Raw genomic sequence first — 288,358 nt, forward strand, 5'->3', positions numbered from 1 at the left:
TCAGGAGGTCATCCTGAACAAAATACATGTTGAAGTGTGTGCATAAGTCCTTTGGTTTAGGCGTGACACTCAACTTGAGTTTTTATTGCTTTAAATGCATTTTCAGCCCGAGCTGAGCACGTTTTGTGAGTTTGAATGTATCTTCATAGGAATGAGTTGTGTGGTCAAATTAATGCTCATTTAGGCTTCAGGAGGACATCCTGAACTAAATACATGTTGAAGTGTGTGCATAAGTCCTTTGGTTTAGGCGTGACACTCAATTTGAGTTTTTATTGCTTTAAATGCATTTTCAGCCCGAGCTGAGCACGTTTTGTGAGTTTGAATGTATCTTCATTGGAATGAGTTGTGTAGTCAAATTAATTTTCATATGGGCTTCAGAAGGTCATCCTGAACAAAATACATGTTGAAGTGTGTGCATAAGTCCTTTGGTTTAGGTGTGACACTCAATTTGAGTTTTTATTGCTTTAAATGCATTTTCAGCCCGAGCTGAGCACGTTTTGTGAGTTTGAATGTATCTTCATAGGAATGAGTTGTGTGGTCAAATTAATGCTCATTTAGGCTTCAGGTGGTCATCCTGAACTAAATACATGTTGAAGTGTGTGCATAAGTCCTTTGGTTTAGGCGTGACACTCAATTTGAGTTTTTATTGCTTTAAATGCATTTTCAGCCCGAGCTGAGCACGTTTTGTGAGTTTGAATGGATCTTCATAGGAATGAGTTCTGTAGTCAAATTAATGCTCATATGGGCTTCAGGAGGTCATCCTGAACAAAATACATGCTGAAGTGTGTGCATAAGTCCTTTGGTTTAGGTGTGACACTCAATTTGAGTTTTTATTGCTTTAAATGCATTTTCAGCCCGAGCTGAGCACGTTTTGTGAGTTTGAATGTATCTTCATAGGAATGAGTTGTGTGGTCAAATTAATGCTCATTTAGGCTTCAGGTGGTCATCCTGAACTAAATACATGTTGAAGTGTGTGCATAAGTCCTTTGGTTTAGGCGTGACACTCAATTTGAGTTTTTATTGCTTAAAATTAAATGCATTTTCAGCCCGAGCTGAGCGCGCTTTCTGACTTTGAATGTATCTTCATAGGAATGAGTTGTGTGGTCAAATTAATGCTCATTTAGGCGTCAGGTGGTCATCCTGAACAAAATACATGTTGAAGTGTGTGCATAAGTCCTTTGGTTTAGGCGTGACACTCAATTTGAGTTTTTATTGCTTTAAATGCATTTTCAGCCCGAGCTGAGCACGTTTTGTGAGTTTGAATGTATCTTCATAGGAATGAGTTGTGTAGTCAAATTAATGCTCATATGGGCTTCAGGAGGTCATCCTGAACAAAATACATGTTGAAGTGTGTGCATAAGTCCTTTGGTTTAGGCGTGACACTCAATTTGAGTTTTTATTGCTTTAAATGCATTTTCAGCCCGAGTTGAGCACGTTTTGTGAGTTTGAATGTATCTTCATAGGAATGAGTTTTGTAGACAAATTAATGCTCATATGGGCTTCAGGATGTCATCCTGAACTAAATACATGTTGAAGTGTGTGCATAAGTCCTTTGGTTTAGGTGTGACACTAAATTTGAGTTTTTATTGCTTTAAATGCATTTTCAGCCCGAGCTGAGCGCGTTTTGTGAGTTTGAATGTATCTTCATAGGAATGAGTTTTGTGGTCAAATTAATGCTTATTTAGGCTTCAGGAGGTCACCCTGAACAAAATACATGTTGTAGTGTGTGCATAAGTCCTTTGGTTTAGGCGTGACACTCAATTTGAGTTTTTATTGCTTTAAATGCATTTTCAGGCCGAGCTGAGCGCGTTTTGTGAGTTTGAATGTATCTTCATAGGAATGAGTTGTGTGGTCAAATTAATGCTCATTTAGGCGTCAGGTGGTCATTCTGAACAAAATACATGTTGAAGTGTGTGCATAAGTCCTTTGGTTTAGGCGTGACACTCAATTTGAGTTTTTATTGCTTTAAATGCATTTTCAGGCCGAGCTGAGCACGTTTTGTGTGTTTGAATGTATCTTCATAGGAATGAGTTGTGTGGTCAAATTAATGCTCATATGGGCTTCAGGAGGTCATCCTGAACAAAATACATGTTGAAGTGTGTGCATAAGTCCTTTGGTTTAGGTGTGACACTAAATTTGAGTTTTTATTGCTTTAAATGCATTTTCAGCCCGAGCTGAGCACGTTTTGTGAGTTTGAATGTATCTTCATAGGAATGAGTTGTGTGGTCAAATTAATGCTCATTTAGGCTTCAGGTGGTCATCCTGAACTAAATACATGTTGAAGTGTGTGCATAAGTCCTTTGGTTTAGGCGTGACACTCAATTTGAGTTTTTATTGCTTTAAATTAAATGCATTTTCAGCCCGAGCTGAGCGCGCTTTCTGACTTTGAATGTATCTTCATAGGAATGAGTTGTGTGGTCAAATTAATGCTCATTTGGGCGTCAGGTGGTCATCCTGAACAAAATACATGTTGAAGTGTGTGCATAAGTCCTTTGGTTTAGGCGTGACACTCAATTTGAGTTTTTATTGCTTTAAATGCATTTTCAGCCCGAGCTGAGCACGTTTTGTGAGTTTGAATGTATCTTCATAGGAATGAGTTGTGTAGTCAAATTAATGCTCATATGGGCTTCAGGAGGTCATCCTGAACAAAATACATGTTGAAGTGTGTGCATAAGTCCTTTGGTTTAGGCGTGACACTCAATTTGAGTTTTTATTGCTTTAAATGCATTTTCAGCCCGAGTTGAGCACGTTTTGTGAGTTTGAATGTATCTTCATAGGAATGAGTTTTGTAGACAAATTAATGCTCATATGGGCTTCAGGATGTCATCCTGAACTAAATACATGTTGAAGTGTGTGCATAAGTCCTTTGGTTTAGGTGTGACACTAAATTTGAGTTTTTATTGCTTTAAATGCATTTTCAGCCCGAGCTGAGCACGTTTTGTGAGTTTGAATGGATCTTCATAGGAATGAGTTCTGTAGTCAAATTAATGCTCATATGGGCTTCAGGAGGTCATCCTGAACAAAATACATGCTGAAGTGTGTGCATAAGTCCTTTGGTTTAGGTGTGACACTCAATTTGAGTTTTTATTGCTTTAAATGCATTTTCAGCCCGAGCTGAGCACGTTTTGTGAGTTTGAATGTATCTTCATAGGAATGAGTTGTGTAGTCAAATTAATGCTCATATGGGCTTCAGGAGGTCATCCTGAACAAAATACATGTTGAAGTGTGTGCATAAGTCCTTTGGTTTAGGCGTGACACTCAATTTGAGTTTTTATTGCTTTAAATGCATTTTCAGCCCGAGCTGAGCACGTTTTGTGAGTTTGAATGTATCTTTATAGGAATGAGTTGTTTAGTCAAATTAATGCTCATATGGGCTTCAGGAGGTCATCCTGAACAAAATACATGTTGAAGTGTGTGCATAAGTCCTTTGGTTTAGGTGTGACACTCAATTTGAGTTTTAATTGCTTTAAATGCATTTTCAGCCCGAGCTGAGCACGTTTTGTGAGTTTGAATGTATCTTCATAGGAATGAGTTGTGTAGTCAAATTAATGCTCATTTAGGCTTCAGGTGGTGATCCTGAACTAAATACATGTTGAAGTGTGTGCATAAGTCCTTTGGTTTAGGCGTGACACTCAATTTGAGTTTTTATTGCTTTAAATTAAATGCATTTTCAGCCCGAGCTGAGCGCGCTTTCTGACTTTGAATGTATCTTCATAGGAATGAGTTGTGTGGTCAAATTAATGCTCATTTAGGCGTCAGGTGGTCATCCTGAACAAAATACATGTTGAAGTGTGTGCATAAGTCCTTTGGTTTAGGCGTGACACTCAATTTGAGTTTTTATTGCTTTAAATGCATTTTTAGCCCGAGCTGAGCACGTTTTGTGAGTTTGAATGTATCTTCATAGGAATGAGTTTTGTAGTCAAATTAATGCTCATATGGGCTTCAGGAGGTCACCCTGAACAAAATACATGTTGAAGTGTGTGCATAAGTCCTTTGGTTTAGGCGTGACACTCAATTGCATTTAAAGCAATAAAAACTCAAATTGAGTGTCACGCCTAAACCAAAGGACTTGTGCACACACTTCAACATGTATTTTGTTCAGGATGACCACCTGACGCCTAAATGAGCATTAATTTGACCACACAACTCATTCCTATGAAGATACATTCAAAGTCACAAAACGTGCTCAGCTCGGGCTGAAAATGCATTTAAAGCAATAAAAACTCAAATTGAGTGTCACACCTAAACCAAAGGACTTATGCACACACTTCAACATGTATTTTGTTCAGGATGACCTCCTGAAGCCTAAATCAGCAATAATTTGACCACACAACTCATTCCTAATAAGATACATTCAAAGTCAGAAAGCGCGCTCAGCTCGGGCTGAAAATGCATTTAATTTAAAGCAATAAAAACTCAAATTGAGTGTCACGCCTAAACCAAAGGACTTATGCACACACTTCAACATGTATTTTGTTCAGGATGACCTCCCGAAGCCCATATGACCATTAATTTGACTACACAACTCATTCCTATGAAGATACATTCAAACTCACAAAACGTGCTCAGCTCGGGCTGAAAATGCATTTAAAGCAATAAAAACTCAAATTGAGTTTCACGCCTAAACCAAAGGACTTATGCACACACTTCAACATGTATTTTGTTCAGGATGACCTCCTGAAGCCTAAATAAGCATTAATTTGACCACACAACTCATTCCTATGACGATACATTCAAACTCACAAAACACGCTCAGCTCGGGCTGAAAATGCATTTAAAGCAATAAAAACTCAAATTGAGTGTCACACCTAAACCAAAGGACTTATGCACACACTTCAACATGTATTTAGTTCAGGATGACCACCTGAAGCCTAAATGAGCATTATTTGACCACACAACTCATTCCTATGAAGATACATTCAAACTCACAAAACGTGCTCAGCTCGGGCTGAAAAAATTATTTAAAGCAATAAAAACTCAAATTGAATGTCACACCTAAACCAAAGGACTTATGCACACACTTCAACATGTATTTTGTTCAGGATGACCTTCTGAACCCCATATGAGCATTAATTTGACTACACAACTCATTCCTATGAAGATACATTCAAACTCACAAAACGTGCTCAGTTCGGGCTGAAAATGCATTTAAAGCAATAAAAACTCAAATTGAGTGTCACGCCTAAACCAAAGGACTTATGCACACACTTCAACATGTATTTTATTCAGGATGACCTCCTGGAGCCTAAATAAGCATTAATTTGACCACACAACTCATTCTTATGAAGATACATTCAAACTCACAAAACGCGCTCAGCTCGGGCTGAAAATGCATTTAAAGCAATAAAAACTCAAATTGAGTTTCACACCTAAACCAAAGGACTTATGCACACACTTCAACATGTATTTAGTTCAGGATGACCACCTGAAGCCTAAATGGGCATTAATTTGACCACACAACTCATTCCTATGAAGATACATTCAAACTCACAAAACGTGCTCAGCTCGGGCTGAAAATGCATTTAAAGCAATAAAAACTCAAATTGAGTGTCACGCCTAAACCAAAGGACTTATGCACACACTTCAACATGTATTTAGTTCAGGATGACCACCTGAAGCCTAAATGAGCATTAATTTGACCACAAAACTCATTCCTATGAAGATACATTCAAACTCACAAAACGTGCTCAACTCGGGCTGAAAATGCATTTAAAGGAATAAAAACTCAAATTGAGTGTCACGCCTAAACCAAAGGACTTATGCACACACTTCAACATGTATTTAGTTCAGGATGACATCCTGAAGCCCATATGAGCATTAATTTGACTACACAACTCATTCCTATGAAGATACATTCAAACTCACAAAACGTGCTCAGCTCGGGCTGAAAATGCATTTAAAGCAATAAAAACTCAAATTGAGTGTCACACCTAAACCAAAGGACTTATGCACACACTTCAACATGTATTTTGTTCAGGATGACCTCCTGAAGCCCATATGAGCATTAATTTGACTACACAACTCATTCCTATGAAGATACATTCAAACTCACAAAACGTGCTCAGCTCGGGCTGAAAATGCATTTAAAGCAATAAAAACTCAAATTGAGTGTCACGCCTAAACCAAAGGACTTATGCACACACTTCAACATGTATTTTGTTCACGATGACCACCTGAAGCCTAAATGAGCATTAATTTGACCACACAACTCATTCCTATGAAGATACATTCAAACTCACAAAACGTGCTCAACTCGGGCTGAAAATGCATTTAAAGCAATAAAAACTCAAATTGAGTGTCAAGCCTAAACCAAAGGACTTATGCACACACTTCAACATGTATTTTGTTCAGGATGACCTCCTGAAGCCCATATGAGCATTAATTTGACCACACAACTCATTCCTATGAAGATACATTCAAACACACAAAACGTGCTCAGCTCGGCCTGAAAATGCATTTAAAGCAATAAAAACTCAAATTGAGTGTCACGCCTAAACCAAAGGACTTATGCACACACTTCAACATGTATTTTGTTCAGGATGACCACCTGACGCCTAAATGAGCATTAATTTGACCACACAACTCATTCCTATAAAGATACATTCAAACTCACAAAACGTGCTCAGCTCGGGCTGAAAATGCATTTAAAGCAATAAAAACTCAAATTGAGTGTCACGCCTAAACCAAAGGACTTATGCACACACTTCAACATGTATTTTGTTCAGGATGACCTCCTGAAGCCTAAATCAGCAATAATTTCACCACACAACTCATTCCTATGAAGATACATTCAAACTCACAAAACGTGCTCAACTCGGGCTGAAAATGCATTTAAAGGAATAAAAACTCAAATTGAGTGTCACGCCTAAACCAAAGGACTTATGCACACACTTCAACATGTATTTTGTTCAGGATGACCTCCTGAAGCCCATATGAGCATTAATTTGACCACACAACTCATTCCTATGAAGATACATTCAAACACACAAAACGTGCTCTGCTCGGCCTGAAAATGCATTTAAAGCAATAAAAACTCAAATTGAGTGTCACGCCTAAACCAAAGGACTTATGCACACACTTCAACATGTATTTTGTTCAGGATGACCACCTGACGCCTAAATGAGCATTAATTTGACCACACAACTCATTCCTATGAAGATACATTCAAAGTCACAAAACGTGCTCAGCTCGGGCTGAAAATGCATTTAAAGCAAAAAAAACTCAAATTGAGTGTCACGCCTAAACCAAAGGACTTATGCACACACTTCAACATGTATTTTGTTCAGGATGACCTTCTGAAGCCCATATGAGCATTAATTTGACTACACAACTCATTCCTATGAAGATACATTCAAACTCACAAAACGTGCTCAGCTCGGGCTGAAAATGCATTTAAAGCAATAAAAACTCAAATTGAGTGTCACGCCTAAACCAAAGGACTTATGCACACACTTCAACATGTATTTTGTTCAGGATGACCTCCTGAAGCCCATATGAGCATTAATTTGACTACACAACTCATTCCTATGAAGATACATTCAAACTCACAAAACGTGCTCAGCTCGGGCTGAAAATGCATTTAAAGCAATAAAAACTCAAATTGAGTGTCACGCCTAAACCAAAGGACTTATGCACACACTTCAACATGTATTTAGTTCAGGATGACCACCTGAAGCCTAAATGAGCATTAATTTGACCACACAACTCATTCCTATGAAGATACATTCAAACTCACAAAACGCGCTCAGCTCGGGCTGAAAATGCATTTAAAGCAATAAAAACTCAAATTTAGTGTCACACCTAAACCAAAGGACTTATGCACACACTTCAACATGTATTTAGTTCAGGATGACATCCTGAAGCCCATATGAGCATTAATTTGACTACACAACTCATTCCTATGAAGATACATTCAAACTCACAAAACGTGCTCAGCTCGGGCTGAAAATGCATTTAAAGCAATAAAAACTCAAATTGAGTGTCACGCCTAAACCAAAGGACTTATGCACACACTTCAACATGTATTTTGTTCAGGATGACCTCCTGAAGCCCATATGAGCATTAATTTGACTACACAACTCATTCCTATGAAGATACATTCAAACTCACAAAACGTGCTCAGCTCGGGCTGAAAATGCATTTAAAGCAATAAAAACTCAAATTGAGTGTCACGCCTAAACCAAAGGACTTATGCACACACTTCAACATGTATTTAGTTCAGGATGACCACCTGAAGCCTAAATGAGCATTAATTTGACCACACAACTCATTCCTATGAAGATACATTCAAACTCACAAAACGTGCTCAGCTCGGGCTGAAAATGCATTTAAAGCAATAAAAACTCAAATTGAGTGTCACGCCTAAACCAAAGGACTTATGCACACACTTCAACATGTATTTTGTTCAGGATGACCTTCTGAAGCCCATATGAGCATTAATTTGACCACACAACTCATTCCTATGAAGATACATTCAAACTCACAAAACGTGCTCAGCTCGGGCTGAAAATGCATTTAAAGCAATAAAAACTCAAATTGAGTGTCACGCCTAAACCAAAGGACTTATGCACACACTTCAACATGTATTTTGTTCAGGATGACCTCCTGAAGTCTAAATCAGCATTAATTTGACCACACAACTCATTCCTATGAAGATACATTCAAACTCACAAAACGCGCTCAGCTCGGGCTGAAAATGCATTTAAAGCAATAAAAACTCAAATTGAGTGTCACACCTAAACCAAAGGACTTATGCACACACTTCGACATGTATTTAGTTCAGGATGACCACCTGAAGCCTAAATGAGCATTAATTTGACCACACAACTCATTCCTATGAAGATACATTCAAACTCACAAAACATGCTCAGCTCGGGCTGAAAATGCATTTAAAGCAATAAAAACTCAAATTGAATGTCACGCCTAAACCAAAGGACTTATGCACACACTTCAACATGTATTTTGTTCAGGATGACCTCCTGAAGCCTAAATGAGCATTAATTTGACCACACAACTCATTCTATGAAGATACATTCAAACTCACAAAACGTGCTCAGCTCGGGCTGAAAATGCATTTAAAGCAATAAAAACTCAAATTGAGTGTCACGCCTAAACCAAAGGACTTATGCACACACTTCAACATGTATTTTGTTCAGGATGACCTCCTGAAGCCTAAATCAAAAATAATTTGACCACACAACTCATTCCTATGAAGATACATTCAAAGTCAGAAAGCGCGCTCAGCTCGGGCTGAAAATGCATTTAATTTAAAGCAATAAAAACTCAAATTGAGTGTCACGCCTAAACCAAAGGACTTATGCACACACTTCAACATGTATTTAGTTCAGGATAACCACCTGAAGCCTAAATGAGCATTAATTTGACCACACAACTCATTCCTATGAAGATACATTCAAACTCACAAAACGTGCTCAGCTCGGGCTGAAAATGCATTTAAAGCAATAAAAACTCAAATTGAGTGTCACGCCTAAACCAAAGGACTTATGCACACACTTCAACATGTATTTTGTTCAGGATGACCTCCTGAAGCCTAAATCAGCAATAATTTGACCACACAACTCATTCCTATGAAGATACATTCAAAGTCAGAAAAGCGCGCTCAGCTCGGGCTGAAAATGCATTTAATTTAAAGCAATAAAAACTCAAATTGAGTGTCACGCCTAAACCAAAGGACTTATGCACACACTTCAACATGTATTTAGTTCAGGATAGCCACCTGAAGCCTAAATGAGCATTAATTTGACCACACAACTCATTCCTATGAAGATACATTCAAACTCACAAAACGTGCTCAGCTCGGGCTGAAAATGCATTTAAAGGAATAAAAACTCAAATTGAGTGTCCTGCCTAAACCAAAGGACTTATGCACACACTTCAACATGTATTTTGTTCAGGATGACCTCCTGAAGTCTAAATCAGCATTAATTTGACCACACAACTCATTCCTATGAAGATACATTCAAACTCACAAAACGCGCTCAGCTCGGGCTGAAAATGCATTTAAAGCAATAAAAACTCAAATTGAGTGTCACACCTAAACCAAAGGACTTATGCACACACTTCGACATGTATTTAGTTCAGGATGACCACCTGAAGCCTAAATGAGCATTAATTTGACCACACAACTCATTCCTATGAAGATACATTCAAACTCACAAAACGTGCTCAGCTCGGGCTGAAAATGCATTTAAAGCAATAAAAACTCAAATTGAATGTCACGCCTAAACCAAAGGACTTATGCACACACTTCAACATGTATTTTGTTCAGGATGACCTCCTGAAGCCTAAATGAGCATTAATTTGACCACACAACTCATTCTATGAAGATACATTCAAACTCACAAAACGTGCTCAGCTCGGGCTGAAAATGCATTTAAAGCAATAAAAACTCAAATTGAGTGTCACGCCTAAACCAAAGGACTTATGCACACACTTCAACATGTATTTTGTTCAGGATGACCTCCTGAAGCCTAAATCAGCAATAATTTGACCACACAACTCATTCCTATGAAGATACATTCAAAGTCAGAAAGCGCGCTCAGCTCGGGCTGAAAATGCATTTAATTTAAAGCAATAAAAACTCAAATTGAGTGTCACGCCTAAACCAAAGGACTTATGCACACACTTCAACATGTATTTAGTTCAGGATAGCCACCTGAAGCCTAAATGAGCATTAATTTGACCACACAACTCATTCCTATGAAGATACATTCAAACTCACAAAACGTGCTCAGCTCGGGCTGAAAATGCATTTAAAGCAATTAAAACTCAAATTGAGTGTCACACCTAAACCAAAGGACTTATGCACACACTTCAACATGTATTTTGTTCAGGATGACCTCCTGAAGCCCATATGAGCATTAATTTGACCACACAACTCATTCCTATGAAGATACATTCAAACTCACAAAACGTGCTCAGCTCGGGCTGAAAATGCATTTAAAGCAATAAAAACTCAAATTGAGTGTCACGCCTAAACCAAAGGACTTATGCACACACTTCAACATGTATTTTGTTCACGATGACCACCTGAAGCCTAAATGAGCATTAATTTGACCACACAACTCATTCCTATGAAGATACATTCAAACTCACAAAACGCGCTCAACTCGGGCTGAAAATGCATTTAAAGCAATAAAAGCTCAAATTGAGTGTCACGCCTAAACCAAAGGACTTATGCACACACTTCAACATGTATTTTGTTCAGGATGACCTCCTGAAGCCCATATGAGCATTAATTTGACCACACACCTCATTCCTATGAAGATACATTCAAACTCACAAAACGCGCTCAGCTCGGGCTGAAAATGCATTTAAAGCAATAAAAATTTAAATTGAGTGTCACGCCTAAACCAAAGGACTTATGCACACACTACAACATGTATTTTGTTCAGGGTGACCTCCTGAAGCCTAAATAAGCATTAATTTGACCACACAACTCATTCCTATGAAGATACATTCAAACTCACAAAACGCGCTCAGCTCGGGCTGAAAATGCATTTAAAGCAATAAAAACTCAAATTTAGTGTCACACCTAAACCAAAGGACGTATGCACACACTTCAACATGTATTTAGTTCAGGATGACATCCTGAAGCCCATATGAGCATTAATTTGTCTACACAACTCATTCCTATGAAGATACATTCAAACTCACAAAACGTGCTCAACTCGGGCTGAAAATGCATTTAAAGCAATAAAAACTCAAATTGAGTGTCACGCCTATACCAAAGGACTTATGCACACACTTCAACATGTATTTTGTTCAGGATGACCTCCTGAAGCCCATATGAGCATTAATTTGACTACACAACTCATTCCTATGAAGATACATTCAAACTCACAAAACGTGCTCAACTCGGGCTGAAAATGCATTTAAAGCAATAAAAACTCAAATTGAGTGTCACGCCTAAACCAAAGGACTTATGCACACACGTCAACATGTATTTTGTTCAGGATGACCACCTGACGCCTAAATGAGCATTAATTTGACCACACAACTCATTCCTATGAAGATACATTCAAAGTCAGAAAGCGCGCTCAGCTCGGGCTGAAAATGCATTTAATTTAAAGCAATAAAAACTCAAATTGAGTGTCACGCCTAAACCAAAGGACTTATGCACACACTTCAACATGTATTTAGTTCAGGATGACCACCTGAAGCCTAAATGAGCATTAATTTGACTACACAACTCATTCCTATGAAGATACATTCAAAGTCACAAAACGTGCTCAGCTCGGGCTGAAAATGCATTTAAAGCAATTAAAACTCAAATTGAGTGTCACACCTAAACCAAAGGACTTATGCACACACTTCAACATGTATTTTGCTCAGGATGACCTCCTGAAGCCCATATGAGCATTAGTTTGACTACACAACTCATTCCTATTAAGATACATTCAAACTCACAAAACATGCTCAACTCGGGCTGAAAATGCATTTAAAGCAATAAAAACTCAAATTGAGTGTCAAGCCTAAACCAAAGGACTTATGCACACACTTCAACATGTATTTTGTTCAGGATGACCTCCTGAAGCCCATATGAGCATTAATTTGACCACACAACTCATTCCTATGAAGATACATTCAAACACACAAAACGTGCTCAGCTCGGCCTGAAAATGCATTTAAAGCAATAAAAACTCAAATTGAGTGTCACGCCTAAACCAAAGGACTTATGCACACACTTCAACATGTATTTTGTTCAGGATGACTACCTGACGCCTAAATGAGCATTAATTTGACCACACAACTCATTCCTATGAAGATACATTCAAACTCACAAAACGTGCTCAGCTCGGGCTGAAAATGCATTTAAAGCAATAAAAACTCAAATTGAGTGTCACGCCTAAACCAAAGGACTTATGCACACTTTTCAACATGTATTTTGTTCAGGATGACCTCCTGAAGCCTAAATCAGCAATAATTTCACCACACAACTCATTCCTATGAAGATACATTCAAAGTCAGAAAGCGCGCTCAGCTCGGGCTGAAAATGCATTCAATTTAAAGCAATAAAAACTCAAATTGAGTGTCACGCCTAAACCAAAGGACTTATTCACACACTTCAACATGTATTTAGTTCAGGATGACCACCTGAAGCCTAAATGAGCATTAATTTGACCACACAACTCATTCCTATGAAGATCCATTCAAACTCACAAAACGTGCTCAGCTCGGGCTGAAAATGCATTTAAAGCAATAAAAACTCAAATTGAGTGTCACACCTAAACCAAAGGACTTATGCACACACTTCAACATGTATTTTGTTCAGGATGACCTCCTGAAGCCTAAATAAGCATTAATTTGACCACACAACTCATTCCTATGAAGATACATTCAAACTCACAAAACGCGCTCAGCTCGGGCTGAAAATGCATTTAAAGCAATAAAAACTCAAATTGAGTGTCACACCTAAACCAAAGGACTTATGCACACACTTCAACATGTATTTTGTTCAGGATGACCTCCTGAAGCCCATATGAGCATTAATTTGACCACACAACTCATTCCTATGAAGATACATTCAAACTCACAAAACGTGCTCAGCTCGGGCTGAAAATGCATTTAAAGCAATAAAACTCAAATTGAGTGTCACACCTAAACCAAAGGACTTATTCACACACTTCAAAATGTATTTTGTTCAGGATGACCTCCTGAAGCCTAAATGAGCAATAATTTGACCACACAACTCATTCCTATGAAGATACATTTAAACTCACAAAACGCGCTCAGCTCGGGCTGAAAATGCATTTAAAGCAATTAAAACTCAAATTGAGTGTCACGCCTAAACCAAAGGACTTATGCACACACTTCAACATGTATTTTGTTCAGGATGACCACCTGAAGCCTAAATGAGCATTAATTTGACCACACAACTCATTCCTATGAAGATACATTCAAACTCACAAAACGCGCTCAGCTCGGGCTGAAAATGCATTTAAAGCAATAAAAACTCAAATTTAGTGTCACACCTAAACCAAAGGACTTATGCACACACTTCAACATGTATTTAGTTCAGGATGACATCCTGAAGCCCATATGAGCATTAATTTGACTACACAACTCATTCCTATGAAGATACATTCAAACTCACAAACCGTGCTCAACTCGGGCTGAAAATGCATTTAAAGCAATAAAAACTCAAATTGAGTGTCACGCCTAAACCAAAGGACTTATGCACACACTTCAACATGTATTTTGTTCAGGATGACCTCCTGAAGCCCATATGAGCATTAATTTGACTACACAACTCATTCCTATGAAGATACATTCAAACTCACAAAACGTGCTCAGCTCGGGCTGAAAATGCATTTAAAGCAATAAAAACTCAAATTGAGTGTCACGCCTAAACCAAAGGACTTATGCACACACTTCAACATGTATTTAGTTCAGGATGACCACCTGAAGCCTAAATGAGCATTAATTTGACCACACAACTCATTCCTATGAAGATACATTCAAACTCACAAAACGTGCTCAGCTCGGGCTGAAAATGCATTTAAAGCAATAAAAATTCAAATTGAGTGTCACGCCTAAACCAAAGGACTTATGCACACACTTCAACATGTATTTTGTTCAGGATGACCTCCTGAAGCCCATATGAGCATTAATTTGACCACACAACTCATTCCTATGAAGATACATTCAAACTCACAAAACGTGCTCAGCTCGGGCTGAAAATGCATTTAAAGCAATAAAAACTCAAATTGAGTGTCACGCCTAAACCAAAGGACTTATGCACACACTTCAACATGTATTTTGTTCAGGATGACCACCTGACGCCTAAATGAGCATTAATTTGACCACACAACTCATTCCTATGAAGATACATTCAAACTCACAAAACGTGCTCAGCTCGGGCTGAAAATGCATTTAAAGCAATAAAAACTCAAATTGAGTGTCAAGCCTAAACCAAAGGACTTATGCACACACTTCAACATGTATTTTGTTCAGGATGACCTCCTGAAGCCCATATGAGCATTAATTTGACCACACAACTCATTCCTATGAAGATACATTCAAACACACAAAACGTGCTCAGCTCGGCCTGAAAATGCATTTAAAGCAATAAAAACTCAAATTGAGTGTCACGCCTAAACCAAAGGACTTATGCACACACTTCAACATGTATTTTGTTCAGGATGACCACCTGACGCCTAAATGAGCATTAATTTGACCACACAACTCATTCCTATGAAGATACATTCAAACTCACAAAACGCGCTCAGCTCGGGCTGAAAATGCATTTAAAGCAATAAAAACTCAAATTGAGTGTCACGCCTAAACCAAAGGACTTATGCACACACTACAACATGTATTTTGTTCAGGGTGACCTCCTGAAGCCTAAATAAGCATTAATTTGACCACACAACTCATTCCTATGAAGATACATTCAAACTCACAAAACGCGCTCAGCTCGGGCTGAAAATGCATTTAAAGCAATAAAAACTCAAATTGAGTGTCACGCCTAAACCAAAGGACTTATGCACACACTTCAACATGTATTTTGTTCAGGATGACCTCCTGAAGCCCATATGAGCATTAATTTGACCACACAACTCATTCCTATGAAGATACATTCAAACACACAAAACGTGCTCAGCTCGGCCTGAAAATGCATTTAAAGCAATAAAAACTCAAATTGAGTGTCACGCCTAAACCAAAGGACTTATGCACACACTTCAACATGTATTTTGTTCAGGATGACCACCTGACGCCTAAATGAGCATTAATTTGACCACACAACTCATTCCTATGAAGATACATTCAAACTCACAAAACGCGCTCAGCTCGGGCTGAAAATGCATTTAAAGCAATAAAAACTCAAATTGAGTGTCACGCCTAAACCAAAGGACTTATGCACACACTACAACATGTATTTTGTTCAGGGTGACCTCCTGAAGCCTAAATAAGCATTAATTTGACCACACAACTCATTCCTATGAAGACACATTCAAACTCACAAAACGCGCTCAGCTCGGGCTGAAAATGCATTTAAAGCAATAAAAACTCAAATTGAGTGTCACGCCTAAACCAAAGGACTTATGCACACACTTCAACATGTATTTTGTTCAGGATGACCTCCTGAAGCCCATATGAGCATTAATTTGACTACACAACTCATTCCTATGAAGATACATTCAAACTCACAAAACGTGCTCAGCTCGGCCTGAAAATGCATTTAAAGCAATAAAAACTCAAATTGAGTGTCACGCCTAAACCAAAGGACTTATGCATACACTTCAACATGTATTTTGTTCAGGATGACCACCTGACGCCTAATTGAGCATTAATTTGACCACACAACTCATTCCTATGAAGATACATTCAAACTCACAAAACGCGCTCAGCTCGGCCTGAAAATGCATTTAAAGCAATAAAAACTCAAATTGAGTGTCACGCCTAAACCAAAGGACTTATGGACACACTTCAACATGTATTTTGTTCAGGATGACCTCCTGAAGCCCATATGATCATTAATTTGACCACACAACTCATTCTTATGAAGATACATTCAAACACACAAAACGTGCTCAGCTCGGCCTGAAAATGCATTTAAAGCAATAAAAACTCAAATTGAGTGTCACGCCTAAACCAAAGGACTTATGCACACACTTCAACATGTATTTTGTTCAGGATGACCACCTGACGCCTAAATGAGCATTAATTTGACCACACAACTCATTCCTATGAAGATACATTCAAACTCACAAAACGCGCTCAGCTCGGGCTGAAAATGCATTTAAAGCAATAAAAACTCAAATTGAGTGTCACGCCTAAACCAAAGGACTTATGCACACACTTCAACATGTATTTTGTTCAGGGTGACCTCCTGAAGCCTAAATAAGCATTAATTTGACTACACAACTCATTCCTATGAAGATACATTCAAAGTCAGAAAGCGCGCTCAGCTCGGGCTGAAAATGCATTTAATTTAAATCAATAAAAACTCAAATTGAGTGTCACGCCTAAACCAAAGGACTTATGCACACACTTCAACATGTATTTAGTTCAGGATGACCACCTGAAGCCTAAATGAGCATTAATTTGACTACACAACTCATTCCTATGAAGATACATTCAAACTCACAAAACGTGCTCAGCTCGGGCTGAAAATGCATTTAAAGCAATTAAAACTCAAATTGAGTGTCACACCTAAACCAAAGGACTTATGCACACACCTCAACATGTATTTTGCTCAGGATGACCTCCTGAAGCCCATATGAGCATTAGTTTGACTACACAACTCATTCCTATAAAGATACATTGAAACTCACAAAACGTGCTCAGCTCGGGCTGAAAATGCATTTAAAGCAATAAAAACTCAAATTGAGTGTCACGCCTAAACCAAAGGACTTATGCACACACTTCAACATGTGTTTTGTTCAGGATGACCTCCTGAAGCCTAAATGAGCAATAATTTGACCACACAACTCATTCCTATGAAGATACATTCAAACTCAAAAAAAGTGCTCAGCTCGGGCTGAAAATGCATTTAAAGCAATAAAAACTCAAATTGAGTGTCACACCTAAACCAAAGGACTTATGCACACACTTCAACATGTATTTTGTTCAGGATGACCTCCTGAAGCCCATATGAGCATTAATTTGACCACACAACTCATTCCTATGAAGATACATTCAAACTCACAAAACGTGCTCAGCTCGGTCTGAAAATGCATTTAAAGCAATAAAAACTCAAATTGAGTGTCACGCCTAAACCAAAGGACTTATGCACACACTTCAACATGTATTTTGTTCACGATGACCACCTGAAGCCTAAATGAGCATTAATTTGACCACACAACTCATTCCTATGAAGATACATTCAAACTCACAAAACGCGCTCAACTCGGGCTGAAAATGCATTTAAAGCAATAAAAGCTCAAATTGAGTGTCACGCCTAAACCAAAGGACTTATGCACACACTTCAACATGTATTTTGTTCAGGATGACCTCCTGAAGCCCATATGAGCATTAATTTGACCACACAACTCATTCCTATGAGAATACATTCAAACTCACAAAACGCGCTCAACTCGGGCTGAAAATGCATTTAAAGCAATAAAAACTCAAATTGAGTGTCACGCCTAAACCAAAGGACTTATGCACACACTTCAACATGTATTTTGTTCAGGATGACCACCTGACGCCTAAATGAGCATTAATTTGACCACACAACTCATTCCTATGAAGATACATTCAAAGTCAGAAAGCGCGCTCAGCTCGGGCTGAAAATGCATTTAATTTAAAGCAATAAAAACTCAAATAAAGTGTCACGCCTAAACCAAAGGACTTATGCACACACTTCAACATGTATTTAGTTCAGGATGACCACCTGAAGCCTAAATGAGCATTAATTTGACTACACAACTCATTCCTATGAAGATACATTCAAACTCACAAAACGTGCTCAGCTCGGGCTGAAAATGCATTTAAAGCAATTAAAACTCAAATTGAGTGTCACACCTAAACCAAAGGACTTATGCACACACTTCAACATGTATTTTGTTCAGGATGACCACCTGAAGCCTAAATGAGCATTAATTTGACCACACAACTCATTCCTATGAAGATACATTCAAACTCACAAAACTTGCTCAGCTCGGGCTGAAAATGCATTTAAAGCAATAAAAACTCAAATTGAGTGTCACGCCTAAACCAAAGGACTTATGCACACACTTCAACATGTATTTTGTTCAGGATGACCTCCTGAAGCCTAAATGAGCAATAATTTGACCACACAACTCATTCCTATGAAGATACATTCAAACTCAAAAAACGTGCTCAGCTCGGTCTGAAAATGCATTTAAAGCAATAAAAACTCAAATTGAGTGTCACACCTAAACCAAAGGACTTATGCACACACTTCAACATGTGTTTTGTTCAGGATGACCTCCTGAAGCCTAAATGAGCAATAATTTGACCACACAACTCATTCCTATGAAGATACATTGAAACTCACAAAACGTGCTCAGCTCGGGCTGAAAATGCATTTAAAGCAATAAAAACTCAAATTGAGTGTCACGCCTAAACCAAAGGACTTATGCACACACTTCAACATGTGTTTTGTTCAGGATGACCTCCTGAAGCCTAAATGAGCAATAATTTGACCACACAACTCATTCCTATGAAGATACATTCAAACTCAAAAAACGTGCTCAGCTCGGGCTGAAAATGCATTTAAAGCAATAAAAACTCAAATTGAGTGTCACACCTAAACCAAAGGACTTATGCACACACTTCAACATGTATTTTGTTCAGGATGACCTCCTGAAGCCCATATGAGCATTAATTTGACCACACAACTCATTCCTATGAAGATACATTCAAACTCACAAAACGTGCTCAGCTCGGGCTGAAAATGCATTTAAAGCAATAAAAACTCAAATTGAGTGTCACGCCTAAACCAAAGGACTTATGCACACACTTCAACATGTATTTTGTTCACGATGACCACCTGAAGCCTAAATGAGCATTAATTTGACCACACAACTCATTCCTATGAAGATACATTCAAACTCACAAAACGCGCTCAACTCGGGCTGAAAATGCATTTAAAGCAATAAAAGCTCAAATTGAGTGTCACGCCTAAACCAAAGGACTTATGCACACACTTCAACATGTATTTTGCTCAGGATGACCTCCTGAAGCCCATATGAGCATTAGTTTGACTACACAACTCATTCCTATAAAGATACATTGAAACTCACAAAACGTGCTCAGCTCGGGCTGAAAATGCATTTAAAGCAATAAAAACTCAAATTGAGTGTCACGCCTAAACCAAAGGACTTATGCACACACTTCAACATGTGTTTTGTTCAGGATGACCTCCTGAAGCCTAAATGAGCAATAATTTGACCACACAACTCATTCCTATGAAGATACATTCAAACTCAAAAAAAGTGCTCAGCTCGGGCTGAAAATGCATTTAAAGCAATAAAAACTCAAATTGAGTGTATCACCTAAACCAAAGGACTTATGCACACACTTCAACATGTATTTTGTTCAGGATGACCTCCTGAAGCCCATATGAGCATTAATTTGACCACACAACTCATTCCTATGAAGATACATTCAAACTCACAAAACGTGCTCAGCTCGGGCTGAAAATGCATTTAAAGCAATAAAAACTCAAATTGAGTGTCACGCCTAAACCAAAGGACTTATGCACACACTTCAACATGTATTTTGTTCACGATGACCACCTGAAGCCTAAATGAGCATTAATTTGACCACACAACTCATTCCTATGAAGATACATTCAAACTGACAAAACGCGCTCAACTCGGGCTGAAAATGCATTTAAAGCAATAAAAGCTCAAATTGAGTGTCACGCCTAAACCAAAGGACTTATGCACACACTTCAACATGTATTTTGTTCAGGATGACCTCCTGAAGCCCATATGAGCATTAATTTGACCACACAACTCATTCCTATGAGAATACATTCAAACTCACAAAACGCGCTCAACTCGGGGTGAAAATGCATTTAAAGCAATAAAAACTCAAATTGAGTGTCACGCCTAAACCAAAGGACTTATGCACACACTTCAACATGTATTTTGTTCAGGATGACCACCTGACGCCTAAATGAGCATTAATTTGACCACACAACTCATTCCTATGAAGATACATTCAAAGTGAGAAAGCGCGCTCAGCTCGGGCTGAAAATGCATTTAATTTAAAGCAATAAAAACTCAAATTGAGTGTCACGCCTAAACCAAAGGACTTATGCACACACTTCAACATGTATTTAGTTCAGGATGACCACCTGAAGCCTAAATGAGCATTAATTTGACTACACAACTCATTCCTATGAAGATACATTCAAACTCACAAAACGTGCTCAGCTCGGGCTGAAAATGCATTTAAAGCAATTAAAACTCAAATTGAGTGTCACACCTAAACCAAAGGACTTATGCACACTCTTCAACATGTATTTTGTTCAGGATGACCACCTGAAGCCTAAATGAGCATTAATTTGACCACACAACTCATTCCTATGAAGATACATTCAAACTCACAAAACGTGCTCAGCTCGGGCTGAAAATGCATTTAAAGCAATAAAAACTCAAATTGAGTGTCACGCCTAAACCAAAGGACTTATGCACACACTTCAACATGTATTTTGTTCAGGGTGACCTCCTGAAGCCTAAATAAGCATTAATTTGACCACACAACTCATTCCTATGAAGATACATTCAAACTCACAAAACGTGCTCAGCTCGGGCTGAAAGTGCATTTAAAGCAATAAAAACTCAAATTGAGTGTCACGCCTAAACCAAAGGACTTATGCACACACTTCAACATGTATTTTGTTCAGGATGACCACCTGAAGCCTAAATGAGCATTAATTTGACCACACAACTCATTCCTATGAAGATACATTCAAACTCACAAAACTTGCTCAGCTCGGGCTGAAAATGCATTTAAAGCAATAAAAACTCAAATTGAGTGTCACGCCTAAACCAAAGGACTTATGCACACACTTCAACATGTATTTTGTTCAGGATGACCTCCTGAAGCCTAAATGAGCAATAATTTGACCACACAACTCATTCCTATGAAGATACATTCAAACTCACAAAACGTGCTCAGCTCGGTCTGAAAATGCATTTAAAGCAATAAAAACTCAAATTGAGTGTCACGCCTAAACCAAAGGACTTATGCACACACTTCAACATGTATTTTGTTCACGATGACCACCTGAAGCCTAAATGAGCATTAATTTGACCACACAACTCATTCCTATGAAGATACATTCAAACTCACAAAACGCGCTCAACTCGGGCTGAAAATGCATTTAAAGCAATAAAAGCTCAAATTGAGTGTCACGCCTAAACCAAAGGACTTATGCACACACTTCAACATGTATTTTGTTCAGGATGACCTCCTGAAGCCCATATGAGCATTAATTTGACCACACAACTCATTCCTATGAGAATACATTCAAACTCACAAAACGCGCTCAACTCGGGCTGAAAATGCATTTAAAGCAATAAAAACTCAAATTGAGTGTCACGCCTAAACCAAAGGACTTATGCACACACTTCAACATGTATTTTGTTCAGGATGACCACCTGACGCCTAAATGAGCATTAATTTGACCACACAACTCATTCCTATGAAGATACATTCAAAGTCAGAAAGCGCGCTCAGCTCGGGCTGAAAATGCATTTAATTTAAAGCAATAAAAACTCAAATAAAGTGTCACGCCTAAACCAAAGGACTTATGCACACACTTCAACATGTATTTAGTTCAGGATGACCACCTGAAGCCTAAATGAGCATTAATTTGACTACACAACTCATTCCTATGAAGATACATTCAAACTCACAAAACGTGCTCAGCTCGGGCTGAAAATGCATTTAAAGCAATTAAAACTCAAATTGAGTGTCACACCTAAACCAAAGGACTTATGCACACACTTCAACATGTATTTTGTTCAGGATGACCACCTGAAGCCTAAATGAGCATTAATTTGACCACACAACTCATTCCTATGAAGATACATTCAAACTCACAAAACTTGCTCAGCTCGGGCTGAAAATGCATTTAAAGCAATAAAAACTCAAATTGAGTGTCACGCCTAAACCAAAGGACTTATGCACACACTTCAACATGTATTTTGTTCAGGATGACCTCCTGAAGCCTAAATGAGCAATAATTTGACCACACAACTCATTCCTATGAAGATACATTCAAACTCAAAAAACGTGCTCAGCTCGGTCTGAAAATGCATTTAAAGCAATAAAAACTCAAATTGAGTGTCACACCTAAACCAAAGGACTTATGCACACACTTCAACATGTGTTTTGTTCAGGATGACCTCCTGAAGCCTAAATGAGCAATAATTTGACCACACAACTCATTCCTATGAAGATACATTGAAACTCACAAAACGTGCTCAGCTCGGGCTGAAAATGCATTTAAAGCAATAAAAACTCAAATTGAGTGTCACGCCTAAACCAAAGGACTTATGCACACACTTCAACATGTGTTTTGTTCAGGATGACCTCCTGAAGCCTAAATGAGCAATAATTTGACCACACAACTCATTCCTATGAAGATACATTCAAACTCAAAAAACGTGCTCAGCTCGGGCTGAAAATGCATTTAAAGCAATAAAAACTCAAATTGAGTGTCACACCTAAACCAAAGGACTTATGCACACACTTCAACATGTATTTTGTTCAGGATGACCTCCTGAAGCCCATATGAGCATTAATTTGACCACACAACTCATTCCTATGAAGATACATTCAAACTCACAAAACGTGCTCAGCTCGGGCTGAAAATGCATTTAAAGCAATAAAAACTCAAATTGAGTGTCACGCCTAAACCAAAGGACTTATGCACACACTTCAACATGTATTTTGTTCACGATGACCACCTGAAGCCTAAATGAGCATTAATTTGACCACACAACTCATTCCTATGAAGATACATTCAAACTCACAAAACGCGCTCAACTCGGGCTGAAAATGCATTTAAAGCAATAAAAGCTCAAATTGAGTGTCACGCCTAAACCAAAGGACTTATGCACACACTTCAACATGTATTTTGCTCAGGATGACCTCCTGAAGCCCATATGAGCATTAGTTTGACTACACAACTCATTCCTATAAAGATACATTGAAACTCACAAAACGTGCTCAGCTCGGGCTGAAAATGCATTTAAAGCAATAAAAACTCAAATTGAGTGTCACGCCTAAACCAAAGGACTTATGCACACACTTCAACATGTGTTTTGTTCAGGATGACCTCCTGAAGCCTAAATGAGCAATAATTTGACCACACAACTCATTCCTATGAAGATACATTCAAACTCAAAAAAAGTGCTCAGCTCGGGCTGAAAATGCATTTAAAGCAATAAAAACTCAAATTGAGTGTATCACCTAAACCAAAGGACTTATGCACACACTTCAACATGTATTTTGTTCAGGATGACCTCCTGAAGCCCATATGAGCATTAATTTGACCACACAACTCATTCCTATGAAGATACATTCAAACTCACAAAACGTGCTCAGCTCGGGCTGAAAATGCATTTAAAGCAATAAAAACTCAAATTGAGTGTCACGCCTAAACCAAAGGACTTATGCACACACTTCAACATGTATTTTGTTCACGATGACCACCTGAAGCCTAAATGAGCATTAATTTGACCACACAACTCATTCCTATGAAGATACATTCAAACTCACAAAACGCGCTCAACTCGGGCTGAAAATGCATTTAAAGCAATAAAAGCTCAAATTGAGTGTCACGCCTAAACCAAAGGACTTATGCACACACTTCAACATGTATTTTGTTCAGGATGACCTCCTGAAGCCCATATGAGCATTAATTTGACCACACAACTCATTCCTATGAGAATACATTCAAACTCACAAAACGCGCTCAACTCGGGGTGAAAATGCATTTAAAGCAATAAAAACTCAAATTGAGTGTCACGCCTAAACCAAAGGACTTATGCACACACTTCAACATGTATTTTGTTCAGGATGACCACCTGACGCCTAAATGAGCATTAATTTGACCACACAACTCATTCCTATGAAGATACATTCAAAGTGAGAAAGCGCGCTCAGCTCGGGCTGAAAATGCATTTAATTTAAAGCAATAAAAACTCAAATTGAGTGTCACGCCTAAACCAAAGGACTTATGCACACACTTCAACATGTATTTAGTTCAGGATGACCACCTGAAGCCTAAATGAGCATTAATTTGACTACACAACTCATTCCTATGAAGATACATTCAAACTCACAAAACGTGCTCAGCTCGGGCTGAAAATGCATTTAAAGCAATTAAAACTCAAATTGAGTGTCACACCTAAACCAAAGGACTTATGCACACTCTTCAACATGTATTTTGTTCAGGATGACCACCTGAAGCCTAAATGAGCATTAATTTGACCACACAACTCATTCCTATGAAGATACATTCAAACTCACAAAACGTGCTCAGCTCGGGCTGAAAATGCATTTAAAGCAATAAAAACTCAAATTGAGTGTCACGCCTAAACCAAAGGACTTATGCACACACTTCAACATGTATTTTGTTCAGGGTGACCTCCTGAAGCCTAAATAAGCATTAATTTGACCACACAACTCATTCCTATGAAGATACATTTAAACTCACAAAACGTGCTCAGCTCGGGCTGAAAGTGCATTTAAAGCAATAAAAACTCAAATTGAGTGTCACGCCTAAACCAAAGGACTTATGCACACACTTCAACATGTATTTTGTTCAGGATGACCACCTGAAGCCTAAATGAGCATTAATTTGACCACACAACTCATTCCTATGAAGATACATTCAAACTCACAAAACTTGCTCAGCTCGGGCTGAAAATGCATTTAAAGCAATAAAAACTCAAATTGAGTGTCACGCCTAAACCAAAGGACTTATGCACACACTTCAACATGTATTTTGTTCAGGATGACCTCCTGAAGCCTAAATGAGCAATAATTTGACCACACAACTCATTCCTATGAAGATACATTCAAACTCAAAAAACGTGCTCAGCTCGGTCTGAAAATGCATTTAAAGCAATAAAAACTCAAATTGAGTGTCACACCTAAACCAAAGGACTTATGCACACACTTCAACATGTATTTTGTTCAGGATGACCTCCTGAAGCCTAAATGAGCAATAATTTGACCACACAACTCATTCCTATGAAGATACATTCAAACTCAAAAAACGTGCTCAGCTCGGTCTGAAAATGCATTTAAAGCAATAAAAACTCAAATTGAGTGTCACACCTAAACCAAAGGACTTATGCACACACTTCAACATGTATTTTGTTCAGGATGACCTCCTGAAGCCCATATGAGCATTAATTTGACCACACAACTCATTCCTATGAAGATACATTCAAACTCACAAAACGTGCTCAGCTCGGGCTGAAAATGCATTTAAAGCAATAAAAACTCAAATTGAGTGTCACGCCTAAACCAAAGGACTTATGCACACACTTCAACATGTATTTTATTCAGGATGACCTCCTGAAGCCTAAATAAGCATTAATTTGACCACACAACTCATTCCTATGAAGATACATTCAAACTCAAAAAACGTGCTCAGCTCGGTCTGAAAATGCATTTAAAGCAATAAAAACTCAAATTGAGTGTCACACCTAAACCAAAGGACTTATGCACACACTTCAACATGTATTTAGTTCAGGATGACATCCTGAAGCCCATATGAGCATTAATTTGTCTACACAACTCATTCCTATGAAGATACATTCAAACTCACAAAACGTGCTCAACTCGGGCTGAAAATGCATTTAAAGCAATAAAAACTCAAATTGAGTGTCACGCCTAAACCAAAGGACTTATGCACACACTTCAACATGTATTTTGTTCAGGATGACCTCCTGAAGCCCATATGAGCATTAATTTGACTACACAACTCATTCCTATGAAGATACATTCAAACTCACAAAACGTGCTCAGCTCGGGCTGAAAATGCATTTAAAGCAATAAAAACTCAAATTGAGTGTCACGCCTAAACCAAAGGACTTATGCACACACTTCAACATGTATTTTGTTCAGGATGACCACCTGACGCCTAAATGAGCATTAATTTGACCACACAACTCATTCCTATGAAGATACATTCAAACTCACAAAACGTGCTCAACTCGGGCTGAAAATGCATTTAAAGCAATAAAAGCTCAAATTGAGTGTCACGCCTAAACCAAAGGACTTATGCACACACTTCAACATGTATTTTGTTCAGGATGACCTCCTGAAGCCCATATGAGCATTAATTTGACCACACAACTCATTCCTATGAGAATACATTCAAACTCACAAAACGCGCTCAACTCGGGGTGAAAATGCATTTAAAGCAATAAAAACTCAAATTGAGTGTCACGCCTAAACCAAAGGACTTATGCACACACTTCAACATGTATTTTGTTCAGGATGACCACCTGACGCCTAAATGAGCATTAATTTGACCACACAACTCATTCCTATGAAGATACATTCAAAGTGAGAAAGCGCGCTCAGCTCGGGCTGAAAATGCATTTAATTTAAAGCAATAAAAACTCAAATTGAGTGTCACGCCTAAACCAAAGGACTTATGCACACACTTCAACATGTATTTAGTTCAGGATGACCACCTGAAGCCTAAATGAGCAATAATTTGACCACACAACTCATTCCTATGAAGATACATTCAAACTCAAAAAACGTGCTCAGCTCGGTCTGAAAATGCATTTAAAGCAATAAAAACTCAAATTGAGTGTCACACCTAAACCAAAGGACTTATGCACACACTTCAACATGTATTTTGTTCAGGATGACCTCCTGAAGCCCATATGAGCATTAATTTGACCACACAACTCATTCCTATGAAGATACATTCAAACTCACAAAACGTGCTCAGCTCGGGCTGAAAATGCATTTAAAGCAATAAAAACTCAAATTGAGTGTCACGCCTAAACCAAAGGACTTATGCACACACTTCAACATGTATTTTATTCAGGATGACCTCCTGAAGCCTAAATAAGCATTAATTTGACCACACAACTCATTCCTATGAAGATACATTCAAACTCAAAAAACCTGCTCAGCTCGGTCTGAAAATGCATTTAAAGCAATAAAAACTCAAATTGAGTGTCACACCTAAACCAAAGGACTTATGCACACACTTCAACATGTATTTAGTTCAGGATGACATCCTGAAGCCCATATGAGCATTAATTTGTCTACACAACTCATTCCTATGAAGATACATTCAAACTCACAAAACGTGCTCAACTCGGGCTGAAAATGCATTTAAAGCAATAAAAACTCAAATTGAGTGTCACGCCTAAACCAAAGGACTTATGCACACACTTCAACATGTATTTTGTTCAGGATGACCTCCTGAAGCCCATATGAGCATTAATTTGACTACACAACTCATTCCTATGAAGATACATTCAAACTCACAAAACGTGCTCAGCTCGGGCTGAAAATGCATTTAAAGCAATAAAAACTCAAATTGAGTGTCACGCCTAAACCAAAGGACTTATGCACACACTTCAACATGTATTTTGTTCAGGATGACCACCTGACGCCTAAATGAGCATTAATTTGACCACACAACTCATTCCTATGAAGATACATTCAAACTCACAAAACGTGCTCAACTCGGGCTGAAAATGCATTTAAAGCAATAAAAACTCAAATTGAGTGTCACACCTAAACCAAAGGACTTATGCACACACTTCAACATGTATTTTGTTCAGGATGACCTCCTGAAGCCCATATGAGCATTAATTTGACCACACAACTCATTCCTATGAAGATACATTCAAACTCACAAAACGTGCTCAGCTCGGGCTGAAAATGCATTTAAAGCAATAAAAACTCAAATTGAGTGTCACGCCTAAACCAAAGGACTTATGCACACACTTCAACATGTATTTTATTCAGGATGACCTCCTGAAGCCTAAATAAGCATTAATTTGACCACACAACTCATTCCTATGAAGATACATTCAAACTCAAAAAACGTGCTCAGCTCGGTCTGAAAATGCATTTAAAGCAATAAAAACTCAAATTGAGTGTCACACCTAAACCAAAGGACTTATGCACACACTTCAACATGTATTTAGTTCAGGATGACATCCTGAAGCCCATATGAGCATTAATTTGTCTACACAACTCATTCCTATGAAGATACATTCAAACTCACAAAACGTGCTCAACTCGGGCTGAAAATGCATTTAAAGCAATAAAAACTCAAATTGAGTGTCACGCCTAAACCAAAGGACTTATGCACACACTTCAACATGTATTTTGTTCAGGATGACCTCCTGAAGCCCATATGAGCATTAATTTGACTACACAACTCATTCCTATGAAGATACATTCAAACTCACAAAACGTGCTCAGCTCGGGCTGAAAATGCATTTAAAGCAATAAAAACTCAAATTGAGTGTCACGCCTAAACCAAAGGACTTATGCACACACTTCAACATGTATTTTGTTCAGGATGACCACCTGACGCCTAAATGAGCATTAATTTGACCACACAACTCATTCCTATGAAGATACATTCAAAGTCAGAAAGCGCGCTCAGCTCGGGCTGAAAATGCATTTAAAGCAATAAAAACTCAAATTGAGTGTCACGCCTAAACCAAAGGACTTATGCACACACTTCAACATGTATTTTGTTCAGGATGACCTCCTGAAGCCTAAATCAGCAATAATTTGACCACACAACTCATTCCTATGAAGATACATTCAAAGTCAGAAAGTGCGCTCAGCTCGGGCTGAAAATGCATTTAATTTAAAGCAATAAAAACTCCAATTGAGTGTCACGCCTAAACCAAAGGACTTATGCACACACTTCAACATGTATTTAGTTCAGGATGACCACCTGAAGCCTAAATGAGCATTAATTTGACCACACAACTCATTCCTATGAAGATACATTCAAACTCACAAAACGTGCTCAGCTCGGGCTGAAAATGCATTTAAAGCAATAAAAACTCAAATTGAGTGTCACACCTAAACCAAAGGACTTATGCACACATTTCAACATGTATTTTGTTCAGGATGACCTTCTGAACCCCATATGAGCATTAATTTGACTACACAACTCATTCCTATGAAGATACATTCAAACTCACAAAACGTGCTCAGCTCGGGCTGAAAATGCATTTAAAGCAATAAAAACTCAAATTGAGTGTCACGCCTAAACCAAAGGACTTATGCACACACTTCAACATGTATTTTATTCAGGATGACCTCCTGAAGCCTAAATAAGCATTAATTTGACCACACAACTCATTCCTATGAAGATACATTCAAACTCACAAAACACGCTCAGCTCGGGCTGAAAATGCATTTAAAGCAATAAAAACTCAAATTGAGTGTCACGCCTAAACCAAAGGACTTATGCACACACTTCAACATGGATTTTGTTCAAGATGACCTCCTGAAGCCTAAATGAGCAATAATTTGATTACACAACTCATTCCTATGAAGATACATTCAAACTCAAAAAACGTGCTCAGCTCGGGCTGAAAATGCATTTAAAGCAATAAAAACTCAAATTGAGTGTCACACCTAAACCAAAGGACTTATGCACACACTTCAACATGTATTTTGTTCAGGATGACCTCCTGAAGCCCATATGAGCATTAATTTGACCACACAACTCATTCCTATGAAGATACATTCAAACTCACAAAACGTGCTCAGCTCGGGCTGAAAATGCATTTAAAGCAATAAAAACTCAAATTGAGTGTCACGCCTAAACCAAAGGACTTATGCACACACTTCAACATGTATTTTGTTCACGATGACCACCTGAAGCCTAAATGAGCATTAATTTGACCACACAACTCATTCCTATGAAGATACATTCAAACTCACAAAACGTGCTCAACTCGGGCTGAAAATGCATTTAAAGCAATAAAAGCTCAAATTGAGTGTCACGCCTAAACCAAAGGACTTATGCACACACTTCAACATGTATTTAGTTCAGGATGACCACCTGAAGCCTAAATGAGCATTAATTTGACCACACAACTCATTCCTATGAAGATACATTCAAACTCACAAAACGTGCTCAACTCAGGCTGAAAATGCATTTAAAGCAATAAAAACTCAAATTGAGTGTCACGCCTAAACCAAAGGACTTATGCACACACTTCAACATGTATTTTGTTCAGGATGACCTCCTGAAGCCCATATGAGCATTAATTTGACCACACAACTCATTCCTATGAAGATACATTCAAACACACAAAACGTGCTCAGCTCGGCCTGAAAATGCATTTAAAGCAATAAAAACTCAAATTGAGTGTCACGCCTAAACCAAAGGACTTATGCACACACTTCAACATGTATTTTGTTCAGGATGACCACCTGACGCCTAATTGAGCATTAATTTGACCACACAACTCATTCCTATGAAGATACATTCAAACTCACAAAACGCGCTCAGCTCGGGCTGAAAATGCATTTAAAGCAATAAAAACTCAAATTGAGTGTCACGCCTAAACCAAAGGACTTATGGACACACTTCAACATGTATTTTGTTCAGGATGACCTCCTGAAGCCCATATGATCATTAATTTGACCACACAACTCATTCTTATGAAGATACATTCAAACACACAAAACGTGCTCAGCTCGGCCTGAAAATGCATTTAAAGCAATAAAAACTCAAATTGAGTGTCACGCCTAAACCAAAGGACTTATGCACACACTTCAACATGTATTTTGTTCAGGATGACCACCTGACGCCTAAATGAGCATTAATTTGACCACACAACTCATTCCTATGAAGATACATTCAAACTCACGAAACGCGCTCAGCTCGGGCTGAAAATGCATTTAAAGCAATAAAAACTCAAATTGAGTGTCACGCCTAAACCAAAGGACTTATGCACACACTTCAACATGTATTTTGTTCAGGGTGACCTCCTGAAGCCTAAATAAGCATTAATTGGACCACACAACTCATTCCTATGAAGATACATTCAAACTCACAAAACGCGCTCAGCTCGGGCTGAAAATGCATTTAAAGCAATAAAAACTCAAATTTAGTGTCACACCTAAACCAAAGGACTTATGCACACACTTCAACATGTATTTAGTTCAGGATGACATCCTGAAGCCCATATGAGCATTAATTTGTCTACACAACTCATTCCTATGAAGATACATTCAAACTCACAAAACGTGCTCAACTCGGGCTGAAAATGCATTTAAAGCATTAAAAACTCAAATTGAGTGTCACGCCTAAACCAAAGGACTTATGCACACACTTCAACATGTATTTTGTTCAGGATGACCTCCTGAAGCCCATATGAGCATTAATTTGACTACACAACTCATTCCTATGAAGATACATTCAAACTCACAAAACGTGCTCAGCTCGGGCTGAAAATGCATTTAAAGCAATAAAAACTCAAATTGAGTGTCACGCCTAAACCAAAGGACTTATGCACACACTTCAACATGTATTTTGTTCAGGATGACCACCTGACGCCTAAATGAGCATTAATTTGACCACACAACTCATTCCTATGAAGATACATTCAAAGTCAGAAAGCGCGCTCAGCTCGGGCTGAAAATGCATTTAAAGCAATAAAAACTCAAATTGAGTGTCACGCCTAAACCAAAGGACTTATGCACACACTTCAACATGTATTTTGTTCAGGATGACCTCCTGAAGCCTAAATCAGCAATAATTTGACCACACAACTCATTCCTATGAAGATACATTCAAAGTCAGAAAGTGCGCTCAGCTCGGGCTGAAAATGCATTTAATTTAAAGCAATAAAAACTCCAATTGAGTGTCACGCCTAAACCAAAGGACTTATGCACACACTTCAACATGTATTTAGTTCAGGATGACCACCTGAAGCCTAAATGAGCATTAATTTGACCACACAACTCATTCCTATGAAGATACATTCAAACTCACAAAACGTGCTCAGCTCGGGCTGAAAATGCATTTAAAGCAATAAAAACTCAAATTGAGTGTCACACCTAAACCAAAGGACTTATGCACACATTTCAACATGTATTTTGTTCAGGATGACCTTCTGAACCCCATATGAGCATTAATTTGACTACACAACTCATTCCTATGAAGATACATTCAAACTCACAAAACGTGCTCAGCTCGGGCTGAAAATGCATTTAAAGCAATAAAAACTCAAATTGAGTGTCACGCCTAAACCAAAGGACTTATGCACACACTTCAACATGTATTTTATTCAGGATGACCTCCTGAAGCCTAAATAAGCATTAATTTGACCACACAACTCATTCCTATGAAGATACATTCAAACTCACAAAACACGCTCAGCTCGGGCTGAAAATGCATTTAAAGCAATAAAAACTCAAATTGAGTGTCACGCCTAAACCAAAGGACTTATGCACACACTTCAACATGGATTTTGTTCAAGATGACCTCCTGAAGCCTAAATGAGCAATAATTTGATTACACAACTCATTCCTATGAAGATACATTCAAACTCAAAAAACGTGCTCAGCTCGGGCTGAAAATGCATTTAAAGCAATAAAAACTCAAATTGAGTGTCACACCTAAACCAAAGGACTTATGCACACACTTCAACATGTATTTTGTTCAGGATGACCTCCTGAAGCCCATATGAGCATTAATTTGACCACACAACTCATTCCTATGAAGATACATTCAAACTCACAAAACGTGCTCAGCTCGGGCTGAAAATGCATTTAAAGCAATAAAAACTCAAATTGAGTGTCACGCCTAAACCAAAGGACTTATGCACACACTTCAACATGTATTTTGTTCACGATGACCACCTGAAGCCTAAATGAGCATTAATTTGACCACACAACTCATTCCTATGAAGATACATTCAAACTCACAAAACGTGCTCAACTCGGGCTGAAAATGCATTTAAAGCAATAAAAGCTCAAATTGAGTGTCACGCCTAAACCAAAGGACTTATGCACACACTTCAACATGTATTTTGTTCAGGATGACCTCCTGAAGCCCATATGAGCATTAATTTGACCACACAACTCATTCCTATGAAGATACATTCAAACACACAAAACGTGCTCAGCTCGGCCTGAAAATGCATTTAAAGCAATAAAAACTCAAATTGAGTGTCACGCCTAAACCAAAGGACTTATGCACACACTTCAACATGTATTTTGTTCAGGATGACCACCTGACGCCTAAATGAGCATTCATTTGACCACACAACTCATTCCTATGAAGATACATTCAAACACACAAAACGTGCTCAGCTCGGCCTGAAAATGCATTTAAAGCAATAAAAACTCAAATTGAGTGTCACGCCTAAACCAAAGGACTTATGCACACACTTCAACATGTGTTTTGTTCAGGATGACCTCCTGAAGCCTAAATGAGCAATAATTTGACCACACAACTCATTCCTATGAAGATACATTCAAACTCAAAAAAAGTGCTCAGCTCGGGCTGAAAATGCATTTAAAGCAATAAAAACTCAAATTGAGTGTCACGCCTAAACCAAAGTACTTATGCACACACTTCATCATGTATTTTGTTCAGGATGACCTCCTGAAGCCCATATGAGCATTAATTTGACCACACAACTCATTCCTATGAAGATACATTCAAACACACAAAACGTGCTCAGCTCGGCCTGAAAATGCATTTAAAGCAATAAAAACTCAAATTGAGTGTCACGCCTAAACCAAAGGACTTATGCATACACTTCAACATGTATTTTGTTCAGGATGACCACCTGACGCCTAATTGAGCATTAATTTGACCACACAACTCATTCCTATGAAGATACATTCAAACTCACAAAACGCGCTCAGCTCGGGCTGAAAATGCATTTAAAGCAATAAAAACTCAAATTGAGTGTCACGCCTAAACCAAAGGACTTATGCACACACTTCAACATGTGTTTTGTTCAGGATGACCTCCTGAAGCCTAAATGAGCAATAATTTGACCACACAACTCATTCCTATGAAGATACATTCAAACTCAAAAAAAGTGCTCAGCTCGGGCTGAAAATGCATTTAAAGCAATAAAAACTCAAATTGAGTGTCACGCCTAAACCAAAGTACTTATGCACACACTTCATCATGTATTTTGTTCAGGATGACCTCCTGAAGCCCATATGAGCATTAATTTGACCACACAACTCATTCCTATGAAGATACATTCAAACACACAAAACGTGCTCAGCTCGGCCTGAAAATGCATTTAAAGCAATAAAAACTCAAATTGAGTGTCACGCCTAAACCAAAGGACTTATGCATACACTTCAACATGTATTTTGTTCAGGATGACCACCTGACGCCTAATTGAGCATTAATTTGACCACACAACTCATTCCTATGAAGATACATTCAAACTCACAAAACGCGCTCAGCTCGGGCTGAAAATGCATTTAAAGCAATAAAAACTCAAATTGAGTGTCACGCCTAAACCAAAGGACTTATGGACACACTTCAACATGTATTTTGTTCAGGATGACCTCCTGAAGCCCATATGATCATTAATTTGACCACACAACTCATTCTTATGAAGATACATTCAAACACACAAAACGTGCTCAGCTCGGCCTGAAAATGCATTTAAAGCAATAAAAACTCAAATTGAGTGTCACGCCTAAACCAAAGGACTTATGCACACACTTCAACATGTATTTTGTTCAGGATGACCACCTGACGCCTAAATGAGCATTAATTTGACCACACAACTCATTCCTATGAAGATACATTCAAACTCACAAAACGCGCTCAGCTCGGGCTGAAAATGCATTTAAAGCAATAAAAACTCAAATTGAGTGTCACGCCTAAACCAAAGGACTTATGCACACACTTCAACATGTATTTTGTTCAGGGTGACCTCCTGAAGCCTAAATAAGCATTAATTTGACCACACAACTCATTCCTATGAAGATACATTCAAACTCACAAAACGCGCTCAGCTCGGGCTGAAAATGCATTTAAAGCAATAAAAACTCAAATTTAGTGTCACACCTAAACCAAAGGACTTATGCACACACTTCAACATGTATTTAGTTCAGGATGACATCCTGAAGCCCATATGAGCATTAATTTGTCTACAAAACTCATTCCTATGAAGATACATTCAAACTCACAAAACGTGCTCAACTCGGGCTGAAAATGCATTTAAAGCAATAAAAACTCAAATTGAGTGTCACGCCTAAACCAAAGGACTTATGCACACACTTCAACATGTATTTTGTTCAGGATGACCTCCTGAAGCCCATATGAGCATTAATTTGACTACACAACTCATTCCTATGAAGATACATTCAAACTCACAAAACGTGCTCAGCTCGGGCTGAAAATGCATTTAAAGCAATAAAAACTCAAATTGAGTGTCACGCCTAAACCAAAGGACTTATGCACACACTTCAACATGTATTTTGTTCAGGATGACCACCTAACGCCTAAATGAGCATTAATTTGACCACACAACTCATTCCTATGAAGATACATTCAAAGTCAGAAAGCGCGCTCAGCTCGGGCTGAAAATGCATTTAAAGCAATAAAAACTCAAATTGAGTGTCACGCCTAAACCAAAGGACTTATGCACACACTTCAACATGTATTTTGTTCAGGATGACCTCCTGAAGCCTAAATCAGCAATAATTTGACCACACAACTCATTCCTATGAAGATACATTCAAAGTCAGAAAGTGCGCTCAGCTCGGGCTGAAAATGCATTTAATTTAAAGCAATAAAAACTCCAATTGAGTGTCACGCCTAAACCAAAGGACTTATGCACACACTTCAACATGTATTTAGTTCAGGATGACCACCTGAAGCCTAAATGAGCATTAATTTGACCACACAACTCATTCCTATGAAGATACATTCAAACTCACAAAACGTGCTCAGCTCGGGCTGAAAATGCATTTAAAGCAATAAAAACTCAAATTGAGTGTCACACCTAAACCAAAGGACTTATGCACACATTCCAACATGTATTTTGTTCAGGATGACCTTCTGAACCCCATATGAGCATTAATTTGACTACACAACTCATTCCTATGAAGATACATTCAAACTCACAAAACGTGCTCAGCTCGGGCTGAAAATGCATTTAAAGCAATAAAAACTCAAATTGAGTGTCACGCCTAAACCAAAGGACTTATGCACACACTTCAACATGTATTTTATTCAGGATGACCTCCTGAAGCCTAAATAAGCATTAATTTGACCACACAACTCATTCCTATGAAGATACATTCAAACTCACAAAACACGCTCAGCTCGGGCTGAAAATGCATTTAAAGCAATAAAAACTCAAATTGAGTGTCACACCTAAACCAAAGGACTTATGCACACACTTCAACATGGATTTTGTTCAAGATGACCTCCTGAAGCCTAAATGAGCAACAATTTGATTACACAACTCATTCCTATGAAGATACATTCAATCTCAAAAAACGTGCTCAGCTCGGGCTGAAAATGCATTTAAAGCAATAGAAACTCAAATTGAGTGTCACACCTAAACCAAAGGACTTATGCACACACTTCAACATGTATTTTGTTCAGGATGACCTCCTGAAGCCCATATGAGCATTAATTTGACCACACAACTCATTCCTATGAAGATACATTCAAACTCACAAAACGTGCTCAGCTCGGGCTGAAAATGCATTTAAAGCAATAAAAACTCAAATTGAGTGTCACGCCTAAACCAAAGGACTTATGCACACACTTCAACATGTATTTTGTTCACGATGACCACCTGAAGCCTAAATGAGCATTAATTTGACCACACAACTCATTCCTATGAAGATACATTCAAACTCACAAAACGTGCTCAACTCGGGCTGAAAATGCATTTAAAGCAATAAAAGCTCAAATTGAGTGTCACGCCTAAACCAAAGGACTTATGCACACACTTCAACATGTATTTTGTTCAGGATGACCTCCTGAAGCCCATATGAGCATTAATTTGACCACACAACTCATTCCTATGAAGATACATTCAAACACACAAAACGTGCTCAGCTCGGCCTGAAAATGCATTTAAAGCAATAAAAACTCAAATTGAGTGTCACGCCTAAACCAAAGGACTTATGCACACACTTCAACATGTATTTTGTTCAGGATGACCACCTGACGCCTAAATGAGCATTCATTTGACCACACAACTCATTCCTATGAAGATACATTCAAACACACAAAACGTGCTCAGCTCGGCCTGAAAATGCATTTAAAGCAATAAAAACTCAAATTGAGTGTCACGCCTAAACCAAAGGACTTATGCACACACTTCAACATGTGTTTTGTTCAGGATGACCTCCTGAAGCCTAAATGAGCAATAATTTGACCACACAACTCATTCCTATGAAGATACATTCAAACTCAAAAAAAGTGCTCAGCTCGGGCTGAAAATGCATTTAAAGCAATAAAAACTCAAATTGAGTGTCACGCCTAAACCAAAGTACTTATGCACACACTTCATCATGTATTTTGTTCAGGATGACCTCCTGAAGCCCATATGAGCATTAATTTGACTACACAACTCATTCCTATGAAGATACATTCAAACACACAAAACGTGCTCAGCTCGGCCTGAAAATGCATTTAAAGCAATAAAAACTCAAATTGAGTGTCACGCCTAAACCAAAGGACTTATGCATACACTTCAACATGTATTTTGTTCAGGATGACCACCTGACGCCTAATTGAGCATTAATTTGACCACACAACTCATTCCTATGAAGATACATTCAAACTCACAAAACGCGCTCAGCTCGGGCTGAAAATGCATTTAAAGCAATAAAAACTCAAATTGAGTGTCACGCCTAAACCAAAGGACTTATGCACACACTTCAACATGTATTTTGTTCAGGGTGACCTCCTGAAGCCTAAATAAGCATTAATTTGACCACACAACTCATTCCTATGAAGATACATTCAAACTCACAAAACGCGCTCAGCTCGGGCTGAAAATGCATTTAAAGCAATAAAAACTCAAATTTAGTGTCACACCTAAACCAAAGGACTTATGCACACACTTCAACATGTATTTAGTTCAGGATGACATCCTGAAGCCCATATGAGCATTAATTTGTCTACAAAACTCATTCCTATGAAGATACATTCAAACTCACAAAACGTGCTCAACTCGGGCTGAAAATGCATTTAAAGCAATAAAAACTCAAATTGAGTGTCACGCCTAAACCAAAGGACTTATGCACACACTTCAACATGTATTTTGTTCAGGATGACCTCCTGAAGCCCATATGAGCATTAATTTGACTACACAACTCATTCCTATGAAGATACATTCAAACTCACAAAACGTGCTCAGCTCGGGCTGAAAATGCATTTAAAGCAATAAAAACTCAAATTGAGTGTCACGCCTAAACCAAAGGACTTATGCACACACTTCAACATGTATTTTGTTCAGGATGACCACCTAACGCCTAAATGAGCATTAATTTGACCACACAACTCATTCCTATGAAGATACATTCAAAGTCAGAAAGCGCGCTCAGCTCGGGCTGAAAATGCATTTAAAGCAATAAAAACTCAAATTGAGTGTCACGCCTAAACCAAAGGACTTATGCACACACTTCAACATGTATTTTGTTCAGGATGACCTCCTGAAGCCTAAATCAGCAATAATTTGACCACACAACTCATTCCTATGAAGATACATTCAAAGTCAGAAAGTGCGCTCAGCTCGGGCTGAAAATGCATTTAATTTAAAGCAATAAAAACTCCAATTGAGTGTCACGCCTAAACCAAAGGACTTATGCACACACTTCAACATGTATTTAGTTCAGGATGACCACCTGAAGCCTAAATGAGCATTAATTTGACCACACAACTCATTCCTATGAAGATACATTCAAACTCACAAAACGTGCTCAGCTTGGGCTGAAAATGCATTTAAAGCAATAAAAACTCAAATTGAGTGTCACACCTAAACCAAAGGACTTATGCACACATTTCAACATGTATTTTGTTCAGGATGACCTTCTGAACCCCATATGAGCATTAATTTGACTACACAACTCATTCCTATGAAGATACATTCAAACTCACAAAACGTGCTCAGCTCGGGCTGAAAATGCATTTAAAGCAATAAAAACTCAAATTGAGTGTCACGCCTAAACCAAAGGACTTATGCACACACTTCAACATGTATTTTATTCAGGATGACCTCCTGAAGCCTAAATAAGCATTAATTTGACCACACAACTCATTCCTATGAAGATACATTCAAACTCACAAAACACGCTCAGCTCGGGCTGAAAATGCATTTAAAGCAATAAAAACTCAAATTGAGTGTCACGCCTAAACCAAAGGACTTATGCACACACTTCAACATGGATTTTGTTCAAGATGACCTCCTGAAGCCTAAATGAGCAACAATTTGATTACACAACTCATTCCTATGAAGATACATTCAATCTCAAAAAACGTGCTCAGCTCGGGCTGAAAATGCATTTAAAGCAATAGAAACTCAAATTGAGTGTCACACCTAAACCAAAGGACTTATGCACACACTTCAACATGTATTTTGTTCAGGATGACCTCCTGAAGCCCATATGAGCATTAATTTGACCACACAACTCATTCCTATGAAGATACATTCAAACTCACAAAACGTGCTCAGCTCGGGCTGAAAATGCATTTAAAGCAATAAAAACTCAAATTGAGTGTCACGCCTAAACCAAAGGACTTATGCACACACTTCAACATGTATTTTGTTCACGATGACCACCTGAAGCCTAAATGAGCATTAATTTGACCACACAACTCATTCCTATGAAGATACATTCAAACTCACAAAACGTGCTCAACTCGGGCTGAAAATGCATTTAAAGCAATAAAAGCTCAAATTGAGTGTCACGCCTAAACCAAAGGACTTATGCACACACTTCAACATGTATTTTGTTCAGGATGACCTCCTGAAGCCCATATGAGCATTAATTTGACCACACAACTCATTCCTATGAAGATACATTCAAACACACAAAACGTGCTCAGCTCGGCCTGAAAATGCATTTAAAGCAATAAAAACTCAAATTGAGTGTCACGCCTAAACCAAAGGACTTATGCACACACTTCAACATGTATTTTGTTCAGGATGACCACCTGACGCCTAAATGAGCATTCATTTGACCACACAACTCATTCCTATGAAGATACATTCAAACACACAAAACGTGCTCAGCTCGGCCTGAAAATGCATTTAAAGCAATAAAAACTCAAATTGAGTGTCACGCCTAAACCAAAGGACTTATGCACACACTTCAACATGTGTTTTGTTCAGGATGACCTCCTGAAGCCTAAATGAGCAATAATTTGACCACACAACTCATTCCTATGAAGATACATTCAAACTCAAAAAAAGTGCTCAGCTCGGGCTGAAAATGCATTTAAAGCAATAAAAACTCAAATTGAGTGTCACGCCTAAACCAAAGTACTTATGCACACACTTCATCATGTATTTTGTTCAGGATGACCTCCTGAAGCCCATATGAGCATTAATTTGACCACACAACTCATTCCTATGAAGATACATTCAAACACACAAAACGTGCTCAGCTCGGCCTGAAAATGCATTTAAAGCAATAAAAACTCAAATTGAGTGTCACGCCTAAACCAAAGGACTTATGCATACACTTCAACATGTATTTTGTTCAGGATGACCACCTGACGCCTAATTGAGCATTAATTTGACCACACAACTCATTCCTATGAAGATACATTCAAACTCACAAAACGCGCTCAGCTCGGGCTGAAAATGCATTTAAAGCAATAAAAACTCAAATTGAGTGTCACGCCTAAACCAAAGGACTTATGCACACACTTCAACATGTGTTTTGTTCAGGATGACCTCCTGAAGCCTAAATGAGCAATAATTTGACCACACAACTCATTCCTATGAAGATACATTCAAACTCAAAAAAAGTGCTCAGCTCGGGCTGAAAATGCATTTAAAGCAATAAAAACTCAAATTGAGTGTCACGCCTAAACCAAAGTACTTATGCACACACTTCATCATGTATTTTGTTCAGGATGACCTCCTGAAGCCCATATGAGCATTAATTTGACCACACAACTCATTCCTATGAAGATACATTCAAACACACAAAACGTGCTCAGCTCGGCCTGAAAATGCATTTAAAGCAATAAAAACTCAAATTGAGTGTCACGCCTAAACCAAAGGACTTATGCATACACTTCAACATGTATTTTGTTCAGGATGACCACCTGACGCCTAATTGAGCATTAATTTGACCACACAACTCATTCCTATGAAGATACATTCAAACTCACAAAACGCGCTCAGCTCGGGCTGAAAATGCATTTAAAGCAATAAAAACTCAAATTGAGTGTCACGCCTAAACCAAAGGACTTATGGACACACTTCAACATGTATTTTGTTCAGGATGACCTCCTGAAGCCCATATGATCATTAATTTGACCACACAACTCATTCTTATGAAGATACATTCAAACACACAAAACGTGCTCAGCTCGGCCTGAAAATGCATTTAAAGCAATAAAAACTCAAATTGAGTGTCACGCCTAAACCAAAGGACTTATGCACACACTTCAACATGTATTTTGTTCAGGATGACCACCTGACGCCTAAATGAGCATTAATTTGACCACACAACTCATTCCTATGAAGATACATTCAAACTCACAAAACGCGCTCAGCTCGGGCTGAAAATGCATTTAAAGCAATAAAAACTCAAATTGAGTGTCACGCCTAAACCAAAGGACTTATGCACACACTTCAACATGTATTTTGTTCAGGGTGACCTCCTGAAGCCTAAATAAGCATTAATTTGACCACACAACTCATTCCTATGAAGATACATTCAAACTCACAAAACGCGCTCAGCTCGGGCTGAAAATGCATTTAAAGCAATAAAAACTCAAATTTAGTGTCACACCTAAACCAAAGGACTTATGCACACACTTCAACATGTATTTAGTTCAGGATGACATCCTGAAGCCCATATGAGCATTAATTTGTCTACAAAACTCATTCCTATGAAGATACATTCAAACTCACAAAACGTGCTCAACTCGGGCTGAAAATGCATTTAAAGCAATAAAAACTCAAATTGAGTGTCACGCCTAAACCAAAGGACTTATGCACACACTTCAACATGTATTTTGTTCAGGATGACCTCCTGAAGCCCATATGAGCATTAATTTGACTACACAACTCATTCCTATGAAGATACATTCAAACTCACAAAACGTGCTCAGCTCGGGCTGAAAATGCATTTAAAGCAATAAAAACTCAAATTGAGTGTCACGCCTAAACCAAAGGACTTATGCACACACTTCAACATGTATTTTGTTCAGGATGACCACCTAACGCCTAAATGAGCATTAATTTGACCACACAACTCATTCCTATGAAGATACATTCAAAGTCAGAAAGCGCGCTCAGCTCGGGCTGAAAATGCATTTAAAGCAATAAAAACTCAAATTGAGTGTCACGCCTAAACCAAAGGACTTATGCACACACTTCAACATGTATTTTGTTCAGGATGACCTCCTGAAGCCTAAATCAGCAATAATTTGACCACACAACTCATTCCTATGAAGATACATTCAAAGTCAGAAAGTGCGCTCAGCTCGGGCTGAAAATGCATTTAATTTAAAGCAATAAAAACTCCAATTGAGTGTCACGCCTAAACCAAAGGACTTATGCACACACTTCAACATGTATTTAGTTCAGGATGACCACCTGAAGCCTAAATGAGCATTAATTTGACCACACAACTCATTCCTATGAAGATACATTCAAACTCACAAAACGTGCTCAGCTCGGGCTGAAAATGCATTTAAAGCAATAAAAACTCAAATTGAGTGTCACACCTAAACCAAAGGACTTATGCACACATTTCAACATGTATTTTGTTCAGGATGACCTTCTGAACCCCATATGAGCATTAATTTGACTACACAACTCATTCCTATGAAGATACATTCAAACTCACAAAACGTGCTCAGCTCGGGCTGAAAATGCATTTAAAGCAATAAAAACTCAAATTGAGTGTCACGCCTAAACCAAAGGACTTATGCACACACTTCAACATGTATTTTATTCAGGATGACCTCCTGAAGCCTAAATAAGCATTAATTTGACCACACAACTCATTCCTATGAAGATACATTCAAACTCACAAAACACGCTCAGCTCGGGCTGAAAATGCATTTAAAGCAATAAAAACTCAAATTGAGTGTCACACCTAAACCAAAGGACTTATGCACACACTTCAACATGGATTTTGTTCAAGATGACCTCCTGAAGCCTAAATGAGCAACAATTTGATTACACAACTCATTCCTATGAAGATACATTCAATCTCAAAAAACGTGCTCAGCTCGGGCTGAAAATGCATTTAAAGCAATAGAAACTCAAATTGAGTGTCACACCTAAACCAAAGGACTTATGCACACACTTCAACATGTATTTTGTTCAGGATGACCTCCTGAAGCCCATATGAGCATTAATTTGACCACACAACTCATTCCTATGAAGATACATTCAAACTCACAAAACGTGCTCAGCTCGGGCTGAAAATGCATTTAAAGCAATAAAAACTCAAATTGAGTGTCACGCCTAAACCAAAGGACTTATGCACACACTTCAACATGTATTTTGTTCACGATGACCACCTGAAGCCTAAATGAGCATTAATTTGACCACACAACTCATTCCTATGAAGATACATTCAAACTCACAAAACGTGCTCAACTCGGGCTGAAAATGCATTTAAAGCAATAAAAGCTCAAATTGAGTGTCACGCCTAAACCAAAGGACTTATGCACACACTTCAACATGTATTTTGTTCAGGATGACCTCCTGAAGCCCATATGAGCATTAATTTGACCACACAACTCATTCCTATGAAGATACATTCAAACACACAAAACGTGCTCAGCTCGGCCTGAAAATGCATTTAAAGCAATAAAAACTCAAATTGAGTGTCACGCCTAAACCAAAGGACTTATGCACACACTTCAACATGTATTTTGTTCAGGATGACCACCTGACGCCTAAATGAGCATTCATTTGACCACACAACTCATTCCTATGAAGATACATTCAAACACACAAAACGTGCTCAGCTCGGCCTGAAAATGCATTTAAAGCAATAAAAACTCAAATTGAGTGTCACGCCTAAACCAAAGGACTTATGCACACACTTCAACATGTGTTTTGTTCAGGATGACCTCCTGAAGCCTAAATGAGCAATAATTTGACCACACAACTCATTCCTATGAAGATACATTCAAACTCAAAAAAAGTGCTCAGCTCGGGCTGAAAATGCATTTAAAGCAATAAAAACTCAAATTGAGTGTCACGCCTAAACCAAAGGACTTATGCACACACTTCAACATGTATTTTGTTCAGGATGACCTCCTGAAGCCCATATGAGCATTAATTTGACCACACAACTCATTCCTATGAAGATACATTCAAACCCACAAAACGTGCTCAGCTCGGCCTGAAAATGCATTTAAAGCAATAAAAACTCAAATTGAGTGTCACGCCTAAACCAAAGGACTTATGCACACACTTCAACATGTATTTTGTTCAGGATGACCACCTGACGCCTAATTGAGCATTAATTTGACCACACAACTCATTCCTATGAAGATACATTCAAACTCACAAAACGCGCTCAGCTCGGGCTGAAAATGCATTTAAAGCAATAAAAACTCAAATTGAGTGTCACGCCTAAACCAAAGGACTTATGGACACACTTCAACATGTATTTTGTTCAGGATGACCTCCTGAAGCCCATATGATCATTAATTTGACCACACAACTCCTTCTTATGAAGATACATTCAAACACACAAAACGTGCTCAGCTCGGCCTGAAAATGCATTTAAAGCAATAAAAACTCAAATTGAGTGTCACGCCTAAACCAAAGGACTTATGCACACACTTCAACATGTATTTTGTTCAGGATGACCACCTGACGCCTAAATGAGCATTAATTTGACCACACAACTCATTCCTATGAAGATACATTCAAACTCACAAAACGCGCTCAGCTCGGGCTGAAAATGCATTTAAAGCAATAAAAACTCAAATTGAGTGTCACGCCTAAACCAAAGGACTTATGCACACACTTCAACATGTATTTTGTTCAGGGTGACCTCCTGAAGCCTAAATAAGCATTAATTTGACCACACAACTCATTCCTATGAAGATACATTCAAACTCACAAAACGCGCTCAGCTCGGGCTGAAAATGCATTTAAAGCAATAAAAACTCAAATTTAGTGTCACACCTTGTCAGAGATTTTCTCGGACAAAGTTAAAGAAATGACTCGGCACACAGGAAAATTGTCTTCAATATCGGCGGGAGCGGATCTCTGAGAGCGAACGACGGTTAGTTGCTCCGCGATCACACTCTCAGTCCCGCCACCGCGAGTTCGACATTTTATTGTAACATATGCAAAATACAAGAAAAACACTGCCCCCGATGTTTGCATGCCGCACCCCGGTCCGGCTCCTCGGTAGTGATTGGTTACCTGTTTTTCCAACTTGAACCACCAGTACATTGGCGCCTTTTCTGGCTGGTCTACATCGAATTAGCATGTTGTAGACTTTGCGGATGGTCAATGTCGTCTGGGCGCGACGGGTGTTCTCAACTCGTCTTTTGTTGCTCAACCGCTGTTCCCGAATTATTCATTCCCCTTTTGTGACCGAGTGTCGCCTTCTCCCCTGTGGTTGTCCACCTGTATTGACGTGCTAATTGTGGACTTCAACAGTCCCCCGGCCAGATGTGTGCAGGCATTTGGGGGTGCTGGATACGCACCCAAACGCTTCGATGTGCCCAAATTAAATGAAACTTTAAACATGATACAATTTTGCTCATAGATTCCTCTAACATTCCCACCTCTGTATCATAATTAAAGTTTCGTCAAACGCCCAGGTGACATTGATATGCAATTGCACGGGTGGGAAGAAAAACTGTCCTGAGGGGAAGGGGGTGTAACGATCAGGACAGAAAACCCTTCCCGGGCAATGGCTATACATTAAATGAAAATCAAAATCTAATCTAGACACACATTAAATGAAAATCAAAACCTAATCTAAACACAAAGTAATTTAAAATCAAATTGAATCTAAACACACCTCGAATGAAAATCAAAATCTAACAAAACTAACTACTAACTAACTACTATATACAAAGTAAGCCAACCCAAGAACATCAAACACTCACATCTGCAATGCTTTTCTGTGAAGTCGTCATACGGGCTTACATAAGGTTCCAGTAAATCAATCACCAAAGTCAGTGTTAACATAATCTTCGTCAGACTCCGTGTACACCTGTTGGTACTCCGACATGGCCACAGTCAGGTGAGCCGCCACTTCACTTTGATAGCATCCATGAATTTGGCAGCACAACCTCTGACCAGCGGGATCACGCAAGCGACACGAAAACACAAAAAGAAAAATATACCAACAATCGTCTCCTGCCTCCCGACATTGAATCCCATGGGGCAAGTCACTCCTTCTGTGGGCCTGTGTGCCCACCGTGACTTCTCTTAGGCCCATAAGGATGATGCCGATGATGCTGATGGTGCATCGGCAACGCTTGACTGCCCTTCCGGTGGTCTTTCGGCGGCACGCAAGGTCAGCGCACTTGGACTTAGGTGCTGATTCTCCTTCCTGGGACTGGCGTCGCTAGGCCCCTCAACCTCAAACCGAAGGAGCTTGCACTGCGACTGGTGGATCCAGCCATCGCGTCCTTCGATCTTGACCGCAGTTTTTGTTGCTGCAATCACTTGGGAGGGGCCATTCCAGCGTTCACTGTCCCAGAGAAGTCTTTTCAGCACTTTGAGGAAATTCTGATCACCACTCCGGACCTGGCGAGTCTGTGGAGCAGAACACTCTGGCAAGTCATTGTGCCTATGCATCTCTTTCTGATCAAATAGACTTTTAGTCTCTCTCATTGTCTCAATGAGCCTGGCTTTGACAGTTCCATTAATGCATTCCACAAATCCAGCCGATTGCGGGTGGTACGCACAGTGTCGCTCCAAATCAGTGTCCAACAATTCGCCCAATGCTTTCATGACAGTTCCTGAATCATCGTGAGCGCTCGAAGACAGTTCAACCCATTTTGAAAACACATCAACAATGACAAGACAGTATCGTTTCCCTTGTGTTTGGTTCAAACAGATTACACAACATCTCCAATTTTTTTTTGAAATATGCATAAACCCATGTGTATGATAATATTGGTGCACCTGTGTTATCATCGCTATCATCCCCCCTGTTGACACATGTGACAAGCCATGTGTCAACCTCGCGGCGCACTCGAAGAGAGAGATTGGAAGCCAACGTTTCCCGCCTTCCAATTTCTCTATCCCTGCGTCATCTGGTTGTGCTCTCTTATTTGTCCAATATTTTCGTTCTGTGTGAGGTGCAAAAATTTGTCTTGATTTCAAATCATCCTGTGTTGTGTCCTGTGCCTCTATTGCTAGTACGTCACGTGTTACTGCAATTTGTCAGCTGAAATGAACGGCCGGAGTAGTCATCACTTTCCAATTGATGTATTGACGCACCCAGCCATCCTGTGTTTCCTCGCACCCCGGATTGGCGGGGGAGGGGTTCCACAGGTGGTTTGGAACGGAGCTCGCAAGGTTATTCATATTTCTCCACTCACATTGCTCCGGTTTGCCGAGCGGTATGTAAATGTGTTGCCCTTGTGAGAGGAGGGGCTTGACCGCCCTTCCTACCCGCGCTGTGGCGAAACACCACTGATCTTTCCAATACACGTGCTCAATAACGATACCCTGGGGTTGCAGGCCCAGAAAAACTTTAGTGTAGTCAGGGTCTGGTCCTGGTGTCTGCTTACGTCTGATAGTCACGTGCAGGTTGTTCGCCGTTTGCACGTTACCTCCTGGCTTTAATTTGGTACCTGCCAATCGAACTAGACATTCGGAACTCCGAGTTACGTCATCGTTCGGTAAATCGAGTGTCCAAAAATAGCGAGCATCATGTTGACTGTTCCCCATGCGGGCTTCAATCTGGCCCTTGTGATTTACGATGGTGTAAATCTCGAGTTGCGTTTGAGCATCCCGTCCCAATAAATTATGTGGACAGCGAGAATTTAGCGCGGCTTCGACGAGTGCCTTCCGATTTGGGTCTGTGGGGGAAGTAATGGTTACTGTTTGCAATAACGTCAGGGGCTGCACGGAGCCGTGTGCTCCTTTCATGCGAATTTTGCCATCGCTTGGCTTCACAGTATCGCGATCCCAACGACCGAGAACAGTGATATCGGCGCCCGTGTCAACAAGGAAGACGGTCGGGATTCCTTCAACCAACAACGTCATTTCCGGTTTAGTTATGGACGAGGTTTCACATCTCAGCAGGTAGTTTTCTGTGTCGAAAACATGATTGCTACCGGCTAAGATGTCACCCTCGTCCTCACTTGAGGCGGGCGATTCAAACAAAGGCGCAGAGGCCTTTATCGCTGTCATAGCTACCTCCTCTTTTTTATTCCGTATCGTTTGTAAATCCTCCTCATCTGATGAGGAGGTCCCCGTGCTACCATCACGCTCCCGCACGCGCCTGTCCTTCCGCTGTTGTCTACATTCTTTCACCATGTGACCCTTTTGCCCACAAAGAAAACATCTGCCTTCAACAAAACGTTTTTGGTCCCTAGGGGTTAATTTGAAGGGAGCAAACGACCGTATTTGTTTATTACCTTTATAAGGAAGACCCGGGGTTTTCCCGTGTGCGTGTGGGTTTTTTGCGGCGTAATAAATGTTGGTCACGTGACTCTCATTCTTCATTTTCTTGTTCTCGAGTCGTTCGTAATTCCGTGCGTAATTCAAAACCTCATCGATCGGACATGTTGGCCAATTCAAATTATGTCTTTTAACATATTGGGTAACATCAGGATGTGCTTGGTTTAGCAAATGCTGTTTTAAATGCGAATTGAACAAGTCTGACTGTGTCTCAGGGATACCGCCGTGTATTTTGAACACTATTCGCAGACGATGGAAAAAATCGTCCGTAGTTTCGTCAGCCTTTTGGATGCATGTGGCAATTTGTTTTGGATCTTGCGTCCGCTCGTATGCCTTGGCGCAACGTTCCATAATTTGGTCAAGGGGTCCCCCTACCTGCGTGAGTTCATCATAGCACAGATAACCTCCCGCAGCTTTCCTACCATTAAAGTTGCCCACAACTGCGCCAAACTTGGAACTGGTAGTTAATGAGAGCAATTTCAAAAGTTCACTCGCGGTAAGCCTGTGACTGTGGACTAAATCGGATAGTTCCCTTACGAACTCGTCCGGATCGTCCTTCGGTTTTGGAAGTGACGCGGCGATGTCTCGAAATTCGGCTGGCGTCCATGGTCTATATACGTACAGCGATTTGTCGTTCGTCGACGGCATTTGAACCATAGGGAACGCTTGGAAAGGGTACCAGTCGAATCTAGACTCATACGAATTATGCTCTAGCGAGGTGGATGGGTCGAGGGTCCGCCTCCACTCACCCACCGTGCCTTTGGAGCGCGTTTCGTGTTGATGTCCATGGTTTGGACCATCCTGCGATTTGACCGGGTTCTCTAGACTCCAATTCTGTGCGGTAGTTTGATCGAGGGGTGTTATGGGGGCTTGGTTAGTTCCCCAGGGCGGAGGGGGTACCGAATTCTTTTCTCTCGTAGTTTGCGATTGTGGGGGGAAGGCCGGGTACAACTCCCCCGAAACGGCGGCCGCTGGAGCGGCTGAGGGTTGCGTTGCAGCAGCCGCTGCAATTAAATCCTCATCCAGCCTCTGACGTGTGTCTTTCGCCTTTTTCACCCGTATTCGTTTGGCCCTTTCAACGAGTGTTTTACACTTGTACCATTGTTTACCGTGTTCATTATTTTTCCGCTTTTCTTTGTCTTTCAGCGATAATTTGCCCAACACCGTTTCCAATTCATCGCAATCATTAACGTCTCCCGAGAATCCGTATTTCTTTTTCCACTTTTTCACGAATCGCGTTGACCCTCTGCAGTCAATTTCAGCTAATCGTGTGTTTTCAATGATCGCCTCTACATCGTAACGTGCTGTTGTCTGCTGTGTTCCGCTCAATCGCCAACAACCCGAGGACTTCCGTGTCGCCATGTTGCCTAGCAACAGCTGGAAGCGTTTAGAGGTATTTTACAAAAAGAAAAAAAAATCGCGATCTAGATCTGGGTCGTCACCCGAAAACAAACGGTACGTGCCCGCGCCGGAGTTTATATGGGTTACGTTACCACAATAGTGTGTTCACCAATCACACTCACGCACTAACACAAACCGATACGCGCAATATACGCATACAACGTTAGATGCAACACACGCCGAGGTGGTCAACCTCCGCAGGAAGACAAAGCTTCCTTACCGTTTTCGCTTAGCGAGAAACGATATCTAAATGAGCCGATGCTCTCACAGATGCGCTTGGGCTCTGTGTCCCGGGAATCTAATTTCCCCCGTACCGCTAACCACGAAACGGTACTCGAGCTAGCCTACTCCGTTTTCGGCGTTAACTCGTCTAATTCCGTCATTCAGTGGAGATAACCGACTACGCAACGGCTTCTCCACCACGCCGACTGACCTTATTTTTCCGACAATTGTCCCGATGCCGAGCTGAACCCAGGTTCGTTGGATGATGGCGCTTGCTTGCTCCTCACGGTGTCCGGTGCGGGGCTGGCTCCTCCTGGAAAAGTCTCCACGAGGTCTGGTCGGCTTCGGAGGCGCAAAACACGCGATCAGCCACGGATCGTCCACCGGAGGAAATCGGAGAGTCCAACAAAAAGCTCAAATCCGTTCGAACAAGCACATCATCCTGCCGACAACGCCAAGTTTCTGTCAGAGATTTTCTCGGACAAAGTTAAAGAAATGACTCGGCACACAGGAAAATTGTCTTCAATATCGGCGGGAGCGGATCTCTGAGAGCGAACGACGGTTAGTTGCTCCGCGATCACACTCTCAGTCCCGCCACCGCGAGTTCGACATTTTATTGTAACATATGCAAAATACAAGAAAAACACTGCCCCCGATGTTTGCATGCCGCACCCCGGTCCGGCTCCTCGGTAGTGATTGGTTACCTGTTTTTCCAACTTGAACCACCAGTACATTGGCGCCTTTTCTGGCTGGTCTACATCGAATTAGCATGTTGTAGACTTTGCGGATGGTCAATGTCGTCTGGGCGCGACGGGTGTTCTCAACTCGTCTTTTGTTGCTCAACCGCTGTTCCCGAATTATTCATTCCCCTTTTGTGACCGAGTGTCGCCTTCTCCCCTGTGGTTGTCCACCTGTATTGACGTGCTAATTGTGGACTTCAACAGTCCCCCGGCCAGATGTGTGCAGGCATTTGGGGGTGCTGGATACGCACCCAAACGCTTCGATGTGCCCAAATTAAATGAAACTTTAAACATGATACAATTTTGCTCATAGATTCCTCTAACACACCTAAACCAAAGGACTTATGCACACACTTCAACATGTATTTAGTTCAGGATGACATCCTGAAGCCCATATGAGCATTAATTTGTCTACACAACTCATTCCTATGAAGATACATTCAAACTCACAAAACGTGCTCAACTCGGGCTGAAAATGCATTTAAAGCAATAAAAACTCAAATTCAGTGTCACACCTAAACCAAAGGACTTATGCACACACTTCAACATGTATTTAGTTCAGGATGACATCCTGAAGCCCATATGAGCATTAATTTGTCTACACAACTCATTCCTATGAAGATACATTCAAACTCACAAAACGTGCTCAACTCGGGCTGAAAATGCATTTAAAGCAATAAAAACTCAAATTGAGTGCCACGCCTAAACCAAAGGACTTATGCACACACTTCAACATGTATTTTGTTCAGGATGACCCCCTGAAGCCCATATGAGCATTAATTTGACTACACAACTCATTCCTATGAAGATACATTCAAACTCACAAAATGTGCTCAGCTCGGGCTGAAAATGCATTTAAAGCAATAAAAACTCAAATTGAGTGTCACGCCTAAACCAAAGGACTTATGCACACACTTCAACATGTATTTTGTTCAGGATGACCACCTAACGCCTAAATGAGCATTAATTTGACCACACAACTCATTCCTATGAAGATACATTCAAAGTCAGAAAGCGCGCTCAGCTCGGGCTGAAAATGCATTTAAAGCAATAAAAACTCAAATTGAGTGTCACGCCTAAACCAAAGGACTTATGCACACACTTCAACATGTATTTTGTTCAGGATGACCTCCTGAAGCCTAAATCAGCAATAATTTGACCACACAACTCATTCCTATGAAGATACATTCAAAGTCAGAAAGTGCGCTCAGCTCGGGCTGAAAATGCATTTAATTTAAAGCAATAAAAACTCCAATTGAGTGTCACGCCTAAACCAAAGGACTTATGCACACACTTCAACATGTATTTAGTTCAGGATGACCACCTGAAGCCTAAATGAGCATTAATTTGACCACACAACTCATTCCTATGAAGATACATTCAAACTCACAAAACGTGCTCAGCTCGGGCTGAAAATGCATTTAAAGCAATAAAAACTCAAATTGAGTGTCACACCTAAACCAAAGGACTTATGCACACATTTCAACATGTATTTTGTTCAGGATGACCTTCTGAACCCCATATGAGCATTAATTTGACTACACAACTCATTCCTATGAAGATACATTCAAACTCACAAAACGTGCTCAGCTCGGGCTGAAAATGCATTTAAAGCAATAAAAACTCAAATTGAGTGTCACGCCTAAACCAAAGGACTTATGCACACACTTCAACATGTATTTTATTCAGGATGACCTCCTGAAGCCTAAATAAGCATTAATTTGACCACACAACTCATTCCTATGAAGATACATTCAAACTCACAAAACACGCTCAGCTCGGGCTGAAAATGCATTTAAAGCAATAAAAACTCAAATTGAGTGTCACACCTAAACCAAAGGACTTATGCACACACTTCAACATGGATTTTGTTCAAGATGACCTCCTGAAGCCTAAATGAGCAACAATTTGATTACACAACTCATTCCTATGAAGATACATTCAATCTCAAAAAACGTGCTCAGCTCGGGCTGAAAATGCATTTAAAGCAATAGAAACTCAAATTGAGTGTCACACCTAAACCAAAGGACTTATGCACACACTTCAACATGTATTTTGTTCAGGATGACCTCCTGAAGCCCATATGAGCATTAATTTGACCACACAACTCATTCCTATGAAGATACATTCAAACTCACAAAACGTGCTCAGCTCGGGCTGAAAATGCATTTAAAGCAATAAAAACTCAAATTGAGTGTCACGCCTAAACCAAAGGACTTATGCACACACTTCAACATGTATTTTGTTCACGATGACCACCTGAAGCCTAAATGAGCATTAATTTGACCACACAACTCATTCCTATGAAGATACATTCAAACTCACAAAACGTGCTCAACTCGGGCTGAAAATGCATTTAAAGCAATAAAAGCTCAAATTGAGTGTCACGCCTAAACCAAAGGACTTATGCACACACTTCAACATGTATTTTGTTCAGGATGACCTCCTGAAGCCCATATGAGCATTAATTTGACCACACAACTCATTCCTATGAAGATACATTCAAACACACAAAACGTGCTCAGCTCGGCCTGAAAATGCATTTAAAGCAATAAAAACTCAAATTGAGTGTCACGCCTAAACCAAAGGACTTATGCACACACTTCAACATGTATTTTGTTCAGGATGACCACCTGACGCCTAAATGAGCATTCATTTGACCACACAACTCATTCCTATGAAGATACATTCAAACACACAAAACGTGCTCAGCTCGGCCTGAAAATGCATTTAAAGCAATAAAAACTCAAATTGAGTGTCACGCCTAAACCAAAGGACTTATGCACACACTTCAACATGTGTTTTGTTCAGGATGACCTCCTGAAGCCTAAATGAGCAATAATTTGACCACACAACTCATTCCTATGAAGATACATTCAAACTCAAAAAAAGTGCTCAGCTCGGGCTGAAAATGCATTTAAAGCAATAAAAACTCAAATTGAGTGTCACGCCTAAACCAAAGGACTTATGCACACACTTCAACATGTATTTTGTTCAGGATGACCTCCTGAAGCCCATATGAGCATTAATTTGACCACACAACTCATTCCTATGAAGATACATTCAAACCCACAAAACGTGCTCAGCTCGGCCTGAAAATGCATTTAAAGCAATAAAAACTCAAATTGAGTGTCACGCCTAAACCAAAGGACTTATGCACACACTTCAACATGTATTTTGTTCAGGATGACCTCCTGAAGCCTAAATGAGCAATAATTTGACCACACAACTCATTCCTATGAAGATACATTCAAACTCAAAAAAAGTGCTCAGCTCGGGCTGAAAATGCATTTAAAGCAATAAAAACTCAAATTGAGTGTCACGCCTAAACCAAAGGACTTATGCACACACTTCAACATGTATTTTGTTCAGGATGACCTCCTGAAGCCCATATGAGCATTAATTTGACCACACAACTCATTCCTATGAAGATACATTCAAACCCACAAAACGTGCTCAGCTCGGCCTGAAAATGCATTTAAAGCAATAAAAACTCAAATTGAGTGTCACGCCTAAACCAAAGGACTTATGCACACACACTTCAACATGTATTTTGTTCAGGATGACCACCTGACGCCTAATTGAGCATTAATTTGACCACACAACTCATTCCTATGAAGATACATTCAAACTCACAAAACGCGCTCAGCTCGGGCTGAAAATGCATTTAAAGCAATAAAAACTCAAATTGAGTGTCACGCCTAAACCAAAGGACTTATGGACACACTTCAACATGTATTTTGTTCAGGATGACCTCCTGAAGCCCATATGATCATTAATTTGACCACACAACTCCTTCTTATGAAGATACATTCAAACACACAAAACGTGCTCAGCTCGGCCTGAAAATGCATTTAAAGCAATAAAAACTCAAATTGAGTGTCACGCCTAAACCAAAGGACTTATGCACACACTTCAACATGTATTTTGTTCAGGATGACCACCTGACGCCTAAATGAGCATTAATTTGACCACACAACTCATTCCTATGAAGATACATTCAAACTCACAAAACGCGCTCAGCTCGGGCTGAAAATGCATTTAAAGCAATAAAAACTCAAATTGAGTGTCACGCCTAAACCAAAGGACTTATGCACACACTTCAACATGTATTTTGTTCAGGGTGACCTCCTGAAGCCTAAATAAGCATTAATTTGACCACACAACTCATTCCTATGAAGATACATTCAAACTCACAAAACGCGCTCAGCTCGGGCTGAAAATGCATTTAAAGCAATAAAAACTCAAATTTAGTGTCACACCTTGTCAGAGATTTTCTCGGACAAAGTTAAAGAAATGACTCGGCACACAGGAAAATTGTCTTCAATATCGGCGGGAGCGGATCTCTGAGAGCGAACGACGGTTAGTTGCTCCGCGATCACACTCTCAGTCCCGCCACCGCGAGTTCGACATTTTATTGTAACATATGCAAAATACAAGAAAAACACTGCCCCCGATGTTTGCATGCCGCACCCCGGTCCGGCTCCTCGGTAGTGATTGGTTACCTGTTTTTCCAACTTGAACCACCAGTACATTGGCGCCTTTTCTGGCTGGTCTACATCGAATTAGCATGTTGTAGACTTTGCGGATGGTCAATGTCGTCTGGGCGCGACGGGTGTTCTCAACTCGTCTTTTGTTGCTCAACCGCTGTTCCCGAATTATTCATTCCCCTTTTGTGACCGAGTGTCGCCTTCTCCCCTGTGGTTGTCCACCTGTATTGACGTGCTAATTGTGGACTTCAACAGTCCCCCGGCCAGATGTGTGCAGGCATTTGGGGGTGCTGGATACGCACCCAAACGCTTCGATGTGCCCAAATTAAATGAAACTTTAAACATGATACAATTTTGCTCATAGATTCCTCTAACACACCTAAACCAAAGGACTTATGCACACACTTCAACATGTATTTAGTTCAGGATGACATCCTGAAGCCCATATGAGCATTAATTTGTCTACACAACTCATTCCTATGAAGATACATTCAAACTCACAAAACGTGCTCAACTCGGGCTGAAAATGCATTTAAAGCAATAAAAACTCAAATTCAGTGTCACACCTAAACCAAAGGACTTATGCACACACTTCAACATGTATTTAGTTCAGGATGACATCCTGAAGCCCATATGAGCATTAATTTGTCTACACAACTCATTCCTATGAAGATACATTCAAACTCACAAAACGTGCTCAACTCGGGCTGAAAATGCATTTAAAGCAATAAAAACTCAAATTGAGTGCCACGCCTAAACCAAAGGACTTATGCACACACTTCAACATGTATTTTGTTCAGGATGACCCCCTGAAGCCCATATGAGCATTAATTTGACTACACAACTCATTCCTATGAAGATACATTCAAACTCACAAAATGTGCTCAGCTCGGGCTGAAAATGCATTTAAAGCAATAAAAACTCAAATTGAGTGTCACGCCTAAACCAAAGGACTTATGCACACACTTCAACATGTATTTTGTTCAGGATGACCACCTAACGCCTAAATGAGCATTAATTTGACCACACAACTCATTCCTATGAAGATACATTCAAAGTCAGAAAGCGCGCTCAGCTCGGGCTGAAAATGCATTTAAAGCAATAAAAACTCAAATTGAGTGTCACGCCTAAACCAAAGGACTTATGCACACACTTCAACATGTATTTTGTTCAGGATGACCTCCTGAAGCCTAAATCAGCAATAATTTGACCACACAACTCATTCCTATGAAGATACATTCAAAGTCAGAAAGTGCGCTCAGCTCGGGCTGAAAATGCATTTAATTTAAAGCAATAAAAACTCCAATTGAGTGTCACGCCTAAACCAAAGGACTTATGCACACACTTCAACATGTATTTAGTTCAGGATGACCACCTGAAGCCTAAATGAGCATTAATTTGACCACACAACTCATTCCTATGAAGATACATTCAAACTCACAAAACGTGCTCAGCTCGGGCTGAAAATGCATTTAAAGCAATAAAAACTCAAATTGAGTGTCACACCTAAACCAAAGGACTTATGCACACATTTCAACATGTATTTTGTTCAGGATGACCTCCTGAAGCCCATATGAGCATTAATTTGACCACACAACTCATTCCTATGAAGATACATTCAAACCCACAAAACGTGCTCAGCTCGGCCTGAAAATGCATTTAAAGCAATAAAAACTCAAATTGAGTGTCACGCCTAAACCAAAGGACTTATGCACACACTTCAACATGTATTTTGTTCAGGATGACCACCTGACGCCTAATTGAGCATTAATTTGACCACACAACTCATTCCTATGAAGATACATTCAAACTCACAAAACGCGCTCAGCTCGGGCTGAAAATGCATTTAAAGCAATAAAAACTCAAATTGAGTGTCACGCCTAAACCAAAGGACTTATGGACACACTTCAACATGTATTTTGTTCAGGATGACCTCCTGAAGCCCATATGATCATTAATTTGACCACACAACTCATTCTTATGAAGATACATTCAAACACACAAAACGTGCTCAGCTCGGCCTGAAAATGCATTTAAAGCAATAAAAACTCAAATTGAGTGTCACGCCTAAACCAAAGGACTTATGCACACACTTCAACATGTATTTTGTTCAGGATGACCACCTGACGCCTAAATGAGCATTAATTTGACCACACAACTCATTCCTATGAAGATACATTCAAACTCACAAAACGCGCTCAGCTCGGGCTGAAAATGCATTTAAAGCAATAAAAACTCAAATTGAGTGTCACGCCTAAACCAAAGGACTTATGCACACACTTCAACATGTATTTTGTTCAGGGTGACCTCCTGAAGCCTAAATAAGCATTAATTTGACCACACAACTCATTCCTATGAAGATACATTCAAACTCACAAAACGCGCTCAGCTCGGGCTGAAAATGCATTTAAAGCAATAAAAACTCAAATTTAGTGTCACACCTAAACCAAAGGACTTATGCACACACTTCAACATGTATTTAGTTCAGGATGACATCCTGAAGCCCATATGAGCATTAATTTGTCTACACAACTCATTCCTATGAAGATACATTCAAACTCACAAAACGTGCTCAACTCGGGCTGAAAATGCATTTAAAGCAATAAAAACTCAAATTCAGTGTCACACCTAAACCAAAGGACTTATGCACACACTTCAACATGTATTTAGTTCAGGATGACATCCTGAAGCCCATATGAGCATTAATTTGTCTACACAACTCATTCCTATGAAGATACATTCAAACTCACAAAACGTGCTCAACTCGGGCTGAAAATGCATTTAAAGCAATAAAAACTCAAATTGAGTGCCACGCCTAAACCAAAGGACTTATGCACACACTTCAACATGTATTTTGTTCAGGATGACCTCCTGAAGCCCATATGAGCATTAATTTGACTACACAACTCATTCCTATGAAGATACATTCAAACTCACAAAATGTGCTCAGCTCGGGCTGAAAATGCATTTAAAGCAATAAAAACTCAAATTGAGTGTCACGCCTAAACCAAAGGACTTATGCACACACTTCAACATGTATTTTGTTCAGGATGACCACCTGACGCCTAAATGAGCATTAATTTGACCACACAACTCATTCCTATGAAGATACATTCAAAGTCAGAAAGCGCGCTCAGCTCGGGCTGAAAATGCATTTAAAGCAATAAAAACTCAAATTGAGTGTCACGCCTAAACCAAAGGACTTATGCACACACTTCAACATGTATTTTGTTCAGGATGACCTCCTGAAGCCTAAATCAGCAATAATTTGACCACACAACTCATTCCTATGAAGATACATTCAAAGTCAGAAAGTGCGCTCAGCTCGGGCTGAAAATGCATTTAATTTAAAGCAATAAAAACTCCAATTGAGTGTCACGCCTAAACCAAAGGACTTATGCACACACTTCAACATGTATTTAGTTCAGGATGACCACCTGAAGCCTAAATGAGCATTAATTTGACCACACAACTCATTCCTATGAAGATACATTCAAACTCACAAAACGTGCTCAGCTCGGGCTGAAAATGCATTTAAAGCAATAAAAACTCAAATTGAGTGTCACACCTAAACCAAAGGACTTATGCACACATTTCAACATGTATTTTGTTCAGGATGACCTTCTGAACCCCATATGAGCATTAATTTGACTACACAACTCATTCCTATGAAGATACATTCAAACTCACAAAACGTGCTCAGCTCGGGCTGAAAATGCATTTAAAGCAATAAAAACTCAAATTGAGTGTCACGCCTAAACCAAAGGACTTATGCACACACTTCAACATGTATTTTATTCAGGATGACCTCCTGAAGCCTAAATAAGCATTAATTTGACCACACAACTCATTCCTATGAAGATACATTCAAACTCACAAAACACGCTCAGCTCGGGCTGAAAATGCATTTAAAGCAATAAAAACTCAAATTGAGTGTCACGCCTAAACCAAAGGACTTATGCACACACTTCAACATGTATTTTGTTCAGGATGACCTCCTGAAGCCCATATGAGCATTAATTTGACCACACAACTCATTCCTATGAAGATACATTCAAACACACAAAACGTGCTCAGCTCGGCCTGAAAATGCATTTAAAGCAATAAAAACTCAAATTGAGTGTCACGCCTAAACCAAAGGACTTATGCACACACTTCAACATGTATTTTGTTCAGGATGACCACCTGACGCCTAAATGAGCATTCATTTGACCACACAACTCATTCCTATGAAGATACATTCAAACACACAAAACGTGCTCAGCTCGGCCTGAAAATGCATTTAAAGCAATAAAAACTCAAATTGAGTGTCACGCCTAAACCAAAGGACTTATGCACACACTTCAACATGTGTTTTGTTCAGGATGACCTCCTGAAGCCTAAATGAGCAATAATTTGACCACACAACTCATTCCTATGAAGATACATTCAAACTCAAAAAAAGTGCTCAGCTCGGGCTGAAAATGCATTTAAAGCAATAAAAACTCAAATTGAGTGTCACGCCTAAACCAAAGGACTTATGCACACACTTCATCATGTATTTTGTTCAGGATGACCTCCTGAAGCCCATATGAGCATTAATTTGACCACACAACTCATTCCTATGAAGATACATTCAAACACACAAAACGTGCTCAGCTCGGCCTGAAAATGCATTTAAAGCAATAAAAACTCAAATTGAGTGTCACGCCTAAACCAAAGGACTTATGCATACACTTCAACATGTATTTTGTTCAGGATGACCACCTGACGCCTAATTGAGCATTAATTTGACCACACAACTCATTCCTATGAAGATACATTCAAACTCACAAAACGCGCTCAGCTCGGGCTGAAAATGCATTTAAAGCAATAAAAACTCAAATTGAGTGTCACGCCTAAACCAAAGGACTTATGGACACACTTCAACATGTATTTTGTTCAGGATGACCTCCTGAAGCCCATATGATCATTAATTTGACCACACAACTCATTCTTATGAAGATACATTCAAACACACAAAACGTGCTCAGCTCGGCCTGAAAATGCATTTAAAGCAATAAAAACTCAAATTGAGTGTCACGCCTAAACCAAAGGACTTATGCACACACTTCAACATGTATTTTGTTCAGGATGACCACCTGACGCCTAAATGAGCATTAATTTGACCACACAACTCATTCCTATGAAGATACATTCAAACTCACAAAACGCGCTCAGCTCGGGCTGAAAATGCATTTAAAGCAATAAAAACTCAAATTGAGTGTCACGCCTAAACCAAAGGACTTATGCACACACTTCAACATGTATTTTGTTCAGGGTGACCTCCTGAAGCCTAAATAAGCATTAATTTGACCACACAACTCATTCCTATGAAGATACATTCAAACTCACAAAACGCGCTCAGCTCGGGCTGAAAATGCATTTAAAGCAATAAAAACTCAAATTTAGTGTCACACCTAAACCAAAGGACTTATGCACACACTTCAACATGTATTTAGTTCAGGATGACATCCTGAAGCCCATATGAGCATTAATTTGTCTACAAAACTCATTCCTATGAAGATACATTCAAACTCACAAAACGTGCTCAACTCGGGCTGAAAATGCATTTAAAGCAATAAAAACTCAAATTGAGTGTCACGCCTAAACCAAAGGACTTATGCACACACTTCAACATGTATTTTGTTCAGGATGACCTCCTGAAGCCCATATGAGCATTAATTTGACTACACAACTCATTCCTATGAAGATACATTCAAACTCACAAAACGTGCTCAGCTCGGGCTGAAAATGCATTTAAAGCAATAAAAACTCAAATTGAGTGTCACGCCTAAACCAAAGGACTTATGCACACACTTCAACATGTATTTTGTTCAGGATGACCACCTAACGCCTAAATGAGCATTAATTTGACCACACAACTCATTCCTATGAAGATACATTCAAAGTCAGAAAGCGCGCTCAGCTCGGGCTGAAAATGCATTTAAAGCAATAAAAACTCAAATTGAGTGTCACGCCTAAACCAAAGGACTTATGCACACACTTCAACATGTATTTTGTTCAGGATGACCTCCTGAAGCCTAAATCAGCAATAATTTGACCACACAACTCATTCCTATGAAGATACATTCAAAGTCAGAAAGTGCGCTCAGCTCGGGCTGAAAATGCATTTAATTTAAAGCAATAAAAACTCCAATTGAGTGTCACGCCTAAACCAAAGGACTTATGCACACACTTCAACATGTATTTAGTTCAGGATGACCACCTGAAGCCTAAATGAGCATTAATTTGACCACACAACTCATTCCTATGAAGATACATTCAAACTCACAAAACGTGCTCAGCTCGGGCTGAAAATGCATTTAAAGCAATAAAAACTCAAATTGAGTGTCACACCTAAACCAAAGGACTTATGCACACATTTCAACATGTATTTTGTTCAGGATGACCTTCTGAACCCCATATGAGCATTAATTTGACTACACAACTCATTCCTATGAAGATACATTCAAACTCACAAAACGTGCTCAGCTCGGGCTGAAAATGCATTTAAAGCAATAAAAACTCAAATTGAGTGTCACGCCTAAACCAAAGGACTTATGCACACACTTCAACATGTATTTTATTCAGGATGACCTCCTGAAGCCTAAATAAGCATTAATTTGACCACACAACTCATTCCTATGAAGATACATTCAAACTCACAAAACACGCTCAGCTCGGGCTGAAAATGCATTTAAAGCAATAAAAACTCAAATTGAGTGTCACACCTAAACCAAAGGACTTATGCACACACTTCAACATGGATTTTGTTCAAGATGACCTCCTGAAGCCTAAATGAGCAACAATTTGATTACACAACTCATTCCTATGAAGATACATTCAATCTCAAAAAACGTGCTCAGCTCGGGCTGAAAATGCATTTAAAGCAATAGAAACTCAAATTGAGTGTCACACCTAAACCAAAGGACTTATGCACACACTTCAACATGTATTTTGTTCAGGATGACCTCCTGAAGCCCATATGAGCATTAATTTGACCACACAACTCATTCCTATGAAGATACATTCAAACTCACAAAACGTGCTCAGCTCGGGCTGAAAATGCATTTAAAGCAATAAAAACTCAAATTGAGTGTCACGCCTAAACCAAAGGACTTATGCACACACTTCAACATGTATTTTGTTCACGATGACCACCTGAAGCCTAAATGAGCATTAATTTGACCACACAACTCATTCCTATGAAGATACATTCAAACTCACAAAACGTGCTCAACTCGGGCTGAAAATGCATTTAAAGCAATAAAAGCTCAAATTGAGTGTCACGCCTAAACCAAAGGACTTATGCACACACTTCAACATGTATTTTGTTCAGGATGACCTCCTGAAGCCCATATGAGCATTAATTTGACCACACAACTCATTCCTATGAAGATACATTCAAACACACAAAACGTGCTCAGCTCGGCCTGAAAATGCATTTAAAGCAATAAAAACTCAAATTGAGTGTCACGCCTAAACCAAAGGACTTATGCACACACTTCAACATGTATTTTGTTCAGGATGACCACCTGACGCCTAAATGAGCATTCATTTGACCACACAACTCATTCCTATGAAGATACATTCAAACACACAAAACGTGCTCAGCTCGGCCTGAAAATGCATTTAAAGCAATAAAAACTCAAATTGAGTGTCACGCCTAAACCAAAGGACTTATGCACACACTTCAACATGTGTTTTGTTCAGGATGACCTCCTGAAGCCTAAATGAGCAATAATTTGACCACACAACTCATTCCTATGAAGATACATTCAAACTCAAAAAAAGTGCTCAGCTCGGGCTGAAAATGCATTTAAAGCAATAAAAACTCAAATTGAGTGTCACGCCTAAACCAAAGGACTTATGCACACACTTCAACATGTATTTTGTTCAGGATGACCTCCTGAAGCCCATATGAGCATTAATTTGACCACACAACTCATTCCTATGAAGATACATTCAAACCCACAAAACGTGCTCAGCTCGGCCTGAAAATGCATTTAAAGCAATAAAAACTCAAATTGAGTGTCACGCCTAAACCAAAGGACTTATGCACACACTTCAACATGTATTTTGTTCAGGATGACCACCTGACGCCTAATTGAGCATTAATTTGACCACACAACTCATTCCTATGAAGATACATTCAAACTCACAAAACGCGCTCAGCTCGGGCTGAAAATGCATTTAAAGCAATAAAAACTCAAATTGAGTGTCACGCCTAAACCAAAGGACTTATGGACACACTTCAACATGTATTTTGTTCAGGATGACCTCCTGAAGCCCATATGATCATTAATTTGACCACACAACTCATTCTTATGAAGATACATTCAAACACACAAAACGTGCTCAGCTCGGCCTGAAAATGCATTTAAAGCAATAAAAACTCAAATTGAGTGTCACGCCTAAACCAAAGGACTTATGCACACACTTCAACATGTATTTTGTTCAGGATGACCACCTGACGCCTAAATGAGCATTAATTTGACCACACAACTCATTCCTATGAAGATACATTCAAACTCACAAAACGCGCTCAGCTCGGGCTGAAAATGCATTTAAAGCAATAAAAACTCAAATTGAGTGTCACGCCTAAACCAAAGGACTTATGCACACACTTCAACATGTATTTTGTTCAGGGTGACCTCCTGAAGCCTAAATAAGCATTAATTTGACCACACAACTCATTCCTATGAAGATACATTCAAACTCACAAAACGCGCTCAGCTCGGGCTGAAAATGCATTTAAAGCAATAAAAACTCAAATTTAGTGTCACACCTAAACCAAAGGACTTATGCACACACTTCAACATGTATTTAGTTCAGGATGACATCCTGAAGCCCATATGAGCATTAATTTGTCTACACAACTCATTCCTATGAAGATACATTCAAACTCACAAAACGTGCTCAACTCGGGCTGAAAATGCATTTAAAGCAATAAAAACTCAAATTCAGTGTCACACCTAAACCAAAGGACTTATGCACACACTTCAACATGTATTTAGTTCAGGATGACATCCTGAAGCCCATATGAGCATTAATTTGTCTACACAACTCATTCCTATGAAGATACATTCAAACTCACAAAACGTGCTCAACTCGGGCTGAAAATGCATTTAAAGCAATAAAAACTCAAATTGAGTGCCACGCCTAAACCAAAGGACTTATGCACACACTTCAACATGTATTTTGTTCAGGATGACCTCCTGAAGCCCATATGAGCATTAATTTGACTACACAACTCATTCCTATGAAGATACATTCAAACTCACAAAATGTGCTCAGCTCGGGCTGAAAATGCATTTAAAGCAATAAAAACTCAAATTGAGTGTCACGCCTAAACCAAAGGACTTATGCACACACTTCAACATGTATTTTGTTCAGGATGACCACCTGACGCCTAAATGAGCATTAATTTGACCACACAACTCATTCCTATGAAGATACATTCAAAGTCAGAAAGCGCGCTCAGCTCGGGCTGAAAATGCATTTAAAGCAATAAAAACTCAAATTGAGTGTCACGCCTAAACCAAAGGACTTATGCACACACTTCAACATGTATTTTGTTCAGGATGACCTCCTGAAGCCTAAATCAGCAATAATTTGACCACACAACTCATTCCTATGAAGATACATTCAAAGTCAGAAAGTGCGCTCAGCTCGGGCTGAAAATGCATTTAATTTAAAGCAATAAAAACTCAAATTGAGTGCCACGCCTAAACCAAAGGACTTATGCACACACTTCAACATGTATTTTGTTCAGGATGACCTCCTGAAGCCCATATGAGCATTAATTTGACCACACAACTCATTCCTATGAAGATACATTCAAACTCACAAAACGTGCTCAGCTCGGGCTGAAAATGCATTTAAAGCAATAAAAACTCAAATTGAGTGTCACGCCTAAACCAAAGGACTTATGCACACACTTCAACATGTATTTTGTTCACGATGACCACCTGAAGCCTAAATGAGCATTAATTTGACCACACAACTCATTCCTATGAAGATACATTCAAACTCACAAAACGTGCTCAACTCGGGCTGAAAATGCATTTAAAGCAATAAAAGCTCAAATTGAGTGTCACGCCTAAACCAAAGGACTTATGCACACACTTCAACATGTATTTTGTTCAGGATGACCTCCTGAAGCCCATATGAGCATTAATTTGACCACACAACTCATTCCTATGAAGATACATTCAAACACACAAAACGTGCTCAGCTCGGCCTGAAAATGCATTTAAAGCAATAAAAACTCAAATTGAGTGTCACGCCTAAACCAAAGGACTTATGCACACACTTCAACATGTATTTTGTTCAGGATGACCACCTGACGCCTAAATGAGCATTCATTTGACCACACAACTCATTCCTATGAAGATACATTCAAACACACAAAACGTGCTCAGCTCGGCCTGAAAATGCATTTAAAGCAATAAAAACTCAAATTGAGTGTCACGCCTAAACCAAAGGACTTATGCACACACTTCAACATGTGTTTTGTTCAGGATGACCTCCTGAAGCCTAAATGAGCAATAATTTGACCACACAACTCATTCCTATGAAGATACATTCAAACTCAAAAAAAGTGCTCAGCTCGGGCTGAAAATGCATTTAAAGCAATAAAAACTCAAATTGAGTGTCACGCCTAAACCAAAGGACTTATGCACACACTTCAACATGTATTTTGTTCAGGATGACCTCCTGAAGCCCATATGAGCATTAATTTGACCACACAACTCATTCCTATGAAGATACATTCAAACCCACAAAACGTGCTCAGCTCGGCCTGAAAATGCATTTAAAGCAATAAAAACTCAAATTGAGTGTCACGCCTAAACCAAAGGACTTATGCACACACTTCAACATGTATTTTGTTCAGGATGACCACCTGACGCCTTATTGAGCATTAATTTGACCACACAACTCATTCCTATGAAGATACATTCAAACTCACAAAACGCGCTCAGCTCGGGCTGAAAATGCATTTAAAGCAATAAAAACTCAAATTGAGTGTCACGCCTAAACCAAAGGACTTATGGACACACTTCAACATGTATTTTGTTCAGGATGACCTCCTGAAGCCCATATGATCATTAATTTGACCACACAACTCATTCTTATGAAGATACATTCAAACACACAAAACGTGCTCAGCTCGGCCTGAAAATGCATTTAAAGCAATAAAAACTCAAATTGAGTGTCACGCCTAAACCAAAGGACTTATGCACACACTTCAACATGTATTTTGTTCAGGATGACCACCTGACGCCTAAATGAGCATTAATTTGACCACACAACTCATTCCTATGAAGATACATTCAAACTCACAAAACGCGCTCAGCTCGGGCTGAAAATGCATTTAAAGCAATAAAAACTCAAATTGAGTGTCACGCCTAAACCAAAGGACTTATGCACACACTTCAACATGTATTTTGTTCAGGGTGACCTCCTGAAGCCTAAATAAGCATTAATTTGACCACACAACTCATTCCTATGAAGATACATTCAAACTCACAAAACGCGCTCAGCTCGGGCTGAAAATGCATTTAAAGCAATAAAAACTCAAATTTAGTGTCACACCTAAACCAAAGGACTTATGCACACACTTCAACATGTATTTAGTTCAGGATGACATCCTGAAGCCCATATGAGCATTAATTTGTCTACACAACTCATTCCTATGAAGATACATTCAAACTCACAAAACGTGCTCAACTCGGGCTGAAAATGCATTTAAAGCAATAAAAACTCAAATTCAGTGTCACACCTAAACCAAAGGACTTATGCACACACTTCAACATGTATTTAGTTCAGGATGACATCCTGAAGCCCATATGAGCATTAATTTGTCTACACAACTCATTCCTATGAAGATACATTCAAACTCACAAAACGTGCTCAACTCGGGCTGAAAATGCATTTAAAGCAATAAAAACTCAAATTGAGTGCCACGCCTAAACCAAAGGACTTATGCACACACTTCAACATGTATTTTGTTCAGGATGACCTCCTGAAGCCCATATGAGCATTAATTTGACTACACAACTCATTCCTATGAAGATACATTCAAACTCACAAAATGTGCTCAGCTCGGGCTGAAAATGCATTTAAAGCAATAAAAACTCAAATTGAGTGTCACGCCTAAACCAAAGGACTTATGCACACACTTCAACATGTATTTTGTTCAGGATGACCACCTGACGCCTAAATGAGCATTAATTTGACCACACAACTCATTCCTATGAAGATACATTCAAAGTCAGAAAGCGCGCTCAGCTCGGGCTGAAAATGCATTTAAAGCAATAAAAACTCAAATTGAGTGTCACGCCTAAACCAAAGGACTTATGCACACACTTCAACATGTATTTTGTTCAGGATGACCTCCTGAAGCCTAAATCAGCAATAATTTGACCACACAACTCATTCCTATGAAGATACATTCAAAGTCAGAAAGTGCGCTCAGCTCGGGCTGAAAATGCATTTAATTTAAAGCAATAAAAACTCCAATTGAGTGTCACGCCTAAACCAAAGGACTTATGCACACACTTCAACATGTATTTAGTTCAGGATGACCACCTGAAGCCTAAATGAGCATTAATTTGACCACACAACTCATTCCTATGAAGATACATTCAAACTCACAAAACGTGCTCAGCTCGGGCTGAAAATGCATTTAAAGCAATAAAAACTCAAATTGAGTGTCACACCTAAACCAAAGGACTTATGCACACATTTCAACATGTATTTTGTTCAGGATGACCTTCTGAACCCCATATGAGCATTAATTTGACTACACAACTCATTCCTATGAAGATACATTCAAACTCACAAAACGTGCTCAGCTCGGGCTGAAAATGCATTTAAAGCAATAAAAACTCAAATTGAGTGTCACGCCTAAACCAAAGGACTTATGCACACACTTCAACATGTATTTTATTCAGGATGACCTCCTGAAGCCTAAATAAGCATTAATTTGACCACACAACTCATTCCTATGAAGATACATTCAAACTCACAAAACACGCTCAGCTCGGGCTGAAAATGCATTTAAAGCAATAAAAACTCAAATTGAGTGTCACGCCTAAACCAAAGGACTTATGCACACACTTCAACATGGATTTTGTTCAAGATGACCTCCTGAAGCCTAAATGAGCAATAATTTGATTACACAACTCATTCCTATGAAGATACATTCAAACTCAAAAAACGTGCTCAGCTCGGGCTGAAAATGCATTTAAAGCAATAAAAACTCAAATTGAGTGTCACACCTAAACCAAAGGACTTATGCACACACTTCAACATGTATTTTGTTCAGGATGACCTCCTGAAGCCCATATGAGCATTAATTTGACCACACAACTCATTCCTATGAAGATACATTCAAACTCACAAAACGTGCTCAGCTCGGGCTGAAAATGCATTTAAAGCAATAAAAACTCAAATTGAGTGTCACGCCTAAACCAAAGGACTTATGCACACACTTCAACATGTATTTTGTTCACGATGACCACCTGAAGCCTAAATGAGCATTAATTTGACCACACAACTCATTCCTATGAAGATACATTCAAACTCACAAAACGTGCTCAACTCGGGCTGAAAATGCATTTAAAGCAATAAAAGCTCAAATTGAGTGTCACGCCTAAACCAAAGGACTTATGCACACACTTCAACATGTATTTTGTTCAGGATGACCTCCTGAAGCCCATATGAGCATTAATTTGACCACACAACTCATTCCTATGAAGATACATTCAAACACACAAAACGTGCTCAGCTCGGCCTGAAAATGCATTTAAAGCAATAAAAACTCAAATTGAGTGTCACGCCTAAACCAAAGGACTTATGCACACACTTCAACATGTGTTTTGTTCAGGATGACCTCCTGAAGCCTAAATGAGCAATAATTTGACCACACAACTCATTCCTATGAAGATACATTCAAACTCAAAAAAAGTGCTCAGCTCGGGCTGAAAATGCATTTAAAGCAATAAAAACTCAAATTGAGTGTCACACCTAAACCAAAGGACTTATGCACACACTTCAACATGTATTTTGTTCAGGATGACCTCCTGAAGCCCATATGAGCATTAATTTGACCACACAACTCATTCCTATGAAGATACATTCAAACTCACAAAACGCGCTCAACTCGGGCTGAAAATGCATTTAAAGCAATAAAAGCTCAAATTGAGTGTCACGCCTAAACCAAAGGACTTATGCACACACTTCAACATGTATTTTGTTCAGGATGACCACCTGACGCCTAAATGAGCATTAATTTGACCACACAACTCATTCCTATGAAGATACATTCAAAGTCAGAAAGCGCGCTCAGCTCGGGCTGAAAATGCATTTAATTTAAAGCAATAAAAACTCAAATTGAGTGTCACGCCTAAACCAAAGGACTTATGCACACACTTCAACATGTATTTTGTTCAGGATGACCTCCTGAAGCCCATATGATCATTAATTTGACCACACAACTCATTCTTATGAAGATACATTCAAACACACAAAACGTGCTCAGCTCGGCCTGAAAATGCATTTAAAGCAATAAAAACTCAAATTGAGTGTCACGCCTAAACCAAAGGACTTATGCACACACTTCAACATGTATTTTGTTCAGGATGACCACCTGACGCCTAAATGAGCATTAATTTGACCACACAACTCATTCCTATGAAGATACATTCAAACTCACAAAACGCGCTCAGCTCGGGCTGAAAATGCATTTAAAGCAATAAAAACTCAAATTGAGTGTCACGCCTAAACCAAAGGACTTATGCACACACTTCAACATGTATTTTGTTCAGGGTGACCTCCTGAAGCCTAAATAAGCATTAATTTGACCACACAACTCATTCCTATGAAGATACATTCAAACTCACAAAACGCGCTCAGCTCGGGCTGAAAATGCATTTAAAGCAATAAAAACTCAAATTTAGTGTCACACCTAAACCAAAGGACTTATGCACACACTTCAACATGTATTTAGTTCAGGATGACATCCTGAAGCCCATATGAGCATTAATTTGTCTACACAACTCATTCCTATGAAGATACATTCAAACTCACAAAACGTGCTCAACTCGGGCTGAAAATGCATTTAAAGCAATAAAAACTCAAATTCAGTGTCACACCTAAACCAAAGGACTTATGCACACACTTCAACATGTATTTAGTTCTGGATGACCACCTGAAGCCTAAATGATTATTAATTTGACCACACAACTCATTCCTATGAAGATACATTCAAACTCACAAAACGTGCTCAGCTCGGGCTGAAAATGCATTTAAAGCAATAAAAACTCAAATTGAGTGTCACACCTAAACCAAAGGACTTATGCACACACTTCAACATGTATTTTGTTCAGGATGACCTCCTGAAGCCCATATGAGCATTAATTTGACTACACAACTCATTCCTATGAAGATACATTCAAACTCACAAAACGTGCTCAGCTCGGGCTGAAAATGCATTTAAAGCAATAAAAACTCAAATTGAGTGTCACGCCTAAACCAAAGGACTTATGCACACACTTCAACATGTATTTAGTTCAGGATGACCACCTGAAGCCTAAATGAGCATTAATTTGACCACACAACTCATTCCTATGAAGATATTTTCAAACTCACAAAACGTGCTCAACTCGGGCTGAAAATGCATTTAAAGCAATAAAAACTCAAATTGAGTGTCACGCCTAAACCAAAGGACTTATGCACACACGTCAACATGTATTTTGTTCAGGATGACCACCTGAAGCCTAAATGAGCATTAATTTGACCACACAACTCATTCCTATGAAGATACATTCAAACTCACAAAACATGCTCAGCTCGGGCTGAAAATGCATTTAAAGCAATAAAAACTCAAATTGAATGTCACGCCTAAACCAAAGGACTTATGCACACACTTCAACATGTATTTTGTTCAGGATGACCACCTGAAGCCTAAATGAGCATTAATTTGACCACACAACTCATTGCTATGAAGATACATTCAAACTCACAAAACGTGCTCAGCTCGGGCTGAAAATGCATTTAAAGCAATAAAAACTCAAATTGAGTGTCACGCCTAAACCAAAGGACTTATGCCCACACTTCAACATGTATTTAGTTCAGGATGACCACCTGAAGCCAAATGAGCATTAATTTGACCACACAACTCATTGCTATGAAGATACATTCAAACTCACAAAACGTGCTCAGCTCGGGCTGAAAATGCATTTAAAGCAATAAAAACTCAAATTGAGTGTCACGCCTAAACCAAAGGACTTATGCACACCCTTCAACATGTATTTTGTTCAGGATGACCTCCTGAAGCCTAAATCAGCAAAAATTTCACCACACAGCTCATTCCTATGAAGATACATTCAAAGTCAGAAAGCGCGCTCAGCTCGGGCTGAAAATGCATTTAATTTAAAGCAATAAAAACTCAAATTGAGTGTCACGCCTAAACCAAAGGACTTATGCACACACTTCAACATGTATTTAGTTCAGGATGACCACCTGAAGCCTAAATGAGCATTAATTTGACCACACAACTCATTCCTATGAAGATACATTCAAACTCACAAAACGTGCTCAGCTCGGGCTGAAAATGCATTTAAAGCAATAAAAACTCAAATTGAGTGTCACACCTAAACCAAAGGACTTATGCACACACTTCAACATGTATTTTGTTCAGGATGACCTCCTGAAGCCCATATGAGCAGTAATTTGACTACACAACTCATTCCTATGAAGATACATTCAAACTCACAAAACGTGCTCAGCTCGGGCTGAAAATGCATTTAAAGCAATAAAAACTCAAATTGAGTGTCACGCCTAAACCAAAGGACTTATGCACACACGTCAACATGTATTTTGTTCAGGATGACCACCTGAAGCCTAAATGAGCATTAATTTGACCACACAACTCATTCCTATGAAGATACATTCAAAGTCAGAAAGCGCGCTCAGCTCGGGCTGAAAATGCATTTAATTTAAAGCAATAAAAACTCAAATTGAGTGTCACGCCTAAACCAAAGGACTTATGCACACACTTCAACATGTATTTAGTTCAGGATGACCACCTGAAGCCTAAATGAGCATTAATTTGACCACACAACTCATTCCTATGAAGATACATTCAAACTCACAAAACGTGCTCAGCTCGGGCTGAAAATGCATTTAAAGCAATAAAAACTCAAATTGAGTGTCACACCTAAACCAAAGGACTTATGCACACACTTCAACATGTATTTTGTTCAGGATGACCTCCTGAAGCCCATATGAGCAGTAATTTGACTACACAACTCATTCCTATGAAGATACATTCAAACTCACAAAACGTGCTCAGCTCGGGCTGAAAATGCATTTAAAGCAATAAAAACTCAAATTGAGTGTCACGCCTAAACCAAAGGACTTATGCACACACTTCAACATGTATTTAGTTCAGGATGACCACCTGAAGCCTAAATGAGCATTAATTTGACCACACAACTCATTCCTATGAAGATACATTCAAACTCACAAAACGTGCTCAACTCGGGCTGAAAATGCATTTAAAGCAATAAAAACTCAAATTGAGTGTCACGCCTAAACCAAAGGACTTATGCACACACTTCAACATGTATTTAGTTCAGGATGACCACCTGAAGCCTAAATGAGCATTAATTTGACTACACAACTCATTCCTATGAAGATACATTCAAACTCACAAAACGTGCTCAGCTCGGGCTGAAAATGCATTTAAAGCAATTAAAACTCAAATTGAGTGTCACACCTAAACCAAAGGACTTATGCACACACTTCAACATGTATTTTGTTCAGGATGACCTCCTGAAGCCTAAATAAGCATTAATTTGACCACACAACTCATTCCTATGAAGATACATTCAAACTCATAAAACGCGCTCAGCTCGGGCTGCAAATGCATTTAAAGCAATAAAAACTCAAATTGAGTGTCACACCTAAACCAAAGGACTCATGCACACACTTCAACATGTATTTTGTTCAGGATGACCACCTGAAGCCTAAATGAGCATTAATTTGACCACACAACTCATTCCTATGAAGATACATTCAAACTCACAAAACTTGCTCAGCTCGGGCTGAAAATGCATTTAAAGCAATAAAAACTCAAATTGAGTGTCACGCCTAAACCAAAGGTCTTATGCACACACTTCAACATGTATTTTGTTCAGGATGACCTCCTGAAGCCTAAATGAGCAATAATTTGACCACACAACTCATTCCTATGAAGATACATTCAAAGTCAGAAAGCGCACTCAGCTCGGGCTGAAAATGCATTTAAAGCAATAAAAACTCAAATTCAGTGTCACGCCTAAACCAAAGGACTTATGCACACACTTCAACATGTATTTTGTTCAGGATGACCTCCTGAAGCCTAAATCAGCAAAAATTTCACCACACAACTCATTCCTATGAAGATACATTCAAAGTCAGAAAGCGCGCTCAGCTCGGGCTGAAAATGCATTTAATTTAAAGCAATAAAAACTCAAATTGAGTGTCACGCCTAAACCAAAGGACTTATGCACACACTTCAACATGTATTTAGTTCAGGATGACCACCTGAAGCCTAAATGAGCATTAATTTGACCACACAACTCATTCCTATGAAGATACATTCAAACTCACAAAACGTGCTCAGCTCGGGCTGAAAATGCATTTAAAGCAATAAAAACTCAAATTGAGTGTCACACCTAAACCAAAGGACTTATGCACACACTTCAACATGTATTTTGTTCAGGATGACCTCCTGAAGCCCATATGAGCAGTAATTTGACTACACAACTCATTCCTATGAAGATACATTCAAACTCACAAAACGTGCTCAGCTCGGGCTGAAAATGCATTTAAAGCAATAAAAACTCAAATTGAGTGTCACGCCTAAACCAAAGGACTTATGCACACACTTCAACATGTATTTAGTTCAGGATGACCACCTGAAGCCTAAATGAGCATTAATTTGACTACACAACTCATTCCTATGAAGATACATTCAAACTCACAAAACGTGCTCAGCTCGGGCTGAAAATGCATTTAAAGCAATTAAAACTCAAATTGAGTGTCACACCTAAACCAAAGGACTTATGCACACACTTCAACATGTATTTTGTTCAGGATGACCTCCTGAAGCCTAAATAAGCATTAATTTGACCACACAACTCATTCCTATGAAGATACATTCAAACTCATAAAACGCGCTCAGCTCGGGCTGCAAATGCATTTAAAGCAATAAAAACTCAAATTGAGTGTCACACCTAAACCAAAGGACTTATGCACACACGTCAACATGTATTTTGTTCAGGATGACCACCTGAAGCCTAAATGAGCATTAATTTGACCACACAACTCATTCCTATAAAGATACATTCAAACTCACAAAACATGCTCAGCTCGGGCTGAAAATGCATTTAATTTAAAGCAATAAAAACTCAAATTGAGTGTCACGCCTAAACCAAAGGACTTATGCACACACTTCAACATGTATTTAGTTCAGGATGACCACCTGAAGCCTAAATGAGCATTAATTTGACCACACAACTCATTCCTATGAAGATACATTCAAACTCACAAAACGTGCTCAGCTCGGGCTGAAAATGCATTTAAAGCAATAAAAACTCAAATTGAGTGTCACACCTAAACCAAAGGACTTATGCACACACTTCAACATGTATTTTGTTCAGGATGACCTCCTGAAGCCCATATGAGCAGTAATTTGACTACACAACTCATTCCTATGAAGATACATTCAAACTCACAAAACGTGCTCAGCTCGGGCTGAAAATGCATTTAAAGCAATAAAAACTCAAATTGAGTGTCACGCCTAAACCAAAGGACTTATGCACACACTTCAACATGTATTTAGTTCAGGATGACCACCTGAAGCCTAAATGAGCATTAATTTGACCACACAACTCATTCCTATGAAGATACATTCAAACTCACAAAACGTGCTCAACTCGGGCTGAAAATGCATTTAAAGCAACAAAAACTCAAATTGAGTGTCACGCCTAAACCAAAGGACTTATGCACACACTTCAACATGTATTTAGTTCAGGATGACCACCTGAAGCCTAAATGAGCATTAATTTGACCACACAACTCATTCCTATGAAGATACATTCAAACTCACAAAACATGCTCAGCTCGGGCTGAAAATGCATTTAAAGCAATAAAAACTCAAATTGAATGTCACGCCTAAACCAAAGGACTTATGCACACACTTCAACATTAATTTTGTTCAGGATGACCACCTGAAGCCTAAATGAGCATTAATTTGACCACACAACTCATTGCTATGAAGATACATTCAAACTCACAAAACGTGCTCAGCTCGGGCTGAAAATGCATTTAAAGCAATAAAAACTCAAATTGAGTGTCACACCTAAACCAAAGGACTTATGCACACACGTCAACATGTATTTTGTTCAGGATGACCACCTGAAGCCTAAATGAGCATTAATTTGACCACACAACTCATTCCTATAAAGATACATTCAAACTCACAAAACATGCTCAGCTCGGGCTGAAAATGCATTTAATTTAAAGCAATAAAAACTCAAATTGAGTGTCACGCCTAAACCAAAGGACTTATGCACACACTTCAACATGTATTTAGTTCAGGATGACCACCTGAAGCCTAAATGAGCATTAATTTGACCACACAACTCATTCCTATGAAGATACATTCAAACTCACAAAACGTGCTCAGCTCGGGCTGAAAATGCATTTAAAGCAATAAAAACTCAAATTGAGTGTCACACCTAAACCAAAGGACTTATGCACACACTTCAACATGTATTTTGTTCAGGATGACCTCCTGAAGCCCATATGAGCAGTAATTTGACTACACAACTCATTCCTATGAAGATACATTCAAACTCACAAAACGTGCTCAGCTCGGGCTGAAAATGCATTTAAAGCAATAAAAACTCAAATTGAGTGTCACGCCTAAACCAAAGGACTTATGCACACACTTCAACATGTATTTAGTTCAGGATGACCACCTGAAGCCTAAATGAGCATTAATTTGACCACACAACTCATTCCTATGAAGATACATTCAAACTCACAAAACGTGCTCAACTCGGGCTGAAAATGCATTTAAAGCAATAAAAACTCAAATTGAGTGTCACGCCTAAACCAAAGGACTTATGCACACACTTCAACATGTATTTAGTTCAGGATGACCACCTGAAGCCTAAATGAGCATTAATTTGACCACACAACTCATTCCTATGAAGATACATTCAAACTCACAAAACATGCTCAGCTCGGGCTGAAAATGCATTTAAAGCAATAAAAACTCAAATTGAATGTCACGCCTAAACCAAAGGACTTATGCACACACTTCAACATGTATTTTGTTCAGGATGACCACCTGAAGCCTAAATGAGCATTAATTTGACCACACAACTCATTGCTATGAAGATACATTCAAACTCACAAAACGTGCTCAGCTCGGGCTGAAAATGCATTTAAAGCAATAAAAACTCAAATTGAGTGTCACGCCTAAACCAAAGGACTTATGCCCACACTTCAACATGTATTTAGTTCAGGATGACCACCTGAAGCCAAATGAGCATTAATTTGACCACACAACTCATTGCTATGAAGATACATTCAAACTCACAAAACGTGCTCAGCTCGGGCTGAAAATGCATTTAAAGCAATAAAAACTCAAATTGAGTGTCACGCCTAAACCAAAGGACTTATGCACACCCTTCAACATGTATTTTGTTCAGGATGACCTCCTGAAGCCTAAATCAGCAAAAATTTCACCACACAGCTCATTCCTATGAAGATACATTCAAAGTCAGAAAGCGCGCTCAGCTCGGGCTGAAAATGCATTTAATTTAAAGCAATAAAAACTCAAATTGAGTGTCACGCCTAAACCAAAGGACTTATGCACACACTTCAACATGTATTTAGTTCAGGATGACCACCTGAAGCCTAAATGAGCATTAATTTGACCACACAACTCATTCCTATGAAGATACATTCAAACTCACAAAACGTGCTCAGCTCGGGCTGAAAATGCATTTAAAGCAATAAAAACTCAAATTGAGTGTCACACCTAAACCAAAGGACTTATGCACACACTTCAACATGTATTTTGTTCAGGATGACCTCCTGAAGCCCATATGAGCAGTAATTTGACTACACAACTCATTCCTATGAAGATACATTCAAACTCACAAAACGTGCTCAGCTCGGGCTGAAAATGCATTTAAAGCAATAAAAACTCAAATTGAGTGTCACGCCTAAACCAAAGGACTTATGCACACACTTCAACATGTATTTAGTTCAGGATGACCACCTGAAGCCTAAATGAGCATTAATTTGACCACACAACTCATTCCTATGAAGATACATTCAAACTCACAAAACGTGCTCAACTCGGGCTGAAAATGCATTTAAAGCAATAAAAACTCAAATTGAGTGTCACGCCTAAACCAAAGGACTTATGCACACACTTCAACATGTATTTAGTTCAGGATGACCACCTGAAGCCTAAATGAGCATTAATTTGACTACACAACTCATTCCTATGAAGATACATTCAAACTCACAAAACGTGCTCAGCTCGGGCTGAAAATGCATTTAAAGCAATTAAAACTCAAATTGAGTGTCACACCTAAACCAAAGGACTTATGCACACACTTCAACATGTATTTTGTTCAGGATGACCTCCTGAAGCCTAAATAAGCATTAATTTGACCACACAACTCATTCCTATGAAGATACATTCAAACTCATAAAACGCGCTCAGCTCGGGCTGCAAATGCATTTAAAGCAATAAAAACTCAAATTGAGTGTCACACCTAAACCAAAGGACTCATGCACACACTTCAACATGTATTTTGTTCAGGATGACCACCTGAAGCCTAAATGAGCATTAATTTGACCACACAACTCATTCCTATGAAGATACATTCAAACTCACAAAACTTGCTCAGCTCGGGCTGAAAATGCATTTAAAGCAATAAAAACTCAAATTGAGTGTCACGCCTAAACCAAAGGTCTTATGCACACACTTCAACATGTATTTTGTTCAGGATGACCTCCTGAAGCCTAAATGAGCAATAATTTGACCACACAACTCATTCCTATGAAGATACATTCAAAGTCAGAAAGCGCACTCAGCTCGGGCTGAAAATGCATTTAAAGCAATAAAAACTCAAATTCAGTGTCACGCCTAAACCAAAGGACTTATGCACACACTTCAACATGTATTTTGTTCAGGATGACCTCCTGAAGCCTAAATCAGCAAAAATTTCACCACACAACTCATTCCTATGAAGATACATTCAAAGTCAGAAAGCGCGCTCAGCTCGGGCTGAAAATGCATTTAATTTAAAGCAATAAAAACTCAAATTGAGTGTCACGCCTAAACCAAAGGACTTATGCACACACTTCAACATGTATTTAGTTCAGGATGACCACCTGAAGCCTAAATGAGCATTAATTTGACCACGCAACTCATTCCTATGAAGATACATTCAAACTCACAAAACGTGCTCAGCTCGGGCTGAAAATGCATTTAAAGCAATAAAAACTCAAATTGAGTGTCACACCTAAACCAAAGGACTTATGCACACACTTCAACATGTATTTTGTTCAGGATGACCTCCTGAAGCCCATATGAGCAGTAATTTGACTACACAACTCATTCCTATGAAGATACATTCAAACTCACAAAACGTGCTCAGCTCGGGCTGAAAATGCATTTAAAGCAATAAAAACTCAAATTGAGTGTCACGCCTAAACCAAAGGACTTATGCACACACTTCAACATGTATTTAGTTCAGGATGACCACCTGAAGCCTAAATGAGCATTAATTTGACTACACAACTCATTCCTATGAAGATACATTCAAACTCACAAAACGTGCTCAGCTCGGGCTGAAAATGCATTTAAAGCAATTAAAACTCAAATTGAGTGTCACACCTAAACCAAAGGACTTATGCACACACTTCAACATGTATTTTGTTCAGGATGACCTCCTGAAGCCTAAATAAGCATTAATTTGACCACACAACTCATTCCTATGAAGATACATTCAAACTCATAAAACGCGCTCAGCTCGGGCTGCAAATGCATTTAAAGCAATAAAAACTCAAATTGAGTGTCACACCTAAACCAAAGGACTTATGCACACACGTCAACATGTATTTTGTTCAGGATGACCACCTGAAGCCTAAATGAGCATTAATTTGACCACACAACTCATTCCTATAAAGATACATTCAAACTCACAAAACATGCTCAGCTCGGGCTGAAAATGCATTTAATTTAAAGCAATAAAAACTCAAATTGAGTGTCACGCCTAAACCAAAGGACTTATGCACACACTTCAACATGTATTTAGTTCAGGATGACCACCTGAAGCCTAAATGAGCATTAATTTGACCACACAACTCATTCCTATGAAGATACATTCAAACTCACAAAACGTGCTCAGCTCGGGCTGAAAATGCATTTAAAGCAATAAAAACTCAAATTGAGTGTCACACCTAAACCAAAGGACTTATGCACACACTTCAACATGTATTTTGTTCAGGATGACCTCCTGAAGCCCATATGAGCAGTAATTTGACTACACAACTCATTCCTATGAAGATACATTCAAACTCACAAAACGTGCTCAGCTCGGGCTGAAAATGCATTTAAAGCAATAAAAACTCAAATTGAGTGTCACGCCTAAACCAAAGGACTTATGCACACACTTCAACATGTATTTAGTTCAGGATGACCACCTGAAGCCTAAATGAGCATTAATTTGACCACACAACTCATTCCTATGAAGATACATTCAAACTCACAAAACGTGCTCAACTCGGGCTGAAAATGCATTTAAAGCAATAAAAACTCAAATTGAGTGTCACGCCTAAACCAAAGGACTTATGCACACACTTCAACATGTATTTAGTTCAGGATGACCACCTGAAGCCTAAATGAGCATTAATTTGACTACACAACTCATTCTTATGAAGATACATTCAAACTCACAAAACGTGCTCAGCTCGGGCTGAAAATGCATTTAAAGCAATTAAAACTCAAATTGAGTGTCACACCTAAACCAAAGGACTTATGCACACACTTCAACATGTATTTTGTTCAGGATGACCTCCTGAAGCCTAAATAAGCATTAATTTGACCACACAACTCATTCCTATGAAGATACATTCAAACTCATAAAACGCGCTCAGCTCGGGCTGCAAATGCATTTAAAGCAATAAAAACTCAAATTGAGTGTCACACCTAAACCAAAGGACTCATGCACACACTTCAACATGTATTTTGTTCAGGATGACCACCTGAAGCCTAAATGAGCATTAATTTGACCACACAACTCATTCCTATGAAGATACATTCAAACTCACAAAACTTGCTCAGCTCGGGCTGAAAATGCATTTAAAGCAATAAAAACTCAAATTGAGTGTCACGCCTAAACCAAAGGACTTATGCACACACTTCAACATGTATTTTGTTCAGGATGACCTCCTGAAGCCTAAATCAGCAATAATTTGACCACACAACTCATTCCTATGAAGATACATTCAAAGTCAGAAAGTGCGCTCAGCTCGGGCTGAAAATGCATTTCATTTAAAGCAATAAAAACTCCAATTGAGTGTCACGCCTAAACCAAAGGACTTATGCACACACTTCAACATGTATTTAGTTCAGGATGACCACCTGAAGCCTAAATGAGCATTAATTTGACCACACAACTCATTCCTATGAAGATACATTCAAACTCACAAAACGTGCTGAGCTCGGGCTGAAAATGCATTTAAAGCAATAAAAACTCAAATTGAGTGTCACGCCTAAACCAAAGGACTTATGCACACACTTCAACATGTATTTTGTTCAGGATGACCACCTGAAGCCTAAATGAGCATTAATTTGACCACACAACTCATTCTATGAATATACATTCAAACTCACAAAACGTGCTCAGCTCGGGCTGAAAATGCATTTAAAGCAATAAAAACTCAAATTGAGTGTCACGCCTAAACCAAAGGACTTATGCCCACACTTCAACATGTATTTAGTTCAGGATGACCACCTGAAGCCTAAATGAGCATTAATTTGACCACACAACTCATTGCTATGAAGATACATTCAAACTCACAAAACGTGCTCAGCTCGGGCTGAAAATGCATTTAAAGCAATAAAAACTCAAATTGAGTGTCACGCCTAAACCAAAGGACTTATGCACACCCTTGAACATGTATTTTGTTCAGGATGACCTCCTGAAGCCTAAATCAGCAAAAATTTCACCACACAACTCATTCCTATGAAGATACATTCAAAGTCAGAAAGCGCGCTCAGCTCGGGCTGAAAATGCATTTAATTTAAAGCAATAAAAACTCAAATTGAGTGTCACGCCTAAACCAAAGGACTTATGCACACACTTCAACATGTATTTAGTTCAGGATGACCACCTGAAGCCTAAATGAGCATTAATTTGACCACACAACTCATTCCTATGAAGATACATTCAAACTCACAAAACGTGCTCAGCTCGGGCTGAAAATGCATTTAAAGCAATAAAAACTCAAATTGAGTGTCACACCTAAACCAAAGGACTTATGCACACACTTCAACATGTATTTTGTTCAGGATGACCTCCTGAAGCCCATATGAGCAGTAATTTGACTACACAACTCATTCCTATGAAGATACATTCAAACTCACAAAACGTGCTCAGCTCGGGCTGAAAATGCATTTAAAGCAATAAAAACTCAAATTGAGTGTCACGCCTAAACCAAAGGACTTATGCACACACTTCAACATGTATTTAGTTCAGGATGACCACCTGAAGCCTAAATGAGCATTAATTTGACCACACAACTCATTCCTATGAAGATACATTCAAACTCACAAAACGTGCTCAACTCGGGCTGAAAATGCATTTAAAGCAATAAAAACTCAAATTGAGTGTCACGCCTAAACCAAAGGACTTATGCACACACTTCAACATGTATTTAGTTCAGGATGACCACCTGAAGCCTAAATGAGCATTAATTTGACTACACAACTCATTCCTATGAAGATACATTCAAACTCACAAAACGTGCTCAGCTCGGGCTGAAAATGCATTTAAAGCAATTAAAACTCAAATTGAGTGTCACACCTAAACCAAAGGACTTATGCACACACTTCAACATGTATTTTGTTCAGGATGACCTCCTGAAGCCTAAATAAGCATTAATTTGACCACACAACTCATTCCTATGAAGATACATTCAAACTCATAAAACGCGCTCAGCTCGGGCTGCAAATGCATTTAAAGCAATAAAAACTCAAATTGAGTGTCACACCTAAACCAAAGGACTCATGCACACACTTCAACATGTATTTTGTTCAGGATGACCACCTGAAGCCTAAATGAGCATTAATTTGACCACACAACTCATTCCTATGAAGATACATTCAAACTCACAAAACTTGCTCAGCTCGGGCTGAAAATGCATTTAAAGCAATAAAAACTCAAATTGAGTGTCACGCCTAAACCAAAGGACTTATGCACACACTTCAACATGTATTTTGTTCAGGATGACCTCCTGAAGCCTAAATGAGCAATAATTTGACCACACAACTCATTCCTATGAAGATACATTCAAAGTCAGAAAGCGCACTCAGCTCGGGCTGAAAATGCATTTAAAGCAATAAAAACTCAAATTCAGTGTCACGCCTAAACCAAAGGACTTATGCACACACTTCAACATGTATTTTGTTCAGGATGACCTCCTGAAGCCTAAATCAGCAATAATTTGACCACACAACTCATTCCTATGAAGATACATTCAAAGTCAGAAAGTGCGCTCAGCTCGGGCTGAAAATGCATTTCATTTAAAGCAATAAAAACTCCAATTGAGTGTCACGCCTAAACCAAAGGACTTATGCACACACTTCAACATGTATTTAGTTCAGGATGACCACCTGAAGCCTAAATGAGCATTAATTTGACCACACAACTCATTCCTATGAAGATACATTCAAACTCACAAAACGTGCTGAGCTCGGGCTGAAAATGCATTTAAAGCAATAAAAACTCAAATTGAGTGTCACGCCTAAACCAAAGGACTTATGCACACACTTCAACATGTATTTTGTTCAGGATGACCACCTGAAGCCTAAATGAGCATTAATTTGACCACACAACTCATTCTATGAAGATACATTCAAACTCACAAAAAGTGCTCAGCTCGGGCTGAAAATGCATTTAAAGCAATAAAAACTCAAATTGAGTGTCACGCCTAAACCAAAGGACTTATGCCCACACTTCAACATGTATTTAGTTCAGGATGACCACCTGAAGCCTAAATGAGCATTAATTTGACCACACAACTCATTGCTATGAAGATACATTCAAACTCACAAAACGTGCTCAGCTCGGGCTGAAAATGCATTTAAAGCAATAAAAACTCAAATTGAGTGTCACGCCTAAACCAAAGGACTTATGCACACCCTTCAACATGTATTTTGTTCAGGATGACCTCCTGAAGCCTAAATCAGAAAAAATTTCACCACACAACTCATTCCTATGAAGATACATTCAAAGTCAGAAAGCGCGCTCAGCTCGGGCTGAAAATGCATTTAATTTAAAGCAATAAAAACTCAAATTGAGTGTCACGCCTAAACCAAAGGACTTATGCACACACTTCAACATGTATTTAGTTCAGGATGACCACCTGAAGCCTAAATGAGCATTAATTTGACCACGCAACTCATTCCTATGAAGATACATTCAAACTCACAAAACGTGCTCAGCTCGGGCTGAAAATGCATTTAAAGCAATAAAAACTCAAATTGAGTGTCACACCTAAACCAAAGGACTTATGCACACACTTCAACATGTATTTTGTTCAGGATGACCTCCTGAAGCCCATATGAGCAGTAATTTGACTACACAACTCATTCCTATGAAGATACATTCAAACTCACAAAACGTGCTCAGCTCGGGCTGAAAATGCATTTAAAGCAATAAAAACTCAAATTGAGTGTCACGCCTAAACCAAAGGACTTATGCACACACTTCAACATGTATTTAGTTCAGGATGACCACCTGAAGCCTAAATGAGCATTAATTTGACTACACAACTCATTCCTATGAAGATACATTCAAACTCACAAAACGTGCTCAGCTCGGGCTGAAAATGCATTTAAAGCAATTAAAACTCAAATTGAGTGTCACACCTAAACCAAAGGACTTATGCACACACTTCAACATGTATTTTGTTCAGGATGACCTCCTGAAGCCTAAATAAGCATTAATTTGACCACACAACTCATTCCTATGAAGATACATTCAAACTCATAAAACGCGCTCAGCTCGGGCTGCAAATGCATTTAAAGCAATAAAAACTCAAATTGAGTGTCACACCTAAACCAAAGGACTTATGCACACACGTCAACATGTATTTTGTTCAGGATGACCACCTGAAGCCTAAATGAGCATTAATTTGACCACACAACTCATTCCTATAAAGATACATTCAAACTCACAAAACATGCTCAGCTCGGGCTGAAAATGCATTTAATTTAAAGCAATAAAAACTCAAATTGAGTGTCACGCCTAAACCAAAGGACTTATGCACACACTTCAACATGTATTTAGTTCAGGATGACCACCTGAAGCCTAAATGAGCATTAATTTGACCACACAACTCATTACTATGAAGATACATTCAAACTCACAAAACGTGCTCAGCTCGGGCTGAAAATGCATTTAAAGCAATAAAAACTCAAATTGAGTGTCACACCTAAACCAAAGGACTTATGCACACACTTCAACATGTATTTTGTTCAGGATGACCTCCTGAAGCCCATATGAGCAGTAATTTGACTACACAACTCATTCCTATGAAGATACATTCAAACTCACAAAACGTGCTCAGCTCGGGCTGAAAATGCATTTAAAGCAATAAAAACTCAAATTGAGTGTCACGCCTAAACCAAAGGACTTATGCACACACTTCAACATGTATTTAGTTCAGGATGACCACCTGAAGCCTAAATGAGCATTAATTTGACCACACAACTCATTCCTATGAAGATACATTCAAACTCACAAAACGTGCTCAACTCGGGCTGAAAATGCATTTAAAGCAATAAAAACTCAAATTGAGTGTCACGCCTAAACCAAAGGACTTATGCACACACTTCAACATGTATTTAGTTCAGGATGACCACCTGAAGCCTAAATGAGCATTAATTTGACTACACAACTCATTCCTATGAAGATACATTCAAACTCACAAAACGTGCTCAGCTCGGGCTGAAAATGCATTTAAAGCAATTAAAACTCAAATTGAGTGTCACACCTAAACCAAAGGACTTATGCACACACTTCAACATGTATTTTGTTCAGGATGACCTCCTGAAGCCTAAATAAGCATTAATTTGACCACACAACTCATTCCTATGAAGATACATTCAAACTCATAAAACGCGCTCAGCTCGGGCTGCAAATGCATTTAAAGCAATAAAAACTCAAATTGAGTGTCACACCTAAACCAAAGGACTCATGCACACACTTCAACATGTATTTTGTTCAGGATGACCACCTGAAGCCTAAATGAGCATTAATTTTACCACACAACTCATTCCTATGAAGATACATTCAAACTCACAAAACTTGCTCAGCTCGGGCTGAAAATGCATTTAAAGCAATAAAAACTCAAATTGAGTGTCACGCCTAAACCAAAGGACTTATGCACACACTTCAACATGTATTTTGTTCAGGATGACCTCCTGAAGCCTAAATCAGCAATAATTTGACCACACAACTCATTCCTATGAAGATACATTCAAAGTCAGAAAGTGCGCTCAGCTCGGGCTGAAAATGCATTTCATTTAAAGCAATAAAAACTCCAATTGAGTGTCACGCCTAAACCAAAGGACTTATGCACACACTTCAACATGTATTTAGTTCAGGATGACCACCTGAAGCCTAAATGAGCATTAATTTGACCACACAACTCATTCCTATGAAGATACATTCAAACTCACAAAACGTGCTGAGCTCGGGCTGAAAATGCATTTAAAGCAATAAAAACTCAAATTGAGTGTCACGCCTAAACCAAAGGACTTATGCACACACTTCAACATGTATTTTGTTCAGGATGACCAACTGAAGCCTAAATGAGCATTAATTTGACCACACAACTCATTCTATGAAGATACATTCAAACTCACAAAACGTGCTCAGCTCGGGCTGAAAATGCATTTAAAGCAATAAAAACTCAAATTGAGTGTCACACCTAAACCAAAGGACTTATGCACACACTTCAACATGTATTTTGTTCAGGATGACCTCCTGAAGCCTAAATAAGCATTAATTTGACCACACAACTCATTCCTATGAAGATACATTCAAACGCATAAAACGCGCTCAGCTCGGGCTGCAAATGCATTTAAAGCAATAAAAACTCAAATTGAGTGTCACACCTAAACCAAAGGACTTATGCACACACGTCAACATGTATTTTGTTCAGGATGACCACCTGAAGCCTAAATGAGCATTAATTTGACCACACAACTCATTCCTATAAAGATACATTCAAACTCACAAAACATGCTCAGCTCGGGCTGAAAATGCATTTAATTTAAAGCAATAAAAACTCAAATTGAGTGTCACGCCTAAACCAAAGGACTTATGCACACACTTCAACATGTATTTAGTTCAGGATGACCACCTGAAGCCTAAATGAGCATTAATTTGACCACACAACTCATTCCTATGAAGATACATTCAAACTCACAAAACGTGCTCAGCTCGGGCTGAAAATGCATTTAAAGCAATAAAAACTCAAATTGAGTGTCACACCTAAACCAAAGGACTTATGCACACACTTCAACATGTATTTTGTTCAGGATGACCTCCTGAAGCCCATATGAGCAGTAATTTGACTACACAACTCATTCCTATGAAGATACATTCAAACTCACAAAACGTGCTCAGCTCGGGCTGAAAATGCATTTAAAGCAATAAAAACTCAAATTGAGTGTCACGCCTAAACCAAAGGACTTATGCACACACTTCAACATGTATTTAGTTCAGGATGACCACCTGAAGCCTAAATGAGCATTAATTTGACCACACAACTCATTCCTATGAAGATACATTCAAACTCACAAAACGTGCTCAACTCGGGCTGAAAATGCATTTAAAGCAATAAAAACTCAAATTGAGTGTCACGCCTAAACCAAAGGACTTATGCACACACTTCAACATGTATTTAGTTCAGGATGACCACCTGAAGCCTAAATGAGCATTAATTTGACTACACAACTCATTCCTATGAAGATACATTCAAACTCACAAAACGTGCTCAGCTCGGGCTGAAAATGCATTTAAAGCAATTAAAACTCAAATTGAGTGTCACACCTAAACCAAAGGACTTATGCACACACTTCAACATGTATTTTGTTCAGGATGACCTCCTGAAGCCTATATAAGCATTAATTTGACCACACAACTCATTCCTATGAAGATACATTCAAACTCATAAAACGCGCTCAGCTCGGGCTGCAAATGCATTTAAAGCAATAAAAACTCAAATTGAGTGTCACACCTAAACCAAAGGACTCATGCACACACTTCAACATGTATTTTGTTCAGGATGACCACCTGAAGCCTAAATGAGCATTAATTTTACCACACAACTCATTCCTATGAAGATACATTCAAACTCACAAAACTTGCTCAGCTCGGGCTGAAAATGCATTTAAAGCAATAAAAACTCAAATTGAGTGTCACGCCTAAACCAAAGGACTTATGCACACACTTCAACATGTATTTTGTTCAGGATGACCTCCTGAAGCCTAAATCAGCAATAATTTGACCACACAACTCATTCCTATGAAGATACATTCAAAGTCAGAAAGTGCGCTCAGCTCGGGCTGAAAATGCATTTCATTTAAAGCAATAAAAACTCCAATTGAGTGTCACGCCTAAACCAAAGGACTTATGCACACACTTCAACATGTATTTAGTTCAGGATGACCACCTGAAGCCTAAATGAGCATTAATTTGACCACACAACTCATTCCTATGAAGATACATTCAAACTCACAAAACGTGCTGAGCTCGGGCTGAAAATGCATTTAAAGCAATAAAAACTCAAATTGAGTGTCACGCCTAAACCAAAGGACTTATGCACACACTTCAACATGTATTTTGTTCAGGATGACCACCTGAAGCCTAAATGAGCATTAATTTGACCACACAACTCATTCTATGAAGATACATTCAAACTCACAAAACGTGCTCAGCTCGGGCTGAAAATGCATTTAAAGCAATAAAAACTCAAATTGAGTGTCACGCCTAAACCAAAGGACTTATGCCCACACTTCAACATGTATTTAGTTCAGGATGACCACCTGAAGCCTAAATGAGCATTAATTTGACCACACAACTCATTGCTATGAAGATACATTCAAACTCACAAAACGTGCTCAGCTCGGGCTGAAAATGCATTTAAAGCAATTAAAACTCAAATTGAGTGTCACACCTAAACCAAAGGACTTATGCACACACTTCAACATGTATTTTGTTCAGGATGACCTCCTGAAGCCTAAATAAGCATTAATTTGACCACACAACTCATTCCTATGAAGATACATTCAAACTCATAAAACGCGCTCAGCTCGGGCTGCAAATGCATTTAAAGCAATAAAAACTCAAATTGAGTGTCACACCTAAACCAAAGGACTCATGCACACACTTCAACATGTATTTTGTTCAGGATGACCACCTGAAGCCTAAATGAGCATTAATTTGACCACACAACTCATTCCTATGAAGATACATTCAAACTCACAAAACTTGCTCAGCTCGGGCTGAAAATGCATTTAATTTAAAGCAATAAAAACTCAAATTGAGTGTCACGCCTAAACCAAAGGACTTATGCACACACTTCAACATGTATTTAGTTCAGGATGACCACCTGAAGCCTAAATGAGCATTAATTTGACCACACAACTCATTCCTATGAAGATACATTCAAACTCACAAAACGTGCTCAGCTCGGGCTGAAAATGCATTTAAAGCAATAAAAACTCAAATTGAGTGTCACACCTAAACCAAAGGACTTATGCACACACTTCAACATGTATTTTGTTCAGGATGACCTCCTGAAGCCCATATGAGCAGTAATTTGACTACACAACTCATTCCTATGAAGATACATTCAAACTCACAAAACGTGCTCAGCTCGGGCTGAAAATGCATTTAAAGCAATAAAAACTCAAATTGAGTGTCACGCCTAAACCAAAGGACTTATGCACACACTTCAACATGTATTTAGTTCAGGATGACCACCTGAAGCCTAAATGAGCATTAATTTGACTACACAACTCATTCCTATGAAGATACATTCAAACTCACAAAACGTGCTCAGCTCGGGCTGAAAATGCATTTAAAGCAATTAAAACTCAAATTGAGTGTCACACCTAAACCAAAGGACTTATGCACACACTTCAACATGTATTTTGTTCAGGATGACCTCCTGAAGCCTAAATAAGCATTAATTTGACCACACAACTCATTCCTATGAAGATACATTCAAACTCATAAAACGCGCTCAGCTCGGGCTGCAAATGCATTTAAAGCAATAAAAACTCAAATTGAGTGTCACACCTAAACCAAAGGACTTATGCACACACGTCAACATGTATTTTGTTCAGGATGACCACCTGAAGCCTAAATGAGCATTAATTTGACCACACAACTCATTCCTATGAAGATACATTCAAACTCACAAAACTTGCTCAGCTCGGGCTGAAAATGCATTTAAAGCAATAAAAACTCAAATTGAGTGTCACGCCTAAACCAAAGGACTTATGCACACACTTCAACATGTATTTTGTTCAGGATGACCTCCTGAAGCCTAAATGAGCAATAATTTGACCACACAACTCATTCCTATGAAGATACATTCAAAGTCAGAAAGCGCACTCAGCTCGGGCTGAAAATGCATTTAAAGCAATAAAAACTCAAATTGAGTGTCACGCCTAAACCAAAGGACTTATGCACACACTTCAACATGTATTTTGTTCAGGATGACCTCCTGAAGCCTAAATCAGCAATAATTTGACCACACAACTCATTCCTATGAAGATACATTCAAAGTCAGAAAGTGCGCTCAGCTCGGGCTGAAAATGCATTTCATTTAAAGCAATAAAAACTCCAATTGAGTGTCACGCCTAAACCAAAGGACTTATGCACACACTTCAACATGTATTTAGTTCAGGATGACCACCTGAAGCCTAAATGAGCATTAATTTGACCACACAACTCATTCCTATGAAGATACATTCAAACTCACAAAACGTGCTCAGCTCGGGCTGAAAATGCATTTAAAGCAATAAAAACTCAAATTGAGTGTCACACCTAAACCAAAGGACTTATGCACACATTTCAACATGTATTTTGTCCAGGATGGCCTTCTGAACCCCATATGAGCATTAATTTGACTACACAACTCATTCCTATGAAGATACATTCAAACTCACAAAACGTGCTCAGCTCGGGCTGAAAATGCATTTAAAGCAATAAAAACTCAAATTGAGTGTCACGCCTAAACCAAAGGACTTATGCACACACTTCAACGTGTATTTTATTCAGGATGACCTCCTGAAGCCTAAATAAGCATTAATTTGACCACACAACTCATTCCTATGAAGATACATTCAAACTCATAAAACGCGCTCAGCTCGGGCTGCAAATGCATTTAAAGCAATAAAAACTCAAATTGAGTGTCACACCTAAACCAAAGGACTTATGCACACACGTCAACATGTATTTTGTTCAGGATGACCACCTGAAGCCTAAATGAGCATTAATTTGACCACACAACTCATTCCTATAAAGATACATTCAAACTCACAAAACATGCTCAGCTCGGGCTGAAAATGCATTTAAAGCAATAAAAACTCAAATTGAATGTCACGCCTAAACCAAAGGACTCATGCACACACTTCAACATGTATTTTGTTCAGGATGACCACCTGAAGCCTAAATGAGCATTAATTTGACCACACAACTCATTCCTATGAAGATACATTCAAACTCACAAAACTTGCTCAGCTCGGGCTGAAAATGCATTTAAAGCAATAAAAACTCAAATTGAGTATCACGCCTAAACCAAAGGACTTATGCACACACTTCAACATGTATTTTGTTCAGGATGACCTCCTGAAGCCTAAATGAGCAATAATTTGACCACACAACTCATTCCTATAAAGATACATTCAAACTCACAAAACATGCTCAGCTCGGGCTGAAAATGCATTTAAAGCAATAAAAACTCAAATTGAATGTCACGCCTAAACCAAAGGACTCATGCACACACTTCAACATGTATTTTGTTCAGGATGACCACCTGAAGCCTAAATGAGCATTAATTTGACCACACAACTCATTCCTATGAAGATACATTCAAACTCACAAAACTTGCTCAGCTCGGGCTGAAAATGCATTTAAAGCAATAAAAACTCAAATTGAGTGTCACGCCTAAACCAAAGGACTTATGCACACACTTCAACATGTATTTTGTTCAGGATGACCTCCTGAAGCCTAAATGAGCAATAATTTGACCACACAACTCATTCCTATGAAGATACATTCAAAGTCAGAAAGCGCACTCAGCTCGGGCTGAAAATGCATTTAAAGCAATAAAAACTCAAATTGAGTGTCACGCCTAAACCAAAGGACTTATGCACACACTTCAACATGTATTTTGTTCAGGATGACCTCCTGAAGCCTAAATCAGCAATAATTTGACCACACAACTCATTCCCATGAAGATACATTCAAAGTCAGAAAGTGCGCTCAGCTCGGGCTGAAAATGCATTTAATTTAAAGCAATAAAAACTCCAATTGAGTGTCACGCCTAAACCAAAGGACTTATGCACACACTTCAACATGTATTTAGTTCAGGATGACCACCTGAAGCCTAAATGAGCATTAATTTGACCACACAACTCATTCCTATGAAGATACATTCAAACTCACAAAACGTGCTCAGCTCGGGCTGAAAATGCATTTAAAGCAATAAAAACTCAAATTGAGTGTCACACCTAAACCAAAGGACTTATGCACACATTTCAACATGTATTTTGTTCAGGATGACATTCTGAACCCCATATGAGCATTAATTTGACTACACAACTCATTCCTATGAAGATACATTCAAACTCACAAAACGTGCTCAGCTCGGGCTGAAAATGCATTTAAAGCAATAAAAACTCAAATTGAGTGTCACGCCTAAACCAAAGGACTTATGCACACACTTCAACATGTATTTTATTCAGGATGACCTCCTGAAGCCTAAATAAGCATAATTTGACCACACAACTCATTCCTATGAAGATACATTCAAACTCACAAAACACGCTCAGCTCGGGCTGAAAATGCATTTAAAGCAATAAAAACTCAAATTGAGTGTCACACCTAAACCAAAGGACTTATGCACACACTTCAACATGTATTTAGTTCAGGATGACCACCTGAAGCCTAAATGAGCATTAATTTGACCACACAACTCATTCCTATGAAGATACATTCAAACTCACAAAACATGCTCAGCTCGGGCTAAAAATGCATATAAAGCAATAAAAACTCAAATTGAATGTCACGCCTAAACCAAAGGACTTATGCACACACTTCAACATGTATTTTGTTCAGGATGACCACCTGAAGCCTAAATGAGCATTAATTTGACCACACAACTCATTCTATGAAGATACATTCAAACTCACAAAACGTGCTCAGCTCGGGCTGAAAATGCATTTAAAGCAATAAAAACTCAAATTGAGTATCACGCCTAAACCAAAGGACTTATGCACACACGTCAACATGTATTTTGTTCAGGATGACCACCTGAAGCCTAAATGAGCATTAATTTGACCACACAACTCATTCCTATAAAGATACATTCAAACTCACAAAACATGCTCAGCTCGGGCTGAAAATGCATTTAAAGCAATAAAAACTCAAATTTAATGTCACGCCTAAACCAAAGGACTCATGCACACACTTCAACATGTATTTTGTTCAGGATGACCACCTGAAGCCTAAATGAGCATTAATTTGACCACACAACTCATTCCTATGAAGATACATTCAAACTCACAAAACTTGCTCAGCTCGGGCTGAAAATGCATTTAAAGCAATAAAAACTCAAATTGAGTGTCACGCCTAAACCAAAGGACTTATGCACACACTTCAACATGTATTTTGTTCAGGATGACCTCCTGAAGCCTAAATGAGCAATAATTTGACCACACAACTCATTCCTATGAAGATACATTCAAAGTCAGAAAGCGCACTCAGCTCGGGCTGAAAATGCATTTAAAGCAATAAAAACTCAAATTGAGTGTCACGCCTAAACCAAAGGACTTATGCACACACTTCAACATGTATTTTGTTCAGGATGACCTCCTGAAGCCTAAATCAGCAATAATTTGACCACACAACTCATTCCTAAGAAGATACATTCAAAGTCAGAAAGTGCGCTCAGCTCGGGCTGAAAATGCATTTAATTTAAAGCAATAAAAACTCCAATTGAGTGTCACGCCTAAACCAAAGGACTTATGCACACACTTCAACATGTATTTAGTTCAGGATGACCACCTGAAGCCTAAATAATCATTAATTTGACCACACAACTCATTCCTATGAAGATACATTCAAACTCACAAAACGTGCTCAGCTCGGGCTGAAAATGCATTTAAAGCAATAAAAACTCAAATTGAGTGTCACACCTAAACCAAAGGACTTATGCACACATTTCAACATGTATTTTGTTCAGGATGACCTTCTGAACCCCATATGAGCATTAATTTGACTACACAACTCATTCCTATGAGGATACATTCAAACTCACAAAACGTGCTCAGCTCGGGCTGAAAATGCATTTAAAGCAATAAAAACTCAAATTGAGTGTCACGCCTAAACCAAAGGACTTATGCACACACTTCAACATGTATTTTATTCAGGATGACCTCCTGAAGCCTAAATAAGCATTAATTTGACCACACAACTCATTCCTATGAAGATACATTCAAACTCACAAAACACGCTCAGCTCGGGCTGAAAATGCATTTAAAGCAATAGAAACTCAAATTGAGTGTCACGCCTAAACCAAAGGACTTATGCACACACTTCAACATGTATTTTGTCAGGATGACCACCTGAAGCCTAAATGAGCATTAATTTGACCACACAACTCATTCCTATGAAGATACATTCAAACTCACAAAACGTGCTCAACTCGGGCTGAAAATGCATTTAAAGCAATAAAAGCTCAAATTGAGTGTCACGCCTAAACCAAAGGACTTATGCACACACTTCAACATGTATTTTGTTCAGGATGACCACCTGACGCCTAAATGAGCATTCATTTGACCACACAACTCATTCCTATGAAGATACATTCAAACACACAAAACGTGCTCAGCTCGGCCTGAAAATGCATTTAAAGCAATAAAAACTCAAATTGAGTGTCACGCCTAAACCAAAGGACTTATGCACACACTTCAACATGTATTTTGTTCAGGATGACCACCTGAAGCCTAAATGAGCATTAATTTGACCACACAACTCATTCTATGAAGATACATTCAAACTCACAAAACGTGCTCAGCTCGGGCTGAAAATGCATTTAAAGCAATAAAAACTCAAATTGAGTGTCACGCCTAAACCAAAGGACTTATGCACACACTTCAACATGGATTTTGTTCAAGATGACCTCCTGAAGCCTAAATGAGCAATAATTTGATTACACAACTCATTCCTATGAAGATACATTCAAACTCACAAAACACGCTCAGCTCGGGCTGAAAATGCATTTAAAGCAATAGAAACTCAAATTGAGTGTCACGCCTAAACCAAAGGACTTATGCACACACTTCAACATGGATTTTGTTCAAGATGACCTCCTGAAGCCTAAATGAGCAATAATTTGATTACACAACTCATTCCTATGAAGATACATTCAAACTCAAAAAACGTGCTCAGCTCGGGCTGAAAATGCATTTAAAGCAATAAAAACTCAAATTGAGTGTCACACCTAAACCAAAGGACTTATGCACACACTTCAACATGTATTTTGTTCAGGATGACCTCCTGAAGCCCATATGAGCAGTAATTTGACTACACAACTCATTCCTATGAAGATACATTCAAACTCACAAAACGTGCTCAGCTCGGGCTGAAAATGCATTTAAAGCAATAAAAACTCAAATTGAGTGTCACGCCTAAACCAAAGGACTTATGCACACACTTCAACATGTATTTAGTTCAGGATGACCACCTGAAGCCTAAATGAGCATTAATTTGACTACACAACTCATTCCTATGAAGATACATTCAAACTCACAAAACGTGCTCAGCTCGGGCTGAAAATGCATTTAAAGCAATTAAAACTCAAATTGAGTGTCACACCTAAACCAAAGGACTTATGCACACACTTCAACATGTATTTTGTTCAGGATGACCTCCTGAAGCCTAAATAAGCATTAATTTGACCACACAACTCATTCCTATGAAGATACATTCAAACTCATAAAACGCGCTCAGCTCGGGCTGCAAATGCATTTAAAGCAATAAAAACTCAAATTGAGTGTCACACCTAAACCAAAGGACTTATGCACACACGTCAACATGTATTTTGTTCAGGATGACCACCTGAAGCCTAAATGAGCATTAATTTGACCACACAACTCATTCCTATAAAGATACATTCAAACTCACAAAACATGCTCAGCTCGGGCTGAAAATGCATTTAAAGCAATAAAAACTCAAATTGAATGTCACGCCTAAACCAAAGGACTCATGCACACACTTCAACATGTATTTTGTTCAGGATGACCACCTGAAGCCTAAATGAGCATTAATTTGACCACACAACTCATTCCTATGAAGATACATTCAAACTCACAAAACTTGCTCAGCTCGGGCTGAAAATGCATTTAAAGCAATAAAAACTCAAATTGAGTGTCACGCCTAAACCAAAGGACTTATGCACACACTTCAACATGTATTTTGTTCAGGATGACCTCCTGAAGCCTAAATGAGCAATAATTTGACCACACAACTCATTCCTATGAAGATACATTCAAAGTCAGAAAGCGCACTCAGCTCGGGCTGAAAATGCATTTAAAGCAATAAAAACTCAAATTGAGTGTCACGCCTAAACCAAAGGACTTATGCACACACTTCAACATGTATTTTGTTCAGGATGACCTCCTGAAGCCTAAATCAGCAATAATTTGACCACACAACTCATTCCTATGAAGATACATTCAAAGTCAGAAAGTGCGCTCAGCTCGGGCTGAAAATGCATTTCATTTAAAGCAATAAAAACTCCAATTGAGTGTCACGCCTAAACCAAAGGACTTATGCACACACTTCAACATGTATTTAGTTCAGGATGACCACCTGAAGCCTAAATGAGCATTAATTTGACCACACAACTCATTCCTATGAAGATACATTCAAACTCACAAAACGTGCTCAGCTCGGGCTGAAAATGCATTTAAAGCAATAAAAACTCAAATTGAGTGTCACACCTAAACCAAAGGACTTATGCACACATTTCAACATGTATTTTGTCCAGGATGGCCTTCTGAACCCCATATGAGCATTAATTTGACTACACAACTCATTCCTATGAAGATACATTCAAACTCACAAAACGTGCTCAGCTCGGGCTGAAAATGCATTTAAAGCAGTAAAAACTCAAATTGAGTGTCACGCCTAAACCAAAGGACTTATGCACACACTTCAACGTGTATTTTATTCAGGATGACCTCCTGAAGCCTAAATAAGCATTAATTTGACCACACAACTCATTCCTATGAAGATACATTCAAACTCATAAAACGCGCTCAGCTCGGGCTGCAAATGCATTTAAAGCAATAAAAACTCAAATTGAGTGTCACACCTAAACCAAAGGACTTATGCACACACGTCAACATGTATTTTGTTCAGGATGACCACCTGAAGCCTAAATGAGCATTAATTTGACCACACAACTCATTCCTATAAAGATACATTCAAACTCACAAAACATGCTCAGCTCGGGCTGAAAATGCATTTAAAGCAATAAAAACTCAAATTGAATGTCACGCCTAAACCAAAGGACTCATGCACACACTTCAACATGTATTTTGTTCAGGATGACCACCTGAAGCCTAAATGAGCATTAATTTGACCACACAACTCATTCCTATGAAGATACATTCAAACTCACAAAACTTGCTCAGCTCGGGCTGAAAATGCATTTAAAGCAATAAAAACTCAAATTGAGTGTCACGCCTAAACCAAAGGACTTATGCACACACTTCAACATGTATTTTGTTCAGGATGACCTCCTGAAGCCTAAATGAGCAATAATTTGACCACACAACTCATTCCTATAAAGATACATTCAAACTCACAAAACATGCTCAGCTCGGGCTGAAAATGCATTTAAAGCAATAAAAACTCAAATTGAGTGTCACGCCTAAACCAAAGGACTTATGCACACACTTCAACATGTATTTTGTTCAGGATGACCTCCTGAAGCCTAAATGAGCAATAATTTGACCACACAACTCATTCCTATGAAGATACATTCAAAGTCAGAAAGCGCACTCAGCTCGGGCTGAAAATGCATTTAAAGCAATAAAAACTCAAATTGAGTGTCACGCCTAAACCAAAGGACTTATGCACACACTTCAACATGTATTTTGTTCAGGATGACCTCCTGAAGCCTAAATCAGCAATAATTTGACCACACAACTCATTCCCATGAAGATACATTCAAAGTCAGAAAGTGCGCTCAGCTCGGGCTGAAAATGCATTTAATTTAAAGCAATAAAAACTCCAATTGAGTGTCACGCCTAAACCAAAGGACTTATGCACACACTTCAACATGTATTTAGTTCAGGATGACCACCTGAAGGCTAAATGAGCATTAATTTGACCACACAACTCATTCCTATGAAGATACATTCAAACTCACAAAACGTGCTCAGCTCGGGCTGAAAATGCATTTAAAGCAATAAAAACTCAAATTGAGTGTCACACCTAAACCAAAGGACTTATGCACACATTTCAACATGTATTTTGTTCAGGATGACCTTCTGAACCCCATATGAGCATTAATTTGACTACACAACTCATTCCTATGAAGATACATTCAAACTCACAAAACGTGCTCAGCTCGGTCTGAAAATGCATTTAAAGCAATAAAAACTCAAATTGAGTGTCACGCCTAAACCAAAGGACTTATGCACACACTTCAACATGTATTTTATTCAGGATGACCTCCTGAAGCCTAAATAAGCATAATTTGACCACACAACTCATTCCTATGAAGTTACATTCAAACTCACAAAACACGCTCAGCTCGGGCTGAAAATGCATTTAAAGCAATAAAAACTCAAATTGAGTGTCACACCTAAACCAAAGGACTTATGCACACACTTCAACATGTATTTAGTTCAGGATGACCACCTGAAGCCTAAATGAGCATTAATTTGACCACACAACTCATTCCTATGAAGATACATTCAAACTCACAAAACATGCTCAGCTCGGGCTGAAAATGCATTTAAAGCAATAAAAACTCAAATTGAATGTCACGCCTAAACCAAAGGACTTATGCACACACTTCAACATGTATTTTGTTCAGGATGACCACCTGAAGCCTAAATGAGCATTAATTTGACCACACAACTCATTCTATGAAGATACATTCAAACTCACAAAACGTGCTCAGCTCGGGCTGAAAATGCATTTAAAGCAATAAAAACTCAAATTGAGTGTCACGCCTAAACCAAAGGACTTATGCACACACTTCAACATGTATTTTATTCAGGATGACCTCCTGAAGCCTAAATGAGCATTAATTTGACCACACAACTCATTCTATGAAGATACATTCAAACTCACAAAACGTGCTCAGCTCGGGCTGAAAATGCATTTAAAGCAATAAAAACTCAAATTGAGTGTCACGCCTAAACCAAAGGACTTATGCACACACTTCAACATGTATTTTATTCAGGATGACCTCCTGAAGCCTAAATGAGCATTAATTTGACCACACAACTCATTCCTATGAAGATACATTCAAACTCACAAAACACGCTCAGCTCGGGCTGAAAATGCATTTAAAGCAATAGAAACTCAAATTGAGTGTCACGCCTAAACCAAAGGACTTATGCACACACTTCAACATGGATTTTGTTCAAGATGACCTCCTGAAGCCTAAATGAGCAATAATTTGATTACACAACTCATTCCTATGAAGATACATTCAAACTCAAAAAACGTGCTCAGCTCGGGCTGAAAATGCATTTAAAGCAATAAAAACTCAAATTGAGTGTCACGCCTAAACCAAAGGACTTATGCACACACTTCAACATGTATTTTGTCAGGATGACCACCTGAAGCCTAAATGAGCATTAATTTGACCACACAACTCATTCCTATGAAGATACATTCAAACTCACAAAACGTGCTCAACTCGGGCTGAAAATGCATTTAAAGCAATAAAAGCTCAAATTGAGTGTCACGCCTAAACCAAAGGACTTATGCACACACTTCAACATGTATTTTGTTCAGGATGACCACCTGACGCCTAAATGAGCATTCATTTGACCACACAACTCATTCCTATGAAGATATATTCAAACACACAAAACGTGCTCAGCTCGGCCTGAAAATGCATTTAAAGCAATAAAAACTCAAATTGAGTGTCACGCCTAAACCAAAGGACTTATGCACACACTTCAACATGTATTTTGTTCAGGATGACCACCTGAAGCCTAAATGAGCATTAATTTGACCACACAACTCATTCTATGAAGATACATTCAAACTCACAAAACGTGCTCAGCTCGGGCTGAAAATGCATTTAAAGCAATAAAAACTCAAATTGAGTGTCACGCCTAAACCAAAGGACTTATGCACACACTTCAACATGGATTTTGTTCAAGATGACCTCCTGAAGCCTAAATGAGCAATAATTTGATTACACAACTCATTCCTATGAAGATACATTCAAACTCACAAAACACGCTCAGCTCGGGCTGAAAATGCATTTAAAGCAATAGAAACTCAAATTGAGTGTCACGCCTAAACCAAAGGACTTATGCACACACTTCAACATGGATTTTGTTCAAGATGACCTCCTGAAGCCTAAATGAGCAATAATTTGATTACACAACTCATTCCTATGAAGATACATTCAAACTCAAAAAACGTGCTCAGCTCGGGCTGAAAATGCATTTAAAGCAATAAAAACTCAAATTGAGTGTCACGCCTAAACCAAAGGACTTATGCACACACTTCAACATGTATTTTGTCAGGATGACCACCTGAAGCCTAAATGAGCATTAATTTGACCACACAACTCATTCTATGAAGATACATTCAAACTCACAAAACGTGCTCAGCTCGGGCTGAAAATGCATTTAAAGCAATAAAAACTCAAATTGAGTGTCACGCCTAAACCAAAGGACTTATGCACACACTTCAACATGGATTTTGTTCAAGATGACCTCCTGAAGCCTAAATGAGCAATAATTTGATTACACAACTCATTCCTATGAAGATACATTCAAACTCACAAAACACGCTCAGCTCGGGCTGAAAATGCATTTAAAGCAATAGAAACTCAAATTGAGTGTCACGCCTAAACCAAAGGACTTATGCACACACTTCAACATGGATTTTGTTCAAGATGACCTCCTGAAGCCTAAATGAGCAATAATTTGATTACACAACTCATTCCTATGAAGATACATTCAAACTCAAAAAACGTGCTCAGCTCGGGCTGAAAATGCATTTAAAGCAATAAAAACTCAAATTGAGTGTCACGCCTAAACCAAAGGACTTATGCACACACTTCAACATGTATTTTGTCAGGATGACCACCTGAAGCCTAAATGAGCATTAATTTGACCACACAACTCATTCCTATGAAGATACATTCAAACTCACAAAACGTACTCAACTCGGGCTGAAAATGCATTTAAAGCAATAAAAGCTCAAATTGAGTGTCACGCCTAAACCAAAGGACTTATGCACACACTTCAACATGTATTTTGTTCAGGATGACCACCTGACGCCTAAATGAGCATTCATTTGACCACACAACTCATTCCTATGAAGATACATTCAAACACACAAAACGTGCTCAGCTCGGCCTGAAAATGCATTTAAAGCAATAAAAACTCAAATTGAGTGTCACGCCTAAACCAAAGGACTTATGCACACACTTCAACATGTATTTTGTTCAGGATGACCACCTGAAGCCTAAATGAGCATTAATTTGACCACACAACTCATTCTATGAAGATACATTCAAACTCACAAAACGTGCTCAGCTCGGGCTGAAAATGCATTTAAAGCAATAAAAACTCAAATTGAGTGTCACGCCTAAACCAAAGGACTTATGCACACACTTCAACATGGATTTTGTTCAAGATGACCTCCTGAAGCCTAAATGAGCAATAATTTGATTACACAACTCATTCCTATGAAGATACATTCAAACTCAAAAAACGTGCTCAGCTCGGGCTGAAAATGCATTTAAAGCAATAAAAACTCAAATTGAGTGTCACACCTAAACCAAAGGACTTATGCACACACTTCAACATGTATTTTGTTCAGGATGACCTCCTGAAGCCCATATGAGCATTAATTTGACCACACAACTCATTCCTATGAAGATACATTCAAACTCACAAAACGTGCTCAGCTCGGGCTGAAAATGCATTTAAAGCAATAAAAACTCAAATTGAGTGTCACACCTAAACCAAAGGACTTATGCACACACTTCAACATGTATTTTGTTCAGGATGACCTCCTGAAGCCCATATGAGCATTAATTTGACCACACAACTCATTCCTATGAAGATACATTCAAACTCACAAAACGTGCTCAGCTCGGGCTGAAAATGCATTTAAAGCAATAAAAACTCAAATTGAGTGTCACGCCTAAACCAAAGGACTTATGCACACACTTCAACATGTATTTTGTTCACGATGACCACCTGAAGCCTAAATGAGCATTAATTTGACCACACAACTCATTCCTATGAAGATACATTCAAACTCACAAAACGTGCTCAACTCGGGCTGAAAATGCATTTAAAGCAATAAAAGCTCAAATTGAGTGTCACGCCTAAACCAAAGGACTTATGCACACACTTCAACATGTATTTTGTTCAGGATGACCTCCTGAAGCCCATATGAGCATTAATTTGACCACACAACTCATTCCTATGAAGATACATTCAAACACACAAAACGTGCTCAGCTCGGCCTGAAAATGCATTTAAAGCAATAAAAACTCAAATTGAGTGTCACGCCTAAACCAAAGGACTTATGCACACACTTCAACATGTATTTTGTTCAGGATGACCACCTGACGCCTAAATGAGCATTCATTTGACCACACAACTCATTCCTATGGAGATACATTAAAACTCACAAAACGTGCTCAACTCGGGCTGAAAATGCATTTAAAGCAATAAAAACTCAAATTGAGTGTCACGCCTAAACCAAAGGACTTATGCACACACTTCAACATGTATTTTGTTCAGGATGACCTCCTGAAGCCTAAATAAGCATTAATTTGACCACACAACTCATTCCTATGAAGATACATTCAAACTCACAAAACGCGCTCAGCTCGGGCTGAAAATGCATTTAAAGCAATAAAAACTCAAATTGAGTGTCACACCTAAACCAAAGGACTTATGCACACACTTCAACATGTATTTTGTTCAGGATGACCACCTGAAGCCTAAATGAGCACTAATTTGACCACACAACTCATTCCTATGAAGATACATTCAAACTCACAAAACATGCTCAGCTCGGGCTGAAAATGCATTTAAAGCAATAAAAACTCAAATTGAATGTCACGCCTAAACCAAAGGACTTATGCACACACTTCAACATGTATTTTGTTCAGGATGACCTCCTGAAGCCCATATGAGCATTAATTTGACTACACAACTCATTCCTATGAAGATACATTCAAACTCACAAAACGTGCTCAGCTCGGGCTGAAAATGCATTTAAAGCAATAAAAACTCAAATTGAGTGTCACGCCTAAACCAAAGGACTTATGCACACACTTCAACATGTATTTTGTTCAGGATGACCACCTGACGCCTAAATGAGCATTAATTTGACCACACAACTCATTCCTATGAAGATACATTCAAAGTCAGAAAGCGCGCTCAGCTCGGGCTGAAAATGCATTTAATTTAAAGCAATAAAAACTCAAATTGAGTGTCACGCCTAAACCAAAGGACTTATGCACACACTTCAACATGTATTTAGTTCAGGATGACCACCTGAAGCCTAAATGAGCATTAATTTGACTACACAACTCATTCCTATGAAGATACATTCAAACTCACAAAACGTGCTCAGCTCGGGCTGAAAATGCATTTAAAGCAATAAAAACTCAAATTGAGTGTCACACCTAAACCAAAGGACTTATGCACACACTTCAACATGTATTTTGTTCAGGATGACCTCCTGAAGCCCATATGAGCATTAATTTGACTACACAACTCATTCCTATAAAGACACATTCAAACTCACAAAACGTGCTCAGCTCGGGCTGAAAATGCATTTAAAGCAATAAAACTCAAATTGAGTGTCACGCCTAAACCAAAGGACTTATGCACACACTTCAACATGTATTTTGTTCAGGATGACCTCCTGAAGCCTAAATCAGCAATAATTTCACCACACAACTCATTCCTATGAAGATACATCCAAAGTCAGAAAGCGCGCTCAGCTCGGCCTGAAAATGCATTTAATTTAAAGCAATAAAAACTCAAATTGAGTGTCACGCCTAAACCAAAGGACTTATGCACACACTTCAACATGTATTTAGTTCTGGATGACCACCTGAAGCCTAAATGAGCATTAATTTGACCACACAACTCATTCCTATGAAGATACATTCAAACTCACAAAACGTGCTCAGCTCGGGCTGAAAATGCATTTAAAGCAATAAAAACTCAAATTGAGTGTCACACCTAAACCAAAGGACTTATGCACACACTTCAACATGTATTTTGTTCAGGATGACCTCCTGAAGCCCATATGAGCATTAATTTGACTACACAACTCATTCCTATGAAGAAACATTCAAACTCACAAAACGTGCTCAGCTCGGGCTGAAAATGCATTTAAAGCAATAAAAACTCAAATTGAGTGTCACGCCTAAACCAAAGGACTTATGCACACACTTCAACATGTATTTAGTTCAGGATGACCACCTGAAGCCTAAATGAGCATTAATTTGACCACACAACTCATTCCTATGAAGATATTTTCAAACTCACAAAACGTGCTCAACTCGGGCTGAAAATGCATTTAAAGCAATAAAAACTCAAATTGAGTGTCACGCCTAAACCAAAGGACTTATGCACACACTTCAACATGTATTTTGTTCAGGATGACCTCCTGAAGCCTAAATAAGCATTAATTTGACCACACAACTCATTCCTATGAAGATACATTCAAACTCACAAAACGCGCTCAGCTCGGGCTGAAAATGCATTTAAAGCAATAAAAACTCAAATTGAGTGTCACACCTAAACCAAAGGACTTATGCACACACGTCAACATGTATTTTGTTCAGGATGACCACCTGAAGCCTAAATGAGCATTAATTTGACCACACAACTCATTCCTATGAAGATACATTCAAACTCACAAAACATGCTCAGCTCGGGCTGAAAATGCATTTAAAGCAATAAAAACTCAAATTGAATGTCACGCCTAAACCAAAGGACTTATGCACACACTTCAACATGTATTTTGTTCAGGATGACCACCTGAAGCCTAAATGAGCATTAATTTGACCACACAACTCATTCTATGAAGATACATTCAAACTCACAAAACGTGCTCAGCTCGGGCTGAAAATGCATTTAAAGCAATAAAAACTCAAATTGAGTGTCACGCCTAAACCAAAGGACTTATGCCCACACTTCAACATGTATTTAGTTCAGGATGACCACCTGAAGCCTAAATCAGCAATAATTTGACCACACAACTCATTCCTATGAAGATACATTCAAACTCACAAAACGTGCTCAGCTCGGGCTGAAAATGCATTTAAAGCAATAAAAACTCAAATTGAGTGTCACGCCTAAATCAAAGGACTTATGCACACACTTCAACATGTATTTTGTTCACGATGACCACCTGAAGCCTAAATGAGCATTAATTTGACCACACAACTCATTCCTATGAAGATACATTCAAACTCACAAAACGTGCTCAACTCGGGCTGAAAATGCATTTAAAGCAATAAAAGCTCAAATTGAGTGTCACGCCTAAACCAAAGGACTTATGCACACACTTCAACATGTATTTTGTTCAGGATGACCTCCTGAAGCCCATATGAGCATTAATTTGACCACACAACTCATTCCTATGAAGATACATTCAAACACACAAAACGTGCTCAGCTCGGCCTGAAAATGCATTTAAAGCAATAAAAACTCAAATTGAGTGTCACGCCTAAACCAAAGGACTTATGCACACACTTCAACATGTATTTTGTTCAGGATGACCACCTGAAGCCTAAATGAGCATTAATTTGACCACACAACTCATTCCTATGAAGATACATTCAAACTCACAAAACGTGCTCAACTCGGGCTGAAAATGCATTTAAAGCAATAAAAACTCAAATTGAGTGTCACGCCTAAACCAAAGGACTTATGCACACACTTCAACATGTATTTTGTTCAGGATGACCTCCTGAAGCCTAAATAAGCATTAATTTGACCACACAACTCATTCCTTTGAAGATACATTCAAACTCACAAAACGCGCTCAGCTCGGGCTGAAAATGCATTTAAAGCAATAAAAACTCAAATTGAGTGTCACACCTAAACCAAAGGACTTATGCACACACTTCAACATGTATTTTGTTCAGGATGACCACCTGAAGCCTAAATGAGCATTAATTTGACCACACAACTCATTCCTATGAAGATACATTCAAACTCACAAAACATGCTCAGCTCGGGCTGAAAATGCATTTAAAGCAATAAAAACTCAAATTGAATGTCACGCCTAAACCAAAGGACTTATGCACACACTTTAACATGTATTTTGTTCAGGATGACCTCCTGAAGCCCATATGAGCATTGATTTGACTACACAACTCATTCCTATGAAGATACATTCAAACTCACAAAACGTGCTCAGCTCGGGCTGAAAATGCATTTAAAGCAATAAAAACTCAAATTGAGTGTCACGCCTAAACCAAAGGACTTATGCACACACTTCAACATGTATTTTGTTCAGGATGACCACCTGACGCCTAAATGAGCATTAATTTGACCACACAACTCATTCCTATGAAGATACATTCAAAGTCAGAAAGCGCGCTCAGCTCGGGCTGAAAATGCATTTAATTTAAAGCAATAAAAACTCAAATTGAGTGTCACGCCTAAACCAAAGGACTTATGCACACACTTCAACATGTATTTAGTTCAGGATGACCACCTGAAGCCTAAATGAGCATTAATTTGACCACACAACTCATTTCTATGAAGATACATTCAAACTCACAAAACGTGCTCAGCTCGGGCTGAAAATGCATTTAAAGCAATAAAAACTCAAATTGAGTGTCACGCCTAAACCAAAGGACTTATGCACACACTTCAACATGTATTTTGTTCAGGATGACCTCCTGAAGCCTAAATCAGCAATAATTTCACCACACAACTCATTCCTATGAAGATACATCCAAAGTCAGAAAGCGCGCTCAGCTCGGGCTGAAAATGCATTTAATTTAAAGCAATAAAAACTCAAATTGAGTGTCACGCCTAAACCAAAGGACTTATGCACACACTTCAACATGTATTTAGTTCTGGATGACCACCTGAAGCCTAAATGAGCATTAATTTGACCACACAACTCATTCCTATGAAGATACATTCAAACTCACAAAACGTGCTCAGCTCGGGCTGAAAATGCATTTAAAGCAATAAAAACTCAAATTGAGTGTCACACCTAAACCAAAGGACTTATGCACACACTTCAACATGTATTTTGTTCAGGATGACCTCCGGAAGCACATATGAGCATTAATTTGACCACACAACTCATTCCTATGAAGATACATTCAAACACACAAAACGTGCTCAGCTCGGGCTGAAAATGCATTTAAAGCAATAAAAACTCAAATTGAGTGTCACGCCTAAACCAAAGGACTTATGCACACACTTCAACATGTATTTTGTTCACGATGACCACCTGAAGCCTAAATGAGCATTAATTTGACCACACAACTCATTCCTATGAAGATACATTCAAACTCACAAAACGTGCTCAACTCGGGCTGAAAATGCATTTAAAGCAATAAAAGCTCAAATTGAGTGTCACGCCTAAACCAAAGGACTTATGCACACACTTCAACATGTATTTTGTTCAGGATGACCTCCTGAAGCCCATATGAGCATTAATTTGACCACACAACTCATTCCTATGAAGATACATTCAAACACACAAAACGTGCTCAGCTCGGCCTGAAAATGCATTTAAAGCAATAAAAACTCAAATTGAGTGTCACGCCTAAACCAAAGGACTTATGCACACACTTCAACATGTATTTTGTTCAGGATGACCACCTGACGCCTAAATGAGCATTAATTTGACCACACAACTCATTCCTATGAAGATACATTCAAACTCACAAAACGTGCTCAACTCGGGCTGAAAATGCATTTAAAGCAATAAAAACTCAAATTGAGTTTCACGCCTAAACCAAAGGACTTATGCACACACTTCAACATGTATTTTGTTCAGGATGACCTCCTGAAGCCTAAATAAGCATTAATTTGACCACACAACTCATTCCTATGAAGATACATTCAAACTCACAAAACGCGCTCAGCTCGGGCTGAAAATGCATTTAAAGCAATAAAAACTCAAATTGAGTGTCACACCTAAACCAAAGGACTTATGCACACACTTCAACATGTATTTTGTTCAGGATGACCACCTGAAGCCTAAATGAGCATTAATTTGACCACACAACTCATTCCTATGAAGATACATTCAAACTCACAAAACATGCTCAGCTCGGGCTGAAAATGCATTTAAAGCAATAAAAACTCAAATTGAATGTCACGCCTAAACCAAAGGACTTATGCACACACTTCAACATGTATTTTGTTCAGGATGACCTCCTGAAGCCCATATGAGCATTAATTTGACTACACAACTCATTCCTATGAAGATACATTCAAACTCACAAAACGTGCTCAGCTCGGGCTGAAAATGCATTTAAAGCAATAAAAACTCAAATTGAGTGTCACGCCTAAACCAAAGGACTTATGCACACACTTCAACATGTATTTTGTTCAGGTTGACCACCTGACGCCTAAATGAGCATTAATTTGACCACACAACTCATTCCTATGAAGATACATTCAAAGTCAGAAAGCGCGCTCAGCTCGGGCTGAAAATGCATTTAATTTAAAGCAATAAAAACTCAAATTGAGTGTCACGCCTAAACCAAAGGACTTATGCACACACTTCAACATGTATTTAGTTCAGGATGACCACCTGAAGCCTAAATGAGCATTAATTTGACTACAAAACTCATTCCTATGAAGATACATTCAAACTCACAAAACGTGCTCAGCCTGGGCTGAAAATGCATTTAAAGCAATAAAAACTCAAATTGAGTGTCACACCTAAACCAAAGGACTTATGCACACACTTCAACATGTATTTTGTTCAGGATGACCTCCTGAAGCCCATATGAGCATTAATTTGACTATACAACTCATTCCTATAAAGATACATTCAAACACACAAAACGTGCTCAGCTCGGGCTGAAAATGCATTTAAAGCAATAAAAACTCAAATTGAGTGTCACGCCTAAACCAAAGGACTTATGCACACACTTCAACATGTATTTAGTTCAGGATGACCACCTGAAGCCTAAATGAGCATTAATTTGACCACACAACTCATTTCTATGAAGATACATTCAAACTCACAAAACGTGCTCAGCTCGGGCTGAAAATGCATTTAAAGCAATAAAAACTCAAATTGAGTGTCACGCCTAAACCAAAGGACTTATGCACACACTTCAACATGTATTTTGTTCAGGATGACCTCCTGAAGCCTAAATCAGCAATAATTTCACCACACAACTCATTCCTATGAAGATACATCCAAAGTCAGAAAGCGCGCTCAGCTCGGGCTGAAAATGCATTTAATTTAAAGCAATAAAAACTCAAATTGAGTGTCACGCCTAAACCAAAGGACTTATGCACACACTTCAACATGTATTTAGTTCTGGATGACCACCTGAAGCCTAAATGAGCATTAATTTGACCACACAACTCATTCCTATGAAGATACATTCAAACTCACAAAACGTGCTCAGCTCGGGCTGAAAATGCATTTAAAGCAATAAAAACTCAAATTGAGTGTCACACCTAAACCAAAGGACTTATGCACACACTTCAACATACATTTTGTTCAGGATGACCTCCTGAAGCCCATATGAGCATTAATTTGACTACACAACTCATTCCTATGAAGAAACATTCAAACTCACAAAACGTGCTCAGCTCGGGCTGAAAATGCATTTAAAGCAATAAAAACTCAAATTGAGTGTCACGCCTAAACCAAAGGACTTATGCACACACTTCAACATGTATTTTGTTCAGGATGACCACCTGAAGCCTAAATGAGCATTAATTTGACCACACAACTCATTCCTATGAAGATACATTCAAACTCACAAAACGTGCTCAGCTCGGGCTGAAAATGCATTTAAAGCAATAAAAACTCAAATTGAGTGTCACGCCTAAACCAAAGGACTTATGCCCACACTTCAACATGTATTTAGTTCAGGATGACCACCTGAAGCCTAAATGAGCATTAATTTGACCACACAACTCATTCCTATGAAGATACATTCAAACTCACAAAACGTGCTCAGCTCGGGCTGAAAATGCATTTAAAGCAATAAAAACTCAAATTGAGTGTCACGCCTAAATCTAAGGACTTATGCACACACTTCAACATGTATTTTGTTCACGATGACCACCTGAAGCCTAAATGAGCATTAATTTGACCACACAACTCATTCCTATGAAGATACATTCAAACTCACAAAACGTGCTCAACTCGGGCTGAAAATGCATTTAAAGCAATAAAAGCTCAAATTGAGTGTCACGCCTAAACCAAAGGACTTATGCACACACTTTAACATGTATTTTGTTCAGGATGACCTCCTGAAGCCTAAATGAGCATTAATTTGACCACACAACTCATTCCTATGAAGATACATTCAAAGTCAGAAAGCGCGCTCAGCTCGGGCTGAAAATGCATTTAATTTAAAGCAATAAAAACTCAAATTGAGTGTCACGCCTAAACCAAAGGACTTATGCACACACTTCAACATGTATTTTGTTCAGGATGACCTCCTGAAGCCTAAATAAGCATTAATTTGACCACACAACTCATTCCTATGAAGATACATTCAAACTCACAAAACGCGCTCAGCTCGGGCTGAAAATGCATTTAAAGCAATAAAAACTCAAATTGAGTGTCACACCTAAACCAAAGGACTTATGCACACACTTCAACATGTATTTTGTTCAGGATGACCACCTGAAGCCTAAATGAGCATTAATTTGACCACACAACTCATTCCTATGAAGATACATTCAAACTCACAAAACATGCTCAGCTCGGGCTGAAAATGCATTTAAAGCAATAAAAACTCAAATTGAATGTCACGCCTAAACCAAAGGACTTATGCACACACTTCAACATGTATTTTGTTCAGGATGACCTCCTGAAGCCCATATGAGCATTAATTTGACTACACAACTCATTCCTATGAAGATACATTCAAACTCACAAAACGTGCTCAGCTCGGGCTGAAAATGCATTTAAAGCAATAAAAACTCAAATTGAGTGTCACGCCTAAACCAAAGGACTTATGCACACACTTCAACATGTATTTTGTTCAGGATGACCACCTGACGCCTAAATGAGCATTAATTTGACCACACAACTCATTCCTATGAAGATACATTCAAAGTCAGAAAGCGCGCTCAGCTCGGGCTGAAAATGCATTTAATTTAAAGCAATAAAAACTCAAATTGAGTGTCACGCCTAAACCAAAGGACTTATGCACACACTTCAACATGTATTTAGTTCAGGATGACCACCTGAAGCCTAAATGAGCATTAATTTGACTACAAAACTCATTCCTATGAAGATACATTCAAACTCACAAAACGTGCTCAGCTCGGGCTGAAAATGCATTTAAAGCAATAAAAACTCAAATTGAGTGTCACGCCTAAACCAAAGGACTTATGCACACACTTCAACATGTATTTTGTTCAGGATGACCTCCTGAAGCCTAAATCAGCAATAATTTCACCACACAACTCATTCCTATGAAGATACATCCAAAGTCAGAAAGCGCGCTCAGCTCGGGCTGAAAATGCATTTAAAGCAATAAAAACTCAAATTGAGTGTCACACCTAAACCAAAGGACTTATGCACACACTTCAACATGTATTTAGTTCTGGATGACCACCTGAAGCCTAAATGAGCATTAATTTGACCACACAACTCATTCCTATGAAGATACATTCAAACTCACAAAACGTGCTCAGCTCGGGCTGAAAATGCATTTAAAGCAATAAAAACTCAAATTGAGTGTCACACCTAAACCAAAGGACTTATGCACACACTTCAACATGTATTTTGTTCAGGATGACCTCCTGAAGCCCATATGAGCATTAATTTGACTACACAACTCATTCCTATGAAGAAACATTCAAACTCACAAAACGTGCTCAGCTCGGGCTGAAAATGCATTTAAAGCAATAAAAACTCAAATTGAGTGTCACGCCTAAACCAAAGGACTTATGCACACACTTCAACATGTATTTAGTTCAGGATGACCACCTGAAGCCTAAATGAGCATTAATTTGACCACACAACTCATTCCTATGAAGATACATTCAAACTCACAAAACATGCTCAGCTCGGGCTGAAAATGCATTTAAAGCAATAAAAACTCAAATTGAATGTCACGCCTAAACCAAAGGACTTATGCACACACTTCAACATGTATTTTGTTCAGGATGACCACCTGAAGCCTAAATGAGCATTAATTTGACCACACAACTCATTCCTATGAAGATACATTCAAACTCACAAAACGTGCTCAGCTCGGGCTGAAAATGCATTTAAAGCAATAAAAACTCAAATTGAGTGTCACGCCTAAACCAAAGGACTTATGCCCACACTTCAACATGTATTTAGTTCAGGATGACCACCTGAAGCCTAAATGAGCATTAATTTGACCACACAACTCATTCCTATGAAGATACATTCAAACTCACAAAACGTGCTCAGCTCGGGCTGAAAATGCATTTAAAGCAATAAAAACTCAAATTGAGTGTCACGCCTAAATCTAAGGACTTATGCACACACTTCAACATGTATTTTGTTCACGATGACCACCTGAAGCCTAAATGAGCATTAATTTGACCACACAACTCATTCCTATGAAGATACATTCAAACTCACAAAACGTGCTCAACTCGGGCTGAAAATGCATTTAAAGCAATAAAAGCTCAAATTGAGTGTCACGCCTAAACCAAAGGACTTATGCACACACTTTAACATGTATTTTGTTCAGGATGACCTCCTGAAGCCTAAATGAGCATTAATTTGACCACACAACTCATTCCTATGAAGATACATTCAAAGTCAGAAAGCGCGCTCAGCTCGGGCTGAAAATGCATTTAATTTAAAGCAATAAAAACTCAAATTGAGTGTCACGCCTAAACCAAAGGACTTATGCACACACTTCAACATGTATTTAGTTCAGGATGACCACCTGAAGCCTAAATGAGCATTAATTTGACTACACAACTCATTCCTATGAAGATACATTCAAACTCACAAAACGTGCTCAGCTCGGGCTGAAAATGCATTTAAAGCAATAAAAACTCAAATTGAGTGTCACGCCTAAACCAAAGGACTTATGCACACACTTCAACATGTATTTTGTTCAGGATGACCACCTGACGCCTAAATGAGCATTAATTTGACTACACAACTCATTCCTATAAAGATACATTCAAACTCACAAAACGTCCTCAGCTCGGGCTGAAAATGCATTTAAAGCAATAAAAACTCAAATTGAGTGTCACGCCTAAACCAAAGGACTTATGCACACACTTCAACGTGTATTTTGTTCAGGATGACCTCCTGAAGCCTAAATAAGCATTAATTTGACCACACAACTCATTCCTATGAAGATACATTCAAACTCACAAAACGCGCTCAGCTCGGGCTGAAAATGCATTTAAAGCAATAAAAACTCAAATTGAGTGTCACGCCTAAACCAAAGGACTTATGCACACACTTCAACATGTATTTTGTTCAGGATGACCACCTGACGCCTAAATGAGCATTAATTTGACCACACAACTCATTCCTATGAAGATACATTCAAAGTCAGAAAGCGCGCTCAGCTCGGGCTGAAAATGCATTTAATTTAAAGCAATAAAAACTCAAATTGAGTGTCACGCCTAAACCAAAGGACTTATGCACACACTTCAACATGTATTTAGTTCAGGATGACCACCTGAAGCCTAAATGAGCATTAATTTGACTACACAACTCATTCCTATGAAGATACATTCAAACTCACAAAACGTGCTCAGCTCGGGCTGAAAATGCATTTAAAGCAATAAAAACTCAAATTGAGTGTCACGCCTAAACCAAAGGACTTATGCACACACTTCAACATGTATTTTGTTCAGGATGACCACCTGACGCCTAAATGAGCATTAATTTGACTACACAACTCATTCCTATAAAGATACATTCAAACTCACAAAACGTGCTCAGCTCGGGCTGAAAATGCATTTAAAGCAATAAAAACTCAAATTGAGTGTCACGCCTAAACCAAAGGACTTATGCACACACTTCAACATGTATTTTGTTCAGGATGACCACCTGAAGCCTAAATGAGCATTAATTTGACCACACAACTCATTCCTATGAAGATACATTCAAACTCACAAAACATGCTCACCTCGGGCTGAAAATGCATTTAAAGCAATAAAAACTCAAATTGAATGTCACGCCTAAACCAAAGGACTTATGCACACACTTCAACATGTATTTTGTTCAGGATGACCTCCTGAAGCCCATATGAGCATTAATTTGACTACACAACTCATTCCTATGAAGATACATTCAAACTCACAAAACGTGCTCAGCTCGGGCTGAAAATGCATTTAAAGCAATAAAAACTCAAATTGAGTGTCACGCCTAAACCAAAGGACTTATGCACACACTTCAACATGTATTTTGTTCAGGATGACCACCTGACGCCTAAATGAGCATTAATTTGACCACACAACTCATTCCTATGAAGATACATTCAAAGTCAGAAAGCGCGCTCAGCTCGGGCTGAAAATGCATTTAATTTAAAGCAATAAAAACTCAAATTGAGTGTCACGCCTAAACTAAAGGACTTATGCACACACTTCAACATGTATTTAGTTCAGGATGACCACCTGAAGCCTAAATGAGCATTAATTTGACTACACAACTCATTCCTATGAAGATACATTCAAACTCACAAAACGTGCTCAGCTCGGGCTGAAAATGCATTTAAAGCAATAAAAACTCAAATTGAGTGTCACACCTAAACCAAAGGACTTATGCACACACTTCAACATGTATTTTGTTCAGGATGACCTCCTGAAGCCCATATGAGCATTAATTTGACTACACAACTCATTCCTATGAAGAAACATTCAAACTCACAAAACGTGCTCAGCTCGGGCTGAAAATGCATTTAAAGCAATAAAAACTCAAATTGAGTGTCACGCCTAAACCAAAGGACTTATGCACACACTTCAAAATGTATTTAGTTCAGGATGACCACCTGAAGCCTAAATGAGCATTAATTTGACCACACAACTCATTCCTGAAGATATTTTCAAACTAACAAAACGTGCTCAACTCGGGCTGAAAATGCATTTAAAGCAATAAAAACTCAAATTGAGTGTCACACCTAAACCAAAGGACTTATGCACACACTTCAACATGTATTTTGTTCAGGATGACCTCCTGAAGCCCATATGAGCATTAATTTGACTACACAACTCATTCCTATGAAGAAACATTCAAACTCACAAAACGTGCTCAGCTCGGGCTGAAAATGCATTTAAAGCAATAAAAACTCAAATTGAGTGTCACGCCTAAACCAAAGGACTTATGCACACACTTCAACATGTATTTAGTTCAGGATGACCACCTGAAGCCTAAATGAGCATTAATTTGACCACACAACTCATTCCTATGAAGATATTTTCAAACTCACAAAACGTGCTCAACTCGGGCTGAAAATGCATTTAAAGCAATAAAAACTCAAATTGAGTGTCACACCTAAACCAAAGGACTTATGCACACACGTCAACATGTATTTTGTTCAGGATGACCACCTGAAGCCTAAATGAGCATTAATTTGACCACACAACTCATTCCTATGAAGATACATTCAAACTCACAAAACATGCTCAGCTCGGGCTGAAAATGCATTTAAAGCAATAAAAACTCAAATTGAATGTCACGCCTAAACCAAAGGACTTATGCACACACTTCAACATGTATTTTGTTCAGGATGACCACCTGAAGCCTAAATGAGCATTAATTTGACCACACAACTCATTCCTATGAAGATACATTCAAACTCACAAAACGTGCTCAGCTCGGGCTGAAAATGCATTTAAAGCAATAAAAACTCAAATTGAGTGTCACGCCTAAACCAAAGGACTTATGCCCACACTTCAACATGTATTTAGTTCAGGATGACCACCTGAAGCCTAAATGAGCATTAATTTGACCACACAACTCATTCCTATGAAGATACATTCAAACTCACAAAACGTGCTCAGCTCGGGCTGAAAATGCATTTAAAGCAATAAAAACTCAAATTGAGTGTCACGCCTAAATCTAAGGACTTATGCACACACTTCAACATGTATTTTGTTCACGATGACCACCTGAAGCCTAAATGAGCATTAATTTGACCACACAACTCATTCCTATGAAGATACATTCAAACTCACAAAACGTGCTCAACTCGGGCTGAAAATGCATTTAAAGCAATAAAAGCTCAAATTGAGTGTCACGCCTAAACCAAAGGACTTATGCACACACTTCAACATGTATTTTGTTCAGGATGACCTCCTGAAGCCCATATGAGCATTAATTTGACCACACAACTCATTCCTATGAAGATACATTCAAACACACAAAACGTGCTCAGCTCGGGCTGAAAATGCATTTAAAGCAATAAAAACTCAAATTGAGTGACACGCCTAAACCAAAGGACTTATGCACACACTTCAACATGTATTTTGTTCAGGATGACCACCTGACGCCTAAATGAGCATTAATTTGACCACACAACTCATTCCTATGAAGATACATTCAAACTCACAAAACGTGCTCAGCTCGGGCTGAAAATGCATTTAAAGCAATAAAAACTCAAATTGAGTGTCACGCCTAAACCAAAGGACTTATGCACACGCTTCAACATGTATTTTGTTCAGGATGACCTCCTGAAGCCTAAATAAGCATTAATTTGACCACACAACTCATTCCTATGAAGATACATTCAAACTCACAAAACGCGCTCAGCTCGGGCTGAAAATGCATTTAAAGCAATAAAAACTCAAATTGAGTGTCACACCTAAACCGAAGGACTTATGCACTCACTTCAACATGTATTTTGTTCAGGATGACCACCTGAAGCCTAAATGAGCATTAATTTGACCACACAACTCATTCCTATGAAGATACATTCAAACTCACAAAACATGCTCAGCTCGGGCTGAAAATGCATTTAAAGCAATAAAAACTCAAATTGAATGTCACGCCTAAACCAAAGGACTTATGCACACACTTTAACATGTATTTTGTTCAGGATGACCTCCTGAAGCCCATATGAGCATTAATCTGACTACACAACTCATTCCTATGAAGATACATTCAAACTCACAAAACGTGCTCAGCTCGGGCTGAAAATGCATTTAAAGCAATAAAAACTCAAATTGAGTGTCACGCCTAAACCAAAGGACTTATGCACACACTTCAACATGTATTTTGTTCAGGATGACCACCTGAAGCCTAAATGAGCATTAATTTGACCACACAACTCATTCCTATGAAGATACATTCAAACTCACAAAACGTGCTCAGCTCGGGCTGAAAATGCATTTAAAGCAATAAAAACTCAAATTGAGTGTCACGCCTAAACCAAAGGACTTATGCCCACACTTCAACATGTATTTAGTTCAGGATGACCACCTGAAGCCTAAATGAGCATTAATTTGACCACACAACTCATTCCTATGAAGATACATTCAAACTCACAAAACGTGCTCAGCTCGGGCTGAAAATGCATTTAAAGCAATAAAAACTCAAATTGAGTGTCACGCCTAAATCTAAGGACTTATGCACACACTTCAACATGTATTTTGTTCACGATGACCACCTGAAGCCTAAATGAGCATTAATTTGACCACACAACTCATTCCTATGAAGATACATTCAAACTCACAAAACGTGCTCAACTCGGGCTGAAAATGCATTTAAAGCAATAAAAGCTCAAATTGAGTGTCACGCCTAAACCAAAGGACTTATGCACACACTTTAACATGTATTTTGTTCAGGATGACCTCCTGAAGCCTAAATGAGCATTAATTTGACCACACAACTCATTCCTATGAAGATACATTCAAAGTCAGAAAGCGCGCTCAGCTCGGGCTGAAAATGCATTTAATTTAAAGCAATAAAAACTCAAATTGAGTGTCACGCCTAAACCAAAGGACTTATGCACACACTTCAACATGTATTTAGTTCAGGATGACCACCTGAAGCCTAAATGAGCATTAATTTGACTACACAACTCATTCCTATGAAGATACATTCAAACTCACAAAACGTGCTCAGCTCGGGCTGAAAATGCATTTAAAGCAATAAAAACTCAAATTGAGTGTCACGCCTAAACCAAAGGACTTATGCACACACTTCAACATGTATTTTGTTCAGGATGACCACCTGACGCCTAAATGAGCATTAATTTGACTACACAACTCATTCCTATAAAGATACATTCAAACTCACAAAACGTGCTCAGCTCGGGCTGAAAATGCATTTAAAGCAATAAAAACTCAAATTGAGTGTCACGCCTAAACCAAAGGACTTATGCACACACTTCAACATGTATTTTGTTCAGGATGACCACCTGAAGCCTAAATGAGCATTAATTTGACCACACAACTCATTCCTATGAAGATACATTCAAACTCACAAAACATGCTCACCTCGGGCTGAAAATGCATTTAAAGCAATAAAAACTCAAATTGAATGTCACGCCTAAACCAAAGGACTTATGCACACACTTCAACATGTATTTTGTTCAGGATGACCTCCTGAAGCCCATATGAGCATTAATTTGACTACACAACTCATTCCTATGAAGATACATTCAAACTCACAAAACGTGCTCAGCTCGGGCTGAAAATGCATTTAAAGCAATAAAAACTCAAATTGAGTGTCACGCCTAAACCAAAGGACTTATGCACACACTTCAACATGTATTTTGTTCAGGATGACCACCTGACGCCTAAATGAGCATTAATTTGACCACACAACTCATTCCTATGAAGATACATTCAAAGTCAGAAAGCGCGCTCAGCTCGGGCTGAAAATGCATTTAATTTAAAGCAATAAAAACTCAAATTGAGTGTCACGCCTAAACTAAAGGACTTATGCACACACTTCAACATGTATTTAGTTCAGGATGACCACCTGAAGCCTAAATGAGCATTAATTTGACTACACAACTCATTCCTATGAAGATACATTCAAACTCACAAAACGTGCTCAGCTCGGGCTGAAAATGCATTTAAAGCAATAAAAACTCAAATTGAGTGTCACACCTAAACCAAAGGACTTATGCACACACTTCAACATGTATTTTGTTCAGGATGACCTCCTGAAGCCCATATGAGCATTAATTTGACTACACAACTCATTCCTATGAAGAAACATTCAAACTCACAAAACGTGCTCAGCTCGGGCTGAAAATGCATTTAAAGCAATAAAAACTCAAATTGAGTGTCACGCCTAAACCAAAGGACTTATGCACACACTTCAAAATGTATTTAGTTCAGGATGACCACCTGAAGCCTAAATGAGCATTAATTTGACCACACAACTCATTCCTGAAGATATTTTCAAACTAACAAAACGTGCTCAACTCGGGCTGAAAATGCATTTAAAGCAATAAAAACTCAAATTGAGTGTCACACCTAAACCAAAGGACTTATGCACACACTTCAACATGTATTTTGTTCAGGATGACCTCCTGAAGCCCATATGAGCATTAATTTGACTACACAACTCATTCCTATGAAGAAACATTCAAACTCACAAAACGTGCTCAGCTCGGGCTGAAAATGCATTTAAAGCAATAAAAACTCAAATTGAGTGTCACGCCTAAACCAAAGGACTTATGCACACACTTCAACATGTATTTAGTTCAGGATGACCACCTGAAGCCTAAATGAGCATTAATTTGACCACACAACTCATTCCTATGAAGATATTTTCAAACTCACAAAACGTGCTCAACTCGGGCTGAAAATGCATTTAAAGCAATAAAAACTCAAATTGAGTGTCACACCTAAACCAAAGGACTTATGCACACACGTCAACATGTATTTTGTTCAGGATGACCACCTGAAGCCTAAATGAGCATTAATTTGACCACACAACTCATTCCTATGAAGATACATTCAAACTCACAAAACATGCTCAGCTCGGGCTGAAAATGCATTTAAAGCAATAAAAACTCAAATTGAATGTCACGCCTAAACCAAAGGACTTATGCACACACTTCAACATGTATTTTGTTCAGGATGACCACCTGAAGCCTAAATGAGCATTAATTTGACCACACAACTCATTCCTATGAAGATACATTCAAACTCACAAAACGTGCTCAGCTCGGGCTGAAAATGCATTTAAAGCAATAAAAACTCAAATTGAGTGTCACGCCTAAACCAAAGGACTTATGCCCACACTTCAACATGTATTTAGTTCAGGATGACCACCTGAAGCCTAAATGAGCATTAATTTGACCACACAACTCATTCCTATGAAGATACATTCAAACTCACAAAACGTGCTCAGCTCGGGCTGAAAATGCATTTAAAGCAATAAAAACTCAAATTGAGTGTCACGCCTAAATCTAAGGACTTATGCACACACTTCAACATGTATTTTGTTCACGATGACCACCTGAAGCCTAAATGAGCATTAATTTGACCACACAACTCATTCCTATGAAGATACATTCAAACTCACAAAACGTGCTCAACTCGGGCTGAAAATGCATTTAAAGCAATAAAAGCTCAAATTGAGTGTCACGCCTAAACCAAAGGACTTATGCACACACTTCAACATGTATTTTGTTCAGGATGACCTCCTGAAGCCCATATGAGCATTAATTTGACCACACAACTCATTCCTATGAAGATACATTCAAACACACAAAACGTGCTCAGCTCGGGCTGAAAATGCATTTAAAGCAATAAAAACTCAAATTGAGTGACACGCCTAAACCAAAGGACTTATGCACACACTTCAACATGTATTTTGTTCAGGATGACCACCTGACGCCTAAATGAGCATTAATTTGACCACACAACTCATTCCTATGAAGATACATTCAAACTCACAAAACGTGCTCAGCTCGGGCTGAAAATGCATTTAAAGCAATAAAAACTCAAATTGAGTGTCACGCCTAAACCAAAGGACTTATGCACACGCTTCAACATGTATTTTGTTCAGGATGACCTCCTGAAGCCTAAATAAGCATTAATTTGACCACACAACTCATTCCTATGAAGATACATTCAAACTCACAAAACGCGCTCAGCTCGGGCTGAAAATGCATTTAAAGCAATAAAAACTCAAATTGAGTGTCACACCTAAACCGAAGGACTTATGCACTCACTTCAACATGTATTTTGTTCAGGATGACCACCTGAAGCCTAAATGAGCATTAATTTGACCACACAACTCATTCCTATGAAGATACATTCAAACTCACAAAACATGCTCAGCTCGGGCTGAAAATGCATTTAAAGCAATAAAAACTCAAATTGAATGTCACGCCTAAACCAAAGGACTTATGCACACACTTTAACATGTATTTTGTTCAGGATGACCTCCTGAAGCCCATATGAGCATTAATCTGACTACACAACTCATTCCTATGAAGATACATTCAAACTCACAAAACGTGCTCAGCTCGGGCTGAAAATGCATTTAAAGCAATAAAAACTCAAATTGAGTGTCACGCCTAAACCAAAGGACTTATGCACACACTTCAACATGTATTTTGTTCAGGATGACCACCTGACGCCTAAATGAGCATTAATTTGACCACACAACTCATTCCTATGAAGATACATTCAAAGTCAGAAAGCGCGCTCAGCTCGGGCTGAAAATGCATTTAATTTAAAGCAATAAAAACTCAAATTGAGTGTCACGCCTAAACCAAAGGACTTATGCACACACTTCAACATGTATTTAGTTCAGGATGACCACCTGAAGCCTAAATGAGCATTAATTTGACTACACAACTCATTCCTATGAAGATACATTCAAACTCACAAAACGTGCTCAGCTCGGGCTGAAAATGCATTTAAAGCAATAAAAACTCAAATTGAGTGTCACGCCTAAACCAAAGGACTTATGCACACACTTCAACATGTATTTTGTTCAGGATGACCACCTGACGCCTAAATGAGCATTAATTTGACTACACAACTCATTCCTATAAAGATACATTCAAACTCACAAAACGTGCTCAGCTCGGGCTGAAAATGCATTTAAAGCAATAAAAACTCAAATTGAGTGTCACGCCTAAACCAAAGGACTTATGCACACACTTCAACATGTATTTTGTTCACGATGACCACCTGACGCCTAAATGAGCATTAATTTGACCACACAACTCATTCCTATGAAGATACATTCAAAGTCAGAAAGCGCGCTCAGCTCGGGCTGAAAATGCATTTAATTTAAAGCAATAAAAACTCAAATTGAGTGTCACGCCTAAACCAAAGGACTTATGCACACACTTCAACATGTATTTTGTTCAGGATGACCTCCTGAAGCCTAAATAAGCATTAATTTGACCACACAACTCATTCCTATGAAGATACATTCAAACTCACAAAACGCGCTCAGCTCGGGCTGAAAATGCATTTATTTCCCTCTCTTGGCCAATTGGAGGCCAGGATTGTTTATTGAGCCTTGAGCATATAATATACACAATAACAGGTTGACAAAAGTCAAACAAAAATTATGTGAGGAAAATTAGAAAGTAGATAAAAGTAGAAAACACACATCATCACGGTTGTATGCTCAAGGGAGTAGGAAGAAGTAAGTAACTTATCTAGTCCTACCCCTTATTTTGTAACAATTTGATGTGATCATTTTTCAAAACAAAGAACAAAAGAAAATCTACATATCATCAAATGCTTTTACCCTTATGTATACTATACTATTCTATTTATACACCTTTTGGTGTATAAATAGATAAATAGTATAAATAGTATCATAATAGTATAAAATAATAAAAATAGTATAATAGTATAGTATAAATGTATAAATAGTGTTTATATAGTTATTCTTTCTCCTTTTGTATTCCAATTTTCTGATATTCATTATAGTTTTCATTTCTTGAATACAATTGATAAGTTGATCAAATTCAAAACAAGAACAAACGGTTGTCTTACTATATTTTACATGTATATCAAATTTATCTTTTTAGTTCTGATTCATGTAGTTTTTTTGTACTAATCTTTTGAATTTGTTTTTGAACTCCTCCAACGATTTGCTCATTTTCAGGTCCGTTTCAAGCTTGTTCCACAAGTTGACACCTATTACTGATACACACCTTTGTTTGATGTTTGTTCTTGTTCTGGATTTTTTGTATTGTTTTGTACCCCTTAGATGATAACAGCTCTCTCTAATTTCAAAAAGCTGCTGGATATTTTGGCAGAGGAGGTTGTTATGTACTTTGTACATTAATTGGGTAATCTTGAAGTCAACCAAGTCGTAGAATTTTATTGTGTTTAATTTGATGAATATTGGATTTGTGGGTTCTATATATTTAGACCTATTGATTATTCTGATTGCTTTTTTTTGTAGTTTTAAAACAGGGAGTGTGTTTGTTTTACAAGCTTTTCCCCATATTTCTACACAGTAGGTCATATATGGGAGTAATAATGAATAATATAGTGTGTACAAGGAGTTCTTACTCAACACATCCTTCGTTTTGTGGAGTATTCCGATAGTTTTCGATATTTTTTTTATAATGTTATCTATGTGTGGCTTCCAGGATAGTTTTGTATCTATTACTAGTCCAAGAAACTTATTTTCATAGACTTGTTCTATTTCGATTGAATTTATCTTTATTTTAACTTGGTCTTTGATTGGTCTTGTGCCAAAGACCACTAACTTTGTTTTTGTTAAATTTAAAGATAGTTTATTTCTGTCGAACCAGTTTTTTAATTTTGTCAATTCATTTTCCACAATTTTCTGGAGTTCTTTCATATTTTTTCCAGAGCAGTAAAAGGTTGTGTCATCGGCGAATAGGACGGATTTGAGTTGATTTGATACCCTACAAATATCGTTTATATATAAAATGAATAGTTTTGGTCCAATCACTGACCCCTGAGGCACTCCATGGCTAATCTTCAGTAGATTGGATTTTTTGTTTTTGAACTGCACATACTGATATCTGTTTTCTAAATAACTTTCAATCCATTTATATGCTGTGCCTCTGATGCCATATCTCTCTAATTTATTCAATAATATAGTATGAATTTAAAGCAATAAAAACTCAAATTGAGTGTCACACCTAAACCAAAGGACTTATGCACACACGTCAACATGTATTTTGTTCAGGATGACCACCTGAAGCCTAAATGAGCATTAATTTGACCACACAACTCATTCCTATGAAGATACATTCAAACTCACAAAACATGCTCAGCTCGGGCTGAAAATGCATTTAAAGCAATAAAAATTCTAATTGAATGTCACGCCTAAACCAAAGGACTTATGCACACACTTCAACATGTATTTTGTTCAGGATGACCACCTGAAGCCTAAATGAGCATTAATTTGACCACACAACTCATTCCTATGAAGATACATTCAAACACACAAAACGTGCTCAGCTCGGCTTGAAAATGCATTTAAAGCAATAAAAACTCAAATTGAGTGTCACGCCTAAACCAAAGGACTTATGCACACACTTCAACATGTATTTTGTTCAGGATGACCTCCTGAAGCCTAAATCAGCAATAATTTGACCACACAACTCATTCCTATGAAGATACATTCAAAGTCAGAAAGCGCGCTCAGCTCGGGCTGAAAATGCATTTAAAGCAATAAAAACTCAAATTGAGTGTCACACCTAAACCAAAGGACTTATGCACACACTTCAACATGTATTTAGTTCAGGATGACCACCTGAAGCCTAAATGAGCATTAATTTGACCACACAACTCATTCCTATGAAGATACATTCAAACTCACAAAACATGCTCAGCTCGGGCTAAAAATGCATTTAAAGCAATAAAAACTCAAATTGAATGTCACGTCTAAACCAAAGGACTTATGCACACACTTCAACATGTATTTTGTTCAGGATGACCACCTGAAGCCTAAATGAGCATTAATTTGACCACACAACTCATTCCTATGAAGATACATTCAAACTCACAAAACGTGCTCAGCTCGGGCTGAAAATGCATTTAAAGCAATAAAAACTCAAATTGAATGTCACGCCTAAACCAAAGGACTTATGCACACACTTCAACATGTATTTTGTTCAGGATGACCACCTGAAGCCTAAATGAGCATTAATTTGACCACACAACTCATTCCTATGAAGATACATTCAAACTCACAAAACGTGCTCAGCTCGGGCTAAAAATGCATTTAAAGCAATAAAAACTCAAATTGAGTGTCACGCCTAAATCTAAGGACTTATGCACACACTTTAACATGTATTTTATTCAGGATGACCTCCTGAAGCCTAAATGAGCATTAATTTGACCACACAACTCATTCCTATGAAGATACATTCAAAGTCAGAAAGCGCGCTCAGCTCGGGCTGAAAATGCATTTAATTTAAAGCAATAAAAACTCAAATTGAGTGTCACGCCTAAACCAAAGGACTTATGCACACACTTCAACATGTATTTTGTTCAGGATGACCACCTGACGCCTAAATGAGCATTAATTTGACTACACAACTCATTCCTATAAAGATACATTCAAACTCACAAAACGTGCTCAGCTCGGGCTGAAAATGCATTTAAAGCAATAAAAACTCAAATTGAGTGTCACGCCTAAAAAAGGACTTATGCACACACTTCAACATGTATTTAGTTCAGGATGACCACCTGAAGCCTAAATGAGCATTAATTTGACCACACAACTCATTCCTATGAAGATACATTCAAACTCACAAAACATGCTCAGCTCGGGCTGAAAATGCATTTAAAGCAATAAAAACTCAAATTGAATGTCACGCCTAAACCAAAGGACTTATGCACACACTTCAACATGTATTTTGTTCAGGATGACCTCCTGAAGCCCATATGAGCATTAATTTGACTACACAACTCATTCCTATGAAGATACATTCAAACTCACAAAACGTGCTCAGCTCGGGCTGAAAATGCATTTAAAGCAATAAAAACTCAAATTGAGTGTCACGCCTAAACCAAAGGACTTATGCACACACTTCAACATGTATTTTGTTCAGGATGACCACCTGACGCCTAAATGAGCATTAATTTGACCACACAACTCATTCCTATGAAGATACATTCAAAGTCAGAAAGCGCGCTCAGCTCGGGCTGAAAATGCATTTAATTTAAAGCAATAAAAACTCAAATTGAGTGTCACGCCTAAACTAAAGGACTTATGCACACACTTCAACATGTATTTAGTTCAGGATGACCACCTGAAGCCTAAATGAGCATTAATTTGACTACACAACTCATTCCTATGAAGATACATTCAAACTCACAAAACGTGCTCAGCTCGGGCTGAAAATGCATTTAAAGCAATAAAAACTCAAATTGAGTGTCACACCTAAACCAAAGGACTTATGCACACACTTCAACATGTATTTTGTTCAGGATGACCTCCTGAAGCCCATATGAGCATTAATTTGACTACACAACTCATTCCTATGAAGAAACATTCAAACTCACAAAACGTGCTCAGCTCGGGCTGAAAATGCATTTAAAGCAATAAAAACTCAAATTGAGTGTCACGCCTAAACCAAAGGACTAATGCACACACTTCAACATGTATTTAGTTCAGGATGACCACCTGAAGCCTAAATGAGCATTAATTTGACCACACAACTCATTCCTATGAAGATATTTTCAAACTCACAAAACGTGCTCAACTCGGGCTGAAAATGCATTTAAAGCAATAAAAACTCAAATTGAGTGTCACACCTAAACCAAAGGACTTATGCACACACTTCAACATGTATTTTGTTCAGGATGACCTCCTGAAGCCCATATGAGCATTAATTTGACTACACAACTCATTCCTATGAAGATACATTCAAACTCACAAAACGTGCTCAGCTCGGGCTGAAAATGCATTTAAAGCAATAAAAACTCAAATTGAGTGTCACGCCTAAACCAAAGGACTTATGCACACACTTCAACATGTATTTAGTTCAGGATGACCACCTGAAGCCTAAATGAGCATTAATTTGACCACACAACTCATTCCTATGAAGATATTTTCAAACTCACAAAACGTGCTCAACTCGGGCTGAAAATGCATTTAAAGCAATAAAAACTCAAATTGAGTGTCACACCTAAACCAAAGGACTTATGCACACACGTCAACATGTATTTTGTTCAGGATGACCACCTGAAGCCTAAATGAGCATTAATTTGACCACACAACTCATTCCTATGAAGATACATTCAAACTCACAAAACATGCTCAGCTCGGGCTGAAAATGCATTTAAAGCAATAAAAACTCAAATTGAATGTCACGCCTAAACCAAAGGACTTATGCACACACTTCAACATGTATTTTGTTCAGGATGACCACCTGAAGCCTAAATGAGCATTAATTTGACCACACAACTCATTCCTATGAAGATACATTCAAACTCACAAAACGTGCTCAGCTCGGGCTGAAAATGCATTTAAAGCAATAAAAACTCAAATTGAGTGTCACGCCTAAACCAAAGGACTTATGCACACACTTCAACATGTATTTTGTTCAGGATGACCTCCTGAAGCCTAAATGAGCATTAATTTGACCACACAACTCATTCTATGAAGATACATTCAAACTCACAAAACGTGCTCAGCTCGGGCTGAAAATGCATTTAAAGCAATAAAAACTCAAATTGAGTGTCACGCCTAAACCAAAGGACTTATGCACACACTTCAACATGTATTTTGTTCAGGATGACCACCTGAAGTCTAAATGAGCATTAATTTGACCACACAACTCATTCCTATGAAGATACATTCAAACTCACAAAACGTGCTCAGCTCGGGCTGAAAATGCATTTAAAGCAATAAAAACTCAAATTGAATGTCACGCCTAAACCAAAGGACTTATGCACACACTTCAACATGTATTTTGTTCAGGATGACCACCTGAAGCCTAAATGAGCATTAATTTGACCACACAACTCATTCCTATGAAGATACATTCAAACTCACAAAACGTGCTCAGCTCGGGCTGAAAATGCATTTAAAGCAATAAAAACTCAAATTGAGTGTCACGCCTAAATCTAAGGACTTATGCACACACTTTAACATGTATTTTGTTCAGGATGACCTCCTGAAGCCTAAATGAGCATTAATTTGACCACACAACTCATTCCTATGAAGATACATTCAAAGTCAGAAAGCGCGCTCAGCTCGGGCTGAAAATGCATTTAATTTAAAGCAATAAAAACTCAAATTGAGTGTCACGCCTAAACCAAAGGACTTATGCACACACTTCAACATGTATTTAGTTCAGGATGACCACCTGAAGCCTAAATGAGCATTTATTTGACTACACAACTCATTCCTATGAAGATACATTCAAACTCACAAAACGTGCTCAGCTCGGGCTGAAAATGCATTTAAAGCAATAAAAACTCAAATTGAGTGTCACGCCTAAACCAAAGGACTTATGCACACACTTCAACATGTATTTTGTTCAGGATGACCTCCTGAAGCCCATATGAGCATTAATTTGACTACACAACTCATTCCTATGAAGAAACATTCAAACTCACAAAACGTGCTCAGCTCGGGCTGAAAATGCATTTAAAGCAATAAAAACTCAAATTGAGTGTCACGCCTAAACCAAAGGACTTATGCACACACTTCAACATGTATTTAGTTCAGGATGACCACCTGAAGCCTAAATGAGCATTAATTTGACCACACAACTCATTCCTATGAAGATTTTTTCAAACTCACAAAACGTGCTCAACTCGGGCTGAAAATGCATTTAAAGCAATAAAAACTCAAATTGAGTGTCACACCTAAACCAAAGGACTTATGCACACACGTCAACATGTATTTTGTTCAGGATGACCACCTGAAGCCTAAATGAGCATTAATTTGACCACACAACTCATTCCTATGAAGATACATTCAAACTCACAAAACATGCTCAGCTCGGGCTGAAAATGCATTTAAAGCAATAAAAACTCAAATTGAATGTCACGCCTAAACCAAAGGACTTATGCACACACTTCAACATGTATTTTGTTCAGGATGACCACCTGAAGCCTAAATGAGCATTAATTTGACCACACAACTCATTCCTATGAAGATACATTCAAACTCACAAAACGTGCTCAGCTCGGGCTGAAAATGCATTTAAAGCAATAAAAACTCAAATTGAGTGTCACGCCTAAACCAAAGGACTTATGCCCACACTTCAACATGTATTTAGTTCAGGATGACCACCTGAAGCCTAAATGAGCATTAATTTGACCACACAACTCATTCCTATGAAGATACATTCAAACTCACAAAACGTGCTCAGCTCGGGCTGAAAATGCATTTAAAGCAATAAAAACTCAAATTGAGTGTCACGCCTAAATCTAAGGACTTATGCACACACTTCAACATGTATTTTGTTCACGATGACCACCTGAAGCCTAAATGAGCATTAATTTGACCACACAACTCATTCCTATGAAGATACATTCAAACTCACAAAACGTGCTCAACTCGGGCTGAAAATGCATTTAAAGCAATAAAAGCTCAAATTGAGTGTCACGCCTAAACCAAAGGACTTATGCACACACTTCAACATGTATTTTGTTCAGGATGACCTCCTGAAGCCCATATGAGCATTAATTTGACCACACAACTCATTCCTATGAAGATACATTCAAACACACAAAACGTGCTCAGCTCGGGCTGAAAATGAATTTAAAGCAATAAAAACTCAAATTGAGTGACACGCCTAAACCAAAGGACTTATGCACACGCTTCAACATGTATTTTGTTCAGGATGACCTCCTGAAGCCTAAATAAGCATTAATTTGACCACACAACTCATTCCTATGAAGATACATTCAAACTCACAAAACGCGCTCAGCTCGGGCTGAAAATGCATTTAAAGCAATAAAAACTCAAATTGAGTGTCACACCTAAACCAAAGGACTTATGCACACACTTCAACATGTATTTTGTTCAGGATGACCACCTGAAGCCTAAATGAGCATTAATTTGACCACACAACTCATTCCTATGAAGATACATTCAAACTCACAAAACATGCTCAGCTCGGGCTGAAAATGCATTTAAAGCAATAAAAACTCAAATTGAATGTCACGCCTAAACCAAAGGACTTATGCACACACTTTAACATGTATTTTGTTCAGGATGACCTCCTGAAGCCCATATGAGCATTAATCTGACTACACAACTCATTCCTATGAAGATACATTCAAACTCACAAAACGTGCTCAGCTCGGGCTGAAAATGCATTTAAAGCAATAAAAACTCAAATTGAGTGTCACGCCTAAACCAAAGGACTTATGCACACACTTCAACATGTATTTTGTTCAGGATGACCACCTGACGCCTAAATGAGCATTAATTTGACCACACAACTCATTCCTATGAAGATACATTCAAAGTCAGAAAGCGCGCTCAGCTCGGGCTGAAAATGCATTTAATTTAAAGCAATAAAAACTCAAATTGAGTGTCACGCCTAAACCAAAGGACTTATGCACACACTTCAACATGTATTTAGTTCAGGATGACCACCTGAAGCCTAAATGAGCATTAATTTGACTACACAACTCATTCCTATGAAGATACATTCAAACTCACAAAACGTGCTCAGCTCGGGCTGAAAATGCATTTAAAGCAATAAAAACTCAAATTGAGTGTCACGCCTAAACCAAAGGACTTATGCACACACTTCAACATGTATTTTGTTCAGGATGACCACCTGACGCCTAAATGAGCATTAATTTGACTACACAACTCATTCCTATAAAGATACATTCAAACTCACAAAACGTGCTCAGCTCGGGCTGAAAATGCATTTAAAGCAATAAAAACTCAAATTGAGTGTCACGCCTAAACCAAAGGACTTATGCACACACTTCAACATGTATTTTGTTCACGATGACCACCTGACGCCTAAATGAGCATTAATTTGACCACACAACTCATTCCTATGAAGATACATTCAAAGTCAGAAAGCGCGCTCAGCTCGGGCTGAAAATGCATTTAATTTAAAGCAATAAAAACTCAAATTGAGTGTCACGCCTAAACCAAAGGACTTATGCACACACTTCAACATGTATTTTGTTCAGGATGACCTCCTGAAGCCTAAATAAGCATGATTTTGACAACACAACTCATTCCTATGAAGATACATTCAAACTCACAAAACGCGCTCAGCTCGGGCTGAAAATGCATTTAAAGCAATAAAAACTCAAATTGAGTGTCACACCTAAACCAAAGGACTTATGCACACACGTCAACATGTATTTTGTTCAGGATGACCACCTGAAGCCTAAATGAGCATTAATTTGACCACACAACTCATTCCTATGAAGATACATTCAAACTCACAAAACATGCTCAGCTCGGGCTGAAAATGCATTTAAAGCAATAAAAATTCAAATTGAATGTCACGCCTAAACCAAAGGACTTATGCACACACTTCAACATGTATTTTGTTCAGGATGACCACCTGAAGCCTAAATGAGCATTAATTTGACCACACAACTCATTCCTATGAAGATACATTCAAACACACAAAACGTGCTCAGCTCGGCTTGAAAATGCATTTAAAGCAATAAAAACTCAAATTGAGTGTCACGCCTAAACCAAAGGACTTATGCACACACTTCAACATGTATTTTGTTCAGGATGACCTCCTGAAGCCTAAATCAGCAATAATTTGACCACACAACTCATTCCTATGAAGATACATTCAAAGTCAGAAAGCGCGCTCAGCTCGGGCTGAAAATGCATTTAAAGCAATAAAAACTCAAATTGAGTGTCACACCTAAACCAAAGGACTTATGCACACACTTCAACATGTATTTAGTTCAGGATGACCACCTGAAGCCTAAATGAGCATTAATTTGACCACACAACTCATTCCTATGAAGATACATTCAAACTCACAAAACATGCTCAGCTCGGGCTAAAAATGCATTTAAAGCAATAAAAACTCAAATTGAATGTCACGCCTAAACCAAAGGACTTATGCACACACTTCAACATGTATTTTGTTCAGGATGACCACCTGAAGCCTAAATGAGCATTAATTTGACCACACAACTCATTCTATGAAGATACATTCAAACTCACAAAACGTGCTCAGCTCGGGCTGAAAATGCATTTAAAGCAATAAAAACTCAAATTGAGTGTCACGCCTAAACCAAAGGACTTATGCACACACTTCAACATGTATTTTGTTCAGGATAACCTCCTGAAGCCTAAATGAGCAATAATTTGACCACACAACTCATTCCTATGAAGATACATTCAAACTCACAAAACGTGCTCAGCTCGGGCTGAAAATGCATTTAAAGCAATAAAAACTCAAATTGAGTGTCACACCTAAACCAAAGGACTTATGCACACGCTTCAACATGTATTTTGTTCAGGATGACCTCCTGAAGCCCATATGAGCATTAATTTGACCACACAACTCATTCCTATGAAGATACATTCAAACTCACAAAACGTGCTCAGCTCGGGCTGAAAATGCATTTAAAGCAATAAAAACTCAAATTGAGTGTCACGCCTAAACCAAAGGACTTATGCACACACTTCAACATGTATTTTGTTCAGGATGACCTCCTGAAGCCTAAATCAGCAATAATTTGACCACACAACTCATTCCTATGAAGATACATTCAAACTCAAAAAACGTGCTCAGCTCGGGCTGAAAATGCATTTAAAGCAATAAAAACTCAAATTGAGTGTCACACCTAAACCAAAGGACTTATGCACACGCTTCAACATGTATTTTGTTCAGGATGACCTCCTGAAGCCCATATGAGCATTAATTTGACCACACAACTCATTCCTATGAAGATACATTCAAACTCACAAAACGTGCTCAGCTCGGGCTGAAAATGCATTTAAAGCAATAAAAACTCAAATTGAGTGTCACGCCTAAACCAAAGGACTTATGCACACACTTCAACATGTATTTTGTTCAGGATGACCACCTGACGCCTAAATGAGCATTAATTTGACCACACAACTCATTCCTATGAAGATACATTCAAACTCACAAAACGTGCTCAGCTCGGGCTGAAAATGCATTTAAAGCAATAAAAACTCAAATTGAGTGTCAAGCCTAAACCAAAGGACTTATGCACACACTTCAACATGTATTTTGTTCAGGATGACCTCCTGAAGCCTAAATCAGAATTAATTTGACCGCACAACTCATTCCTATGAAGATACATTCAAAGTCAGAAAGCGCGCTCAGCTCGGGCTGAAAATGCATTTAATTTAAAGCAATAAAAACTCAAATTGAGTGTCACGCCTAAACCAAAGGACTTATGCACACACTTCAACATGTATTTAGTTCAGGATGACCACCTGAAGCCTAAATGAGCATTAATTTGACCACACAACTCATTCCTATGAAGATACATTCAAACTCACAAAACGTGCTCAGCTTGGGCTGAAAATGCATTTAAAGCAATAAAAACTCAAATTGAGTGTCACACCTAAACCAAAGGACTTATGCACACACTTCAACATGTATTTTGTTCAGGATGACCTCCTGAAGCCCATATGAGCATTAATTTGACCACACAACTCATTCCTATGAAGATACATTCAAACTCACAAAACGTGCTCAGCTCGGGCTGAAAATGCATTTAAAGCAATAAAAACTCAAATTGAGTGTCACGCCTAAACCAAAGGACTTATGCACACACTTCAACATGTATTTAGTTCAGGATGACATCCTGAAGCCCATATGAGCATTAATTTGACTACACAACTCATTCCTATGAAGATACATTCAAACTCACAAAACGTGCTCAGCTCGGGCTGAAAATGCATTTAAAGCAATAAAAACTCAAATTGAGTGTCACGCCTAAACCAAAGGACTTATGCACACACTTCAACATGTATTTTGTTCAGGATGACCACCTGACGCCTAAATGAGCATTAATTTGACCACACAACTCATTCCTATGAAGATACATTCAAAGTCAGAAAGCGCGCTCAGCTCGGGCTGAAAATGCATTTAATTTAAAGCAATAAAAACTCAAATTGAGTGTCACACCTAAACCAAAGGACTCATGCACACACTTCAACATGTATTTTGTTCAGGATGACTTCCTGAAGCCCATATGAGCATTAATTTGACTACACAACTCATTCCTATGAAGATACATTCAAACTCACAAAACGTGCTCAACTCGGGCTGAAAATGCATTTAAAGCAATAAAAACTCAAATTGAGTGTCACACCTAAACCAAAGGACTCATGCACACACTTCAACATGTATTTTGTTCAGGATGACCTCCTGAAGCCCATATGAGCATTAATTTGACTACACAACTCATTCCTATAAAGATACATTCAAACTCACAAAACGTGCTCAGCTCGGGCTGAAAATGCATTTAAAGCAATAAAAACTCAAATTGAGTGTCACGCCTAAACCAAAGGACTTATGCACACACTTCAACATGTATTTAGTTCAGGATGACAGCCTGACGCCTAAATGAGCATTAATTTGACCACACAACTCATTCCTATGAAGATACATTCAAACTCACAAAACGTGCTCAGCTCGGGCTGAAAATGCATTTAAAGCAATAAAAACTCAAATTGAGTGTCACGCCTAAACCAAAGGACTTATGCACACACTTCAACATGTATTTTGTTCAGGATGACCACCTGACGCCTAAATGAGCATTAATTTGACCACACAACTCATTCCTATGAAGATACATTCAAAGTCAGAAAGCGCGCTCAGCTCGGGCTGAAAATGCATTTAATTTAAAGCAATAAAAACTCAAATTGAGTGTCACGCCTAAACCAAAGGACTTATGCACACACTTCAACATGTATTTAGTTCAGGATGACCACCTGAAGCCTAAATGAGCATTAATTTGACCACACAACTCATTCCTATGAAGATACATTCAAACTCACAAAACGTGCTCAGCTCGGGCTGAAAATGCATTTAAAGCAATAAAAACTCAAATTGAGTGTCACACCTAAACCAAAGGACTTATGCACACACTTCAACATGTATTTTGTTCAGGATGACCTCCCGAAGCCCATATGAGCATTAATTTGACTACACAACTCATTCCTATGAAGATACATTCAAACTCACAAAACGTGCTCAGCTCGGGCTGAAAATGCATTTAAAGCAATAAAAACTCAAATTGAGTGTCACGCCTAAACCAAAGGACTTATGCACACACTTCAACATGTATTTTGTTCAGGATGACCTCCCGAAGCCCATATGAGCATTAATATGACTACACAACTCATTCCTATGAAGATACATTCAAACTCACAAAACGTGCTCAGCTCGGGCTGAAAATGCATTTAAAGCAATAAAAACTCAAATTGAGTGTCACGCCTAAACCAAAGGACTTATGCACACACTTCAACATGTATTTTGTTCAGGATGACCTCCTGAAGCCTAAATAAGCATTAATTTGACCACACAACTCATTCCTATGACGATACATTCAAACTCACAAAACGCGCTCAGCTCGGGCTGAAAATGCATTTAAAGCAATAAAAACTCAAATTGAGTGTCACACCTAAACCAAAGGACTTATGCACACACTTCAACATGTATTTTGTTCAGGATGACCCTCTGAACCCCATATGAGCATTAATTTGACTACACAACTCATTCCTATGAAGATACATTTAAACTCACAAAACTTGCTTAGCTCGGGCTGAAAATGCATTTAAAGCAATAAAAACTCAAATTGAGTGTCACGCCTAAACCAAAGGACTTATGCACACACTTCAACATGTATTTTATTCAGGATGACCTCCTGAAGCCTAAATAAGCATTAATTTGACCACACAACTCATTCCTATGAAGATACATTCAAACTCACAAAACGCGCTCAGCTCGGGCTGAAAATGCATTTAAAGCAATAAAAACTCAAATTGAGTGTCATACCTAAACCAAAGGACTTATGCACACACTTCAACATGTATTTTGTTCAGGATGACCACCTGAAGCCTAAATGAGCATTAATTTGACCACACAACTCATTCCTATGAAGATACATTCAAAGTCAGAAAGCGCGCTCAGCTCGGGCTGAAAATGCATTTAATTTAAAGCAATAAAAACTCAAATTGAGTGTCACGCCTAAACCAAAGGACTTATGCCCACACTTCAACATGTATTTTGTTCAGGATGACCTCCTGAAGCCTAAATCAGCAATAATTTCACCACACAACTCATTCCTATGAAGATACATTCAAAGTCAGAAAGCGCGCTCAGCTCGGGCTGAAAATGCATTTAATTTAAAGCAATAAAAACTCAAATTGAGTGTCACGCCTAAACCAAAGGACTTATGCACACACTTCAACATGTATTTAGTTCAGGATGACCACCTGAAGCCTAAATGAGCATTAATATGACCACACAACTCATTCCTATGAAGATACATTCAAACTCACAAAACGTGCTCAGCTCGGGCTGAAAATGCATTTAAAGCAATAAAAACTCAAATTGAGTGTCACGCCTAAACCAAAGGACTGATGCACACACTTCAACATGTGTTTTGTTCAGGATGGCCTCCTGAAGCCGAAATGATCATTAATTTGACTACACAACTCATTCCTATGAAGATACATTCAAAGTCAGAAAGCGCGCTCAGCTCGGGCTGAAAATGCATTTAAAGCAATAAAAACTCATATTGAGTGTCACGCCTAAACCAAAGGACTGATGCACACACTTCAACATGTCTTTTGTTCAGGATGGCCTCCTGAAGCCTAAATGAGCATTAATTTGACTACACAACTCATTCCAATGAAGATACATTCAAAGTCACAAAACGTGCTCAGCTCGGCCTGAAAATGCATTTAAAGCAATAAAAACTCAAATTGAGTGTCACGCCCAAAACAAAGGACTTTTGCACACACTTCAACATGTATTTAGTTCAGGATGTCCTCCTGAAGCCTAAATGAGCATTAATTTGACTACACAACTCATTCCTATGAAGATACATTCAAAGTCAGAAAGCGCGCTCAGGTCGGGCTGAAAATGCATTTAAAGCAATAAAAACTCAAATTGAGTGTCACGCCTAAACCAAAGGACTTATGCACGCACTTCAACATGTATTTTGTTCAGGATGACCTCCTGAAGCCTAAATGAGCATTAATTTGACCATACAACTCATTCCTATGAAGATACATTCAAACTCACAAAACGTGCTCAGCTCGGCCTGAAAATGCATTTAAAGCAATAAAAACTCAAATTGACTGTCACGCCCAAACCAAAGGACTTATGCACACACTTCAACATGTACTGAGTTCAGGATGTCCTCCTGACGCCTAAATGAGCATTGTTTTGATCACACAACTCATTCCTATGAAGATACATTCAAACTCAAAAAACGTGCTCAGCTTGGCAAAAAACGCATTTAAAGCAATAAAAACTCAAATTGAGTGTCACGCCTAAACCAAAGGACTGATGCACACACTTCAACATGTGTTTTGTTCAGGATGGCCTCCTGAAGCCTAAATGATCATTATTTTGACTACGCAACTCATTCCTATGAAGATACATTCAAAGTCAGAAAGCGCGCTCAGCTCGGGCTGAAAATGCATTTAAAGCAATAAAAACTCAAATTGAGTGTCACGCCTAAACCAAAGGACTTATGCTTACACTTCAACATGTATTTAGTTCAGGATGTCCCCCTGAAGCCTAAATGAGCAGTAATTTGACTACACAACTCATTCCTATAAAGATACATTCAAACTCACAAAACGTGCTCAGCTCGGGCTGAAAATGCATTTAAAGCAATTAAAACTCAAATTGAGTGTCACGCCTAAACCAAAGGACTTATGCACACACTTCAACATGTATTTTGTTCAGGATGGCCTCCTGAAGCCTAAATGAGCATTAATTTGACTACAAAACTCATTCCTATGAAGATACATTCAAAGTCAGAAAGCGCGCTCAGGTCGGGCTGAAAATGCATTTAAAGCAATAAAAACTCAAATTGAGTGTCACATCTAAACTAAAGGACTTATGCACACACTTCAACATGTATTTTGTTCAGGATGACCTCCTGAAGCCTAAATGAGCAATAATTTGACCACACAACTCATTCCTATGAAGATACATTTAAACTCACAAAACGTGCTCTGCTCGGGCTGAAAATGCATTTAAAGCAATAAAAACTCAAATTGAGTGTCACGCCTAAACCAAAGGACTTATGCACCACTTCAACATGTATTTTGTTCAGGATGGCCTCCTGAAGCCTAAATGAGCATTAATTTGACTACACAACTCATTCCTATGAAGATACATTCAAAGTCAGAAAGCGCACTCAGCTCGGGCTGAAAATGCATTTAAAGCAATAAAAACTCGAATTGTGTGTCACACCTAAACCAAAGGACTTATGCACACACTTCAACATGTATTTTGTTCAGGATGACCTCCTGAAGCCTAAATGAGCAATAATTTGACCACACAACTCATTCCTATGAAGATACATTTAAACTCACAAAACGTGCTCTGCTCGGGCTGAAAATGCATTTAAAGCAATAAAAACTCAAATTGAGTGTCACGCCTAAACCAAAGGACTTATGCACCACTTCAACATGTATTTTGTTCAGGATGGCCTCCTGAAGCCTAAATGAGCATTAATTTGACTACACAACTCATTCCTATGAAGATACATTCAAAGTCAGAAAGCGCACTCAGCTCGGGCTGAAAATGCATTTAAAGCAATAAAAACTCGAATTGTGTGTCACGCCTAAATGCACACACTTCAACATGTATTTTGTTCAAGATGACCTCCTGAAGCCTATATGAGCATTAATTTGACCACACAACTCATTCCTATAAAGATACATTCAAACTCAAAACGTGCTCAGCTCGGGCTGAAAATGCATTTAAAGCAATAAAAACTCAAATTGAGTGTCACATCTAAACCAAAGGACTTATGCCCACACTTCAACATGTATTTAGTTCAGGATGTCCTCCTGAAGCCTAAATGAGCAGTAATTTGACCACACAACTCATTCCTATGAAGATACATTCAAACTCACAAAACGTGCTCAGCTCGGCCTGAAAATGCATTTAAAGCAATAAAAACTCAAATTGAGTGTCACGCCCAAACCAAAGGACTTATGCACACACTTCAACATGTATTTTGTTCAGGATGACCTCCTGAAGCCTAAATGAGCATTGTTTTGATCACACAACTCATTCCTATGAAGATACATTCAAACTCACAAAACGTGCTCAGCTCGGGCTGAAAATGCATTTAAAGCAATAAAAACTCAAATTGAGTGTCACGCCTAAACCAAAGGACTTATGCACGCACTTCAACATGTACTGAGTTCAGGATGTCCTCCTGAAGCCTAAATGAGCATTGTTTTGATCACACAACTCATTCCTATGAAGATACATTCAAACTCACAAAACGTGCTCAGCTCGGGCTGAAAATGCATTTAAAGCAATAAAAACTCAAATTGAGTGTCACGCCCAAACCAAAGGACTTATGCACACACTTCAACATGTATTTTGTTCAGGATGACCTCCTGAAGCCTAAATGAGCATTGTTTTGATCACACAACTCATTCCTATGAAGATACATTCAAACTCACAAAACGTGCTCAGCTCGGGCTGAAAATGCATTTAAAGCAATAAAAACTCAAATTGAGTGTCACGCCTAAACCAAAGGACTTATGCACGCACTTCAACATGTACTGAGTTCAGGATGTCCTCCTGAAGCCTAAATGAGCATTGTTTTGATCACACAACTCATTCCTATGAAGATACATTTAAACTCACAAAACGTGCTCAGCTCGGGCTGAAAATGCATTTAAAGCAATAAAAACTCAAATTGAGTGTCACGCCTAAACCAAAGGACTTATGCACACACTTCAACATGTATTTTGTTCAGGATGACCTCCTGAAGCCTAAATGAGCATTAATTTGACCATACAACTCATTCCTATGAAGATACATTCAAACTCACAAAACGTGCTCAGCTCGGCCTGAAAATGCATTTAAAGCAATAAAAACTCAAATTGACTGTCACGCCCAAACCAAAGGACTTATGCACACACTTCAACATGTACTGAGTTCAGGATGTCCTCCTGAAGCCTAAATGAGCATTGTTTTGATCACACAACTCATTCCTATGAAGATACATTCAAACTCAAAAAACGTGCTCAGCTTGGCAAAAAACGCATTTAAAGCAATAAAAACTCAAATTGAGTGTCACGCCTAAACCAAAGGACTGATGCACACACTTCAACATGTGTTTTGTTCAGGATGGCCTCCTGAAGCCTAAATGATCATTATTTTGACTACGCAACTCATTCCTATGAAGATACATTCAAAGTCAGAAAGCGCGCTCAGCTCGGGCTGAAAATGCATTTAAAGCAATAAAAACTCAAATTGAGTGTCACACCTAAACCAAAGGACCTATTTACACACTTTAACATGTATTTTGTTCAGGATGACCTCCTGAAGCCTATATGAGCATTAATTTGACCACACAACTCATTCCTATGAAGATACATTCAAACTCACAAAACGTGCTCAGCTTGGGCTGAAAATGCATTTAAAGCGATAAAAACTCAAATTGAGTGTCACGCCTAAACCAAAGGACTTATGCTTACACTTCAACATGTATTTAGTTCAGGATGTCCCCCTGAAGCCTAAATGAGCAGTAATTTGACTACACAACTCATTCCTATAAAGATACATTCAAACTCAAAAAACGTGCTCAGCTCGGCAAAAAATGCATTTAAAGCAATAAAAACTCAAATTGAGTGTCACGCCTAAACCAAAGGACTGATGCACACACTTCAACATATATTTTGTTCAGGATGGCCTCCTGAAGCCTATATGAGCATTAATTTGACCACACAACTCATTCCTATGGAGATACATTCAAACTCACAAAACGTGCTCAGCTCGGGCTGAAAATGCATTTAAAGCAATTAAAACTCAAATTGAGTGTCACGCCTAAACCAAAGGACTTATGCACACACTTCAACATGTATTTTGTTCAGGATGGCCTCCTGAAGCCTAAATGAGCATTAATTTGACTACAAAACTCACTCCTATGATGATACATTCAAAGTCAGAAAGCGCGCTCAGGTCGGGCTGAAAATGCATTTAAAGCAATAAAAACTCAAATTGAGTGTCACATCTAAACCAAAGGACTTATGCACACACTTCAACATGTATTTTGTTCAGGATGGCCTCCTGAAGCCTAAATGATCATTATTTTGACTACGCAACTCATTCCTATGAAGATACATTCAAAGTCAGAAAGCGCGCTCAGCTCGGGCTGAAAATGCATTTAAAGCAATAAAAACTCAAATTGAGTGTCACACCTAAACCAAAGGACCTATTTACACACTTTAACATGTATTTTGTTCAGGATGACCTCCTGAAGCCTATATGAGCATTAATTTGACCACACAACTCATTCCTATGAAGATACATTCAAACTCACAAAACGTGCTCAGCTTGGGCTGAAAATGCATTTAAAGCGATAAAAACTCAAATTGAGTGTCACGCCTAAACCAAAGGACTTATGCTTACACTTCAACATGTATTTAGTTCAGGATGTCCCCCTGAAGCCTAAATGAGCAGTAATTTGACTACACAACTCATTCCTATAAAGATACATTCAAACTCAAAAAACGTGCTCAGCTCGGCAAAAAATGCATTTAAAGCAATAAAAACTCAAATTGAGTGTCACGCCTAAACCAAAGGACTGATGCACACACTTCAACATATATTTTGTTCAGGATGGCCTCCTGAAGCCTATATGAGCATTAATTTGACCACACAACTCATTCCTATGGAGATACATTCAAACTCACAAAACGTGCTCAGCTCGGGCTGAAAATGCATTTAAAGCAATTAAAACTCAAATTGAGTGTCACGCCTAAACCAAAGGACTTATGCACACACTTCAACATGTATTTTGTTCAGGATGGCCTCCTGAAGCCTAAATGAGCATTAATTTGACTACAAAACTCACTCCTATGAAGATACATTCAAAGTCAGAAAGCGCGCTCAGGTCGGGCTGAAAATGCATTTAAAGCAATAAAAACTCAAATTGAGTGTCACATCTAAACCAAAGGACTTATGCACACACTTCAACATGTATTTTGTTCAGGATGGCCTCCTGAAGCCTAAATGATCATTATTTTGACTACGCAACTCATTCCTATGAAGATACATTCAAAGTCAGAAAGCGAGCTCAACTCGGGCTGAAAATGCATTTAAAGCAATAAAAACTCAAATTGAGTGTCACACCTAAACCAAAGGACCTATTTACACACTTTAACATGTATTTTGTTCAGGATGACCTCCTGAAGCCTATATGAGCATTAATTTGACCACACAACTCATTCCTATGAAGATACATTCAAACTCACAAAACGTGCTCAGCTTGGGCTGAAAATGCATTTAAAGCGATAAAAACTCAAATTGAGTGTCACGCCTAAACCAAAGGACTTATGCTTACACTTCAACATGTATTTAGTTCAGGATGTCCCCCTGAAGCCTAAATGAGCAGTAATTTGACTACACAACTCATTCCTATAAAGATACATTCAAACTCAAAAAACGTGCTCAGCTCGGCAAAAAATGCATTTAAAGCAATAAAAACTCAAATTGAGTGTCACGCCTAAACCAAAGGACTGATGCACACACTTCAACATATATTTTGTTCAGGATGGCCTCCTGAAGCCTATATGAGCATTAATTTGACTACAAAACTCATTCCTATGAAGATACATTCAAAGTCAGAAAGCGCGCTCAGGTCGGGCTGAAAATGCATTTAAAGCAATAAAAACTCAAATTGAGTGTCACATCTAAACCAAAGGACTTCTGCACACACTTCAACATGTATTTTGTTCAGGATGACCTCCTGAAGCCTAAATGAGCAATAATTTGACCACACAACTCATTCCTATGAAGATACATTTAAACTCACAAAACGTGCTCTGCTCGGGCTGAAAATGCATTTAAAGCAATAAAAACTCAAATTGAGTGTCACGCCTAAACCAAAGGACTTATGCACCACTTCAACATGTATTTTGTTCAGGATGGCCTCCTGAAGCCTAAATGAGCATTAATTTGACTACACAACTCATTCCTATGAAGATACATTCAAAGTCAGAAAGCGCACTCAGCTCGGGCTGAAAATGCATTTAAAGCAATAAAAACTCGAATTGTGTGTCACACCTAAACCAAAGGACTTATGCACACACTTCAACATGTATTTTGTTCAGGATGACCTCCTGAAGCCTAAATGAGCAATAATTTGACCACACAACTCATTCCTATGAAGATACATTCAAAGTCAGAAAGCGCGCTCAGCTCGGGCTGAAAATGCATTTAATGCAATAAAAACTCAAATTGAGTGTCACGCCTAAACCAAAGGACTAATGCACACACTTCAACATGTATTTAGTTCAGGATGACCACCTGAAGCCTAAATGAGCATTAATTTGACCACACAACTCATTCCTATAAAGATACATTCAAACTCACAAAACGTGCTCAGCTCGGGCTGGAAATGCATTTAAAGCAATAAAAACTCAAATTGAGTGTCACGCCTAAACCAAAGGACTTATGCACACACTTCAACATGTATTTTGTTCAGGATGACCACCTGAAGCCTAAATGAGCATTAATTTGACCACACAACTCATTCCTATGAAGATACATTCAAACTCACAAAATGTGCTCAGCTTGGGCTCAAAATGCATTTAAAGCAATAAAAACTCAAATTGCTTGTCACGCCTAAACCAAAGGACTTATGCACATACTTCAACATGTATTTATTTCAGGATGTCCTCCTGAAGCCTAAATGAGCAATAATTTGACTACACAACGCATTCCTATGAAGATACATTCAAAGTCAGAAAGCGCGCTCAGCTCGGGCTGAAAATGCATTTAAAGCAATGAAAACTCAAATTGAGTGTCACGCCTAAACCAAAGGACTTATGCACACACTTCAACATGTATTTAGTTCAGGATGACCACCTGAAGCCTAAATGAGCATTAATTTGACCACACAACTCATTCCTATGAAGATACATTCAAACTCACAAAACGTGCTCAGCTCGGGCTGAAAATGCATTTAAAGCAATAAAAACTCAAATTGAGTGTCACGCCTAAACCAAAGGACTTATGCACACACTTCAACATGTATTTTGTTCAGGATGACCTCCTGAAGCCCATATGAGCATTAATTTGACTACACAACTCATTCCTATGAAGATACATTCAAACTCACAAAACGTGCTCAGCTCGGGCTGAAAATGCATTTAAAGCAATAAAAACTCAAATTGAGTGTCACGCCTAAACCAAAGGACTTATGCACACACTTCAACGTGTGTTTTGTTCAGGATGACCACCTGAAGCCTAAATGAGGATTACTTTGACCACACAACTCATTCCTATGAAGATACATTCAAAGTCAGAAAGCGCGCTCAGCTCGGGCTGAAAATGCATTTAAAGCAATAAAAACTCAAATTGAGTGTCACGCCTAAACCAAAGGACTTATGCACACACTTCAACATGTATTTTGTTCAGGATGACCACCTGAAGCCTAAATGAGCATTAATTTGACCACACAACTCATTCCTATGAAGATACATTCAAACTCACAAAATGTGCTCAGCTTGGGCTCAAAATGCATTTAAAGCAATAAAAACTCAAATTGAGTGTCACGCCTAAACCAAAGGACTTATGCACATACTTCAACATGTATTTATTTCAGGATGTCCTCCTGAAGCCTAAATGAGCAATAATTTGACTACACAACGCATTCCTATGAAGATACATTCAAAGTCAGAAAACGCGCTCAGCTCGGGCTGAAAATGCATTTAAAGCAATAAAAACTCAAATTGAGTGTCACGCCTAAACCAAAGGACTTATGCACACACTTCAACATGTATTTTGTTCAGGATGACCACCTGAAGCCTAAATGACCATTAATTTGACCACACAACTCATTCCTATGAAGATACATTCAAAGTCAGAAAGCGCGCTCAGCTCGGGCTGAAAATGCATTTAAAGCAATGAAAACTCAAATTGAGTGTCACGCCTAAACCAAAGGACTTATGCACACACTTCAACATGTATTTAGTTCAGGATGACCACCTGAAGCCTAAATGAGCATTAACTTGACCACGCAACTCATTCCTATGAAGATACATTCAAACTCACAAAACGTGCTCAGCTCGGGCTGAAAATGCATTTAAAGCAATAAAAACTCAAATTGAGTGTCACGCCTAAACCAAAGGACTTATGCACACACTTCAACATGTATTTTGTTCAGGATGACCTCCTGAAGCCCATATGAGCATTAATTTCACTACACAACTCATTCCTATGAAGATACATTCAAACTCACAAAACGTGCTCAGCTCGGGCTGAAAATGCATTTAAAGCAATAAAAACTCAAATTGAGTGTCACACCTAAACCAAAGGACTTATGCACACACTTCAACATGTATTTTGTTCAGGATGACCTCCTTGAAGCCTAAATGAGCGATAATTTGACCACACAACTCATTCCTATGAAGATACATTCAAAGTCAGAAAGCGCGCTCAGCTCGGGCTGAAAATGCATTTAAAGCAACAAAAACTCAAATTGAGTGTCACACCTAAACCAAAGGACTTATGCACACACTTCAACATGTATTTTGTTCAGGATGACCACCTGAAGCCTAAATGACCATTAATTTGACCACACAACTCATTCCTATGAAGATACATTCAAAGTCAGAAAGCGCGCTCAGCTCGGGCTGAAAATGCATTTAAAGCAATGAAAACTCAAATTGAGTGTCACGCCTAAACCAAAGGACTTATGCACACACTTCAACATGTATTTAGTTCAGGATGACCACCTGAAGCCTAAATGAGCATTAACTTGACCACACAACTCATTCCTATGAAGATACATTCAAACTCACAAAACGTGCTCAGCTCGGGCTGAAAATGCATTTAAAGCAATAAAAACTCAAATTGAGTGTCACGCCTAAACCAAAGGACTTATGCACACACTTCAACATGTATTTTGTTCAGGATGACCTCCTGAAGCCCATATGAGCATTAATTTGACTACACAACTCATTCCTATGAAGATACATTCAAACTCACAAAACGTGCTCAGCTCGGGCTGAAAATGCATTTAAAGCAATAAAAACTCAAATTGAGTGTCACGCCTAAACCAAAGGACTTATGCACACACTTCAACGTGTGTTTTGTTCAGGATGACCACCTGAAGCCTAAATGAGCATTACTTTGACCACACAACTCATTCCTATGAAGATACATTCAAACTCACAAAACGTGCTCAGCTCGGGCTGAAAATGCATTTAAAGCAATAAAAACTCAAATTGAGTGTCACGCCTAAACCAAAGGACTTATGCACACACTTCAACATGTATTTTGTTCAGGATGACCTCCTTGAAGCCTAAATGAGCGATAATTTGACCACACAACTCATTCCTATGAAGATACATTCAAAGTCAGAAAGCGCGCTCAGCTCGGGCTGAAAATGCATTTAAAGCAACAAAAACTCAAATTGAGTGTCACACCTAAACCAAAGGACTTATGCACACACTTCAACATGTATTTTGTTCAGGATGACCTCCTGAAGCCTAAATGAGCATTAATTTGACCACACAACTCATTCTATGAAGATACATTCAAACTCACAAAACGTGCTCAGCTCGGGCTGAAAATGCATTTAAAGCAATAAAAACTCAAATTGAGTGTCACGCCTAAACCAAAGGACTTATGCACACACTTCAACATGTATTTTGTTCAGGATGACCTCCTGTAGCCTAAATGAGCAATAATTTGACCACACAACTCATTCCTATGAAGATACATTCAAACTCAAAAAACGTGCTCAGCTCGGGCTGAAAATGCATTTAAAGCAATAAAAACTCAAATTGAGTGTCACACCTAAACCAAAGGACTTATGCACACACTTCAACATGTATTTTGTTCAGGATGACCTCCTGAAGCCCATATGAGCATTAATTTGACCACACAACTCATTCCTATGAAGATACATTCAAACTCACAAAACGTGCTCAGCTCGGGCTGAAAATGCATTTAAAGCAATAAAAACTCAAATTGAGTGTCACGCCTAAACCAAAGGACTTATGCACACACTTCAACATGTATTTTGTTCAGGATGGCCTCCTGAAGCCTATATGAGCATTAATTTGACCACACAACTCATTCCTATGAAGATACATTCAAACTCACAAAACGTGCTCAACTCGGGCTGAAAATGCATTTAAAGCAATAAAAGCTCAAATTGAGTGTCACGCCTAAACCAAAGGACTTATGCACACACTTCAACATGTATTTTGTTCAGGATGACCTCCTGAAGCCCATATGAGCATTAATTTGACCACACAACTCATTCCTATGAAGATACATTCAAACTCACAAAACGTGCTCATCTCGGGCTGAAAATGCATTTAAAGCAATAAAAACTCAAATTGAGTGTCACGCCTAAACCAAAGGACTTATGCACACACTTCAACATGTATTTTGTTCAGGATGACCTCCTGAAGCCCATATGAGCATTAATTTGACCACACAACTCATTCCTATGAAGATACATTCAAACTCACAAAACGTGCTCAGCTCGGGCTGAAAATGCATTTAAAGCAATAAAAACTCAAATTGAGTGTCACACCTAAACCAAAGGATTATGCACACACTTCAACATGTATTTTGTTCAGGATGACCTCCTGAAGCCTATATGAGCATTAATTTGACCACACAACTCATTCCTATGAAGATACATTCAAGTTCACAAAACGTGCTCAGCTCGGGCTGAAAATGCATTTAAAGCAATAAAAACTCAAATTGAGTGTCACGCCTAAACCAACGGACTTATGCACACACTTCAACATGTATTTAGTTCAGGATGACCACCTGAAGCCTAAATGAGCATTAATTTGACCACACAACTCATTCCTATGAAGATACATTTAAACTCACAAAACGTGCTCAGCTCGGGCTGAAAATGCATTTAAAGCAATAAAAACTCAAATTGAGTGTCACGCCTAAACCAAAGGACTTATGCACACACTTCAACATGTATTTAGTTCAGGATGACCACCTGAAGCCTAAATGAGCATTAATTTGACCACACAACTCATTCCTATGAAGATACATTCAAACTCACAAAACGTGCTCAGCTCGGGCTGAAAATGCATTTAAAGCAATAAAAACTCAAATTGAGTGTCACACCTAAACCAAAGGATTATGCACACACTTCAACATGTATTTTGTTCAGGATGACCTCCTGAAGCCTATATGAGCATTAATTTGACCACACAACTCATTCCTATGAAGATACATTCAAAGTCAGAAAGCGCGCTCAGCTTGGGCTGAAAATGCATTTAAAGCAATAAAAACTCAAATTGAGTGTCACGCCTAAACCAAAGGACTTATGCACACACTTCAACATGTATTTAGTTCAGGATGTCCTCCTGAAGCCTAAATGAGCAATAATTTGACTACACAACGCATTCCTATGAAGATACATTCAAAGTCAGAAAACGCGCTCAGCTCGGGCTGAAAATGCATTTAAAGCAATAAAAACTCAAATTGAGTGTCACGCCTAAACCAAAGGACTTATGCACACACTTCAACATGTATTTTGTTCAGGATGACCACCTGAAGCCTAAATGACCATTAATTTGACCACACAACTCATTCCTATGAAGATACATTCAAAGTCAGAAAGCGCGCTCAGCTCGGGCTGAAAATGCATTTAAAGCAATGAAAACTCAAATTGAATGTCACGCCTAAACCAAAGGACTTATGCACACACTTCAACATGTATTTAGTTCAGGATGACCACCTGAAGCCTAAATGAGCATTAACTTGACCACACAACTCATTCCTATGAAGATACATTCAAACTCACAAAACGTGCTCAGCTCGGGCTGAAAATGCATTTAAAGCAATAAAAACTCAAATTGAGTGTCACGCCTAAACCAAAGGATTATGCACACACTTCAACATGTATTTTGTTCAGGATGACCTCCTGAAGCCTATATGAGCATTAATTTGACCACACAACTCATTCCTATGAAGATACATTCAAAGTCAGAAAGCGCGCTCAGCTTGGGCTGAAAATGCATTTAAAGCAATAAAAACTCAAATTGAGTGTCACGCCTAAACCAAAGGACTTATGCACACACTTCAACATGTATTTAGTTCAGGATAACCACCTGAAGCCTAAATGAGCATTAATTTGACCACACAACTCATTCCTATGAAGATACATTCAAAGTCAGAAAGCGCGCTCAGCTCGGGCTGAAAATGCATTTAAAGCAATAAAAACTCAAATTGAGTGTCACGCCTAAACCAAAGGACTTATGCACACACTTCAACATGTATTTAGTTCAGGATGACCACCTGAAGCCTAAAGAGCATTAATTTGACCACACAACTCATTCCTATGAAGATACATTCAAACTCACAAAACGTGCTCAGCTCGGGCTGAAAATGCATTTAAAGCAATGAAAACTCAAATTGAGTGTCACACCTAAACCAAAGGACTTATGCACACACTTCAACATGAATTTTGTTCAGGATGACCACCTGAAGCCTAAATGAGCATTAATTTGACCACACAACTCATTCTTATGAAGATACATTCAAAGTCAGAAAGCGCGCTCAGCTTGGGCTCAAAATGCATTTAAAGCAATAAAAACTCAAATTGAGTGTCACGCCTAAACCAAAGGACTTATGCACATACTTCAACATGTATTTATTTCAGGATGTCCTCCTGAAGCCTAAATGAGCAATAATTTGACTACACAACGCATTCCTATGAAGATACATTCAAACTCAGAAAACGTGCTCAGCTCGGGCTGAAAATGCATTTAAAGCAATAAAAACTCAAATTGAGTGTCACGCCTAAACCAAAGGACTTATGCACACACTTCAACATGTATTTTGTTCAGGATGACCTCCTTGAAGCCTAAATGAGCGATAATTTGACCACACAACTCATTCCTATGAAGATACATTCAAAGTCAGAAAGCGCGCTCAGCTCGGGCTGAAAATGCATTTAAAGCAATAAAAACTCAAATTGAGTGTCACGCCTAAACCAAAGGACTTATGCACACACTTCAACATGTATTTTGTTCAGGATGACCACCTGAAGCCTAAATGAGCATTAATTTGACCACACAACTCATTCCTATGAAGATACATTCAAACTCACAAAATGCGCTCAGCTTGGGCTCAAAATGCATTTAAAGCAATAAAAACTCAAATTGAGTGTCACGCCTAAACCAAAGGACTTATGCACATACTTCAACATGTATTTATTTCAGGATGTCCTCCTGAAGCCTAAATGAGCAATAATTTGACTACACAACGCATTCCTATGAAGATACATTCAAAGTCAGAAAACGCGCTCAGCTCGGGCTGAAAATGCATTTAAAGCAATAAAAACTCAAATTGAGTGTCACGCCTAAACCAAAGGACTTATGCACACACTTCAACATGTATTTTGTTCAGGATGACCACCTGAAGCCTAAATGACCATTAATTTGACCACACAACTCATTCCTATGAAGATACATTCAAAGTCAGAAAGCGCGCTCAGCTCGGGCTGAAAATGCATTTAAAGCAATGAAAACTCAAATTGAATGTCACGCCTAAACCAAAGGACTTATGCACACACTTCAACATGTATTTAGTTCAGGATGACCACCTGAAGCCTAAATGAGCATTAACTTGACCACACAACTCATTCCTATGAAGATACATTCAAACTCACAAAACGTGCTCAGCTCGGGCTGAAAATGCATTTAAAGCAATAAAAACTCAAATTGAGTGTCACGCCTAAACCAAAGGACTTATGCACACACTTCAACATGTATTTTGTTCAGGATGACCTCCTGAAGCCCATAAGAGCATTAATTTGACTACACAACTCATTCCTATGAAGATACATTCAAACTCACAAAACGTGCTCAGCTCGGGCTGAAAATGCATTTAAAGCAATAAAAACTCAAATTGAGTGTCATGCCTAAACCAAAGGACTTATGCACACACTTCAACGTGTGTTTTGTTCAGGATGACCACCTGAAGCCTAAATGAGCATTACTTTGACCACACAACTCATTCCTATGAAGATACATTCAAACTCACAAAACGTGCTCAGCTCGGGCTGAAAATGCATTTAAAGCAATAAAAACTCAAATTGAGTGTCACGCCTAAACCAAAGGACTTATGCACACACTTCAACATGTATTTTGTTCAGGATGACCTCCTTGAAGCCTAAATGAGCGATAATTTGACCACACAACTCATTCCTATGAAGATACATTCAAAGTCAGAAAGCGCGCTCAGCTCGGGCTGAAAATGCATTTAAAGCAACAAAAACTCAAATTGAGTGTCACACCTAAACCAAAGGACTTATGCACACACTTCAACATGTATTTTGTTCAGGATGACCTCCTGAAGCCTATATGAGCATTCATTTGACCACACAACTCATTCCTATGAAGATACATTAAAACTCACAAAACGTGCTCAGCTCGGGTTGAAAATGCATTTAAAGCAATAAAAACTCAAATTGAGTGTCACACCTAAACCAAAGGATTATGCACACACTTCAACATGTATTTTGTTCAGGATGACCTCCTGAAGCCTATATGAGCATTAATTTGACCACACAACTCATTCCTATGAAGATACATTCAAGTTCACAAAACGTGCTCAGCTCGGGCTGAAAATGCATTTAAAGCAATAAAAACTCAAATTGAGTGTCACGCCTAAACCAACGGACTTATGCACACACTTCAACATGTATTTAGTTCAGGATGACCACCTGAAGCCTAAATGAGCATTAATTTGACCACACAACTCATTCCTATGAAGATACATTCAAACTCACAAAACGTGCTCAGCTCGGGCTGAAAATGCATTTAAAGCAATAAAAACTCAAATTGAGTGTCACGCCTAAACCAAAGGACTTATGCACACACTTCAACATGTATTTAGTTCAGGATGACCACCTGAAGCCTAAATGAGCATTAATTTGACCACACAACTCATTCCTATGAAGATACATTCAAACTCACAAAACGTGCTCAGCTCGGGCTGAAAATGCATTTAAAGCAATAAAAACTCAAAATGAGTGTCACGCCTAAACCAAAGGACTTATGCACACACTTCAACATGTATTTTGTTCAGGATGACCTCCTGAAGCCTAAATGAGCAATAATTTGACCACACAACTCATTCCTATGAAGATACATTCAAAGTCAGAAAGCGCGCTCAGCTCGGGCTGAAAATGCATTTAAAGCAATAAAAACTCAAATTGAGTGTCACGCCTAAACCAAAGGACTTATGCACACACTTCAACATGTATTTAGTTCAGGATGACCACCTGAAGCCTAAAGAGCATTAATTTGACCACACAACTCATTCCTATGACGATACATTCAAACTCACAAAACGTGCTCAGCTCGGGCTGAAAATGCATTTAAAGCAATAAAAACTCAAAATGAGTGTCACGCCTAAACCAAAGGACTTATGCACACACTTCAACATGAATTTTGTTCAGGATGACCACCTGAAGCCTAAATGAGCATTAATTTGACCACACAACTCATTCCTATGAAGATACATTCAAAGTCAGAAAGCGCGCTCAGCTCGGGATGAAAATGCATTTAAAGCAATAAAAACTCAAATTGAGTGTCACACCTAAACCAAAGGACTTATGCACACACTTCAACATTTATTTTGTTCAGGATGACCTCCTGAAGACCATATGAGCATTAATTTGACCACACAACTCATTCCTATGAAGATACATTCAAACTCACAAAACGTGCTCAGCTCGGCCTGAAAATGCATTTAAAGCAATAAAAACTCAAATTGAGTGTCACGCCCAAGCCAAAGGACTTATGCACACACTTCAACATGTACTTAATTCAGGATGTCCTCCTGAAGGCTAAATGAGCATTATTTTGATCACACAACTCATTCCTATGAAGATATATTCAAACTCACAAAACTTGCTCAGCTCGGGCTGAAAATGCATTTAAAGCAATAAAAACTCAAATTGAGTGTCACTCCTAAACCAAAGGACTTATGCACACACTTCAACATGTATTTAGTTCAGTATGTCCTCCTGAAGCCTAAATGACAATTAATTTGACTACACAACTCATTCCTATGAAGATACATTCAAAGTCAGAAAGCGCGCTCAGCTCGGTCTGAAAATGCATTTATAGCAATAAAAACTCAAATTGAGTGTCACGCCTAAACCAAAGGACTTATGCACACACTGCAACATGTATTTTGTTCAGGATGACCTCCTGAAGCCTAAATGAGCAGTAATTTGACCACACAACTCATTCCTATGAAGATACATTCAAAGTCAGAAAGCGCGCTCAGCTCAGGCTGAAAATGCATTTTAAGCAATAAAAACTCAAGTTGAGTGTCACGCCTAAACCAAAGGACTGATGCACACACTTCAACATGTATTTTGTTCAGGATGGCCTCCTGAAGCCTAAATGAGCATTAATTTGACTACACAACTCATTCCTATGAAGATACATTCAAAGCCAGAAAGCGCGCTCAGCTCGGGCTGAAAATGCATTTAAAGCAATAAAAACTCAAATTGAGTGTCACACCTAAACCAAAGGACTTATGCACACACTTCAACATTTATTTTGTTCAGGATGACCTCCTGAAGCCTATATTCCTATGAAGATACATTCAAACTCACAAAACTTGCTCAGCTCGGGCTGAAAATGCATTTAAAGCAATAAAAACTCAAATTGAGTGTCACGCCTAAACCAAAGGACTTATGCACACACTTCAACATGTATTTTGTTCAGGATGACATCCTGAAGCCTAAATGAGCATTAATTTGACCACAACCCTCATTCCTATGAAGATACATTCAAACTCAGAAAACGTGCTCAGCTCGGCCTGAAAATGCATTTCGCAATAAAAACTCAAATTGAGTGTCACGCCTAAACCAAAGGACTTATGCACGCACTTGAACATGTATTATGTTCAGGATGACCGCCTGAAGCCTATATGAGCATTAATTTGACCACACAACTCATTACTATGAAGATACATTCAAACTCACAAAACGCGCTCAGCTCGGGCTGAAAATGCATTTAAAGCAATAAAAACTCAAATTGAGTGTCACGCCTAAACCATAGGACTTATGCACGCACTTCAACATGTACTGAGTTCAGATGTCCTCCTGAAGCCTAAATGAGCATTGTTTTGATCACACAACTCATTCCTATGAAGATACATTCAAACTCACAAAACGTGCTCAGCTCGGGCTGAAAATGCATTTAAAGCAATAAAAACTCAAATTGAGTGTCACGCCTAAACCATAGGACTTATGCACGCACTTCAACATGTACTGAGTTCAGATGTCCTCCTGAAGCCTAAATGAGCATTGTTTTGATCACACAACTCATTCCTATGAAGATACATTCAAACTCACAAAACGTGCTCAGCTCGGGCTGAAAATGCATTTAAAGCAATAAAAACTCAAATTGAGTGTCACGCCTAAACCAAAGGACTTATGCACACACTTCAACATGTATTTAGTTCAGGATGTCCTCCTGAAGCCTAAATGAGCAGTAATTTGACCACACAACTCATTCCTATGAAGATACATTCAAACTCACAAAACGTGCTCAGCTCGGGCTGAAAATGCATTTAAAGCAATACAAACTCAAATTGAGTGTCACACCTAAACCAAAGGACTTATGCACACACTTCAACGTGTATTTTGTTCAGGATGTCCTCCTGAAGCCTAAATGAGCAGTAATTTGACCACACAACTCATTCCTATGAAGATACATTTAACTCAAAAAACGTGCTCAGCTTGGGCAGAAAATGCATTTAAAGCAAAAAAAAACTCAAATTGAGTGTCACACCTAAACCAAAGGACTTATGCACACACTTGAACATGTATTTAGTTCAGGATGTCCTCCTGAAGCCTAAATAAGCATTAATTTGACCACACAACTCATTCCTATGAAGATACATTCAAACTCAGAAAACGTGCTCAGCTCGTGTTGAAAATGCATTTAAAGCATTAAAAACTCAAATTGAGTGTCACACCTAAACCAAAGGACCTATGCACACACTTTAACATGTATTTTGTTCAGGATGACCTCCTGAAGCCTATATGAGCATTAATTTGACCACAAAACTCATTCCTATGAAGATACATTCAAACTCACAAAACGTGCTCAGCTCGGGCTGAAAATGCATTTAAAGCGATAAAAACTCAAATTGAGTGTCACGCCTAAACCAAAGGACTTATGCACACACTTGAACATGTATTTAGTTCAGGATGTCCTCCTGAAGCCTAAATAAGAATTAATTTGACCACACAACTCATTCCTATGAAGATACATTCAAACTCAAAAAACGTGCTCAGCTCGGGCTGAAAATGCATTTAAAGCAATAAAAACTCAAATTGAGTGTCACGCCTAAACCAAAGGACTTATGCACACACTTCAACATGTATTTTGTTCAGGATGACCTCCTGAAGCCTAAATGAGCATTAATTTGACCACACAACTCATTCCTATGAAGATACATTCCAACTCACAAAACGTGCTCAGCTCGGCCTGAAAATGCATTTAAAGCAATAAAAACTCAAATTGAGTGTCACGCCCAAACCAAGGGACTTATGCACACACTTCAACATGTACTTAGTTCAGGATGTCCTCCTGAAGCCTAAATGAGCATTAATTTGATCACACAACTCATTCCTATGAAGATACATTCAAACTCAAAAAACGTGCTCAGCTTGGCAAAAAACGCATTTAAAGCAATAAAAACTCAAATTGAGTGTCACGCCTAAACCAAAGGACTGATGCACACACTTCAACATGTGTTTTGTTCAGGATGGAATCCTGAAGCCTAAATGAGCATTAATTTGACTACACAACTCATTCCTATGAAGATACATTCAAAGTCAGAAAGCGCGCTCAGCTCGGGCTGAAAATGCATTTAAAGCAATAAAAACTCATATTGAGTGTCACGCCTAAACCAAAGGACTGATGCACACACTTCAACATGTCTTTTGTTCAGAATGGCCTCCTGAAGCATAAATGAGCATTAATTTGACTACACAACTCATTCCAATGAAGATACATTCAAAGTCACAAAACGTGCTCAGCTCGGCCTGAAAATGCATTTAAAGCAATAAAAACTCAAATTGAGTGTCGCGCCCAAACCAAAGGACTTATGCACACACTTCAACATGTACTGAGTTCAGGATGTCCTCCTGAAGCCTAAATGAGCATATTTTTGATCACACAACTCATTCCAATGAAGATACATTCAAAGTCACAAAACGTGCTCAGCTCGGGCTGAAAATGCATTTAAAGCAATAAAAACTCAAATTGAGTGTCACGCCTAAACCAAAGGACTTATGCCCACACTTCAACATGTATTTAGTTCAGGATGTCCTCCTGAAGCCTAAATGAGCAGTAATTTGACCACACAACTCATTCCTATGAAGATACATTCAAACTCAAAAAACGTGCTCAGCTCGGGCTGAAAATGCATTTAAAGCAATAAAAACTCAAATTGAGTGTCACGCCTAAACCAAAGGACTTGTGCCCACACTTCCACATGTATTTAGTTCAGGATGTCCTCCTGAAGCCTAAATGAGCAGTAATTTGACCACACAACTCATTCCTATGAAGATACATTTAAACTCACAAAACGTGCTCAGCTTGGCCTGAAAATGCATTTAAAGCAATAAAAACTCAAATTGAGTGTCACACCCAAAACAAAGGACTTTTGCACACACTTCAACATGTATTTAGTTCAGGATGTCCTCCTGAAGCCTAAATGAGCATTCATTTGACTACACAACTCATTCCTACAAAGATACATTCAAACTCAAAAAACGTGCTCAGCTCGGCAAAAAATGCATTTAAAGCAATAAAAACTCAAATTGAGTGTCACGCCTAAACCAAAGGACTGATGCACACACTTCAACATGTATTTTGTTCAGGATGGCCTCCTGAAGCCTAAATGAGCATTAATTTGACTACACAACTCATTCCTATGAAGATACATTCAAAGTCAGAAAGCGCGCTCAGGTCGGGCTGAAAATGCATTCAAAGCAATAAAAACTCAAATTTAGTGTCACACCTAAACCAAAGGACTTCTGCACACACTTCAACATGTATTTTGTTCAGGATGACCTCCTGAAGCCTAAATGAGCAGTAATTTGACCACACAACTCATTCCTATGAAGATACATTCAAACTCACAAAACGTGCTCAGCTCGGGCTGAAAATGCATTTAAAGCAATACAAACTCAAATTGAGTGTCACACCTAAACAAAAGGACTTATGCACACACTTCAACATGTATTTAGTTCAGGATGTCCTCCTGAAGCCTAAATGAGCAGTAATTTGACCACACAACTCATTCCTATGAAGATACATTTAACTCAAAAAACGTGCTCAGCTTGGGCAGAAAATGCATTTAAAGCAAAAAAAAACTCAAATTGAGTGTCACGCCTAAACCAAAGGACTTATGCACACACTTGAACATGTATTTAGTTCAGGATGTCCTCCTGAAGCCGAAATAAGCATTAATTTGACCACACAACTCTTTCCTATGAAGATACATTCAAACTCAGAAAACGTGCTCAGCTCGTGTTGAAAATGCATTTAAAGCAATAAAAACTCAAATTGAGTGTCACGCCTAAACCATAGGACTTATGCACGCACTTCAACATGTACTGAGTTCAGATGTCCTCCTGAAGCCTAAATGAGCATTGTTTTGATCACACAACTCATTCCTATGAAGATACATTCAAACTCACAAAACGTGCTCAGCTCGGGCTGAAAATGCATTTAAAGCAATAAAAACTCAAATTGAGTGTCACGCCTAAACCAAAGGACTTATGCACACACTTCAACATGTATTTAGTTCAGGATGTCCTCCTGAAGCCTAAATGAGCAGTAATTTGACCACACAACTCATTCCTATGAAGATACATTCAAACTCACAAAACGTGCTCAGCTCGGCCTGAAAATGCATTTAAAGCAATAAAAACTCAAATTGACTGTCACGCCCAAACCAAAGGACTTATGCACACACTTCAACATGTATTTAGTTCAGGATGTCCTCCTGAAGCCTAAATGAGCAGTAATTTGACCACACAACTCATTCCTATGAAGATACATTCAAACTCACAAAACGTGCTCAGCTCGGGCTGAAAATGCATTTAAAGCAATACAAACTCAAATTGAGTGTCACACCTAAACCAAAGGACTTATGCACACACTTCAACATGTATTTAGTTCAGGATGTCCTCCTGAAGCCTAAATGAGCAGTAATTTGACCACACAACTCATTCCTATGAAGATACATTTAACTCAAAAAACGTGCTCAGCTTGGGCAGAAAATGCATTTAAAGCAAAAAAAAAAAACTCAAATTGAGTGTCACGCCTAAACCAAATGACTTATGCACACACTTCAACATGTATTTAGTTCAGGATGACCACCTGAAGCCTAAATGAGCATTAATTTGACCACACAACTCATTCCTATGAAGATACATTCAAACTCAGAAAACGTGCTCAGCTCGTGTTGAAAATGCATTTAAAGCAATAAAAACTCAAATTGAGTGTCACACCTAAACCAAAGGACCTATGCACACACTTTAACATGTATTTTTTTCAGGATGACCTCCTGAAGCCTATATGAGCATTAATTTTACCACAAAACTCATTCCTATGAAGATACATTCAAAGTCACAAAACGTGCTCAGCTCGGCCTGAAAATGCATTTAAAGCAATAAAAACTCAAATTGAGTGTCACGCCCAAAACAAAGGACTTTTGCACACACTTCAACATGTATTTAGTTGAGGATGTCCTCCTCAAGCCTAAATGAGCATTAATTTGATTACACAACTCATTCCTATAAAGATACATTCAAACTCCAAAAACGTGTTCAGCTCGGCAAAAACTGCATTTAAAGCAATAAAAACTCAAATTGAGTGTCACGCCTAAACCAAAGGACTGATGCACACACTTCAACATGTATTTTGTTCAGGATGGCCTCCTGAAGCCTAAATGAGCATTAATTTGACTACACAACTCATTCCTATGAAGATACATTCAAAGTCAGAAAGCGCGCTCAGGTCGGGCTGAAAATGCATTCAAAGCAATAAAAACTCAAATTTAGTGTCACACCTAAACCAAAGGACTTCTGCACACACTTCAACATGTATTTTGTTCAGGATGACCTCCTGAAGCCTAAATGAGCATTAATTTGACCATACAACTCATTCCTATGAAGATACATTCAAACTCACAAAACGTGCTCAGCTCGGCCTGAAAATGCATTTAAAGCAATAAAAACTCAAATTGAGTGTCACGCCTAAACCAAAGGACTTATGCACACACTTCAACATGTATTTAGTTCAGGATGTCCTCCTGAAGCCTAAATGAGCAGTAATTTGACCACACAACTCATTCCTATGAAGATACATTTAACTCAAAAAACGTGCTCAGCTTGGGCAGAAAATGTATTTAAAGCAAAGAAAACTCAAATTGAGTGTCACGCCTAAACCAAAAGACTTATGCACACACTTGAACATGTATTTAGTTCAGGATGTCCTCCTGAAGCCTAAATAAGCATTAATTTGACCACACAACTCATTGCTATGAAGATACATTCAAACTCAGAAAACGAGCTCAGCTCGGGCTGAAAATGCATTTAAAGCAATAAAAACTCAAATTGAGTGTCACACCTAAACCAAAGGACTTATGCACACACTTCAACATGTCTTTTGTTCAGGATGGCCTCCTGAAGCATAAATGAGCATTAATTTGACTACACAACTCATTCCAATGAAGATACATTCAAAGTCACAAAACGTGCTCAGCTCGGCCTGAAAATGCATTTAAAGCAATAAAAACTCAAATTGAGTGTCACGCCCAAAACAAAGGACGTTTGCACACACTTCAACATGTATTTAGTTCAGGATGTCCTCCTGAAGCCTAAATGAGCATTAATTTGACTACACAACTCATTCCTATAAAGATACATTCAAACTCAAAAAACGTGCTCAGCTCGGCAAAAAATGCATTTAAAGCAATAAAAACTCAAATTGAGTGTCACGCCTAAACCAAAGGACTGATGCACACACTTCAACATGTATTTTGTTCAGGATGGCCTCCTGAAGCCTAAATGAGCATTAATTTGACTACACAACTCATTCCTATGAAGATACATTCAAAGTCAGAAAGCGCGCTCAGGTCGGGCTGAAAATGCATTCAAAGCAATAAAAACTCAAATTTAGTGTCACACTTAAACCAAAGGACTTCTGCACACACTTCAACATGGATTTTGTTCAGGATGACCTCCTGAAGCCTAAATGAGCATTAATTTGACCATACAACTCATTCCTATGAAGATACATTCAAACTCACAAAACGTGCTCAGCTCGGCCTGAAAATGCATTTAAAGCAATAAAAACTCAAATTGACTGTCACGCCCAAACCAAAGGACTTATGCACACACTTCAACATGTACTGAGTTCAGGATGTCCTCCTGAAGCCTAAATGAGCATTGTTTTGATCACACAACTCATTCCTATGAAGATACATTCAAACTCACAAAACGTGCTCAGCTCGGGCTGAAAATGCATTTAAAGCAATAAAAACTCAAATTGACTGTCACGCCTAAACCAAAGGACTTATGCACACACTTCAACATGTATTTAGTTCAGGATGTCCTCCTGAAGCCTAAATGAGCAGTAATTTGACCACACAACTCATTCCTATGAAGATACATTCAAACTCACAAAACGTGCTCAGCTCGGGCTGAAAATGCATTTAAAGCAATAAAAACTCAAATTGAGTGTCACGCCTAAACCAAAGGACTTATGCACACACTTCAACATGTATTTAGTTCAGGATGTCCTCCTGAAGCCTAAATGAGCAGTAATTTGACCACACAACTCATTCCTATGAAGATACATTTAACTCAGAAAACGTGCTCAGCTTGGGCAGAAAATGTATTTAAAGCAAAAAAAAACTCAAATTGAGTGTCACGCCTAAACCAAAGGACTTATGCACACACTTGAACATGTATTTAGTTCAGGATGTCCTCCTGAAGCCTAAATAAGCATTAATTTGACCACACAACTCATTGCTATGAAGATACATTCAAACTCAGAAAACGAGCTCAGCTCGGGCTGAAAATGCATTTAAAGCAATAGAAACTCAAATTGAGTGTCACACCTAAACCAAAGGACTTATGCACACACTTCAACATGTCTTTTGTTCAGGATGGCCTCCTGAAGCATAAATGAGCATTAATTTGACTACACAACTCATTCCAATGAAGATACATTCAAAGTCACAAAACGTGCTCAGCTCGGCCTGAAAATGCATTTAAAGCAATAAAAACTCAAATTGAGTGTCACGCCCAAAACAAAGGACGTTTGCACACACTTCAACATGTATTTAGTTCAGGATGTCCTCCTGAAGCCTAAATGAGCATTAATTTGACTACACAACTCATTCCTATAAAGATACATTCAAACTCAAAAAACGTGCTCAGCTCGGCAAAAAATGCATTTAAAGCAATAAAAACTCAAATTGAGTGTCACGCCTAAACCAAAGGACTGATGCACACACTTCAACATGTATTTTGTTCAGGATGGCCTCCTGAAGCCTAAATGAGCATTAATTTGACTACACAACTCATTCCTATGAAGATACATTCAAAGTCAGAAAGCGCGCTCAGGTCGGGCTGAAAATGCATTCAAAGCAATAAAAACTCAAATTTAGTGTCACACTTAAACCAAAGGACTTCTGCACACACTTCAACATGGATTTTGTTCAGGATGACCTCCTGAAGCCTAAATGAGCATTAATTTGACCATACAACTCATTCCTATGAAGATACATTCAAACTCACAAAACGTGCTCAGCTCGGCCTGAAAATGCATTTAAAGCAATAAAAACTCAAATTGACTGTCACACCCAAACCAAAGGACTTATGCACACACTTCAACATGTACTGAGTTCAGGATGTCCTCCTGAAGCCTAAATGAGCATTGTTTTGATCACACAACTCATTCCTATGAAGATACATTCAAACTCACAAAACGTGCTCAGCTCGGGCTGAAAATGCATTTAAAGCAATAAAAACTCAAATTGACTGTCACGCCTAAACCAAAGGACTTATGCACACACTTCAACATGTATTTAGTTCAGGATGTCCTCCTGAAGCCTAAATGAGCAGTAATTTGACCACACAACTCATTCCTATGAAGATACATTCAAACTCACAAAACGTGCTCAGCTCGGGCTGAAAATGCATTTAAAGCAATAAAAACTCAAATTGAGTGTCACGCCTAAACCAAAGGACTTATGCACACACTTCAACATGTATTTAGTTCAGGATGTCCTCCTGAAGCCTAAATGAGCAGTAATTTGACCACACAACTCATTCCTATGAAGATACATTTAACTCAGAAAACGTGCTCAGCTAGGGCAGAAAATGTATTTAAAGCAAAAAAAAACTCAAATTGAGTGTCACGCCTAAACCAAAGGACTTATGCACACACTTGAACATGTATTTAGTTCAGGATGTCCTCCTGAAGCCTAAATAAGCATTAATTTGACCACACAACTCATTGCTATGAAGATACATTCAAACTCAGAAAACGAGCTCAGCTCGGGCTGAAAATGCATTTAAAGCAATAGAAACTCAAATTGAGTGTCACACCTAAACCAAAGGACTTATGCACACACTTCAACATGTCTTTTGTTCAGGATGGCCTCCTGAAGCATAAATGAGCATTAATTTGACTACACAACTCATTCCAATGAAGATACATTCAAAGTCACAAAACGTGCTCAGCTCGGCCTGAAAATGCATTTAAAGCAATAAAAACTCAAATTGAGTGTCACGCCCAAAACAAAGGACGTTTGCACACACTTCAACATGTATTTAGTTCAGGATGTCCTCCTGAAGCCTAAATGAGCATTAATTTGACTACACAACTCATTCCTATAAAGATACATTCAAACTCAAAAAACGTGCTCAGCTCGGCAAAAAATGCATTTAAAGCAATAAAAACTCAAATTGAGTGTCACGCCTAAACCAAAGGACTGATGCACACACTTCAACATGTATTTTGTTCAGGATGGCCTCCTGAAGCCTAAATGAGCATTAATTTGACTACACAACTCATTCCTATGAAGATACATTCAAAGTCAGAAAGCGCGCTCAGGTCGGGCTGAAAATGCATTCAAAGCAATAAAAACTCAAATTTAGTGTCACACCTAAACCAAAGGACTTCTGCACACACTTCAACATGGATTTTTTTCAGGATGACCTCCTGAAGCCTAAATGAGCATTAATTTGACCATACAACTCATTCCTATGAAGATACATTCAAACTCACAAAACGTGCTCAGCTCGGCCTGAAAATGCATTTAAAGCAATGAAAACTCAAATTGACTGTCACGCCCAAACCAAAGGACTTATGCACACACTTCAACATGTACTGAGTTCAGGATGTCCTCCTGAAGCCTAAATGAGCATTGTTTTGATCACACAACTCATTCCTATGAAGATACATTCAAACTCACAAAACGTGCTCAGCTCGGGCTGAAAATGCATTTAAAGCAATAAAAACTCAAATTGACTGTCACGCCTAAACCAAAGGACTTATGCACACACTTCAACATGTATTTAGTTCAGGATGTCCTCCTGAAGCCTAAATGAGCAGTAATTTGACCACACAACTCATTCCTATGAAGATACATTCAAACTCACAAAACGTGCTCAGCTCGAGCTGAAAATGCATTTAAAGCAATAAAAACTCAAATTGAGTGTCACGCCTAAACCAAAGGACTAATGCACACACTTCAACATGTATTTAGTTCAGGATGTCCTCCTGAAGCCTAAATGAGCAGTAATTTGACCACACAACTCATTCCTATGAAGATACATTTAACTCAAAAAACGTGCTCAGCTTGGGCAGAAAATGTATTTAAAGCAAAAAAAAATCAAATTGAGTGTCACGCCTAAACCAAAGGACTTATGCACACACTTGAACATGTATTTTGTTCAGGATGTCCTGCTGAAGCCTAAATAAGCATTAATTTGACCACACAACTCATTCCTATGAAGATACATTCAAAGTCAGAAAGCGCGCTCAGCTCGGGCTGAAAATGCATTCAAAGCAATAAAAACTCAAATTTAGTGTCACACCTAAACCAAAGGACTTCTGCACACACTTCAACATGTATTTTGTTCAGGATGACCTCCTGAAGCCTATATTCCTATGAAGATACATTCAAACTCACAAAACGTGCTCAGCTCGGGCTGAAAATGCATTTAAAGCAATAAAAACTCAAATTGAGTGTCACGCCTAAACCATAGGACTTATGCACACACTTCAACATGTACTGAGTTCAGGATGTCCTCCTGAAGCCTAAATGAGCATTGTTTTGATCACACAACTCATTCCTATGAAGATACATTCAAACTCACAAAACGTGCTCAGCTCGGGCTGAAAATGCATTTAAAGCAATAAAAACTCAAATTTAGTGTCACACCTAAACCAAAGGACTTATGCACACACTTCAACATGTATTTTGTTCAGGATGACCTCCTGAAGCCTATATTCCTATGAAGATACATTCAAACTCACAAAACGTGCTCAGCTCGGGCTGAAAATGCATTTAAAGCAATAAAAACTCAAATTGAGTGTCACGCCTAAACCAAAGGACTTATGCACACACTTCAACATGTATTTAGTTCAGGATGTCCTCCTGAAGCCTAAATGAGCATTAATTTGACTACACAACTCATTCCAATGAAGATACATTCAAAGTCACAAAACGTGCTCAGCTCGGCCTGAAAATGCATTTAAAGCAATAAAAACTCAAATTGAGTGTCGCGCCCAAACCAAAGGACGTATGCACACACTTGAACATGTATTTAGTTCAGGATGTCCTCCTGAAGCCTAAATAAGCATTAATTTGACCACACAACTCATTCCTATGAAGATACATTCAAACTCAGAAAACGAGCTCAGCTCGGGCTGAAAATGCATTTAAAGCAATAAAAACTCAAATTGAGTGTCACACCTAAACCAAAGGACTTATGCACACACTTCAACATGTCTTTTGTTCAGGATGGCCTCCTGAAGCATAAATGAGCATTAATTTGACTACACAACTCATTCCAATGAAGATACATTCAAAGTCACAAAACGTGCTCAGCTCGGCCTGAAAATGTATTTAAAGCAATAAAAACTCAAATTGAGTGTCGCGCCCAAACCAAAGGACTTATGCACACACTTCAACATGTATTTTGTTCAGGATGACATCCTGAAGCCTAAATGAGAATTAATTTGACCACACAACTCATTCCTATGAAGATACATTCAAACTCACAAAACGTGCTCAGCTCGGGCTTAAAATGCATTTAAAGCAATGAAAACTTAAATTGAGTGTCACGCCTAAACCAAAGGACTTATGCACACACTTCAACATGTATTTAGTTCAGGATGACCACCTGAAGCCTAAATGAGCATTAATTTGACCACACAACTCATTCCTATGAAGATACATTCAAACTCACAAAACGTGCTCAGCTCGGGCTGAAAATGCATTTAAAGCAATAAAAACTCAAATTGAGTGTCACGCCTAAACCAAAGGACTTATGCACACACTTCAACATGTATTTTGTTCAGGATGACCTCCTTGAAGCCTAAATGAGCAATAATTTGACCACACAACTCATTCCTATGAAGATACATTCAAACTCACAAAACGTGCTCAGCTCGGGCTGAAAATGCATTTAAAGCAATAAAAACTCAAATTGAGTGTCACGCCTAAACCAAAGGACTTATACACACACTTCAACATGTATTTTGTTCAGGATGACCTCCTGAAGCCCATATGAGCATTAATTTGACCACACAACTCATTCCTATGAAGATACATTCAAACACACAAAACGTGCTCAGCTCGGGCTGAAAATGCATTTAAAGCAATAAAAACTCAAATTGAGTGTCACGCCTAAACCAAAGGACTTATGCACACACTTCAACATGTATTTTGTTCAGGATGACCGACTGACGCCTAAAAGAGCATTAATTTGACCACACAACTCATTCCTATGAAGATACATTCAAACTCACAAAACGTGCTCAGCTCGGGCTGAAAATGCATTTAAAGCAATAAAAACTCAAATTGAGTGTCACGCCTAAACCAAAGGACTTATGCACACACTTGAACATGTATTTTGTTCAGGATGACCTCCTGAAGCCTAAATGAGCAATAATTTGACCACACAACTCATTCCTATGAAGATACATTCAAAGTCAGAAAGCGCGCTCAGCTCGGGCTGAAAATGCATTTAAAGCAATAAAAACTCAAATTGAGTGTCACGCCTAAACCAAAGGACTTATGCACACACTTCAACATGTATTTAGTTCAGGATGACCACCTGAAGCCTAAATGAGCATTAATTTGACTACACAACTCATTCCTATGAAGATACATTCAAACTCACAAAACGTGCTCAGCTCGGGCTTAAAATGCATTTAAAGCAATAAAAACTCAAATTGAGTGTCACGCCTAAACCAAAGGACTTATGCACACACTTCAACATGTATTTTGTTCAGGATGACCACCTGACGCCTAAATAAGCATTAATTTGACCACACAACTCATTCCTATGAAGATACATTCAAACTCACAAAACGTGCTCAGCTCGGGCTGAAAATGCATTTAAAGCAATAAAAACTCAAATTGAGTGTCACGCCTAAACCAAAGGACTTATACACACACTTCAACATGTATTTTGTTCAGGATGACCTCCTGAAGCCTAAATGAGCAATAATTTGACCACACAACTCATTCCTATGAAGATACATTCAAAGTCAGAAAGCGCGCTCAGCTCGGGCTGAAAAAGCATTTAAAGCAATAAAAACTCAAATTGAGTGTCACGCCCAAACCAAAGGACTTATGCACACACTTCAACATGTACTGAGTTCAGGATGTCCTCCTGAAGCCTAAATGAGCATTGTTTTGATCACACAACTCATTCCTATGAAGATACATTCAAACTCACAAAACGTGCTCAGCTCGGGCTGAAAATGCATTTAAAGCAATAAAAACTCAAATTGAGTGTCACGCCTAAACCAAAGGACTTATGCACACACTTCAACATGTATTTTGTTCAGGATGACCACCTGAAGCCTAAATGAGCATTAATTTGACCACACAACTCATTCCTATGAAGATACATTCAAACTCACAAAATGTGCTCAGCTCGGGCTGAAAATGCATTTAAAGCAATGAAAACTCAAATTGACTGTCACGCCCAAACCAAAGGACTTATGCACACACTTCAACATGTACTGAGTTCAGGATGTCCTCCTGAAGCCTAAATGAGCATTGTTTTGATCACACAACTCATTCCTATGAAGATACATTCAAACTCACAAAACGTGCTCAGCTCGGGCTGAAAATGCATTTAAAGCAATAAAAACTCAAATTGACTGTCACGCCTAAACCAAAGGACTTATGCACACACTTCAACATGTATTTAGTTCAGGATGTCCTCCTGAAGCCTAAATGAGCAGTAATTTGACCACACAACTCATTCCTATGAAGATACATTCAAACTCACAAAACGTGCTCAGCTCGGGCTGAAAATGCATTTAAAGCAATAAAAACTCAAATTGAGTGTCACGCCTAAACCAAAGGACTAATGCACACACTTCAACATGTATTTAGTTCAGGATGTCCTCCTGAAGCCTAAATGAGCAGTAATTTGACCACACAACTCATTCCTATGAAGATACATTTAACTCAAAAAACGTGCTCAGCTTGGGCAGAAAATGTATTTAAAGCAAAAAAAAATCAAATTGAGTGTCACGCCTAAACCAAAGGACTTATGCACACACTTGAACATGTATTTTGTTCAGGATGTCCTGCTGAAGCCTAAATAAGCATTAATTTGACCACACAACTCATTCCTATGAAGATACATTCAAAGTCAGAAAGAGCGCTCAGCTCGGGCTGAAAATGCATTCAAAGCAATAAAAACTCAAATTTAGTGTCACACCTAAACCAAAGGACTTCTGCACACACTTCAACATGTATTTTGTTCAGGATGACCTCCTGAAGCCTATATTCCTATGAAGATACATTCAAACTCACAAAACGTGCTCAGCTCGGGCTGAAAATGCATTTAAAGCAATAAAAACTCAAATTGAGTGTCACGCCTAAACCATAGGACTTATGCACACACTTCAACATGTACTGAGTTCAGGATGTCCTCCTGAAGCCTAAATGAGCATTGTTTTGATCACACAACTCATTCCTATGAAGATACATTCAAAGTCAGAAAGCGCGCTCAGCTCGGGCTGAAAATGCATTCAAAGCAATAAAAACTCAAATTTAGTGTCACACCTAAACCAAAGGACTTCTGCACACACTTCAACATGTATTTTGTTCAGGATGACCTCCTGAAGCCTATATTCCTATGAAGATACATTCAAACTCACAAAACGTGCTCAGCTCGGGCTGAAAATGCATTTAAAGCAATAAAAACTCAAATTTAGTGTCACACCTAAACCAAAGGACTTATGCACACACTTCAACATGTATTTTGTTCAGGATGACCTCCTGAAGCCTATATTCCTATGAAGATACATTCAAACTCACAAAACGTGCTCAGCTCGGGCTGAAAATGCATTTAAAGCAATAAAAACTCAAATTGAGTGTCACGCCTAAACCAAAGGACTTATGCACACACTTCAACATGTATTTAGTTCAGGATGTCCTCCTGAAGCCTAAATGAGCATTAATTTGACTACACAACTCATTCCAATGAAGATACATTCAAAGTCACAAAACGTGCTCAGCTCGGCCTGAAAATGCATTTAAAGCAATAAAAACTCAAATTGAGTGTCGCGCCCAAACCAAAGGACTTATGCACACACTTGAACATGTATTTAGTTCAGGATGTCCTCCTGAAGCCTAAATAAGCATTAATTTGACCACACAACTCATTCCAATGAAGATACATTCAAAGTCACAAAACGTGCTCAGCTCGGCCTGAAAATGTATTTAAAGCAATAAAAACTCAAATTGAGTGTCGCGCCCAAACCAAAGGACTTATGCACACACTTCAACATGTATTTTGTTCAGGATGACATCCTGAAGCCTAAATGAGAATTAATTTGACCACACAACTCATTCCTATGAAGATACATTCAAACTCACAAAACGTGCTCAGCTCGGGCTTAAAATGCATTTAAAGCAATGAAAACTTAAATTGAGTGTCACGCCTAAACCAAAGGACTTATGCACACACTTCAACATGTATTTAGTTCAGGATGACCGACTGACGCCTAAAAGAGCATTAATTTGACCACACAACTCATTCCTATGAAGATACATTCAAACTCACAAAACGTGCTCAGCTCGGGCTGAAAATGCATTTAAAGCAATAAAAACTCAAATTGAGTGTCACGCCTAAACCAAAGGACTTATGCACACACTTGAACATGTATTTTGTTCAGGATGACCTCCTGAAGCCTAAATGAGCAATAATTTGACCACACAACTCATTCCTATGAAGATACATTCAAAGTCAGAAAGCGCGCTCAGCTCGGGCTGAAAAAGCATTTAAAGCAATAAAAACTCAAATTGAGTGTCACGCCTAAAACAAAGGACATATGCACACACTTCAACATGTATTTAGTTCAGGATGACCACCTGAAGCCTAAATGAGCATTAATTTGACCACACAACTCATTCCTATGAAGATACATTCAAACTCACAAAACGTGCTCAGCTCGGGCTGAAAATGCATTTAAAGCAATAAAAACTCAAATTGAGTGTCACACCTAAACCAAAGGACTTATGCACACACTTCAACATGTATTTTGTTCAGGATGACCTCCTGAAACCCATATGAGCATTAATTTGACCACACAACTCATTCCTATGAAGATACATTCAAACTCACAAAACGTGCTCAGCTCGGGCTGAAAATGCATTTAAAGCAATAAAAACTCAAATTGAGTGTCACGCCTAAACCAAAGGACTTATGCACACACTTCAACATGTATTTTGTTCAGGATGACCACCTGAAGCCTAAATGAGCATTAATTTGACCACACAACTCATTCCTATGAAGATACATTCAAACTCACAAAATGTGCTCAGCTCGGGCTGAGAATGCATTTAAAGCAATAAAAACTCAAATTGAGTGTCACGCCTAAACCAAAGGACTTATGCACACACTTCAACATGTATTTTGTTCAGGATGACCTCTGAAGCCTAAATGAGCATTAATTTGACCACACAACTCATTCCTATGAAGATACATTCAAACTCACAAAACGTGCTCAGCTCGGGCTGAAAATGCATTTAAAGCAATAAAAACTCAAATTGAGTGTCACACCTAAACCAAAGGACTTATGCACACACTTCAACATGTATTTTGTTCAGGATGACCTCCTGAAGCCCATATGAGCATTAATATGACCACACAACTCATTCCTATGAAGATACATTCAAACTCACAAAACGTGCTCAGCTCGGGCTGAAAATGCATTGAAAGCAATAAAAACTCAAATTGAGTGTCACGCCTAAACCAAAGGACTTATGCACACACTTCAACATGTCTTTTGTTCAGGATGGCCTCCTGAAGCATAAATGAGCATTAATTTGACTACACAACTCATTCCAATGAAGATACATTCAAAGTCACAAAACGTGCTCAGCTCGGGCTGAAAATGCATTTAAAGCAATAAAAACTCAAATTGAGTGTCGCGCCCAAACCAAAGGACTTATGCACACACTTCAACATGTATTTTGTTCAGGATGACATCCTGAAGCCTAAATGAGCATTAATTTGACCACACAACTCATTCCTATGAAGATACATTCAAACTCACAAAATGTGCTCAGCTTGGGCTCAAAATGCATTTAAAGCAATGAAAACTTAAATTGAGTTTCACGCCTAAACCAAAGGACTTATGCACACACTTCAACATGTATTTAGTTCAGGATGACCACCTGAAGCCTAAATGAGCATTAATTTGACCACACAACTCATTCCTATGAAGATACATTCAAACTCACAAAACGTGCTCAGCTCGGGCTAAAAATGCATTTAAAGCAATAAAAACTCAAATTGAGTGTCACGCCTAAACCAAAGGACTTATGCACACACTTCAACATGTATTTTGTTCAGGATGACCTCCTTGAAGCCTAAATGAGCGATAATTTGACCACACAACTCATTCCTATGAAGATACATTCAAAGTCAGAAAGCGCGCTCAGCTCGGGCTGAAAATGCATTTAAAGCAATAAAAACTCAAATTGAGTGTCAGACCTAAACCAAAGGACTTATGCACACACTTCAACATGTATTTTGTTCGGGATGACCACCTGAAGCCTAAATGAGCATTAATTTGACCACACAACTCATTCCTATGAAGATACATTCAAACTCACAAAACGTGCTCAGCTCGGGCTGAAAATGCATTTAAAGCAATAAAAACTCAAATTGAGTGTCACGCCTAAACCAAAGGACTTATGCACACACTTCAACATGTCTTTTGTTCAGGATGGCCTCCTGAAGCATAAATGAGCATTAATTTGACTACACAACTCATTCCAATGAAGATACATTCAAAGTCACAAAACGTGCTCAGCTCGGCCTGAAAATGCATTTAAAGCAATAAAAACTCAAATTGAGTGTCGCGCCCAAACCAAAGGACTTATGCACACACTTCAACATGTATTTTGTTCAGGATGACATCCTGAAGCCTAAATGAGCATTAATTTGACTACACAACTCATTCCTATGAAGATACATTCAAACTCACAAAACGTGCTCAGCTCGGGCTGAAAATGCATTTAAAGCAATACAAACTCAAATTGAGTGTCACGCCTAAACCAAAGGACTTATGCACACACTTCAACGTGTGTTTTGTTCAGGATGACCACCTGAAGCCTAAATGAGCATTAATTTGACCACACAACTCATTCCTATGAAGATACATTCAAACTCACAAAATGTGCTCAGCTTGGGCTCAAAATGCATTTAAAGCAATGAAAACTTAAATTGAGTGTCACGCCTAAACCAAAGGACTTATGCACACACTTCAACATGTATTTAGTTCAGGATGACCACCTGAAGCCTAAATGAGCATTAATTTGACCACACAACTCATTCCTATGAAGATACATTCAAACTCACAAAACGTGCTCAGCTCGGGCTAAAAATGCATTTAAAGCAATAAAAACTCAAATTGAGTGTCACGCCTAAACCAAAGGACTTATGCACACACTTCAACATGTATTTTGTTCAGGATGACCTCCTTGAAGCCTAAATGAGAGATAATTTGACCACACAACTCATTCCTATGAAGATACATTCAAAGTCAGAAAGCGCGCTCAGCTCGGGCTGAAAATGCATTTAAAGCAATAAAAACTCAAATTGAGTGTCACACCTAAACCAAAGGACTTATGCACACACTTCAACATGTATTTTGTTCGGGATGACCACCTGAAGCCTAAATGAGCATTAATTTGACCACACAACTCATTCCTATGAAGATACATTCAAACTCACAAAACGTGCTCAGCTCGGGCTGAAAATGCATTTAAAGCGATAAAAACTCAAATTGAGTGTCACACCTAAACCAAAGGATTATGCACACACTTCAACATGTATTTTGTTCAGGATGACCTCCTGAAGCCTATATGAGCATTAATTTGACCACACAACTCATTCCTATGAAGATACATTCAAACTCACAAAACGTGCTCAGCTCGGGCTGAAAATGCATTTAAAGCAATAAAAACTCAAATTGAGTGTCACGCCTAAACCAAAGGACTTATGCACACACTTCAACATGTATTTTGTTCAGGATGACCTCCTGAAGCCCATATGAGCATTAATTTGACTACACAACTCATTCCTATGAAGATACATTCAAACTCACAAAACGTGCTCAGCTCGGGCTGAAAATGCATTTAAAGCAATAAAAACTCAAATTGAGTGTCACGCCTAAACCAAAGGACTTATGCACACACTTCAACGTGTGTTTTGTTCAGGATGACCACCTGAAGCCTAAATGAGCATTACTTTGACCACACAACTCATTCCTATGAAGATACATTCAAACTCACAAAACGTGCTCAGCTCGGGCTGAGAATGCATTTAAAGCAATAAAAACTCAAATTGAGTGTCACGCCTAAACCAAAGGACTTATGCACACACTTCAACATGTATTTTGTTCGGGATGACCACCTGAAGCCTAAATGAGCATTAATTTGACCACACAACTCATTCCTATGAAGATACATTCAAACTCACAAAACGTGCTCAGCTCGGGCTGAAAATGCATTTAAAGCGATAAAAACTCAAATTGAGTGTCACACCTAAACCAAAGGATTATGCACACACTTCAACATGTATTTTGTTCAGGATGACCTCCTGAAGCCTATATGAGCATTAATTTGACCACACAACTCATTCCTATGAAGATACATTCAAACTCACAAAACGTGCTCAGCTCGGGCTGAAAATGCATTTAAAGCAATAAAAACTCAAATTGAGTGTCACGCCTAAACCAAAGGACTTATGCACACACTTCAACATGTATTTTGTTCAGGATGACCTCCTGAAGCCCATATGAGCATTAATTTGACTACACAACTCATTCCTATGAAGATACATTCAAACTCACAAAACGTGCTCAGCTCGGGCTGAAAATGCATTTAAAGCAATAAAAACTCAAATTGAGTATCACGCCTAAACCAAAGGACTTATGCACACACTTCAACGTGTGTTTTGTTCAGGATGACCACCTGAAGCCTAAATGAGCATTACTTTGACCACACAACTCATTCCTATGAAGATACATTCAAACTCACAAAACGTGCTCAGCTCGGGCTGAGAATGCATTTAAAGAAATAAAAACTCAAATTGAGTGTCACGCCTAAACCAAAGGACTTATGCACACACTTCAACATGTATTTTGTTCAGGATGACCTCCTTGAAGCCTAAATGAGCGATAATTTGACCACACAACTCATTCCTATGAAGATACATTCAAAGTCAGAAAGCGCGCTCAGCTCGGGCTGAAAATGCATTTAAAGCAATAAAAACTCAAATTGAGTGTCAGACCTAAACCAAAGGACTTATGCACACACTTCAACATGTATTTTGTTCGGGATGACCACCTGAAGCCTAAATGAGCATTAATTTGACCACACAACTCATTCCTATGAAGATACATTCAAACTCACAAAACGTGCTCAGCTCGGGCTGAAAATGCATTTAAAGCAATAAAAACTCAAATTGAGTGTCACGCCTAAACCAAAGGACTTATGCACACACTTCAACATGTCTTTTGTTCAGGATGGCCTCCTGAAGCATAAATGAGCATTAATTTGACTACACAACTCATTCCAATGAAGATACATTCAAAGTCACAAAACGTGCTCAGCTCGGCCTGAAAATGCATTTAAAGCAATAAAAACTCAAATTGAGTGTCGCGCCCAAACCAAAGGACTTATGCACACACTTCAACATGTATTTTGTTCAGGATGACATCCTGAAGCCTAAATGAGCATTAATTTGACTACACAACTCATTCCTATGAAGATACATTCAAACTCACAAAACGTGCTCAGCTCGGGCTGAAAATGCATTTAAAGCAATACAAACTCAAATTGAGTGTCACGCCTAAACCAAAGGACTTATGCACACACTTCAACGTGTGTTTTGTTCAGGATGACCACCTGAAGCCTAAATGAGCATTAATTTGACCACACAACTCATTCCTATGAAGATACATTCAAACTCACAAAATGTGCTCAGCTTGGGCTCAAAATGCATTTAAAGCAATGAAAACTTAAATTGAGTGTCACGCCTAAACCAAAGGACTTATGCACACACTTCAACATGTATTTAGTTCAGGATGACCACCTGAAGCCTAAATGAGCATTAATTTGACCACACAACTCATTCCTATGAAGATACATTCAAACTCACAAAACGTGCTCAGCTCGGGCTAAAAATGCATTTAAAGCAATAAAAACTCAAATTGAGTGTCACGCCTAAACCAAAGGACTTATGCACACACTTCAACATGTATTTTGTTCAGGATGACCTCCTTGAAGCCTAAATGAGAGATAATTTGACCACACAACTCATTCCTATGAAGATACATTCAAAGTCAGAAAGCGCGCTCAGCTCGGGCTGAAAATGCATTTAAAGCAATAAAAACTCAAATTGAGTGTCACACCTAAACCAAAGGACTTATGCACACACTTCAACATGTATTTTGTTCGGGATGACCACCTGAAGCCTAAATGAGCATTAATTTGACCACACAACTCATTCCTATGAAGATACATTCAAACTCACAAAACGTGCTCAGCTCGGGCTGAAAATGCATTTAAAGCGATAAAAACTCAAATTGAGTGTCACACCTAAACCAAAGGATTATGCACACACTTCAACATGTATTTTGTTCAGGATGACCTCCTGAAGCCTATATGAGCATTAATTTGACCACACAACTCATTCCTATGAAGATACATTCAAACTCACAAAACGTGCTCAGCTCGGGCTGAAAATGCATTTAAAGCAATAAAAACTCAAATTGAGTGTCACGCCTAAACCAAAGGACTTATGCACACACTTCAACATGTATTTTGTTCAGGATGACCTCCTGAAGCCCATATGAGCATTAATTTGACTACACAACTCATTCCTATGAAGATACATTCAAACTCACAAAACGTGCTCAGCTCGGGCTGAAAATGCATTTAAAGCAATAAAAACTCAAATTGAGTGTCACGCCTAAACCAAAGGACTTATGCACACACTTCAACGTGTGTTTTGTTCAGGATGACCACCTGAAGCCTAAATGAGCATTACTTTGACCACACAACTCATTCCTATGAAGATACATTCAAACTCACAAAACGTGCTCAGCTCGGGCTGAGAATGCATTTAAAGCAATAAAAACTCAAATTGAGTGTCACGCCTAAACCAAAGGACTTATGCACACACTTCAACATGTATTTTGTTCGGGATGACCACCTGAAGCCTAAATGAGCATTAATTTGACCACACAACTCATTCCTATGAAGATACATTCAAACTCACAAAACGTGCTCAGCTCGGGCTGAAAATGCATTTAAAGCGATAAAAACTCAAATTGAGTGTCACACCTAAACCAAAGGATTATGCACACACTTCAACATGTATTTTGTTCAGGATGACCTCCTGAAGCCTATATGAGCATTAATTTGACCACACAACTCATTCCTATGAAGATACATTCAAACTCACAAAACGTGCTCAGCTCGGGCTGAAAATGCATTTAAAGCAATAAAAACTCAAATTGAGTGTCACGCCTAAACCAAAGGACTTATGCACACACTTCAACATGTATTTTGTTCAGGATGACCTCCTGAAGCCCATATGAGCATTAATTTGACTACACAACTCATTCCTATGAAGATACATTCAAACTCACAAAACGTGCTCAGCTCGGGCTGAAAATGCATTTAAAGCAATAAAAACTCAAATTGAGTATCACGCCTAAACCAAAGGACTTATGCACACACTTCAACGTGTTTTGTTCAGGATGACCACCTGAAGCCTAAATGAGCATTACTTTGACCACACAACTCATTCCTATGAAGATACATTCAAACTCACAAAACGTGCTCAGCTCGGGCTGAGAATGCATTTAAAGCAATAAAAACTCAAATTGAGTGTCACGCCTAAACCAAAGGACTTATGCACACACTTCAACATGTATTTTGTTCGGGATGACCACCTGAAGCCTAAATGAGCATTAATTTGACCACACAACTCATTCCTATGAAGATACATTCAAACTCACAAAACGTGCTCAGCTCGGGCTGAAAATGCATTTAAAGAAATAAAAACTCAAATTGAGTGTCACACCTAAACCAAAGGACTTATGCACACACTTCAACATGTATTTAGTTCAGGATGACATCCTGAAGCCCATATGAGCATTAATTTGTCTACACAACTCATTCCTATGAAGATACATTCAAACTCACAAAACGCGCTCAGCTCGGGCTGAAAATGCATTAAAAGCAATAAAAACTCAAATTGAGTGTCACGCCTAAACCAAAGGACTTATGCACACACTTCAACATGTATTTTGTTCAGGATGACCTTCTGAAGCCTAAATGAGCATTAATTTGACCACACACTCATTCCTATGAAGATACATTCAAACTCAGAAAACGCCCTCAGTTCGGCCTGAAAATGCATTTCGCAATAAAAACTCAAATTGAGTGTCACGCCTAAACCAAAGGGCTTATGCACACACTTCAACATATATTTAGTTCAGGATGTCCTCCTGAAGCCTAAATGAGCATTAATTTGACTACACAACTCATTCCTATGAAGATACATTCAAAGTCAGAAAGCGCGCTCAGCTCGGGCTGAAAATGCATTTAAAGCAATAAAAACTCAAATTGAGTGTCACGCCTAAACCAAAGGACTTATGCACACACTTCAACATGTATTTAGTTCAGGATGACCACCTGAAGCCTAAATGAGCATTAATTTGACCATACAACTCATTCCTATGAAGATACATTCAAACTCACAAAACGTGCTCAGTTCGGGCTGAAAATGCATTTAAAGCAAAAAAAAAAACGCAAATTGAGTGTCACGCCTAAACAAAAGGACTTATGCACACACTTCAACATGTATTTAGTTCAGGATGACATCCTGAAGCCCATATGAGCATTAATTTGTCTACACAACTCATTCCTATGAAGATACATTCAAACTCACAAAACGCGCTCAGCTCGGGCTGAAAATGCATTAAAAGCAATAAAAACTCAAATTGAGTGTCACGCCTAAACCAAAGGACTTATGCACACACTTCAACATGTATTTTGTTCAGGATGACCTTCTGAAGCCTAAATGAGCATTAATTTGACCACACACTCATTCCTATGAAGATACATTCAAACTCACAAAACGTGCTCAGTTCGGGCTGAAAATGCATTTAAAGCAAAAAAAAAAAACGCAAATTGAGTGTCACGCCTAAACAAAAGGACTTATGCACACACTTCAACATGTATTTTGTTCAGGATGACCTCCTGAAGCCTAAATAAGCATTAATTTGACCACACATCTCATTCCTATTAAGATACATTCAAAGTCAGAAAGCGCGCTCAGCTCGGGGTGAAAATGCATTTAAAGCAATAAAAACTCAAATTGAGTGTCACGCCTAAACCAAAGGACTTATGCACACACTTCAACATGTATTTAGTTCAGGATGACCTCCTGAAGCCCATATGAGCATTAATTTGACCACACAACTCATTCCTATGAAGATACATTCAAACTCTCAAAACGTGCTCAGCTCGGGCTGAAAATGCATTTAAAGCAATACAAACTCAAATTGAGTGTCACGCCTAAACAAAAGGACTTATGCACACACTTCAACATGTATTTTGTTCAGGATGACCTCCTGAAGCCTAAATAAGCATTAATTTGACCACACAACTCATTCCTATGAAGATACATTCAAACTCACAAAACGCGCTCAGCTCGGGCTGAAAATGCATTTAAAGCAATAAAAAAATCAAATTGAGTGTCACGCCTAAACCAAAGGACTTATGCACACACTTCAACATGTATTTTGTTCAGGATAACCTCCTGAAGCCTAAATCAGCAATAATTTGACCACACAACTCATTCCTATGAAGATACATTCAAAGTCAGAAAGCGCGCTCAGCTCGGGGTGAAAATGCATTTAAAGCAATAAAAACTCAAATTGAGTGTCACGCCTAAACCAAAGGACTTATGCACACACTTCAACATGTATTTAGTTCAGGATGACCTCCTGAAGCCCATATGAGCATTAATTTGACCACACAACTCATTCCTATAAAGATACATTCAAACTCTCAAAACGTGCTCAGCTCGGGCTGAAAATGCATTTAAAGCAATACAAACTCAAATTGAGTGTCACGCCTAAACAAAAGGACTTATGCACACACTTCAACATGTATTTTGTTCAGGATGACCTCCTGAAGCCTAAATAAGCATTAATTTGACCACACAACTCATTCCTATGAAGATACATTCAAACTCACAAAACGCGTTCAGCTCGGGCTGAAAATGCATTTAAAGCAATAAAAAAATCAAATTGAGTGTCACGCCTAAACCAAAGGACTTATGCACACACTTCAACATGTATTTTGTTCAGGATAACCTCCTGAAGCCTAAATCAGCAATAATTTGACCACACAACTCATTCCTATGAAGATACATTCAAAGTCAGAAAGCGCGCTCAGCTCGGGCTGAAAATGCATTTAAAGCAATAAAAACTCAAATTGAGTGTCACACCTAAACCAAACGACTTATGCACACACTTCAACATGTATTTAGTTCCGGATGACCACCTGAACCCTAAATGAGCATTAATTTTTACCACACAACTCATTCCTATAAAGATACATTCAAACTCACAAAACGTGCTCAGCTCGGGCTGAAAATGCATTTAAAGCAATAAAACTCAAATTGAGTGTCACACCTAAACCAAAGGACTTATTCACACACTTCAACATGTATTTTGTTCAGGATGACCTCCTGAAGCCCATATGAGCATTAATTTGACTACACAACTCATTCCTATGAAGATACATTCAAACTCACAAAACGTGCTCAACTCGGGCTGAAAATGCATTTAAAGCAATAAAAACTCAAATTGAGTGTCACGCCTAAACCAAAGGACTTATGCACACACTTCAACATGTATTTTGTTCAGGATGACCTCCTGAAGCCCATATGAGCATTAATTTGACTACACAACTCATTCCTATGAAGATACATTCAAACTCACAAAACGTGCTCAGCTCGGGCTGAAAATGCATTTAAAGCAATAAAAACTCAAATTGAGTGTCACGCCTAAACCAAAGGACTTATGCGCACACTTCAACATGTATTTTGTTCAGGATGACCACCTGACGCCTAAATGAGCATTAATTTGACCACACAACTCATTCCTATGAAGATACATTCAAACTCACAAAACGTGCTCAACTCGGGCTGAAAATGCATTTAAAGCAATAAAAACTCAAATTGAGTGTCACGCCTAAACCAAAGGACTTATGCTCACACTTTAACATGTATTTAGTTCAGGATGACCACCTGAAGCCTAAATGAGCATTAATTTGACTACACATCTCATTCCTATGAAGATACATTCAAACTCACAAAACGTGCTCAGCTCGGGCTGAAAATGCATTTAAAGCAATAAAAACTCAAATTGAGTGTCACACCTAAACCAAAGGACTTATGCACACACTTCAACATGTATTTTGTTCAGGATGACCTCCTGAAGCCCATATGAGCATTAATTTGACTACACAACTCATTCCTATAAAGATACATTCAAACTCACAAAACGTGCTCAGCTCGGGCTGAAAATGCATTTAAAGCAATAAAAACTCAAATTGAGTGTCACGCCTAAACCAAAGGACTTATGCACACATTTCAACATGTATTTAGTTCAGGATGACCACCTGAAGCCTAAATGAGCATTAATTTGACCACACAACTCAGTCCTATGAAGATACATTCAAACTCACAAAACGTGCTCAACTCGGGCTGAAAATGCATTTAAAGCAATAAAAACTCAAATTGAGTGTCACGCCTAAACCAAAGGACTTATGCACACACTTCAACATGTATTTTGTTCAGGATGACCTCCTGAAGCCCATATGAGCATTAATTTGACTACACAACTCATTCCTATGAAGATACATTCAAACTCACAAAACGTGCTCAGCTCGGGCTGAAAATGCATTTAAAGCAATAAAAACTCAAATTGAGTGTCACGCCTAAACCAAAGGACTTATGCACACACTTCAACATGTATTTTGTTCAGGATGACCACCTGACGCCTAAATGAGCATTAATTTGACCACACAACTCATTCCTATGAAGATACATTCAAACTCACAAAACGTGCTCAACTCGGGCTGAAAATGCATTTAAAGCAATAAAAACTCAAATTGAGTGTCACGCCTAAACCAAAGGACTTATGCACACACTTCAACATGTATTTAGTTCAGGATGACCACCTGAAGCCTAAATGAGCATTAATTTGACCATACAACTCATTCCTATGAAGATACATTCAAACTCACAAAACGTGCTCAGTTCGGGCTGAAAATGCATTTAAAGCAAAAAAAAAAAACGCAAATTGAGTGTCACGCCTAAACAAAAGGACTTATGCACACACTTCAACATGTATTTTGTTCAGGATGACCTCCTGAAGCCTAAATAAGCATTAATTTGACCACACATCTCATTCCTATTAAGATACATTCAAAGTCAGAAAGCGCGCTCAGCTCGGGGTGAAAATGCATTTAAAGCAATAAAAACTCAAATTGAGTGTCACGCCTAAACCAAAGGACTTATGCACACACTTCAACATGTATTTAGTTCAGGATGACCTCCTGAAGCCCATATGAGCATTAATTTGACCACACAACTCATTCCTATGAAGATACATTCAAACTCTCAAAACGTGCTCAGCTCGGGCTGAAAATGCATTTAAAGCAATACAAACTCAAATTGAGTGTCACGCCTAAACAAAAGGACTTATGCACACACTTCAACATGTATTTTGTTCAGGATGACCTCCTGAAGCCTAAATAAGCATTAATTTGACCACACAACTCATTCCTATGAAGATACATTCAAACTCACAAAACGCGCTCAGCTCGGGCTGAAAATGCATTTAAAGCAATAAAAAAATCAAATTGAGTGTCACGCCTAAACCAAAGGACTTATGCACACACTTCAACATGTATTTTGTTCAGGATAACCTCCTGAAGCCTAAATCAGCAATAATTTGACCACACAACTCATTCCTATGAAGATACATTCAAAGTCAGAAAGCGCGCTCAGCTCGGGGTGAAAATGCATTTAAAGCAATAAAAACTCAAATTGAGTGTCACGCCTAAACCAAAGGACTTATGCACACACTTCAACATGTATTTAGTTCAGGATGACCTCCTGAAGCCCATATGAGCATTAATTTGACCACACAACTCATTCCTATAAAGATACATTCAAACTCTCAAAACGTGCTCAGCTCGGGCTGAAAATGCATTTAAAGCAATACAAACTCAAATTGAGTGTCACGCCTAAACAAAAGGACTTATGCACACACTTCAACATGTATTTTGTTCAGGATGACCTCCTGAAGCCTAAATAAGCATTAATTTGACCACACAACTCATTCCTATGAAGATACATTCAAACTCACAAAACGCGTTCAGCTCGGGCTGAAAATGCATTTAAAGCAATAAAAAAATCAAATTGAGTGTCACGCCTAAACCAAAGGACTTATGCACACACTTCAACATGTATTTTGTTCAGGATAACCTCCTGAAGCCTAAATCAGCAATAATTTGACCACACAACTCATTCCTATGAAGATACATTCAAAGTCAGAAAGCGCGCTCAGCTCGGGCTGAAAATGCATTTAAAGCAATAAAAACTCAAATTGAGTGTCACACCTAAACCAAACGACTTATGCACACACTTCAACATGTATTTAGTTCCGGATGACCACCTGAACCCTAAATGAGCATTAATTTTTACCACACAACTCATTCCTATAAAGATACATTCAAACTCACAAAACGTGCTCAGCTCGGGCTGAAAATGCATTTAAAGCAATAAAACTCAAATTGAGTGTCACACCTAAACCAAAGGACTTATTCACACACTTCAACATGTATTTTGTTCAGGATGACCTCCTGAAGCCCATATGAGCATTAATTTGACTACACAACTCATTCCTATGAAGATACATTCAAACTCACAAAACGTGCTCAACTCGGGCTGAAAATGCATTTAAAGCAATAAAAACTCAAATTGAGTGTCACGCCTAAACCAAAGGACTTATGCACACACTTCAACATGTATTTTGTTCAGGATGACCTCCTGAAGCCCATATGAGCATTAATTTGACTACACAACTCATTCCTATGAAGATACATTCAAACTCACAAAACGTGCTCAGCTCGGGCTGAAAATGCATTTAAAGCAATAAAAACTCAAATTGAGTGTCACGCCTAAACCAAAGGACTTATGCGCACACTTCAACATGTATTTTGTTCAGGATGACCACCTGACGCCTAAATGAGCATTAATTTGACCACACAACTCATTCCTATGAAGATACATTCAAACTCACAAAACGTGCTCAACTCGGGCTGAAAATGCATTTAAAGCAATAAAAACTCAAATTGAGTGTCACGCCTAAACCAAAGGACTTATGCTCACACTTTAACATGTATTTAGTTCAGGATGACCACCTGAAGCCTAAATGAGCATTAATTTGACTACACATCTCATTCCTATGAAGATACATTCAAACTCACAAAACGTGCTCAGCTCGGGCTGAAAATGCATTTAAAGCAATAAAAACTCAAATTGAGTGTCACACCTAAACCAAAGGACTTATGCACACACTTCAACATGTATTTTGTTCAGGATGACCTCCTGAAGCCCATATGAGCATTAATTTGACTACACAACTCATTCCTATAAAGATACATTCAAACTCACAAAACGTGCTCAGCTCGGGCTGAAAATGCATTTAAAGCAATAAAAACTCAAATTGAGTGTCACGCCTAAACCAAAGGACTTATGCACACATTTCAACATGTATTTAGTTCAGGATGACCACCTGAAGCCTAAATGAGCATTAATTTGACCACACAACTCAGTCCTATGAAGATACATTCAAACTCACAAAACGTGCTCAACTCGGGCTGAAAATGCATTTAAAGCAATAAAAACTCAAATTGAGTGTCACGCCTAAACCAAAGGACTTATGCGCACACTTCAACATGTATTTTGTTCAGGATGACCACCTGACGCCTAAATGAGCATTAATTTGACCACACAACTCATTCCTATGAAGATACATTCAAACTCACAAAACGTGCTCAACTCGGGCTGAAAATGCATTTAAAGCAATAAAAACTCAAATTGAGTGTCACGCCTAAACCAAAGGACTTATGCTCACACTTTAACATGTATTTAGTTCAGGATGACCACCTGAAGCCTAAATGAGCATTAATTTGACTACACATCTCATTCCTATGAAGATACATTCAAACTCACAAAACGTGCTCAGCTCGGGCTGAAAATGCATTTAAAGCAATAAAAACTCAAATTGAGTGTCACACCTAAACCAAAGGACTTATGCACACACTTCAACATGTATTTTGTTCAGGATGACCTCCTGAAGCCCATATGAGCATTAATTTGACTACACAACTCATTCCTATAAAGATACATTCAAACTCACAAAACGTGCTCAGCTCGGGCTGAAAATGCATTTAAAGCAATAAAAACTCAAATTGAGTGTCACGCCTAAACCAAAGGACTTATGCACACATTTCAACATGTATTTAGTTCAGGATGACCACCTGAAGCCTAAATGAGCATTAATTTGACCACACAACTCAGTCCTATGAAGATACATTCAAACTCACAAAACGTGCTCAACTCGGGCTGAAAATGCATTTAAAGCAATAAAAACTCAAATTGAGTGTCACGCCTAAACCAAAGGACTTATGCACACACTTCAACATGTATTTTGTTCAGGATGACCTCCTGAAGCCCATATGAGCATTAATTTGACTACACAACTCATTCCTATGAAGATACATTCAAACTCACAAAACGTGCTCAGCTCGGGCTGAAAATGCATTTAAAGCAATAAAAACTCAAATTGAGTGTCACGCCTAAACCAAAGGACTTATGCACACACTTCAACATGTATTTTGTTCAGGATGACCACCTGACGCCTAAATGAGCATTAATTTGACCACACAACTCATTCCTATGAAGATACATTCAAACTCACAAAACGTGCTCAACTCGGGCTGAAAATGCATTTAAAGCAATAAAAACTCAAATTGAGTGTCACGCCTAAACCAAAGGACTTATGCACACACTTCAACATGTATTTAGTTCAGGATGACCACCTGAAGCCTAAATGAGCATTAATTTGACCATACAACTCATTCCTATGAAGATACATTCAAACTCACAAAACGTGCTCAGTTCGGGCTGAAAATGCATTTAAAGCAAAAAAAAAAAACGCAAATTGAGTGTCACGCCTAAACAAAAGGACTTATGCACACACTTCAACATGTATTTTGTTCAGGATGACCTCCTGAAGCCTAAATAAGCATTAATTTGACCACACATCTCATTCCTATTAAGATACATTCAAAGTCAGAAAGCGCGCTCAGCTCGGGGTGAAAATGCATTTAAAGCAATAAAAACTCAAATTGAGTGTCACGCCTAAACCAAAGGACTTATGCACACACTTCAACATGTATTTAGTTCAGGATGACCTCCTGAAGCCCATATGAGCATTAATTTGACCACACAACTCATTCCTATGAAGATACATTCAAACTCTCAAAACGTGCTCAGCTCGGGCTGAAAATGCATTTAAAGCAATACAAACTCAAATTGAGTGTCACGCCTAAACAAAAGGACTTATGCACACACTTCAACATGTATTTTGTTCAGGATGACCTCCTGAAGCCTAAATAAGCATTAATTTGACCACACAACTCATTCCTATGAAGATACATTCAAACTCACAAAACGCGCTCAGCTCGGGCTGAAAATGCATTTAAAGCAATAAAAAAATCAAATTGAGTGTCACGCCTAAACCAAAGGACTTATGCACACACTTCAACATGTATTTTGTTCAGGATAACCTCCTGAAGCCTAAATCAGCAATAATTTGACCACACAACTCATTCCTATGAAGATACATTCAAAGTCAGAAAGCGCGCTCAGCTCGGGGTGAAAATGCATTTAAAGCAATAAAAACTCAAATTGAGTGTCACGCCTAAACCAAAGGACTTATGCACACACTTCAACATGTATTTAGTTCAGGATGACCTCCTGAAGCCCATATGAGCATTAATTTGACCACACAACTCATTCCTATAAAGATACATTCAAACTCTCAAAACGTGCTCAGCTCGGGCTGAAAATGCATTTAAAGCAATACAAACTCAAATTGAGTGTCACGCCTAAACAAAAGGACTTATGCACACACTTCAACATGTATTTTGTTCAGGATGACCTCCTGAAGCCTAAATAAGCATTAATTTGACCACACAACTCATTCCTATGAAGATACATTCAAACTCACAAAACGCGTTCAGCTCGGGCTGAAAATGCATTTAAAGCAATAAAAAAATCAAATTGAGTGTCACGCCTAAACCAAAGGACTTATGCACACACTTCAACATGTATTTTGTTCAGGATAACCTCCTGAAGCCTAAATCAGCAATAATTTGACCACACAACTCATTCCTATGAAGATACATTCAAAGTCAGAAAGCGCGCTCAGCTCGGGCTGAAAATGCATTTAAAGCAATAAAAACTCAAATTGAGTGTCACACCTAAACCAAACGACTTATGCACACACTTCAACATGTATTTAGTTCCGGATGACCACCTGAACCCTAAATGAGCATTAATTTTTACCACACAACTCATTCCTATAAAGATACATTCAAACTCACAAAACGTGCTCAGCTCGGGCTGAAAATGCATTTAAAGCAATAAAACTCAAATTGAGTGTCACACCTAAACCAAAGGACTTATTCACACACTTCAACATGTATTTTGTTCAGGATGACCTCCTGAAGCCCATATGAGCATTAATTTGACTACACAACTCATTCCTATGAAGATACATTCAAACTCACAAAACGTGCTCAACTCGGGCTGAAAATGCATTTAAAGCAATAAAAACTCAAATTGAGTGTCACGCCTAAACCAAAGGACTTATGCACACACTTCAACATGTATTTTGTTCAGGATGACCTCCTGAAGCCCATATGAGCATTAATTTGACTACACAACTCATTCCTATGAAGATACATTCAAACTCACAAAACGTGCTCAGCTCGGGCTGAAAATGCATTTAAAGCAATAAAAACTCAAATTGAGTGTCACGCCTAAACCAAAGGACTTATGCGCACACTTCAACATGTATTTTGTTCAGGATGACCACCTGACGCCTAAATGAGCATTAATTTGACCACACAACTCATTCCTATGAAGATACATTCAAACTCACAAAACGTGCTCAACTCGGGCTGAAAATGCATTTAAAGCAATAAAAACTCAAATTGAGTGTCACGCCTAAACCAAAGGACTTATGCTCACACTTTAACATGTATTTAGTTCAGGATGACCACCTGAAGCCTAAATGAGCATTAATTTGACTACACATCTCATTCCTATGAAGATACATTCAAACTCACAAAACGTGCTCAGCTCGGGCTGAAAATGCATTTAAAGCAATAAAAACTCAAATTGAGTGTCACACCTAAACCAAAGGACTTATGCACACACTTCAACATGTATTTTGTTCAGGATGACCTCCTGAAGCCCATATGAGCATTAATTTGACTACACAACTCATTCCTATAAAGATACATTCAAACTCACAAAACGTGCTCAGCTCGGGCTGAAAATGCATTTAAAGCAATAAAAACTCAAATTGAGTGTCACGCCTAAACCAAAGGACTTATGCACACATTTCAACATGTATTTAGTTCAGGATGACCACCTGAAGCCTAAATGAGCATTAATTTGACCACACAACTCAGTCCTATGAAGATACATTCAAACTCACAAAACGTGCTCAACTCGGGCTGAAAATGCATTTAAAGCAATAAAAACTCAAATTGAGTGTCACGCCTAAACCAAAGGACTTATGCACACACTTCAACATGTATTTTGTTCAGGATGACCTCCTGAAGCCCATATGAGCATTAATTTGACTACACAACTCATTCCTATGAAGATACATTCAAACTCACAAAACGTGCTCAGCTCGGGCTGAAAATGCATTTAAAGCAATAAAAACTCAAATTGAGTGTCACGCCTAAACCAAAGGACTTATGCACACACTTCAACATGTATTTTGTTCAGGATGACCACCTGACGCCTAAATGAGCATTAATTTGACCACACAACTCATTCCTATGAAGATACATTCAAACTCACAAAACGTGCTCAACTCGGGCTGAAAATGCATTTAAAGCAATAAAAACTCAAATTGAGTGTCACGCCTAAACCAAAGGACTTATGCACACATTTCAACATGTATTTTGTTCAGGATGACCTCCTGAAGCCCATATGAGCATTAATTTGACTACACAACTCATTCCTATGAAGATACATTCAAACTCACAAAACGTGCTCAACTCGGGCTGAAAATGCATTTAAAGCAATAAAAACTCAAATTGAGTGTCATGCCTAAACCAAAGGACTTATGCACACACCATCCATCCATCCATCTTCTACCGCTTATCCGGGGCCGGGTCGCGGGGGCAACAGCTTTAGCAGGGAAGCCCAGACTTCCCTCTCCCTAGCTACTTCTTCCAGCTCTCCCCGGGGGATCCCGAGGCGTTCCCAGGCCAGCTGGGTGACATAGTCACTCCAGCGTGTCCTGGGTCTTCCTCGGGGTCTCCTCCCAGTGGGACATGCCCGGAACACCTCACCAGGGAGGCGTTCAGGAGGCATCCGAATCAGATGCCCAAGCCACCTCATCTGGCTCCTCTCGATGTGGAGGAGAAGCGGCTCGACTCTGAGCCCCTCCCGGATGACCGAGCTTCTCACCTTATCTCTAAGGGAGAGCCCGGACACCCTGCGGAGAAAACTCATTTCGGCCGCTTGTATCCGGGATCTCGTTCTTTCGGTCACGACCCATAGCTCGTGACCATAGATGAGGGTTGGAACGTAGATCGACCGGTAAATTGAGAGCTTCGCCCTTCGGCTCAGCTCCTTCTTCACCACGACAGACCGATACAACGTCCGCATCACAGCAGACGCTGCACCGATCCGCCTGTCGATCTCTCGCTCCCTCCTGCCCTCACTCGTGAACAAGACCCCAAGATACTTAAACTCCTCCACTTGGGGCAAGATCTCTCCCCCGACCCGGAGGGGGCACTCCACCCTTTTCCGACTGAGGACCATGGTTTCAGATTTGGAGGTGCTGATTTTCATCCCAACCGCTCCACACTCGGCTGCGAAACGCTCCAGTGAGAGTTGGAGAGCCCCGTTTGAAGGAGCCAACAGCACCACATCATCTGCAAAAAGCAGGGATGCAATACTGAGGCCACCAAAACGGACGCCCTCAACGCTTCGGCTGCGCCTAGAAATTCTGTCCATAAAGATTATGAACAGAATCGGCGACAAAGGGCAGCCTTGGCGGAGTCCTACCCTCACTGGAAACGATTCCGACTTACTGCCGGCAATGCGAACCAAACTCTGACATCGGTGGTATAGTGACCGAATAGCCCGTATCAGGGGGTTCGGTACCCCATACCCACGAAGCACCCCCCACAGAACTCCCCGAGGGACACGGTCAAACGCCTTCTCCAAGTCCACAAAACACATGTAGACTGGTTGGGCGAATTCCCACATACCCTCGAGGACCCTGCTAAGGGTGTAGAGCTGGTCCACTGTTCCACGGCCGGGACGAAAACCACACTGCTCCTCCTCAATCTGAGGCTCGACTTCCTGACGGACCCTCCTCTCCAGCACCCCTGAATAGACCTTACCAGGGAGGCTGAGGAGTGTGATCCCTCTGTAGTTGGAACACACCCTCCGGTCCCCCTTTTTAAAAAGAGGGACTACCACCCCGGTCTGCCAATCCAGAGGCACTCTCCCCGTTGACCACGCGATGTTGCAGAGGCGTGTCAACCAGGACAGCCCCACAACATCCAGAGCCCTGAGGAACTCCGGGCGGATCTCATCCACCCCTGGGGCCCTGCCACCGAGGAGCTTTTTAACCACATCGGTGACTTCAACCACAGAGATAGGAGAGCCCACCTCAGGGTCCTCAGACTCTGCTTCCTCCAAGGAAGACGTGTTGGTGGAGTTGAGGAGGTCTTCGAAGTACTCTGCCCACCGGTTCACAACGTCCCGAGTCGAAGTCAGCAGTGCCCCATCCCCACTGTACACAGTGTTAGTGGTGCACTGCTTCCCCCTCCTGAGACGTCGGATGGTGGACCAGAATTTCCTCGAAGCCGTCCGGAAGTCGGCTTCCATGGCCTCACCGAACTCTTCCCACGCTCGGGTTTTTGCCTCGGCGACCACCGAAGCTGCGTTCCGCTTGGCCAGTCGATACCCGTCAGCTGCCTCTGGGGTCCCACAGGCCATAAAGGCTCGATAGGACTCCTTCTTCAGCTTGACGGCATCCCTTACTGCTGGTGTCCACCAGCGAGTACGAGGGTTGCCGCCACGACAGGCACCAACCACTTTACGGCCACAACTCAGATTGGCCGCCTCAACAATAGAGGCACGGAACATGGTCCACTCGGACTCAATGTCCCCCGTCTCCCCCGGAACATGGGAAAAGCTCTGTCGGAGGTGGGAGTTGAAACTCCTTCTGACAGGGGATTCCGCCAGACGCTCCCAACAAACCCTCACAATACGTTTGGGTCTGCCAGGACGGACCGGCATCTTTCCCCACCATCGGAGCCTACTCACCACCAGGTGGTGATCAGTTGACAGCTCCGCCCCTCTCTTCACCCGAGTGTCCAAAACATGCGGCCGCAAATCCGATGATACAACCACAAGGTCGATCATCGAACTACGGCCCAGGGTGTCCTGGTGCCAAGTGCACATATGGACACCCTTATGTTTGAACAAGGTGTTCGTTATGGACAGTCCGTGACGAGCACAGAAGTCCAATAACAAAACACCACTCGAGTTCTGATCGGGGGGGCCGTTCCTCCCAATCACGCCCCTCCAGGTCTCACTGTCATTGCCCACGTGAGCATTGAAGTCCCCCAGCAGAACAAGGGAGTCCCCAGCAGGAGTACTCTCCAGCACACCCTCCAAGGACTCCAAAAAGGGTGGGTATGCTGAGCTGCCGTTTGGTGCATATGCGCAAACAACAGTCAGGACCCGTCCCCCCACCCGAAGGCGGAGGGAAGCAACCCTCTCGTCTACCGGTGTGAACCCCAATGTACAGGCACTGAGCCGGGGTGCAATGATTATGCCCACACCTGCTCTGCGCCTCTCACCATGAGCAACTCCAGAGTGGAAGAGAGTCCAACCCCTCTCGAGAGAACTAGTACCAGAACCCAGGCTGTGTGTGGAGGCAAGTCCGACTATATCCAGTCGGAACTTCTCTACCTCACACACCAGCTCGGGCTCCTTCCCTGCCAGAGAGGTGACATTCCATGTCCCAAGAGCTAGCTTCTGCAGCCGAGGATCGGACCGCCAGGGTCCCCGCCTTTGGCTGCCGCCCAGCTCGCATTGCACCCGACCCCTTTGACCCCTCCCACGGGTGGTGAGACCATGAGAAGGAGGACCCACGTTGCCTCTTCGGGCTGAGCCCGGCCGGGCCCCATGGGTGTAGGCCCGGCCACCAGGCGCTCGCCAACGAGCCCCACCTCCAGGCCTGGCTCCAGAGGGGGGCCCCGGTGACCCGCGTCCGGGCAAGGGAAACTGAGTGCCATCGATTTTGTCTGTCATAAGGGGTTTTGTGAGCCGTGCTTTGTCTGGTCCCTCACCTAGGACCTGTTTGCCATGGGTGACCCTGCCAGGGGCATAAAGCCCCAGACAACTTAGCTCCTAGGATCATTGGGACACACAAACCCCTCCACCACGGTAAGGTGACGGCTCCCGGAGAGGCTTATGCACACACTTCAACATGTATTTAGTTCAGGATGACATCCTGAAGCCCATATGAGCATTAATTTGTCTACACAACTCATTCCTATGAAGATACATTCAAACTCACAAAACGCGCTCAGCTCGGGCTGAAAATGCATTAAAAGCAATAAAAACTCAAATTGAGTGTCACGCCTAAACCAAAGGACTTATGCACACACTTCAACATGTATTTTGTTCAGGATGACCTTCTGAAGCCTAAATGAGCATTAATTTGACCACACACTCATTCCTATGAAGATACATTCAAACTCAGAAAACGCCCTCAGTTCGGCCTGAAAATGCATTTCGCAATAAAAACTCAAATTGAGTGTCACGCCTAAACCAAAGGGCTTATGCACACACTTCAACATATATTTAGTTCAGGATGTCCTCCTGAAGCCTAAATGAGCATTAATTTGACTACACAACTCATTCCTATGAAGATACATTCAAAGTCAGAAAGCGCGCTCAGCTCGGGCTGAAAATGCATTTAAAGCAATAAAAACTCAAATTGAGTGTCACGCCTAAACCAAAGGACTTATGCACACACTTCAACATGTATTTAGTTCAGGATGACCACCTGAAGCCTAAATGAGCATTAATTTGACCATACAACTCATTCCTATGAAGATACATTCAAACTCACAAAACGTGCTCAGTTCGGGCTGAAAATGCATTTAAAGCAAAAAAAAAAACGCAAATTGAGTGTCACGCCTAAACAAAAGGACTTATGCACACACTTCAACATGTATTTTGTTCAGGATGACCTCCTGAAGCCTAAATAAGCATTAATTTGACCACACATCTCATTCCTATTAAGATACATTCAAAGTCAGAAAGCGCGCTCAGCTCGGGGTGAAAATGCATTTAAAGCAATACAAACTCAAATTGAGTGTCACGCCTAAACAAAAGGACTTATGCACACACTTCAACATGTATTTTGTTCAGGATGACCTCCTGAAGCCTAAATAAGCATTAATTTGACCACACAACTCATTCCTATGAAGATACATTCAAACTCACAAAACGCGCTCAGCTCGGGCTGAAAATGCATTTAAAGCAATAAAAAAATCAAATTGAGTGTCACGCCTAAACCAAAGGACTTATGCACACACTTCAACATGTATTTTGTTCAGGATAACCTCCTGAAGCCTAAATCAGCAATAATTTGACCACACAACTCATTCCTATGAAGATACATTCAAAGTCAGAAAGCGCGCTCAGCTCGGGGTGAAAATGCATTTAAAGCAATAAAAACTCAAATTGAGTGTCACGCCTAAACCAAAGGACTTATGCACACACTTCAACATGTATTTAGTTCAGGATGACCTCCTGAAGCCCATATGAGCATTAATTTGACCACACAACTCATTCCTATGAAGATACATTCAAACTCTCAAAACGTGCTCAGCTCGGGCTGAAAATGCATTTAAAGCAATACAAACTCAAATTGAGTGTCACGCCTAAACAAAAGGACTTATGCACACACTTCAACATGTATTTTGTTCAGGATGACCTCCTGAAGCCTAAATAAGCATTAATTTGACCACACAACTCATTCCTATGAAGATACATTCAAACTCACAAAACGCGCTCAGCTCGGGCTGAAAATGCATTTAAAGCAATAAAAAAATCAAATTGAGTGTCACGCCTAAACCAAAGGACTTATGCACACACTTCAACATGTATTTTGTTCAGGATAACCTCCTGAAGCCTAAATCAGCAATAATTTGACCACACAACTCATTCCTATGAAGATACATTCAAAGTCAGAAAGCGCGCTCAGCTCGGGCTGAAAATGCATTTAAAGCAATAAAAACTCAAATTGAGTGTCACACCTAAACCAAACGACTTATGCACACACTTCAACATGTATTTAGTTCCGGATGACCACCTGAACCCTAAATGAGCATTAATTTTTACCACACAACTCATTCCTATAAAGATACATTCAAACTCACAAAACGTGCTCAGCTCGGGCTGAAAATGCATTTAAAGCAATAAAACTCAAATTGAGTGTCACACCTAAACCAAAGGACTTATTCACACACTTCAACATGTATTTTGTTCAGGATGACCTCCTGAAGCCCATATGAGCATTAATTTGACTACACAACTCATTCCTATGAAGATACATTCAAACTCACAAAACGTGCTCAACTCGGGCTGAAAATGCATTTAAAGCAATAAAAACTCAAATTGAGTGTCACGCCTAAACCAAAGGACTTATGCACACACTTCAACATGTATTTTGTTCAGGATGACCTCCTGAAGCCCATATGAGCATTAATTTGACTACACAACTCATTCCTATGAAGATACATTCAAACTCACAAAACGTGCTCAGCTCGGGCTGAAAATGCATTTAAAGCAATAAAAACTCAAATTGAGTGTCACGCCTAAACCAAAGGACTTATGCGCACACTTCAACATGTATTTTGTTCAGGATGACCACCTGACGCCTAAATGAGCATTAATTTGACCACACAACTCATTCCTATGAAGATACATTCAAACTCACAAAACGTGCTCAACTCGGGCTGAAAATGCATTTAAAGCAATAAAAACTCAAATTGAGTGTCACGCCTAAACCAAAGGACTTATGCTCACACTTTAACATGTATTTAGTTCAGGATGACCACCTGAAGCCTAAATGAGCATTAATTTGACTACACATCTCATTCCTATGAAGATACATTCAAACTCACAAAACGTGCTCAGCTCGGGCTGAAAATGCATTTAAAGCAATAAAAACTCAAATTGAGTGTCACACCTAAACCAAAGGACTTATGCACACACTTCAACATGTATTTTGTTCAGGATGACCTCCTGAAGCCCATATGAGCATTAATTTGACTACACAACTCATTCCTATAAAGATACATTCAAACTCACAAAACGTGCTCAGCTCGGGCTGAAAATGCATTTAAAGCAATAAAAACTCAAATTGAGTGTCACGCCTAAACCAAAGGACTTATGCACACATTTCAACATGTATTTAGTTCAGGATGACCACCTGAAGCCTAAATGAGCATTAATTTGACCACACAACTCAGTCCTATGAAGATACATTCAAACTCACAAAACGTGCTCAACTCGGGCTGAAAATGCATTTAAAGCAATAAAAACTCAAATTGAGTGTCACGCCTAAACCAAAGGACTTATGCACACACTTCAACATGTATTTTGTTCAGGATGACCTCCTGAAGCCCATATGAGCATTAATTTGACTACACAACTCATTCCTATGAAGATACATTCAAACTCACAAAACGTGCTCAGCTCGGGCTGAAAATGCATTTAAAGCAATAAAAACTCAAATTGAGTGTCACGCCTAAACCAAAGGACTTATGCACACACTTCAACATGTATTTTGTTCAGGATGACCACCTGACGCCTAAATGAGCATTAATTTGACCACACAACTCATTCCTATGAAGATACATTCAAACTCACAAAACGTGCTCAACTCGGGCTGAAAATGCATTTAAAGCAATAAAAACTCAAATTGAGTGTCACGCCTAAACCAAAGGACTTATGCACACATTTCAACATGTATTTTGTTCAGGATGACCTCCTGAAGCCCATATGAGCATTAATTTGACTACACAACTCATTCCTATGAAGATACATTCAAACTCACAAAACGTGCTCAACTCGGGCTGAAAATGCATTTAAAGCAATAAAAACTCAAATTGAGTGTCATGCCTAAACCAAAGGACTTATGCACACACCATCCATCCATCCATCTTCTACCGCTTATCCGGGGCCGGGTCGCGGGGGCAACAGCTTTAGCAGGGAAGCCCAGACTTCCCTCTCCCTAGCTACTTCTTCCAGCTCTCCCCGGGGGATCCCGAGGCGTTCCCAGGCCAGCTGGGTGACATAGTCACTCCAGCGTGTCCTGGGTCTTCCTCGGGGTCTCCTCCCAGTGGGACATGCCCGGAACACCTCACCAGGGAGGCGTTCAGGAGGCATCCGAATCAGATGCCCAAGCCACCTCATCTGGCTCCTCTCGATGTGGAGGAGAAGCGGCTCGACTCTGAGCCCCTCCCGGATGACCGAGCTTCTCACCTTATCTCTAAGGGAGAGCCCGGACACCCTGCGGAGAAAACTCATTTCGGCCGCTTGTATCCGGGATCTCGTTCTTTCGGTCACGACCCATAGCTCGTGACCATAGATGAGGGTTGGAACGTAGATCGACCGGTAAATTGAGAGCTTCGCCCTTCGGCTCAGCTCCTTCTTCACCACGACAGACCGATACAACGTCCGCATCACAGCAGACGCTGCACCGATCCGCCTGTCGATCTCTCGCTCCCTCCTGCCCTCACTCGTGAACAAGACCCCAAGATACTTAAACTCCTCCACTTGGGGCAAGATCTCTCCCCCGACCCGGAGGGGGCACTCCACCCTTTTCCGACTGAGGACCATGGTTTCAGATTTGGAGGTGCTGATTTTCATCCCAACCGCTCCACACTCGGCTGCGAAACGCTCCAGTGAGAGTTGGAGAGCCCCGTTTGAAGGAGCCAACAGCACCACATCATCTGCAAAAAGCAGGGATGCAATACTGAGGCCACCAAAACGGACGCCCTCAACGCTTCGGCTGCGCCTAGAAATTCTGTCCATAAAGATTATGAACAGAATCGGCGACAAAGGGCAGCCTTGGCGGAGTCCTACCCTCACTGGAAACGATTCCGACTTACTGCCGGCAATGCGAACCAAACTCTGACATCGGTGGTATAGTGACCGAATAGCCCGTATCAGGGGGTTCGGTACCCCATACCCACGAAGCACCCCCCACAGAACTCCCCGAGGGACACGGTCAAACGCCTTCTCCAAGTCCACAAAACACATGTAGACTGGTTGGGCGAATTCCCACATACCCTCGAGGACCCTGCTAAGGGTGTAGAGCTGGTCCACTGTTCCACGGCCGGGACGAAAACCACACTGCTCCTCCTCAATCTGAGGCTCGACTTCCTGACGGACCCTCCTCTCCAGCACCCCTGAATAGACCTTACCAGGGAGGCTGAGGAGTGTGATCCCTCTGTAGTTGGAACACACCCTCCGGTCCCCCTTTTTAAAAAGAGGGACTACCACCCCGGTCTGCCAATCCAGAGGCACTCTCCCCGTTGACCACGCGATGTTGCAGAGGCGTGTCAACCAGGACAGCCCCACAACATCCAGAGCCCTGAGGAACTCCGGGCGGATCTCATCCACCCCTGGGGCCCTGCCACCGAGGAGCTTTTTAACCACATCGGTGACTTCAACCACAGAGATAGGAGAGCCCACCTCAGGGTCCTCAGACTCTGCTTCCTCCAAGGAAGACGTGTTGGTGGAGTTGAGGAGGTCTTCGAAGTACTCTGCCCACCGGTTCACAACGTCCCGAGTCGAAGTCAGCAGTGCCCCATCCCCACTGTACACAGTGTTAGTGGTGCACTGCTTCCCCCTCCTGAGACGTCGGATGGTGGACCAGAATTTCCTCGAAGCCGTCCGGAAGTCGGCTTCCATGGCCTCACCGAACTCTTCCCACGCTCGGGTTTTTGCCTCGGCGACCACCGAAGCTGCGTTCCGCTTGGCCAGTCGATACCCGTCAGCTGCCTCTGGGGTCCCACAGGCCATAAAGGCTCGATAGGACTCCTTCTTCAGCTTGACGGCATCCCTTACTGCTGGTGTCCACCAGCGAGTACGAGGGTTGCCGCCACGACAGGCACCAACCACTTTACGGCCACAACTCAGATTGGCCGCCTCAACAATAGAGGCACGGAACATGGTCCACTCGGACTCAATGTCCCCCGTCTCCCCCGGAACATGGGAAAAGCTCTGTCGGAGGTGGGAGTTGAAACTCCTTCTGACAGGGGATTCCGCCAGACGCTCCCAACAAACCCTCACAATACGTTTGGGTCTGCCAGGACGGACCGGCATCTTTCCCCACCATCGGAGCCTACTCACCACCAGGTGGTGATCAGTTGACAGCTCCGCCCCTCTCTTCACCCGAGTGTCCAAAACATGCGGCCGCAAATCCGATGATACAACCACAAGGTCGATCATCGAACTACGGCCCAGGGTGTCCTGGTGCCAAGTGCACATATGGACACCCTTATGTTTGAACAAGGTGTTCGTTATGGACAGTCCGTGACGAGCACAGAAGTCCAATAACAAAACACCACTCGAGTTCTGATCGGGGGGGCCGTTCCTCCCAATCACGCCCCTCCAGGTCTCACTGTCATTGCCCACGTGAGCATTGAAGTCCCCCAGCAGAACAAGGGAGTCCCCAGCAGGAGTACTCTCCAGCACACCCTCCAAGGACTCCAAAAAGGGTGGGTATGCTGAGCTGCCGTTTGGTGCATATGCACAAACAACAGTCAGGACCCGTCCCCCCACCCGAAGGCGGAGGGAAGCAACCCTCTCGTCTACCGGTGTGAACCCCAATGTACAGGCACTGAGCCGGGGTGCAATGATTATGCCCACACCTGCTCTGCGCCTCTCACCATGAGCAACTCCAGAGTGGAAGAGAGTCCAACCCCTCTCGAGAGAACTAGTACCAGAACCCAGGCTGTGTGTGGAGGCAAGTCCGACTATATCCAGTCGGAACTTCTCTACCTCACACACCAGCTCGGGCTCCTTCCCTGCCAGAGAGGTGACATTCCATGTCCCAAGAGCTAGCTTCTGCAGCCGAGGATCGGACCGCCAGGGTCCCCGCCTTTGGCTGCCGCCCAGCTCGCATTGCACCCGACCCCTTTGACCCCTCCCACGGGTGGTGAGACCATGAGAAGGAGGACCCACGTTGCCTCTTCGGGCTGAGCCCGGCCGGGCCCCATGGGTGTAGGCCCGGCCACCAGGCGCTCGCCAACGAGCCCCACCTCCAGGCCTGGCTCCAGAGGGGGGCCCCGGTGACCCGCGTCCGGGCAAGGGAAACTGAGTGCCATCGATTTTGTCTGTCATAAGGGGTTTTGTGAGCCGTGCTTTGTCTGGTCCCTCACCTAGGACCTGTTTGCCATGGGTGACCCTGCCAGGGGCATAAAGCCCCAGACAACTTAGCTCCTAGGATCATTGGGACACACAAACCCCTCCACCACGGTAAGGTGACGGCTCCCGGAGAGGCTTATGCACACACTTCAACATGTATTTAGTTCAGGATGACCACCTGAAGCCTAAATGAGCATTAATTTGACCACACAACTCATTCCTATGAAGATACATTCAAACTCACAAAACGCGCTCAGCTCGGGCTGAAAATGCATTTAAAGCAATAAAAACTCAAATTTAGTGTCACACCTAAACCAAAGGACTTATGCACACACTTCAACATGTATTTAGTTCAGGATGACATCCTGAAGCCCATATGAGCATTAATTTGACTACACAACTCATTCCTATGAAGATACATTCAAACTCACAAAACGTGCTCAACTCGGGCTGAAAATGCATTTAAAGCAATAAAAACTCAAATTGAGTGTCATGCCTAAACCAAAGGACTTATGCACACACTTCAACATGTATTTAGTTCAGGATGACCACCTGAAGCCTAAATGAGCATTAATTTGACCACACAACTCATTCCTATGAAGATACATTCAAACTCTCAAAACGTGCTCAGCTCGGGCTGAAAATGCATTTAAAGCAATACAAACTCAAATTGAGTGTCACGCCTAAACAAAAGGACTTATGCACACACTTCAACATGTATTTTGTTCAGGATGACCTCCTGAAGCCTAAATAAGCATTAATTTGACCACACAACTCATTCCTATGAAGATACATTCAAACTCACAAAACGTGCTCAACTCGGGCTGAAAATGCATTTAAAGCAATACAAACTCAAATTGAGTGTCACGCCTAAACAAAAGGACTTATGCACACACTTCAACATGTATTTAGTTCCGGATGACCACCTGAACCCTAAATGAGCATTAATTTTTACCACACAACTCATTCCTATAAAGATACATTCAAACTCACAAAACGTGCTCAGCTCGGGCTGAAAATGCATTTAAAGCAATAAAACTCAAATTGAGTGTCACACCTAAACCAAAGGACTTATTCACACACTTCAACATGTATTTTGTTCAGGATGACCTCCTGAAGCCCATATGAGCATTAATTTGACTACACAACTCATTCCTATGAAGATACATTCAAACTCACAAAACGTGCTCAACTCGGGCTGAAAATGCATTTAAAGCAATAAAAACTCAAATTGAGTGTCACGCCTAAACCAAAGGACTTATGCACACACTTCAACATGTATTTTGTTCAGGATGACCTCCTGAAGCCCATATGAGCATTAATTTGACTACACAACTCATTCCTATGAAGATACATTCAAACTCACAAAACGTGCTCAGCTCGGGCTGAAAATGCATTTAAAGCAATAAAAACTCAAATTGAGTGTCACGCCTAAACCAAAGGACTTATGCGCACACTTCAACATGTATTTTGTTCAGGATGACCACCTGACGCCTAAATGAGCATTAATTTGACCACACAACTCATTCCTATGAAGATACATTCAAACTCACAAAACGTGCTCAACTCGGGCTGAAAATGCATTTAAAGCAATAAAAACTCAAATTGAGTGTCACGCCTAAACCAAAGGACTTATGCTCACACTTTAACATGTATTTAGTTCAGGATGACCACCTGAAGCCTAAATGAGCATTAATTTGACTACACATCTCATTCCTATGAAGATACATTCAAACTCACAAAACGTGCTCAGCTCGGGCTGAAAATGCATTTAAAGCAATAAAAACTCAAATTGAGTGTCACACCTAAACCAAAGGACTTATGCACACACTTCAACATGTATTTTGTTCAGGATGACCTCCTGAAGCCCATATGAGCATTAATTTGACTACACAACTCATTCCTATAAAGATACATTCAAACTCACAAAACGTGCTCAGCTCGGGCTGAAAATGCATTTAAAGCAATAAAAACTCAAATTGAGTGTCACGCCTAAACCAAAGGACTTATGCACACATTTCAACATGTATTTAGTTCAGGATGACCACCTGAAGCCTAAATGAGCATTAATTTGACCACACAACTCAGTCCTATGAAGATACATTCAAACTCACAAAACGTGCTCAACTCGGGCTGAAAATGCATTTAAAGCAATAAAAACTCAAATTGAGTGTCACGCCTAAACCAAAGGACTTATGCACACACTTCAACATGTATTTTGTTCAGGATGACCTCCTGAAGCCCATATGAGCATTAATTTGACTACACAACTCATTCCTATGAAGATACATTCAAACTCACAAAACGTGCTCAGCTCGGGCTGAAAATGCATTTAAAGCAATAAAAACTCAAATTGAGTGTCACGCCTAAACCAAAGGACTTATGCACACACTTCAACATGTATTTTGTTCAGGATGACCACCTGACGCCTAAATGAGCATTAATTTGACCACACAACTCATTCCTATGAAGATACATTCAAACTCACAAAACGTGCTCAACTCGGGCTGAAAATGCATTTAAAGCAATAAAAACTCAAATTGAGTGTCACGCCTAAACCAAAGGACTTATGCACACACTTCAACATGTATTTTGTTCAGGATGACCTCCTGAAGCCCATATGAGCATTAATTTGACTACACAACTCATTCCTATGAAGATACATTCAAACTCACAAAACGTGCTCAACTCGGGCTGAAAATGCATTTAAAGCAATAAAAACTCAAATTGAGTGTCATGCCTAAACCAAAGGACTTATGCACACACTTCAACATGTATTTAGTTCAGGATGACCACCTGAAGCCTAAATGAGCATTAATTTGACCACACAACTCATTCCTATGAAGATACATTCAAACTCACAAAACGCGCTCAGCTCGGGCTGAAAATGCATTTAAAGCAATAAAAACTCAAATTTAGTGTCACACCTAAACCAAAGGACTTATGCACACACTTCAACATGTATTTAGTTCAGGATGACATCCTGAAGCCCATATGAGCATTAATTTGACTACACAACTCATTCCTATGAAGATACATTCAAACTCACAAAACGTGCTCAACTCGGGCTGAAAATGCATTTAAAGCAATAAAAACTCAAATTGAGTGTCACGCCTAAACCAAAGGACTTATGCACACACTTCAACATGTATTTTGTTCAGGATGACCTCCTGAAGCCCATATGAGCATTCATTTGACTACACAACTCATTCCTATGAAGATACATTCAAACTCACAAAACGTGCTCAGCTCGGGCTGAAAATGCATTTAAAGCAATAAAAACTCAAATTGAGTGTCACGCCTAAACCAAAGGACTTATGCACACACTTCAACATGTATTTAGTTCAGGATGACCACCTGAAGCCTAAATGAGCATTAATTTGACCACACAACTCATTCCTATGAAGACACATTCAAACTCACAAAACGTGCTCAGCTCGGGCTGAAAATGCATTTAAAGCAATAAAAACTCAAATTGAGTGTCACGCCTAAACCAAAGGACTTATGCACACACTTCAACATGTATTTTGTTCAGGATGACCTTCTGAAGCCCATATGAGCATTAATTTGACTACACAACTCATTCCTATGAAGATACATTCAAACTCACAAAACGTGCTCAGCTCGGCCTGAAAATGCATTTAAAGCAATAAAAACTCAAATTGAGTGTCACGCCTAAACCAAAGGACTTATGCACACACTTCAACATGTATTTTGTTCAGGATGACCTCCTGAAGCCTAAATCAGCAATAATTTGACCACACAACTCATTCCTATGAAGATACATTCAAAGTCAGAAAGCGCGCTCAGCTCGGGCTGAAAATGCATTTAATTTAAAGCAATAAAAACTCAAATTGAGTGTCACGCCTAAACCAAAGGACTTATGCACACACTTCAACATGTATTTAGTTCAGGATGACCACCTGAAGCCTAAATGAGCATTAATTTGACCACACAACTCATTCCTATGAAGATACATTCAAACTCACAAAACGTGCTCAGCTCGGGCTGAAAATGCATTTAAAGCAATAAAAACTCAAATTGAGTGTCACGCCTAAACCAAAGGACTTATGCACACACTTCAACATGTATTTTGTTCAGGATGACCTCCTGAAGCCTAAATAAGCATTAATTTGACCACACAACTCATTCCTATGAAGATACATTCAAACTCACAAAAAGCGCTCAGCTCGGGCTGAAAATGCATTTAAAGCAATAAAAACTCAAATTGAGTGTCACACCTAAACCAAAGGACTTATGCACACACTTCAACATGTATTTAGTTCAGGATGACCACCTGAAGCCTAAATGAGCATTAATTTGACCACACAACTCATTCCTATGAAGATACATTCAAACTCACAAAACATGCTCAGCTCGGGCTGAAAATGCATTTAAAGCAATAAAAACTCAAATTGTATGTCACGCCTAAACCAAAGGACTTATGCATACACTTCAACATGTATTTTGTTCAGGATGACCACCTGAAGCCTAAATGAGCATTAATTTGACCACACAACTCATTCTATGAAGATACATTCAAACTCACAAAACGTGCTCAGCTCGGGCTGAAAATGCATTTAAAGCAATAAAAACTCAAATTGAGTGTCACGCCTAAACCAAAGGACTTATGCACACACTTCAACATGTGTTTTGTTCAGGATGACCTCCTGAAGCCTAAATGAGCAATAATTTGACCACACAACTCATTCCTATGAAGATACATTCAAACTCACAAAACGTGCTCAGCTCGGGCTGAAAATGCATTTAAAGCAATAAAAACTCAAATTGAGTGTCACGCCTAAACCAAAGGACTTATGCACACACTTCAACATGTATTTTGTTCAGGATGACCTCCTGAAGCCTAAATCAGCAATAATTAGACCACACAACTCATTCCTATGAAGATACATTCAAAGTCAGAAAGTGCGCTCAGCTCAGGTTGAAAATGCATTTAATTTAAAGCAATAAAAACTCAAATTGAGTGTCACGCCTAAACCAAAGGACTTATGCACACACTTCAACATGTATTTAGTTCAGGATGACCACCTGAAGCCTAAATGAGCATTAATTTGACCACACAACTCATTCCTATGAAGATACATTCAAACTCACAAAACGTGCTCAGCTCGGGCTGAAAATGCATTTAAAGCAATAAAAACTCAAATTGAGTGTCACGCCTAAACCAAAGGACTTATGCACACACTTCAACATGTGTTTTGTTCAGGATGACCTCCTGAAGCCTAAATGAGCAATAATTTGACCACACAACTCATTCCTATGAAGATACATTCAAACTCACAAAACGTGCTCAGCTCGGGCTGAAAATGCATTTAAAGCAATAAAAACTCAAATTGAGTGTCACGCCTAAACCAAAGGACTTATGCACACACTTCAACATGTATTTTGTTCAGGATGACCTCCTGAAGCCTAAATCAGCAATAATTAGACCACACAACTCATTCCTATGAAGATACATTCAAAGTCAGAAAGTGCGCTCAGCTCAGGTTGAAAATGCATTTAATTTAAAGCAATAAAAACTCAAATTGAGTGTCACGCCTAAACCAAAGGACTTATGCACACACTTCAACATGTATTTAGTTCAGGATGACCACCTGAAGCCTAAATGAGCATTAATTTGACCACACAACTCATTCCTATGAAGATACATTCAAACTCACAAAACGTGCTCAGCTCGGGCTGAAAATGCATTTAAAGCAATAAAAACTCAAATTGAGTCTCACGCCTAAACCAAAGGACTTATGCACACACTTCAACATGTATTTTGTTCAGGATGACCTCCTGAAGCCCATATGAGCATTAATTTGACTACACAACTCATTCCTATGAAGATACATTTAAACTCACAAAACGTGCTCAGCTCGGGCTGAAAATGCATTTAAAGCAATAAAAACTCAAATTGAGTGTCACGCCTAAACCAAAGGACTTATACAAACACTTCAACATGTATTTTGTTCAGGATGACCTCCTGAAGCCTAAATGAGCAATAATTTGACCACACAACTCATTCCTATGAAGATACATTCAAACTCAAAAAACGTGCTCAGCTCGGGCTGAAAATGCATTTAAAGCAATAAAAACTCAAATTGAGTGTCACACCTAAACCAAAGGACTTATGCACACACTTCAACATGTATTTTGTTCAGGATGACCTCCCGAAGCCCATATGAGCATTAATTTGACCACACAACTAATTCCTATGAAGATACATTCAAACACACAAAACGTGCTCAGCTCGGGCTGAAAATGCATTTAAAGCAATAAAAACTCAAATTGAGTCTCACGCCTAAACCAAAGGACTTATGCACACACTTCAACATGTATTTTGTTCAGGATGACCTCCTGAAGCCCATATGAGCATTAATTTGACTACACAACTCATTCCTATGAAGATACATTCAAACTCACAAAACGTGCTCAGCTCGGGCTGAAAATGCATTTAAAGCAATAAAAACTCAAATTGAGTGTCACGCCTAAACCAAAGGACTTATACAAACACTTCAACATGTATTTTGTTCAGGATGACCTCCTGAAGCCTAAATGAGCAATAATTTGACCACACAACTCATTCCTATGAAGATACATTCAAACTCAAAAAACGTGCTCAGCTCGGGCTGAAAATGGATTTAAAGCAATAAAAACTCAAATTGAGTGTCACACCTAAACCAAAGGACTTATGCACACACTTCAACATGTATTTTGTTCAGGATGACCTCCTGAAGCCTAAATCAGCAATAATTTGACCACACAACTCATTCCTATGAAGATACATTCAAAGTCAGGAAGCGCGCTCAGCTCGGGCTGAAAATGCATTTAATTTAAAGCAATAAAAACTCAAATTGAGTGTCACGCCTAAACCAAAGGACTCATGCACACACTTCAACATGTATTTTGTTCACGATGACCACCTGAAGCCTAAATGAGCATTAATTTGACCACACAACTCATTCCTATGAAGATACATTCAAACTCACAAAACGTGCTCAGCTCGGGCTGAAAATGCATTTAAAGCAATAAAAACTCAAATTGAGTGTCACGCCTAAACCAAAGGACTTATGCACACACTTCAACATGTATTTTGTTCAGGATGACCTCCTGAAGCCTAAATAAGCATTAATTTGACCACACAACTCATTCCTATGAAGATACATTCAAACTCACAAAACGTGCTCAGCTCGGGCTGAAAATGCATTTAAAGCAATAAAAACTCAAATTGAGTGTCACGCCTAAACCAAAGGACTTATGCACACACTTCAACATGTATTTTGTTCAGGATGACCACCTGACGCCTAAATGAGCATTAATTTGACCACACAACTCATTCCTATGAAGATACATTCAAACTCACAAAACGTGCTCAACTCGGGCTGAAAATGCATTTAAAGCAATAAAAACTCAAATTGAGTGTCACGCCTAAACCAAAGGACTTATGCACACACTTCAACATGTATTTTGTTCAGGATGACCTCCTGAAGCCCATATGAGCATTAATTTGACTACACAACTCATTCCTATGAAGATACATTCAAACTCACAAAACGTGCTCAACTCGGGCTGAAAATGCATTTAAAGCAATAAAAACTCAAATTGAGTGTCATGCCTAAACCAAAGGACTTATGCACACACTTCAACATGTATTTAGTTCAGGATGACCACCTGAAGCCTAAATGAGCATTAATTTGACCACACAACTCATTCCTATGAAGATACATTCAAACTCACAAAACGCGCTCAGCTCGGGCTGAAAATGCATTTAAAGCAATAAAAACTCAAATTTAGTGTCACACCTAAACCAAAGGACTTATGCACACACTTCAACATGTATTTAGTTCAGGATGACATCCTGAAGCCCATATGAGCATTAATTTGACTACACAACTCATTCCTATGAAGATACATTCAAACTCACAAAACGTGCTCAACTCGGGCTGAAAATGCATTTAAAGCAATAAAAACTCAAATTGAGTGTCACGCCTAAACCAAAGGACTTATGCACACACTTCAACATGTATTTTGTTCAGGATGACCTCCTGAAGCCCATATGAGCATTCATTTGACTACACAACTCATTCCTATGAAGATACATTCAAACTCACAAAACGTGCTCAGCTCGGGCTGAAAATGCATTTAAAGCAATAAAAACTCAAATTGAGTGTCACGCCTAAACCAAAGGACTTATGCACACACTTCAACATGTATTTAGTTCAGGATGACCACCTGAAGCCTAAATGAGCATTAATTTGACCACACAACTCATTCCTATGAAGACACATTCAAACTCACAAAACGTGCTCAGCTCGGGCTGAAAATGCATTTAAAGCAATAAAAACTCAAATTGAGTGTCACGCCTAAACCAAAGGACTTATGCACACACTTCAACATGTATTTTGTTCAGGATGACCTTCTGAAGCCCATATGAGCATTAATTTGACTACACAACTCATTCCTATGAAGATACATTCAAACTCACAAAACGTGCTCAGCTCGGCCTGAAAATGCATTTAAAGCAATAAAAACTCAAATTGAGTGTCACGCCTAAACCAAAGGACTTATGCACACACTTCAACATGTATTTTGTTCAGGATGACCTCCTGAAGCCTAAATCAGCAATAATTTGACCACACAACTCATTCCTATGAAGATACATTCAAAGTCAGAAAGTGCGCTCAGCTCAGGTTGAAAATGCATTTAATTTAAAGCAATAAAAACTCAAATTGAGTGTCACGCCTAAACCAAAGGACTTATGCACACACTTCAACATGTATTTAGTTCAGGATGACCACCTGAAGCCTAAATGAGCATTAATTTGACCACACAACTCATTCCTATGAAGATACATTCAAACTCACAAAACGTGCTCAGCTCGGGCTGAAAATGCATTTAAAGCAATAAAAACTCAAATTGAGTGTCACGCCTAAACCAAAGGACTTATGCACACACTTCAACATGTGTTTTGTTCAGGATGACCTCCTGAAGCCTAAATGAGCAATAATTTGACCACACAACTCATTCCTATGAAGATACATTCAAACTCACAAAACGTGCTCAGCTCGGGCTGAAAATGCATTTAAAGCAATAAAAACTCAAATTGAGTGTCACGCCTAAACCAAAGGACTTATGCACACACTTCAACATGTATTTTGTTCAGGATGACCTCCTGAAGCCTAAATCAGCAATAATTAGACCACACAACTCATTCCTATGAAGATACATTCAAAGTCAGAAAGTGCGCTCAGCTCAGGTTGAAAATGCATTTAATTTAAAGCAATAAAAACTCAAATTGAGTGTCACGCCTAAACCAAAGGACTTATGCACACACTTCAACATGTATTTAGTTCAGGATGACCACCTGAAGCCTAAATGAGCATTAATTTGACCACACAACTCATTCCTATGAAGATACATTCAAACTCACAAAACGTGCTCAGCTCGGGCTGAAAATGCATTTAAAGCAATAAAAACTCAAATTGAGTCTCACGCCTAAACCAAAGGACTTATGCACACACTTCAACATGTATTTTGTTCAGGATGACCTCCTGAAGCCCATATGAGCATTAATTTGACTACACAACTCATTCCTATGAAGATACATTTAAACTCACAAAACGTGCTCAGCTCGGGCTGAAAATGCATTTAAAGCAATAAAAACTCAAATTGAGTGTCACGCCTAAACCAAAGGACTTATACAAACACTTCAACATGTATTTTGTTCAGGATGACCTCCTGAAGCCTAAATGAGCAATAATTTGACCACACAACTCATTCCTATGAAGATACATTCAAACTCAAAAAACGTGCTCAGCTCGGGCTGAAAATGCATTTAAAGCAATAAAAACTCAAATTGAGTGTCACACCTAAACCAAAGGACTTATGCACACACTTCAACATGTATTTTGTTCAGGATGACCTCCCGAAGCCCATATGAGCATTAATTTGACCACACAACTAATTCCTATGAAGATACATTCAAACACACAAAACGTGCTCAGCTCGGGCTGAAAATGCATTTAAAGCAATAAAAACTCAAATTGAGTCTCACGCCTAAACCAAAGGACTTATGCACACACTTCAACATGTATTTTGTTCAGGATGACCTCCTGAAGCCCATATGAGCATTAATTTGACTACACAACTCATTCCTATGAAGATACATTCAAACTCACAAAACGTGCTCAGCTCGGGCTGAAAATGCATTTAAAGCAATAAAAACTCAAATTGAGTGTCACGCCTAAACCAAAGGACTTATGCACACACTTCAACATGTATTTTGTTCAGGATGACCTCCTGAAGCCCATATGAGCATTAATTTGACTACACAACTCATTCCTATGAAGATACATTCAAACTCACAAAACGTGCTCAACTCGGGCTGAAAATGCATTTAAAGCAATAAAAACTCAAATTGAGTGTCATGCCTAAACCAAAGGACTTATGCACACACTTCAACATGTATTTAGTTCAGGATGACCACCTGAAGCCTAAATGAGCATTAATTTGACCACACAACTCATTCCTATGAAGATACATTCAAACTCACAAAACGCGCTCAGCTCGGGCTGAAAATGCATTTAAAGCAATAAAAACTCAAATTTAGTGTCACACCTAAACCAAAGGACTTATGCACACACTTCAACATGTATTTAGTTCAGGATGACATCCTGAAGCCCATATGAGCATTAATTTGACTACACAACTCATTCCTATGAAGATACATTCAAACTCACAAAACGTGCTCAACTCGGGCTGAAAATGCATTTAAAGCAATAAAAACTCAAATTGAGTGTCACGCCTAAACCAAAGGACTTATGCACCTACTTCAACATGTATTTTGTTCAGGATGACCTCCTGAAGCCCATATGAGCATTCATTTGACTACACAACTCATTCCTATGAAGATACATTCAAACTCACAAAACGTGCTCAGCTCGGGCTGAAAATGCATTTAAAGCAATAAAAACTCAAATTGAGTGTCACGCCTAAACCAAAGGACTTATGCACACACTTCAACATGTATTTAGTTCAGGATGACCACCTGAAGCCTAAATGAGCATTAATTTGACCACACAACTCATTCCTATGAAGACACATTCAAACTCACAAAACGTGCTCAGCTCGGGCTGAAAATGCATTTAAAGCAATAAAAACTCAAATTGAGTGTCACGCCTAAACCAAAGGACTTATGCACACACTTCAACATGTATTTTGTTCAGGATGACCTTCTGAAGCCCATATGAGCATTAATTTGACTACACAACTCATTCCTATGAAGATACATTCAAACTCACAAAACGTGCTCAGCTCGGCCTGAAAATGCATTTAAAGCAATAAAAACTCAAATTGAGTGTCACGCCTAAACCAAAGGACTTATGCACACACTTCAACATGTATTTTGTTCAGGATGACCTCCTGAAGCCTAAATCAGCAATAATTAGACCACACAACTCATTCCTATGAAGATACATTCAAAGTCAGAAAGTGCGCTCAGCTCAGGTTGAAAATGCATTTAATTTAAAGCAATAAAAACTCAAATTGAGTGTCACGCCTAAACCAAAGGACTTATGCACACACTTCAACATGTATTTAGTTCAGGATGACCACCTGAAGCCTAAATGAGCATTAATTTGACCACACAACTCATTCCTATGAAGATACATTCAAACTCACAAAACGTGCTCAGCTCGGGCTGAAAATGCATTTAAAGCAATAAAAACTCAAATTGAGTGTCACGCCTAAACCAAAGGACTTATGCACACACTTCAACATGTGTTTTGTTCAGGATGACCTCCTGAAGCCTAAATGAGCAATAATTTGACCACACAACTCATTCCTATGAAGATACATTCAAACTCACAAAACGTGCTCAGCTCGGGCTGAAAATGCATTTAAAGCAATAAAAACTCAAATTGAGTGTCACGCCTAAACCAAAGGACTTATGCACACACTTCAACATGTATTTTGTTCAGGATGACCTCCTGAAGCCTAAATCAGCAATAATTAGACCACACAACTCATTCCTATGAAGATACATTCAAAGTCAGAAAGTGCGCTCAGCTCAGGTTGAAAATGCATTTAATTTAAAGCAATAAAAACTCAAATTGAGTGTCACGCCTAAACCAAAGGACTTATGCACACACTTCAACATGTATTTAGTTCAGGATGACCACCTGAAGCCTAAATGAGCATTAATTTGACCACACAACTCATTCCTATGAAGATACATTCAAACTCACAAAACGTGCTCAGCTCGGGCTGAAAATGCATTTAAAGCAATAAAAACTCAAATTGAGTGTCACGCCTAAACCAAAGGACTTATGCACACACTTCAACATGTGTTTTGTTCAGGATGACCTCCTGAAGCCTAAATGAGCAATAATTTGACCACACAACTCATTCCTATGAAGATACATTCAAACTCACAAAACGTGCTCAGCTCGGGCTGAAAATGCATTTAAAGCAATAAAAACTCAAATTGAGTGTCACGCCTAAACCAAAGGACTTATGCACACACTTCAACATGTATTTTGTTCAGGATGACCTCCTGAAGCCTAAATCAGCAATAATTAGACCACACAACTCATTCCTATGAAGATACATTCAAAGTCAGAAAGTGCGCTCAGCTCAGGTTGAAAATGCATTTAATTTAAAGCAATAAAAACTCAAATTGAGTGTCACGCCTAAACCTAAGGACTTATGCACACACTTCAACATGTATTTAGTTCAGGATGACCACCTGAAGCCTAAATGAGCATTAATTTGACCACACAACTCATTCCTATGAAGATACATTCAAACTCACAAAACGTGCTCAGCTCGGGCTGAAAATGCATTTAAAGCAATAAAAACTCAAATTGAGTCTCACGCCTAAACCAAAGGACTTATGCACACACTTCAACATGTATTTTGTTCAGGATGACCTCCTGAAGCCCATATGAGCATTAATTTGACTACACAACTCATTCCTATGAAGATACATTTAAACTCACAAAACGTGCTCAGCTCGGGCTGAAAATGCATTTAAAGCAATAAAAACTCAAATTGAGTGTCACGCCTAAACCAAAGGACTTATACAAACACTTCAACATGTATTTTGTTCAGGATGACCTCCTGAAGCCTAAATGAGCAATAATTTGACCACACAACTCATTCCTATGAAGATACATTCAAACTCAAAAAACGTGCTCAGCTCGGGCTGAAAATGCATTTAAAGCAATAAAAACTCAAATTGAGTGTCACACCTAAACCAAAGGACTTATGCACACACTTCAACATGTATTTTGTTCAGGATGACCTCCCGAAGCCCATATGAGCATTAATTTGACCACACAACTAATTCCTATGAAGATACATTCAAACACACAAAACGTGCTCAGCTCGGGCTGAAAATGCATTTAAAGCAATAAAAACTCAAATTGAGTCTCACGCCTAAACCAAAGGACTTATGCACACACTTCAACATGTATTTTGTTCAGGATGACCTCCTGAAGCCCATATGAGCATTAATTTGACTACACAACTCATTCCTATGAAGATACATTCAAACTCACAAAACGTGCTCAGCTCGGGCTGAAAATGCATTTAAAGCAATAAAAACTCAAATTGAGTGTCACGCCTAAACCAAAGGACTTATACAAACACTTCAACATGTATTTTGTTCAGGATGACCTCCTGAAGCCTAAATGAGCAATAATTTGACCACACAACTCATTCCTATGAAGATACATTCAAACTCAAAAAACGTGCTCAGCTCGGGCTGAAAATGGATTTAAAGCAATAAAAACTCAAATTGAGTGTCACACCTAAACCAAAGGACTTATGCACACACTTCAACATGTATTTTGTTCAGGATGACCTCCTGAAGCCTAAATCAGCAATAATTTGACCACACAACTCATTCCTATGAAGATACATTCAAAGTCAGGAAGCGCGCTCAGCTCGGGCTGAAAATGCATTTAATTTAAAGCAATAAAAACTCAAATTGAGTGTCACGCCTAAACCAAAGGACTCATGCACACACTTCAACATGTATTTTGTTCACGATGACCACCTGAAGCCTAAATGAGCATTAATTTGACCACACAACTCATTCCTATGAAGATACATTCAAACTCACAAAACGTGCTCAGCTCGGGCTGAAAATGCATTTAAAGCAATAAAAACTCAAATTGAGTGTCACGCCTAAACCAAAGGACTTATGCACACACTTCAACATGTATTTTGTTCAGGATGACCTCCTGAAGCCTAAATAAGCATTAATTTGACCACACAACTCATTCCTATGAAGATACATTCAAACTCACAAAACGTGCTCAGCTCGGGCTGAAAATGCATTTAAAGCAATAAAAACTCAAATTGAGTGTCACGCCTAAACCAAAGGACTTATGCACACACTTCAACATGTATTTTGTTCAGGATGACCTCCTGAAGCCCATATGAGCATTAATTTGACTACACAACTCATTCCTATGAAGATACATTCAAACTCACAAAACGTGCTCAGCTCGGGCTGAAAATGCATTTAAAGCAATAAAAACTCAAATTTAGTGTCACACCTAAACCAAAGGACTTATGCACACACTTCAACATGTATTTAGTTCAGGATGACATCCTGAAGCCCATATGAGCATTAATTTGTCTACACAACTCATTCCTATGAAGATACATTCAAACTCACAAAACGTGCTCAACTCGGGCTGAAAATGCATTTAAAGCAATAAAAACTCAAATTGAGTGTCACGCCTAAACCAAAGGACTTATGCACACACTTCAACATGTATTTTGTTCAGGATGACCTCCTGAAGCCTAAATGAGCATTAATTTGACCACACAACTCATTCCTATGAAGATACATTCAAACTCACAAAACGCGCTCAGCTCGGGCTGAAAATGCATTTAAAGCAATAAAAACTCAAATTGAGTGTCACACCTAAACCAAAGGACTTATGCACACACTTCAACATGTATTTTGTTCAGGATGACCACCTGAAGCCTAAATGAGCATTAATTTGACCACACAACTCATTCCTATGAAGATACATTCAAACTCACAAAACATGCTCAGCTCGGGCTGAAAATGCATTTAATGCAATAAAAACTCAAATTGAATGTCACGCCTAAACCAAAGGACTTATGCACACACTTCAACATGTATTTTGTTCAGGATGACCACCTGAAGCCTAAATGAGCATTAATTTGACCACACAACTCATTCTATGAAGATACATTCAAACTCACAAAACGTGCTCAGCTCGGGCTGAAAATGCATTTAAAGCAATAAAAACTCAAATTGAGTGTCACGCCTAAACCAAAGGACTTATGCACACACTTCAACATGTATTTTGTTCAGGATGACCTCCTGAAGCCTAAATGAGCAATAATTTGACCACACAACTCATTGCTATGAAGATACATTCAAACTCAAAAAACGTGCTCAGCTCGGGCTGAAAATGCATTTAAAGCAATAAAAACTCAAATTGAGTGTCACACCTAAACCAAAGGACTTATGCACACACTTCAACATGTATTTTGTTCAGGATGACCACCCGAAGCCTAAATGAGCATTAATTTGACCACACAACTCATTCCTATGAAGATACATTCAAACTCACAAAACGTGCTCAGCTCGGGCTGAAAATGCATTTAAAGCAATAAAAACTCAAATTGAGTGTCACGCCTAAACCAAAGGACTTATGCACACATTTCAACATGTATTTTGTTCAGGATGACCTCCTGAAGCCTAAATGAGCAATAATTTGACCACACAACTCATTCCTATGAAGATACATTCAAAGTCAGAAAGCGCGCTCAGCTCAGGCTGAAAATGCATTTAAAGCAATAAAAACTCAAATTGAGTGTCACGCCTAAACCAAAGGACTTATGCACACACTTCAACATGTATTTAGTTCAGGATGACCACCTGAAGCCTAAATGAGCATTAATTTGACCACACAACTCATTCCTATGAAGATACATTCAAACTCACAAAACGTGCTCAGCTCGGGCTGAAAATGCATTTAAAGCAATAAAAACTCAAATTGAGTGTCACGCCTAAACCAAAGGACTTATGCACACACTTCAACATGTATTTTGTTCAGGATGACCTCCTGAAGCCCATATGAGCATTAATTTGACTACACAACTCATTCCTATGAAGATACATTCAAACTCACAAAACGTGCTCAGCTCGGGCTGAAAATGCATTTAAAACAATAAAAACTCAAATTGAGTGTCACGCCTAAACCCAAGGAATTATGCACACACTTCAACATGTATTTAGTTCAGGATGACCACCTGAAGCCTAAATGAGCATTAATTTGACCACACAACTCATTCCTATGAAGATACATTCAAACTCACAAAACGTGCTCAGCTCGGGCTGAAAATGCATTTAAAGCAATAAAAACTCAAATTGAGTGTCACGCCTAAACCAAAGGACTTATGCACACACTTCAACATGTATTTTGTTCAGGATGACCACCTGAAGCCTAAATGAGCATTAATTTGACCACACAACTCATTCCTATGAAGATACATTCAAACTCACAAAACGTGCTCAGCTCGGCCTGAAAATGCATTTAAAGCAATAAAAACTCAAATTGAGTGTCACGCCTAAACCAAAGGACTTATGCACACACTTCAACATGTATTTTGTTCAGGATGACCACCTGACGCCTAAATGAGCATTAATTTGACCACACAACTCATTCCTATGAAGATACATTCAAAATCACAAAACGTACTCAGCTCGGGCTGAAAATGCATTTAAAGCAATAAAAACTCAAATTGAGTGTCACGCCTAAACCAAAGGACTTATGCACACACTTCAACATGTATTTTGTTCAGGATGACCTCCTGAAGCCTAAAACAGTAATAATTTGACCACACAACTCATTCCTATGAAGATACATTCAAAGTCAGAAAGCGCGCTCAGCTCGGGCTGAAAATGCATTTAATTTAAAGCAATAAAAACTCAAATTGAGTGTCACGCCTAAACCAAATGACTTATGCACACACTTCAACATGTATTTAGTTCAGGATGACCACCTGAAGCCTAAATGAGCATTAATTTGACCACACAACTCATTCCTATGAAGATACATTCAAACTCACAAAACGTGCTCAGCTCGGGCTGAAAATGCATTTAAAGCAATAAAAACTCAAATTGAGTGTCACACCTAAACCAAAGGACTTATGCACACACTTCAACATGTATTTTGTTCAGGATGACCTCCTGAAGCCCATATGAGCATTAATTTGACTACACAACTCATTCCTATGAAGATACATTCAAACTCACAAAACGTGCTCAGCTCGGGCTGAAAATGCATTTAAAGCAATAAAAACTCAAATTGAGTGTCACGCCTAAACCAAAGGACTTATGCACACACTTCAACATGTATTTTGTTCAGGATGACCTCCTGAAGCCTAAATGAGCATTAATTTGACCACACAACTCATTCCTATGAAGATACATTCAAACTCACAAAACGTGCTCAGCTCGGGCTGAAAATGCATTTAAAGCAATAAAAACTCAAATTGAGTGTCACGCCTAAACCAAAGGACTTATGCACACACTTCAACATGTATTTTGTTCAGGATGACCTCCTGAAGCCCATATGAGCATTAATTTGACTACACAACTCATTCCTATGAAGATACATTCAAACTCACAAAACGTGCTCAGCTCGGGCTGAAAATGCATTTAAAGCAATAAAAACTCAAATTGAGTGTCACGCCTAAACCAAAGGACTTATGCACACACTTCAACATGTATTTTGTTCAGGATGACCTCCTGAAGCCTAAATAAGCATTAATTTGACCACACAACTCATTCCTATGAAGATACATTCAAACTCACAAAACGCGCTCAGCTCGGGCTGAAAATGCATTTAAAGCAATAAAAACTCAAATTTAGTGTCACACCTAAACCAAAGGACTTATGCACACACTTCAACATGTATTTAGTTCAGGATGACATCCTGAAGCCCATATGAGCATTAATTTGACTACACAACTCATTCCTATGAAGATACATTCAAACTCACAAAACGTGCTCAACTCGGGCTGAAAATGCATTTAAAGCAATAAAAACTCAAATTGAGTGTCACGCCTAAACCAAAGGACTTATGCACACACTTCAACATGTATTTTGTTCAGGATGACCTCCTGAAGCCCATATGAGCATTAATTTGACTACACAACTCATTCCTATGAAGATACATTCAAACTCACAAAACGGGCTCAGCTCGGGCTGAAAATGCATTTAAAGCAATAAAAACTCAAATTGAGTGTCACGCCTAAACCAAAGGACTTATGCACACACTTCAACATGTATTTTGTTCAGGATGACCACCTGACGCCTAAATGAGCATTAATTTGACCACACAACTCATTCCTATGAAGATACATTCAAAGTCAGAAAGCGCGCTCAGCTCGGGCTGAAAATGCATTTAATTTAAAGCAATAAAAACTCAAATTGAGTGTCACGCCTAAACCAAAGGACTTATGCACACACTTCAACATGTAATTTGTTCAGGATGACCACCTGAAGCCTAAATGAGCATTAATTTGACCACACAACTCATTCCTATGAAGATACATTCAAACTCACAAAACTTGCTCAACTCGGGCTGAAAATGCATTTAAAGCAATAAAAACTCAAATTGAGTGTCACGCCTAAACCAAAGGACTTATGCACACACTTCAACATGTATTTTGTTCAGGATGACCTCCTGAAGCCCATATGAGCATTAATTTCACCACACAACTCATTCCTATGAAGATACATTCAAACACACAAAACGTGCTCAGCTCGGCCTGAAAATGCATTTAAAGCAATAAAAACTCAAATTGAGTGTCACGCCTAAACAAAAGGACTTATGCACACACTTCAACATGTATTTTGTTCAGGATGACCACCTGACGCCTAAATAAGCATTAATTTGACCACACAACTCATTCCTATGAAGATACATTCAAACTCACAAAACGTGCTCAGCTCGGGCTGAAAATGCATTTAAAGGAATAAAACCTCAAATTGAGTGTCACGCCTAAACCAAAGGACTTATGCACACACTTCAACATGTATTTTGTTCAGGATGACCTCCTGAAGCCTAAATCAGCAATAATTTGACCACACAACTCATTCCTATGAAGATACATTCAAAGTCAGAAAGCGCGCTCAGCTCGGGCTGAAATTTAATTTAAAGCAATAAAAACTCAAATTGAGTGTCACGCCTAAACCAAAGGACTTATGCACACACTTCAACATGTATTTAGTTCAGGATGACCACCTGAAGCCTAAATGAGCATTAATTTGACCACACAACTCATTCCTATGAAGATACATTCAAACTCACAAAACGTGCTCAGCTCGGGCTGAAAATGCATTTAAAGCAATAAAAACTCAAATTGAGTGTCACACCTAAACCAAAGGACTTATGCACACACTTCAACATGTATTTTGTTCAGGATGACCCCCTGAAGCCCATATGAGCATTAATTTGACTACACAACTCATTCCTATGAAGATACATTCAAACTCACAAAACGTGCTCAGCTCGGGCTGAAAATGCATTTAAAGCAATAAAAACTCAAATTGAGTGTCACGCCTAAACCAAAGGACTTATGCACACACTTCAACATGTATTTTGTTCAGGATGACCTCCTGAAGCCTAAATGAGCAATAATTTGACCAAACAACTCATTCCTATGAAGATACATTCAAAGTCAGAAAGCGCGCTCAGCTCAGGCTGAAAATGCATTTAAAGCAATAAAAACTCAAATTGAGTGTCACGCCTAAACCAAAGGACTTATGCACACACTTCAACATGTATTTACTTCAGGATGACCACCTGAAGCCTAAATGAGCATTAATTTGACCACACAACTCATTCCTATGAAGATACATTCAAACTCACAAAACGTGCTCAGCTCGGGCTGAAAATACATTTAAAGCAATAAAAACTCAAATTGAGTGTCACACCCAAACCAAAGGACTAATGCACACACTTCAACATGTACTTAGTTCAGGATGACCACCTGAAGCCTAAATGAGCATTAATTTGACCACACAACTCATTCCTATGAAGATACATTCAAACTCACAAAACGTGCTCAGCTCGGGCTGAAAATGCATTTAAAGCAATAAAAACTCAAATTGAGTGTCACGCCTAAACCAAAGGACTTATGCACACACTTCAACATGTATTTTGTTCAGGATGACCTCCTGAAGCCCATATGAGCATTAATTTGACTACACGACTCATTCCTATGAAGATACATTCAAACTCACAAAACGTGCTCAGCTCGGGCTGAAAATGCATTTAAAGCAATAAAAACTCAAATTGAGTGTCACGCCTAAACCCAAGGAATTATGCACACACTTCAACATGTATTTAGTTCAGGATGACCACCTGAAGCCTAAATGAGCATTAATTTGACCACACAACTCATTCCTATGAAGATACATTCAAACTCACAAAACGTGCTCAGCTCGGGCTGAAAATGCATTTAATTTAAAGCAATAAAAACTCAAATTGAGTGTCACGCCTAAACCAAAGGACTTATGCACACACTTCAACATGTATTTTGTTCAGGATGACCACCTGAAGCCTAAATGAGCATTAATTTGACCACACAACTCATTCCTATGAAGATACATTCAAACTCACAAAACGTGCTCAGCTCGGCCTGAAAATGCATTTAAAGCAATAAAAACTCAAATTGAGTGTCACGCCTAAACCAAAGGATTTATGCACACATTTCAACATGTATTTTGTTCAGGATGACCACCTGACGCCTAAATGAGCAATTAATTTGACCACACAACTCATTCCTATGAAGATACATTCAAACTCACAAAACGTGCTCAGCTCGGGCTGAAAATGCATTTAAAGCAATAAAAACTCAAATTGAGTGTCACGCCTAAACCAAAGGACTTATGCACACACTTCAACATGTATTTTGTTCAGGATGACCTCCTGAAGCCTAAAACAGCAATAATTTGACCACACAACTCATTCCTATGAAGATACATTCAAAGTCAGAAAGCGCGCTCAGCTCGGGCTGAAAATGCATTTAAAGCAATAAAAACTCAAATTGAGTGTCACGCCTAAACCAAAGGACTTATGCACACACTTCAACATGTATTTTGTTCAGGATGACCTCCTGAAGCCTAAATGAGCAATAATTTGACCAAACAACTCATTCCTATGAAGATACATTCAAAGTCAGAAAGCGCGCTCAGCTCAGGCTGAAAATGCATTTAAAGCAATAAAAACTCAAATTGAGTGTCACGCCTAAACCAAAGGACTTATGCACACACTTCAACATGTATTTACTTCAGGATGACCACCTGAAGCCTAAATGAGCATTAATTTGACCACACAACTCATTCCTATGAAGATACATTCAAAGTCAGAAAGCGCGCTCAGCTCGGGCTGAAAATGCATTTAATTTAAAGCAATAAAAACTCAAATTGAGTGTCACGCCTAAACCAAAGGACTTATGCACACACTTCAACATGTATTTAGTTCAGGATGACCACCTGAAGCCTAAATGAGCATTAATTTGACCACACAACTCATTCCTATGAAGATACATTCAAACTCACAAAACGTGCTCAGCTCGGGCTGAAAATGCATTTAAAGCAATAAAAACTCAAATTGAGTGTCACACCTAAACCAAAGGACTTATGCACACACTTCAACATGTATTTTGTTCAGGATGACCCCCTGAAGCCCATATGAGCATTAATTTGACTACACAACTCATTCCTATGAAGATACATTCAAACTCACAAAACGTGCTCAGCTCGGGCTGAAAATGCATTTAAAGCAATAAAAACTCAAATTGAGTGTCACGCCTAAACCAAAGGACTTATGCACACACTTCAACATGTATTTTGTTCAGGATGACCTCCTGAAGCCTAAATGAGCAATAATTTGACCAAACAACTCATTCCTATGAAGATACATTCAAAGTCAGAAAGCGCGCTCAGCTCAGGCTGAAAATGCATTTAAAGCAATAAAAACTCAAATTGAGTGTCACGCCTAAACCAAAGGACTTATGCACACACTTCAACATGTATTTACTTCAGGATGACCACCTGAAGCCTAAATGAGCATTAATTTGACCACACAACTCATTCCTATGAAGATACATTCAAACTCACAAAACGTGCTCAGCTCGGGCTGAAAATACATTTAAAGCAATAAAAACTCAAATTGAGTGTCACGCCCAAACCAAAGGACTAATGCACACACTTCAACATGTACTTAGTTCAGGATGACCACCTGAAGCCTAAATGAGCATTAATTTGACCACACAACTCATTCCTATGAAGATACATTCAAACTCACAAAACGTGCTCAGCTCGGGCTGAAAATGCATTTAAAGCAATAAAAACTCAAATTGAGTGTCACGCCTAAACCAAAGGACTTATGCACACACTTCAACATGTATTTTGTTCAGGATGACCTCCTGAAGCCCATATGAGCATTAATTTGACTACACGACTCATTCCTATGAAGATACATTCAAACTCACAAAACGTGCTCAGCTCGGGCTGAAAATGCATTTAAAGCAATAAAAACTCAAATTGAGTGTCACGCCTAAACCCAAGGAATTATGCACACACTTCAACATGTATTTAGTTCAGGATGACCACCTGAAGCCTAAATGAGCATTAATTTGACCACACAACTCATTCCTATGAAGATACATTCAAACTCACAAAACGTGCTCAGCTCGGGCTGAAAATGCATTTAATTTAAAGCAATAAAAACTCAAATTGAGTGTCACGCCTAAACCAAAGGACTTATGCACACACTTCAAGATGTATTTTGTTCAGGATGACCACCTGAAGCCTAAATGAGCATTAATTTGACCACACAACTCATTCCTATGAAGATACATTCAAACTCACAAAACGTGCTCAGCTCGGCCTGAAAATGCATTTAAAGCAATAAAAACTCAAATTGAGTGTCACGCCTAAACCAAAGGACTTATGCACACATTTCAACATGTATTTTGTTCAGGATGACCACCTGACGCCTAAATGAGCATTAATTTGACCACACAACTCATTCCTATGAAGATACATTCAAACTCACAAAACGTGCTCAGCTCGGGCTGAAAATGCATTTAAAGCAATAAAAACTCAAATTGAGTGTCACGCCTAAACCAAAGGACTTATGCACACACTTCAACATGTATTTTGTTCAGGATGACCTCCTGAAGCCTAAAACAGCAATAATTTGACCACACAACTCATTCCTATGAAGATACATTCAAAGTCAGAAAGCGCGCTCAGCTCGGGCTGAAAATGCATTTAAAGCAATAAAAACTCAAATTGAGTGTCACACCTAAACCAAAGGACTTATGCACACACTTCAACATGTATTTTGTTCAGGATGACCTCCTGAAGCCTAAATGAGCAATAATTTGACCAAACAACTCATTCCTATGAAGATACATTCAAAGTCAGAAAGCACGCTCAGCTCAGGCTGAAAATGCATTTAAAGCAATAAAAACTCAAATTGAGTGTCACGCCTAAACCAAAGGACTTATGCACACACTTCAACATGTACTTAGTTCAGGATGACCACCTGAAGCCTAAATGAGCATTAATTTGACCACACAACTCATTCCTATGAAGATACATTCAAACTCACAAAACGTGCTCAGCTCGGGCTGAAAATGCATTTAAAGCAATAAAAACTCAAATTGAGTGTCACGCCTAAACCAAAGGACTTATGCACACACTTCAACATGTATTTTGTTCAGGATGACCTCCTGAAGCCCATATGAGCATTAATTTGACTACACGACTCATTCCTATGAAGATACATTCAAACTCACAAAACGTGCTCAGCTCGGGCTGAAAATGCATTTAAAGCAATAAAAACTCAAATTGAGTGTCACGCCTAAACCCAAGGAATTATGCACACACTTCAACATGTATTTAGTTCAGGATGACCACCTGAAGCCTAAATGAGCATTAATTTGACCACACAACTCATTCCCTTGAAGATACATTCAAACTCACAAAACGTGCTCAGCTCGGGCTGAAAATGCATTTAATTTATTGTTTGTTTGTTTGTTTGTTTGTTTATTGAACATAAAACATATATACAGTAATAATTTGACAGAAAATAAGGTAGATAAAAAAAGTAAAAAGAAAGAAATCAATCTTCATTCAACACAGTTATTATGTTCAAGGGAGTAGGAAGAAGTAAAAAACTTATCTAGTTATTTAAAGCAATAAAAACTCAAATTGAGTGTCACGCCTAAACCAAAGGACTTATGCACACACTTCAACATGTATTTTGTTCAGGATGACCACCTGAAGCCTAAATGAGCATTAATTTGACCACACAACTCATTCCTATGAAGATACATTCAAACTCACAAAACGTGCTCAGCTCGGCCTGAAAATGCATTTAAAGCAATAAAAACTCAAATTGAGTGTCACGCCTAAACCAAAGGACTTATGCACACATTTCAACATGTATTTTGTTCAGGATGACCACCTGACGCCTAAATGAGCATTAATTTGACCACACAACTCATTCCTATGAAGATACATTCAAACTCACAAAATGTGCTCAGCTCGGGCTGAAAATGCATTTAAAGCAATAAAAACTCAAATTGAGTGTCACGCCTAAACCAAAGGACTTATGCACACACTTCAACATGTATTTTGTTCAGGATGACCTCCTGAAGCCTAAAACAGCAATAATTTGACCACACAACTCATTCCTATGAAGATACATTCAAAGTCAGAAAGCGCGCTCAGCTCGGGCTGAAAATGCATTTAATTTAAAGCAATAAAAACTCAAATTGAGTGTCACGCCTAAACCAAATGACTTATGCACACACTTCAACATGTATTTAGTTCAGGATGACCACCTGAAGCCTAAATGAGCATTAATTTGACCACACAACTCATTCCTATGAAGATACATTCAAACTCACAAAACGTGCTCAGCTCAGGCTGAAAATGCATTTAAAGCAATAAAAACTCAAATTGAGTGTCACACCTAAACCAAAGGACTTATGCACACACTTCAACATGTATTTTGTTCAGGATGACCTCCTGAAGCCCATATGAGCATTAATTTGACTACACAACTCATTCCTATGAAGATACATTCAAACTCACAAAACGTGCTCAGCTCGGGCTGAAAATGCATTTAAAGCAATAAAAATTCAAATTGAGTGTCACGCCTAAACCAAAGGACTTATGCACACACTTCAACATGTATTTTGTTCAGGATGACCTCCTGAAGCCTAAATAAGCATTAATTTGACCACACAACTCATTCCTATGAAGATACATTCAAACTCACAAAACGCGCTCAGCTCGGGCTGAAAATGCATTTAAAGCAATAAAAACTCAAATTTAGTGTCACACCTAAACCAAAGGACTTATGCACACACTTCAACATGTATTTTGTTCAGGATGACCTCCTGAAGCCTAAATGAGCAATAATTTGACCAAACAACTCATTCCTATGAAGATACATTCAAAGTCAGAAAGCGCGCTCAGCTCAGGCTGAAAATGCATTTAAAGCAATAAAAACTCAAATTGAGTGTCACGCCTAAACCAAAGGACTTATGCACACACTTCAACATGTATTTACTTCAGGATGACCACCTGAAGCCTAAATGAGCATTAATTTGACCACACAACTCATTCCTATGAAGATACATTCAAACTCACAAAACGTGCTCAGCTCGGGCTGAAAATACATTTAAAGCAATAAAAACTCAAATTGAGTGTCACGCCCAAACCAAAGGACTAATGCACACACTTCAACATGTACTTAGTTCAGGATGACCACCTGAAGCCTAAATGAGCATTAATTTGACCACACAACTCATTCCTATGAAGATACATTCAAACTCACAAAACGTGCTCAGCTCGGGCTGAAAATGCATTTAAAGCAATAAAAACTCAAATTGAGTGTCACGCCTAAACCAAAGGACTTATGCACACACTTCAACATGTATTTTGTTCAGGATGACCTCCTGAAGCCCATATGAGCATTAATTTGACTACACGACTCATTCCTATGAAGATACATTCAAACTCACAAAACGTGCTCAGCTCGGGCTGAAAATGCATTTAAAGCAATAAAAACTCAAATTGAGTGTCACGCCTAAACCCAAGGAATTATGCACACACTTCAACATGTATTTAGTTCAGGATGACCACCTGAAGCCTAAATGAGCATTAATTTGACCACACAACTCATTCCTATGAAGATACATTCAAACTCACAAAACGTGCTCAGCTCGGGCTGAAAATGCATTTAATTTAAAGCAATAAAAACTCAAATTGAGTGTCACGCCTAAACCAAAGGACTTATGCACACACTTCAAGATGTATTTTGTTCAGGATGACCACCTGAAGCCTAAATGAGCATTAATTTGACCACACAACTCATTCCTATGAAGATACATTCAAACTCACAAAACGTGCTCAGCTCGGCCTGAAAATGCATTTAAAGCAATAAAAACTCAAATTGAGTGTCACGCCTAAACCAAAGGACTTATGCACACATTTCAACATGTATTTTGTTCAGGATGACCACCTGACGCCTAAATGAGCATTAATTTGACCACACAACTCATTCCTATGAAGATACATTCAAACTCACAAAACGTGCTCAGCTCGGGCTGAAAATGCATTTAAAGCAATAAAAACTCAAATTGAGTGTCACGCCTAAACCAAAGGACTTATGCACACACTTCAACATGTATTTTGTTCAGGATGACCTCCTGAAGCCTAAAACAGCAATAATTTGACCACACAACTCATTCCTATGAAGATACATTCAAAGTCAGAAAGCGCGCTCAGCTCGGGCTGAAAATGCATTTAAAGCAATAAAAACTCAAATTGAGTGTCACGCCTAAACCAAAGGACTTATGCACACACTTCAACATGTATTTTGTTCAGGATGACCTCCTGAAGCCTAAATGAGCAATAATTTGACCAAACAACTCATTCCTATGAAGATACATTCAAAGTCAGAAAGCGCGCTCAGCTCAGGCTGAAAATGCATTTAAAGCAATAAAAACTCAAATTGAGTGTCACGCCTAAACCAAAGGACTTATGCACACACTTCAACATGTACTTAGTTCAGGATGACCACCTGAAGCCTAAATGAGCATTAATTTGACCACACAACTCATTCCTATGAAGATACATTCAAACTCACAAAACGTGCTCAGCTCGGGCTGAAAATGCATTTAAAGCAATAAAAACTCAAATTGAGTGTCACGCCTAAACCAAAGGACTTATGCACACACTTCAACATGTATTTTGTTCAGGATGACCTCCTGAAGCCCATATGAGCATTAATTTGACTACACGACTCATTCCTATGAAGATACATTCAAACTCACAAAACGTGCTCAGCTCGGGCTGAAAATGCATTTAAAGCAATAAAAACTCAAATTGAGTGTCACGCCTAAACCCAAGGAATTATGCACACACTTCAACATGTATTTAGTTCAGGATGACCACCTGAAGCCTAAATGAGCATTAATTTGACCACACAACTCATTCCCTTGAAGATACATTCAAACTCACAAAACGTGCTCAGCTCGGGCTGAAAATGCATTTAATTTATTGTTTGTTTGTTTGTTTGTTTGTTTATTGAACATAAAACATATATACAGTAATAATTTGACAGAAAATAAGGTAGATAAAAAAAGTAAAAAGAAAGAAATCAATCTTCATTCAACACAGTTATTATGTTCAAGGGAGTAGGAAGAAGTAAAAAACTTATCTAGTTATTTAAAGCAATAAAAACTCAAATTGAGTGTCACGCCTAAACCAAAGGACTTATGCACACACTTCAACATGTATTTTGTTCAGGATGACCACCTGAAGCCTAAATGAGCATTAATTTGACCACACAACTCATTCCTATGAAGATACATTCAAACTCACAAAACGTGCTCAGCTCGGCCTGAAAATGCATTTAAAGCAATAAAAACTCAAATTGAGTGTCACGCCTAAACCAAAGGACTTATGCACACATTTCAACATGTATTTTGTTCAGGATGACCACCTGACGCCTAAATGAGCATTAATTTGACCACACAACTCATTCCTATGAAGATACATTCAAACTCACAAAACGTGCTCAGCTCGGGCTGAAAATGCATTTAAAGCAATAAAAACTCAAATTGAGTGTCACGCCTAAACCAAAGGACTTATGCACACACTTCAACATGTATTTTGTTCAGGATGACCTCCTGAAGCCTAAAACAGCAATAATTTGACCACACAACTCATTCCTATGAAGATACATTCAAAGTCAGAAAGCGCGCTCAGCTCGGGCTGAAAATGCATTTAATTTAAAGCAATAAAAACTCAAATTGAGTGTCACGCCTAAACCAAATGACTTATGCACACACTTCAACATGTATTTAGTTCAGGATGACCACCTGAAGCCTAAATGAGCATTAATTTGACCACACAACTCATTCCTATGAAGATACATTCAAACTCACAAAACGTGCTCAGCTCAGGCTGAAAATGCATTTAAAGCAATAAAAACTCAAATTGAGTGTCACACCTAAACCAAAGGACTTATGCACACACTTCAACATGTATTTTGTTCAGGATGACCTCCTGAAGCCCATATGAGCATTAATTTGACTACACAACTCATTCCTATGAAGATACATTCAAACTCACAAAACGTGCTCATATCGGGCTGAAAATGCATTTAAAGCAATAAAAATTCAAATTGAGTGTCACGCCTAAACCAAAGGACTTATGCACACACTTCAACATGTATTTTGTTCAGGATGACCTCCTGAAGCCTAAATAAGCATTAATTTGACCACACAACTCATTCCTATGAAGATACATTCAAACTCACAAAACGCGCTCAGCTCGGGCTGAAAATGCATTTAAAGCAATAAAAACTCAAATTTAGTGTCACACCTAAACCAAAGGACTTATGCACACACTTCAACATGTATTTAGTTCAGGATGACATCCTGAAGCCCATATGAGCATTAATTTGACTACACAACTCATTCCTATGAAGATACATTCAAACTCACAAAACGTGCTCAACTCGGGCTGAAAATGCATTTAAAGCAATAAAAACTCAAATTGAGTGTCACGCCTAAACCAAAGGACTTATGCACACACTTCAACATGTATTTTGTTCAGGATGACCTCCTGAAGCCCATATGAGCATTAATTTGACCACACAACTCATTCCTATGAAGATACATTCAAAGTCAGAAAGCGCGCTCAGCTCGGGCTGAAAATGCATTTAATTTAAAGCAATAAAAACTCAAATTGAGTGTCACGCCTAAACCAAAGGACTTATGCACACACTTTAACATGTATTTTGTTCAGGATGACCACCTGAAGCCTAAATGAGCATTAATTTGACCACACAACTCATTCCTATGAAGATACATTCAAACTCACAAAACGTGCTCAACTCGGGCTGAAAATGCATTTAAAGCAATAAAAACTCAAATTGAGTGTCACGCCTAAACCAAAGGACTTATGCACACACTTCAACATGTATTTTGTTCAGGATGACCTCCTGAAGCCCATATGAGCATTAATTTCACCACACAACTCATTCCTATGAAGATACATTCAAACACACAAAACGTGCTCAGCTCGGCCTGAAAATGCATTTAAAGCAATAAAAACTCAAATTGAGTGTCACGCCTAAACCAAAGGACTTATGCACACACTTCAACATGTATTTTGTTCAGGATGACCTCCTGAAGCCTAAAACAGCAATAATTTGACCACACAACTCATTCCTATGAAGATACATTCAAAGTCAGAAAGCGCGCTCAGCTCGGGCTGAAAATGCATTTAATTTAAAGCAATAAAAACTCAAATTGAGTGTCACGCCTAAACCAAATGACTTATGCACACACTTCAACATGTATTTAGTTCAGGATGACCACCTGAAGCCTAAATGAGCATTAATTTGACCACACAACTCATTCCTATGAAGATACATTCAAACTCACAAAACGTGCTCAGCTCGGGCTGAAAATGCATTTAAAGCAATAAAAACTCAAATTGAGTGTCACACCTAAACCAAAGGACTTATGCACACACTTCAACATGTATTTTGTTCAGGATGACCTCCTGAAGCCCATATGAGCATTAATTTGACTACACAACTCATTCCTATGAAGATACATTCAAACTCACAAAACGTGCTCAACTCGGGCTGAAAATGCATTTAAAGCAATAAAAACTCAAATTGAGTGTCACGCCTAAACCAAAGGACTTATGCACACACTTCAACATGTATTTTGTTCAGGATGACCACCTGACGCCTAAATGAGCATTAATTTGACCACACAACTCATTCCTATGAAGATACATTCAAACTCACAAAACGTGCTCAGCTCGGGCTGAAAATGCATTTAAAGCAATAAAAACTCAAATTGAGTGTCACGCCTAAACCAAAGGACTTATGCACACACTTCAACATGTATTTTGTTCAGGATGACCTCCTGAAGCCTAAATCAGCAATAATTTGACCACACAACTCATTCCTATGAAGATACATTCAAAGTCAGAAAGCGCGCTCAGCTCGGGCTGAAAATGCATTTAATTTAAAGCAATAAAAACTCAAATTGAGTGTCACGCCTAAACCAAAGGACTTATGCACACACTTCAACATGTATTTAGTTCAGGATGACCACCTGAAGCCTAAATGAGCATTAATTTGACCACACAACTCATTCCTATGAAGATACATTCAAACTCACAAAACGTGCTCAGCTCGGGCTGAAAATGCATTTAAAGCAATAAAAACTCAAATTGAGTGTCACACCTAAACCAAAGGACTTATGCACACACTTCAACATGTATTTTGTTCAGGATGACCTCCTGAAGCCCATATGAGCATTAATTTGACTACACAACTCATTCCTATGAAGATACATTCAAACTCACAAAACGTGCTCAGCTCGGGCTGAAAATGCATTTAAAGCAATAAAAACTCAAATTGAGTGTCACGCCTAAACCAAAGGACTTATGCACACACTTCAACATGTATTTTGTTCAGGATGACCTCCTGAAGCCTAAATAAGCATTAATTTGACCACACAACTCATTCCTATGAAGATACATTCACAACTCATTCCTATGAAGATACATTCAAACTCACAAAACGCGCTCAGCTCGGGCTGAAAATGCATTTAAAGCAATAAAAACTCAAATTTAGTGTCACACCTAAACCAAAGGACTTATGCACACACTTCAACATGTATTTTGTACAGGATGACCTCCTGAAGCCTAAATAAGCATTAATTTGACCACACAACTCATTCCTATGAAGATACATTCAAACTCACAAAACGCGCTCAGCTCGGGCTGAAAATGCATTTAAAGCAATAAAAACTCAAATTTAGTGTCACACCTAAACCAAAGGACTTATGCACACACTTCAACATGTACTTAGTTCAGGATGACCACCTGAAGCCTAAATGAGCATTAATTTGACCACACAACTCATTCCTATGAAGATACATTCAAACTCACAAAACGTGCTCAGCTCGGGCTGAAAATGCATTTAAAGCAATAAAAACTCAAATTGAGTGTCACGCCTAAACCAAAGGACTTATGCACACACTTCAACATGTATTTTGTTCAGGATGACCTCCTGAAGCCCATATGAGCATTAATTTGACTACACGACTCATTCCTATGAAGATACATTCAAACTCACAAAACGTGCTCAGCTCGGGCTGAAAATGCATTTAAAGCAATAAAAACTCAAATTGAGTGTCACGCCTAAACCCAAGGAATTATGCACACACTTCAACATGTATTTAGTTCAGGATGACCACCTGAAGCCTAAATGAGCATTAATTTGACCACACAACTCATTCCTATGAAGATACATTCAAACTCACAAAACGTGCTCAGCTCGGGCTGAAAATGCATTTAATTTAAAGCAATAAAAACTCAAATTGAGTGTCACGCCTAAACCAAAGGACTTATGCACACACTTCAACATGTATTTTGTTCAGGATGACCACCTGAAGCCTAAATGAGCATTAATTTGACCACACAACTCATTCCTATGAAGATACATTCAAACTCACAAAACGTGCTCAGCTCGGCCTGAAAATGCATTTAAAGCAATAAAAACTCAAATTGAGTGTCACGCCTAAACCAAAGGACTTATGCACACATTTCAACATGTATTTTGTTCAGGATGACCACCTGACGCCTAAATGAGCATTAATTTGACCACACAACTCATTCCTATGAAGATACATTCAAACTCACAAAACGTGCTCAGCTCGGGCTGAAAATGCATTTAAAGCAATAAAAACTCAAATTGAGTGTCACGCCTAAACCAAAGGACTTATGCACACACTTCAACATGTATTTTGTTCAGGATGACCTCCTGAAGCCTAAAACAGCAATAATTTGACCACACAACTCATTCCTATGAAGATACATTCAAAGTCAGAAAGCGCGCTCAGCTCGGGCTGAAAATGCATTTAATTTAAAGCAATAAAAACTCAAATTGAGTGTCACGCCTAAACCAAATGACTTATGCACACACTTCAACATGTATTTAGTTCAGGATGACCACCTGAAGCCTAAATGAGCATTAATTTGACCACACAACTCATTCCTATGAAGATACATTCAAACTCACAAAACGTGCTCAGCTCAGGCTGAAAATGCATTTAAAGCAATAAAAACTCAAATTGAGTGTCACACCTAAACCAAAGGACTTATGCACACACTTCAACATGTATTTTGTTCAGGATGACCTCCTGAAGCCCATATGAGCATTAATTTGACTACACAACTCATTCCTATGAAGATACATTCAAACTCACAAAACGTGCTCAGCTCGGGCTGAAAATGCATTTAAAGCAATAAAAACTCAAATTGAGTGTCACGCCTAAACCAAAGGACTTATGCACACACTTCAACATGTATTTTGTTCAGGATGACCTCCTGAAGCCTAAATAAGCATTAATTTGACCACACAACTCATTCCTATGAAGATACATTCAAACTCACAAAACGCGCTCAGCTCGGGCTGAAAATGCATTTAAAGCAATAAAAACTCAAATTTAGTGTCACACCTAAACCAAAGGACTTATGCACACACTTCAACATGTATTTTGTTCAGGATGACCTCCTGAAGCCTAAAACAGCAATAATTTGACCACACAACTCATTCCTATGAAGATACATTCAAAGTCAGAAAGCGCGCTCAGCTCGGGCTGAAAATGCATTTAATTTAAAGCAATAAAAACTCAAATTGAGTGTCACGCCTAAACCAAAGGACTTATGCACACACTTCAACATGTATTTTGTTCAGGATGACCTCCTGAAGCCCATATGAGCATTAATTTGACCACACAACTCATTCCTATGAAGATACATTCAAAGTCAGAAAGCGCGCTCAGCTCGGGCTGAAAATGCATTTAATTTAAAGCAATAAAAACTCAAATTGAGTGTCACGCCTAAACCAAAGGACTTATGCACACACTTTAACATGTATTTTGTTCAGGATGACCACCTGAAGCCTAAATGAGCATTAATTTGACCACACAACTCATTCCTATGAAGATACATTCAAACTCACAAAACGTGCTCAACTCGGGCTGAAAATGCATTTAAAGCAATAAAAACTCAAATTGAGTGTCACGCCTAAACCAAAGGACTTATGCACACACTTCAACATGTATTTTGTTCAGGATGACCTCCTGAAGCCTAAAACAGCAATAATTTGACCACAAAACTCATTCCTATGAAGATACATTCAAAGTCAGAAAGCGCGCTCAGCTCGGGCTGAAAATGCATTTAATTTAAAGCAATAAAAACTCAAATTGAGTGTCACGCCTAAACCAAATGACTTATGCACACACTTCAACATGTATTTAGTTCAGGATGACCACCTGAAGCCTAAATGAGCATTAATTTGACCACACAACTCATTCCTATGAAGATACATTCAAACTCACAAAACGTGCTCAGCTCGGGCTGAAAATGCATTTAAAGCAATAAAAACTCAAATTGAGTGTCACACCTAAACCAAAGGACTTATGCACACACTTCAACATGTATTTTGTTCAGGATGACCTCCTGAAGCCCATATGAGCATTAATTTGACTACACAACTCATTCCTATGAAGATACATTCAAACTCACAAAACGTGCTCAGCTCGGGCTGAAAATGCATTTAAAGCAATAAAAACTCAAATTGAGTGTCACGCCTAAACCAAAGGACTTATGCACACACTTCAACATGTATTTTGTTCAGGATGACCTCCTGAAGCCTAAATAAGCATTAATTTGACCACACAACTCATTCCTATGAAGATACATTCAAACTCACAAAACGCGCTCAGCTCGGGCTGAAAATGCATTTAAAGCAATAAAAACTCAAATTTAGTGTCACACCTAAACCAAAGGACTTATGCACACACTTCAACATGTATTTAGTTCAGGATGACATCCTGAAGCCCATATGAGCATTAATTTGACTACACAACTCATTCCTATGAAGATACATTCAAACTCACAAAACGTGCTCAACTCGGGCTGAAAATGCATTTAAAGCAATAAAAACTCAAATTGAGTGTCACGCCTAAACCAAAGGACTTATGCACACACTTCAACATGTATTTTGTTCAGGATGACCACCTGACGCCTAAATGAGCATTAATTTGACCACACAACTCATTCCTATGAAGATACATTCAAACTCACAAAACGTGCTCAGCTCGGGCTGAAAATGCATTTAAAGCAATAAAAACTCAAATTGAGTGTCACGCCTAAACCAAAGGACTTATGCACACACTTCAACATGTATTTTGTTCAGGATGACCTCCTGAAGCCTAAATCAGCAATAATTTGACCACACAACTCATTCCTATGAAGATACATTCAAAGTCAGAAAGCGCGCTCAGCTCGGGCTGAAAATGCATTTAATTTAAAGCAATAAAAACTCAAATTGAGTGTCACGCCTAAACCAAAGGACTTATGCACACACTTCAACATGTATTTAGTTCAGGATGACCACCTGAAGCCTAAATGAGCATTAATTTGACCACACAACTCATTCCTATGAAGATACATTCAAACTCACAAAACGTGCTCAGCTCGGGCTGAAAATGCATTTAAAGCAATAAAAACTCAAATTGAGTGTCACACCTAAACCAAAGGACTTATGCACACACTTCAACATGTATTTTGTTCAGGATGACCTCCTGAAGCCCATATGAGCATTAATTTGACTACACAACTCATTCCTATGAAGATACATTCAAACTCACAAAACGTGCTCAGCTCGGGCTGAAAATGCATTTAAAGCAATAAAAACTCAAATTGAGTGTCACGCCTAAACCAAAGGACTTATGCACACACTTCAACATGTATTTTGTTCAGGATGACCTCCTGAAGCCCATATGAGCATTAATTTGACTACACAACTCATTCCTATAAAGATACATTCAAACTCACAAAACGTGCTCAGCTCGGGCTGAATATGCATTTAAAGCAATAAAAACTCAAATTGAGTGTCACGCCTAAACCAAAGGACTTATGCACACACTTCAACATGTATTTAGTTCAGGATGACCACCTGAAGCCTAAATGAGCATTAATTTGACCACACAACTCATTCCTATGAAGATACATTCAAACTCACAAAACGTGCTCAACTCGGGCTGAAAATGCATTTAAAGCAATAAAAACTCAAATTGAGTGTCACACCTAAACCAAAGGACTTATGCACACACTTCAACATGTATTTTGTTCAGGATGACCTCCTGAAGCCCATATGAGCATTAATTTGACCACACAACTCATTCCTATGAAGATACATTCAAACACACAAAACGTGCTCAGCTCGGCCTGAAAATGCATTTAAAGCAATAAAAACTCAAATTGAGTGTCACGCCTAAACCAAAGGACTTATGCACACACTTCAACATGTATTTTGTTCAGGATGACCACCTGACGCCTAAATGAGCATTAATTTGACCACACAACTCATTCCTATGACGATACATTCAAACTCACAAAACGTGCTCAGCTCGGGCTGAAAATGCATTTAAAGCAATAAAAACTCAAATTGAGTGTCACGCCTAAACCAAAGGACTTATGCACACACTTCAACATGTATTTTGTTCAGGATGACCTCCTGAAGCCTAAATCAGCAATAATTTCACCACACAACTCATTCCTATGAAGATACATTCAAAGTCAGAAAGGGCGCTAAGCTCGGGCTGAAAATGCATTTAATTTAAAGCAATAAAAACTCAAATTGAGTGTCACGCCTAAACCAAAGGACTTATGCACACACTTCAACATGTATTTAGTTCAGGATGACATCCTGAAGCCCATATGAGCATTAATTTGACTACACAACTCATTCCTATGAAGATACATTCAAACTCACAAAACGTGCTCAACTCGGGCTGAAAATGCATTTAAAGCAATAAAAACTCAAATTGAGTGTCACGCCTAAACCAAAGGACTTATGCACACACTTCAACATGTATTTTGTTCAGGATGACCTCCTGAAGCCCATATGAGCATTAATTTGACTACACAACTCATTCCTATGAAGATACATTCAAACTCACAAAACGTGCTCAGCTCGGGCTGAAAATGCATTTAAAGCAATAAAAACTCAAATTGAGTGTCACGCCTAAACCAAAGGACTTATGCACACACTTCAACATGTATTTTGTTCAGGATGACCACCTGACGCCTAAATGAGCATTAATTTGACCACACAACTCATTCCTATGAAGATACATTCAAAGTCAGAAAGCGCGCTCATCTCGGGCTGAAAATGCATTTAATTTAAAGCAATATAAACTCAAATTGAGTGTCACGCCTAAACCAAAGGACTTATGCACACACTTCAACATGTATTTAGTTCAGGATGACCACCTGAAGCCTAAATGAGCATTAATTTGACTACACAACTCATTCCTATGAAGATACATTCAAACTCACAAAACGTGCTCAGCTCGGGCTGAATATGCATTTAAAGCAATAAAAACTCAAATTGAGTGTCACGCCTAAACCAAAGGACTTATGCACACACTTCAACATGTATTTAGTTCAGGATGACCACCTGAAGCCTAAATGAGCATTAATTTGACCACACAACTCATTCCTATGAAGATACATTCAAACTCACAAAACGTGCTCAACTCGGGCTGAAAATGCATTTAAAGCAATAAAAACTCAAATTGAGTGTCACACCTAAACCAAAGGACTTATGCACACACTTCAACATGTATTTTGTTCAGGATGACCTCCTGAAGCCCATATGAGCATTAATTTGACCACACAACTCATTCCTATGAAGATACATTCAAACACACAAAACGTGCTCAGCTCGGCCTGAAAATGCATTTAAAGCAATAAAAACTCAAATTGAGTGTCACGCCTAAACCAAAGGACTTATGCACACACTTCAACATGTATTTTGTTCAGGATGACCACCTGACGCCTAAATGAGCATTAATTTGACCACACAACTCATTCCTATGACGATACATTCAAACTCACAAAACGTGCTCAGCTCGGGCTGAAAATGCATTTAAAGCAATAAAAACTCAAATTGAGTGTCACGCCTAAACCAAAGGACTTATGCACACACTTCAACATGTATTTTGTTCAGGATGACCTCCTGAAGCCTAAATCAGCAATAATTTCACCACACAACTCATTCCTATGAAGATACATTCAAAGTCAGAAAGGGCGCTAAGCTCGGGCTGAAAATGCATTTAATTTAAAGCAATAAAAACTCAAATTGAGTGTCACGCCTAAACCAAAGGACTTATGCACACACTTCAACATGTATTTAGTTCAGGATGACATCCTGAAGCCCATATGAGCATTAATTTGACTACACAACTCATTCCTATGAAGATACATTCAAACTCACAAAACGTGCTCAACTCGGGCTGAAAATGCATTTAAAGCAATAAAAACTCAAATTGAGTGTCACGCCTAAACCAAAGGACTTATGCACACACTTCAACATGTATTTTGTTCAGGATGACCTCCTGAAGCCCATATGAGCATTAATTTGACTACACAACTCATTCCTATGAAGATACATTCAAACTCACAAAACGTGCTCAGCTCGGGCTGAAAATGCATTTAAAGCAATAAAAACTCAAATTGAGTGTCACGCCTAAACCAAAGGACTTATGCACACACTTCAACATGTATTTTGTTCAGGATGACCACCTGACGCCTAAATGAGCATTAATTTGACCACACAACTCATTCCTATGAAGATACATTCAAAGTCAGAAAGCGCGCTCATCTCGGGCTGAAAATGCATTTAATTTAAAGCAATATAAACTCAAATTGAGTGTCACGCCTAAACCAAAGGACTTATGCACACACTTCAACATGTATTTAGTTCAGGATGACCACCTGAAGCCTAAATGAGCATTAATTTGACTACACAACTCATTCCTATGAAGATACATTCAAACTCACAAAACGTGCTCAGCTCGGGCTGAAAATGCATTTAAAGCAATAAAAACTCAAATTGAGTGTCACACCTAAACCAAAGGACTTATGCACACACTTCAACATGTATTTTGTTCAGGATGACCTCCTGAAGCCCATATGAGCATTAATTTGACTACACAACTCATTCCTATAAAGATACATTCAAACTCACAAAACGTGCTCAGCTCGGGCTGAATATGCATTTAAAGCAATAAAAACTCAAATTGAGTCTCACGCCTAAACCAAAGGACTTATGCACACACTTCAACATGTATTTTGTTCAGGATGACCACCTGACGCCTAAATGAGCATTAATTTGACCACACAACTCATTCCTATGAAGATACATTCAAAGTCAGAAAGCGCGCTCATCTCGGGCTGAAAATGCATTTAATTTAAAGCAATAAAAACTCAAATTGAGTGTCACGCCTAAACCAAAGGACTTATGCACACACTTCAACATGTATTTAGTTCAGGATGACCACCTGAAGCCTAAATGAGCATTAATTTGACCACACAACTCATTGCTATGAAGATACATTCAAACTCACAAAACGTGCTCAGCTCGGGCTGAAAATGCATTTAAAGCAATAAAAACTCAAATTGAGTGTCACGCCTAAACCAAAGGACTTATGCACACACTTCAACATGTATTTTGTTCAGGATGACCACCTGAAGCCTAAATGAGCATTAATTTGACTACACAACTCATTCCTATGAAGATACATTCAAACTCACAAAACGTGCTCAGCTCGGGCTGAAAATGCATTTAAAGCAATAAAAACTCAAATTGAGTGTCACGCCTAAACCAAAGGAATTATGCACACACTTCAACATGTATTTTGTTCAGGATGACCTCCTGAAGCCTAAATCAGCAATAATTTCACCACACAACTCATTACTATGAAGATACATTCAAAGTCAGAAAGCGCGCTCAGCTCGGGCTGAAAATGCATTTAATTTAAAGCAATAAAAACTCAAATTGAGTGTCACGCCTAAACCAAAGGACTTATGCACACACTTCAACATGTATTTTGTTCAGGATGACCACCTGAAGCCTAAATGAGCATTAATTTGACCAGACAACTCATTCTATGAAGATACATTCAAACTCACAAAACGTGCTCAGCTCGGGCTGAAAATGCATTTAAAGCAATAAAAACTCAAATTGAGTGTCACGCCTAAACCAAAGGACTTATGCCCACACTTCAACATGTATTTAGTTCAGGATGACCACCTGAAGCCTAAATGAGCATTAATTTGACCACACAACTCATTGCTATGAAGATACATTCAAACTCACAAAACGCGCTCAGCTCGGGCTGAAAATGCATTTAAAGCAATAAAAACTCAAATTGAGTGTCACACCTAAACCAAAGGACTTATTCACACACGTCAACATGTATTTTGTTCAGGATGACCACCTGAAGCCTAAATGAGCATTAATTTGACCACACAACTCATTCCTATGAAGATACATTCAAACTCACAAAACATGCTCAGCTCGGGCTGAAAATGCATTTAAAGCAATAAAAACTCAAATTGAATGTCACGCCTAAACCAAAGGACTTATGCACACACTTCAACATGTATTTTGTTCAGGATGACCACCTGAAGCCTAAATGAGCATTAATTTGACCACACAACTCATTCTATGAAGATACATTCAAACTCACAAAACGTGCTCAGCTCGGGCTGAAAATGCATTTAAAGCAATAAAAACTCAAATTGAGTGTCACGCCTAAACCAAAGGACTTATGCCCATACTTCAACATGTATTTAGTTCAGGATGACCACCTGAAGCCTAAATGAGCATTAATTTGACCACACAACTCATTCCTATGAAGATACATTCAAACTCACAAAACGTGCTCAGCTCGGGCTGAAAATGCATTTAAAGCAATAAAAACTCAAATTGAGTGTCACGCCTAAATCAAAGGACTTATGCACACACTTCAACATGTATTTTGTTCAGGATGACCACCTGAAGCCTAAATGAGCATTAATTTGACCACACAACTCATTCTATGAAGATACATTCAAACTCACAAAACGTGCTCAGCTCGGGCTGAAAATGCATTTAAAGCAATAAAAACTCAAATTGAGTGTCACGCCTATACCAAAGGACTTATGCACACACTTCAACATGTATTTTGTACAGGATGGCCTCCTGAAGCCTAAATCAGCAATAATTTCACCACACAACTCATTCCTATGAAGATACATTCAAAGTCAGAAAGCGCGCTCAGCTCGGGCTGAAAATGCATTTAATTTAAAGCAATAAAAACTCAAATTGAGTGTCACACCTAAACCAAAGGACTTATGCACACACGTCAACATGTATTTTGTTCAGGATGACCACCTGAAGCCTAAATGAGCATTAATTTGACCACACAACTCATTCCTAGGAAGATACATTCAAATTCACAAAACATGGTCAGCTCGGGCTGAAAATGCATTTAAAGCAATAAAAACTCAAATTGAATGTCACGCCTAAACCAAAGGACTTATGCACACACTTCAACATGTATTTTGTTCAGGATGACCACCTGAAGCCTAAATGAGCATTAATTTGACCACACAACTCATTCTATGAAGATACATTCAAACTCACAAAACGTGCTCAGCTCGGGCTGAAAATGCATTTAAAGCAATAAAAACTCAAATTGAGTGTCACACCTAAACCAAAGGACTTATGCCCACACTTCAACATGTATTTAGTTCAGGATGACCACCTGAAGCCTAAATGAGCATTAATTTGACCACACAACTCATTCCTATGAAGATACATTCAAACTCACAAAACGTGCTCAGCTCGGGCTGAAAATGCATTTAAAGCAATAAAAACTCAAATTGAGTGTCACGCCTAAATCAAAGGACTTATGCACACACTTCAACATGTATTTTGTTCAGGATGACCACCTGAAGCCTAAATGAGCATTAATTTGACCACACAACTCATTCTATGAAGATACATTCAAACTCACAAAACGTGCTCAGCTCGGGCTGAAAATGCATTTAAAGCAATAAAAACTCAAATTGAGTGTCACGCCTAAACCAAAGGACTTATGCACACACTTCAACATGTATTTTGTTCAGGATGACCTCCTGAAGCCTAAATCAGCAATAATTTCACCACACAACTCATTACTATGAAGATACATTCAAAGTCAGAAAGCGCGCTCAGCTCGGGCTGAAAATGCATTTAATTTAAAGCAATAAAAACTCAAATTGAGTGTCACGCCTAAACCAAAGGACTTATGCACACACTTCAACATGTATTTTGTTCAGGATGACCACCTGAAGCCTAAATGAGCATTAATTTGACCAGACAACTCATTCTATGAAGATACATTCAAACTCACAAAACGTGCTCAGCTCGGGCTGAAAATGCATTTAAAGCAATAAAAACTCAAATTGAGTGTCACGCCTAAACCAAAGGACTTATGCCCACACTTCAACATGTATTTAGTTCAGAATGACCACCTGAAGCCTAAATGAGCATTAATTTGACCACACAACTCATTGCTATGAAGATACATTCAAACTCACAAAACGCGCTCAGCTCGGGCTGAAAATGCATTTAAAGCAATAAAAACTCAAATTGAGTGTCACACCTAAACCAAAGGACTTATTCACACACGTCAACATGTATTTTGTTCAGGATGACCACCTGAAGCCTAAATGAGCATTAATTTGACCACACAACTCATTCCTATGAAGATACATTCAAACTCACAAAACATGCTCAGCTCGGGCTGAAAATGCATTTAAAGCAATAAAAACTCAAATTGAATGTCACGCCTAAACCAATGGACTTATGCACACACTTCAACATGTATTTTGTTCAGGATGACCACCTGAAGCCTAAATGAGCATTAATTTGACCACACAACTCATTCTATGAAGATACATTCAAACTCACAAAACGTGCTCAGCTCGGGCTGAAAATGCATTTAAAGCAATAAAAACTCAAATTGAGTGTCACGCCTAAACCAAAGGACTTATGCCCATACTTCAACATGTATTTAGTTCAGGATGACCACCTGAAGCCTAAATGAGCATTAATTTGACCACACAACTCATTCCTATGAAGATACATTCAAACTCACAAAACGTGCTCAGCTCGGGCTGAAAATGCATTTAAAGCAATAAAAACTCAAATTGAGTGTCACGCCTAAATCAAAGGACTTATGCACACACTTCAACATGTATTTTGTTCAGGATGACCACCTGAAGCCTAAATGAGCATTAATTTGACCACACAACTCATTCTATGAAGATACATTCAAACTCACAAAACGTGCTCAGCTCGGGCTGAAAATGCATTTAAAGCAATAAAAACTCAAATTGAGTGTCACGCCTAAACCAAAGGACTTATGCACACACTTCAACATGTATTTTGTACAGGATGGCCTCCTGAAGCCTAAATCAGCAATAATTTCACCACACAACTCATTCCTATGAAGATACATTCAAAGTCAGAAAGCGCGCTCAGCTCGGGCTGAAAATGCATTTAATTTAAAGCAATAAAAACTCAAATTGAGTGTCACACCTAAACCAAAGGACTTATGCACACACGTCAACATGTATTTTGTTCAGGATGACCACCTGAAGCCTAAATGAGCATTAATTTGACCACACAACTCATTCCTAGGAAGATACATTCAAATTCACAAAACATGGTCAGCTCGGGCTGAAAATGCATTTAAAGCAATAAAAACTCAAATTGAATGTCACGCCTAAACCAAAGGACTTATGCACACACTTCAACATGTATTTTGTTCAGGATGACCACCTGAAGCCTAAATGAGCATTAATTTGACCACACAACTCATTCTATGAAGATACATTCAAACTCACAAAACGTGCTCAGCTCGGGCTGAAAATGCATTTAAAGCAATAAAAACTCAAATTGAGTGTCACACCTAAACCAAAGGACTTATGCCCACACTTCAACATGTATTTAGTTCAGGATGACCACCTGAAGCCTAAATGAGCATTAATTTGACCACACAACTCATTCCTATGAAGATACATTCAAACTCACAAAACGTGCTCAGCTCGGGCTGAAAATGCATTTAAAGCAATAAAAACTCAAATTGAGTGTCACGCCTAAATCAAAGGACTTATGCACACACTTCAACATGTATTTTGTTCAGGATGACCACCTGAAGCCTAAATGAGCATTAATTTGACCACACAACTCATTCTATGAAGATACATTCAAACTCACAAAACGTGCTCAGCTCGGGCTGAAAATGCATTTAAAGCAATAAAAACTCAAATTGAGTGTCACGCCTAAACCAAAGGACTTATGCACACACTTCAACATGTATTTTGTTCAGGATGACCTCCTGAAGCCTAAATCAGCAATAATTTCACCACACAACTCATTCCTATGAAGATACATTCAAAGTCAGAAAGCGCGCTCAGCTCGGGCTGAAAATGCATTTAATTTAAAGCAATAAAAACTCAAATTGAGTGTCACGCCTAAACCAAAGGACTTATGCACACACTTCAACATGTATTTTGTTCAGGATGACCACCTGAAGCCTAAATGAGCATTAATTTGACTACACAACTCATTCCTATGAAGATACATTCAAACTCACAAAACGTGCTCAGCTCGGGCTGAAAATGCATTTAAAGCAATAAAAACTCAAATTGAGTGTCACACCTAAACCAAAGGACTTATGCACACACTTCAACATGTATTTTGTTCAGGATGACCTCCTGAAGCCCATATGAGCATTAATTTGACTACACAACTCATTCCTATAAAGATACATTCAAACTCACAAAACGTGCTCAGCTCGGGCTGAAAATGCATTTAAAGCAATAAAAACTCAAATTGAGTGTCACGCCTAAACCAAAGGACTTATGCCCACACTTCAACATGTATTTAGTTCAGGATGACCACCTGAAGCCTAAATGAGCATTAATTTGACCACACAACTCATTCCTATGAAGATACATTCAAACTCACAAAACGTGCTCAGCTCGGGCTGAAAATGCATTTAAAGCAATAAAAACTCAAATTGAGTGTCACGCCTAAACCAAAGGACTTATGCACACACTTCAACATGTATTTTGTTCAGGATGACCTCCTGAAGCCTAAATCAGCAATAATTTCACCACACAACTCATTACTATGAAGATACATTCAAAGTCAGAAAGCGCGCTCAGCTCGGGCTGAAAATGCATTTAATTTAAAGCAATAAAAACTCAAATTGAGTGTCACGCCTAAACCAAAGGACTTATGCACACACTTCAACATGTATTTTGTTCAGGATGACCACCTGAAGCCTAAATGAGCATTAATTTGACCAGACAACTCATTCTATGAAGATACATTCAAACTCACAAAACGTGCTCAGCTCGGGCTGAAAATGCATTTAAAGCAATAAAAACTCAAATTGAGTGTCACGCCTAAACCAAAGGACTTATGCACACACTTCAACATGTATTTAGTTCAGGATGACCACCTGAAGCCTAAATGAGCATTAATTTGACCACACAACTCATTGCTATGAAGATACATTCAAACTCACAAAACGCGCTCAGCTCGGGCTGAAAATGCATTTAAAGCAATAAAAACTCAAATTGAGTGTCACACCTAAACCAAAGGACTTATTCACACACGTCAACATGTATTTTGTTCAGGATGACCACCTGAAGCCTAAATGAGCATTAATTTGACCACACAACTCATTCCTATGAAGATACATTCAAACTCACAAAACATGCTCAGCTCGGGCTGAAAATGCATTTAAAGCAATAAAAACTCAAATTGAATGTCACGCCTAAACCAAAGGACTTATGCACACACTTCAACATGTATTTTGTTCAGGATGACCACCTGAAGCCTAAATGAGCATTAATTTGACCACACAACTCATTCTATGAAGATACATTCAAACTCACAAAACGTGCTCAGCTCGGGCTGAAAATGCATTTAAAGCAATAAAAACTCAAATTGAGTGTCACGCCTAAACCAAAGGACTTATGCCCATACTTCAACATGTATTTAGTTCAGGATGACCACCTGAAGCCTAAATGAGCATTAATTTGACCACACAACTCATTCCTATGAAGATACATTCAAACTCACAAAACGTGCTCAGCTCGGGCTGAAAATGCATTTAAAGCAATAAAAACTCAAATTGAGTGTCACGCCTAAATCAAAGGACTTATGCACACACTTCAACATGTATTTTGTTCAGGATGACCACCTGAAGCCTAAATGAGCATTAATTTGACCACACAACTCATTCTATGAAGATACATTCAAACTCACAAAACGTGCTCAGCTCGGGCTGAAAATGCATTTAAAGCAATAAAAACTCAAATTGAGTGTCACGCCTAAACCAAAGGACTTATGCACACACTTCAACATGTATTTTGTACAGGATGGCCTCCTGAAGCCTAAATCAGCAATAATTTCACCACACAACTCATTCCTATGAAGATACATTCAAAGTCAGAAAGCGCGCTCAGCTCGGGCTGAAAATGCATTTAATTTAAAGCAATAAAAACTCAAATTGAGTGTCACACCTAAACCAAAGGATTTATGCACACACGTCAACATGTATTTTGTTCAGGATGACCACCTGAAGCCTAAATGAGCATTAATTTGACCACACAACTCATTCCTAGGAAGATACATTCAAATTCACAAAACATGGTCAGCTCGGGCTGAAAATGCATTTAAAGCAATAAAAACTCAAATTGAATGTCACGCCTAAACCAAAGGACTTATGCACACACTTCAACATGTATTTTGTTCAGGATGACCACCTGAAGCCTAAATGAGCATTAATTTGACCACACAACTCATTCTATGAAGATACATTCAAACTCACAAAACGTGCTCAGCTCGGGCTGAAAATGCATTTAAAGCAATAAAAACTCAAATTGAGTGTCACACCTAAACCAAAGGACTTATGCCCACACTTCAACATGTATTTAGTTCAGGATGACCACCTGAAGCCTAAATGAGCATTAATTTGACCACACAACTCATTCCTATGAAGATACATTCAAACTCACAAAACGTGCTCAGCTCGGGCTGAAAATGCATTTAAAGCAATAAAAACTCAAATTGAGTGTCACGCCTAAATCAAAGGACTTATGCACACACTTCAACATGTATTTTGTTCAGGATGACCACCTGAAGCCTAAATGAGCATTAATTTGACCACACAACTCATTCTATGAAGATACATTCAAACTCACAAAACGTGCTCAGCTCGGGCTGAAAATGCATTTAAAGCAATAAAAACTCAAATTGAGTGTCACGCCTAAACCAAAGGACTTATGCACACACTTCAACATGTATTTTGTTCAGGATGACCCCCTGAAGCCTAAATCAGCAATAATTTCACCACACAACTCATTCCTATGAAGATACATTCAAAGTCAGAAAGCGCGCTCAGCTCGGGCTGAAAATGCATTTAATTTAAAGCAATAAAAACTCAAATTGAGTGTCACGCCTAAACCAAAGGACTTATGCACACACTTCAACATGTATTTAGTTCAGGATGACCACCTGAAGCCTAAATGAGCATTAATTTGACCACACAACTCATTCCTATGAAGATACATTCAAACTCACAAAACGTGCTCAGCTCCGGCTGAAAATGCATTTAAAGCAATAAAAACTCAAATTGAGTGTCACACCTAAACCAAAGGACTTATGCACACACTTCAACATGTATCCTGAAGCCCATATGAGCATTAATTTGACTACACAACTCATTCCTATGAAGATACATTCAAACTCACAAAACGTGCTCAGCTCGGGCTGAAAATGCATTTAAAGCAATAAAAACTCAAATTGAGTGTCACACCTAAACCAAAGGACTTATGCACACACTTCAACATGTATTTTGTTCAGGATGACCTCCTGAAGCCCATATGAGCATTAATTTGACTACACAACTCATTCCTATGAAGATACATTCAAACTCACAAAACGTGCTCAGCTCGGGCTGAAAATGCATTTAAAGCAATAAAAACTCAAATTGAGTGTCACGCCTAAACCAAAGGACTTATGCACACACTTCAACATGTATTTAGTTCAGGATGACCACCTGAAGCCTAAATGAGCATTAATTTGACCACACAACTCATTCCTATGAAGATATTTTCAAACTCACAAAACGTGCTCAACTCGGGCTGAAAATGCATTTAAAGCAATAAAAACTCAAATTGAGTGTCACGCCTAAACCAAAGGACTTATGCACACACTTCAACATGTATTTTGTTCAGGATGACCTCCTGAAGCCTAAATAAGCATTCATTTGACCACACAACTCATTCCTATGAAGATACATTCAAACTCACAAAACGCGCTCAGCTCGGGCTGAAAATGCATTTAAAGCAATAAAAACTCAAATTGAGTGTCACACCTAAACCAAAGGACTTATGCACACACGTCAACATGTATTTTGTTCAGGATGACCACCTGAAGCCTAAATGAGCATTAATTTGACCACACAACTCATTCCTATGAAGATACATTCAAACTCACAAAACATGCTCAGCTCGGGCTGAAAATGCATTTAAAGCAATAAAAACTCAAATTGAGTGTCACGCCTAAACCAAAGGACTTATGCACACACTTCAACATGTATTTTGTTCAGGATGACCTCCTGAAGCGCATATGAGCATTAATTTGACCACACAACTCATTCCTATGAAGTTACATTCAAACACACAAAACGTGCTCAGCTCGGCCTGAAAATGCATTTAAAGCAATAAAAACTCAAATTGAGTGTCACACCTAAACCAAAGGACTTATGCACACACGTCAACATGTATTTTGTTCAGGATGACCACCTGAAGCCTAAATGAGCATTAATTTGACCACACAACTCATTCCTATGAAGATACATTCAAACTCACAAAACATGCTCAGCTCGGGCTGAAAATGCATTTAAAGCAATAAAAACTCAAATTGAATGTCACGCCTAAACCAAAGGACTTATGCACACACTTCAACATGTATTTTGTTCAGGATGACCACCTGAAGCCTAAATGAGCATTAATTTGACCACACAACTCATTCTATGAAGATACATTCAAACTCACAAAACGTGCTCAGCTCGGGCTGAAAATGCATTTAAAGCAATAAAAACTCAAATTGAGTGTCACGCCTAAACCAAAGGACTTATGCCCACACTTCAACATGTATTTAGTTCAGGATGACCACCTGAAGCCTAAATGAGCATTAATTTGACCACACAACTCATTCCTATGAAGATACATTCAAACTCACAAAACGTGCTCAGCTCGGGCTGAAAATGCATTTAAAGGAATAAAAGCTCAAATTGAGTGTCACGCCTAAACCAAAGGACTTATGCACACAGTTCAACATGTATTTTGTTCAGGATGACCTCCTGAAGCCCATATGAGCATTAATTTGACCACACAACTCATTCCTATGAAGATACATTCAAACACACAAAACGTGCTCAGCTCGGCCTGAAAATGCATTTAAAGCAATAAAAACGCAAATTGAGTGTCACGCCTAAACCAAAGGACTTATGCACACACTTCAACATGTATTTTGTTCAGGATGACCACCTGACGCCTAAATGAGCATTAATTTGACCACACAACTCATTCCTATGAAGATACATTCAAAGTCAGAAAGCGCGCTCAGCTCGGGCTGAAAATGCATTTAATTTAAAGCAATAAAAACTCAAATTGAGTGTCACGCCTAAACCAAAGGACTTATGCACACACTTCAACATGTATTTAGTTCAGGATGACCACCTGAAGCCTAAATGAGCATTAATTTGACTACACAACTCATTCCTATGAAGATACATTCAAACTCACAAAACGTGCTCAACTCGGGCTGAAAATGCATTTAAAGCAATAAAAACTCAAATTGAGTGTCACACCTAAACCAAAGGACTTATGCACACACTTCAACATGTATTTTGTTCAGGATGACCTCCTGAAGCCTAAATAAGCATTAATTTGACCACACAACTCATTCCTATGACGATACATTCAAACTCACAAAACGCGCTCAGCTCGGGCTGAAAATGCATTTAAAGCAATAAAAACTCAAATTGAGTGTCACACCTAAACCAAAGGACTTATGCACACATATAAACATGTATTTAGTTCAGGATGACCACCTTGAAGCCTAAATGAGCATTAATTTGACCACACATCTCATTCCTATGAAGATACATTCAAACTCACAAAACGTGCTCAGCTCGGGCTGAAAATGCATTTAAAGCAATAAAAACTCAAATTGAGTGTCACACCTAAACCAAAGGACTTATGCACACACTTCAACATGTATTTTGTTCAGGATGACCCTCTGAACCCCATATGAGCATTAATTTGACTACACAACTCATTCCTATGAAGATACATTTAAACTCACATAACTTGCTTAGCTCGGGCTGAAAATGCATTTAAAGCAATAAAAACTCAAATTGAGTGTCACGCCTAAACCAAAGGACTTATGCACACACTTCAACAAGTATTTTGTTCAGGATGACCACCTGACGCCTAAATGAGCATTAATTTGACCACACAACTCATTCCTATGAAGATACATTCAAACTCACAAAACGTGCTCAACTCGGGCTGAAAATGCATTTAAAGCAATAAAAACTCAAATTGAGTGTCACGCCTAAACCAAAGGACTTATGCACACACTTCAACATGTATTTTGTTCAGGATGACCTCCTGAAGCCTAAATAAGCATTAATTTGACCACACAACTCATTCCTATGAAGATACATTCAAACTCACAAAACGCGCTCAGCTCGGGCTGAAAATGCATTTAAAGCAATAAAAACTCAAATTGAGTGTCACACCTAAACCAAAGGACTTATGCACACACTTCAACATGTATTTTGTTCAGGATGACCACCTGAAGCCTAAATGAGCATTAATTTGACCACACAACTCATTCCTATGAAGATACATTCAAACTCACAAAACGTGCTCAACTCGGGCTGAAAATGCATTTAAAGCAATAAAAGCTCAAATTGAGTGTCACGCCTAAACCAAAGGACTTATGCACACACTTCAACATGTATTTTGTTCAGGATGACCTCCTGAAGCCCATATGAGCATTAATTTGACTACACAACTCATTCCTATGAAGATACATTCAAACTCACAAAACGTGCTCAGCTCGGGCTGAAAATGCATTTAAAGCAATAAAAACTCAAATTGAGTGTCACGCCTAAACCAAAGGACTTATGCACACACTTCAACATGTATTTTGTTCAGGATGACCACCTGACGCCTAAATGAGCATTAATTTGACCACACAACTCATTCCTATGAAGATACATTCAAAGTCAGAAAGCGCGCTCAGCTCGGGCTGAAAATGCATTTAATTTAAAGTAATAAAAACTCAAATTGAATGTCACGCCTAAACCAAAGGACTTATGCACACACTTCAACATGTATTTTGTTCAGGATGACCACCTGAAGCCTAAATGAGCATTAATTTGACCACACAACTCATTCTATGAAGATACATTCAAACTCACAAAACGTGCTCAGCTCGGGCTGAAAATGCATTTAAAGCAATAAAAACTCAAATTGAGTGTCACGCCTAAACCAAAGGACTTATGCCCACACTTCAACATGTATTTAGTTCAGGATGACCACCTGAAGCCTAAATGAGCATTAATTTGACCACACAACTCATTCCTATGAAGATACATTCAAACTCACAAAACGTGCTCAGCTCGGGCTGAAAATGCATTTAAAGGAATAAAAGCTCAAATTGAGTGTCACGCCTAAACCAAAGGACTTATGCACACACTTCAACATGTATTTTGTTCAGGATGACCTCCTGAAGCCCATATGAGCATTAATTTGACCACACAACTCATTCCTATGAAGATACATTCAAACACACAAAACGTGCTCAGCTCGGCCTGAAAATGCATTTAAAGCAATAAAAACGCAAATTGAGTGTCACGCCTAAACCAAAGGACTTATGCACACACTTCAACATGTATTTTGTTCAGGATGACCACCTGACGCCTAAATGAGCATTAATTTGACCACACAACTCATTCCTATGAAGATACATTCAAAGTCAGAAAGCGCGCTCAGCTCGGGCTGAAAATGCATTTAATTTAAAGCAATAAAAACTCAAATTGAGTGTCACGCCGAAACCAAAGGACTTATGCACACACTTCAACATGTATTTAGTTCAGGATGACCACCTGAAGCCTAAATGAGCATTAATTTGACTACACAACTCATTCCTATGAAGATACATTCAAACTCACAAAACGTGCTCAGCTCGGGCTGAAAATGCATTTAAAGCAATAAAAACTCAAATTGAGTGTCACACCTAAACCAAAGGACTTATGCACACACTTCAACATGTATTTTGTTCAGGATGACCTCCTGAAGCCTAAATAAGCATTAATTTGACCACACAACTCATTCCTATGACGATACATTCAAACTCACAAAACGCGCTCAGCTCGGGCTGAAAATGCATTTAAAGCAATAAAAACTCAAATTGAGTGTCACACCTAAACCAAAGGACTTATGCACACATATAAACATGTATTTAGTTCAGGATGACCACCTGAAGCCTAAATGAGCATTAATTTGACCACACATCTCATTCCTATGAAGATACATTCAAACTCACAAAACGTGCTCAGCTCGGGCTGAAAATGCATTTAAAGCAATAAAAACTCAAATTGAGTGTCACACCTAAACCAAAGGACTTATGCACACACTTCAACATGTATTTTGTTCAGGATGACCCTCTGAACCCCATATGAGCATTAATTTGACTACACAACTCATTCCTATGAAGATACATTTAAACTCACAAAACTTGCTTAGCTCGGGCTGAAAATGCATTTAAAGCAATAAAAACTCAAATTGAGTGTCACGCCTAAACCAAAGGACTTATGCACACACTTCAACATGTATTTTGTTCAGGATGACCACCTGACGCCTAAATGAGCATTAATTTGACCACACAACTCATTCCTATGAAGATACATTCAAACTCACAAAACGTGCTCAACTCGGGCTGAAAATGCATTTAAAGCAATAAAAACTCAAATTGAGTGTCACGCCTAAACCAAAGGACTTATGCACACACTTCAACATGTATTTTGTTCAGGATGACCACCTGAAGCCTAAATGAGCATTAATTTGACCACACAACTCATTCCTATGAAGATACATTCAAACTCACAAAACATGCTCAGCTCGGGCTGAAAATGCATTTAAAGCAATAAAAACTCAAATTGAATGTCACGCCTAAACCAAAGGACTTATGCACACACTTCAACATGTATTTTGTTCAGGATGACCTCCTGAAGCCCATATGAGCATTAATTTGACTACACAACTCATTCCTATGAAGATACATTCAAACTCACAAAACGTGCTCAGCTCGGGCTGAAAATGCATTTAAAGCAATAAAAACTCAAATTGAGTGTCACGCCTAAACCAAAGGACTTATGCACACACTTCAACATGTATTTTGTTCAGGATGACCACCTGACGCCTAAATGAGCATTAATTTGACCACACAACTCATTCCTATGAAGATACATTCAAAGTCAGAAAGCGCGCTCAGCTCGGGCTGAAAATGCATTTAATTTAAAGCAATAAAAACTCAAATTGAGTGTCACGCCTAAACCAAAGGACTTATGCACACACTTCAACATGTATTTAGTTCAGGATGACCACCTGAAGCCTAAATGAGCATTAATTTGACTACACAACTCATTCCTATGAAGATACATTCAAACTCACAAAACATGCTCAGCTCGGGCTGAAAATGCATTTAAAGCAATAAAAACTCAAATTGAGTGTCACACCTAAACCAAAGGACTTATGCACACACTTCAACATGTATTTTGTTCAGGATGACCTCCTGAAGCCCATATGAGCAATAATTTGACTACACAACTCATTCCTATAAAGATACATTCAAACTCACAAAACGTGCTCAGCTCGGGCTGAAAATGCATTTAAAGCAATAAAAACTCAAATTGAGTGTCACGCCTAAACCAAAGGACTTATGCACACACTTCAACATGTATTTAGTTCAGGATGACCACCTGAAGCCTAAATGAGCATTAATTTGACCACACAACTCATTCCTATGAAGATACATTCAAACTCACAAAACGTGCTCAGCTCGGGCTGAAAATGCATTTAAAGCAATAAAAACTCAAATTGAGTGTCACGCCTAAACCAAAGGACTTATGCACACACTTCAACATGTATTTTGTTCAGGATGACCTCCTGAAGCCTAAATCAGCAATAATTTCACCACACAACTCATTCCTATGAAGATACATTCAAAGTCAGAAAGCGCGCTCAGCTCGGGCTGAAAATGCATTTAATTTAAAGCAATAAAAACTCAAATTGAGTGTCACGCCTAAACCAAAGGACTTATGCACACACTTCAACATGTATTTAGTTCTGGATGACCACCTGAAGCCTAAATGAGCATTAATTTGACCACACAACTCATTCCTATGAAGATACATTCAAACTCACAAAACGTGCTCAGCTCGGGCTGAAAATGCATTTAAAGCAATAAAAACTCAAATTGAGTGTCACACCTAAACCAAAGGACTTATGCACACACTTCAACATGTATTTTGTTCAGGATGACCTCCTGAAGCCCATATGAGCATTAATTTGACTACACAACTCATTCCTATGAAGATACATTCAAACTCACAAAACGTGCTCAGCTCGGGCTGAAAATGCATTTAAAGCAATAAAAACTCAAATTGAGTGTCACGCCTAAACCAAAGGACTTATGCACACACTTCATCATGTATTTAGTTCAGGATGACCACCTGAAGCCTAAATGAGCATTAATTTGACCACACAACTCATTCCTATGAAGATATTTTCAAACTCACAAAACGTGCTCAACTCGGGCTGAAAATGCATTTAAAGCAATAAAAACTCAAATTGAGTGTCACACCTAAACCAAAGGACTTATTCACACACGTCAACATGTATTTTGTTCAGGATGACCTCCTGAAGCCTAAATGAGCATTAATTTGACCACACAACTCATTCCTATGAAGATACATTCAAACTCACAAAACATGCTCAGCTCGGGCTGAAAATGCATTTAAAGCAATAAAAACTCAAATTGAATGTCACGCCTAAACCAAAGGACTTATGCACACACTTCAACATGTATTTTGTTCAGGATGACCACCTGAAGCCTAAATGAGCATTAATTTGACCACACAACTCATTCTATGAAGATACATTCAAACTCACAAAACGTGCTCAGCTCGGGCTGAAAATGCATTTAAAGCAATAAAAACTCAAATTGAGTGTCACGCCTAAACCAAAGGATTTATGCCCACACTTCAACATGTATTTAGTTCAGGATGACCACCTGAAGCTTAAATGAGCATTAATTTGACCACACAACTCATTCCTATGAAGATACATTCAAACTCACAAAACGTGCTCAGCTCGGGCTGAAAATGCATTTAAAGCAATAAAAACTCAAATTGAGTGTCACGCCTAAACCAAAGGACTTATGCACACACTTCAACATGTATTTTGTTCAGGATGGCCTCCTGAAGCCTAAATCAGCAATAATTTCACCACACAACTCATTCCTATGAATATACATTCAAAGTCAGAAAGCGCGCTCAGCTCGGGCTGAAAATGCATTTAATTTAAAGCAATAAAAACTCAAATTGAGTGTCACACCTAAACCAAAGGACTTATGCACACACGTCAACATGTATTTTGTTCAGGATGACCACCTGAAGCCTAAATGAGCATTAATTTGACCACACACTCATTCCTATGAAGATACATTCAAACTCACAAAACGTGCTCAGCTTGGGCTGAAAATGCATTTAAAGCAATAAAAACTCAAATTGAATGTCACGCCTAAACCAAAGGACTTATGCACACACTTCAACATGTATTTTGTTCAGGATGACCACCTGAAGCCTAAATGAGCATTAATTTGACCACACAACTCATTCTATGAAGATACATTCAAACTCACAAAACGTGCTCAGCTTGGGCTGAAAATGCATTTAAAGCAATAAAAACTCAAATTGAGTGTCACACCTAAACCAAAGGACTTATGCCCACACTTCAACATGTATTTAGTTCAGGATGACCACCTGAAGCCTAAATGAGCATTAATTTGACCACACAACTCATTCCTATGAAGATACATTCAAACTCACAAAACGTGCTCAGCTCGGGCTGAAAATGCATTTAAAGCAATAAAAACTCAAATTGAGTGTCACGCCTAAATCAAAGGACTTATGCACACACTTCAACATGTATTTTGTTCAGGATGACCACCTGAAGCCTAAATGAGCATTAATTTGACCACACAACTCATTCTATGAAGATACATTCAAACTCACAAAACGTGCTCAGCTCGGGCTGAAAATGCATTTAAAGCAATAAAAACTCAAATTGAGTGTCACGCCTAAACCAAAGGACTTATGCACACACTTCAACATGTATTTTGTTCAGGATGACCTCCTGAAGCCTAAATCAGCAATAATTCCACCACACAACTCATTCCTATGAAGATACATTCAAAGTCAGAAAGCGCGCTCAGCTCGGGCTGAAAATGCATTTAATTTAAAGCAATAAAAACTCAAATTGAGTGTCACGCCTAAACCAAAGGACTTATGCACACACTTCAACATGTATTTAGTTCAGGATGACCACCTGAAGCCTAAATGAGCATTAATTTGACCACACAACTCATTCCTATTGTTAAGGAAATATTCCGCTAGAAGTAGTAGTAGAACATTGTTGAGGAATTTCATCTTGCTATGAGAACTATTGACACTAGTCTCTGTCCTGAACATCTGCTGAAGTACTTAAAACAAAGAATGTAGTGTGAAGTTTAGGTCCTATTTTCACTTGGTTAATTAACAGCCCCCCGAGGGTTTTCCTGCCTCCACCACCTCATATAAATCCCTGAAGGCTGTCAAGTGCCCTCAAAGAGGAACCCTAATCTCAAGATCTGTGACCAACAGCAGTGGTCTATACTTCGTCATCATTTCAAGGTCGAACTTTGCTTGACCTTCTTTGTCTCTAGTTTTTTGCTTAGGTAGGTTTAATGGTTATGGTGTTGTTCCTCTCTGCTAGTTGTGTTTGTTCAGGCACTTGAGAGAAACAATGTAGAATGCTGTTAAAGGTATTTTCTGCTCGCTGTGTTTACAATCACCTTTAGTGCCCTCGAACCCCACCGCTCCCAACTTCTTCCAGCCACGCCGGGTTAGATGACATGTTACTTTCTTTGTTTCAGGGATTTGCATGAGAGGCGTACCTCCCCGCCTCTCATTATCATATTGTCTCTATATAATCTCATGAATGTGTTTCTTTGACGCTTCCGAAAGAAATCTGAAACTCTCGGAAGCCCAAATCGATTTGTGCTGTGCTGTGATAAACTGAAAAAGTACGACGTGGTGTTTGGTCTTTATTCCACCTTACAGAGGTATAAAAGGACTTGTGTCCAAGGAGAGCAAGAAGCAAACGAAAAGCTCACTCTCCTCAACAAATGGCGTCACGAACAGGATCCCTCTGGAAAAAGACAGACACCGGTTCCAAGACCTTCAAGATCAGGCAGTAACCAGGGGCCCCGCTAAATAAGGTAAGACACACCTGTTCCTGCTATTACGGGCGAAGTGTCAAGATTCGGCTTATGTCCAATCAGGACCGATCAAATCAAACTGCTCTGATCCTGAACGTGTTGAACCAAGTATAGTGATTGGATCTTGTAGGTGGCAAATAACAAATTGATAATGAGTTTTAAGAGATATGTGAATTGATAATGAGTTTTAAGAGATATGTGACTATGGAAAAATGAAGTACTGTACAGGAAAAAGGAATTAAAGGATAGGTGTGAGGTATATTCAAAACAATATACCGTCCAAACTTTGCCACTGAGTAGTAGATAACTGAATTGGCACAGTTATTGAGTCACCACGTAGGCGGTTTAAATTAGGTAGAACCGTTGAGACATAGGTTTGGCTAGTAGCTGACGAGCAAAGACCAAACTGAGTTAGTAGGCAATTAAAAAATTAGTGGTTAATTGCTGGAGCAGGTCCAGGTAATTTTTATTATTCTGGATGCTGTCAAAATGCAGGACTGCCGACTGGAGATCGGGGCCTGAGTAAACAGCTGTATTTTTAGGGCAAGTTAGGGACAGCTCCATTGTTACAATTGGAGAATTACGTGACGTCACACGGTCCATAAGGGAGTATATTGGACGGTGAGTATGATAAAAACATGGTGAACTGTAAGATGGACGGAAGGCCTGATGGCAAGAAAACGGTTGAAATACCGTCTGGTGGTAAGTAGGAAAGAAAGGAAGGCGAATGCATTGCGCAGAGAGAGAAAAGGGCGAATGCACTGCGCAGAGGGGTAAGTAAAGCGAGAAAACAAGGATTTAAGAATAAATTGTAAGAATAAGACAATAGTTTGAAATATAAAAAGAAAAAGCTAAGTGAAATTCAATTCGAGCTATACTAATAATAATAATAATAATATTACTAATAATACATTTTATTTGTGGACGCCTTTCGAGGAACTCAAGGACACCTTACAACAAGCAGTTAAAATCACGAATACGATGTGAAAACAACATCAAATAAAATAAGGAAAAATACAACAAAAAGAATAATGGCTTTATGGTCCGAGTGAATAGGCTTGTCCAAACAGATGTGTTTTGAGGTCAGATAGGTATGGAGGGGCTAGGTTATGGATGGCTTTGAATGTGAGGAGTGAGAGAAGAGCGGAGCCGGCGGATGTTTCTATGATGATAATGTGCAGAACGAGTGATGTGGTTGATATGTGAGGGGAAAAGAGAGAGTCAAGTTGACAAGTAGAGGTTTTTATATATATTGCATTTCATGGGCGGTTTGACCACTGCCTTCGACATCGGAAAAAGAAAAAAATGAACAAACAAAGTAACTCCGACAAAGTTATGATAAACAAGGCAGCGATGATGCCTCCTCCACCGCATGGGGTGAGGAGCGCTAAATTTATGACCCCACTACAAGTGCCGAGCGGCCATATGAACATAGGCGAGGAAAGGGGGATAACACATACTAGCCATTTTACTGGCCCCCACCCGAATCCATTGTGTGCCAAGCTTCCCCCTGATCTGCCCAGGGTGGTTCATAAACAATTGGTAAAATTAGAAAAATGTATGCAAATTAAACAGGATAATGAGAGCATGAGTGTTTGGGATGCAACCACTTTTATAACCAGGGAGACTGAATTGATGAGGCAAATGTTGCTGGATTTGCCTAAAATTGACTATGACATACAGTTATGGGCAATAGACTGGCTTAAGAGTAAGTATTTACCCAAAGAGATTATGGACCTTTTAGAGGGAATAGCCTCTTGCAAATTGACTAGGTTGAATAATAGAAAATCTGACGCGCTGAGTTCCCTTTATCCAACAACATTGGGTCCTCTACAACAATTGGCGTTTGAATTGTTATCTGAGGTACACCCAATGACTTATTTGGTTAATTGTATAGATGCTTGGGTGACTGCAACTGGGAAGGACCCCAATAGTCATCCATTGACTCAAGCTTTGTTCAGGCAAGCAGTGCTGGGGGGTTGTCCGTCTGATGTGCAGAAAATGATGACTAACTCTCCCACTCTCCCCACTTCAGATGACGTGAACTGGCAAACTCATTTCCTATATTATGTGCAGCAATCTCGAATGAGAACCGAGGAAGAGACTGAGAAAACATCCAAGCTACAGAACAACTCTTTGAACCCACGAGTAGAAGAGGCTAAGAGAGCCACCAGTAATGCATGCAAAAAAGAGAAACTTGGGAGATCTAATCAATTGTCAATCAGTGTCTCTCAACAGGCTCCACCACGGCTGATCACACCCCCACCGCAGGTCCAAGCCCCACCTCAACATTACGACCTGCCCACAAGGCAGGGCCGAGACGCATGGCTGGGGGGAGGTCCGAGACGGGAAGGTGGGCGTGGACGAGGAAGTCACGGGAGCCAAGCTGGCTGTTTCATTTGTGGTGATGTGAATCATTGGACAAGGAAATGCCCGCACCGCCGGCACCCACCTGTTCATCAATCAGGCTATGATCAACAAGCCCCGACTCCTCCTCCACAAAACCAACAACAATGACAGGATACGGCACCCCCACATGGACAATACCCATCTGCTCCATGGGTAACCGAATCCCCAACAATAGGGATCGCTGCTGGCCTCACTGAAAGACTGTCATGAACTTGAACATGCTGGACCACACTTGCTCCCAATGCCTGCTGATACAAGGCTGACTGTTGCTAAAGTCAGCCGATGACCCACCACTGAACTCTGTCTTCCAACAGTATCGGCTTTGGTCTCCTTAGACTTCCTCCATATGACCTTACCATCCACTGATGGGTCCTTCCCACTGCACAATGCTTTTGACAAACTAGAGAATGAAATATATCGCATGGCCTGGTTGGATGAAACACAAGGCAATTTATTTAATGTTCCCTCCTCCTCAATTATTGTAGGTCCTGAAGGGTGTGGCAGCCAGAGTGGACCTGTCAGAGGATCTCATCTCATTGACTGGTATCTATGGCCGCGCTGCACGTACTGTTTTTGCCGTCTACTCAAATATACAATAATTCTCGTTTGTACACATTCTTCTGTAATCGATTTAGATAAGGTTGTTCCATATACCACTTTCAGGATCGTATAGGGACTTTTCTCATTCTCTCACCTTGGAGTTAAATTATGCTACACTCGTTTGCCCCACGTATTCACTTTTGTCTTCTGGAATTTTTATTCAAGTGCTTAAACAGCTACTCTACGCTTTTCGACCTACGGATGGCGTTGTACTTGTTCGGTATGGTAATGTTCTTCTCGATGCATCATCTAAGATTTGCTGTTTGGATGCCGCAAGGTGGTTCCTTTGACGTTTGGCTTTTTGCAGTTTCAAACTATCGCATGGAAAAAATTACAATTCGCTCTGCCTTTAAATTTTAGGGGAGATTGAACACATCAGAAGGTACAGCGATGCCGGTTTCTCTTGTGCGGCCTGATTTAGCTGATTTACTTGGATATTTCCGAAAAAGAAGGCTTTGTTTCTGTAGTTCTTTTTCAGAAAAGAGAGGGAAATGTGGATGACAGGAACATGAACAACAGGGAAGTAAAAGACAAATTTTGATGAATTTTGACATACGTCCGCATGCAATTGGACCCAATTGAACAAAAACATTCAGCATGTGTCAGATATGCGGCAGCATTAGGCAAATGTTTGAAAAAAGTGGATCACATTGTGTTGAACAATCCCCTTACGGTCCTTACTTCTCACGCAGTGGCGGCATTTGTCTGTTCTAAAGATTTTACGATGTCAGCAAAACGAAGTGACAAATTGGACAGAATTTTACACAGACCCAATCTGACATACAAATCAGAAGGAATCAATGCGGCAGATGGAATGGTTGAAGGCGCACCCCATTGTTGTGCCGACCTTTCCCTGAATGAAGAAAAGCTCAGAGAAGGTTTGTATGCCGCACCAATATCGGAACCAGATTATAGCGTGTTCACAGATGGCTGTTGCTTTAGACATCCAACAGAAGGGCTGATCTCGGCCTATTCGGTAATAATCGATGATGGCCAACAAACAAGACAATTTAAGATACAAGAAACTGACAGAATAGAAGGGAAACAGTCGGCCCAGAGAGCCGAGCTGGTAGCAGTTATAAGGGCACTAGAGAGGGCGCAAGGGTTAAGGGTTAACATCTACACGGATTCAGCATATGTAGTCGGGGCGATTTTTACAGAGATGCCCCTCTGGCGAAGGAATGGGTACAGAACAGCAGCCGGAACATCAATTAAACATAGTGTGGAAATCCAAAGACTCGGAGAGGCTCTGTTAAAACCAAAAGAAGTAGCCATTGTTAAATGCAGGGCACATACTGGAGGGACTTCCTATGTAGAAGTGGGAAATGACAGGGCAGATAAGGTAGCGAAAGAGACAGCGGGCTACAAGGTGAGCCAGCCAGTGATGGTCGTAGAACCAACAATGGGGAAGATGTATGATCTGGACATTAACCACCTTCTTGCAGATCAAGAGAGGGCATCCCCTGAGGAGAAGAACTACTGGCTATGCACAAACAGGGTGGCCAGGGATGAGACTGGTTTGTATCGGCACAAAACAGACGGACGCCCAGTTCCGTCAGCAGATAAATTGAAGACTCTAATTCACGAGGCACACGGTCCAGCTCATTTGGCAAAAAGGAATGTGGCAGATAAATTAAGATCCTGGTATCATCCTCGCCTTCTGGATATGGTAAATGAGGTAGTTTTGGGGTGTGAGGTCTGTAATCGACATAATGTAAGGAAAAGTCTCAGGACGGTACCTGGGGTGTATCTGCTACCCCGGGGTCCAGGTGAGGAAGTCGTTATCGATTTCACTGACATGATAGATAGGATTAGAGGCAAACGATACCTTCTAGTGATGGTGGACGCTTACACTCGATGGCCCGAGGCTTACGCATGTGGCAAAGAAGATGCGATGGCTGTAATTAAGATTTTGGTAAACCACTACGTTCCAACGCATGGGTTTCCGCGTGTGGTTCGATCGGATAATGGTACTCATTTCAAGAATAAACATCTCCAACAAGTCGAGCAGTTGTTGGGGCTTAAGCATAAATTTGGCACGGTTTATCATCCACAATCGCAAGGACTGGTTGAACGAATGAACCAAACGCTCAAACTAAAACTTTCCAAGATAATGGCATCGGCAAAACTGAATTGGGTCGATGCGCTGCCGATCGCGTTACTTGCTGTGAGGTCCACTATTAATTCTGCCACAGGTTTCACACCTTTTGAGCTGGAGCATGGCCAGGAGTTCCCTGGTCCGTGGCGATCGATGGACCAGGGCACTCTTCGACAGATGGTTCCCCATAAAGCATACATGGACTCATTGAGTGTTCTCGTCTCTCATTTCCAGAAGCAGACTGCACTCGGGTGTGGGCACCCGAACGAGCCAGGCGTGAAACCACAGACGTATCCGGAGCAGGTGTATCTAAGGGTCCTCAAGCGGAAGTGGCATCAGCCGAGATGAATGGGACCACGCAGAGTGACACAAAGGACCCATCATGCTGTCTACCGGGAAGGAATGCGTCAGCCCCAAGAAGCATCTCCAACTTCAAAGTGACATTCGGAAGGACAACTGGACGTGAAACCAAGACAAAGTTCTCAGGGGGCCCAGAACTAATAACATATCTTTCTGATTATACTGGTTATTTTGGTCTCTATTTCTCTACTAATGTGGGCACTGGTGTCAGGCTTCACTGAGACTGTTATTTCCGGCTGTAGTTTGTTTGATAATGCTTGCACAAGGGGGAATTTGTTGTTCCGCTTTGACGACGGATTTTGGCACTGAAGTTTTGTGATCACAATATTAATTGTGATCAAGAGAGGGATTTGTTAAGGAAATATTCCGCTAGAAGTAGTAGTAGAACATTGTTGAGGAATTTCATCTTGCTATGAGAACTATTGACACTAGTCTCTGTCCTGAACATCTGCTGAAGTACTTAAAACAAAGAATGTAGTGTGAAGTTTAGGTCCTATTTTCACTTGGTTAATTAACAGCCCCCCGAGGGTTTTCTTGCCTCCACCACCTCATATAAATCCCTGAAGGCTGTCAAGTGCCCTCAAAGAGGAACCCTAATCTCAAGATCTGTGACCAACAGCAGTGGTCTATACTTCGTCATCATTTCAAGGTCGAACTTTGCTTGACCTTCTTTGTCTCTAGTTTTTTGCTTAGGTAGGTTTAATGGTTATGGTGTTGTTCCTCTCTGCTAGTTGTGTTTGTTCAGGCACTTGAGAGAAACAATGTAGAATGTTGTTAAAGGTATTTTCTGCTCGCTGTGTTTACAATCACCTTTAGTGCCCTCGAACCCCACCGCTCCCAACTTCTTCCAGCCACGCCGGGTTAGATGACATGTTACTTTCTTTGTTTCAGGGATTTGCATGAGAGGCGTACCTCCCCGCCTCTCATTATCATATTGTCTCTATATAATCTCATGAATGTGTTTCTTTGACGCTTCCGAAAGAAATCTGAAACTCTCGGAAGCCCAAATCGATTTGTGCTGTGCTGTGATAAACTGAAAAAGTACGACGTGGTGTTTGGTCTTTATTCCACCTTACAGAGGTATAAAAGGACTTGTGTCCAAGGAGAGCAAGAAGCAAACGAAAAGCTCACTCTCCTCAACACCTATGAAGATACATTCAAACTCACAAAACGTGCTCAGCTCCGGCTGAAAATGCATTTAAAGCAATAAAAACTCAAATTGAGTGTCACACCTAAACCAAAGGACTTATGCACACACTTCAACATGTATTTTGTTCAGGATGACCTCCTGAAGCCCATATGAGCATTAATTTGACTACACAACTCATTCCTATGAAGATACATTCAAACTCACAAAACGCGCTCAGCTCGGGCTGAAAATGCATTTAAAGCAATAAAAACTCAAATTGAGTGTCACACCTAAACCAAAGGACTTATGCACACACGTCAACATGTATTTTGTTCAGGATGACCACCTGAAGCCTAAATGAGCATTAATTTGACCACACAACTCATTCCTATGAAGATACATTCAAACTCACAAAACATGCTCAGCTCGGGCTGAAAATGCATTTAAAGCAATAAAAACTCAAATTGAGTGTCACGCCTAAACCAAAGGACTTATGCACACACTTCAACATGTATTTTGTTCAGGATGACCTCCTGAAGCCTAAATCAGCAATAATTTGACCACACAACTCATTCCTATGAAGATACATTCAAAGTCAGAAAGCGCGCTCAGCTCGGGCTGAAAATGCATTTAATTTAAAGCAATAAAAACTCAAATTGAGTGTCACGCCTAAACCAAAGGACTTATGCACACACTTCAACATGTATTTTGTTCAGGATGACCACCTGAAGCCTAAATGAGCATTAATTTGACCACACAACTCATTCTATGAAGATACATTCAAACTCACAAAACGTGCTCAGCTCGGGCTGAAAATGCATTTAAAGCAATAAAAACTCAAATTGAGTGTCACGCCTAAACCAAAGGACTTATGCACACACTTCAACATGTATTTTGTTCAGGATGACCTCCTGAAGCCTAAATGAGCAATAATTTGACCACACAACTCATTCCTATGAAGATACATCCATCCATCCATTTTCCGAACCGCTTGATCCTCACTAGGGTCGCGGGGGGTGCTGGAGCCTATCCCAGCCGTCTTCGGGCAGTAGGCGGGGACACCCTGAATCAGTTGCCAGCCAATCGCAGGGCACACAGAGACGAACAACCATTCACGCTCACACTCACACCTAGGGACAATTTAGAGCGTCCAATCAGCCTGCCATGCATGTTTTTGGAATGTGGGAGGAAACCGGAGCACCCGGAGAAAACCCACGCAGGGCCGGGGAGAACATGCAAACTCCACACAGGGAGGCCGGAGCTGGAATTGAACCCGGTACCTCTGCACTGTGAAGCCGACGTGCTAACCACTGGACTACCGGGCCGCCCTATGAAGATACATTCAAACTCAAAAAACGTGCTCAGCTCGGGCTGAAAATGCATTTAAAGCAATAAAAACTCAAATTGAGTGTCACACCTAAACCAAAGGACTTATGCACTCACTTCAACATGTATTTTGTTCAGGATGACCTCCTGAAGCCCATATGAGCATTAATTTGACCACACAACTCATTCCTATGAAGATACATTCAAACTCACAAAACGTGCTCAACTCGGGCTGAAAATGCATTTAAAGCAATAAAAGCTCAAATTGAGTGTCACGCCTGAACCAAAGGACTTATGCACACACTTCAACATGTATTTTGTTCAGGATGACCTCCTGAAGCCCATATGGGCATTAATTTGACCACACAACTCATTCCTATGAAGATACATTCAAACACACAAAACGTGCTCAGCTCGGCCTGAAAATGCATTTAAAGCAATAAAAACTCAAATTGAGTGTCACGCCTAAACCAAAGGACTTATGCACACACTTCAACATGTATTTTGTTCAGGATGACCACCTGACGCCTAAATGAGCATTAATTTGACCACACAACTCATTCCTATGAAGATACATTCAAACTCACAAAACGTGCTCAACTCGGGCTGAAAATGCATTTAAAGCAATAAAAGCTCAAATTGAGTGTCACGCCTGAACCAAAGGACTTATGCACACACTTCAACATGTATTTTGTTCAGGATGACCTCCTGAAGCCCATATGGGCATTAATTTGACCACACAACTCATTCCTATGAAGATACATTCAAACACACAAAACGTGCTCAGCTCGGCCTGAAAATGCATTTAAAGCAATAAAAACTCAAATTGAGTGTCACGCCTAAACCAAAGGACTTATGCACACACTTCAACATGTATTTTGTTCAGGATGACCACCTGACGCCTAAATGAGCATTAATTTGACCACACAACTCATTCCTATGAAGATACATTCAAACTCACAAAACGTGCTCAGCTCGGGCTGAAAATGCATTTAAAGCAATAAAAACTCAAATTGAGTGTCACGCCTAAACCAAAGGACTTATGCACACACTTCAACATGTATTTTGTTCAGGATGACCTCCTGAAGCCTAAATCAGCAATAATTTGACCACACAACTCATTCCTATGAAGATACATTCAAAGTCAGAAAGCGCGCTCAGCTCGGGCTGAAAATGCATTTAAAGCAATAAAAACTCAAATTGAGTGTCACGCCTAAACCAAAGGACTTATGCACACACTTCAACATGTATTTAGTTCAGGATGACCACCTGAAGCCTAAATGAGCATTAATTTGACCACACAACTCATTCCTATGAAGATACATTCAAACTCACAAAACGTGCTCAGCTTGGGCTGAAAATGCATTTAAAGCAATAAAAACTCAAATTGAGTGTCACACCTAAACCAAAGGACTTATGCACACACGTCAACATGTATTTTGTTCAGGATGACCACCTGAAGCCTAAATGAGCATTAATTTGACCACACAACTCATTCCTATGAAGATACATTCAAACTCACAAAACATGCTCAGCTCGGGCTGAAAATGCATTTAAAGCAATAAAAACTCAAATTGAATGTCACGCCTAAACCAAAGGACTTATGCACACACTTCAACATGTATTTTGTTCAGGATGACCACCTGAAGCCTAAATGAGCATTAATTTGACCACACAACTCATTCCTATGAAGATACATTCAAACACACAAAACGTGCTCAGCTCGGCCTGAAAATGCATTTAAAGCAATAAAAACTCAAATTGAGTGTCACGCCTAAACCAAAGGACTTATGCACACACTTCAACATGTATTTTGTTCAGGATGACCTCCTGAAGCCTAAATCAGCAATAATTTGACCACACAACTCATTCCTATGAAGATACATTCAAAGTCAGAAAGCGCGCTCAGCTCGGGCTGAAAATGCATTTAATTTAAAGCAATAAAAACTCAAATTGAGTGTCACGCCTAAACCAAAGGACTTATGCACACACTTCAACATGTATTTTGTTCAGGATGACCACCTGAAGCCTAAATGAGCATTAATTTGACCACACAACTCATTCTATGAAGATACATTCAAACTCACAAAACGTGCTCAGCTCGGGCTGAAAATGCATTTAAAGCAATAAAAACTCAAATTGAGTGTCACGCCTAAACCAAAGGACTTATGCACACACTTCAACATGTATTTTGTTCAGGATGACCTCCTGAAGCCTAAATGAGCAATAATTTGACCACACAACTCATTCCTATGAAGATACATTCAAACTCAAAAAACGTGCTCAGCTCGGGCTGAAAATGCATTTAAAGCAATAAAAACTCAAATTGAGTGTCACACCTAAACCAAAGGACTTATGCACTCACTTCAACATGTATTTTGTTCAGGATGACCTCCTGAAGCCCATATGAGCATTAATTTGACCACACAACTCATTCCTATGAAGATACATTCAAACTCACAAAACGTGCTCAGCTCGGGCTGAAAATGCATTTAAAGCAATAAAAACTCAAATTGAGTGTCACGCCTAAACCAAAGGACTTATGCACACACTTCAACATGTATTTTGTTCACGATGACCACCTGAAGCCTAAATGAGCATTATTTTGACCACACAACTCATTCCTATGAAGATACATTCAAACTCACAAAACGTGCTCAACTCGGGCTGAAAATGCATTTAAAGCAATAAAAGCTCAAATTGAGTGTCACGCCTGAACCAAAGGACTTATGCACACACTTCAACATGTATTTTGTTCAGGATGACCTCCTGAAGCCCATATGGGCATTAATTTGACCACACAACTCATTCCTATGAAGATACATTCAAACTCACAAAACGTGCTCAGCTCGGGCTGAAAATGCATTTAAAGCAATAAAAACTCAAATTGAGTGTCACGCCTAAACCAAAGGACTTATGCACACACTTCAACATGTATTTTGTTCAGGATGACCACCTGACGCCTAAATGAGCATTAATTTGACCACACAACTCATTCCTATGAAGATACATTCAAACTCACAAAACGTGCTCAGCTCGGGCTGAAAATGCATTTAAAGCAACAAAAACTCAAATTGAGTGTCACGCCTAAACCAAAGGACTTATGCACACACTTCAACATGTATTTTGTTCAGGATGACCTCCTGAAGCCTAAATCAGCAATAATTTGACCACACAACTCATTCCTATGAAGATACATTCAAAGTCAGAAAGCGCGCTCAGCTCGGGCTGAAAATGCATTTAATTTAAAGCAATAAAAACTCAAATTGAGTGTCACGCCTAAACCAAAGGACTTATGCACACACTTCAACATGTATTTAGTTCAGGATGACCACCTGAAGCCTAAATGAGCATTAATTTGACCACACAACTCATTCCTATGAAGATACATTCAAACTCACAAAACGTGCTCAGCTTGGGCTGAAAATGCATTTAAAGCAATAAAAACTCAAATTGAGTGTCACACCTAAACCAAAGGACTTATGCACACACTTCAACATGTATTTAGTTCAGGATGACCACCTGAAGCCTAAATGAGCATTAATTTGACCACACAACTCATTCCTATGAAGATACATTCAAACTCACAAAACGTGCTCAGCTCGGGCTGAAAATGCATTTAAAGGAATAAAAGCTCAAATTGAGTGTCACGCCTAAACCAAAGGACTTATGCACACACTTCAACATGTATTTTGTTCAGGATGACCTCCTGAAGCCCATATGAGCATTAATTTGACCACACAACTCATTCCTATGAAGATACATTCAAACACACAAAACGTGCTCAGCTCGGCCTGAAAATGCATTTAAAGCAATAAAAACTCAAATTGAGTGTCACGCCTAAACCAAAGGACTTATGCACACACTTCAACATGTATTTTGTTCAGGATGACCTCCTGAAGCCTAAATAAGCATTAATTTGACCACACAACTCATTTCTATGACGATACATTCAAACTCACAAAACGCGCTCAGCTCGGGCTGAAAATGCATTTAAAGCAATAAAAACTCAAATTGAGTGTCACACCTAAACCAAAGGACTTATGCACACACATCAACATGTATTTAGTTCAGGATGACCACCTGAAGCCTAAATGAGCATTAATTTGACCACACAACTCATTCCTATGAAGATACATTCAAACTCACAAAACATGCTCAGCTCGGGCTGAAAATGCATTTAAAGCAATAAAAACTCAAATTGAATGTCACGCCTAAACCAAAGGACTTATGCACACACTTCAACATGTATTTTGTTCAGGATGACCACCTGAAGCCTAAATGAGCATTAATTTGACCACACAACTCATTCTATGAAGATACATTCAAACTCACAAAACGTGCTCAGCTCGGGCTGAAAATGCATTTAAAGCAATAAAAACTCAAATTGAGTGTCACGCCTAAACCAAAGGACTTATGCACACACTTCAACATGTATTTTGTTCACGATGACCACCTGAAGCCTAAATGAGCATTATTTTGACCACACAACTCATTCCTATGAAGATACATTCAAACTCACAAAACGTGCTCAACTCGGGCTGAAAATGCATTTAAAGCAATAAAAGCTCAAATTGAGTGTCACGCCTGAACCAAAGGACTTATGCACACACTTCAACATGTATTTTGTTCAGGATGACCTCCTGAAGCCCATATGGGCATTAATTTGACCACACAACTCATTCCTATGAAGATACATTCAAACACACAAAACGTGCTCAGCTCGGCCTGAAAATGCATTTAAAGCAATAAAAACTCAAATTGAGTGTCACGCCTAAACCAAAGGACCTATGCACACACTTCAACATGTATTTTGTTCAGGATGACCACCTGACGCCTAAATGAGCATTAATTTGACCACACAACTCATTCCTATGAAGATACATTCAAACTCACAAAACGTGCTCAGCTCGGGCTGAAAATGCATTTAAAGCAACAAAAACTCAAATTGAGTGTCACGCCTAAACCAAAGGACTTATGCACACACTTCAACATGTATTTTGTTCAGGATGACCTCCTGAAGCCTAAATCAGCAATAATTTGACCACACAACTCATTCCTATGAAGATACATTCAAAGTCAGAAAGCGCGCTCAGCTCGGGCTGAAAATGCATTTAATTTAAAGCAATAAAAACTCAAATTGAGTGTCACGCCTAAACCAAAGGACTTATGCACACACTTCAACATGTATTTAGTTCAGGATGACCACCTGAAGCCTAAATGAGCATTAATTTGACCACACAACTCATTCCTATGAAGATACATTCAAACTCACAAAACGTGCTCAGCTTGGGCTGAAAATGCATTTAAAGCAATAAAAACTCAAATTGAGTGTCACACCTAAACCAAAGGACTTATGCACACACTTCAACATGTATTTAGTTCAGGATGACCACCTGAAGCCTAAATGAGCATTAATTTGACCACACAACTCATTCCTATGAAGATACATTCAAACTCACAAAACGTGCTCAGCTCGGGCTGAAAATGCATTTAAAGGAATAAAAGCTCAAATTGAGTGTCACGCCTAAACCAAAGGACTTATGCACACACTTCAACATGTATTTTGTTCAGGATGACCTCCTGAAGCCCATATGAGCAATAATTTGACTACACAACTCATTCCTATAAAGATACATTCAAACTCACAAAACGTGCTCAGCTCGGGCTGAAAATGCATTTAAAGCAATAAAAACTCAAATTGAGTGTCACGCCTAAACCAAAGGACTTATGCACACACTTCAACATGTATTTAGTTCAGGATGACCACCTGAAGCCTAAATGAGCATTAATTTGACCACACAACTCATTCCTATGAAGATACATTCAAACTCACAAAACGTGCTCAGCTTGGGCTGAAAATGCATTTAAAGCAATAAAAACTCAAATTGAGTGTCACACCTAAACCAAAGGACTTATGCACACACTTCAACATGTATTTAGTTCAGGATGACCACCTGAAGCCTAAATGAGCATTAATTTGACCACACAACTCATTCCTATGAAGATACATTCAAACTCACAAAACGTGCTCAGCTCGGGCTGAAAATGCATTTAAAGGAATAAAAGCTCAAATTGAGTGTCACGCCTAAACCAAAGGACTTATGCACACACTTCAACATGTATTTTGTTCAGGATGACCTCCTGAAGCCCATATGAGCATTAATTTGACCACACAACTCATTCCTATGAAGATACATTCAAACACACAAAACGTGCTCAGCTCGGCCTGAAAATGCATTTAAAGCAATAAAAACTCAAATTGAGTGTTCCGCCTAAACCAAAGGACTTATGCACACACTTCAACATGTATTTTGTTCAGGATGACCTCCTGAAGCCTAAATAAGCATTAATTTGACCACACAACTCATTTCTATGACGATACATTCAAACTCACAAAACGCGCTCAGCTCGGGCTGAAAATGCATTTAAAGCAATAAAAACTCAAATTGAGTGTCACACCTAAACCAAAGGACTTATGCACACACATCAACATGTATTTAGTTCAGGATGACCACCTGAAGCCTAAATGAGCATTAATTTGACCACACAACTCATTCCTATGAAGATACATTCAAACTCACAAAACATGCTCAGCTCGGGCTGAAAATGCATTTAAAGCAATAAAAACTCAAATTGAATGTCACGCCTAAACCAAAGGACTTATGCACACACTTCAACATGTATTTTGTTCAGGATGACCACCTGAAGCCTAAATGAGCATTAATTTGACCACACAACTCATTCTATGAAGATACATTCAAACTCACAAAACGTGCTCAGCTCGGGCTGAAAATGCATTTAAAGCAATAAAAACTCAAATTGAGTGTCACGCCTAAACCAAAGGACTTATGCCCACACTTCAACATGTATTTAGTTCAGGATGACCACCTGAAGCCTAAATGAGCATTAATTTGACCACACAACTCATTCCTATGAAGATACATTCAAACTCACAAAACGTGCTCAGCTCGGGCTGAAAATGCATTTAAAGGAATAAAAGCTCAAATTGAGTGTCACGCCTAAACCAAAGGACTTATGCACACACTTCAACATGTATTTTGTTCAGGATGACCTCCTGAAGCCCATATGAGCATTAATTTGACCACACAACTCATTCCTATGAAGATACATTCAAACACACAAAACGTGCTCAGCTCGGCCTGAAAATGCATTTAAAGCAATAAAAACTCAAATTGAGTGTCACGCCTAAACCAAAGGACTTATGCACACACTTCAACATGTATTTTGTTCAGGATGACCACCTGACGCCTAAATGAGCATTAATTTGACCACACAACTCATTCCTATGAAGATACATTCAAACTCACAAAACGTGCTCAGCTCGGGCTGAAAATGCATTTAAAGCAATAAAAACTCAAATTGAGTGTCACGCCTAAACCAAAGGACTTATGCACACACTTCAACATGTATTTTGTTCAGGATGACCTCCTGAAGCCTAAATCAGCAATAATTTGACCACACAACTCATTCCTATGAAGATACATTCAAAGTCAGAAAGCGCGCTCAGCTCGGGCTGAAAATGCATTTAATTTAAAGCAATAAAAACTCAAATTGAGTGTCACGCCTAAACCAAAGGACTTATGCACACACTTCAACATGTATTTAGTTCAGGATGACCACCTGAAGCCTAAATGAGCATTAATTTGACCACACAACTCATTCCTATGAAGATACATTCAAACTCACAAAACGTGCTCAGCTTGGGCTGAAAATGCATTTAAAGCAATAAAAACTCAAATTGAGTGTCACACCTAAACCAAAGGACTTATGCACACACTTCAACATGTATTTAGTTCAGGATGACCACCTGAAGCCTAAATGAGCATTAATTTGACCACACAACTCATTCCTATGAAGATACATTCAAACTCACAAAACGTGCTCAACTCGGGCTGAAAATGCATTTAAAGCAATAAAAACTCAAATTGAGTGTCACGCCTAAACCAAAGGACTTATGCACACACTTCAACATGTATTTAGTTCAGGATGACATCCTGAAGCCCATATGAGCATTAATTTGACTACACAACTCATTCCTATGAAGATACATTCAAACTCACAAAACGTGCTCAGCTCGGGCTGAAAATGCATTTAAAGCAATAAAAACTCAAATTGAGTGTCACGCCTAAACCAAAGGACTTATGCAAACACTTCAACATGTATTTAGTTCAGGATGACCACCTGAAGCCTAAATGAGCATTAATTTGACCACACAACTCATTCCTATGAAGATACATTCAAACTCACAAAACGTGCTCAACTCGGGCTGAAAATGCATTTAAAGGAATAAAAGCTCAAATTGAGTGTCACGCCTGAACCAAAGGACTTATGCACACACTTCAACATGTATTTTGTTCAGGATGACCTCCTGAAGCCCATATGAGCATTAATTTGACCACACAACTCATTCCTATGAAGATACATTCAAACACACAAAACGTGCTCAGCTCGGCCTGAAAATGCATTTAAAGCAATAAAAACTCAAATTGAGTGTCACACCTAAACCAAAGGACTTATGCACACACTTCAACATGTATTTTGTTCAGGATGACCTCCTGAAGCCCATATGAGCATTAATTTGACTACACAACTCATTCCTATGAAGATACATTCAAACTCACAAAACGTGCTCAGCTCGGGCTGAAAATGCATTTAAAGCAATAAAAACTCAAATTGAGTGTCACGCCTAAACCAAAGGACTTATGCACACACTTCAACATGTATTTTGTTCAGGATGACCTCCTGAAGTCTAAATCAGCAATAATTTGACCACACAACTCATTCCTATGAAGATACATTCAAAGTCAGAAAGCGCGCTCAGCTCGGGCTGAAAATGCATTTAATTTAAAGCAATAAAAACTCAAATTGAGTGTCACGCCTAAACCAAAGGACTTATGCACACACTTCAACATGTATTTAGTTCAGGATGACCACCTGAAGCCTAAATGAGCATTAATTTGACCACACAACTCATTCCTATGAAGATACATTCAAACTCACAAAACGCGCTCAGCTCGGGCTGAAAATGCATTTAAAGCAATAAAAACTCAAATTTAGTGTCACACCTAAACCAAAGGACTTATGCACACACTTTCAACATGTATTTAGTTCAGGATGACCTCCTGAAGCCCATATGAGCATTAATTTGACTACACAACTCATTCCTATGAAGATACATTCAAACTCACAAAACGTGCTCAGCTCGGGCTGAAAATGCATTTAAAGCAATAAAAACTCAAATTGAGTGTCACGCCTAAACTAAAGGACTTATGCACACACTTCAACATGTATTTAGTTCAGGATGACCACCTGAAGCCTAAATGAGCATTAATTTGACCACACAACTCATTCCTATGAAGATACATTCAAACTCACAAAACGTGCTCAGCTCGGGCTGAAAATATATTCAAAGCAATAAAAACTCAAATTGAGTGTCACGCCTAAACCAAAGGACTTATGCACACACTTCAACATGTATTTTGTTCAGGATGACCTTCTGAAGCCCATATGAGCATTAATTTGACTACACAACTCATTCCTATGAAGATACATTCAAACTCACAAAACGTGCTCAGCTCGGGCTGAAAATGCATTTAAAGCAATAAAAACTCAAATTGAGTGTCACGCCTAAACCAAAGGACTTATGCACACACTTCAACATGTATTTTGTTCAGGATGACCTCCTGAAGTCTAAATAAGCATTAATTTGACCACACAACTCATTCCTATGAAGATACATTCAAACTCACAAAACGCGCTCAGCTCGGGCTGAAAATGCATTTAAAGCAATAAAAACTCAAATTGAGTGTCACACCTAAACCAAAGGACTTATGCACACACTTCAACATGTATTTAGTTCAGGATGACCAACTGAAGCCTAAATGAGCATTAATTTGACCACACAACTCATTCCTATGAAGATACATTCAAACTCACAAAACATGCTCAGCTCGGGCTGAAAATGCATTTAAAGCAATAAAAACTCAAATTGAATGTCACGCCTAAACCAAAGGACTTATGCACACACTTCAACATGTATTTTGTTCAGGATGACCACCTGAAGCCTAAATGAGCATTCATTTGACCACACAACTCATTCTATGAAGATACATTCAAACTCACAAAACGTGCTCAGCTCGGGCTGAAAATGCATTTAAAGCAATAAAAACTAAAATTTAGTGTCACGCCTAAACCAAAGGACTTATGCACACACTTCAACATGTGTTTTGTTCAGGATGACCTCCTGAAGCCTAAATGAGCAATAATTTGACCACACAACTCATTCCTATGAAGATACATTCAAACTCAAAAAACGTGCTCAGCTCGGGCTGAAAATTTATTTAAAGCAATAAAAACTCAAATTGAGTGTCACACCTAAACCAAAGGACTAATGCACACACTTCAACATGTATTTTGTTCAGGATGACCTCCTGAAGCCCATATGAGCATTAATTTGACCACATAACTCATTCCTATGAAGATACATTCAAACTCACAAAACGTGCTCAGCTCGGGCTGAAAATGCATTTAAAGCAATAAAAACTCAAATTGAGTGTCACGCCTAAACCAAAGGACTTATGCACACACTTCAACATGTATTTTGTTCACGATGACCACCTGAAGCCTAAATGAGCATTAATTTGACCACACAACTCATTCCTATGAAGATACATTCAAACTCACAAAACGCGCTCAACTCGGGCTGAAAATGCATTTAAAGCAATAAAAGCTCAAATTGAGTGTCACGCCTAAACCAAAGGACTTATGCACACACTTCAACATGTATTTTGTTCAGGATGACCTCCTGAAGCCCATATGAGCATTAATTTGACCACACAACTCATTCCTATGAAGATGCATTCAAACACACAAAACGTGCTCAGCTCGGCCTGAAAATGCATTTAAAGCAATAAAAACTCAAATTGAGTGTCACGCCTAAACCAAAGGACTTATGCACACACTTCAACATGTATTTTGTTCAGGATGACCACCTGACGCCTAATTGAGCATTAATTTGACCACACAACTCATTCCTATGAAGATACATTCAAACTCACAAAACGCGCTCAGCTCGGGCTGAAAATGCATTTAAAGCAATAAAAACTCAAATTGAGTGTCACGCCTAAACCAAAGGACTTATGCACACACTACAACATGTATTTTGTTCAGGGTGACCTCCTGAAGCCTAAATAGGCATTAATTTGACCACACAACTCATTCCTATGAAGATACATTCAAACTCACAAAACGCGCTCAGCTCGGGCTGAAAATGCATTTAAAGCAATAAAAACTCAAATTGAGTGTCACGCCTAAACCAAAGGACTTATGCACACACTTCAACATGTATTTTGTTCAGGATGACCTCCTGAAGCCCATATGAGCATTGATTTGACTACACAACTCATTCCTATGAAGATACATTCAAACTCACAAAACGTGCTCAGCTCGGGCTGAAAATGCATTTAAAGCAATAAAAACTCAAATTGAGTGTCACGCCTAAACCAAAGGACTTATGCACACACTTCAACATGTATTTTGTTCAGGATGACCTCCTGAAGTCTAAATAAGCATTAATTTGACCACACAACTCATTCCTATGAAGATACATTCAAACTCACAAAACGCGCTCAGCTCGGGCTGAAAATGCATTTAAAGCAATAAAAACTCAAATTGAGTGTCACACCTAAACCAAAGGACTTATGCACACACTTCAACATGTATTTAGTTCAGGATGACCAACTGAAGCCTAAATGAGCATTAATTTGACCACACAACTCATTCCTATGAAGATACATTCAAACTCACAAAACATGCTCAGCTCGGGCTGAAAATGCATTTAAAGCAATAAAAACTCAAATTGAATGTCACGCCTAAACCAAAGGACTTATGCACACACTTCAACATGTGTTTTGTTCAGGATGACCACCTGAAGCCTAAATGAGCATTCATTTGACCACACAACTCATTCTATGAAGATACATTCAAACTCACAAAACGTGCTCAGCTCGGGCTGAAAATGCATTTAAAGCAATAAAAACTAAAATTTAGTGTCACGCCTAAACCAAAGGACTTATGCACACACTTCAACATGTGTTTTGTTCAGGATGACCTCCTGAAGCCTAAATGAGCAATAATTTGACCACACAACTCATTCCTATGAAGATACATTCAAACTCAAAAAACATGCTCAGCTCGGGCTGAAAATGCATTTAAAGCAATAAAAACTCAAATTGAATGTCACGCCTAAACCAAAGGACTTATGCACACACTTCAACATGTATTTTGTTCAGGATGACCACCTGAAGCCTAAATGAGCATTAATTTGACCACACAACTCATTCTATGAAGATACATTCAAACACACAAAACGTGCTCAGCTCGGCCTGAAAATGCATTTAAAGCAATAAAAACTCAAATTGAGTGTCACGCCTAAACCAAAGGACTTATGCACACACTTCAACATGTGTTTTGTTCAGGATGACCTCCTGAAAGCCTAAATGAGCAATAATTTGACCACACAACTCATTCCTATGAAGATACATTCAAACTCAAAAAACGTGCTCAGCTCGGGCTGAAAATGCATTTAAAGCAATAAAAGCTCAAATTGAGTGTCACGCCTAAACCAAAGGACTTATGCACACACTTCAACATGTATTTTGTTCAGGATGACCTCCTGAAGCCCATATGAGCATTAATTTGACCACACAACTCATTCCTATGAAGATACATTAAAACTCACAAAACGCGCTCAGCTCGGGCTGAAAATGCATTTAAAGCAATAAAAACTCAAATTGAGTGTCACGCCTAAACCAAAGGACTTATGCACACACTACAACATGTATTTTGTTCAGGGTGACCTCCTGAAGCCTAAATAAGCATTAATTTGACCACACAACTCATTCCTATGAAGATACATTCAAACTCACAAAACGCGCTCAGCTCGAGCTGAAAATGCATTTAAAGCAATAAAAACTCAAATTGAGTGTCACACCTAAACCAAAGGACTTATGCACACACTTCAACATGTATTTTGTTCAGGATGACATCCTGAAGCCCATATGAGCATTAATTTGACTACACAACTCATTCCTATGAAGATACATTCAAACTCACAAAACGTGCTCAGCTCGGGCTGAAAATGCATTTAAAGCAATTAAAACTCAAATTGAGTGTCACACCTAAACCAAAGGACTTATGCACACACTTCAACATGTATTTTGCTCAGGATGACCTCGTGAAGCCCATATGAGCATTAGTTTGACTACACAACTCATTCCTATAAAGATACATTCAAACTCACAAAACGTGCTCAGCTCGGGCTGAAAATGCATTTAAAGCAATAAAAACTCAAATTGAGTGTCACGCCTAAACCAAAGGACTTATGCACACTTTTCAACATGTATTTTGTTCAGGATGACCTCCTGAAGCCTAAATCAGCAATAATTTAACCACACAACTCATTCCTATGAAGATACATTCAAAGTCAGAAAGCGCGCTCAGCTCGGGCTGAAAATGCATTCAATTTAAAGCAATAAAAACTCAAATTGAGTGTCACGCCTAAACCAAAGGACTTATTCACACACTTCAACATGTATTTAGTTCAGGATGACCACCTGAAGCCTAAATGAGCATTAATTTGACCACACAACTCATTCCTATGAAGATACATTCAAACTCACAAAACGTGCTCAGCTCCGGCTGAAAATGCATTTAAAGCAATAAAAACTCAAATTGAGTGTCACACCTAAACCAAAGGACTTATGCACACACTTCAACATGTATCCTGAAGCCCATATGAGCATTAATTTGACTACACAACTCATTCCTATGAAGATACATTCAAACTCACAAAACGTGCTCAGCTCAGGCTGAAAATGCATTTAAAGCAATAAAAACTCAAATTGAGTGTCACGCCTAAACCAAAGGACTTATGCACACACTTCAACATGTATTTAGTTCAGGATGACCACCTGAAGCCTAAATGAGCATTAATTTGACCACACAACTCATTCCTATGAAGATATTTTCAAACTCACAAAACGTGCTCAACTCGGGCTGAAAATGCATTTAAAGCAATAAAAACTCAAATTGAGTGTCACGCCTAAACCAAAGGACTTATGCACACACTTCAACATGTATTTTGTTCAGGATGACCTCCTGAAGCCTAAATAAGCATTAATTTGACCACACAACTCATTCCTATGAAAATACATTCAAACTCACAAAACGCGCTCAGCTCGGGCTGAAAATGCATTTAAAGCAATAAAAACTCAAATTGAGTGTCACACCTAAACCAAAGGACTTATGCACACACATCAACATGTATTTTGTTCAGGATGACCACCTGAAGCCTAAATGAGCATTAATTTGACCACACAACTCATTCCTATGAAGATACATTCAAACTCACAAAACATGCTCAGCTCGGGCTGAAAATGCATTTAAAGCAATAAAAACTCAAATTGAATGTCACGCCTAAACCAAAGGACTTATGCACACACTTCAACATGTATTTTGTTCAGGATGACCACCTGAAGCCTAAATGAGCATTAATTTGACCACACAACTCATTCTATGAAGATACATTCAAACTCACAAAACGTGCTCAGCTCGGGCTGAAAATGCATTTAAAGCAATAAAAACTCAAATTGAGTGTCACGCCTAAACCAAAGGACTTATGCCCACACTTCAACATGTATTTAGTTCAGGATGACCACCTGAAGCCTAAATGAGCATTAATTTGACCACACAACTCATTCCTATGAAGATACATTCAAACTCACAAAACGTGCTCAGCTCGGGCTGAAAATGCATTTAAAGGAATAAAAGCTCAAATTGAGTGTCACGCCTAAACCAAAGGACTTATGCACACACTTCAACATGTATTTTGTTCAGGATGACCTCCTGAAGCCCATATGAGCATTAATTTGACCACACAACTCATTCCTATGAAGATACATTCAAACACACAAAACGTGCTCAGCTCGGCCTGAAAATGCATTTAAAGCAATAAAAACTCAAATTGAGTGTCACGCCTAAACCAAAGGACTTATGCACACACTTCAACATGTATTTTGTTCAGGATGACCTCCTGAAGCCTAAATAAGCATTAATTTGACCACACAACTCATTTCTATGACGATACATTCAAACTCACAAAACGCGCTCAGCTCGGGCTGAAAATGCATTTAAAGCAATAAAAACTCAAATTGAGTGTCACACCTAAACCAAAGGACTTATGCACACACATCAACATGTATTTAGTTCAGGATGACCACCTGAAGCCTAAATGAGCATTAATTTGACCACACAACTCATTCCTATGAAGATACATTCAAACTCACAAAACATGCTCAGCTCGGGCTGAAAATGCATTTAAAGCAATAAAAACTCAAATTGAATGTCACGCCTAAACCAAAGGACTTATGCACACACTTCAACATGTATTTTGTTCAGGATGACCACCTGAAGCCTAAATGAGCATTAATTTGACCACACAACTCATTCTATGAAGATACATTCAAACACACAAAACGTGCTCAGCTCGGCCTGAAAATGCATTTAAAGCAATAAAAACTCAAATTGAGTGTCACGCCTAAACCAAAGGACTTATGCACACACATCAACATGTATTTAGTTCAGGATGACCACCTGAAGCCTAAATGAGCATTAATTTGACCACACAACTCATTCCTATGAAGATACATTCAAACTCACAAAACATGCTCAGCTCGGGCTGAAAATGCATTTAAAGCAATAAAAACTCAAATTGAATGTCACGCCTAAACCAAAGGACTTATGCACACACTTCAACATGTATTTTGTTCAGGATGACCACCTGAAGCCTAAATGAGCATTAATTTGACCACACAACTCATTCTATGAAGATACATTCAAACTCACAAAACGTGCTCAGCTCGGGCTGAAAATGCATTTAAAGCAATAAAAACTCAAATTGAGTGTCACGCCTAAACCAAAGGACTTATGCACACACTTCAACATGTATTTAGTTCAGGATGACATCCTGAAGCCCATATGAGCATTAATTTGACTACACAACTCATTCCTATGAAGATACATTCAAACTCACAAAACGTGCTCAGCTCGGGCTGAAAATGCATTTAAAGCAATAAAAACTCAAATTGAGTGTCACGCCTAAACCAAAGGACTTATGCAAACACTTCAACATGTATTTAGTTCAGGATGACCACCTGAAGCCTAAATGAGCATTAATTTGACCACACAACTCATTCCTATGAAGATACATTCAAACTCACAAAACGTGCTCAACTCGGGCTGAAAATGCATTTAAAGGAATAAAAGCTCAAATTGAGTGTCACGCCTGAACCAAAGGACTTATGCACACACTTCAACATGTATTTTGTTCAGGATGACCTCCTGAAGCCCATATGAGCATTAATTTGACCACACAACTCATTCCTATGAAGATACATTCAAACACACAAAACGTGCTCAGCTCGGCCTGAAAATGCATTTAAAGCAATAAAAACTCAAATTGAGTGTCACACCTAAACCAAAGGACTTATGCACACACTTCAACATGTATTTTGTTCAGGATGACCTCCTGAAGCCCATATGAGCATTAATTTGACTACACAACTCATTCCTATGAAGATACATTCAAACTCACAAAACGTGCTCAGCTCGGGCTGAAAATGCATTTAAAGCAATAAAAACTCAAATTGAGTGTCACGCCTAAACCAAAGGACTTATGCACACACTTCAACATGTATTTTGTTCAGGATGACCTCCTGAAGTCTAAATCAGCAATAATTTGACCACACAACTCATTCCTATGAAGATACATTCAAAGTCAGAAAGCGCGCTCAGCTCGGGCTGAAAATGCATTTAATTTAAAGCAATAAAAACTCAAATTGAGTGTCACGCCTAAACCAAAGGACTTATGCACACACTTCAACATGTATTTAGTTCAGGATGACCACCTGAAGCCTAAATGAGCATTAATTTGACCACACAACTCATTCCTATGAAGATACATTCAAACTCACAAAACGCGCTCAGCTCGGGCTGAAAATGCATTTAAAGCAATAAAAACTCAAATTTAGTGTCACACCTAAACCAAAGGACTTATGCACACACTTTCAACATGTATTTAGTTCAGGATGACCTCCTGAAGCCCATATGAGCATTAATTTGACTACACAACTCATTCCTATGAAGATACATTCAAACACACAAAACGTGCTCAGCTCGGCCTGAAAATGCATTTAAAGCAATAAAAACTCAAATTGAGTGTCACGCCTAAACCAAAGGACTTATGCACACACTTCAACATGTATTTTGTTCAGGATGACCACCTGACGCCTAATTGAGCATTAATTTGACCACACAACTCATTCCTATGAAGATACATTCAAACTCACAAAACGCGCTCAGCTCGGGCTGAAAATGCATTTAAAGCAATAAAAACTCAAATTGAGTGTCACGCCTAAACCAAAGGACTTATGCACACACTACAACATGTATTTTGTTCAGGGTGACCTCCTGAAGCCTAAATAGGCATTAATTTGACCACACAACTCATTCCTATGAAGATACATTCAAAGTCACAAAACGCGCTCAGCTCGGGCTGAAAATGCATTTAAAGCAATAAAAACTCAAATTGAGTGTCACGCCTAAACCAAAGGACTTATGCACACACTTCAACATGTATTTTGTTCAGGATGACCTCCTGAAGCCCATATGAGCATTAATTTGACTACACAACTCATTCCTATGAAGATACATTCAAACTCACAAAACGTGCTCAGCTCGGGCTGAAAATGCATTTAAAGCAATAAAAACTCAAATTGAGTGTCACGCCTAAACCAAAGGACTTATGCACACACTTCAACATGTATTTTGTTCAGGATGACCACCTGACGCCTAAATGAGCATTAATTTGACCACACAACTCATTCCTATGAAGATACATTCAAAGTCAGAAAGCGCGCTCAGCTCGGGCTGAAAATGCATTTAATTTAAAGCAATAAAAACTCAAATTGAGTGTCACGCCTAAACCAAAGGACTTATGCACACACTTCAACATGTATTTAGTTCAGGATGACCACCTGAAGCCTAAATGAGCATTAATTTGACTACACAACTCATTCCTATGAAGATACATTCAAACTCACAAAACGTGCTCAGCTCGGGCTGAAAATGCATTTAAAGCAATTAAAACTCAAATTGAGTGTCACACCTAAACCAAAGGACTTATGCACACACTTCAACATGTATTTTGCTCAGGATGACCTCCTGAAGCCCATATGAGCATTAGTTTGACTACACAACTCATTCCTATAAAGATACATTGAAACTCACAAAACGTGCTCAGCTCGGGCTGAAAATGCATTTAAAGCAATAAAAACTCAAATTGAGTGTCACGCCTAAACCAAAGGACTTATGCACACACTTCAACATGTGTTTTGTTCAGGATGACCTCCTGAAAGCCTAAATGAGCAATAATTTGACCACACAACTCATTCCTATGAAGATACATTCAAACTCAAAAAACGTGCTCAGCTCGGGCTGAAAATGCATTTAAAGCAATAAAAGCTCAAATTGAGTGTCACGCCTAAACCAAAGGACTTATGCACACACTTCAACATGTATTTTGTTCAGGATGACCTCCTGAAGCCCATATGAGCATTAATTTGACCACACAACTCATTCCTATGAAGATACATTAAAACTCACAAAACGCGCTCAGCTCGGGCTGAAAATGCATTTAAAGCAATAAAAACTCAAATTGAGTGTCACGCCTAAACCAAAGGACTTATGCACACACTACAACATGTATTTTGTTCAGGGTGACCTCCTGAAGCCTAAATAAGCATTAATTTGACCACACAACTCATTCCTATGAAGATACATTCAAACTCACAAAACGCGCTCAGCTCGGGCTGAAAATGCATTTAAAGCAATAAAAACTCAAATTGAGTGTCACACCTAAACCAAAGGACTTATGCACACACTTCAACATGTATTTTGTTCAGGATGACATCCTGAAGCCCATATGAGCATTAATTTGACTACACAACTCATTCCTATGAAGATACATTCAAACTCACAAAACGTGCTCAGCTCGGGCTGAAAATGCATTTAAAGCAATAAAAACTCAAATTGAGTGTCACGCCTAAACCAAAGGACTTATGCACACTTTTCAACATGTATTTTGTTCAGGATGACCTCCTGAAGCCTAAATCAGCAATAATTTAACCACACAACTCATTCCTATGAAGATACATTCAAAGTCAGAAAGCGCGCTCAGCTCGGGCTGAAAATGCATTCAATTTAAAGCAATAAAAACTCAAATTGAGTGTCACGCCTAAACCAAAGGACTTATTCACACACTTCAACATGTATTTAGTTCAGGATGACCACCTGAAGCCTAAATGAGCATTAATTTGACCACACAACTCATTCCTATGAAGATACATTCAAACTCACAAAACGTGCTCAGCTCCGGCTGAAAATGCATTTAAAGCAATAAAAACTCAAATTGAGTGTCACACCTAAACCAAAGGACTTATGCACACACTTCAACATGTATCCTGAAGCCCATATGAGCATTAATTTGACTACACAACTCATTCCTATGAAGATACATTCAAACTCACAAAACGTGCTCAGCTCAGGCTGAAAATGCATTTAAAGCAATAAAAACTCAAATTGAGTGTCACACCTAAACCAAAGGACTTATGCACACACTTCTACATGTATTTTGTTCAGGATGACCTCCTGAAGCCCATATGAGCATTAATTTGACTACACAACTCATTCCTATGAAGATACATTCAAACTCACAAAACGTGCTCAGCTCGGGCTGAAAATGCATTTAAAGCAATAAAAACTCAAATTGAGTGTCACGCCTAAACCAAAGGACTTATGCACACACTTCAACATGTATTTAGTTCAGGATGACCACCTGAAGCCTAAATGAGCATTAATTTGACCACACAACTCATTCCTATGAAGATATTTTCAAACTCACAAAACGTGCTCAACTCGGGCTGAAAATGCATTTAAAGCAATAAAAACTCAAATTGAGTGTCACGCCTAAACCAAAGGACTTATGCACACACTTCAACATGTATTTTGTTCAGGATGACCTCCTGAAGCCTAAATAAGCATTAATTTGACCACACAACTCATTCCTATGAAAATACATTCAAACTCACAAAACGCGCTCAGCTCGGGCTGAAAATGCATTTAAAGCAATAAAAACTCAAATTGAGTGTCACACCTAAACCAAAGGACTTATGCACACACATCAACATGTATTTTGTTCAGGATGACCACCTGAAGCCTAAATGAGCATTAATTTGACCACACAACTCATTCCTATGAAGATACATTCAAACTCACAAAACATGCTCAGCTCGGGCTGAAAATGCATTTAAAGCAATAAAAACTCAAATTGAATGTCACGCCTAAACCAAAGGACTTATGCACACACTTCAACATGTATTTTGTTCAGGATGACCACCTGAAGCCTAAATGAGCATTAATTTGACCACACAACTCATTCTATGAAGATACATTCAAACTCACAAAACGTGCTCAGCTCGGGCTGAAAATGCATTTAAAGCAATAAAAACTCAAATTGAGTGTCACGCCTAAACCAAAGGACTTATGCCCACACTTCAACATGTATTTAGTTCAGGATGACCACCTGAAGCCTAAATGAGCATTAATTTGACCACACAACTCATTCCTATGAAGATACATTCAAACTCACAAAACGTGCTCAGCTCGGGCTGAAAATGCATTTAAAAGAATAAAAGCTCAAATTGAGTGTCACGCCTAAACCAAAGGACTTATGCACACACTTCAACATGTATTTTGTTCAGGATGACCTCCTGAAGCCCATATGAGCATTAATTTGACCACACAACTCATTCCTATGAAGATACATTCAAACACACAAAACGTGCTCAGCTCGGCCTGAAAATGCATTTAAAGCAATAAAAACTCAAATTGAGTGTCACGCCTAAACCAAAGGACTTATGCACACACTTCAACATGTATTTTGTTCAGGATGACCTCCTGAAGCCTAAATAAGCATTAACTTGACCACACAACTCATTTCTATGACGATACATTCAAACTCACAAAACGCGCTCAGCTCGGGCTGAAAATGCATTTAAAGCAATAAAAACTCAAATTGAGTGTCACACCTAAACCAAAGGACTTATGCACACACATCAACATGTATTTAGTTCAGGATGACCACCTGAAGCCTAAATGAGCATTAATTTGACCACACAACTCATTCCTATGAAGATACATTCAAACTCACAAAACATGCTCAGCTCGGGCTGAAAATGCATTTAAAGCAATAAAAACTCAAATTGAATGTCACGCCTAAACCAAAGGACTTATGCACACACTTCAACATGTATTTTGTTCAGGATGACCACCTGAAGCCTAAATGAGCATTAATTTGACCACACAACTCATTCTATGAAGATACATTCAAACTCACAAAACGTGCTCAGCTCGGGCTGAAAATGCATTTAAAGCAATAAAAACTCAAATTGAGTGTCACGCCTAAACCAAAGGACTTATGCCCACACTTCAACATGTATTTAGTTCAGGATGACCACCTGAAGCCTAAATGAGCATTAATTTGACCACACAACTCATTCCTATGAAGATACATTCAAACTCACAAAACGTGCTCAGCTCGGGCTGAAAATGCATTTAAAGGAATAAAAGCTCAAATTGAGTGTCACGCCTAAACCAAAGGACTTATGCACACACTTCAACATGTATTTTGTTCAGGATGACCTCCTGAAGCCCATATGAGCATTAATTTGACCACACAACTCATTCCTATGAAGATACATTCAAACACACAAAACGTGCTCAGCTCGGCCTGAAAATGCATTTAAAGCAATAAAAACTCAAATTGAGTGTCACGCCTAAACCAAAGGACTTATGCACACACTTCAACATGTATTTTGTTCAGGATGACCTCCTGAAGCCTAAATCAGCAATAATTTGACCACACAACTCATTCCTATGAAGATACATTCAAAGTCAGAAAGCGCGCTCAGCTCGGGCTGAAAATGCATTTAATTTAAAGCAATAAAAACTCAAATTGAGTGTCACGCCTAAACCAAAGGACTTATGCACAAACTTCAACATGTATTTTGTTCAGGATGACCCTCTGAACCCCATATGAGCATTAATTTGACTACACAACTCATTCCTATGAAGATACATTTAAACTCACAAAACTTGCTTAGCTCGGGCTGAAAATGCATTTAAAGCAATAAAAACTCAAATTGAGTGTCACGCCTAAACCAAAGGACTTATGCACACACTTCAACATGTATTTTGTTCAGGATGACCACCTGACGCCTAAATGAGCATTAATTTGACCACACAACTCATTCCTATGAAGATACATTCAAACTCACAAAACGTGCTCAGCTCGGGCTGAAAATGCATTTAAAGCAATAAAAACTCAAATTGAGTGTCACGCCTAAACCAAAGGACTTATGCACACACTTCAACATGTAGTTTGTTCAGGATGACCTCCTGAAGCCTAAATCAGCAATAATTTGACCACACAACTCATTCCTATGAAGATACATTCAAAGTCAGAAAGCGCGCTCAGCTCGGGCTGAAAATGCATTTAATTTAAAGCAATAAAAACTCAAATTGAGTGTCACGCCTAAACCAAAGGACTTATGCACACACTTCAACATGTATTTAGTTCAGGATGACCACCTGAAGCCTAAATGAGCATTAATTTGACCACACAACTCATTCCTATGAAGATACATTCAAACTCACAAAACGTGCTCAGCTCGGGCTGAAAATGCATTTAAAGCAATAAAAACTCAAATTGAGTTTCACACCTAAACCAAAGGACTTATGCACACACTTCAACATGTATTTTGTTCAGGATGACCTCCTGAAGCCCATATGAGCATTAATTTGACTACACAACTCATTCCTATGAAGATACATTCAAACTCACAAAACGTGCTCAGCTCGGGCTGAAAATGCATTTAAAGCAATAAAAACTCAAATTGAGTGTCACGCCTAAACCAAAGGACTTATGCACACACTTCAACATGTATTTTGTTCAGGAT

At 39.1% G+C, this 288,358-nt stretch overlaps 1 protein-coding gene across 1 annotated transcript; it reads right to left on the bottom strand.

The window, feature by feature from the left end:
- Positions 1-47,428: 47,428 nt before the first annotated feature.
- Positions 47,429-49,253, bottom strand: LOC147185304 (uncharacterized). Its single transcript, XM_086104624.1, has one exon. It carries the CDS (start codon positions 49,164-49,166, stop codon positions 48,066-48,068), a length of 1,101 nt encoding a protein of 366 aa, XP_085960750.1. The 5' UTR covers positions 49,167-49,253; the 3' UTR covers positions 47,429-48,065.
- Between the last annotated feature and the right edge of the window lie 239,105 nt (positions 49,254-288,358).

Source organism: Hippocampus guttulatus, unplaced genomic scaffold, assembly GCF_054856545.1.
Source record: "Hippocampus guttulatus isolate MCC_2025c unplaced genomic scaffold, RoL_Hgut_1.0 HiC_scaffold_26, whole genome shotgun sequence".
Taxonomy (NCBI): Eukaryota; Metazoa; Chordata; class Actinopteri; order Syngnathiformes; family Syngnathidae; genus Hippocampus; species Hippocampus guttulatus.

Bases quoted from the DNA above. Each gene is read 5' to 3' on its own strand.
- LOC147185304 (XM_086104624.1), bottom strand. From the start codon at position 49,166: ATGGTGAAAGAATGTAGACAACAGCGGAAGGACAGGCGCGTGCGGGAG.